Raw genomic sequence first — 280,182 nt, 5'->3', positions numbered from 1 at the left:
ATTCACAGCATGCTCATCATTATATTTAAATGCCTGCATTTGCAAGAGTACCCGCAGTATTTAAAAGATCTTTTCACCCTGCGATCTGTAACTTACTGCCTAAGGGGAAGTGATATTCTTCATTAAAGGAAGCCGTCTTCTACAACATACGGACTAAAATCTTTTAGCTATTTTGCTGCAAAGACTTGGAACTCATTACTAGAAATTATAAAAACTGCTACATCACTAAATGACTTCATTACAGCAATCCGACAATGTACTTTTAGCTAAGACTTTTTATCATTGGGGTGGGGGTGAATAGAACAAACTTTGTAAACTTGTATTTTTATATAGTTTTAATGTGTAAAAAATTAAGGGATATAATAATATTGTTATCTATTTTACTTATTTTATTTTTATTTTTTAATATATATTTCACTTGTTTCTCGAAGAAACTAGCTTGTCTTAGCTATATCAAATTGGAGGATAAATAAAGTTTTATGTTATGTTGTTATGTTATAAGTCGGTTGCAAAAAATTCAGAATTCTTCCCGAATTTGACGGCACTGATCGCCGGTCATCCGATCTGTTTCGACACATGATAGATAGAGGGCGAAAATATTATGCTATTCAAACGCCTTTCTAATGGAATTGACGGCGGGTTTGATTTTAATAAAGCTGTTATTTATCCCCATTACTATTACAGACTGCAGCTACAGCTGCCGAGCTCGATCAGTGTATATTAAATAGTATTTGCCGCTACAATTGTGTAACGAAATTGACCTCTTAAAATATTCGGGTCAGGCAAGGGGACCGATCGGACGAGCGTTTCTTTGTGTAATTTTGTGGTGGCATAAATCTGAGGTTAGCTCTGTTGTGTTGGAAAATGTGCCACTAAGAACAGTGTAAACGTTTTTTTCTTTCAGCAAATCCCGGCAGCAAATCGGGCCTTTATAATCCATTCAATAACTGAGAGTAAAACATTTTACACATTTATTGAATAATCGCTCTGTTTGACAAACCTTTTGTTTCAAACCACTGTTTGAGCTTTCTAGTTCTACGTTGCACAGGTAAGGCTTTCTCTCGAAATCCGAGCCAATCTGGCCATGGTTTTGTGAAACAATCGCTAAATATGCCTCCAAAGTGCCCGCCAACCATACATTGCTCTTACAGAGAGCGGTTTGTTTGTTTGAATTTTGACTCACACCGGGGGTCAAATTCTGTGACGTCATTAGTGCGCTTCGCTAATTGCAACATCATTAAATGTGTTAGTGATATTTATAAGTGTTTTTGTAGCCTGTTGTGAAATTACTTCCGGTGGAAGCAGTAAGTAAACGTTAAACGTTTCTTCTGTTCAGAAGTAAATGCATCGATCGCCATTAGAAAAATAACAGCAACTGTTTTGCTGGAAATGTAGTCGTTAGAAATGGCATGTGTAGCTGTAAGGTAAAGAATAATGCGAGGAGAAGCGGCTTTTGGTAATATCCAAACGAAAATTTACTTCTCAATGTGGGGTTAAGATTGCGTGACGAGACAAAAGGTAACTCTGTCGTGCGTAACCTAACCTGCGATCAGGCGTTATTTTTCTGCATTAGGCCGAGTAGAAATCTTTCTAACTCGAAAGGAAACAACTATTTCGATTAAACATGTTAAAGGCAAACGTCAAAGTTTACCTTTTTTAACCAAGCCAAAGTATATGAGTCGCAAAGCACCCAGTCGTCGCGACTGACAAATACAGCATTTACTCCGCGAAAATAAAAAATGCTTGAACTGAAAGACGTTTGAATTCTTCCATGATATGTTCGAACAACAATGCCCAGGATAAACCTTCTACTCATACTAACCTCATGCAAAAAAAGTCGATATCTCGAAGAGATCTTTGATTAATACCTCATTACCATGAGGTAAAAAAAGCTCATTAGTTGGTATTCATTATTTTTATTCATTATTATCTTTTTCTGTCAGAACTGGGAAGATACTGAAGGCTGTAAGAAGCTTAGTAAAGTGAATGCTAGGGTGAGTAGAATATTCTATAAAAAAAGAATTTATCTTTCAGTAAAGCAAGCTACTTGGAAAAAAATCCCACTGTTCAACAAGGGTAAAACCTATATATGACCTTCCATATGAGCCCCCAGCCTCAGGTTCTTTCATAAATGTACCAGCGTGTTCAAGTGTGGCCCAGAGTTTTTAGCAGTTTACAGCACAGCTTGGTCCATTCTTCATCTCCTCTCCCCTCCCCACCCCCCCCCCCCTGGATGTCTATGTTGCAGTTAATTTTTGGTCTAAGTTAATTTTAAATTTTACCTAGTTATTTTTTTCTAACTAGTTAATTTTTTATACTAGGTGAATAATAAGGTTAGGGTTAGGGTATGGGTGGGAGTCATATATTTTTAAACAATAGTGATTCATCCAACATTTCCTACGTGGCAAAGTGGTAAGGGGTTGGACAGCAAATCCAGAGGTCAAGAGTTCAAATTCAGTGCAGGTTAGTAAAAAGGAAAAAAAATAGATGATAGTACTTAGAGGAGGGGGATAATATTAATAGCAGATAGTAAGGGGGGTGTTAGTAAAGATGGGGGGCAGGGTAATGAGACATCAAGGGAGGGGAGGTGTATTACTTTTTCTACTCATAACCTAGAATATAAAAAAAACAGTTAGAAAAAATACTAACTAGTTAAAAAAAATTAACTGAGATAAAAAATTAACTGCAACATCTACATGAGAGCTCATGACTGGGTTGCAGGGATTTGCCAGCCATGGGAGCATTATACTGTCTAGGGGCTGGCTGGTCACAGTGGAGATCCCTAGATATCTCAGCCAGCCATCTTCCATTCAGCACATTGCAATTGTTAATAATTTTATGGCTTTCCTTTCTATTATCTAACAGGCTTTGGCAACTCTGAGGCAAAAGTTGAGAAAATATAATAAAGATTTTGAAGAGGATATTTTGAAATACAGAGAGGTAAGTTGGCAAATTTCTACATGATCTTAAAAAACTCATTAATAATTCATAAAGAAAATACAAAAGAAATTAATGTTTAATAAGTGTCTTTATATCTGATAAAGACACGGCTAAACTTTACATCCAATTTTCTAGGCCAAAATAACCCCAAATCTAAGTATTAGTGCAAGAATGAGTTGATCTACATCAGAAGATTTTTAAGCCATTCAATAAATTCGCAGTTCGTGTTTTATCAAGTCTAAAACACTCGGCTGCGCCTTGTGTTTTAAACTTGATAAAACACTGCTGCTCATTTATTAAACATTACATAATTATTTTTACACTGTACAGGCTGCAGGTTCATCTTGTTTATTTGTATGCCATTATATATATTCAACAGAACCCTGTGGCTTCTGGAGAGTCGGGACAGGAGGAATCAGGTAAAAGATCTGTCACTATTTTTCTTCTGAGTACCTCTGAACTCTTGCTCTAAAAGATAGCTTTAAAAGCAATTATAATAATACTGTGATCCCAAATGCAAATCACACAAAATCCATCTATTAACTAAAGTTGCATGCAAGTCAATACACACTTCACTTCACTTGTTCCCTGGCGCCAAGTTACACACATTTAATCAAAAATAGATACGGTAACTGAGCCTCTCTATGGGTACCCACGGTCTTCGTTTTCTTCGCAATTTTTTTTGCAAATGTTCGTTTTTTTAAAGCAGATCTTCATTTTATGGATTAACACAGTTTGAACGTTTATTCAATGTAATCGGAGTTTTGACAGTTTTGTATCTGAGTGTTCAATTTGATCATGCGAATTTTGGTCATTTTCAGAACTTGTCTCCTCCTAGTTGATATTGATGCAAATTTAAGGTTTAACCGTCCTAAGGCTTGTACTTCTATCTGTATTGGACATTTTTGTGTCAGACAGAATTTCATCTGAGAAGAGTTCACTTTCTCTTGATATTTATTCACTAAATGTCTTGTTACTGTTTCATTATTATTCATTTTTTTCCTTTTTGCTTTAACAGCTTCAGAGGATGAGGAAGAGAGAGATGATTTTCTCGGTGCAGAAGATTTTTCGAAAAAGAAAGTTTTAATGGACAAGAGCAAACCTGCCAAGACAACTGAAGTAAAGTCTTTGACACTTTCATAACAATTATAATTACCGGTAATGTTATTACTGAAGTTATTTGGTTATGAGGCGCCCCGTTTTTTTTTTTTTTGAGAAAAATCTGTTTTTTCTGTGGGAAGTTTATGCCAAAATTGGGGTGCGTCTTATAGCCGAGTATTTTGGCCCAACAAAATCTTATGACCGCCAATTTACCGAAACTTACAGTTGAAATAAGAAAAAAAATGAAAACACTTAATGTTGGTTATTGACAGTAAGATAAAAGAAACAGCAGGTTTAAACGCAAAGTTTATGACTGAAGTTTACTATCGCGAAAAAACCAGTTTTAGTAGCAGCTGTATATGCCAGCATTTTGTTGAAATAGACAAAGAAAATCAAGCATACTCATTTGAAACAAACCTTTCAAGCGTGGAAAGTGGAAAATGACTTCAGAAGACAAGGAAAACACCAAAAAAAGCTTTTAAAAGAATCTTTGAAATCCTATTTCTGAAACTTTCACCTCTCATCTTTAGTTTGAAATTAAAATTGTTTACTGTTTTCCAGGATCTTTTCCGAGGTTAAGAATATTTAAAAATCGACGTTTCGATCAGTTTCACTGATATACTTCAGGCTGTTGTTAAAAATGACAATATGGCGGATTGTTTCTCATGTTTAGCTTGGTATGTGAAAAAGGGGCGAGAAAATGTAACAAGGCCTGGCGAGTAATTTTACATTTGTGATACTTCACTGACTACTAGGAGTTCAGGATTGATTTCCACGTTTCAACATGGTCAAAACTGTTAAGCACGTCAATTCCACAGTGCTTCTGTCGCAGTGATTCGATTCCTTCAAGAACTTTGCTTTGTCTCAACCCTTTCTCTGTAAATGCTACAATTTTTGTGTTTGTCCAGTCAATACTTCTTTGGCATTCAACAGTGTGTCGTGCCAGGCCTCCATTTTCTTTGCCCATTCATCTTTCGGCCGATAGAGTGTTTCCTTTTTGAAGGTCTTCATTTGTTAATCATACTTCTCGAAGGAATTGAATCACTGCGACAGAAGCAAGATCCCGGAAAACAGTAAACAATTTTAATTTCTTTGAAATCCACTTGTTAAACAAAGTACGAAGCGATACGAAGCATGCTAGAGAACTTGGTAACAAAGCTACAAACTCAGTGCCCACTGGTAACAACACATCTGCCAGGTAACCAAGCAGCTAAGTTCATAGCATGAACGATGGAAAAACGTTTAGCTCAAGTGGAGTTGCGTATTCTTTAGTAAATGTTACCTTTTTACCCGAAGATTTTACCAAGGAGTATGAACAACATTCAGACATTCAAATTACACAATTACATATCTTTTCATTGACTGAAAGCCCACCACGTAAATCAGAAAGTAACTGCATACAATGATGCATTAGCCTCTGACAGTGATTTTGCTGCAAATAGCCTTCTGCTCATGCATAGTTGTGTGCAATTCCAAGAAAAAAAGGCATCTTGTTTTCCATGGTTGTCTAAGAAGGATTTGAAATTGATAAAATGATAAAACAATTACTAAACTTTGTTAGTGCTTAATATTGTGATTTGTTAATGTGTCAAATCGATTTAATCAATAAATTTAACGTTGCTGTTGTTAGGGTGCAGGTTATGAAGATGATGATGATGACGATGACAGTATCGATTGGGATAGCAGTGATGAGGAGTCGTCTTCAAGTGACAGTGATATCGGCGGTGAGGGAAGTACAACACAATTAAAAGCCTGGATGTTTTTAAAGAAGTGAGTGACTCAACATTGGTGCTTATACAGTTAACACTCGCCTTGCAGACACCACCATTACGGACACCTGGTTATGACAGATAGGCGAGCCATTGAAAACGGCCATACAGATTAGACGCGAATATTTTATTCTACTTGTGATATGAAACAATTAATTGAATGCAAAGTAATGTAATTCGGTAGAGATCTGTATGAATGCTAATGAGCTGAGCAGGAGTTTGTATCAAAAGTTGATTCTATTGTTTGATTTGTATTTGGGTTTACAGTTGTGTACATGTGATCTGAACACTGTGATGGGATTGGTTTGCAGGTCCCCTGAATAGTTAATGAATTTACAAGTTTATATGTAGGAGGATTCCTCAATCCATAGCATACATGTAGACCCTGGAAGTGCATTGCCTTGCTTTTCAGGGGGGAAAGAAGTATGCAACAAAAACAACTGAAGCGCTCTTTGTCAGTGCTGAGAAAACATCTCTTGACGCTGACTTCCGTGTTTCATACAGTTCATTTTACATAACTAGGTAGCTAAGCAAACAGCCCCAACCCTCCAAGTTAAGAACATTTTAGTCACCATGGTGACTAAAATTTTGGAACTGGCGACTAAATTAGAACTGAAGTCGCCAGCCTGGCAACTAAAATTGAGAAGAAGGATTGAGCAGTCTGTGGCCTAATGGCCACTAAGAAAAAAAATAAACTTGGAGGGTTGAGTCCAGTAAAATAAAGCAAGGTATATTTTTGTGTTTTGCTGCAGCCGCAATGGCTGCAAGCAAAACACATTGAGAGCTGAAGTTTGTGCCGTAAGTGCCGTAAGGTGTAAGTGCCGTAACAGAGGAGAAATCTGAACTACCGATGTCAATCAAATCCATGAACAAACAAAATCGAAACCAATGAACCGTAGCGCTGATCGCATTCGAAGTTACGGGCCAAAGTATTCGAACACAAACCACGTTGGACACGTTGGAAAACAGAAAACCGATTTAAAAGTATATCGCATTGGGAAAGAAAACAAACTGTGGCGCGACCACTCCAGTTTTATGAGAAAATTATTCTGCAGTTTTCATCATTTACGAAAAGAGCGAAGACTTGGAACCTCGCCGAAGGTCATAAATATTTTCTCCAAAAGACCGGTTAGTGCACAGTTTGTAAACTTTCGCTTTGAAAATAAACTTACCCTCACCTTGTCTACACTGTCTACAGCATACTAGTACTGTATTAACTCTGAACTTCATATTTTAAAATAAAATGTATGAACGTGTAACTTGTCACGCAAAGACAGCTGGAAAGGAATATACCATGCTGGTAGGCTGCACCGCTAATTGTAGCTGTATTCGAGCTATATAAAAGACAGCTAGAAACGAATTAATACTAGTAACATCACAATGGGAAAGAAACTTATTCAGTGGTGCACACCGTCGAAAACAAAGAAATATTAAAGGAAGTTCTCATTCACCAGATTCACTGCATCAGATGCAACATTCGTCAGTTCGTGTTTAAATGCGTGGCGACCAGTTTGTTTACTAGTTATTAAAAAATAATACGGTCTTCATTTAATAAACAGTTCATCCTTAAATTTCAGCTTTTCTACGACTGACAGGTAGGTACTATAGTATAAGCCCCGCTAAAATAGCTGGAAAGGGAAAGTTTTTTGAAAAATGAATTTTTGACTGCCAGACGCGCTGGCGCCACATGTTTATTTTGTGAAGATTAATTAAACGCCGTGAAAAATAGAATTTGATGTCCAGCGAGCCACTGCATCTTCGGCTACGCAGTCCTCAGTGAATCCTCCAACTTCACAAATTTCTAAAACTTTAAGAAAACGAACTTTCGCAGAATCAAAAATTGGTCCTTATCGATCTTCCGATCTTGTTGTGAAGACACTGAAATTCGACGAGTGTTCATGCGTGAAGGGATGACTGACGAATGATAATAATTATTTGTAAACTTTCGCTTTCAAAATGAACTTTGCGTTACGTTCAACGCCGTCTTTCTGTTGTTGTACGCCGGTGCGCGTGCGATTATTTATAATTTCTGAATTTTGCATATTTAACTCAGGGTGACACAACAAGTTTGTTAAGAGTTAGTTGTTCCAGTGTTTAATTTGGGTGAAAGTGGTTAAAGAACCACTGTCTTGTCACTAATAAATATATCACATTGAGTTCTTATAAGGTCAATAGATTCTGTCTTTTTCGTTGTTGTTAAAACGCTACCATTGTGACAATGATTCCAAATACAACTAACGGTAACCAGTGAGATAACGCCACTAAAAGAATCACATTGAGTTCATTGAGATTTTTTTATAATGTTAAGAGTTACTGTTTTTTATCAAAGAGACAATCATGTCAGACATTACGTTAACTTACTAGTAATTAAATTATGTTTGCTGTCTTTGATTTCAACATAACATTGATCAGTAAAATTATCAGGATTGAATTAACACAAAGTGACTACAATATAGTGCAATTATTAACCTGCACACAAGTGACAGACAATAAAAGACGTTGGATTTCAATCTCGACTCACTTGTCTTTCATCAACATGTTCCCTAAGACTTTGCTCTAGCAGCAAAACACATGGACCCATTGGGGCCCTATTTTTGTTGTAGTGACCGTGTTTGGTTTTTCGTGAGTATGGGACAAAGAATAGGTACTAAGTCCCGGATGGTTTAATCATCTTGTGAAATACACTCTCTTTTTCTGTGCAGAGAGAAAGGCCCAGAGGACAAAGGAAAACAGAAAAAGAAAGTCAAAGAAAAAAAGACAACCAAACTAAAATTCAAAGAAGGTGATGATGAAGGCGGATGGACAGAAGTGAAGGGCTCCTCTTTATCTTCTGCGGTATGTAGTTGCATGTATACATCAGCTGCTAAAGATGATTGTTTAAACCATTCTGCTAAAAAAAGCAACACATGCTACTTTTGGTAAATTATTTGGTGGAACAGGTATTGTTCCTTCACAGATTTGCTTTGTCATCCATTGAAAGAAATGGTGTCATTGATATTCTCATTAGTGAGGATACAGAAGATAATTTTGTATGGATTGTAACAGTTGTCTATTTTTAGTGAAACGTGGGCTTCATCTACAAAGTATAATTAACAACTATTCATCAAAGTGGCGGTGGCTAGTGGTGGATATTTACTGAGCTGCGAGGTAAATATCCACCACTAACCACTGACCCTGAGGTGAATAGTTGTTTCAGTATATACTAAAACAGTGAGATAATATAGCCCAAAAGGATGATTTTTGACTAGTTTATTCCTGTCAAAGATTACAATTTTCTTGCAGGCATTACTCAGAGGTGAATAGCAAAGGGTATTTCAAGTTTGAGTAGCCAATCAGCATATGCCAAAAACGCTATCCACTGTTTTAGTATATACTGATAAACTGTTTTAGTATATACTGATAAAAAAAACTATTTATTATTCTTCAGGAAAAGGTCAAACAACTCTTTCCAAAGGACACTGAAATCACTCATGCTGTTGTATTAAAGAAACTGCACGAGATTCTCTCTGCAAGGGGCAAAAAGGTGAGTGAAATAAATATTGTATTCATTTTTAATAGTGTGTAGTATCACTGCATATGTTACAGGTCAAAATTAACTTAAGATCATTTTGTTCAACCCTTATAAGGTTTTGCCTTACTTGGTATTTTTTTTATTAAATTAAATTAATTTTTTTAACCTTGGCTATTTTTTAAAACTAAGTTGTGGAAATTTAAAATCAATGCACCTCCCCTCCCTCACTGTCTCTGAACCCCCCTCCCCCTTCCTTATCATTCTCCCCTACCATCTTCTTTTATCCTTTTGTTTTCTAGGGCACAGACCGTACAGATCAGATTGAATTCCTCAAACAGTTGAGGGTTATCTCAGACAATGCCAAGTTAGGTAGGTAACTTATGCCTTTTTTTCTGCCACAGCAATGCATCAGCACTTAATTGACATGTAGAACTGTTTGCTTTAGTTGGCAGATGCTGTAATGTATAGAAACACAGCATTTATAACTGTAATATTTTCCTTTACTCAGGGCTTATAATAGGGAAAATTTCTCTCTTTAAGGGCTATAACTCCATTTGGGCTTGTATTTGGGAGGGCTTATTTTCAGAATTTTTGCATTTGTTGTTCCTTAAATTATCTATACCTCCCTCACAGAAGGGTTTTTATTAACCCCCCCCCCCCAACCCCTCTGGAAATTCGCCTCACCGCTCTGGTTTCAGAACTTTTGCTTTTGAGATTTGGGGGACTGATTTTTTTTTGAGAGGGGGAAAGGTTACTTTTTCAGAATTTTATGTAATACAGTTCTTGTAAAAATATAGAGAGAAAAGAGATGTCAATCACCTTGGGCTGTTATACATTTAATGAATTGCGGTTGTTTCGCCTACGAGTTGTTTCGCTAACGACCAGTTCGCTAACGAGTTAGGTCGTTTCGCCTACGTCTAAAGTCGTTTCGCTAACGAGCTGTAGGTCGTTTCGCTAACGTATAAACTTAATACCCTGACGTCTCTTTTAGTTCTTTTTCATCAACAGAGAGACAAAGCTTCTTCATCAACAGAATAAGACAATCGAACTCACGCTCTTGCCGAAAGACAAACTCGAATCGCTTCAAAAAGTTAAGCTTGAAAGCCCGAAGTTAGCAATTAATCTTGAAACATGCTCTGCCAAGTTCGCAGATGGCAACAACATATCGTTCGTTTCGGACATGATTTCAATTTATCAACAAAAAAGCAGCAACAATCTCAGCTGAAGTAGTGAACTTTACTGTGAATCAACAAAATCTAAGTGTAAACTGATCCGTTGAACCACTAAGTACGTCATCCGAGCTAAAAATCTCGGCCTTTCATAGGTAGACACTTGCTCAAGTAGGATCGAAATACTGGTCATTTGATTGGTTAATGCTAATGTTGCTTACTTCCCTTGTTAAAATATTTTAGTCGATAACAAAGCTGAAAAAAAAATCACACTTGCCTTGCGCGCACCACTGATTAACTGGTACTGTTAAGAAACTTAAACTGTAAACAACTTATTTTTGAACAAAATAAAATTATGGTGTGTTGGAAACTTTACTTTTTGTTAACATTAAACTTGTTTGCCTCGACGAAACCTAATATCAACAGCACACACAAGAGCGTCTGTCAATCGAAAAAAATAAACGCAATCAACTCTTATTGCGCGCGCTCGATAAAATACTCACTGAACCTTTCTTTGTCCAGAAAGTCACAAGTATAAACAATGGAAAAGTCGATAACAAAGCTGAAAAAAAAAATCACACTTACCTTGCGCGCGCCACTGATTAACTGGTATTGTTAAGAAACTCAAACTGTAAACAACTTACTTTTGAACAAAATAAAATAAAATTATGGTGCGTAGCAAACTTTACTTTATGTTAACATTAAACCTTCTCGCTTCGAAGAAACCTAATATCAACAACACACACAAGAGGTCTGTCAATCGAAAAAAATAAACGCAATCAACTCTTATTGCGCGAGCTCGATTAAATACTCACTAAACCTTTCAATGAGAATGCATCATTTACAAAACCGCGCCAAACTTTTAATCAGTTATGGAGTCGCTTTGATTACAAAACCTCGCTAAACATTCAATCGATTGTGAAGACGCTTAGCTTCGATTACAAAACCTCGCCAAACTTTTATTCAATTATGAAGACGCTTTGATTACAAAACATCGCTAAATTACTGATGATCATACTGTGATGTCGCTTTGCTTACAAAACTTCACTAAACTTTAAGTCTTTGTAATTTGCATATGTTCAGTTAGCTGACCCGAATTGGTCGATTGTTGAAGAAAAGCTGGGTGAAATAAACTTTTGATCACGTATACTTGTCTACAATGTTGATCAGTCTTTTATGTTACGCGGAGGACTGGGACTTGACTTCCAGCCCTTTTTCGGACAAACATGGAGACACATTTAACAACGGTATGTTTGTTTTAAACTGTCGTGTTTACGTCGCTGAATTTGATGTCATCGTCAAACTCAACGGGTCTTTAATGCGGATTGATTTGTTATTGTTATGTTCTATTAGAACATATTATAAAGTATGAATCTTCATAATACGTTAGCGAAACGACCTACGGCTCGTTAGCGAAACGACTTTAAACGTAGGCGAATCGACCTAACTCGTTAGCGAACTGGTCGTTAGCGAAACAACTCGTAGGCGAAACAACCGGTTACCCATTTAATTACTAAGGTATAAAATATTGAAATGCATTGAATTGAGTTGGATTTAATTTAATTTGTTATTGTAGGTGCTGGGATGACAGTGAAGCTTCTGTTTAATATCATCTCGTCCATCTTCGACTACAATCCGAATGTAGCAACATGTATGAAAGCAGAGATGTGGCAGGAGTAAGTATGACAAAAGGACAATAAGATCATCCAGGAACGTGGCTTAGAAAACAGTAAACCGGCTCATTGACAAGCCCAGCTGGCTTTCCTGGCCTTTGCAGTTCTAAAAGTTTACCCAAGTTTTTGTTTTCACATGAAATTTCAGCCAGATTTAAGTTCTCTTTCAGCTGGCGCCAGCCTTTAGCACCATCCCTGGGTCATCAGTTTATAATATAGTACAGTTACTGTACAGGATTATTTGTTAGATTCCATATTGGGTGGCCTAGGGCTGGACTGGCTATGAGTCAGGGTCATTTCCTTCTGTTGTGTTCTTAAGCGGAAATGCTAATAATCACTTGATTCTACAGAAATAAGGTAATCCTTGCCCTGATGGGCAACTCACTAGGCTCCAACCCAGACTTGTTACTGTCTATATTGGCCCACTTGTAACCCTGAATAAATAAAACTCAACTGTTATGTTTTGCAGATGCTTGAAGCAGATTGATGAACTGATTAGCATTCTAATTGACAATCAAGAGACACTGACAATTGGAGAAAACATCTCTGAAGAATCCGAGAATGTCGATGTAAGTCAGATTAATTATGCATTATGCCTGCCAAAATAAACAACAATTTGGCTATCAACGCTGAGCTGTGTTTGCGAGGCAAAAATTCACTGCAAATCACAATATGGGAATAAATTTGGCTTTGTCACACAAAGCCACTTTAATTACAATCTGACCAAATGATAAAGTCAAATTTATTCCCATACTCATTCCTGTTGGTCAGGAATGAATGCTTTTGTTAGCTCTCTCTTAGATTTGATGCCCTCTCACTTACTAATCCCATCTTGTTTATTCACAAGTTCTTTGAGATTATTTTAAAGCCATCTCTTCATCATCTCTGTAAGATTTTAGGAGTTCTTGCTATCTCTTTCTGTTTTGAAATTGCTTGGCTGGTGCACAACCACCTCCCTGTAATTCTGAATGACGTTTTCCTAGCAACCCACGGGAATTAAAATCGAAAATTCATGGTTCACCAAAGTTGCGAGACTCCCATCAGTGTGAAACTACAGCAGGAAGGTATACTATATGCACCCTCCCATAATAGATACTTCTGACCATATAAGTGGACTTTCTGACAAATTTTGAATGATATTGAGTGACTCTTTTTTGGACATCCACAAGTGCCCTGGGGTGGGACATTTAAAAAGAAAAGTTCAGGGTGGTTCAAATGCCCTGCTTATGCCCAAAGTTCAAGTTGTTGTATAATTTGCCAGATAGGCAATGTCAGCCTGTCTGACATATTTCTTTCAGGAGACATTAATTTTTGTCTGGACTTCTGCAATATGCTTCTCATGTCTTAATACAGTAGAACCCCGGTAACTCGAACTCTGAAGGGAAACGAAAAACAGTTCGAGTTAGCGGGGTTTTGAGTTATCGGGGTCGGTTGAATATTTAATTTGCCAAGTTAATAAATGATAGTTTACTGATTTTTCAGTACTTCAGTATACAGTATAGTGTATATTAAACTTATCTTGTCAGAAACTCTAACATGATCATTAATTCTTATGATAAGAGTGGAAAATGGTTGTCAAATACGTGATCTGTTCGTTGCTCGAAACCAATGGGCAACCGTGGTGAGTTGCAAGAACTGGAATTCGAGTTATCGGGGTAAATTTGACCCAAATTTTGCTCGAGGGAAACAAAATTTAGTTCGAGTTAGTGGGGTTTTCGATTTATCCGAGTTCGAGTTAACCGAGTAAAAATGACTGAAAAGTGGGGTCAAATCCAAGGGAAATGAAAGTTAGTTTGAGTTAGCGGGGTTGTTCGAGTTATCCGAGTTCGAGTTACTGGGGTTCTACTGTAATTATTTTGGCTAAATTTCTCTCTCATCATTTGGGGTTGATTGATTGACATAAATTCACTAAGCATTTCAAAACTTACTGCTTGTCTCTCCTTACTGCTTAGAATTTAGATCAGCCTCTTAAAGTACGTGGCTGTCCTCTGGTCACTGTTGAGCGTATGGATGATGAATTCACTAAGATGCTTCAAGGATGTGATTGCCACTCCACTGAATATGTAGCAAGGTATGTCTTCTTTGACCTTTCATTTTGAAGAGTTGTCGGCATCACATTTTTTCTACAATACCCATAGTACAACTAGGTTAGAACCTTGACATGAGAAATTTCTTTCTATCTGAGTGAGGTTGCTCTCAAAATTGCTCTCGGAGTGATCTAAAATAAAATATATATATATTGCTTTCCCTTCAGACTGAGGGATGAAGAAACAGTTTGCGAACTCATTACTAAATTACAAGGCTATCTGGAAGTGAATGGTTCAAGGTCAGAAATCTGCAGAGTTTACTTGCGGCACATTGAGCATCTTTACTACAAGGTAGGTATGATAAAATCCTACATTTAAAGGGGATGAAAGGCTTGGTGGTCTAATGGTTAGTGCGCTGGACTACAGATTGAGATGTCTGGGCTCGAGCCCTGACTGGCGTCACTGTGTTGTGTTCTTGGGCAAGACGCCCTACTCTCACATTGCCTCTTTCCACTCAGGTGTATAAATGGGTACTGGCATATTAGATACTTGGGGTAACCCTGTGATGGACTAGCATCCCATCCAGGGGGAGTAGGAAACACTCCTTGTTGCTTCATACCAAGGAAACTGAAGATAAGCACCAGCTTAATGGACCACCAGGCTCAATACAGACATAACCATTAATTACATACATGTATCTTTAATTTGATTCTATATTTTAGCTGGTCATCTTGACATGCAACAGAACAGGTGAATATCTACACATAGGCTGTTGTAGAATTAATTAGAACTGTAATTCCATTTCTAGATTGATGCAGAGCTGATGAATGAGGATGAAAATAAGGAAACTGGTTAGTACAAAAACTGAGGTTATGATCAATACCATTACTATCATCACTGTGTGACCTCTAAAGACAAACCTCCAACTGCAAAGTCTGCAATAGAGTTGCACCAATCCAACATATCCTGCTGCGTCAACAAAAACATCATGCATAAAACAAAAGGAAAAATCATGTTCACTGAATTCTACTATCCAATGATAATGATAATGAATTTATATAGTGCATTTTTCATATATATATGTTCAAATGTGCTGTACACATACTGTAATTTACTACACAAGGCCAGACCACAACACCGGGAGCTTCGTGGCCTACTCTTTGCGAAGAATTCTTTGTTCTTGCGTACAACACCAACTAGAACTACAGATTGACTTTGAACAACAATAAAATAACATACTTTTACTTTGCTGGGACTGTCCTGTTGAAAAAAAATGTGATTCTTCAAATGTAAGTTAATAAATATTACTTTGCATAGCTGTTTGTTTCTAAATAAAAATGTGGTGCTGTGTTGATGAGCATGAGAATTATTTAATGTAGCTAATAAGTGTGAAAACTGCATGATACTAAGAGGATAAGAATTAAAAAAAAACAATAACATGAACATGAACAACACCTTATGAGCAACAAAAGAGTTGAGACACTCAGCTCTTTTATAATTACCTTGAACCAATTTTAACCCTCACAGCTCAGCTATTACACAGACTACACAAACAACAAACTACAATGGATTTGATATGGAATGATGGAACAACTGTCTGAAGTACTTTTAACACTAAATAAAGTTGGAAAAAATAATACACCTTTAGTTTGTTTTTATTTTTCATATTTTTCATGTTAACATTATTGTTTTACCAGAGAAAGAAAAGGACTCAGCAGAGGTTGAAAAACCAGAGAAACCAGTTGAACAGCAAAAGAAAGAAGGACCCAGCTCATCAGAGAAGGTTGATAAAATGTGCAAGTTCATCTACTCACGAGACACATCTGACCGTATCCGAACCAGAGCCATGCTCTGTCATGTTTATCACCATGCTCTACATGATCGCTGGTTTGAAGCTCGTGATCTGATGCTGATGTCACATCTGCAGGAGTCCATCCAACATTCCGACATTCCAACACAGGTTTGTTGAATCTGTAGTCTGAGTTGTGGATTCTCTTTTTGAATCATTTCAATGGTTTTCAAATGTTTTAAAGTAGGCATCAGCAACTACATGGAGCAGAGTAGGTGGCTGTGACACTGAGCTTGTTTCTCATGACCTGATTGCTATGACTACAGTAACTGGTGTCACATAATCAAGAAGCAAAAGGAACTCTGGCAGTCATCATCAGCTTGGTTTGAAAACCCTGAATGTTTGGCAGAGGAGAATTGGTTTTACATGGGTTACTTCTGGCTAGTATAAATTCTTGGCTTCATCACACTTGAAATCATTTTGTGAAATCAATGTTAGTCTGACTAAGTGTTCACTATTGGGTTCAGATGTTGTGGTTCAATTTTATTCTAAGTACATTCTGGTATTTTCATTTGTTTCCACTATCATATGCCACCATACACCAGAACAAAGGAAAAAATCAAATTGACCAAGGATAAAAACAAGCTGTCAACTGCCGTAGTTCCACCAACTACTTGATTATATGTTTGCCGGCTACTCTGGTTATAGAAACCAGCTTGCGACAAATAACTCAGTGTTGTCACAGCTGCCCACTCTTCCAGTCTCTGACACTTACTTCAAGACATTTTGAAACCCCTGCAACATAGATATTCTTCATGCATGTATGAGTATCCGCACGTTTCCCACAAGCTGAGTATGTGCAGTTTCTGAGCCAGGGTTACACATGTGGTAGATAAAGCAGTAGAGCAAGTGACGCTGGTCTAGTCTCGTGTTGAGTCTGTCTGGTTTTCATACTGCTGCATGTTCCATGAGAGTTGGCCACAGGCATTCATCTTGCCTTTAGCCTTAGTAAATGAAACATACAAAATCATGGTTAGCCAGGGTTGCAATACAGGTTGTACACTGTCATAGAAATGACTTATACACAGATGTGTGTTTTGCTTGCCTTGGTTTGTCTTGACATTGGACAATTTGGTGAACAGTTAAAATTCTGCTCATAAGCACTCCCAAAAACAAGTCCCCTGAAAGTGGAGTGCCACATTAAATAAAGTTCTTATGTTATCTTTATCTAAAGTGTTAGATGTGTGCTTTTACTTACTTTCAGCTCTACTGATGATAAGTCCTCTATTGAAGGCTAGGGCCTGTATCATATTTTATGTTCCTTTTGATAACCCATAAAGTGAAATAAGAGATTGAACTTTAATTTTTGATCTTTGTCCAGTTCAGTGAAATTTTTAAATGCAACCCAAGAATTTGAAGAAGCAGTTTGTGATGTGTTCTTTTTTGTGCCATCTAGATTCTCTACAATAGGACCATGGTACAGCTTGGCCTGTGTGCCTTTAGGCACGGCATGATCAAGGATGCCCACAATGCACTGCATGATGTGCAGTCAAGTGGAAGAGCTAAGGAACTTCTTGCACAGGTCTGTAGTGTTGTCATAGTGGGAGCAAAATTAGCAAGTAAATAGCCATGACAATCACAGGATTATGGAAGAAACAGACATGTTTGGCTTTTCAACTGTCATTATTTTGGGTTAAAAATATAATTACCGGTAATATCAAATTTTGCCAAGTGCCTTTTGTAGAATCTGTACGTCACCATCATCATCGGCGTCGGCAGTGTCAACGTTGCTGTTGTTATCGTCATCATTTTCATCTGCATTATCATCATCATCATCATCATTTATCATTTATCATCATCTTTATCATTATCATGACAGACAGCTTTTAAATAATTTACCCAGCCTTCAGGTGTAAAAGAGAAGTACATGTATGGTACTGTCTCTAATCAAAGTATTATTAATCAAGATGCACTGTTTTAATTTTTGTTAGGGTTTAATGCAACAAAGACAGTATGAACGAACCCCAGAACAAGAGAAGATTGAGAAGAGGAGACAGGTATTGTAACTGAAATATTCTTTATCATGAGACTGATGAACATACATTGGTTGTAGTTGGGAGGGGGAGAGGGGTGTCAGGAAGGCACCCCTGGGGACATGGATGCAGTTGTAAGCAGATTACTTTTGTAGAGGGCTACACAAATTTGACGTCACATGCATCACAACCACTGAATAATACTGCACTGACCCTTTTATGATAAATTGCAGGGATTGGCTAGTCATGGCGCAAGCCTATAGACATCTGAAGCACCCATCCTCCATGTTAAGCCAAATGTGGCAGTTGTGTTAATAATCACAAATGATCCACCTCATTGCTGTATTTTCTGAATTTCAGGTTCCATTCCACATGCATATTAATCTTGAACTGTTGGAGTGTGTTTACTTAACTTCAGCAATGTTGATGGAAATCCCTTGGATGGCTGGTATGTCTTAAAGTGCATTTTTACTTACCTTATTTTAATGTTAAATTTCCTGTTTTGTTGCCATTTTTTGATGGCTCTTCTCAGCCAGTTGAGGAACAAATGACTGCTTATACAGTAACCAGTGGTCAACTTGAACTCCTTTGCTTCTCAAACTTGTTTTTAGTGAGCAATTTGTGACAAATTGATCATTCACATAATTCAAATGGCAGTAGTGGTCAGTGCCATACTTTTTCAGTATTTTGGGCCCTTGAAAGATTGAAAAATTGAGTTGCAGTTAAATAAGGGTTTTCTTCAATACACTTGTGACTTTTCATTTGTTGGGTTTAAAGTGCTTAAACATTTTGTGACTGCATGTATTTAGTTTAAAACCTATCTGTCTTTTTTATTTCAGCCCATGCATATGACTACAGACCACGTATTTTTAGCAAAAGTTTTCATTATCAGTTACGACAAAGTGAAAAGCAAACCTTGGTTGGTGAGTATACATAAATGTTTTTTTCCTTGACTTGTGATCACGTAAGCCATGTTTTCATTCAATAGACAGTGTTAGGCGACAACAGGAAACAATAGCAGTGAATGAATAATTTTTCTTGATGTGATAGTAACAGTCATCTTCATTTTAAAAAATATCATAAATTGAGGTTGCGCTCATATAATTTATTATCGGGTCCGGATAATCTGCGAGCCAGCAAGCCATGAGAGCCATTTCGGTTGGCCTAAATAGCACTTCATTTAGCCTAAATAGCACTCTGGTTAGCCTACAGTTGGCTTTGGTAGCTTGAGTTAGCCTTTTATTGGGAATTAGGAATTTCTGGCTCGCATTGCTCGCATGGCTTGCGAGTCATGCGAGCCATTCAGGTTAGCCTAAATAGGACATTGGTTAGCCTACATAGCACTTCGGTTAGCCTACAGTTAATTTAGAGCTTGCAGTTAGCCTTTTATTGGGATTTGGGATTTCTGGCTCGCATGGCTCGCTGGCTCGCATATTATCCTATCTCCTTATATCTCTGGGTAAACAGACGAAAATACTTGTCAGTCTTTGGGTATTTTTCAGCCTATTATTGTATTTTACAGGCCGCTGATAATTATTTCTATACTTTTGCATCAATTTCAGGTCCACCAGAGAGCATGCGTGAACATGTAGTGGCTGCGTCTAAAGCTATGAAAAAAGGAGACTGGAAACAATGCAAGGACTACATATTAGCTGTCAAGGTAAACTTAAAATAATGGAATTATGTGTACTAACTGGCTTATGGAAAATGTTAATCCATCAATAAATTTATTTGTTGCCACGAGGATTTGGCATGTTGTGCTGTCTTGCACCATTGCATTTTTTTTTTTTTTTTTGCCTTTTGTTTGTTTGCTGGATGCCTGTTAGCTTTCTGAATGGACAAATTGTAATCGACCAGCTGTCTGACTGGCTGATGGACAGATGGTCGGACGGATGGACAGATTGATTGATTATTTGACTGATTGATTGATTCATTAAGAAATAAAAACGTTACTCTGGTTAAAAATTTTGTAGTAAAATGTTCGTAAAATATCCACAATGTCCCAACGTTTCGGCTTAAACTAAAGCCTTCATCAGGGGAAAGTGATAAGTGAATACAAAAAGCACGTTCTTATATAATATGCAAATCGAGAGCTAATGTTTGTCCCTAAAGGCTAAATTTAGAAATTCGTGCGGTAAATGCATGCCGTCATCGCGGTTTAGCGGATTATTGCAAGTGTTAATTTCCCAAGCCTCCAAAATACGTCTTTTGCGCCAATTTGTGCTTGTACGTAAGATCTTTGACGATTCCCACGAGATGGTGTGGCCAGAATGAAAACAATGTTCCGCTAAAGCTGACTTGTGTGAGTGTTTGTTTTCAACTGCTTTTTGATGCTCTTTGAGTCGGGTGGAAAATTTTCGTTTCGTTTCTCCGATGTAGCTTTTGTCACAAACTTGGCAGGGAATTGAATAAATTGCGCCACGAGTCTGATCTTTTGGCAATGGATCTTTCGGTTTTGGAAACAAATTGCCGATGGTTTGGTGTGGTTTTAAAGCGACTTTGATATTATAATTGCTTAAAATTCGCTTGATTGGTTCCGTAGTACCCTTGATGTACGGCAGAATGCAGAAACCTTTTTTGTCATCCGGTGCAGTTGCAGGCGTTTGTTGAGAAGGTCGTTTCGGTTTGCTTACATCAATCACAAAGCGCTTAGGGTAGATGTTGATGATGTTGATTGATGTTTTATGATCTTTTTTTCTCTCTTACATGATAGGTATGGAAATTGTTTCGCCAAACGGAGCAGGTACAAGAAATGTTAACAAGGTAACAGCTATTTTGTTATTTTTTGCAGATTTCTTATGTGACTGTGGATAAAATGATCAAATAAAGATTGTCGTTTGAACTGAAGCTATGATGTACATGTAGCATAGATAATGCACATGAAAGCAACTGCAAATTGAGCCTGCCAGCAGGAGGGCATTTTGCGTGCGCATGCGTCGATATGGGCTAGTGCGCACGACAGAGAAGTTCTGCTATCGATTGTTTACATATTTTTCACAATTTATGGCCTAATTTTCAGCTCAAAATAAAAGGTGTTTTAAGTTTTATATGCTGTATACGATCCTAAGAGTCCTTGCTCTATCTTCTGACAACAACAAGCATACTTTGGTGTCGGCGTGCCGTTTATCTGATCGACTTTGGCTATGTGTATTAAACATTGCGCGTGGACAAAATGGCGACCGAATGTCGAGAGCCTAAATACCTTGCCCATGTTTTTAATAGCTGGGAGATCTAAACGGACAAAGCGCTACGGCTACTTAGTACTAAAATATAAAACAGCAGTTTTATCTATACGATGTTATAATCAAGTATCTCGAGTTTGAGCGAGTGGTCATGATTTTGTTCAGATTTTTCATAAAACTGCAATTTCATCGTTCTCACGATGCAAAAATCTCAAAATCTAACCTTGATCTCCAGCGTCTACCGATGATATATGGAGCCTGAAGTACTTAAACTATCGTCTAATGCTGCGAAGGTAGCGTTAAAAAATGGTCTATTGTGGTAATTTTTAGCTTTCTTTAACGTACGTTCTCGCTGGTTTATTCTAACAGAGAAACTATCGTTTGTGATTATTTCCTTAAACTTAAGCATTGGTCAAAATAACTTCACATTTCGATGTACCACAATTATTCCGTTGAACAAGAAAAGAATTACTGAGATCGGTCTTAATTTTAAAGTGTTATGGTAATTCTTTGCTGGTAGACTATTTGTTTACATTTTACTATGTTAATTAGTACATTTTTAGCTCCTTTATCAAAATCTAGCCTTGATCACCAGTCAAAGAATAGCATGAAACGAACAAGCGATATATATATTTTTCAGAAACGTTCTAATAACTGCTGCATAAAATGTCTTAAGAAATAATTTTTAACTATAAACAATGTTATTTTCAAATTTTCATTCAACGTTTGTTTCTTTAAGATTGATGTTCGTTCTGTTATAACGACTGTTTTACTTCTGTGTCGCCTAAATGTGATTTAAAGAACTGCAGTTCTTGTTCCAGGAAACCCTGTTTGCCAGTCGCGGGCAAGTTGGCTTTTCTTTAGAGTCATCAGTGAGCTGCATTATCATGTGCAGAACACCCAAACATGTCTTTCCCCTCAGGGAAAACCCTTTTCTTTGGTGGTCGTCCCTTTAGGCAAAAAATCTCCCGACAAGCTATAATATTGCTTGCACTCTGCCTGTATTACAGCAATTGATTTGATGTGAAGTTTTGATCCTAATATATCACACTCCAGCACACGAATAAATGTTTTCCTCTTTTTACGGCCTGTTTGATTTTTGTCGGTGAAGGCTTTCCTAACTGTCCCACATATTTTCCTATTATTTGCAACAACGATCCCGAAGCAGGCCAGAAAATCTGCTTTATAAGAGCCTTGCCACACACAAAACACTTTTTCTTAGCGAAATTTACGTCTATATTAAATTATGTGACGATAAACAGTACAAAAAACAAAGTTTGAATCTTCCGCGCCATTTTTATTCCCAAGATCACGCGGTCTTTGTACAGCGGTTGCACGCATGCGCCCGCAAAATGCCCTCCTGCTGAGCCTGCCATGATCTTGCCATGCAAGTTAAAATGTTCTTGTAAATTCTATTTGTTTTCTTTGTGGTAAGCATGATTGTCACTTATCTAGATTTTATCTTTTTTCTCACAGAAAAATTCAAGAGGAAAGCCTCAGGACATATTTGTTCACATATAACAGTGTATATGACTCGTTGAGGTACAGTTTTAGTAAAGCAACAAACTAAATGGATTTGATGATTATTATAATTATAATTAATTGTTTTATTGCTTTCTCTTTCTTGTTAATCTAAAGTCATCCACCTATCTTCAGAGGCGGATCCAGGGGAGGAGGGGGGTGGATTGGGTGGCTTTCCACCCCCCTTCATCCTCCAGAAAAATGAAAATAAACATGTTTGTTCTGGCTTAATGTAACAAAACGTGTGTGTATAATTTTAAGAGCTTTCAAGAGTTGTTTTAGCCTTGCTGAAATGATTTTCTTCTCAATTTACATCTTTTTAGCGAGTTTTCTTACTGTTTTTTTTTCGCATCGAAGCGATTTCACAAGCAAGCTGAAAGTCGCCAAAGTTGTCCCAAGGCCACTTTGCTAAGGGCTAAAAATTTCCATGCACGTGGGTGAGCAAAAAAACGCATATCTGTTCTTTCCTGTAAGTTTGTTGCCTGTCAACTTTAAATTTTAATTACTGTTCATTTCATAAGAACTAGAGTTTTTCTCCAAAATATAATTCAAATTGAGGAAAGAATATTTTGCCAAATTATCAAGGAAAGCAGCGGTTACATAACTTAATTGACAGCTGTTTAAGCTTCTCAGAATCGCAGAAATCACGTCTAAGAGGCTTCAACTTTTCAAAAAATTTTGAGGGGGCATGCCCCCAGACCCCCCCAGGGGGATGGAGCCTACGCCTCCATGAAATATGGGTCTCAAGCCCAAAATTATTTTTTCAAAAAATTGCCTAAAAGCCCGAAACCCCCTCTAGATATTTCCCTATAAAAAACCGGGGCTTGAACAATATAGTAAACAAAAAGATTGGTAAACAGCCACCCCCCTTTGAAAAATCCTGGATCCGCCCCTGTATCTTAACATTCAGTCGTGTGCAATTAATTGGTGAAGCATTATTGGCTAATAGTACCTGACTGAATTTTTTTGCTGTTTCTGCATCGTTAACCACTGCCTCGTGAATATGGAGGATGGGTGCCTGGGATACCCGGGAGGGCCTCCACTGAGGTCAGCCGGCCCTCCCCAGATAGAATAAAGCTGCCAAGGCTGGCAATCCCAACAAAACAGCCATGAGCCCCCACACACAGACACCCGTCACACTGATTAAATCAGTGGAAAAAATGAATTTATAACTAATAAAAAGAAGCAGGAAAGGGAGGGAGGGAGGGAGGGGAAAAACTCGCAAAACATCCCTGAAAACCCTGCATGGAACGAAGACCTGACACCACGCCGTCATGTCCGAGAACGCAACGCACTGAGCATGACAAGAGCTAGTAACCGCTGACCACCAGGACAGCTGACTACCCACTCGTTGTGGTTAACTTGGTTAAATTGCTTTATTTAACTTGGTTAAATCGCATTTAACCTCATTTAACCACTGCCTCGTGAATATGGAGGATGGGTGCCTGGGATACCCGGGAGGGCCTCCACTGAGGTCAGCCGGCCCTCCCCAGATAGAATAAAGCTGCCAAGGCTGGCAATCCCAACAAAACAGCCATGAGCCCCCACACCAAGCCGAAGGGATCTCTGTGCTGACCACTAGGTCAGAACAGAGCAAGGGGCTCATGGCTGAGAAGCCATAGCCCCGAACACCACCCACATCCCGAGGCACCCATCTGCATGATTAACTGATACAACACTATCACGCCACACCCGCGATAACGCCAAATACGCTAATACGCCACACCCGCTATAACGCCACACAGGCTATAACACCACACACACTATTACGCCACACACACTATAACGCCACACACACTATAATGCCACACACACTATAACACCACACACACTATAACGCCACACACACTATAACGCCATACACACTATAACCCCACACACGCTAAAACGCCACAGGCCACACACACTATAACGCCACACACGCTACACCACTACAACGCCTAACTGCAGACAACTGCAGCATGCTAAACCCAAGCTAACAGGCAGATGTAGAACCCCTAACGCCCTGCTATGCCTGGCAACGGAACAGGCCGAGTGCACTGTAGTAATGCTAGATGCCATGCTATGTCTGACAAAAACAAGGGACAGTAAACCCCCTAGGAGTCCCACTATGCATGACAGACATGACCCGACAGGCAATGAGTAAACATGACACACACACACGCTAAAACACCACAGGCCACACATGCTATAACGCCACACACGCTACGCCACTACAACGCCTAACTGCAGCTTGCTAAACCCAAGCTAACAGGCAGATGTAGAACCCCTAAACGCAATGCTATGCCGGGCAACGGAACAGGCAGAGTACACTGTAGTAATGCTAGATGCCATGCTATGCCTGACAAAACAAGGAACAGTAAACCCCCTTGGAGTCCCGCTATGCATGACAGTCATGACATGACAGGCAATGAGTAAACATGACACACCACACACGCTAAAACGCCACGCCACTACAACGCCTAACTGCAAATAACTGCAGCTTGCTAAACCCAAGCTAACAGGCAGATGTAGAACCCCTAAACGCCCTGCTATGCCTGGCAACGGAACAGGCAGAGTACACTGTAGTAATGCTAGATGCCATGCTATGCCTGACAAAAACAAGGAACAGTAAACCCCCTTGGAGTCCCGCTATGCATGACAGTCATGACACGACAGGCAATGAGTAAACATGACACACACCACACACGCTATAACGCCACACCCGCTGCAAACGTTACGCCACTACAACGTCTAACTGCAATAGCCGCAGCTTGCATGTAAAATATCAATAAACTATATCTAACCCCCCAAGCAGGACACATACTAAAAAACACCATGCTAAACCCAAGCTAACAGGCAAATGTGGAACCCCTAAACACCCTGCTTTGCCTGGCAACGGAACAGGCAGAGAGTAATCAAGCTAGATGCCATGCTATGCCTGAAAAACATGCAAAAACTGTAAGCTATGCCTGAGCAAAAAAAAAAAAAAAAAGAAAAAAGCCTAGATATACGTGTGCCTAAACTAAAAGGCAAAAGTAAATCCCCTATGCTTTGCCCACAAGGTACAGGAAACTGTAAACCACTCGAGCCCCAAACTAATGCCTGACTAGACCTGTAAGCTAAGTAGACCTTATGGATGCTATCCCTGTGAGTGCCCTGCCATATCAAGGCTGAATAGGTAACCAAACACACGCCTGCCTGAGCTGACCTGTAGGCTAGGTAACCACACAGCGAACAAGGAACCCCTAAGCACTACGCACAGTAAGACTACAAGCACATGGACTGGCGCACACATACAAACGCGACTGCACACCACTAACGGTAAGTACCAGAGCCCGTCAAAGTATGCTGATAAACACCCCACCAATACCAAGCTAACGCCAAACAAACCCATTACTAGCTACAGACTCTGTATCTCAAAGTACGCTTATGGATGCCACACCACGCCAAACAAAACGCCTCACCAGCTACAGAGCAGCTAGCTCCTGGTTGTTACTAAGTTAAATAAGTATATAAAAACCTAATTAAAAAAAAATATATATATATATCCCCGTGAGAGCCCTGCCATGGGAAGGCTGAATAGGTAACGAAGCCTGAACTAAACAAGCAAAGTAACCCCCCACAATGCTACAACAAACAACAAACTAAAACGGACGACAGTACCCCCCTAAAATGCCCTGCTACAGTTGAACGAAACAGGTAAACAGTACGCCCCTGAAGATGCCCTGCTATGTCCAAACTAGACGGGCAACAGAGATCCCCTGCTATAAGTCTGCACAAAATGGGAACCAGTAATCCGTGAAGGTACCCTAGTGCCATGCCATGCCTGATCTAACAAGGCACCACTATAAAAAATAAAAAAAATAAAAAATAAAAACATACCATGCGAAGCTCAACTAAGCAGACAACTATAAATCCCGAACTAATCAAGAGAAGTAACCCCCAGACTACTACTACATCCCTAGTAAAAACAGACCCGGAATTCCGGTGGAATCCCGCCGGAATTCCAGCCCGGACTTGCCTGGAATTCCAGGTGGAATCCGGGTGGATTCCAGGTGGAATCCACCGGAATTATTGCCGGCATTCCGCCGGAATTCCGCACTATTCCAGCTGGAATTCCGTGATAATTCCAGCCGGAATTCCACCGGAATTATTGCCGGCATTCCGCCAGAATTCCGGACAATTCCAGCTGGAATTTCCATGATAATTCCGGCCGGAATTCCCCCGGAATTATTGCCGGCATTCCGCTGGAATTCCGGACAATTCCAGCTGGAGTTTCCATGATAATTCAGGCCGGAATTCCGCCGGAATTCCAGACTTTTCCAGCTGGAATTCCAGTGAAAATTCAGCCCGGTATTCCGCCGGAATTCTGGACTATAGTCCGGACGGAATTCCAGCGGAATTTTGGGCCGAAGCTTTTCCGACTGGAGTTTTGCCGGAATACCGACGGAATTAGCTAGTAGCACTACTGATTTTCTTGTTTGAACTGGAGCAGTGAAAACATGGATTTTTTTTTAATAGAAAAGCAGCCTTACAATGTTTACTCTATACTCTCAATGTACTTATAAATGCAAAGAATATTTTGCACACGGTGAAATGAATGCAACGAAAGAAAATTTTTTAATCAAAAACAAACACACAACATGTAACTTTCAACCTTTTTTATTTACTAACAACTATTCTTATATCTCTACAGTTACATGTACATATTAAGTGAATCTGACTTGAGATAGAAAGTTGAAAGATAGATACAGTTATTCTTGGTTGTGGTTAACATGCGAATAAAACAAGATCAAATAATAAAACGATGCGATATTCAATGTCTTCGATCGCATGACCAACTGTTTTCGCTCGCGATTGTAATCGACGTGTTCATTTAATTTGAATACATGTACACAAACTGTTTAAAAGTGCTTACCTCTCAGTTGATCGATCGTAGGTTGTTTCATTTCTTGTGGTAATAAAATTATTGCTGAACACAGTATAGTTGCTGATAAGAGCACTTCATTTCACGCATGCAACTGTTTCAAACATAAACATTTCAGCACAAAGAGACGGCGTCGCTTCGCATTCCACATCTACCGTTGGCCTGTTTCATTTCTTGAGGTAATGAAATAATTTATAGCTGAACTCAAATTGCTGACGAGACCACTTCATTCACGCGAACAACTGTTTCAAACATCGAAACATTTCAGGACAGAGACGGCGTCGCTACGCATACTCCAATGTAAAGACGTCAGGTAATTACATTGTTTACAACGCTGCAGAGAATCTTTTTTCCGACAGAAGAAAGGAAGGAGTTTACCTATATAAACTGCACATTACATGAAGAAACAGGAGAGACGATTCCCGCTTAAAGAAACGGTCAAGTATAAAACGTTCAGGTCTCATTACAGGCGGAAAACTAAACACGTTTTTCAAAGTTGACCAATTAGATTAAAATGTCTCATATGTCAGAGATCACGTTTCAGTTTGGGTGCGTTTCTTTGGGAAAATCCAAAATTGGATCATTGATCTCAGATCACACGGATACTTTGCTCCCAAAGAAACGAAGAATCCGAAAACGGATTTTTTTGCCATGACAACCCCGTAAACACATTTCGAACAGAACATAAAATATCAGCACAAATTTATTTTTCGTCGAATGCATCCTAACTAAAATAATTTAAGCATACAAAATCTTTTACAAAAACCACACGTCGAGGTAGATCTTCTTTAGCGTTAAGCACAATGTGGCGAGAAAGCATCTGAGAGCGAAGAATGATTGCGAAATGATCAGTGCAAATTTCACTCGTGACAATTTCAAAAGGATACAACTTCCGTAGGCACACTGTGGCTGTTCTAGAAAACCTGTATACCGTTTAAAATGATACTACATACCTATCTGAAGCTACCGTTTCCTTTTATCGTGAAATATTTTTGTATTTTGATCGAAATAACCGCCTAAAACTTTCCGTATGGCAGTGTTTACAAAGAGCGAACCTGTATTTACACAGCAAAGACCGCTGGGCCAAGGTACTTTTTTCGAATCTTTTCCCAAAGAAACGCACGGATCATGAATCCTAAAAATCCGGATTCAGATATGATCTGATGTATCCACTCGAAGTGTGGATTCTTCAGATCATTGATCCAAGATTAATCCATTTTCGGATATAGGTAAAGAAACGCAAAATCCGTTTTTGGATCAAGAATCCGGATTAGGATTTTTCCCAAAGAAACGCACCCTTTGTGTTGTCACGAAAATCCAACCGAGTGAAAGCATGCAGAATTTTCATGGCTTGTTTGGAAATATGTCTTTGAAAACAAACATTTTCTTTATATCAAGGATTTCTACTATCCAGGATTATTATACTGACACTAACAAACCGATTTAATTTTCGGAGCGGATTTACTAAGATCAGACTTTCAAGGAGCAAATGCAAGAAACTGCAGACAGCGGCAGACTTTGTGTGGCGGACATCGCCCGCAAAATATGGACGTAAATGGAATATTACTAAAAGCTGCTGATATTTATAAATGAAGCAAGGAACTTAAGAATGAGTGACATAACCTGTTTACAAGGGCAATGAGTGGTAAGTGTGTGCTGTAGTCTCAACCCAACTCTTGATTTAGATTTGGCGCGCAGAACGAACGGCGAGCTGCCACTGAATATTATTTAAGATGACGATCTAACAAAAGGATTTCTTGGATTTACTCTTTCTCCATCGCAGAAGAACTTATAAACTACTGAACAAAGGACATTACTTTGTGGCTCGGCGGTTTGATTCGGTAAAGAGTCGAGTCTATTGTTTACTCACAGTGTTTGCATGACCGCACGTGCATTTTAGTCGATCAAGATTGGAGTACAATTGAATTCTTGTTGGATTGGAATAGACTGAGCTTCATTAATAATCTAAAGTTTCTTTTAAGGAAAGGTTATCCACTGTTAACCAGCGTTGAGCCGTGGAGCTACCACACACTCGTTTAATAAACCTGCTTCAATCGACTGATAAGCTGCTAAGCCACAAGAATAATATTATGTACCTATCTCATTTTATTTACATTTTATAAACGTTGAACTCAAGTGGCCACTGAGACAAATATAAATAAATGCGTTTTATTCTTTGTACCTGTTTGTACTGCTGACTGTATTTTAGCGAAGAAATTAAGCTTAATTAGTGGAAACGATCCATTTAGACCATGTCTTCAAGTATTTTTTGAGACTCATGCAATAATTGTACAGACGAAAAAATTGTGTATATTGTCAGAAACTCTATTATTTGGCCTATCGTTTTGATTGAACTCTCACTCATAATGATTTTTGGGGAAAATCATGGCATTGGGTGCAGCCATGAAATACAAAATCTCCATATAAATCCAGCGGACTCAGAATTCCAGATTCCACTTGCCCGGTATTCCACTGGACTCCAGATCTCCGCACCTGGCATTCCACTGGACTCTGGAATTCTGGGTTCCCCTTACCTGGAATTCCACTGGACCCCGCACTCCGGACCTGGCATTCCACCGGACTCTGGAATTCCCGGTTCCCCTTACCCGGAATTCCACTGGACTCCGCACTCCGGACCTGGCATTCCACCGGACTCCGGAATTCCGTGCTCCACTTACCCGGAATTCCACCGGATTCCACCTGGAATCCTCCCCGGACCTGGAATTCCGCTGGAATTCCACTGGAATTCCGGGCCTTTTTTTACTAGGGATACCAAACTGAAAACAGTTGACAGTTCAACCCTAAAGTGCCCTGCTATGCCTGAACTAAACAGGTAAACCGTAAGCCCCTGGAGAAAAAGACCCAGAACCACGAAGACCAGACTGAGTGTGAAATGCCCAAGAACACATGCCATGCTACTCATTGAGCTAACACACCCCAGCTGAGGGATCAAAGACCCGGGATAAAGATAACCCACTGCGATAAGTAGACAACAGCAAAACCTGTAACACTGAAAGAAATGCACCACTTCAATGTCTGAACTACAGTAAACATACAACAGCGAACATACTAAAAGCTCGATAACAATGCCAAAACTGGCACAGCAAACACTAGCTAAAACGCCGAGCTACCCCATATGAACTAAAGCAGACAACAGCGCACACACTAAAATGCAATACTCGAATGCCTGATCTAAAAAACATAGCAAATGCATAAAACGATGTACCACCAAGCCCGAAATACAAAAAACTGGCAGTAAACATGGGCAAACAAAAAGCTGTACTACAATGCCCGCATAAAATAATGCTGTGCTAAGCAAAACTAAATAAGCAACACGCAATAAAACCCAGTAAACACAAGCAAAACGACTATGTGCTGTAATAATTATAGTCCCTACCTCATATGTTACATAGAGCAAACGAGCAACGCAGCAAAAACGCTCACAAACTACCGTAACTGATTTGTAGAAAATGATTTGCGCGGGAAAAACGAGGACCAACACGGTAACGCGATAACACGATACATCCAGGCATGACCAAGACCAACGCTAAAACGGAGGTTTTTGTAAGCCAGAAGACTGCAGAAGAACGAACAACGGAGCAACAAAGCCGCTGGCAACGACGAGCGGAACAACAAATGGAAAGCTAAACCCTAACAGGCAGCGTGGCCAGCCGCTTGTACGTCGACGCTTCTGTGTAAATTCGGACCATGAATAACTATCAAACCGACGTAGGAGCGCGGAGAACCACCTGGAACGAACGGAAACACGGCTGCAAACTACGTGCATGTAAAAGAATTGACAAAACTGGGCTAGAGGCCCGTGAAATCCTACCATGAACGCAGAAAAAACTCGCAAAACATCCCTGAAAACCTTGCATGGAACGAAGACCTGACACCACGCCGTCATGTCCGAGAACGCAACGCACTGAGCATGACAAGAGCTAGTAACCGCTGACCACCAGGACAGCTGACTACCCACTCGTTGTGGTTAACTTGGTTAAATTGCTTTATTTAACTTGGTTAAATCGCATTTAACCTCAACCTATCTTTTGTCAACCTATCTTTAAAATGTACTTTCGCATAAATAATCATAAAAAACTTGGGAGCTCCGCTTTTAGGCTTGACTAAATCTATTTAATAAGACTTTGTATATCTCTTTCCTTGTAGCCTGTACACGTTGGCTGAAATGTTTGATTTGCCTCCATCTGTGGTACACAGTACTATTAGCAAAATGATCATCAATGAGGAACTACAGGTTTGCAATGTTTCTTTTTTTTTGCTGTACTCGTAGCAAATTGAGAGGAAATTGTTGAATGGATGTCACCCCTCAGGATTTCACTTTTTGTGAAACTACTTTTGGGGCCATTTCACTTGTGGAGTGCTTCTCTCTCGTTAACAACATATATACTGTATTCTTATGTACAGCTGGAATTTTCACACACAAAGTTTCATCCAAAAACAGACCTGAGGTTTTTTTAATTGAAAAATTCCCAGAATATCACATGTAAGTCCCTCGAAAAATCAGCCTACCAAAAAAGGCTTGAAATTAATAAAGCCAAGATTCTTCAGTATTGAAATGCACCTATTGTCTTAGTCTACCGTTATTGCCAAGGATGTCTGTGGCCTGATCCTGATAGGGGTACCCTGGTACCAGGGGTACCCGGATAGGGGTACCCTGATAGGGGTACCCTTATTTACTGGTAGAGTGATTGAAGGCTCAATAGGAATTCAAATTTCAGTCAAGTGTAAACAAAAGTATGTAATGTAATTCTTCTTGCCCCAGGCCTCCTGGGATGAGCCAACACAGACAGTGGTAATGCACCGAGGAGCCGAGCCTTCTCTCCTGCAGAGCCTGGCACTACAATTGGCAGACAAGGTAAAACACTTTGTCACAGTCAAGTCAACTTGCTTTTTAACCTGAAGCTAATAAGAAATAAATGAAACAACTTCCCTTAGTTTTCCTTGTTTTGATTTCTTTTGTTCATTTTGTATCCATAAGAAGATGTTAATTTAGGAAGCACATATTAGAGTTCATATGTTTTCGTATTTATGCCGTCAATGTATTTGAATAGCCCAAGTTCACAGACAAAGGAATATTTGAAAATTTGCATTTTTAACTAGAAAGCCAAAAAGTCATGTTAGAATTTTGATATTAGGGATTGCATATTATCCTAGCATTGGTTTTTATTTGGTCACATGAGGAACAGATTGGTATTTAACACTGTCTTCACTAAACCTATTTGGAGATTCCTAGCTTTCACATGCTGGTTATCTCAAGTACTGTTTTGTCGGTGTTTTTCAGGTCAGCAATTTAGTAGAAAACAATGAACGTATCTATGACACAAGGCATGGAGGATTTGTCCAGTTCAAGGACAGGCAGGGTAAGAACTGCTTAATTATTTTCTTCTCTGGACAACATTTACCCGCAAACAGATGAGTTTTGCACAAGTGATACTCGCAATCACCTCTCACATTAAACCACTCTAAAGGTTTGATTTATTGTCAAACCAGTGAAAAGTTAACTAGTGTGGCAAGAGACTGAAAGCCATCCCCCTCAGTAAAATACAGACTTGTCAACACCATTTGTCAAAATAATTTTGTTCAAGTATCAAAAGTATGGCACATTTACACTCAACAATTGAATTGATTGACCACGATCAAATCAGTGCACCGGTGTTATGTTACTGAACCAGCTAAATATAATTTTGGTGGAAATTTAACATGACCTGTAATCTAAATGGTTAATTTTTGGGAAGGCTTATATTTGCTGACTGAAGCTCTCAGCTATTTTACTGTTTTAGTCAACACTGTTTTTCTCCCTTTCAGGCCAAGGCCGACAAAATCAGCAACATTATAATCGACAAGACAGGCCAGAAAAACAGGACAGACAGGATCGATACAACTGGCAGGAGAGATACGGACGACAGCATGACAGGTCTTACCAAAAGTCACAGTCATCTTACTAAACTAGACACAACATACACAACTAACCAAGGATTATCAGGGGGCATTTTATTGCCCTGTCTGTGATTCAAGCCAATGTTGTTCTTGTAAGAAAATACCATGAAGTTTCATTGATATATAAGCCAAGAAGAACTCCACTGGTGAACAAGAACTAGAAATAATATTGTAAAGTATATTATTTTATTGCTGGGTATTCAGTTTTGAAATCTTCAAATGTGTGAACATCTTGTAAGCGAATAAAACTAACAGAAGCCTGTGATAACCTGTACTTGATGGAAGTATTATTTCTCCCAATATTGCAAGAGACTGTTGGTTTAGACTAGGTGGGCTTCCAATTTTTGAAGTTTTCGCACCCAAAATCTCCATTGGTGCACGATATATTAAAGGTTAAATCAAGGTTTTGTTTGTGACCCGTTACTCGTCACAACCGCGCAGAAGACTGGGTTCACTTATTATAAGTAACTGTCATGGTGAAGCCTCGCAAGTTTTCACCAGCTTTTTCTGTTAAGAGTTTAATTTGTGATGTGAGCATAAAAATATTTCTGGCATTGTATTTAAATATCGAACCTTATCATTACAAAGTTGTCGCTATACAGCTATTTCAATAAACGTTGTCGGATCAAAGCTTAAAGCTAAAAGGCAAGACCGTATGGCGTTCTGGGTATTCACTACAAATTTGCATATAAGCTTCATTAAGCATCATCGCACGTAAAGAATTCACGAGTTTGTTTTTTCCTCTCAGAAGGACTTTCTGTAGCTTTACCTTCACTGTCGCTTGGTTCTGAGTTTTGAAAAATCTTCTTAAATTCAGTGTGGCTAAAACCACCTTGTTTCCGACATGTCTAAAGAAATAGTAAACGTGCAATTTTGCGTTTGTCATGTCATTATATATTTTAGTATTCAGCACGTGCAGTTGCCCTCTTCTTCTACCCATACTGCCTTTCAGTCTTGTCTTTAAGCTTTGATCCGGACAACGTTAATTGAAATAGCTGTATTCACATATATTTAAAATATGAACAGAGGTTCAATTCCCTGCATACAAAGTTTTAGGCCTACCGTATTTATTCAATTAAGCGCCCAACCTCGAATAAGCACACCCACCTCAAATAAGCGCCCACCCTGTAGGTAAGAAAAGTTAATAAGTGCCCATCCCCACCCCGCTTTAAAAATACTGAAGTGCATTAGGGGAGTACTTAGATTATAATTGAAATTGAAATTGAAGTTGACTAAGTACTACTAAGAGACTTCCCCGAAAACCGAGTTTCCTTAGTAATTTATAGAAACTTTCAATGAACAGTTAAAATTCTGCTTTGGTAGATCTTCACGTTTTATTATTATTCATTGTTTTGTTGTAAAATAAACTTACACTTGCGAAAAAATTAATAAGCACCCAGCCTTGAACAAGCACCCACTCTCTAGGTCGAAAAATTTAATAAGCGCCCAGGGCGCATAATCCAATAAATACCGTTTACAGTTCCCCATTTTTAAGATGCGGGTAACGAAAAATGACTTTGCAGGCCAAAAAAGTATTTCCACGGCTTTTGAGAAACCGCCCCTGAGCATGATTCCCTCTTTTCTTTTAGAAGCAGCCAATTCCCAACACTCCAGCTGTTCAACAAATATCTAATGGTGTGCGAACAGGTCCATTATTGAGATTCAATGTGTAGTTCCATAAAATATCCATATCTCCCCCATGCAAGGGATTTTTTATAAGAATCCCCCACCCCTCTGGAAATTCCAATTAAACTTCATACATGTCTAAAAATTTGTTGGTCAAAGAAACCCCCCCAACCCGCCAGAAATTTGCAATCCCTTCTGTGTGTGTGTATGGGGGGGGGGGGGGGGGGGAGTACGAACATTTTCTGGAACGAAAGTCTGTTCACATACTTGTGCAATCTCAATTTATCACTGTGGCAAACATTTTCCACAATCTTGTTGATTTGGTACTAGTGTTTGTTGTCTGATAACATTGGGGTGGGGGGGGGGAGAGAGAGTTGTTTTGGTGGCTTCTTGGAGAATTGGCCATTTTTTTGGTCTGATGTGAATCCCGGAAGACCACCCCATGAATCACTAAAGTATACTCAGCGAACATTTCGTTCGAAGAAATGTTTCTGTTTTGTGATTTGAATTCAAAATATTTACTGCAAGATCCCCCCCCCCCCCCACCTTCCTCTCAAAAACCGAATAAGCTTGTTGGCATGGAAACTACTAAGCCAACAAAGGTTAATATTATGTTGCGGGAGAATATATTGGTCAGCTAGATTTTGAGCCAGGATAGGGGGGGTGGGAGTATGAACATTTTCTGGAACGAAAGTCTGTTCACATACTTGTGCAATCTCAATTTATCACTGTGGCAAACATTTTCCACAATCTTGTTGATTTGGTACTAGTGTTTGTTGTCTGATAACATTGGGGTGGGGGGGGGGGGGTTGTTTTGGTGGCTTCTTGGAGAATTGGCCATTTTTTTGGTCTGATGTGAATCCCGGAAGACCACCCCATAATTACTAAAGAAGTATACTCAGCAAACATTTCGTTCAAAGAAATATTTCTGTTTTGTGATTTGAATTCAAAATATTTACTGCAAGATTCCCCCCCACCTTCCTCTCAAAGACCGAATAAGCTTGTTGGCATGGAAACTACTAAGCCAACATAGGTTTATACAGGAGAATACATTGGTCAGCTAAATTTTGAGCCAGGATAGCCAAACATAGTTCTGCCTAACCGACGTTTCGGCAATGCTGCCTTCTTCAGGGGGGACAAAACTATTTCGCCATTAAAAAGAACTTTTTAACGGCGAAATAGTTTTGTTCCCCTGAAGAAGGCAGCATTGCCGAAATGTTGGGAACAGTTTTTTTGCCTACAGCGTAGTATTTACATTGTCATTTTAACATTTAGCACCTACGCCGCGCAGGGTTTCAAATTTTGATCACTATAGTTCTGCCTAAACCCCAAGAGTATATTTAGCTAAAATTGAACACGACACTGAACTTCACACAAACAATATTTATTCCGAACTGGACTGGAACTTTGCTCTATTTACATACTTGACCAGTTACTACTAAGATAAGTTAAAGTCAGCAATAATGCAAGATCAAAAAGTTCATATTCTGCAGTTGTTATTTGATACAGTTCAAATGTTTGTGTACAGAGGTCACATTAACACCTCAATTAACTATAAATTAAGCTGCAACATGGAGCAAATCAGCTCACACTAGGTTATGTGAATATTTTTATAAATGCATAACATAAACAAAATCATGGATATAGAGGGAATGAGTAGGACAGCTTTGCCTCACCCCCTCTCCCACCTACTATGGTTGACTCGAACGATCATTTACTAAGATAGTTTTTTTGTCAGATGCTCTAATGTAGTGTAATAAGCAACTATCAATCAAGGGAAGAGTGGCAATTAACTCTGCCCAAAAATCCTGCAAATAGTTTAATGTCAAATAATTATTTCTTTACTATAAAAATCCTGCAAAGCCTTTCGTGGCTTGAAAAAAAAATCCAGCACTGAACGAAGGCTGGAAAATATTATACGCACTGAAAATTGTTTAGCCGAACTTGCCTTGATTTGTAATGGTCGAATTTTGGCGCCATTTTCTTTTCAACTCCCAAGGAGGGCCTCTCGGGAAACACAACATTTTTTTGATTGGATAATTTCGATCCTACATCCCAGCAAAATGTCGCCAAGCGTTGGTTTTCATTTCAGTTTGACAGTTTCACGCTTCTGGCGAAGGCTGGGTTTTCTGAGTGCTGCTGGCTACAAAATAATCTTCAGAGTTGAAAAGTTTCGTCTGCTAGAATTCCTTGGAGTTGAAAAGGCAAAAAAGAAACACGCTACATGAAGCAAACACAACTTTCAAACACAAGCAATGGATTTGCTACCGTCGATAAAACAGCTAAGAATGATGTTTTGTTTTGTCTTTCTTTCTGTGTACAATTTTCTTTGAATTGAGTAGCTTATTAAAGAGTTTTTGCCTGATATATTTGTGGTGTTTGCTACATGTCTTCTCCTAACACGATATTTTAACTGGTATTTAGCTGAGTGACCATTGTTTATCAAAAACTCCGTAAATATAAAAACACATCTTGCACAAGATGTTTAATGTCAAATGATATAAAACACAAAAATTCATCTTACCTAGACACCTGTTGTTGTATTGAAGATGTAAAGCGACTTCAATCTTAACATGATTCATATTTTCACGCATCAGTCACTGACATGAAAACTTGTCTTCATTTATTTTAAGATTGTTTTGAGTTTTTTTTACGGAGTTCCTGTTTTGTCTTTTTCAGTCGGTCACCCAACAACAATAATAATCCTGACAATTTGTTTCGTTGATATTTATTGAAAGACAATGACAATAGTTTTGAAATAATTTTAAAAGATGAACTTGCAATTAGGATTAGCATCTTGGATGCGCTGTTTAGCTTCACGTGTTATGTTTGAATTGCCACCGAGGTCTAACGATTTTACGTTTGTATTAACAAGTTTATTACTTAAATAATTTAATCCTTTATATGTTATGTTTGAATTGCCACCGAGGTCTAACGATTTTACGTTTGTATTAACAAGTTTATTACTTAAATAATTTAATCCTTTATCTGTAATGCTATTGTAATGGAGGTTTAACGATTCTAAATTACTTTTTACAATTACTTTACTCAATTGTTTTACACCTTCATCTCCTATGTTATTGCCCCAGAGGTTTAAGCGCGTTAGTTGGCTATTGTCATTGTCAAACAACTTTGTAATCTCTGCACAACCCAACGAGCCAAAGTGATTAGCGGACAAATCTATGAGCGAAATGTGTTGCACATGTTTAAACACATGCGCTATTGCTGTACAGTCAGCAGGAGCGAGACTACACTGACTAAAATCTACAGCATTAAAACTAATGTTTTTCTTGCTTTTTAAAACTACGTTTGATTCACTGCCTTCATAAATACATTTAATAATTGTCAGTGCTAAATGTTTTTCGCTCTCAGTCGGCCAACAGGTAAATGTGCGTCGCTCTGACTCGGGTGACATATCCATCAGCAGCAATTCATCTTCCTCTTCTGTTTTCTCGGGAAGCAGATCAGTAAAGATCTTCATCAATTGCTCATCTCGTTCACCGAGGAAGCCAGCCACGAACTGCAACACGACATGCCACTCACCTTTATTAATATGATCTTTAACAAATGTTCTCAATTCTGCTTCATTCTTGGTTTCGGTGATATGCTTCGCTGCGAGGAATTCTTGCATTGTCAAATGAATGAAACAGAATTGAGCTTCGTGCTCGTGAGCGCTACTTTGTCTATCCGGCATCTTGTGAAATAGCGAACTGTTTTCCAATTCCTGTGGTACTTCGCTTGATCCAAAGATTAGTCTTCGTTCTTTTATACCTTTGAATGCAAGTTCTCCTAGGTCCTTGAATTGCTTTTCCACATCAGGAGGTAATTCTTTTGATTGGATCTCTTTCCGGCCGAAAGGTTTATTACGATACTGCTCGTTGTGCCTGAAGAAAAACACTTTGGTGGCAGTCTTGTAAATCTGAGTGAGTTTTACGGGGAGGCCGCCTCCAGTTAAACCGGACTTCAGGGAGAACTTGAGCTCTTCAAGCAGGGATGAACAAATTATGAAGCAATTCACAGGAACGTAGCAAAATGAAAATAAGTTCATATTCGAGTTGATGTGATGCAGTATTTGTTCTCCTGCGCCGCTTTCATTTTCCGCTGCTTCTCTCGTAAAACTCTTCACATATTCTTTAACTTGCTCGGGCGCGAAGCCGAGAATTTCAAAAACTCGCTGGAATTGGTCATTAAGTTGTTCGATGCTTGACACGGCGGTAGGTCTTGTAGTTGTTAAAACGGAGGCTCCACGGAGAAGTTTGCCGTTCATTAGTTTTGTATAGAGAGTAGCCAGAGGCATCTTCTGTTCGACACTGTTTCTATAACTGTCGTCAACAGCCTCGTTATTAATACGTTGTAGATCTTCATCTGCAAGTTCGTCCATGCCGTCGAACAAAATTAGAACTTTGTCGGGATTTCCTACAATGTCATTCCAGACATCATCAGGAAGATCTGCCGGCAGGAATTCCGCACGTTCGAGTAGCTCACGAAGACTGAGCGGTACCAGGCTGAGCCTTTCTTCCGAGTTAGAACTCTCGACGTTAAATCTCCTGAACTTAATTAGGAAAGCAATGTTAAAGTGGAGCTCAGTGTCTTGTGTGCTGTTGAAGACTTTACCAGAAGCCCAGTCTCTGAGAAGCCTTGTAGAAAATAATGATTTTCCAATCCCCGGGCGACCAATGATCAGTATTTTCTTCTTTTCAGTGTCAACAATATCTTCAGGTCCTTTTGGTTTCAAATTTTCAGCATCGAAATCTTTTGGCTTGGGGTATACTTTAAGTTGCTGCTCTCTATCTTCGGGAAAATCATATTCCGCCCTCTCAGGATGAAGAACCAAATTAGTGTAGATATTGTCAATGCTCAGATGTTTAGTTCTAAGGCCTTCACCTGCATTGGTTGTAAACAGTGCCTTGAGATCTGGAGGTTTCGCTGTGTTCTCGATGATACTTCTCTTCATCATCTCCAGGAACGATGTGACTGGTTGTTCCTGTGGTGTTTCATTTCGCTCTTGTTGCGTGTTTTCCTGCTGTGTTTCTTGCTGTAATTCGACTTGCAGGGGATGAACATAGTTTGTTTTTGTAAGATAATTTGCAAAAAACTGCCTGTCTTTCATGAACGTTCTTCGTTTTATAGCACGAGATAAGATCCAGATGATCTCGATCAAAATAACAAGGGCAAAAAGTCCATTCACCACACTCACAGAGTTCGTCCAGAAGGTTTTCTTCGCTGCCTGTTGATTGTGACACTCGTATATATTTTTTGTTGTGTTCTGAATGTTCGCGTCTGACGCATTCGCCGCACTAGTGCTTTCGGCGAGTGTTAAATCACAAGAAAAGTCGGTAGGAAAGTTGCTTGGATAAAGCACTTGAGTTTGTACGACTATAAAGAGGATTCCCAAAGCGAATCGGGCGGTGAGTTGACAACAGTACGCCGCAAACAGTTTGCGTGTTTCAGGTGGGCGTTGTCTCTCGGCATCTCTGTTTAAATTGGCTTCCAGCAGCTGTTCAACTCTTGACTTTACGACTTGGGAGTAAATCACGCAAATAATTCCTATAAAGGAGAAATTAACGATCACGAAGGCATAGACGGGAACACCCAGTTTGTTGTACCGTTTCTCATACTGCTCGAGACACTTTTCTGGTACGAGGTCCATGTTTTTACTTTTTGCGCTGCAAGCGAACCTCGGCTCACTGTTATCCATCGTTGCAAAGATGCTGAGTAGTATTACTCCGAATAGCGTCCAAGTAATAACTACTACATGGCTGAGTCGATTAAATGTTTTTGGTGCCAACAATTCTCTAAGATATTCCATTTTGTATGTATAGTCTTCCCGCTCAATGGATCTGTAAAAATATAAGCATTGATTGAAATAAGTTGACAGGTCAATTGATCACAACTTCGTCATTATTAGCTTTTACTAAAATTGTTAGAAATCAGATATCTATTGACAATGTCAATCCACACCTAAAGAATCTGGCATATTAAAGAGTTTGTTCCGCTGATACGTAACTTGTCTAAACTGTTATGATTTTTAATGACGCTTATAGCTGACGGCCGTGTCTAGTTCTTTTAAAGTTTTGCAAAGGTATAAATTTGATGAGTTATTGGATTTTCTTTTGCCTTTCTGCGCAAGTTACAGATGGAATTTCGTGGCTACAATGCGTGCAATGAAACTGATGAAGTTTGTCTGAAGGTTAAAGGTCGTTAAAGGTGCGCGGTTTGGTGCCAGTTGGACGCTTAGAAGGATTAGCAGAGTTGGGCCACACAAACAGTCCGGGCTTCTTAAATAAATATTCTTTTCTATTGAGGACAGAAGTAATTTAAGCAACGCTCGAAGAATGAGGTTTCAACAGTCGCCCCGAAATTTTTTAATGGGACTCCACTCCTCTTTTCCTCCGTGGGATAAATTAAATTGTAAATTCGATGACTTTTTGGACTTTCATTATGAGACGCTGTAATAGATATTGCGTGGGATGAAACTGATCAGTTTTGTTTGAAGGTTAAGGGTGAACGTTTAATAATGGAATCGGCGCGCCAGTTTGACGCCTAGATTAATCGAATAAACATATCATTCAGGATCAAAACCAAAACTAAAGAATTACTTGTCATTTCAGAATTGGCACGTCTATCAATTTAGGGTCGATAGTAAATACCAGCGGGGTATAGTGTGTGCAGTCTGCAGGACAGTGGGTATCTTTTTTCGAATTAAGAGGGGAAAAAATGGCATAGTTTGGTCTGAAATAAAGCAAACTAGTTTATAAAAGCGCCCTGTACCCTCCACCCCCATTCTCGGGTGTTCGCTTGTTTTCGTGCTGTGAAATTTCATGTCATGAGACCAAATTGCGCGATTATAGCTTGCGCGGTGCAAGGAAGCATCACACGTATTTCCCGCCTCGCGCGGCGCGTGCTAGCACGACAAAACATTTGTCGCTTGTTGACCGCTATATTTTGGAGTAAAAATCTTCGCGTAAGACGTTTGGCCGGGTATATTAATATAATTCTTCGCTCATGTTTGGTAGCGTGTTTACTGATATTTCGATTTGTTGCAAAATTTTATCGTCCCTTAAAGAATACATTTTTCCAGATATGAATCTACTTGTTTCAGATGCCATATTTATTCATGGATTTTCATTTCTTGCCGGATGCATCTGCGAGATTAACTGGTCATAAAATTAATTAACTCTAGCTGGAAGGTACAATAAAGTGGATGAAAACAATACATGGAAAAGAACTATGCAACATTCCACCGACTGTTATGTACAGGAGAGCAGTTTCTTCCTTTAGCTTATAGGACTTTTAGCCTGCGGCCGGGATGCGGGAGAAAACTAGCAAATCTCGGAATGCTTCGATCGCGCGAGAAGCGAGGTTAAGCGAGCTGCGCAAAAAATTAGCTCGTTCTGCATGTTTGTGAGTTTTGTATGTGACAATACAAAACTTCGGCCAGGCTGAGAGATGGCATACCAAGATCAAGATATCGGTTTTATTGTTCGACTGTAAAATGCTACAGATTGTTTTGGAAATCGGTTCTTGTCAATCGCGATCGAAAATGTATTAAAAGCTGGCTACTTTCGATCTGTAGGAAAATCACGTTTATAGCGATGGGCAAACACAGCGACTATGGCGAGAATGCTGGCTAGAAGACTTAACATTACTAGCGAAAAACTCCTAACCTATCCATAAAATAAATTCTATTGATGAAATTCGTAAATCTCTTGATGGGTTAAAAATTATCACAAAACATCTATATATCCATGTTAACCCTTAAAGTTTTTAAAATAGTAGGAAACAAACCTGCATTCAGGAATTTCAGAGAACAGTTTACCGTGTTTGGATACAGAGAGTGAGGAGCTGAGTGAACTGTGTATCTGGTCGGATTTTTCATCTAAGGAATGATCTGCGATCTTCCATAATATAGAAGGCCTTGTGCAAACTCCTCCCCTAGGCCATAAGGGCACATTTTTGTTGGTAATCTATATTTTTTGTGAGTGGTGTCTCATGGGCAATTAGGGGCCTCACACAAAGATTCTGTCATTTCTCCTCCCCTAGGCCATAAGGGCACATTTTTGTCAAGAATGTCCTGTAAAGGGATGTTTCCTTGGGGCCTTATTCCTAAACAGTTGCAAGAATTTGTCAGTTTGAAATAAATAACTTTATGATTATTTTGGGTTGAAACTGAGACGGACAGCAATAGCGACCGAAAACATTTTTTTTTTCTCATTTTCTAAAACAACTAACCGACAAAAACGGGCTGATTTTAAAAATAGAGTTTGCTTTTAAAATCCGCGGAGCAGTGACCGGACAAAGATTGTAACTGAGACTTGGCCTGGGGGCAGATAAAACGCCTTCCAGTGCAAGCGAGATTTTTGTACACAGATGATCACTCCGATCCGTTTTATAATTGAAAATATTTGTTTGTTCTTTATTTTTTGTGTTTATTTTAATTGTACAATTCTAACTACAAAAAATTCCATTCTTCTCGATTTGTAAGGTCTGTAATTGCTGAGATTAACCTTTTATACCTTGGCCGGTTTTAATTTATTTTGTTGCAGGGTTCCAATGATACTATTTTGACAGAAATGTTTGATAACCAAAACGTAAATTACAAGGGCCACCATGGAGAAACAAAAGTATAGGATCCTCGCCAGGATCAGCTAACCAGCTATAACTAATCATGAAGTATACCGAATTCCAATACTTTGGGAAAATATAAATGATTAGGATCAGTATCCTTTCAACACTGTTTTTTTTTTGTTGTTGTTGTTTGTTCGTCTGTTTAAAATTGCTTTAACTGAGGTCAGCGATGGTTGAAAAAATTAAAGATAGATACGTTTATTGTCTGTTTTGATTCCAAAATCTGTACCGATGTATTGATAACTCTCACGAACTTTGCTGTTCTACTGTTGTACTATAAACAGATTTAGACAAATCCCTTCGGCTATGCACAAGATATCATTTACATTGATGACTGATAAAATTCATTGCAATCATATTTTCACGCCCAAGTACTGACGTTGCCTGTGTTAAAAATACTTTATCAATTGTACAAGTCTTATTATCGTAATATAGAGTTTTACAGTATTTTCCGCCAAAATAATAACCACTGATGCTTGTACATCGATTCGATTCCCTAATATACATCTGAGAGAGCAGATTTCGCCATCAAGCAGTTTTCCCCAATGATGATAATATAAGCCAAATGAACAAATTACATTTCCACTCCCTTCTACGCGCAGGAAATTATAGTTAGATTGAGTAAAATTAAGATGATGATCGGGGTTCAGGCCTGATCGGGGTTCGCATTGACTAATTCTTCCCTTTTTTCGATTTCAAGTTAATAGAGTAGAATTAAAGTAGAAACGTAGTAGAAATGAGCAGTATTTCGCAACTGTGTACGCTTCACAAAAACAGTATTTTATTTTTAACTAATTTCAAGACAACAGATATCACTGTTCCGTCGTTACGAAATTTCACACGTCCTCTACACTAATTTGCTTAAGAAATGTTTTGTGGCCGTTTGTCTATATACTGATGTACTATGAACAAAGTAACTTCAGTGATGCCATAATCATTCAGCGATAGACATCTTGAGATGTCACTTACATTGCGAACATATTTTCTCTGTGTCGTGAAACAAAGAGTAACATTATTCCGTCAAATATCAAGCTCAAGAAAAGTTTTTGCAATGATGAAATTATGCCACTAGCTGGAAAAAATAACGATCTTTATGCGATAGTTTCTTTTCTGGGCAAAGATGTTGATTTCCCTAAATTGATTTGGATGAGTAAGTCGAATAACAAATATGACTGTCAATGATTAGGACAAACTGAATTACCACAGGCGGACCACCCTATGTGTTCGTGGTTAATAATTGTTGACATAAGGTCATGTTGAAATCAATGGCGCGTATAGAAGATATATAGAGAAACATTACGTCGGCTTCGATTTACTACAAAATATAACGTTTACTCTAAATGATTCAATAAAAGTTAAGATGAAATGTTGAATGAGTCTTGTGCCGTGTTTTTTTGCCGCCCCGAGCCCCTTAATCTGGCAAAAATAACGGCTTAAAGGGCTCGGGGCGGCAAATCTTTTATTGAATCTTTTATTGAATCATTTAGAGTAAACTTTATATTTTGTAGTAAATCGAAGCCGACGTAATGTTTCTCTATATATCTTCTATATGCGCCATTGATTTCAACATGACCTTATGTCAACAATTATTAACCACGAACACATAGGGTGGTCCGCCTGTGAATATACTAACACAAATGACCAGTGTCTGTGCCTTTCCTCGCTTTCGCGGCTAATGGTTGTCGAATATAGGAGCCACTAGATCACATACCAAAAGCTGTCGCTTACTGATAATTTTGCATGACTCTTAAAAATGTACTAAGGCATCTAAGAGCAAAACAGTCGACTAGTTGAAATATCAGTCTTTGGAAGCATTCCAAAGCGTGCGGTCATAATGTAAAGAGGGGGGCATAAGGGGGGGTCCGAAAACCGCACAGAAATACGCTACAAAACCGCAAACCGCATCAAATTTTACCAAAACACCGAAACCGCAATTTCAAATGACCAACAACGGTAGATAAGACTGGATCTGAGCCGAAGATCTGGCCTGGAATGTCATCAAGTCAACGTACTAGTATCATTGGATAAAACAGTTAAACACATCAAGTATTAACTGGAAGAGGCTGCAATTACAAGCCACAGGGCAAGTTTGATTGTGTAAGCTGATACGCTGTAAAACCAAACACTTAGCTCAAGCTTGTTTAACTGAAGCAAAACAACCGAATGTGAAAGGATCCAGTGGAAACGTAAGAGAATCATATTACTGCAGACAATTTTCTCACCGACTACCGCGACCTAAAATCTGTAATAACCGCACACCGCGTAGTCTTGTAAAACCGCAATACCGCAGGTTAAAATAAAAATTACCGCAAAACCGCACGAAAAATAACGCAAAACCGCATCACAGCAAACTCTTACACCCCCCTCTGTAAAGCTTTTTCCCTTCGCTTGAATCGTAAAATAACATGCAAAGCGAATGTGACTGATCACTAGAAGAGAATGCTGGCTAGATATAGAAAATCCAACCTTTATACTTAAAAGAAACGGTATGACTGGAGTTGCGGTTTAAAATTTGTGAATGGCGTATCAGGGCGGATGCTGTATTTGAAGAATATATATCTCCTGCCTCCTTGACAGTTAAAGGTCAGTTGAGGCCTCACGCAAAAATTCTGTGATTTCCCCTCCCCTAGGCCTTAAGGGCACATATTATTTTTGTCAAGAATTAAAATTAATCCTAGTAATTAATGTTTTTTTAATGCAGCGTGGCTCGGCACGGCATTTGTCACGAATCAAAGAGTTGTCTTCTTGCGAACGCACCATAACAAAATGTCGGCAAAACTGAAGGGTGGGGAATTAAGTCTTGTATCCAGGGATAGGAATGTTATCTTATTCCAAACCAGTTGCAAGAATTTGTCGGTTAACAACCAGGTTTGGTCAGGAGCCATAATCGGGGACGATTTGGTCTAATTAGAGAACATTTCAGTGGCGGGTTTCAACTGAGTTGAACAGCAATAACAACCGAAAACATCTTTTCCTTTTTTTTTCAAAAACCTTACCGACCAAAATTTGAATGGTAGAAGCACGTTACAGATGGAATTTCGTGGCTACATTGCGTGCTGTGCTATGAAACTGATCAAGTTTGTCTGAAGGTTAAAGGTGCAGCCAGTTGGACGCTTGGCAGGATTAGGCCCGGGTCGCACTTGAGACAAACATTTGAAATGTTGCAAGATGTTGAGGACAATGTTTGTCTCGGAACTTGTCCGAGACAATTTGAATTGTTGTATTTAGGGTCGCACTTGAACACACGTACACAAAACTAGCCGTCACTTGATACTGTGTTAATTTCAGTTCGCAGCAAAAAAAAATATTCAAAAGGGAGAGACAAACCGGTCGCATTGAATTAAATCAACGCAAATTTTTTCGTTTCTACCTTCTAAATGCGAGCGTTCGTATAAACGATGTCGAAGCTCATATAAAAGAAAGCGTGCCGCCGTATAAAGCGGAAAATTATGAGCAAAGTGCTGTGCATCATAATTCAGACTACGGCAACAGAACAGTTGCTCTGGCCTATACCGATCTTTGCCATCTTTCCTTTCATTTGGATTATCTTACGAGGGCTCTTTTCCAAAATAACGGGAATATTCGGTCAAAGACCGCTTGAATTCGTATTCATGACTAGACAGTAAAATGTGAAGCGAACAATTTTTTTAAGGATCACTGAACTGATTGACACTTTTGTCACAAGAAAAACAATTTTTGTTTGTTGTTCGTAAAAAGTCCTGCGTTGAGGCAGGACGACGGCTTCTTTGAAGATTTGTCTCCGTGGACAAGTTTTTGTCCGCGTAGGGACAAGTAGGTCGCACTTGGCGTGGTCAACTGATGACAGGAATCTGACAATTTTTTTGGTTATCAAAATAAACTTGTCCCGATTTTGTCCCAAGTCGGCTTCTTAAATAAATAAACCTATCATCGAGGACGAAAGTAATTCAAGCAACGCCCGCATAATTAGGTTTTACAATCACCCCGAAAATGTTTAGTTGGACTCCACTCTTCTTTCTTTACTCTCTGGGATAAATTGTAAATTCCACGAATTTTTCGACGTTTTGTATGTTTAGACGCTGTAATAGATATCATTGCGTGGGATGAAACTGATCAGTTTTGTTTGAAGCCGGGTTAAGGGTGAACGTTTTAAAATGGAATCGGCGCGCCAGTTTGACACCGGCAAGAAATCGAATAAACATATAATTCAGGATCAAAACCAAAACTATTAAGAATAACTTGTCATTTCAGTAGGCATAAATTGATTGTGCTCGGCAACTTTTGAGCAACTTTTAGCGTTTTGAGCAACTTTTTGTAGTACCAGCAACCTAGGGCAACTTTTGCCTTCCTTGGCAACTTTTGAGCAACAAATTGATATAAAACCGATCCAAACCATAAAAAGTCGTTTATTTCGAAGGATTTTATTTAAGAGTGACTTTTACGAACGGCCGAGCAAGAATTTGATTTCCAGGCAGAAATTGGAAAATCGATTTTTCTTCGTTCTTTGCTCATTATTAGCTGTAAGGTAGATAAGAAACCTGATGTAGTTTGTTTCCCCTAGAGGTCTTCTAATTTTAAGAAAACAAAGAAAATCGATTTCGGTGGTCGAAGTCATAAATTTCCTAACTTTTAAACCCGAAATTAGCTATTATGAACACTACTTGCGTTCGCTTACAAAACCGCGCAGAGAAATTTGGTCACTTCCTATCAACATAAAAACTCTTTTTCTTTCGCTAGAATATAATTTCAGGGCTTTAGCGCAACTCTTCTAACTGAAAAAAATGACCAGACGAGGAATGCTTTTTACGATAACAAAAATTTGAATGAAATAGTAATTTTCAACGGCAGTATTTAGCATGTGGTATAACATTAATTTTTTTCAATTCTTGCTCAAACGTGCATACAGATATTCTTATTAAACATACCTGAGAATTGGCTCGGGTTATTGGAAAGATTCTCACTTAGAGGGCATCAAACTTCGGCAAATTTTCACAGCATGACCGTAAACTGTGTAAATACTTCTAATTGCCAAACGCCACGATAATGAATGTTTTAACCCCAAATGCTCGTCTTTCCTTCTTCTTGCCGAATGTTCCATTGCAAAATTCCCTTTTCAACGAAAGAGTGAGATAAAAAAGCCAACCTGGGTCAATTAAGGTCCATTTTGATCGCAAAACCTCTTCGCCATTTTGCCACAAGATTAGATTTTTGACTTACGTGACATAATACACGTGACATGAAACACCATATTGTGACGTAAGTGAGTCTGCGCAGTAAGAGCTCTGGGGTTGAGAATGTCACGGAGTTAAAATAACGCAAAACAATTCTCCAGCACCGCCAACGCAGTTTGAGGAAGCAAATTGATCGTTCTGGAGTTCTGTACACACTTTGGTCAAGAGAAAAGAACCACGATAAAGGAAAATTGCTAAGGATGAAGATGCAAAAGGAATTTCGCGCTTAACAGTTGCTTTGTTGTATTTTGGAACCAAGAAATGTTTAGCTGTCAGTTAGGCTATTTTGATCGATATCACAACATTTTGTGGGACTACGATGCATTGGTAAATATGCTGCCTTCAACAACCCGAGCCAATTCTCAGGTATGTCTTAGATAAACATTTACATGTGTGTTTAAACGAAAATTGAGAAAATTTGGAGTTATACCACATATTAAATAATTCCGTTGAAAACTGCCGTTTAATTCGACTTTCTAGTATCGTGCAAAGTATTCCCTACCTTTTTAATTATTTCAGTTCGAAGAGTTTTGCTTAAGCCCTGAAATTATATTTTAGCGAATGGAAAAGAGTGTCTCTGTTGATAGAAAGCATCCAAAGTTTTCAATGTGGCTTTGTTTGTGAACGCGACGAGAGTTAACGATAGCGAATTTGGGGTTGAAAATTGTGTCACTTTGAGGCTCCGATCACGAAAACTGACTTTGTTTTTTTTCTCGAAATTAGAAGACTTCTGGGGGGAACAAAATACATCAGGTTTCTTATCTACCTAAAAGCTATTAATGAGCAAAAAAATGAAGGAATTTGATTTTTCAATTTTCTGCCAGTGCAAGCGCGGTTTTTATTTAAAGTCCTTCTTAAACTTTGGTTATAGCAAACATTATGATGCCCATCCAAGTAAACTTTGCAAGGTTGACTAGTTAGGAACTTTAACTAGAAAATACGTATCTATTATTGAAGTTATGTTGAGTTTAAAGAATATATTGATTACAACAAAGTATTTGTATTTCTCATATAACAATGGCTTTTTGGCCTCTTTTAATTGTAAGAATATTTAATGAAAATGTTTAAATGGCAACAAACAAACAAACACGTTTTGAGTATTTATCTTAAACAAAACGACTCTAGAGCAAGCAAATTTTCTAAATTTTGGTGGCAACTTTTTGATATTTGAGCAACTTTAGAGCAACTTTTGGTTATATTGTAAAGCAATTTTTCCTGAATTTACTAGCACAATCTATTCATGCCTACATTTCAGAATTGTCACGTCTATCAATTTAGGGTTGATAAATACCAGCAGGGAATAGTAGTGTGTGCAGTCTGGTCAGTAATTAGCAGGGGCGGGGCAGAAAACTCGTAATTAGGTACATCTCCCTCGAGAAACTGTTCTTATACTGTTATCGCTCATCTTTTGAGAAGTGCGATTTTATAGAATGGTCTGAGGACTCTTTTTTCGAAAGAGGGAAAAAATGGCCAACCTCGTTCCCAGGGTCTCTCTCTCCCGGCCCCCCAGGGGGGCGGGCAGAGAGAGACCCTGGGAACGAGGTTGAAAAATGGCAAGGGAGCATCACACTTATTTTCCTCGCGCGGCGCGTGCTAGCTCGACAAAACATTTGTCGCTTGTACACCGCTTTTTTTGGAGTAAAAATCTTCGCGTCAGACGTTTGGCCGGGTATATTAATATAATTCTCCGCTCATGTTTGGTAGCGTGTTTACTGATATTTCGATTTGTTGCAAAATTTTATCGTCTCTTAAAGAATACATTTTTCCAGATATGAATCTACTTGTTTCAGATGCCATATTTATTTACCGATTTTCATTTCTTGCCCGATGCATCTGCGAGATTAACTGGCCATAAAATTAATTAACTCTAGCTGGAAGGTACAATAAAGTAGATGAAAACAATACATGGAAAAGAATTATGCAACATTCCACCGACTGTTATGTACAGGAGAGCAGTCTCGTCTTTAGCTTATAGACTGCGGGAGAAAACTAGCAAATTTCGGTCGATCACGCGAGAAGCGAAGTTAAGCGAGCTGCGGAAAACATTAGCTCGTTCTGCATATTCGTGAGTTTTGTATGTGACAATACAAAACCTCGGCCCCGGGGGGGGGGTACTCCAAAAAGTTTTGTACGGGGAGGCTCCGCCCCAAGTTCTAACCCCTTACCCTTTTATATACCATTTTTGATAGAAATTGTACCCCTTTCGTATACCTTTAACTGAAAAAAGGTACCCCTTTCATATACCTAAGAGACATGGCATGGACTTAGAACAGGACGTTTTCTTGTCATTTTTATGTAGCGCTTAATAAATTAAAATAATACAGCCATAAATTGCGTCTGTTTGAAATATTTTAATTAAAGGCCCTTTTAAATAGCCAAATGACATATTTCAATACCCTTTCATATACTTAAACGCGTGAAATCCCTACCCTTTTATATACCTGAAGCCTGAAAAAGGTACCCCTTTCGGGCGGAGCCTCCCTGTATAGGCCATTATAGGGAGTACCCCCCCCCCCCCCCCGGGACGACCTCGGCAAGGCTGAGAGATGGCATACCAAGAGATATCGGTTTTATTGTTCGACTGTAAAATGCTATGGATTGTTTTGGAAATCTGTTCTTGTCAATCGCGATCAACAATGTATTAAAAGCTGGCTACTTTCGATCTGTAGAAAAATTACGTTTGTAGCGATGGGCAAACACAGCGACTATCGCGAGAATGCTGGGCAGAAGAGTTAAAAATTCTAGAAAGAAACTGCCAACCTATCCATAAAATTAAGCTTACTGTTCCAGTGAATGAAATTCGTTTAAATCACTTTTTGGATTAAAAAATTATCACAAAACATCCATATATCCATGTTAACCCTAAAAGTTTTAAAAAAGTAGGAAACTAACCTGCATTCAGGAATTTCAGAGAACAGTTTCCAATATGTAGCGTGTTTGGATACAGAGAGTGAGAAGCTGAGTGATCTGATCTGTGTATCTGGGCGGATTTTTAATCTAAGGAATGATCTGCGATCTCCAGTAATATAAGAGGCCTTGCACAAACTCCTCCCCTAGGCCATAAGGGCACAATTTTATTTGTCATCTATATTTTTGTGAATGGCGTCTCATGGTTAGAGGCCTCACGCAAAGATTCTGTCATTTCTCCTCCCCAAGGCCATAAGGGCATATTTTTGTCAAAAGGAATATTACCTTGGGGCCTTATTTCTTAACAGTTGCAAGAATTTGTCAGTTAACAACGGGGTTTGGTTTATTTTGTTCCATTAAATGGCGTTACAATTATTTTCAAGAAAAACCGTTAGTTGAGTTCAGTGGTGGGTTGAAATTATTGTGCCTGAGAAATCAAACGACCTCTGAGACAGGGGACAGAGCCAGAAAAATCCAAAGTACGAATTGATAAGACGCCTTCCAGTGCAAGCGAGATTTTTGTACACAGATGATCACTCCGATCCGTTTTATAATTGAAAATATTTGTTTGTTTTTTATTTTTTGTGTTTATTTTAATTGTACAGTTCTTACAAAAATTCCATTCTTCTCGATTTGTAAGAGTTTAATCTTTGAAGGTTGTTATTGATTTCGCTTTCATGTTTTGATAAAACTTTTGTCTTGTTAAGCTTTTTACATGTATAAGCCGCCTGGTTTTCACTAGCGACGCAAGCACGAGCGCAAAGATAACAGCTCTTATTTCACCGTGAAAATATGAAAACGGCTTCGACGCAAAGAAAATCACAAGCGCATTGCATTTTGATCCTTGCGCTTGTCTTTACCGCAAGGATCAAAGTTTTCTTTTTCTACTGCTTGCGCGACTTCTGAAATCTAGGCTTCATTACACTTCAGTTTTATAGACTTTTGTGTGAGTTCCGGTCATGGTTAGTTTGGAGGACTCCGTTGATAATTTTATTTGCTGTTACCGTTACCTTTAATTTAGGTAAAAGTAGAAATAAATATGACTAATTGTTTGATTCATACACTGAATTTACTCAGCCACAACCCCACCCCCTCTTAAAAGAATCACCCACCCCGCCCCTCCGATCATCGCCGTCCACTTTTTGAGCCAGCGGGTCAACAACTAGTACAGCGGCTAAACCAATGGCAACGAAAACAAACATGGCGGATGGCGGACATTTTGAGACATTAGACTGTTTTAGCAAAGCTTAAATCACTTAAAATAACATTTCAAACAAAGTAGATGTCGTCAACAGGGACTATTCTATTAGAGTGCACAGAGGTGTATAATATTCTAAATCAGGTAAGAAATTTCACTCTCTGTTCTTGTATTATAAACTTGTCTGAATTTATAGCAGACTGAATTCTATTGTGGATGTCGTCCGAAATTCTTTATTGTGATACTCTGGCCACCTTCATTTCGCCGAATTCCTAACTTTATGATGAACAGTTTGTTGTAATAACCATTTAAAGAAAATTAGATGGCAAAGTTGACAAAATATGAATACTTAGCTAGGCTGTGTCTGGCCTGAATAAGAATACAGTTGGGCCCCGATGGGTCCATGAGTTCTCAGAGTTCTGCTCGTAAACTGTAACGTTTGCAAGTTATAGATGAATTAGTGTTTCTGAATTAAAGTGAAACTGTTTTTATTTTCTGAAAACCAGAAAGGCTGACCGTACGATTGAATTGAAATATAATTTGGAAATATGATAGTTCAATCCAACTGTAGGGTCAGCCTTTCTGTTTTACAGTTGCTTGCAGTTGACTTATCCCTACATTTTTGCTGATCAGATCCACCAGGATCTGGTTCCTTGTTTTGTGCGTTGACCTTTCTAAGGTTTAAAGTTTTGCTTATTTTGTAAGTTTTCTACTCTGTAGAATTTTATTTTATGGCAAACATAAGTAAACTTTAAGGAAATAGTAAAGTTTATGGATGACATTTTTTGAGGTATTAAAAGTAAAAACATAGTTGAGTGGTCTGCTTTGCGACAGCCTTTGTTCACAAATATTTATTATAAAGTAATTATCCCCAATCCCAGTGAATGACTTCTAGCTCAGTTGGTAAGGCAGCTTACCGTACAGGAGGTTGAAAGTTCGAGCGTACGCACATGCATTAAGTATGTGCATTATAGCTTCATCAATTTTCCAACTATTAAATAATACCAATGGACCTCAAAGTCTACGTTCTTGTTACCTTGAATGTTTTTTTTCTTCATATTGCCAGGCTGGGCAATATCCAAGGCTGAGTGATCCCAATTATTTACTTCTTTTAGGTAAGTTGTGAGGTAAATTATTACGAAAATCAATTAAACTGTTGAATATTCCAGAATTTTCATATTGCTGTCCCAGCCAGTTTTAACAAATTAATTTCAGAAATTCCTGCAGCCCTGCATGCTGCATCTCCTTAAGGTATTAGAACTGCTATAAGGTCAAAAATAAACCATACCTTAAAACTCGCTCCTTTCAAAGATATTAATTAAGTTAACACAAATACAAGAGATGGGGGCTTCTTTTAGCTTAGAAGCGGAGAAAAAAAAGGCGAAAGTTGGTTGCTACCATCGCCATTTTGCGATGTTAATGATTAGCGCTCTGCCATCCGAGTCGATATGACCTCGCGTTGACAGCAATGTTACATGAATCGGCTTTACAACATGCGATCGTATCTACGCAGTTCGAGCGAAGTTTTAGTAAAAGACGGCAAAATTCTTTCGTATTTCATCTTCAAATATAATTCGAAAGCATCGACTAAATCTATGCCTGTTGTTAAGCCTTCTAAAGCTCGCAAAGAAGCTGTCTTGATATCCGACCCTCGCAGAGCCCAGAGAAGACGCAGCTTGAGTTCCGTAACGCAATTGCGAAATCTGGCGTTGCTATGTGTATCATATTTGTTTACGCCGCCATGTTTTCTCCGACAGTAATCGGAAAAATCCATATTTTTTCGTGCTTGTTCTTGTAGCAATCGTAACAATGCGGCCTTAAACACAATGAACAGCGGTCTACCTCTGAGAATTCAATATGGCGTCGAAAAAAACAAAGCGTCGAACGCACATTTCGCTGCTTACATTCGCTAATTTCGCCGCTGTAACAGACCGCCTCGAAAGGTACTTGCAATTTAAAGGTGTAGAATTGTCAGATCTCGGTGAAATTTGCACTGTTTATTTGTATAATGTCGAGGAAACTGTGTGTGAATACCCGGAGCGGCCCAGACATTTTTGACAAAATTATGGCTGTTCAAAGTTGAGGCACACATAAAAATAATTAGAAGGCTCTATCTCCAGAAGTAAATGCTGGCATACTCCGGGTATTTGTAGGTAATTAAACTTTTCTATCATAAATTGGCTCCAGTTGAAATTATCTCTGTATCTTTCAAAGGAAAGCCGTAAATCGGCAATCTTTAATTGCATGAGCCTGCGATTTAACCGTGAATTCACGCCTAAGGTGTGAAAATTGACACCTTGTATATCATTTTCCTGACTGTCCAGGTCTTGTTTTATAAGCCTAAGTAACTTTTATTTTGAAAAATTATTTAACGTTTGAGATATTAATTTTCAAATTGGACATGTTTATAGCAGTTCTACTACCTTAACCGCCAATGTTGTTGACAGTAATACACACTTCAACTATGCTGGAAAAATGATCTTGTTTGAATTCATTTGTTACCGGTGAAGAAAATAGAAAAAATTCTTTTAACCAAGCTTTTATTTGCTGTTCTACTAATTATTTATTTAGTGCCTTGATCATCAACAATTCTAATTTAATTACTGAGTTGTAAATTATATGCAAAAAAGCAATGATTGGAATTTTTCAGCGACAGTAGAACAATTTTAAAGTGGATAGGACAGCAATATGAAAATTCTGACCCATTACACAGTTCATCTGAGAAATAGTAGATTATAAAGTAAACTAAGAACAGTTACTATTATACTAATGCTGGAATCTCTAAAAGTTTTCTAAGGGCCTCTTTGTATGATCCCAGTTGACTGGGCTGGCCCAGTTACCGAGATCTCCGCTCACTCATGCTTCATTTGCTATAAAGCGTATTTGAAATATTCGTCAGTATCTTGACCAACCAAGCACAGAAAAATTGGTTCACGCCTTTGTGTCCTCTAAACTGGACTACTGTAACAGTCTCTTGTATGGTCTCATCCGATGTCATATCCGATGTGTGCTCATAGAATAACTGTTAAATATTACGAAAGAAAAAAAAAACAATAAGCAGTATAAGCCACACCAAAACACTAAAATCCCTGGTAAAAAAAAAACATTGCAGGACTTCAAAGATGATGAGTATTTTTCAAAGATTGATGATGGCATTAGGATTTACTTGGTTTCTGCAGTCTTAAAAAGCCCTTGAACTTTGGCTGTCATTTTGAAAAGTCTATGAATCTGCTCAATTTCTTAAAAATTTCGTCAACTTTTTTTAATGTCTTGAAAGTTCTTGGAATTTGAAACACCATTCTACTTTTGTTGATGCATATTTTTATTTTGGAGTACAATTTGCACTTCCCAACAAAAGGCAATAAGGCTTGTGTATTTGTTTGGGTTTGCAATATCCGGTAGATATAGCCTTATTCACCCATTGAACAACCGTATATTCTGGAGGTGTCCATAATGAGATTGAGGTTCAACTGTTTCAACAGTAATGAGTACTGATATTTGTATTTCCTTTGGCTGTTCTGACTTGTCCACTAAAATTAAATAAGTTGAATAATTATGATCAAGGCATAAAATAGTACTGTTGAATATTTGACAAATTAAATATTTTTCCAGATAGCACTGCTCTGTCGTAAACTGATGTGGGAAATGGAAAGCAAGAACCCTGTAAAAATCATAAAAGGTATTTCTATCAGTTGTGTGTTGTGCAGAGCTATTTTTCTTAATATTGTTAATTTTAAATGCTGTATGAACCATTTTGAACGTGAAACATTTAAGTTCATTTTAAAACAGCTAAAAAACTAAGAGCACTAGTACTATTTGAGCTCAGCAGGAAAGTTCCTAGACTTCTGTATGTTTTAATTTACATGTACAAGCTCAAAAATAACATTTCAGTTCATACATGTATGCATGATAAGTTTGACATTTGACTTAACCATGTCCTTCGTAGACGATAATATACAGTGTTCATTTTACTGCCTTGTTTGAGATATGGGTTTCATCTACAGCAGTTTAGAGTGTGCCGGGTAAAAAAGGATTTATTATAAATTCTTTTATTCATATTTAGGTGGATATGAGGAATTTTCCGCATTGTACCCATTTCTTCGTACTCAAAAAATCATATATATATGCCCAGCTGGGTGAGTTTGTATTTATAATGTAGAAATTGTGACTGCATATCATCATTCTCACTTTTAAGTACTGAGAGCTATTACATGTACATTGCTGATGTTCATTCGGCACTTGAGGCTTCTTTAACGCTGTTAGTGGAATGCACAGTGGCCTATATATGGTTAGCCGGCTGACCTCTAAAAAGACACTTTACCATATTTATTGCATGCATCCTAAATTTTGCCTCATGATGTGAACGTGTTTTACAATGTAGATGTGGATCCCAATGTTTTGAGCACTTTAGTTTCTGCTTAAGTTAAAGTTTGTATACTTGTATAAACAATTCACCTCAATTTGGCTGCCATCAGACCTAATGGACCAGGGTATCCAACATCTCTTAATTTGCTCTAGTTTAACCTATAAACTAGGCTTTGAGCTCCAACATTTCACATGAAATGGATTATCAAAACCGAACCTATTTCGCGATGAAGTTTATACACAATACAAGTGGCAAACGTACTTTGCACAGAAATGGAGTGACGTTCGATGTCTATAATTATCAGTTCTTAAATACAAGGCAAGCTTTGTAGTGCAGTGCAGATACTGATAGGCAACTTGGCAAGTACTAAATGAAAAAAGATATCCTGGTTTGCCGAGACATTTCACTGAGTAATATGTTCAATTTTGCGTTGTGATAAGTGACAAGTATTCATTATATTCCTGGGCCAGAACATTGAAATGTTCCCTTGAAATAATTCAGTCTAGACATGTAAACAGAACTGCCTTGACGTTCAAAGGGAAACCAAACTATATTATTTACGTGTATTTATCTTATCATTTCGCCGTTTCGCCATTTCGCCATTTCGTGTTTTAAACACGCCCGCTTTGGTCTTACTTTATATAAAGTCTACACTTAGGCTAGGGGCGTTAAATAGATATGAGGCGTTTATCAGAGAGAGGCGTTTATTTCACTTTAACTGAAACAATGTCAACAAAACAATTAAGACATGAAGTTTGTTCGCAGATCAAGAGTAAGACAAAAAGCAGAGTTTGTGAGTTAGGAGTCTAATCTATTCTGTGCAAATGCAAAGCCTGGAGATGTTTTTCACAGTTCCATATCAATGTTAACATTGACTCAGGGAGAGGCCGTCCAAGCGCTCTCCGGAAAGTCTGTTCGCAGACTAACCAATCCAATCCAACATCCTGCTGCATCTAAACGCAGTGTGTAACAAAAACATCATTCTTTGTTCTTGGGTGAAGCACCTACTAAAACTGCAGATTGATTTTGAGCAACAATAAATTAACATACTTTGCTGGTACTGTCCCATTAAAAAATTATGTGTGATTCTTCAAATATAAGTAAATCAATATTACTTTGCATAGCTGTTAGTTTTTACAATAAAATGTGGTGCTGTTTCTCTGTATGATACTGTAAGAAAACTGCATAATACTGAAAGGATAAGAATGAAAAATAAAAACAGTAACATGAACATGAACAACAACAGATGAGTAACAAAAGAGTCAAGAAACTATGCTCTTTTATAATTACCTTGAACAAAATTAATCTTAACCCTCACAGCTCAGCTATTATATACAGACTACACAAACAACAAACTACAATGGATTTGATGTGGAATAATAGAACAACTGTCTGAAGTACTTCTTGGCGCTAAATAAAGTTGAAAAAAATAATACACCTTTACTTTGTTTTTATTTTTATATGTTAACATTATTGTTTTACCAGAGGGAGAAAAGGACTCAGCGGAGGTTGAGAAACCAGTTGAACAGCCAAAGAAAGAAGGACCCAGCTCATCAGAAAAGGTTGATAAAATGTGCAAGTTCATCTTAACTCGCAAGACACATCTGACCGTATCCGAACCAGAGCCATGCTCTGTCATGTTTATCACCATGCTCTACATGATCGCTGGTTTGAAGCTCGTGATCTGATGCTGATGTCACATCTACAGGAGTCCATCCAACATTCTGACATTCCAACACAGGTTTGTTAAATATGTAGTCTGAGTTGTAGGTTCTCTTTTTAAATAATTTTAGGGTTTTCAAAATGTTTAAAAGTTGGCATCAGCAACTACATGTAGCTGAGTAGGCGGCTGTGACACTGAGCTTGTTTCTCATGACCTGATTGCTATGACTACAGTAACTGGTGACATATAATCAAGAAGCAAGTGGAACTCTGGCAGTCATCAGCAAGTTTTGAAAACCCTGATTGTTTGGCAGAGGAGGATTGGTTTTACTTCCTTCTGGTATAAATTCTTGGCTTCATGACACTTAAAATCATTTTGTGAAATCAATGTTAGTCTGTCTAAGTTACTATTGGGTTTAGATGTTGTGGTTCAATTTTATTCTAAGTACATTCTGGTATTTTCATTTGTTTTCACTATCATATGCCACCATACACCAGAACAAAGGAAAAAATGAAATTGACCATAGATAAAAACAAGCTGTCAACTGCCGTAGTTCCACTGACTACTTGATTATATGTTTGCCTGTTACTCTGGTTATAGAAACCAGCTTGCGACAAACAACTCTGCCGGTGTTGTCACAGCTGCCTACTTTTTTAGTTGCTGACGCCTTCTTCATAACATTTTGAAACCCCTGCAACATAGATATTCTTCATGCATGTATGAGTATCCGCACGTTTCCCACAAGCTGAGTATGTGCAGTTACTGAGCCAGGGTTACACATGTGGTAGATCACGTAGTAGAGCAAGTGAGGCTGGTCTAGTCTCGTGTTGAGTCTGTCTGGTTGTCATACTGCTGCATGTTCCATGAGAGTTGGCCACAGGCATTCATCTTGCCTTTAGCCTTAGTAAATGAAACATACAAAATCATGGTTAGCCAGGGTTGCAATACAGGTTGTACACTGTCATAGAAATGACTTATACACAGATGTGTGTTTTGCTTGCCTTTAAATGTAAGGTTTGTCTTGACATTGGACAATTTGGTGAACAGTTAAAATTCTGCTCATAAGCACTCCCAAAAACAAGTCCCCTGAAAGTGGAGTGCCACATTAAATAAAGTTCTTATGTTATCTTTATCTAAAGCTCTCCCAAGTGTTAGATGTGTGCTTTTACTTACTTTCATGCAGCAGCTCTACTGATGATAAGTCCTCTATTGAAGGCTAGGGCCTGTATCATATTTTATGTTCCTTTTGATAACCCCTAAAGTGAAATTAGAGATTGAACTTTAATTTTTGATCTTTGTCCAGTTCAGTGAAATTTTTAAATGCAACCCAAGAATTTGAAGAAGCAGTTTGTGATGCAAATAAGATAAAAAAAATTATCATCTGTGTTCTTTTTTGTGCTGTCTAGATTCTCTACAATAGGACAATGGTACAGCTTGGCCTGTGTGCCTTTAGGCACGGCATGATCAAGGATGCCCACAATGCACTGCATGATGTGCAATCAAGTGGAAGAGCTAAGGAACTTCTTGCACAGGTCTGTAGTGTTGTTATAGTGGGAACAAAATTAGCAAGTAAATATAGCCATGACAATCACAGGATTATGGAAGTAAGAGACATGTTTGGCTTTTTAACTCTCAGTATTTGGGGTGAAAAATGTAATTAATATCAAATTTTGCCAAGTGCCTTTTGTAGAATCCGTGCGTCACCATCATCATTGGCGTCGGCAGTGTCAACGTTGCTGTTGTTATTTTCATCATTTTCATCTGCATTATCATCATAATCATCATCATCATCATCATTTATCATCATCATCATCATCATCATCATCTTTATCATTATCATGACAGACAGCTTTTAAATAATTTACCCAGCCTTCAGGTGTAAAAGAGAAGTACATGTATGGTACCACAGGTAGCCCAAGCTCCTAAAGGAGCCGTCAACATATAGACCACATACGACATTGCGTAATAACGTTATTATAAGGGTTTGTATGGGAATATAACGATCGTAAAAAATAATTCAAAATAGAGGAAAAATATCCAATAAAATTCACTAAACTATCCTCTTCTGTCTATATCTTGTGTTTCTATGCCGTTTGGAGGCGATTTGAAGCCATTTCAGTGGGTTTTAGGTTCGCTGGTTTCCTATCATTTAAGGGTTTGTATGGGAATATAACGATCGTAAAAAATAATTCAAAATAAAGGGAAAAATATCCGATAAAATCGACTTACCTATCCTCTTCTATGCAAATATTTTGTTTCTATGCCGTTTGGGGGCGTTTTGAAGCGATTCCAGTGGGTTTTAGGTTCGCTGGTTATATAGAGAGGAAACCAGCGAACCTAAAACCCACTGGAATCGCTTCAAAACGCCCCCAAACGGCATAGAAACAAAATATTTGCATAGAAGAGGATAGGTAAGTCGATTTTATCGGATATTTTTCCCTTTATTTTGAATTATTTTTTACGATCGTTATATTCCCATACAAACCCTTAAATGATAGGAAACCAGCGAACCTAAAACCCACTGAAATGGCTTCAAATCGCCTCCAAACGGCATAGAAACACAAGATATAGACAGAAGAGGATAGTTAAGTGAATTTTATTGGATATTTTTCCTCTATTTTGAATTATTTTTTACGATCGTTATATTCCCATACAAACCCTTATAATAACGTTATTACGCAATGTCGTATGTGGTCTATATGTTGACGGCTCCTTTAGGAGCTTGGGCTACCTGTGATGGTACTGTCTCTAATCAAAGTATTATTTATCAAGATGCACTGTTTTAATTTTTGTTAGGGTTTAATGCAACAAAGACAGTATGAACGAACCCCAGAACAAGAGAAGATTGAGAAGAGGAGACAGGTATTGTAACTGAAATATTCTTTGTCATGAGACTGATGAACATACATTGGTTGTAGTTGGGAGGGGAGGGGGAGAGGGGTGTCAGGAAGGCACCCCTGGGGACATGGATGCAGTTGTAAGCAGATTACTTTTGTAGAGGGCTACACAAATTTGACATCACATGCATCACAACCACTGAATAATACTGCAGTGACCCATTTTTATGATAAATTGCAGGGGTTGGCTAGTCATGGCGCAAGCCTATAGACATCTGAGGCACCCATCCTCCATGTTAAGCCAAATGTGGCAGTTGTGTTAATAATCACAAATGATCCACCTCATTGCTGTATTTTCTGAATTTCAGGTTCCATTCCACATGCATATTAATCTTGAACTGTTGGAGTGTGTTTACTTAACTTCAGCAATGTTGATGGAAATCCCTTGGATGGCTGGTATGTATTAAAGTGCATTTTTACTTTGCCATTTTTTGATGGCTCTTCTCAGCCAGTTGAGGAACAAATGACTGCTTATACAGTAACCAGTGGTCAACTTGAACTCCTTTGCTTCTCAAACTTGTTTTTAGTGAGCAATTTGTGACAAATTGATCATTCACATAATTCAAATGGCAGTAGTGGCCAGTGCCATACTTTTTCAGTATTTTGGGCCCTTGAAAGATTGAAAAATTGAGTTGCAGTTAAATAAGGGTTTTCTTCAATACACTTGTGACTTTTCATTTGTTGGGTTTAAAGTGCTTAAACATTTTGTGACTGCATGTATTTAGTTTAAAACCTATCTGTCTTTTTATTTCAGCCCATGCATATGACTACAGACCACGTATTTTTAGCAAGAGTTTTCATTATCAGTTACGACAAAGTGAAAAGCAAACCTTGGTTGGTGAGTATACATAAATGTTTTTTTCCTTGACTTGTGATCACGTAAGCCATGTGTTCATTCAATAGACAGTGTTAAGCGACAACATGAAACAATAGCAGTGAATGAATAATTTTTCTTGATGTGATAGTAACAGTCATCTTCATTTTAAAAAATATCATAAATTGAGGTTGCGCTCATATAATTTATTATCGGGTCCGGATAATCTGCGAGCCACAAGCCATGAGAGCCATTTCGGTTGGCCTAAGTAGCACTTCTTTTAGCCTAAATAGCACTCCAGTTAGCCTAAATAGCACTCTGGTTAGCCTACAGTTGGCTTTGGTAGCTTGAGTTAGCCTTTTATTGGGGATTAGGAATTTCTGGCTCGCATTGCTCGCAATTGGCTTGCGAGTCATGCGAGCCATTCAGGTTAGCCTAAATAGGACATTGGTTAGCCTACATAGCACTTCGGTTAGCCTACAGTTAATTTAGAGCTTGCAGTTAGCCTTTTATTGGGATTTGGGATTTCTGGCTCGCTGGCTCGCATATTATCCTATCTCCTTATATCTCTGGGTAAACAGACGAAAATACTTGTCAGTCTTTGGGTATTTTTCAGCCTATTATTGTATTTTACAGGCCGCTGATAATTATTTCTATACTTTTGCATCAATTTCAGGTCCACCAGAGAGCATGCGTGAACATGTAGTGGCTGCGTCTAAAGCTATGAAAAAAGGAGACTGGAAACAATGCAAGGACTACATATTAGCTGTCAAGGTAAACTTAAAATAATGGAATTATGTGTACTAACTGGCTTATGGAAAATGTTAATCCATCAATAAATTTATTTGTTGCCACGAGGATTTGGCATGTTGTGCTGTCTTGCACCATTGCATTTTTTTTTTTTTGCCTTTTGTTTGTTTGCTGGATGCCTGTTAGCTTTCTAAATGGACAAATTTTAATCGACCGGCTGACTGACTGGCTGATGGACAGATGGTCGGACGGATGGACAGATTGATTGATTATTTGACTGATTGATTGATGTTTTATGATCTTTTTTTCTCTGTTACATGATAGGTATGGAAATTGTTTCGCCAAACGGAGCAGGTACAAGAAATGTTAACAAGGTAACAGCTATTTTGTTATTTTTTGCAGATTTCTTATGTGACTGTGGATAAAATGATCAAATAAAGATTGTCGTTTGAACTGAAGCTATGATGTACATGTAGCATAGATAATGCACATGAAAGCAACTGCAAATTGAGCCTGCCATGATCTTGCCATGCAAGTTAAAATGTTCTTGTAAATTCTATTTGTTTTCTTTGTGGTAAGCATGATTGTCACTTATCTATTTTATCTTTTTTCTCACAGAAAAATTCAAGAGGAAAGCCTCAGGACATATTTGTTCACATATAACTTACAGTGTATATGACTCGTTGAGGTACAGTTTTAGTAAAGCAACAAACTAAATGGATTTGATGATTATTATAATTATAATTAATTGTTTTAATGCTTTCTCTTTCTTGTTAATCTAAAGTCATCCACCTATCTTCAGAGGCGGATCCAGGGGGGTGGATTGGGTGGCTTTCCACCCCCCTTCATCCACCAGAAAAATGAAAATAAACATGTTTGTTCTGGCTTAATGTAACAAAACATGTGTGTATAATTTTAAGAGCTTTCAAGAGTTGCTTTAGCCTTGCTGGAATGATTTTCTTCTCAATTTACATCTTTTTAGCGAGTTTTCTTACTGTTTTTTTTCGCATCGAAGCGATTTCACAAACAAGCTTAAAGTCGCCAAAGTTTTCCCAAGGCCACTTTGCTAAGGGCTAAAAATTTCCATGCACGTGGGTGAGCAAAAAAACGTATATCTGTTCTTTCCTGTAAGTTTGTTGCCTGTCAACTTTAAATTTTAATTACTGTTCATTTCATAAGAACTAGAGTTTTTCTCCAAAATATAATTCAAATTGAGGAAAGAATATTTTGCCAAATTATCAAGGAAAGCAGCGGTTAAATAACTTAATTGACAGCTGTTTAAGCTGCTCAGAATCGCAGAAATCACGTCTAAGAGGCTTCAACTTTTCAAAAAATTTTGAGGGGGCATGCCCCCAGACCCCCAGGGGGATGGAGCCTACGCCTCCATAAAATATGGGCCTCAAGCCCAAAATTATTTTTTCAAAATATTGCCTAAAAGCCCGAAACCCCCTCTAGATATTTCCCTATAAAAAACTGGGGCTTGAACAATATAGTAAACAAAAAGATTGGTAAACAGCCACCCCCCTTTGAAAAATCCTGGATCCGCCCCTGTATCTTAACATTCAGCCGTGTGCAATTAATTGGTGTAGCATTATTGGCTAATAGTACCTGACTGAATTTTTTTGCTGTTTCTGCATCGTTAACATAAAAAAATATCATATCTTTTAAAATGTACTTTTGCATAAATAATAATAAAAAACTTGGGAGCTCCGCTTTCAGGCTTGGCTAAATCTATTTAATAAGACTTTGTATATCTCTTTACTTGTAGCCTGTACACGTTGGCTGAAATGTTTGATTTGCCTCCATCTGTGGTACACAGTACTATTAGCAAAATGATCATCAATGAGGAACTACAGGTTTGCAATGTTTCTTTTTCTTGCTGTACTCGTAGCAAATTGAGAGGAAATTGTTGAATGGATGTCACCTCTCAGGATTTCTCTTTTTGTGATGTTACTACTTTTGGGGCCATTTCACTTGTGGAGTGCTTCTCTCTCATTAACAACATGTATACTGTATTCTTATGTACAGCTGGAATTTTCACACACAAAGTTTCATCCAAAAACAGACCTGAGGTTTTTTTAATTGAAAAATTCCCAGAATATCACATGTAAGTCCCTCGAAAAATCAGCCTACCAAAAAAGGCTTGAAATTAATAAAGCCAAGGTTCTTCAGTATTGAAATGCACCTATTGTCTTAGTCTACCGTTCTTGCCAAGGATGTCTGTGGCCTGATCCTGATAGGGGTACGCTGGTAACACAACTGGTAGAGTGATTGAAGGCTCAATAGGAATTCAAATTTCATTCAGGTGTAAACAAAAGTATGTAATGTAATTCTTCTTGCCCCAGGCCTCCTGGGATGAGCCAACACAGACAGTGGTAATGCACCGAGGAGCCGAGCCTTCTCTCCTGCAGAGCCTGGCACTACAATTGGCAGACAAGGTAAAACACTTTGTCACAGTCAAGTCAACTTGCTTTTTAACCTGAAGCTAATAAGAAATAAATGAAACAAATTCCGTAGTTTTTCCTTGTTTTGATTTCTTTTGTTCATTTTGTATCCATAAGAAGATGTTAATTTAGGAAGCACATATTAGAGTTCATATGTTTTCGTATTTATGCCGTCAATGTATTTGAATAGCCCAAGTTCACAGACAAAGGAATATTTGAAAATTTGCATTTTTAACTAGAAAGCCAAAAAGTCATATTAGAATTTTGATATTTGGGATTGCATATTATCCTAGCATTGGTTTTCATTTGGTCACATGAGGAACAGATTGGTATTTAACACTGTCTTCACTAAACCTATTTGGAGATTCCTAGCTTTCACATGCTGGTTATCTCAAGTACTGTTTTGTCGGTGTTTTTCAGGTCAGCAATTTAGTAGAAAACAATGAACGTATCTATGACACAAGGCATGGAGGATTTGTCCAGTTCAAGGACAGGCAGGGTAAGAACTGCTTAATTATTTTCTTCTCTGGACAACATTTACCTGCAAATAGATGAGTTTTGCACAAGTGATACTCGCAGTCACCTCTCACATTAAACCACTCTAAAGCTTTGATTTATTGTCAAACCAGTGAAAAGTTAACTAGTGTGGCAAGAGACTGAAAGCCATCCTCCTCAGTAAAATGCAGACTTGTCAACACCATTTGTCAAAATAATTTTGTTCAAGTATCAGAAGTATGGCACATTTACACTCAACAATTGAATTGATTGACCACGACCAAATCAGTGCACCGGTGTTATGTTACTGAACCAGCTAAATATAATTTTGGTGGAAATTTAACATGACCTGTAATCTAAATGGTTAATTTTTGGGAAGGCTTATATTTGCTAACTGAAGCTCTCAGCTATTTTACTGTTTTAGTCAACACTGTTTTTCTCCCTTTCAGGCCAAGGCCGCTATCGTCGACAAAATCAGCAACATTATGATCGACAAGACAGGCCAGAAAAACAGGACAGACAGGATCGATACAACTGGCAGGAGAGATACGGACGACAGCATGACAGGTCTTACCAAAAGTCACAGTCATCTTACTGAACTAGACACAACCTGCACAACTAACCAAGGATTATCAGGGGGCATTTTATTGTCCTGTCTGTGATTCAAGTCAATGTTGTTCTTGTAAGAAAATACCGTGAAGTTTCATTGATATATAAGCCGAGAAGAACTCCACTGGTGAACAAGAACTAGAAATAATATTGTAAAGTATATTATTTTATTGCTGGGTATTCAGTTTTGAAATCTTCAAATGTGTGAACATCTTGTAAGCGAATAAAACTAACAGAAACCTGTGATAACCTGTACTTTGATGGAAGTATTATTTCTCCCAATATTGCAAGAGACTGTTGGTTTAGACTAGGTGGGCTTCCAATTTTTGAAGTTTTCGCACCCAAAATCTCCATTGGTGCACGATATATTAAAGGTTAAATCAAGGTTTTGTTTGTGACTCGTTACTCGTCACAACCACGCAGAAGACTGGGTTCACTAATTATAAGTAACTGTCACGGTGAAGCCTCGCCAGTTTTCACCAGCTTTTTCTGTTAAGAGTTTAATTTGTGGTGTGAGCATAAAAGTATTTCTGGCATTGTATTTAAATATCGAACCTTATCATTACAAAGTTGTTGCTATATTCACATATACCTTTAAAATATGAACAGAGGTTCAATTCCCTGCATACAAAGTTTTAGGCCTACCATATTTATTCGATTAGGCACCCAACCTCGAATAAGCGCCCACCTCAAATAAGCGCCCACCCTGAGGTAAGAAAAGTTAATAAGTGCCCCGCCTCAAATAAGTGCCCACCCCCACCCCGCTTTAAAAATACTGAAGTGCATAAGAGGAGTACTTTGATTATAATTGAAATTGAAATTGAAGTTGACTAAGTACTACTAAGAGACTTCCCTGAAGACCGAGTTTCCTTAGTAATTTATTGAAACTTTCAATGAACAGTTAAAATTCTGCTTTGGTAGATCTTCATGTTTTATTATTATTCATTGTTTTGTTGTAAAATAAACCTACACTTGCGAAAAATTTAATAAGCGCCCAGGGCGCATAATCCAATAAATACGGTTTACAGTTCCCCATTTTTAAGATGCGGGTACCAAAAAATGACTTTGCAGGCCAAAAAAGTATTTCCACGGCTTTTGAGAAACCGCCCCTGAGCATGATTCCCTCTTTTCTTTTAGAAGCAGCCAATTCCCAACACTCCAGCTGTTCAACAAATATCTAATGGTGTGCGAACAGGTCCATTATTGAGTTTCATTGTGTAGTTCCATAAAATATCCATATCTCCCCCATGCAAGGGATTTTTTATAAGAATCCCCCACCCCTCTGGAAATTCCAATTAAACTTCATACATGTCTAAACATTTGTTGATCAAAGAAACCCCCCCCAATCCACCAGGAATTTCCAATCCCTTCTGTGTGTGTGTGGGGGGGGGGGGGGAGAGTATGGACATTTTCTGGAACTAAAGTCTCTTCACATACTTGTGCAATCTCAATTTATCACCGTGGCAAACATTTTCCACAATCTTGTTGATTTGGTACTAGTGTTTGTTGTCTGATAACAATGGGTGGGGGGGGGGGGAGACAGTTGTTTTGGTGGCTTCTTGGAGAATTGGCCATTTGTTTGGTCTGAGTGAATCCCGGAAGACCACCCCATGAATTACTAAAGAAGTATACTCAGCGAACATTTCGTTCGAAGAAATGTTTCTGTTTTGTGATTTGAATTCAAAATATTTACTGCAAGATCCCCCCCACCTTCCTCTCAAAAACCGAATAAGCTTGTTGGCATGAAAACTACTAAGCCAACATAGGTTTATATTATGTTGCAGGAGAATACATAATTTGGTCAGCTAAATTTTGAGCAAGGATAGCCAAACATAGTTCTGCCTAACCGACGTTTTGGCAAATTATGCTACCTTCTTCAGGGGCTAATGTTTCGCCGTTAAAAAGTTGTTTTTAACGGCGAAATAGTTTTGTCCCCATGAAGAAGGCAGCATTGCCGAAACGTTGGGAACAGTTTTTTTGACTACAGCGTAGTATTTACATATTTTGTCATTTATACATTCAGCACCTACGCTGTGCAGGGTTTCAAATTTTGATCACTATAGTTCTGCCTAAACCCCAATAGTATATTTAGCTAAAATTGAACACGACACAGAACTTCACACAAACAATATTTATTCCGAACTGGACAAGAGCTTTGCTCTATTTACATACTTGACCAGTTACTACTAAGATAAGTTAAAGTCGGCAATAATGCGAGATCAAAAAGTTCATATTCTGCAGTTGTGAATTATTTGATACAGTTCAAATGTTTTTGTACAGAGGTCACATTAACACCTCAATTAACTATAAATTAAGCTGCAAAATGGAGCAAATCAGCTCGCACTAGGTTATATGAATATTTTTATAAATGCATAACATAAACAAAACCATGGCAAGAGAAGGAATGAGTAGGACAGCTTTGCCCCACCCCCTCTCCCACCTACTATGGTTGACTCGAGCGATCATTTGCTAAGATAATTTATTTGTCAGATGCTCTAATGTAGTGCAATAAGCAACTGCGCTGACCGACTTTGTAATTACATGTAAAATCATTAAACTATAAGACAATTACACTATCTTGTAAAAACAATTGGTTGACCTTTAGAAATCAAGGGAAGAGTGGCAACTTTGCCCAAAAATCCTGCAAATTGTTAAATGTCAAATAATTATTCTTGCAAGCAAACTGATTCACATTTAGATATTTCTTTACTATAAAAATCCTGCAAAACCTTTCATGGCTTGAAAAAAAAAAAAAACCAGCAGTGAACGAAGGCTGGAAAATATTATACGCACTGAAAATTGTTTAGCCGAAGCTTGCCTTGATTTGTAATGGTCGAATTTTAGCGCCATTTTCTTTTCAACTCGCAAGGAGGACCTCTCGGGAAACACAACATTTTTTTGATTGGATAATTTCGATCCTACATCCCAACAAAATGTCGCCAAGCGTTGTTTTTCATTTCAGTTTGACAGTTTCACGCTTCTGGTGAAGGCTGGGTTTTCTGAGTGCTGCTGGCTACAGAATAGTCTTCAGAGTTGAAAAGTTTTGTCTGCTACAATTCCTTGGAGTTGAAAAGTCAATTTCGTTTCAAAACATGCTACATGAAGCAAACACAACTTTCAAACAAGCAATGGATTTGCTACCGTCGATAAAACAGCTAAGAATGATGTTTTGTTTTGTCTTTCTTTCTGTGTACAATTTTCTTTGAATTTAGTAGCTTATTAAAGTGTTTTTGCCTGATATATTTGTGGTGTTTGCAACATGTCTTCTCCTAACACGATATTTTAACTGGTATTTAGCTGAGTGACCTTTGTTTATCAAAAACTCCGTAAATATAAAACCACATCTTACACAAGATGTTTGAATCATTGTCAAATGATATAAAACACAAATTCATCTTACCTAGACACCTGTTGTTGTATTGAAGATGTAAAGCGACTTCAATCTTAACATGATTCATATCTTCACGCATAAGTCACTGACATGAAAACTTCTCTTCATTTATTTTAAGATCGTTTTGAGTTTTTTTTTTTACGGAGTTTCTGTCTTGTCTTTTTCAGTCGGTCACCCAACAACAATAATCTATACAATTTGTTTTGTTACATGATATATTTTGAAAGACAATGACAATAGTTTTGAAATAATTTTAAAAGATGAACTTGCAATTAGGATTAGCATCTTGGATGCGCTGTTCAGCTTCACGTGTTATGTTTGGATTGACTCCATATTATTACTGAGGTCTAACGATTTTACATTTGTATTAACAAGTTTATCACTTAAATAATTTAATCCTTTATCTGTAATGCTATTGTGACTGAGGTTTAACAATTCTAAATTACTTTTTACAATTACTTTACTCAATTGTTTTACACCTTCATCTCCTATCTCATTGAACCTGAGGTTTAAGCCCGTTAGTTGACTATTGTCATTGTCAAACAACTTTGCAATCTCTGCACATCCCAACGAGCCAAAGTTATTATCGGACAAATTTATGAGCGAAATTTGTTGCACATGTTTAAACACATGCACTATTGCTGTACAGTCAGCAGGAGCGAGACTACAACCACTAAAATCTACTGCATTAAAACCAATGTTTTCTAACTTGCTTTGTACTAAGATTGATTCACTGCCTTCGTGAATACATTTAACAACTGTCAGGGCTAAATGTTTTTCGCTGTCAGTCGGCCAACAGGTAAATGTGCGTGGCTCTGACTCGAGTGGCACAAACATCAGCACCGCTTCATTTTCCTCTTCTGTTTTCTCGGGAAGCAGATCAGTAAAGATCTTTATCAATTGCTCATCTCGTTCACCGAGAAGACCAGCCACAAACTCCAACACGACATGCCACTCACCTTTATTAATGTGATCTTTAACAAATGTTCTCAACTCTGCTTCATTCATGGTATCGGTTATATGCTTCGCTGCGAGGAATTCTTGCATTGTCAGATGAATGAAACAGAATTGAGCTTCGTGCTTGAATGGGCCAATTTTACGATCTGGCATCTTATGAAATAGCGAGCTGTTTGCCAATCCCTGCGGTACTTCGCTTGATCCAAAGATAAGTTTTCTTTGTTTTATACCTTTGAATGCAAGTTCTCCTAAGACTTTGAATTTCTCTTCCACTTCAGGAGGTAGTTCGTCTGATTCAATCTCTTCCCGGCTGAGAGGTTTATCGCGATACTGCTCGTTGTGCCTGAAGAAAAACAGTCTGGTGGCAATTTTGTAAATCTGAGTGAGTTTTACAGGAAGGCCACCAGTTAGACCGGTCTCCGTGGAGCACTTGAGCTTTTCGAGAAGGGATGAACAAATTATAAAGCAATTCACAGGAACGTAGCAAAATGAAAACAAGTTCATATTCGAAGTGATGTGATGCCTGATTTGTTCTCCTGCGCCGCTCAAATTTTCCGCTGCTTCTTTCGTGAAATTCTCAACATATTCGTCAACTTGCTCACGTGCAAAGCCGAGAATTTCAAAAGTTCGATGGAATTGGCCATAAAGTTTTTCGATGCTTGACACGGCGGTAGGTCTTGTAGTTGTTAAAACGGAGGCTCCACGGAGAAGTTTGCCGTTCATAAGTTTCGCATAGAGAGTAGCCAGAGGCATCTTCTGTTCAACACTGTCTCTGTAGCTGTCGTTAACGGCCTCGTTATTAATACTTGTTAGATCTTCATCTGCAAGTTTGTCCATGTCGTCGAACAAAATTAGGACTTTCTCCGGATTTTCTACAATGTTATTCCAGACATCATCAGGAAGATGTTCTGTCGGCAAGAATTCGGCACTTTCGAGTAGTTCACGAAGACTGAGCGGTACCAGGCTGAGCCTTTCTTCCGAATTAGAACTCTTGACGTTAAATCTTCTTAACTTAATTAGGAAAGCAATATTAAAGTGGAGCTCAATGTCTTGTGTGTCGTTAAATATTTTACCCGAAGCCCAGTCTCTAAGAAACTTTGTAGAAAATAATGATTTTCCAATCCCCGGGCGACCGATGATCAGTATTTTCTTGTTTTCAGTGTCAACAATATCTTCAGGTCCTTTTGATTTCAAATTTTCAGCATCGAGATCTTTTGGCTTGGGGTATACTTTGAGTTGCTCTTCTCTATCTTCGGGAAAATCGTATCGCGCCCTCATAGGATGAAGAACCAAATTAGTGTAAATTTTGTCAATGTTCAGATCTTTGGTTGATTCGCCATCACCTGGATAAGCTGTAAACAGTGCCTTCAGATCTGGAGGTTTTTCTGTTTTCTCGATGATACTTCGTTTCATCATCTCCAGGAACGATGTGAGGGGAAGCCCTTGTGGTATTTCATTTCGCTCTTGTCGTGTGGTTTCCTGTTCTACTTCTTGTTGTAATTCGACTTGGAGCGGATGAACATAGTTTGTTTTTGTGAGATGATTTCCAAAAAAGTGCATGTCTTTCATGAACGTTCTCCGTTTTACAGCGCGGGATAAGATCCAGATGATCTCGATCAAAATAACAAGAGCAAAAATTCCATTCACCACACTCACAGCGTTCGTCCAGAAGGTTTTCTTCGTTGCCTGTTCATTGTGACACTCGTATATAATTTTTGTTGTGTTCTGAATGTTCGCGTCTGACGCATTCGCTGCACTAGTGCTTTCGGCGAGTGTTAAATCACAAGAAAAGTCGGTAGGAAAGTTGCGTGGATAAAGCACTTGAGTTTGTACGACTATAAAGAGAATTCCCAAGGCGAATCTGGCGGTGAGTTGACAACAGTACGCCGCAAACAGTTTGCGTGTTTCAGGTGGGCGCTGTCTCTCGGCATCTCTGTTTAAATTGGCTTCCAGCAGCTGTTCAACTCTTGACTTTACGAGTAGGGAGTAAATCACGCAAACAATTCCAATAAAGGAAAAATTAACGATCACGAAGGCATAGACAGGAAAACCCAATTTGTTGTGCCGCTTCTCATACTGCTCGAGACACTTTTCTGGTACGAGGTCCATGTTTTTACTTTTCGCACTGCAAGCGAACCTCGGCTCACTGTTATCCATCGCTGCAAAGATGCCGAGTAGTATTACTCCGCATAGCGTCCAAGTAACAACTACTACATGGCTGAGTCGATTAAATGTTTTTGGTGCCAGCCATTCTCTGAGATATTCCATATTGTATGTCGTCTAGCCTTCCCGTTCAATGGATCTGTAAAAATATAAGCATTGATGAAATAAGTTGACAGGTCAATTGATCACTAGTTCGTCCTGGCTTGTTTTACTTTTATTTGTTAGAAATCAGATATCTATTGACAATCTACACATAAAGAATCTGGCATATTAAAGCGTTTTCTTCCGCAGATATCCCCCCCTAATTTGCAAACGTCTAAATTAATAAAAAATAAAAAATTACATTTCACTTAAACGGCTAAAATTACGTTATATCTATAGATAAAATTAATGAAGAAATTTTTCAATATATCAACACCCAAATTTATAATGGTAGTAGGACTGAGTGGAGTCTAATTCGGTCTGTAATCATATACAAAACAAAATTAACAAAATCGGACGACCGCGAAGCAAACGTCTAAATTTGATGAGTTATTGGATTCAATATCCCGTTTCAGCCTGTCTTCGCGCGTTATGGAATTTCGTGGCTTCATTGCGTGCTATGAAACTGATCAAGTTTGCCTGAAGGTTAAGGTGCACGGTTTAGTGCCAGTTGGACGCTTGACAGGATTAGCAGACTTGAGCCACATCACCGATTTTAATGGATTTTTGAACAGCCAAAATTTATATTTGTGTCGCAGGAAACATAAATATAATAGTCTTTTTTTTATTAAAAATTGCTATATTAGAGTACTGAAACTGTTAACGAGCGTCATTGGCTGCGGATGGCTTGGATGGAAATGGATTGCAACTTGAAAAATTAAAGCTTAACTTTTCAAGTCTTCAAAAAAATCGATATTTATAGCCATAGTTTGATTTCTGTCCGCAAAGTAAGGTTATATCTTCCTTTAGATGTTTAAAGATAATGTTTTACATCAGTAAAGATTTCCTACCACTAATTTCAGAACAGTGTAGACCAAAACGTTACGAAATCCCCGTGACATAGCCCCTTTAAATATATCTATCTGTTGAGGACAGAAGTAATTCAAGCAACGACGGCAGAATATGGCTTCAACAATCAACCCGAACATTTTTTAAAATGAGACTCCACTCCTCTTTTCCTCTCTGAGATAAGTTGTAAATTCCATGTATTTTTCGGCTTCTTGGATGCTAAGACGCTGTAATAGATATCACTGCGTAGGATGGAACTGATCAGTTTTGTTTGAAGGTTAAGGGTGAACGTTTCATAATGGAATTGGCGCGCCAGATTGTCGCCTGGCGAGATTAAGCAGAGCTGACCCACATGCACTTTTGATAGATAAATCGAATAAACACATATCAAAAAAGCCAAAAAGTAGGGAGCTACTTGTCAAATCAGAATTGGCACATTTATCAATTTAGGGTTGATAATTAATACCAGCAGCCGACAAAAGAAGGTTTCATCCCGGGGGAGGGGGTCGTGGCTCAAAACAGAGTTTGTGCAGAGTTTGTATATAGTTTGTGCAGTCTGGCCAGTTATTATGAATAACTCCCACGAGAAACTGTCCTTATATTATATTGTTAGCACTCATCTCTTGTGAAGTGCGATTTTAAGACAAACATCGGGAATTAGAAGTCCTTTGCATGTAATTTCTCGCGCAAATCGAAGCATTTTTGTCTGAGATAGGGTATCACTTTTCGGGTTAAGAGGGAAAATGACATGTTCTTGGTCGTATTGTAAGCTTGTTTTCGTGCTGTGAAATTTCGTGTCATGAGACATCCGCTAAATTGCTCGATTTAAAGCATTTCTCTTAATTATAAAAGGCTTAGCCGAAGCTGTCTAAGCTGCAAAGTACAGGACGCGAGTGGCACGCGATAAGAGCTCGCGCGGCGCAAGGGATTTTTCCCGCGCGGCGCATGCTAGCTCGACACAACATGTCGCTTTTCCCCGCTTTTTTTGGAGTAAAAATCTTCGTGTCAGACGTTTGGCCGGATATATTCATACAATTCTTCGCTGTTTGGCTGCGTGTGAACCGGCAAATTTCAATTTGTTGCAAAATGTTATCATCTCGTAAAGAATACATTTTCCAGATATGAATCTACTTGTTTCAGCTGCCATATTTCAGTTATTTACTGATTTTCATTTCTTTCCCGATACATCTGCGAGATTAACTGGCCATAAAATTAATTTACTCAAGCACGAATGTACAATAAAATTGATGAAAACAATACATAGAAAGGAATTATGCAACATTCCACCGACTGTTATGTACAGGAGAGCAGTTTCTTCCTTTAGCTTATAGACTGCGGGATGCGGGAGAAAACTAGCAAATCTCGGGATGCTTCGATCGCGCGAGAAGCGAGGTTAGGCAGGTTAAGCGAGCTGCGCAAAAAATTAGCTCGTTCTGCATATTCGTGAGTTTTGTATATGACAATACAAACCCTCGGTCCAGCGGTGCATACCAAGAGATTTCGGTTTTATTGTTCGACTGTAAAATGCTATAGATTGTTTTGGAAATCTGTTCTTGTCAATCGCGATCGACAATGTATTAAAAGCTCATGAAAAGCTGGCTACTTTCGATCTGTAGGAAAATCACGTTTATAGCGATGGGCAAACACAGCGACTATGGCGAGAATGCTGGCTAGAAGACTTAACATTACTAGCGAGAAACTCCTAACCTATCAATAAAATAAATTCTATTGATGAAATTCGTAAATCTCTTGATGGGCTAAAAATTATCACAAAACATCTATATATCCATGTTAACCCTTAAAGGGACCGTGTCACGGATTTAAGCCAAACTTAGGCATAGGAAATGACCATCAAATTCGTTTAAATATACAAAATAACCTCTTAAAACAGTGAAGGAACATTTCAATAACACAACAAATACAAAAGAAGGCAAGGATGGTCAAAAGCGACGAAGATTGAAACGGATTGCGATATGGGTTTTTGAAATATGGTCCGGCGGAACAGTTTTCAAAGTTAATCTTGTCTGCTTGTAATTTTAAATTATAACGCCCGGGAGACACATTTGACCGCAATGAAGCTATGTTTTTTTCATTTAGAATCATAGAATTAATTTCTTTGCAAAAATTTAGTTTCATAGCGAATATTTGACAAAATTTATAACATAAAAATAAATTAGCCGTGACATAGCCCCTTTAAAGTTTTTTAAATAGTAGGAAACAAACCTGCATTCAGGAATTTCAGAGAACAGTCTCCATTGTACCGTGTTTGGATATAGAGAGTGAGGAGCTGGGTGATCTGTGTATCTGGGCGAATTTTTCATCTAAGGAATGATCTGCGATCTCCCATAATATAAGAGGCCTTGCGCAAACTCCTCCCCTAGGCCATAAGGGCATATTTTTGTTAGTAATCTATAATTTTTGTTTGGCGTCTCATGGGCAATTAGAGGACCCACGCAAAGATTCTGTCATTTCTCCTCCCCTAGGCCATAAGGGCACATTTTTGTCATCAAGAACGTCCTGTAAAAGAATGTTTCGTTGGGGCCTTATTCCTAAACAGTTGCAAGAATTTTTCAGTTTGCAATAAATAACTTATGATTATTTTCAAGAAAAACCGTTCAGCTGAGTTCAATGGTGGGTTGAAACTTAGGACAACTTAGTCGGACAGCAATAGCGACCGAAAACATTATTTTTTTCTTATTTTCTAAAACAACTAACCAACAAAAACGGGCTGATTTTAAAAATAGAACACCATTGTGTCTCATCCAAAATGCTTTCGAAATTGATTAAAGCTAAGCTTTCAGAGTTTGCGTTTAAAATGCAATCCGCGGAGCAGTGACCGGACAAAGATTGTATAAAACTGAGACTTGGCTTGGGGGCAGATCAAAAAAATCCAAACTGAATTGATAAGACGCCTACCAGTGCAAACGAGATTTTTGTACACAGATGATCACTCCGATCCGTTTTATAATTGATTTATAGACTTTTGTGTGAGTTCCGGTCATGGTTAGTTTGGAGGACTCCGGTTGATAATTTTATTTGCTGTTACCGTTACCTTTAATTTAGGTAAAAGTAGAAATAAAGAAAATTGTTTGATTCATACACTGAAGTTACTCAGCCACAGCCCCCCCTCTTAAAAGAATCACCCACCCCGCCCCCCATGCCCGCCCCCAACCCCGCCCCTCCCATCATCGCCGTCCATTTTTTGAGCCAGCAGGTCAACAACTAGCGGCTAAACCAATGGCAACGAAAACAAACATGGCGGATGGCGGACATTTTGAGACATTAGACTTGTGAGAAATTTTAAGTTATTTGCCTGTTTTAGCAAAGCTTAAATCACTTTGAATAACATTTCAAACAAAGTAGATGTCGTCAACAGGGACTATTCTATTAGAGTGCACAGAGGTGTATAATATTCTAAATCAGGTAAGAAATTTCACTCTCTGTTTTGTATAAACTAGTCTGAAGCAGACTGAATTCTATTGTGGGATTTGTGGATGTCGTCCGAAATTCTTTATTGTGATACTCTGGCCACCTTCATTTCGCCGAATTCCTAACTTTATGATGAACAGTTTGTTGTAATTACCATTAAAGAAAAATAGATGGCAAAGTTGACAAAATATGAATATAGGCTGTGTCTGGCCTGAATAAAAATACAGTTGGGCCCCGATGGGTCCATGAGTTCTCAGAGTTCTGTTATAGATGAGATGAATAAGTGTTTCTGAATTAAAGTGAAACTGTTTTTATTTTCTGAAAACCAGAAAGGCTGACCGTACGATTGAATTGAAATATAATTTGGAAATATGATAGTTCAATCCAACTGTAGGGTCAGCCTTTCTGTTTTACAGTTGCTTGCAATTGTATCTCTACATTTTTGCTGATCAGATGCACCAGGATCTGGTTCCTTTGTTTTGTGCGTTGACCTTTCTAAGGTTTAAAGTTTTGCTTATTTTGTAAGTCTTCTACTCTGTAGAATTTTATTTTATGGCAAACAGAAGTCAACTTTAAGGAAATAGTAAAGTTTATGGATGACATTTTTTGAGGTATTGAAACATAGTTGAGTGGCCTGCTTTGCGACAGCCTTTGTTCACAAATATTTATTAAATAATAATCGCCAATCCCAGTGAATGAATTCTAGCTCAGTAGGTAAGGTAACAGCTTATTACCGTGCAGGAGGTTGGAGCGTATGCACATGCATTAAGTATGTGCATCATAGCTTCATTATTTCCAACTATTAAATAATATAATATTGAATAATTTAATATTGCTGTCCCAGCCAGTTTTAACAAATTTCAGAAAGTCCTGCAGCCCTGCATGCTGCATCTCCTTAACCGCCAATGTTGTTGACAGTAATGCACACTTCAACTATGCTGAAAAAATGATCTTGTTTGAATTCATTTCTTACCGGTGAAGAAAATAGAAAAAAAGTTCTTTTAATCAAACTTTTATTTGCTCTTCTACCAATTATTTATTTAATGCCTTGATCATCAACAATCCCAATTTAATTACTGATTTGTATACTGTATGCAAAAAAGCAATGATAGGAATTTTCCAGTGACAGTAGAACAATTTACCGGTAAAAGTGGATAGGACAGCAATATGAAAATTTTGACCCATTAAACAGTTCATCTGATAAGTAGATTATAAAGTAAACCAAAAACAGTTACTATTCTACAAATTTGTAGAATCTCTAAAAGTTTTCTAAGGGCCTCTTTGTATGATCCCAGTTGACCGGGCTGGCCCAGTTACCGAGATCTCCGCTCGCTCCTATTTTCTCTGTAAAATTTTTGATGTGTTTCAGTGTTCTCCTTATCAGGCGGTAACCGGTAAAATTTACCGCTTGTAACACGACTGTTTACCGCCTAGAATCGCTGAGATATCTTGTAAATTCAACAGGTAAATAACAAAGTAACACCACTTGTTTCACCTTCGTAGTCATGATTGAAAATATAAAATAACAGATTGAAAATAAACAGCGACAAATGCAATATTCATTTACGAATTTGTGCTAGTATTCAATATTCTTTATTTCCCTTCGCTTTCCGAATCTCTGAGGGCTGGTATCAAAGAAAGAACAAGTTTTGCACGATCGATTCTACAATGAAGCGGCAGCAATCCTTGCTGTTCTTCCACTTTGTCCATTGAAAATAAAAACAATCACAAAGGAAAAGAGGAAAAAATAATTCCAGAAGTGAGAAATATTACTTACATATAATAGTTCAGTTTTCCAAAACATGCAAAATGCAGAAAATAGTTGATTGCTTAGTTATGACGCGTGGTGAAGACAAAGGCAGCTTTCGATGTCAAATTCTTTTCATAAGTTCGTAAGTGTTTAAAACCAAAATCCAGATGACAGGTTAAAAGAAGCACTCAGAATACAACTTTGTAACAACGCTGTCGTGAATGCTGAATATTCGAAGCAAAGAAAAAAAGAGCTGCAGCAATTCGTAGCAAAGAGGAAACAGGACCGCCGATTTTTTAAGTAGTACGTCATGTAAGCGACAGCAAATGTATCTCCTTAAAACAACAGAAAATTTTATGCAATTTTTCTTAGGCTGTATAGCAGGCGAAAGAGGTCTGCAAGGCCATAATAAAGTTGTCATGAAATAAAATTCGACCAGCATTTGGACAACATTCTGTTTCATGTAGGTAAACTAGAAAACGGCTGGGATTTACCGGAATTTCTTTACCAGTTTAAAAAGTTTTCTTACCTGTTGTGCTGAAAACTAGGGAGAACCCTGAGTGTTTATATGAGAACGTGGGCCAGCCTGGTTACTGATATCTGGGTTTCTGCAACTGAGATATCGGCACCGGGAAGAAAATTCCCCCATATAGGGGTGGCGAATGGTACCCAGAAAATCCAGGGTCTCGGAAAATTCCGGTCAAATCTCGAAATCTCGGACGATTTTGTGATGAGTCTCGGAGTCTCGTTTTTTGGGGATTTTTTTGTGTCTCGGAGTCTCGAATTTTTGGCCGCAAGGTCTCGGAGTCTCGGATTTTATATTATTTCAAACGAGGAAAGTCCGCTCATTCTCGTCGCCCAGAGGCCGCGATCCTTCTGGTCAGAAGGCATTCTCGTTCCCAGGCAATACCAATGAACTCTACATTAAGTTTCAGACGCCCGTATTGAAATCGCTTGAATACGATTTATATATGTGTACGATCGTGGTCTTTCGAGTATAATGGCGTGACCAGCCAGTATATTCAGTCAAAGATTACGTACACGGAATGTACGGATTACACCGATTACTCATGGTTCAGAATTGGAAACTTTATCCGTATCGCTACTCTAATTATAGCTAACCATATAACTTTAAATGAATAGGTTTTGTCTTACCCTGTTAATCCGATGTTTCGTGCTCTTCGAACTCTGTAGTACCTTGAGTGTCAAGATTGAGTGGTTAGTCTTGTGCTGTACTGCATTCAAGATTAAGACACCTTGCTCTCCTATGCCTTACTTACACTGGAGTATATATAAGTCACGGTAGCGGTGAACTCTCAAGGAAATTCAGCATAGGACAGGAACTGAGAAAGATGCGATGGACTGATATTCAATTCAGGGTGCAAGTAGCTGTACTGAAATAGCAGAATCTCTGACCCGTTTCATATAAAACTCTCCGTAACAATACTATAACAATTTCTTTGATATGAATATTTGGAAAATTTTTAAGAATGATCCAAAGCCTGAGATTTTGAACAGAGTATAAATTTTATGTTAAAATTGCAAATACCATATAATTATATGTTTTAAAATGGACCGTATACATGTAAAGCTCTTTGTTTCTCCAAACGAGAAAAATTGAAAATGAGAGTAAAAAACCGTTACTAGCCAAATGCTCCGATGCTTATGACAGTTCGATGAATGGACGATGCAATACGACGATATGCACAGTATACGACATGAACGGAGATGTAATATGCTAAACCAGTTTAAGAATGTACACAAGAGTATTTTCAGCCTAACAGCGGCGGAAAAACTTGAAATACACAGCCTGGGCCGGAAAAAATATTCAAATAGGAAAAAAAAACAAGAGTGTATGTGCAGCGTGAATCTAATATCATTACGGAATAAACGCTAATGAAAGCTGATAAACTCTCATAGGTTAATGCATCACATGAATGGGATACCGTTACACATGTTAGGTAAAATTCCTGGTTCTCTGGATTAGTCTTGGAATGTTTCCAGATTTAGCTATATTTCCAACGTGGTCGCAAAAACAATGAATTGCGCGCATATAAGAAACGTTGACCTATTTACAAATTGTTTAGCTAGAACACGCAAGTAAGCAGTTATGCATAATCGATTGTTAAAGCTAGCCAAAGCTTTGGTAAAATTCAAGGGCAATGCCAAAACACGTGGAGACCATGCGATCATGTAACCACTTACTTAGACTGTCCACAGCCCTCTATTTTCGTGTTTCTCGATCGATGAGCGCGCAGTGAGAACGGCAAGAGAACTGGACGTTTTTTGCGTTGAAAAATTGAGAGGCTGTGGACAGTCTACCACTTACTCGTTATTCTTAAGCTTTATACTATCTCATACTACGCTACTTACGTTTTCTTTTTTGCCGATGCTTTTCCTTCTCCCCTTAATTAGCTTCTTCGTCCATATTTATCTATGACCCAGTTCTCAAACGTTGGAAAAAGCTGACCAAAACCTTCAAGATTCAAGGGATCAGATCGATCTGGCGACCTTCAAAAAGCTTTTACAAGAGACTGATAATTTCCGACCGGAATCGGGAAGATGTCGTGACGCAAACGTTCGCATAGTATGACAGAGCGTGTGACCTTGGATAGTTAAATGTGGGGTCGTGATAGGTCGTAACAAGGTTGCGAAGTTAATCCATAACTAGCAGCTGGCGTCTTACTGTGAGTACATTTCGCCAATTCTTTACGTCTCACCGTCTCACTAAAAAAATACTAATCTCGGGCTAAATTTTTTACTGTACAGAGTCTCGGGCTCGGTTTTTTACTGCTCAGAGGCTCACAGAGTCTCGGGCTCGGATTTTCTTAAATCATTTAAGTCTCGGTCTCGGATTTTGAAACAAGGGTCTCGGCGTCTCGGCGAGTCTCGGATTTTACCATTCGCCACCCCTCCATATGAACACTCCAACCCGGTCGCCGGGACGCAACTTTAGTTGAGAAAATAGCTTCCCTTTCGTAACTGGGCGGTCAATATGGCATTATTTTGCCTTGTATCTATTTCCACTATAGAAATGTGTGAACCAGCTGTGTAAGTAAAGTAACAATGGTAGAAAAAGCTACGATTATAGTCGCGAAAGATGCAACTTTATGTGTTGCCATTTTGGTTTCGTTTCTTGAATTTTATCCTGTCAACCAGGCTAACTACTATCTCATATATCCAATGCACGCTCTTGGAATAATTAATAAAAATTCTGTTAGCAACAAAGTAAGTTTTTCTTCAGAAAATAAGATACTATTAAGAACCTACATGTATTAATAGCAAAAAATTGTGTTTATTACCCTTTGTCCTAAAGAACCTGTTTTTATATTAGGCTAACCTGGAAAAATTACATGTAGGTTCTTACAAGTGTGTCTTTACTGTTAGTATTGTTTTTTTTTTTTTGCAGATACAATACAAAGACTTGACTACAATGAAAGTCATATTATAACAGCTAAATTTGCACCAAGGGTTAGTTGGTACATTGAGTTGTTGAATTTTATATGAAATTATTTTCAGAGGTCCATTTTGCACCATTCCCTTTGTCACACACAAAGGTTCTTATTTTTTTAGTAAGAATGTGCCATTAGCTGTAAGCAACATGGAAGTTTTTTGTGTCCAGTGCGAAGCGCAGACACAATGCTATAACGCTAACAATTTGGGTAAGTGCTTCATATACAGCAAATTATGTCGTCATACTAACCAAGTCACACTGAGGTTTCTCATACATGTCAGTGTACACAAAGTATTTTGCGGTATTCTTCTCTGGGTAATTGCTGCCGCAGCGAGTGAGCCTGAAGCGAACAAGCGAGGCAGCTCTCTAATCGGCAAAGGATTACTTTATGGGGCCTGCAATCACTTTTTTTTACCAAACGCAAGGAATTGTGGTCGGCGGTAAGATCAAAGGCACAAGGAATTGTGGTTATGCGTGAATGGAAGATTCACGATGCGCAGTGGAGTTCATGATGTGATCCTCGCAATCTTCGCGCTAATGCGGCCTCGTCTCTGGGCCTCGTCTATTTGCGCTTTGCTAGTGACCAGGCGCGATCGAGGCAGGATTGAAAACAAGTGACATCTTTAAGTTAACTGAAACAGTTAAGTACTATGCTTTTCAATGGAAAATTAGTTTAAAAGTTCACTCGAATCAACTCAAAACCCACTTCAGTTTAATTTTACTGCTGTGACTTCCGGTGTGACTTGCAACTTGAAACCGACATCAGGAAGTCCTGTGCGAAACATTGTGTGTCATGCAACAGGGGGGAAAGCCGAGCGTAAAACTTTTTACATAACTACTGCCAGTGCTGTGCATCACCACACATGATTCAAAGTGCACTGACACGAAAGCGGATCTTGGGCAGACTAAATAATAAATCACTTCCTGAGGAATCATGTCATAGTACACGTCTTCATTACTGTCATTAATCCTACAACACCTTGCATTGATCTTGCCCGAACTTTCTAACCTTTGGTTGTAACTGACTAGTATATTTTTTTAAAGAGTTTCAGTTTCTATAAGTCTCCTTTAATTAAACTTCCTTAGTTGATATTACTACAAATATCTGAAATAATACTAAATAAATAATAAATTTTCTAATGTTAAATCTTAGTTCAATTTTACAGTACTTAACTGTTTCAAACATAAAAAGTGTTAAGTTACTTCAAGCATCAGTTCTGCATCGTTCTTCCCCTTTGGCAGCATTTCTACCATTTTGGTACACTAGTAGTTATCGATAATCACTCGTTATTGCCTCGTAACCCGAAGTAAACAACCGATGACAACGTGGAAGAAATGGAACAAGTCTAATTTGAAATAATTAAGACATTTTTAACTACGTCAACAAACATCAACACTTGTGCTGTCTGTTAACTCTCGCGCGCTCAATTGAAGGTAGTCGTTAGCGTCTACCTTGGGCAAATAGGAGATGCAACTAATCAGAGCGCATTCTTTATTTAGGTTGTGCTACAAAAAAAATATACTACATCTACTCCAGATAGCCTTCCTAGATCACCTTGCACCTGTTTATTATTTCAAGGCATACTTTTCTGCTAGACTGTTGAAGCTTGATTAATTTTGACCCTTTCTCCACACCTCTAGTCTATGCCAACAAAATTCTACTAAATGCACTACCATGACCGAGCAATACAATAATGCACAAAGCTCAATAAAGCTCAGCACTAGACACATGTATGCAGTGCAGACATACTTTTTTCTGTGTTAGACTATACTTCAAATAAAAAATACAGTATTCCAACAAATAAAGGACAGCTACTGGTACCTTTTTGATTAAGTGTTTTTTCTTCAGTCAGAATGAAAACTTGCTGGAGCAGTGTACGTAGAATTATAAGCAAATTGTTTTTAATTATTTACTTTTTTATTCTTTATTTATAAATACTTTAATTTTCTTGTTGTCTTTTAGAACGACATTGGTGCTTTCACAGTTCCTCCTGATGCCGTGCTGCAGACCAAGGAACATGTACGTTATAGTTTACGACAGTAACACCAGTTCAATTAAAGACAAAAGTAAGTTGCTAGAAATGGGTGTTGCAATCAAATACAACGTATTTTTATTAAATGCTAGCAATGGTATATTGCAATTACTGAGTTTTGATTGGTTAACAGGCAATGATATATGAGCTCATATACCATTGACCAGAAATATCGTAGCCGATAAGCATCAACGAAGCTGAACATTTGGGGAGCTCAAATATTGCAATTCGTTTGGGTGTTTTTGATAAAACAATAATTATTCGTTTCATGCTTGTTGGATATGAGATATTTGTTATAGCCAGCTGCAACTTGGTTCTACGCGCCTCGTTGGCCATCTACCATCTCATATCCAATGTGTGCTCATGGAATAACTGTTAAATATTACGAAAGAAAAAAAAAAACAATAAGCAGTATAAGCCACACCAATTAAAACACTAAAATTCTTGGTTAAAAAAAACATTGCAGGACCTCAAAGATTATGGGTATTTTTCAAAGATTGATGATGGCATTAGGATTTACTTGGTTTCTACAGTCCTTAAAAGCCCTTGAACTTTGGCTGTCATCATGAAAAGTCTAGGAATCTGCTCAATTTCTTCAAAAGTCTGTCAACTTTTTTAATGTCAGTCTTGAAAAGTTCTTGGAATTTGAAACACCATTCTACTTAAATTGTTGATCGATCCATAATTATTTTTTATTTTGGAGTACAATTTTTACTTCCCAACAAAAGGGAAGCAGGTGCAATAAGGCTTGTGTATTTGTTTGGGTTTGCAATATCCGGTAGATATTAATAGCCTTATTCACCCATTGAACAACCGTATATTTTGGAGGTGTTCATAATGAGATTGAGGTTTAACTGTTTCAACAGTAACGAGTACTGATATTTGTATTTCCTTTGGCTGTCCTGACTTGTGTACTCAAATTAAATCTAGGTTAAATATTATGATGAAGGCATAAAATAATTGAATATTTGACAAATGAAATATTTTTTCCAGATAGTACTGCTCTGTCGTGTGCTAAGCTGATGTGGGAAATGGAAAGCAAGAACCCTGTAAAATCATAAAAGGTATTTTACAGTTGCATGTTGTGCAGCTCACTATTTTTCTTAATATTTATATTGTTAACTTTAAAATGCTGTATGAACCATTTTGAACGTGAACAATAGATGGGAGTGGAGGAGGCCGGTGCCTGGGAGCTTGGTGATCTGAGTACAGTCGGTAACCATGATAACCCTGTGAGTGGCATCCACCCAGGTGTGCACTGTCACACTGCTTATCAGTTGAAAACGTACCATTCTTACCATAGGGAGGGCTGGGCAGGGGAGCAGGAAACTTGTAAGCATGTGCAACGGGAGGGCAACATGAACAGAATGACCTGACCTCACAACAAGAAAGCTGTAAAATCCCCAGCACCCCTTCCAAAGTCAAGCAACTGCCCCAAATACTTAGTCACAGAAACTGCTGGCCAACATTGTCTTGAGTATAATTTTTTCAAAATTTCATTCAGCCACATATCTTTTCATTGACTGAGAGCCCACCACATAAATCAGAAAGTAACTGCATACAATGATGCATTAGCCTCTGACAGTGATTTTGCTGCAGATAGCCTTCTGCTCATGCATAGTTGTGTGCAATTCCAAGAAAAAAAGGCATCTTGTTTTCCATAGTTGTCTAAGAAGGATTTGAAATTGATAAAATGATAAAACAATTAAGTCTGAACTTTGTTAGTGCTTAATATTGTGATTGGTTTATGTGTCACAAATCGATCTAATCAATAAATTTAACATTGCTGTTGTTAGGGTGCAGGTGATGAAGATGATGATGATGATGATGACAGTATCGATTGGGATAGCAGTGATGAGGAGTCGTCTTCAAGTGACAGTGATATCGGCGGTGAGGGAGGTACAACACAATAGACCATTTGCATTATGACGTAAAAGCGCAAAGACTTCTGGTAGTTGTAGTTAGGTTCGCGGGAAATTTTGAATCGTCATCAAGCCCGCTTGCCCAAGAAAATCGTGATGGAGGTAAAGAAAATTACTCTCACCGAAGAAGACGTCCCTGTGGCTTCATTTAAAGGGCAAAAAGCAACCTCTCAGTATAAAACCAAGTCCGTTAAAATAAAACAAAAGTTATGCAAGAAATTGTATATTTGCTGGGTTGCGTTTTGTAGTGAAGTTTCAACGAGTGTTTCCTCCAAGTCTCAGTCGCGCGGTTATTTAATTAAATTCCTAAAACTTTTGCTTGCCAGGTATTTTCAAATAATATACGAAGACGCAATATTTTACCCTTTCTAAACATAGGGAAGCACAGTACATGATGTATACACTCGAAAAATCTTTGAGGCTCACCTTTTGAGTCGCACAAGTAATCGTTCATCAACAAGATTATGGAAATAAAATTATATTTGCTCGCACGGCCCTCGCTCGGATTGAAACCACAACTGCTACTCGACGAGTTGACATTTCCAGTACAAAAACAAGAAAACTTCTTTGTTAAAGAATATTGCAATTACAGTTCTAACTTGACGAAAAAATACAATTTTAAGATAAAAACAAAATAATCTGTATTCACCTGCACAGGGAAGTTAATTTTGATTGATCAGCTTGAAAATCCTTTATGATTGACCCTTCATGATTCATCGATGAAGCTCGATTGAACGAGGAAAATTATTTGACTCGTTTCTCTGTCTCACTGTAAAAATAAATTAAACTAACCGTCCCGCCGAGCAATCATGATATATGGCAAATTTTCAAAGCTTTTCAGTGAAGAATTAATTCACCTGCGAACGATGGAAGCGATCGTTTGTTGAACGTCTGAAAATAGATTGAGAACAAAGTCAATGGCTTGCCTTGCTTTTACTTGATTCCACACAAATTTAGTTACGGTATATCCTCGACTCGTCCTTTCAAGCAATCTGTTTTCAGTGTGTTATTTAAGCTTATAAAATTATTTACGAAGAGAAGTTGTTGGCCGCTATGAATGAATTTCTACCAAGTCAACTCTGCCACACAACGTACATATTATAAAACTTACTTGAACACGAACAACATTTGTCTGTCTTGGTTAAAACATAGAACTCAGTCAATTTTCATTCCAAAGCTATCATCCTGTTTTCTATATTTTTGACAGGTAACTGAAAAAATAAAGTTTAAACAAATTTCAAAGCGACAAGAGCGTAAACTTCGCAGCTCATTTTGATCAAATTAAAAGTCCTGGATGTTCACCTTCACGCTTGGCTGCCCTTAGCCAATCATAAGGCAGAAATGGTGTTTTCCCGCGAACCTAACTACAACTAACAGAAGTCTTTGCGCTTTTACGTCATAATGCAAATGGTCTATTAAAAGCCTGGATGTTTTTAAAGAAGTGAGTGACTCAACATTGTTGCTTATATATACAGTTAACTCTCGCCTTGCAGACATCACCATTACGGACACCTGGTTATGACAGATACGAGATGAAGTCCCAGTGAATAAGAATTTCTGAAAATAACTCTTGCTACTTTACAGATTTCCTGTATGGTGGTCCTGAAGGTGTCTGTATAAAGGGAGTTGACTGTACATACACACTCCATTGTTTTACTTCAAACATTCTTGATTTTCAAGAAGCAAATCATGTATAATTTTGGTGAGACTGCCCCTTTAAGTAGTAGATAAAATATGAGCAGAAGATCGTTATGGGCTAGCCGATAGGCAAGCCATTGAAAACGGCCATACAGATTGGACGCAAATATTTTATTCTACTTGTGATATGAAACAATTGAATGCAAAGTAATGTAATTTGGTAGAGATCTGTATCAAAAGTTATTGAATACTAATTAGCTGAGAAGGAGTTTGAATCAAAAGTTGATTCTATTGTTTGATTTGTATTGGGGTTTACAGTTGTGTACATGTGATCTGAACACTGTGCTAGGATTGGTTTGCACCCTCATGAATAGTTAATGAATTTACAAGTTTATATGTAGGAGGATTCCTCTGCAATCCATAGCATACATGTAGACCCTGGAAGTGCATTGCCTTGCCTTTCAGGGGGGAAAGAAGTATGCGACGGAAACAACTGAAGCGCTCTTTGTCAGTGCTGAGAAAACATCTCTTGACGCTGACTTCCGTGTTTCATACAGTTCATTTTACATAACTAGGTAGCTAAGCAAACAGCCCCAACCCTCCAAGTTAAGACCATTGTGGTCTGAACTGGCGACTAAATAAGAACTGAAGTCGTCAGCCTGGCAACTAAAATTGAGAAGAAGGATTGAGCAGTCCGTAGCCTAATGGCCACTTAAGAAAAAAAAATAAAGTTTAACTTGAGGGTTGAGTCCAGTAAAATAAAGCAAGGTATATTTTTGTTGTCGTGACCGTGTTTGGTTTTTCGTGAGTATGGGACAAAGAATAGCTGGTACTAAGTCCCGGATGGTTTAATCATCCTATGAAATACACTCTGTCTTTCTGTGTAGAGAGAAAGGCCCAGAGGACAAAGGGAAACAGAAAAAGAAAGTCAAAGAAAAAAAGACAACCAAACTGAAATTCAAAGAAGGTGATGATGTAGGCGGATGGACAGAAGTGAAGGGGTCCTCTTTGTCTTCTGCGGTATGTAGTTGCATGTATACATCAGCTAAGGATGATTGTTTAAACCATTCTGCTTAAAAAAGGAACACATGCTGCTATTGGTAAATTATTTGGTGGAACAGGTATTGTTCCTTCACAGACTCGCTTTGTCATTCATTGAAAAAAAATGGTGTCATTGATATTCTCATTAGTGAGGATACGGAAGATAATTTTGTATGGATTGTATCAGTTGTCTATTTTTAGTAAAACACAGGCTGCATCTACAAAGTATATTAACAACTATTCACCAAAGTGGCGGTGGCTAGTGGTGGATATTTACTGAGCTGCGAGGTAAATATCCACCACTAACTATATACTAAACAATGTGAGATAATATAGCCCAAAAGAATGATTTTTGACTAGTTTTTTCCTAGCTGTCAAAGATTACAATTTTTTTGCAGGCGTTACTCAGAGGTGAATAGCAAAGGGTATTTGAAGTTTGAGTAGCCAATCAGCATATGCCAAAAACGCTATCCACTGTTTTAGTATATACTGATAAAAAAACTATTTATTCTTCAGGAAAAGGTCAAACAACTCTTTCCAAAGGACACTGAAATCACTCATGCAGTTGTATTAAAGAAACTGCACGAGATTCTCTCTGCAAGGGGCAAAAAGGTGAGTGAAATAGTAAATGTATTGTTACTAGTTTTACCTATCGGTAAGTGCCAACGAGCGAAATACTCATGTTTGTTCATAAGAACAGATATTGAATGGTTTTTGATAGAACTATATTTGAAATGACCAAAATATGGTAAATTGTATTTTAGGTAATATGCGAAAAAAGTGCTATTTCTCTGGTGTTCATAAATGACACAGGCTTGATAGCCTGCGTAGCAGGCGCCGTTGTTTCCAGCGCGCGTATTCTCGCGATTGCGCACTCTTTTAAACACACTAAAAACGTACACAGATGTCTGCTACGTAGGCTATGGGATTGACAGATTGATAACTCTTGACAAATCTTTAAATTCTTTTCAATGTTAAAATGTCACAAAATGTAGGCAATAAATGAGGTTTAATCACTGTTTTGTTAATACAACACGCGATGGTTAAAATTCCCAAAAGGGATAGTTGCATTTCAAGAACTTCTTATATTCAAATCCCAAAATCAAAACTGCTAAGATGCTTTTTAAAAAATAATTTTCAGTAATCAGAAACAGTAATGCACGGGTCAGATTTCAGTCTCGCATGCGAAGTGTCATGTTCAATTACGCAAAACTTGAAAAATTTGAACAGAAAACAAAACTTGAACGGTCAAGGATTATTTGGAGACAAAATTTTTATTCAAGTTAAAATTACATTTGCCGTTAGAAGCAAAAAACTTTTGACTTTCTTGTGTGTTTGACATGCAGTAATTTTAGTGAGCGTCGCTTTGTATTGATGTTATTCCTACGCGGAGCGAAAATGCGTGCCAAATAAAATATAAACGGTACTTGTTTTGGAATAAATCATCAGTCAAACAATTACTATAAACACAATCAACACTAAAAAGAAAGCATTTACCCGACTTTGGCATTCTCATAAGTCAAGAAAACTCTATTTGAAGTCAACAGTCGCTTTTGATTTTCATGTCTCTCTTCGATCGTAAATCAAAGGACTCCAAAGTCGAAAGATTATTTCATCGCTTTAAAGACCTTGATGTTCATTTTTTCGACGGTCGAATATTCTGTAGGGTATTCTCTTTCGATTTATAATTCCCTAAAGTTGTATTTATCAGTAAAGGGATGAATGACCACATTGAAAATTTTAACAGCGAGCCGCGTGGACGCCATTTTGGTCATTTGCTCTCTAGCAAGGAGTGAGAGACTGGGAACCAGTTGGAAAGAACAATACAACCCAAATATGGGGTTTACTTACACCCAAATATGGTCAAAAAAAGAGTCCCTTACGCAGAACTTAAGATTTTCTCTGCCTATATACTCATACGCACACGGCTCTATGATTCTGCCGCCTCGACAGCCTCGCCTCTTGGCTCGGCTGCCTTGTTGGCAATTAGTATCACTGCATATGTTACAGGTCAAAGTTAACTTTAGATCATTTTATTTTGTTCAACCTATATTAGGTTTTTTTTTTTTCAACCGTGGTAATTTTTTATTAACCTTGGTTATTTTGTTCACCTAGGTTATTTTTTATAACTAGGTTGTAGAAAATTAAAATCAAGTCACCTCCTCCCCTCCCTCGCTGTCTCTGAACCCCCCTCCCCCATCCTTATCATTCTCCCCTGTACCATCTTCTTTTATCCTTTTGTTTTCTAGGGCACAGACCGTACAGATCAGATTGAATTCCTCAAACAGTTGAGGGTTATCTCAGACAATGCCAAGTCAGGAACCCGGCCAGACCGGGGAAAGCCGGGGTCAAAGCCCGGCCTAAAAGCCGGGGTGAGCGCGGCCAGAAGCCGGGCTTTGGCCGGGCTAGCCAAGGGATAAAAAGTCCGGGGAAGCCGCGGCCACAGGGCAAGCCCGGCCTGGCCAGACCAGGGAAACCGGGGTCAGGATATGGCCTGAAAGCCAGGCTTTAGCCAGACTGGCCAAGCAATATAAGCATGCTTTAAACTCAGAAAATTAACTTTTTGCAAACACTCTCTGACTCAATTGTAACATATATTTATTTTTATTCGGTCAACACTTTTCGGATGTTTACACTAATTTTCATTAAATTCCTTTGCGCATTCATAACAATGTCTTAACATATATTCCTTAAATTGGCATATAAATTCAAAACTTCAAAACTTGTGGCTATTAAGGTTTCTGACTCAGACATTAGGAAGAAACAGACTTAGCTGCTAGCTGTCTTCTGATGCATGAGATGAATGATAAAGTTCAGTTCTCTCTAGATTGTCCAGTTTAGAATTGAAGATTTCCTCGTTCTTCTTTTAAGCCTGTAGAAAAAATTAAATGCATTCCCGATTAACCTCTCGGTATTTTACTAACTGTGCACATGAACTTCATGAACAGTTTTATACTGAGTTTGCAAATGTTGGATAACATTTCCCTGGGAAATTCACTGTGAAAAATCCACAATCTACAACAGTCTTATAATTTGCAACCTAAACGGTTTGGAGATTATTTCAATTCCTGAGCCAAATTATAAGCAAGAATTTGTGTAACGGACGTCACACACACGGCGGAAAGAATTTCAATAAACATCATGATCCAACGGCTAAAGTGCAGTTCGCTCAAATAAAGTGTTATGCTCCTGTAAATGCCGAGCCTTAGGTTCCATTAAAGTCCAGTCGGTTTTATTGGAGAAACACAAGCTAAGTTGAACTATTACTCACCAAAGCACTTTGTAAACGACTGCTCGACTGCCATGACGTTCCACCATAAACAAGGCCTTCGATCAGGTCCAAAAATCACCAGTTTTAGCACACTATTCGCCATTTACAAAGCAAAACCTGTTTTCTATGCATACTGTAAGCGAAATAACATATACTGGCTCCTTTAACAATTTAAAAAACAAAACATTTTCTCACGAACGATCGACAACAGCAAGAGATAAATTCAAACGAAACGGGCGCCAAAAGTAACGATTCAGCGTGACAATAGTCACGTGGGAAGTCACATGGGATGATTTGCGTAACGTGATTGGTTTCTCAACAAAAGTCCGCTGGAGGGTTGAACTGCGGTCTCAATGGTAATGGCGGTGCAGTCACAGGAATCAAGCGAAGCTTTCTGTTTGTTGTAATATCATTCTTGTGAAGTATTCAAGGTTTACAAAGAAATAAATGGTGAGAATGGAACACACATTGAGTGGTCAGTTTATCCGCCAAGGTTTTCGAGAATTCGAAGGGCGGAATTCCTTACTTCATTTGCGATGCAGGCGATACTGGTGAGAATGCAAAATGGACTCTGCAGTCTAAAATTTGTTATCTCAATCTCGGTAAGCAATGTTTTTGCTGTGAAATAATGCTCATTTTTTATTTCAAGTGTTTGAGTTTAGAATTTCCAAAAAATTAATGACAGAAATCCATTAGGCTTAAAATTGGTATTCATTTGAATACACGAGTTGAGTAAAATTTAATTTGAAAATATTAGCTCCTATAGAAATCCCAAGAATTTCTTGGAACTCCCAGAAAGCAAAAAATTTATTTCCCATTTTAAATTGGCATTTCATGCAGCATAACAGCCCATTCAGTCACAGAGAATATTAAATAGAGATAACCTTTTCTAGTAAATATTAAACTGGAAAATATATCCTGAATATATCCTTTGCTAAAACTACAGTTTTGATGTGACACTTAGTCCTTGACTTTTAATATTTTAATTGACCACTATTTTGACTTTGTCTGCGGGGCTTCTGACCATTGGTTTCCCATTAGGAAAGCCATTATTAAAAAATGGTCATGGAACTTTTAAAATTAGGAAAGCCAGGTTTTGTGGCCAAGGGGGGCATGAAAGCCCAGCTTTGGCCGAGCTTACCACACTTTTCAAGGGCCGCGCTTTCCTGGCAAGTCTGGCATAAAGGGGCATAAAACTTTCATAGCCCGGAAAGCCAGGCTTTAATGGCCAGGGAGGCCATGAAAGCCTGGCCGTGGCCATGGTTGCCACGCTTTTCCAGGCCACGCTTTCCTGGCAAGCGTGGCATAAAGGCCGGAAAGCCCGGCCAGGCCGGGTTTTGCCAGGCTTACCGTGCTTTTGACCGCGCTCCTGATGCAAGGGTAGGTAAACTTATGCCTTTTTTTCTGCCTCAGCAATGCAACAGCACTTAATTGACATGTAGAACTGTATGCTTTAGTTGGCAGATGCTGTAATGTATAGAAACACAGCATTTATAACTGTAATATTTTCCTTTACTCAGGGCTTATAATAGGGAAAATTGTCTCTCTCTTTAAGGGCTATAACTCCATTAGGGCTTGTATTTGGGAGGGCTTATTTTCAGAATTTTTTGCATTTGTTGTTCCTTAAATTATCTATACCTCCCCCACAGAAGGGTTTTTATTAAACCCCCTCCCCCCCAACCCCTCTGGAAATTCGCCTCACCCCTCTGGTTTCAGAACTTTTGCTTTCGAGATTTGGGGGACTGATTTTTTTTTTTTTGAGAGGGGGAAAGGTTACTTTTTCAGAATTTTATGTAATTCAGTTCTTGTAAAAATATAGAGAGAAAAGAGATGTCAATCACCTTGGGCTGTTATACATTTAATTACTAAGGTATAAAATATTGAAAGGCATTGAATTGAGTTGGATTTAATTTAATTTGTTATTGTAGGTGCTGGGATGACAGTGAAGCTTCTGTTTAATATCATCTCGTCCATCTTCGACTACAATCCCAATGTAGCAACATGTATGAAAGCAGAGATGTGGCAGGAGTAAGTATGACAAAAGGACACTAAGATCATCCAGGGATGTGGCTTAGAAAACAGTAAACCAGCTCATTGACATGCCCAGCTGGCTTTCCTGGCCTTTGCAGTTCTAAAAGTTTACCCAAGTTTTTGTTTTCATGTGAAACTTCAGCCAGATTTAAGTTCTCTTTCAGCTGGCGCCAGCCTTTAGCAACATCCCTGGGTCATCAGTTTATAATATAGTACAGTTACTGTACAGGATTATTTGTTAGATTCCATATTGGGTGGCCTAGGACTGGACTGGCTATGAGTCAGGGTCATTTCCTTCTGTTGTGTTCTTGGGCAAAACAATTATAACTCTCACAGCCGAGCTTACCAGCCAGGAAATGGGTACCAGCAAGTTCAAAGCTAGGGGTTACCCTGCGATGGACTAGCATCCCATTTAGGAGTAAGTAGAAATGCTCATTATCACTTGATGCTACAGAAATAAGGTAATCCTTGCCCTGATGGGCAACTCACTAGGCTCCAACCCAGACTTGTTACTGTCTATATTGGCCCACTTGTAACCCTGAATAAATAAAACTCAACTGTTATGTTTTGCAGATGCTTGAAGCAGATTGATGAACTGAGTAGCATTCTAATTGACAATCAAGAGACACTGACAATTGGAGAAAACATCTCTGAAGAATCCGAGAATGTAGATGTAAGTCAGATTAATTATGCATTATGCCTGCCAAAATAAACAACAATTTGGCTATCAACGCTGAGCTCCGTTTGCGAGGAAAAAATTCACTGCAAATCACAATATGGGAATAAATTTGGCTTTGTCACACAAAGCCACTTTAATTACAATCTGACCAAATGATAAAGTCAAATTTATTTCCATACTCATTCCTGTTGGTCAGGAATGAATGCTTTTGTTAGCTCTCTCTTAGATTTGATGCCCTCCACTTACTAATCCCATCTTATTTATTCACAAGTTCTTTGAGATTATTTTAAAGCCATCTCTTCATCATCTCGGTAAGATTTTAGGAGTTCTTGCTATCTCTTTCTGTTTTGAAATTGCTTGGCTGGTGCACAACCACCTCCCTGTAATTCTGAATGACGTTTCCCTAGCAACCCACGGGAATTAAAATCGAAAATTCATGGTTCACCAAAGTTGCGAGACTCCCATCAGTGTATAACTACAGCAGGAAGGTATACTATATGCCCCCTCCCATAATAGATACTTCTGACCATATAAGTGGACTTTCTGACAAATTTTGAATGATATTGAGTGACTCTTTTTTGGACATCCACAAGTGCCCTGGGGTGGGACATTTAAAAAGAAAACCTCAGGGTGGTTCAAATGCCCTGCTTATGCCCAAAGTTAAAGTTCTTGTATAATTTGCCAGATAGGCAATGTCAGCCTGTCTGACATATTTCTTTAATAAGCGCCGCGGCGCTTATTAAATTTTTCTCGCCTCATGTGCGGCGCTTATTCGAGGGCGGCGCTTATTTAAAAATTGGACGCCACAAACAATGTCATCTAGACAAAACTTCTACAGTGACTAAAAGAAAGGCATTTTGATTGTCAGTATTCGTCTCTTACGGAAGAAGGTAGTTGCACTTGCTGTCCCGACAAAGTTCACAGCCTTCAAAATGTAAACAGAACTACGTATTGTAAGAATTTTGGATAGAAAAAAAAGAATGTTCGAGCGGTAAAACATAATACCTCGAACTGCAAAACATTGCTTTTGATGAAAAGGAATTTCCAAGGCTGCTTTAGAGTTGCATTGTAGTGCTATGTTTAGTTAAACAGAATTTTTCGAACAAGCGCCGCATCGGGTCTGCGGCGCTTATTCGGGGGCGGCGCTTATTAACTTTTTTGTCCCAAATGCGGAGCTTATTCGAGGGCGGTGTTATTCGGGGGCGGCGCTTATTAGAGTAAATACGGTATCCTGCTGCATCAACAAAAACATCATGCATAAAACAAAAGGACAAATCATGTTCACTGAATTCTACTATCCCATTCTTTGTTCTTGCGTACAACACCAACAAGAACTACAGATTGACTTTGAACAACAATAAAATAACATACTTTTACTTTGCTGGGACTGTCCTGTTGAAAAAAAAATATGCGATTCTTCAAATGTAAGTTAATAAATATTACTTTGCATAGCTGTTTGTTTCTAAATAAAATGTGGTGCTGTGTTGATGAGCATGAGAATTATTTAATGTAGCTAATAAGTGTGAAAACTGCATGATACTAAGAGGATAAGAATAATTAAGGAAAAAAAAAACAATAACATGAACATGAACAACAACTTATGAGCAACAAACTGAAGAGTTGCGACACTCAGCTCTTTTATAATTACCTTGAACCAATTTTAACCCTCACAGCTCAGCTGTTACGAAGACTACACAAACAACAAACTGCAAATATGGATTTGAAGTGGAATAATATACATGTCTTAACTACTTTTGGCACTCATTGAAGTTGAAAAAAAATTGATACACGTTTACGTTGTCTTAATTTTTCATATTTTTCATGTTAACATTATTGTTTCACCAGAGGGAGAAAAGGACTCAGCAGAGGTTGAGAAACCAGAGAAACCAGTTGAACAGCAAAAGAAAGAAGGACCCAGCTCATCAGAAAAGGTTGATAAAATGTGCAAGTTCATCTATTCACGAGACACATCTGACCGTATCCGAACCAGAGCCATGCTCTGTCATGTTTATCACCATGCTCTACATGATCGCTGGTTTGAAGCTCGTGATCTGATGCTGATGTCACATCTGCAGGAGTCCATCCAACATTCTGACATTCCAACACAGGTTTGTTAAATGTAGTCTGAGTTGTGGATTCTCTTTTTGAATCATTTCAATGGTTTTCAAATGTTTTAAAGTAGGCATCAGCAACTACATGTAGCAGAGTAGGCGGCTGTGACATTGAGCTTGTTTCTCGTGACCTGATTGCTATGACTACAGTAACTGGTGACATATAATCAAGAAGCAAGTGGAACTCTGGCAGTCATCAGCAAGTTTTGAAAACCCTGATGTTTGGCAGAGGAGGATTGGTTTTACTTCCTTCTGGTATAAATTCTTGGCTCATCACACTTAAAATCATTTTGTGAAATCAATGTTAGTCTGTCTAAGTGTTCACTATTGGGTTTAGATGTTGTAGTTCAATTTTATTCTAAGTACATTCTGGTATTTTCATTTGTTTTCACTATCATATGCCACCATACACCAGAACAAAGGAAAAAATGAAATTGACCAAAGATAAAAACAAGCTGTCAACTGCCGTAGTTCCACCAACTACTTGATTATATGTCTGCTGGTTACTCTGGTTATAGAAACCAGCTTGCAACAAACAACTCTGTCAGTGTTGTCACAGCCGCCTACTTTTTTAGTTGCTGACGCCTTCTTCAAAACATTTTGAAACCCCTGCAACATAGATATTCTTCATGCATGTATGAGTATCCACACGTTTCCCACAAGCTGGGTATGTGTAGTTACTGAGCCAGGGTTACACATGTGGTAGATGAAGCAGTAGAGCAAGTGACACTGGTGTAGTCTCGTGTTGAGTCTGTCTGGTTGTCATACTGCTGCATGTTCCATGAGAGTTGGCCACAGGCATTCATCTTGCCTTTAGCCTTAGTAAATGAAACATACAAAATCATGGTTAGCCAGGGTTGCAATACAGGTTGTACACTGTCATAGAAATGACTTGTACACAGATGTGTGTTTTGCTTGCCTTGTAAGGTTTGTCTTGACATTGGACAATTTGGTGAACAGTTAAAATTCTGCTCATAAGCACTCCCAAAAACAAGTCCCCTGAAAGTGGAGTGCCACATTAAATAAAGTTCTTATGTTATCTTTATCTAAAGCTCTCCCAAGTGTTAGATGTGTGATTTTACTTACTTTCAGCTCTACTGATGATAAGTCCTCTATTGAAGGCTAGGGCCTGTATCATATTTTATGTTCCTTTTGATAACCCCTAAAGTGAAATTAGAGATTGAACTTTAATTTTTGATCTTTGTCCAGTTCAGTGAAATTTTTAAATGCAACCCAAGAATTTGAAGAAGCAGTTTGTGATGCAAATAAGATAAAAAAAAATTATCATCTGTGTTCTTTTTTGTGCTGTCTAGATTCTCTACAATAGGACCATGGTACAGCTTGGCCTGTGTGCCTTCAGGCACGGCATGATCAAGGATGCCCACAATGCACTGCATGATGTGCAGTCAAGTGGAAGAGCTAAGGAACTTCTTGCACAGGTCTGTAGTGTTGTCATAAACGAAGTAAAATTAGCAAGTAAATAGCCATGACAATCACAGGATTATGGAAGTAACAGACATGTTTGGCTTTTCAACTGTCATTATTTGGGGTTAAAAATATAATTAATATCAAATTTTGCCAAGTGCCTTTTGTAGAATCCGTGCGTCACCATCATCATCGGCGTCGGCAGTGTCAACGTTGCTGTTGTTATCGTCATCATTTTCATCTGCATTATCATCATAATCATCATCATCATCTTTATCATTATCATGACAGACAGCTTTTAAATAATTTACCCAGCCTTCAGGTGTAAAAGAGAAGTACATGTATGGTACTGTCTCTAATTAAAGTATTATTTATCAAGATGCACTGTTTTAATTTCTGTTAGGGTTTAATGCAACAAAGACAGTATGAACGAACCCCAGAACAAGAGAAGATTGAGAAGAGAAGACAGGTATTGTAACTGAAATATTCTTTGTCATGAGACTGATGAACATACATTGGTTGTAGTTGGGAGGGGAGGGGGAGAGGGGTGTCAGGAAAGCACCCCTGGGGACATGGATGCAGTTGTAAGCAGATTACTTTTGTAGAGGGCTACACAAATTTGACGTCACATGCATCACAACCACTGAATAATACTGCAGTGACCCTTTTATGATAAATTGCAGGGGTTGTCTAGTCATGGCGCGAGCCTATAGACATCTAAGGCACCCATCCTCCATGTTAAGCCAAATGTGGCAGTTGTGTTAATAATCACAAATGATCCACCTCATTGCTGTATTTTCTGAATTTCAGGTTCCATTCCACATGCATATTAATCTTGAACTGTTGGAGTGTGTTTACTTAACTTCAGCAATGTTGATGGAAATCCCTTGGATGGCTGGTATGTCTTAAAGTGCATTTTTACTTACCTAATTTTAATGCTAAATTTCCTGTTTTGTTGCCATTTTTTGATGGCTCTTCTCAGCCAGTTGAGGAACAAATGACTGCTTATACAGTAACCAGTGGTCAACCTGAACTCCTTTGCTTCTCAAACTTGTTTTTAGTGAGCAATTTGTGACAAATTGATCATTCACATAATTCAAATGGCAGTAGTGGCCAGTGCCATACTTTTTCAGTATTTTGGGCCCTTGAAAGATTAAAAAATTCAGTTGCAGTTAAATAAGGGTTTTCTTCAATACACTTGCGACTTTTTATTTGTTGGGTTAAAAGTGCTTAAAAAAAAATAAACATTTTTTGACTGCATGTATTTAGTGTAAAACCTATCTGTCTTTTTTATTTCAGCCCACGCATATGACTACAGACCACGTATTTTTAGCAAGAGTTTTCATTATCAGTTACGACAAAGTGAAAAGCAAACCTTGGTTGGTGAGTATAGATAAATGTTTTTCCCTTGACTTGTGATCACGTAAGCCATGTGTTCATTCAATAGACAGTGTTAGGCGACAACAGGAAACAATAGAGCAGTTTCAATTAAGTGTCGTAAAACCAAAACCAAAGTAATTACTCTGGCCAATCACAAAGGACACAGACAATCCAGTGAACCAATCAAAACTCGAAGCAAATACATGTATCTGGCACGAAACGCGGGAAAACGTGCGCGCGCGAGTCATAATTGGTTTTAGTTTTACTTCTGATTGGCTAAGAAAGTGCGCAAGATTTTTAAGCCAATCACTAAGCGTAGTAATTCAAAACCAAAGCAAACGCAATTTACTTTCGACACTCAAGTGAAAACCGCTCTATACCATTATTAATAGCAGTGAATGAATAATTTTTCTTGATGTGACAGTAACAATCATCTCCATTTTAAAAAATATCGTAAATTGAGGTTGCGCTCATATAATTTATTATCGGGTCCGGATAATCAGCGAGCCATGAGAGCCATTTCAGTTGGCCTAAATAGCACTTCATTTAGTCTAAATAGCACTCCAGTTAGCCTAAATAGCACTCTGGTTAGCCTACAGTTGGCTTTGGTAGCTTGAGTTAGCCTTTTATTGGGGATTAGGGATTTCTGGCTCGCATTGCTTGCATGGCTTGCGAGTCATGCGAGCCATTCAGGTTAGCCTAAATAGGACATTGGTTAGCCTACATAGCACTTCGGTTAGCCTTAATAGCACTCTGGTTAGCCTACAGTTACTGTAATTTAGGGCTTGCAGTTAGCCTTTTATTGGGATTTGGGATTTCTGGCTCGCATGGCTCGCTGGCTCGCATATTATCCTATCTCCTTATATCTCTGGGTAAACAGACGAAAATACTTGTCAGTCTTTGGGTATTATTGTATTATTATTATGTACTATTATTGTATTTTACAGGCCGCTGACAGACTGACAGACTGACTGACTGATGGACAGATGGTCGGACGGATGGACAGATTGATTGATTATTTGACTGATTGATTGATGTTTTATGATCTTTTTTTCTCTCTTACATGATAGGTATGGAAATTGTTTCGCCAAACGGAGCAGGTACAAGAAATGTTAACAAGGTAACAGCTATTTTGTTATTTTTTGCAGATTTCTTATGTGACTGTGGATAAAATGATAAAATAAAGATTGTCGTTTGAACGGAAGCTATGATGTACATGTAGCATAGATAATGCACATGAAAGCAGCTGCAAATTGAGCCTGCAGAATGCGATTTGGACCCATGATCTTGCCATGCAAGTTAAAATGTTCTTGTAAATTCTATTTTTTTTCTTTGTGGTAAGCATGATTGTCACTTATCTATTTTATCTTTTTTCTCACAGAAAAATTCAAGAGGAAAGCCTCAGGACATATTTGTTCACATATAACAGTGTATATGACTCGTTGAGGTACAGTTTTAGTAAAGCAACAAACTAAATGGATTAATCTAAAGTCATCCAACTATCTAAAAAATATCATATCTTTTAAAATGAACTTTCGCATAAATAATAATAAAAAACTTGGGAGCTCTGCTTTTAGGCTTGGCTAAATCTATTTAATAAGACTTTGTATATCTCTTTCCTTGTAGCCTGTACACGTTGGCTGAAATGTTTGATTTGCCTCCATCTGTGGTACACAGTACTATTAGCAAAATGATCATCAATGAGGAACTACAGGTTTGCAATGTTTCTTTTTCTTGCTGTACTCTTGGCAAATTGAGAGGAAATTGTTGAATGGATGTCACCTCTCAGGATTTCAGTTTTTGTGATGTTACTACTTTTGGGGCCATTTCACTTGTGGAGTGCTTCTCTCTCGCTAACAACATGTATACTGTATTCTTATGTACAGCTGGAATTTTCACACACAAAGTTTCATCCAAAAACAGACCTGAGGTTTTTTTAATTGAAAAATTCCCAGAATATCACATGTAAGTCCCTCGAAAAATCGGCCTACCAAAAAAGGCTTGAAATTAATAAAGCCAAGATTCTTCAGTATTGAAATGCACCTATAGAGCGTTTTCACTCACGTGGCCGACATCTATGCAAATTTATTGGAACAAAAGGAAGTGTTTACATAAGAAAAGACTTGAAATCCCACAGGATTGGCTTGGTACACCAACATGGCCGCCGTTTCATTGTTTTGGAACACCAATATGGCCGCCGTGACGTCATGTGAAAACGCTCTATTGTCTTAGTCTACCGTTCTTGCCAAGGATGTCTGTGGCCTGATCCTGATAGGGGTACGCTGGTAACACAACTGGTAGAGTGATTGAAGGCTCAATAGGAATTCAAATTTCAGTCAAGTGTACACAAAAGTATGTAATATATAAATGCACCAATCAGATCTGTTGAAAACCAACCAATCACAGCGCAGCCGTGTGCTTTATAAGCTAATGCACAACCAGTCGACCTTATCGCCTGATGAAGACTAGCAGTATGCAGTCGAAACGTTGCGATCTGCATCACACGTGACTACGTCGTGAGACAAACGAAATAATACTTTATTATTAATATAATTCTTCTTGCCCCAGGCCTCCTGGGATGAGCCAACACAGACAGTGGTAATGCACCGAGGAGCCGAGCCTTCTCTCCTCCAGAGCCTGGCACTACAATTGGCAGACAAGGTAAAACACTTTGTCACAGTCAAGTCAACTTGCTTTTTAACTTGAAGCTAATAAAAAATAAATGAAACAACTTCCGTAGTTTTTCCTTGTTTTGATTTCTTTTGTTCATTTTGTATCCATAAGAAGATGTTAATTTAGGAAGCACATATTAGAGTTCATATGTTTTCGTATTTATGCCGTCAATGTATTTGAATAGCCTAAGTTCACAGACAAAGGAATATTTGAAAATTTGCATTTTTAAATAGAAAGCCAAAAAGTCATGTTAGAATTTTGATATTAGGGATTGCATATTATCCTAGCATTGGTTTTCATTTGGTCACATGAGGAACAGATTGGTATTTAACACTGTCTTCACTAAACCTATTTGGAGATTCCTAGCTTTCACATGCTGGTTATCACAAGTACTGTTTTGTCGGTGTTTTCTGTTTTTCAGGTCAGCAATTTAGTAGAAAACAATGAACGTATCTATGACACAAGGCATGGAGGATTTGTCCAGTTCAAGGACAGACAGGGTAAGAACTGCTTAATTATTTTCTTCTCTGGACAACATTTACCTGCAAATAGATGAGTTTTGCACAAATGATACTCGCAGTCACCTCTCACATTAAACCACTCTAAAGGTTTGAATTATTGTCAAACCAGTGAAAAGTTAACTAGTGTGGCAAGAGACTCAAAGCCATCCCCCTCAGTAAAATACAGACTTGTCAACACCATTTGTCAAAATAATTTTGTTCAAGTATCAAAAGTATGGCACATTAATTTACATTCAACAATTGAATTGATTGACCACGACCAAATCAGTGCACCGGTGTTATGTTACTGAACCAGCTAAATATAATTTTGTTGGAAATTTAACATGACCTGTAATCTAAATGGTTAATTTTTGGGAAGGCTTATATTTGCTTACTGAAGCTCTCAGCTATTTTACTGTTTTAGTCAACACTGTTTTTCTCCCTTTCAGGCCAAGGCCGTTATCGTCGACAAAATCAGCAACATTATGATCGACAAGACAGGCCAGAAAAACAGGACAGACAGGATCGATACAACTGGCAGGAGAGATATGGACGACAGCATGACAGGTCTTACCAAAAGTCACAGTCATCTTACTGAACTAGACACAACATGCACAACTAACCAAGGATTATCAGGGGGCATTTTATTGTCCTGTCTGTGATTCAAGTCAATTGTTGTTCTTGTAAGAAAATACCGTGAAGTTTCATTGATATATAAGCCGAGAAGAACTCCACTGGTGAACAAGAACTAGAAATAATATTGTAAAGTATATTATTTTATTGCTAGGTATTCAGTTTTGAAATCTTCAAATGTGTGAACATCTTGTAAGCGAATAAAACTAACAGAAGCCTGTGATAACCTGTACTTGATGGAAGTATTATTTCTCCCAATATTGCAAGAGACTGTTGCTTTAGACTAGGTGGGCTTCCAATTTTTGAAGTTTTCGCACCCAAAATCTCCATTGGTGCACAATATATTAAAGGTTAAATCAAGGTTTTGTTTGTTACCCGTTACTCGTCACAACCGCGCAGAAGACTGGGTTCACTAATTATAAGTAACTGTCATGGTGAAGCCTCGCCAGTTTTCACCAGCTTTTTCTGTTAAGAGTTTAATTTGTGATCTGAGCATAAAAATATTTCTGGCATTGTATTCAAATATCGAACCTTATCATTCCAAAGCTGTTGCTATATTCACATATATTTAAAATATGAACAGAGGTTCAATTCCCTGCATACAAAGTTTCAGGCCTACCGTATTTATTCGATTAAGCGCCCAACCTCAAATAAGCACCCACCTCAAATAAGCGCCCACCCTGTAGGTAAGAAAAGTTAATAAGTGCCCAGCCTCAAATAAGTGCCCACCCCCACCCCGCTTTAAAAATACTGAAGTGCATTAGAGGAGTACTGTACTTTGATTATGATTGAAGTCGAAGTTGACTAAGTACTACTAAGAGACTTCCCCGAAGACCGAGTTTCCTTAGTAATTTATAGAAACTTTCAATGAACAGTTAAAATTCTGCTTTGGTAGATCTTCACGTTTTATTATTATTCATTGTTTTGTTGTAAAATAAACTTACACTTGCGAAAAATTTAATAAGCGCCCAGCCTTGAACAAGCACCCACTCCCCAGGGGGGTACTCCGGGATCCAAGTGACGGGGATGTGCGAAGGATTTTTTGGGGGTCGAAATTTTCGATTCCGGGATTTTTTTGGGTAGGAGAATTTGGCAGGTATTTTTTTGGGTGAATTGATTTAAATAGGGGATTTTTTTGGGTATTAAAAGCAAACTAAAGTGCCTTGGCGCGGCCTTGGCAATTTAGGAGTAATTTGACTAGGGATTTTTTGGAGGGTTTTTTTTGGTCCAGGGATTTTTTTGGGTAATGTCGGAAGACTTAGGGATTTTTTTTGGGTCCTGAGTTTTGCCTCCATTCGATCATCCCCGTCACTTTGATCCCGGAGTACCCCCCCTGGGACCCACTCTCTAGGTCCAAAAATTTAATAAGCGAACAGGGCGCATAATCCAATAAATACGGTATACAGTTCCCCATTTTTAAGATGCGGGTAACAAAAAATGACTTTGCAAGCCAAAAAAGTATTTCCACGGCTTTTGAGAAACCGCCCCTGAGCATGATTCCCTCTTTTCGTTTAGAATCAGCTAATTCCCAACACTCCAGCTGCTCAACAAATATCTAATGGTGTGCGAACAGGTCCATTATTGAGTTTCATTGTGTAGTTCCATAAAATATCCATATCTCCCCATGCAAGGGATTTTTTATAAGAAACCCCCCCCCCAACCCGCCAGGAATTTCCAATCCTTTCTGTGTGTGTGTGTGTGGGGGTGGGGGGTGGGGGGGTAGTATGGACATTTTCTGGAACTAAAGTCTGTTCACATACTTGTGCAATCTCAATTTATCACCGTGGCAAACAATTTCCACAATCTTGTTGATTTGGTACTAGTGTTTGTTGTCTGATAACATTGGGTGGGGGGGGGGGAGACGGTTGTTTTGGAGAATTGGCCATTTGTTTGGTCTGATGTGAATCCCAGAAGACCACCCCATGAATTATTAAAGAAGTTTACTCAGCGATCATTTCGTTCGAAGAAATGTTTCTGTTTTGTGATTTGAATTCAAAATATTTACTACAAGATCCCCCCACCTTCCTCTCAAAAACCGAATAAGCTTGTTGGCATGGAAACTACTAAGCAAACATAGGTTTATATTATGTTGCAGGAGAATACATTGGTCAGCTAAATTTTGAGCCAGGATAGCCAAACATAGTTCTGCCGGCAGTTCTGCCTAACCGACGTTTCGACAATGCTGCCTTCTTCAGGGGGACAAAACTATTTCATCGTTAAGAAGTTCCAGTTTTTTTATACATTTAGCACCTACGCTGCGCAGGGTTTCAAATTTTGATCACTATAGTTCTGCCTAAACCCCAATAGTATATTTAGCTAAAATTGAACACGACACTGAACTTCACACAAACAATATTTATTAAGAACTGGACAGGAACTTTGCTCTATTTACATACTTGAGCAGTTACTACTAAGATAAGTTAAAGTCAGCAATAATGCCAGATCAAAAAGTTCATATCCTGCAGTTATGTATTTGATACAGTTCAAATGTTTTTGTACAGAGGTCGAATTAACACCTCAATTAACTATAAATTAAGCTGCAAAATGGAGCAGATCAGCTCACACTAGGTTATATGAATATTTTTATAAATGCATAACATAAACAAAACCATGGCTAGAGAGGGAATGAGTAGGACAGCTTTGCCCCACCCCCCTCTCCCACCTACTATGGTTGACTCGAGCGATCATTTACTAAGATAATTTATTAGTCAGATGCTATAATGTTGTGTAAAAGGCAACTGCGCTGACCGGCTTTGTATTTACATGTAAAATCATTAAACTATAAGACAATTAACCAGCTCATTGAAAAGTTAGTGGACCTTTAGAAATCAAGGGAAGAGTGGCAATTCTGCCCAAAAAATCCTGCAAATAGTTTAATGTCAAATAATTATTCTTGCAAGCAAACTGATACACATGTAGATATTTCTTTACTATAAAAATCCTGCAAAGCCTTTCATGGCTTGAAAAAGAATCCAGCAGTGAACGAAGGCTGGAAAAAATCACACGCACTGAACATTTTTAACCTTTAGCTTGCCTTGATTTGTAATGGTCCAATTTTGGCGCCATTTTCTTTTCAACTCGCAAGGAGGACCTCTCGGGAAACACAACATTTTTTTGATTGGATAATTTCGATCCTACATCCCAACAAAATGTCGCCAAGCGTTGTTTTTCATTTCAGTTTGACAGTTTCACGCTTCTGGCGAAGGCTGGGTTTTCTGAGTGCTGCTGGCTACAAAATAATCTTCAGAGTTGAAAAGTTTCGTTTGCTAGAATTCCTTGGAGTTGAAAAGACAATTTCGTTTCAAACATGCTACATGAAGCAAACACAAGCAATGGATTTGCTACCGTCGATAAAACAGCTAAGAATGATGTTCTGTTTTGTCTTTCTTTCTGTGTACAATTTTCTTTGAATTGAGTAGCTTATTAAAGTGTTTTTGCCTGATATATTTGTGGTGTTTGTAACATGTCTTCTCCTAACACGATATTTTAACTGGTATTTATAGCTGAGTGACCTTTGTTTATCAAAAACTCCGTAAATATAAAACCACATCTTACACAAGATGTTTTAATGTCAAATGATAAAAACACAAAAATTCATTTTACCTAGACACCTGTTGTTGTATTGAAGATGTAAAGCGACTTCAATCTTAACATGATTCATATCTTCACGCATCACTCACTGACATGAAAACTTGTCTTCATTTATTTTAAGATTGTTTTGAGTTTTTTTTTTTACGGAGTTCCTGTTTTGTATTTTTCAGTCGGTCACCCCACAACAATAATGTTTAGTTGATATTTTTTGAAAGACGATGACAATAATTTTGAAATAATTTTAAATGAGGACATAGCAATTAGGATTAGCATCTTGGATGCGCTGTTTAGCTTCATCTGTTATGTTTGGATTGAACAGGAGGTCTAACGATTTTACATTTGTATTAACAAGTTTATCACTTAAATAATTTAATCCTGTATCTGTAATATTATTGCGACTGAGTTTTAACGATTTTACATTTGTATTAACAAGTTTATCACTTAAATGATTTAATCCTTTATCTGTAATATTATTTTCACTGAGGTTTAACGATTTTATTTTTGTATTAACAAGTTTATCACTTAAATAATTTAATCCTGTTTCTGTAATATTATTGCCATAGAGGTATAACGATTTTACATTTGTATTAACAAGTTTATCACTTAAATAATTTAATCCTTTATCTGTAATGCTATTGTAACTGAGGTTTAACGATTCTAAATTACTATTTACAATTACTTTACTCAATTGTTTTACACCTTCATCTCCTATCCTATTGCCCCTGAGGTTTAAGTCCGTTAGTTGACTATTGTCATTGTCAAACAACTTTGTAATCTCTGCACAACCCAACGAGCCAATGTTATTACCGTACAAATTTATGAGCGAAATTTGTTTAACATGTTTAAACACATGCACTATTGCTGTACAGTCAGCAGGAGCGAGACTACAATAACGAAAATTTACAGCATTAAATCTTATGTTTTCTAACTTGCTTTTTAAAACTACGTTTGATTCACTGCCTTCGTGAAGACATTTAATAACTGTCAGTGCTAAATGTTTTTCGCTGTCAGTCGGCCAACAGGTAAATGTGCGTAGCTCTGACTCGAGTGATATATCACTCATCAGCACCGCTTCATAATTCTCTTCTGTTTCCTCGGGAAGCAGGTCAGTGAAGATCTTCATCAATCGCTTATCTCGTTCACCGAGAAGACCAGCCACAAACTCCAACACGACATGCCACTCACCTTTATTAATGTGATCTTTAACAAATGTTCTCAATTCTGCTTCATTCATGGTATCGGTTATATGCTTCGCTGCGAGGAATTCTTGCATCGTCAGATGAATGAAACAGAATTGAGCGTCGTGCTTGAATGGGCCAATTTTACGATCTGGCATCTTATGAAATAGCGAGCTGTTTGCCAATCCCTGCGGTACTTCGCTTGATCCAAAGATTAGTCTTCGTTCTTTTATACCTTTGAATGCAAGTTCTCCTAAGACCTTGAATTTCTCTTCCACTTCATGAGGTAGCTCGTCTGATTCAATCTCTTCCCGGCTGCGAGGTTTATCGCGATACTGCTCGTTGTGCCTGAAGAAAAACAGTCTGGTGGCAATTTTGTAAATCTGAGTGAGTTTTACAGGAAGGCCACCAGTTAGACCGGTCTCCGGGGAGAACTTGAGCTTTTCGAGAAGGGATGAACAAATTATAAAGCAATTCACAGGAACGTAGCAAAATGAAAACAAGTTCATATTCGAAGTGATGTGATGCCTGATTTGTTCTCCTGCGCCGCTTACATTTTCCGCTGCTTCTTTCGTGAAATTCTCAACATATTCGTCAACTTGCTCACGTGCAAAGCCGAGAATTTCAAAAGTTCGATGAAATAGGCCATGAAGTGTTTCGATGCTTGACACGGCGGTAGGTCTTGTAGTTGTTAAAACGGAGGCTCCACGAAGAAGTTTGCCGTTCATTAGTTTCGCATAGAGAGTAGCCAGAGGCATCTTCTGTTCAACATTGTCTCGGTATAAACTGTCGTTAACGGCCTCATTATTAATACTTTTTAGATCTTCATCTGCAAGTTCGTCTATGCCGTCGAACAAAATTAGGACTTTCTCCGGATTTTCTACAATGTTATTCCAGACTTCATCAGGAAGATGTTCAGTCGGCAAGAATTCGGCACTTTCGAGTAGTTCACGAATACTGAGCGGTACCAGGCTGAGCCTTTCTTCCGAGTTAGAACTCTTGACGTTAAATCTCCTGAACTTTATTAGGAAAGCAATGTCAAAGTGGAGCTCAGTGTCTTTTGTGTCGTTAAATATTTTACCCGAAGCCCAGTCTCTAAGAAACTTTGTAGAAAATAATGATTTTCCAATCCCCGGGCGACCAATGATCAGTATTTTCTTGTTTTCAATGTCAACAATATCTTCAGGTCCTTTTGATTTGAAATTTTCAGCATCGAGATCTTTTGGCCTGGGGTATACTTTAAGTTGCTCTTCTCTATCTTCGGGAAAATCGTATTGCGCCCTCTTAGGATGAAGAACCAAATTAGTGTAGATTTTGTCAATGTTCAGATCTTTGGTTGATTCGCCTTCACCTGGATAAGCTGTAAACAGTGCCCTCAGATCTAGAGGTTTTTCTGTGTTCTCGATGATACTTCGTTTCATCATCTCCAGGAACGTTGTGAGGGGTAGCTCTTGTGGATAAACATAGTTGACTTTTGTGAGATGATTTGCAAAAAACTGCCTGTCTTTCATGAACGTTCTCCGTTTTATAGCGCGAGATAAGATCCAGATGATCTCGATAAAAATAACAAGGGCAAAAAGTCCATTCACCACACTCACAGCGTCCGTCCAGAAGGTTTTCTTCGCTGCCTGTTGATTGTGACACTCGTATATAATTTTTGTTGTGTTCTGAATGTTCGCGTCTGACGCATTTGCCGCACTAGTAATTTCGGCGAGTGTTAAATCACAAGAAAAGTCGGTAGGAAAGTTGCTTGGATAAAGTACTTGAGTTTGTACGACTATAAAAAGAATTCCCAAAGCGAATCTGGCGGCAAGCTGACAACAGTACGCCGCAAATAGTTTGCGTGTTTCAGGTGGGCGCTGTCTCTCGGCATCTCTGTTTGGATTGTCTCCCAGCAGCTGTTCAACTCTTGACTTTACATGTTGGGAGTAAATCGCGCAAACAATTCCAATAAAACAGAAATTAACGATCACGAAGGCATAGACGGGAACACCCAGTTTGTTGTGCCGTTTCTCATACTGCTCGAGACACTTTTCTGGTACGAGGTCAATGTTTTTACTTTTCGCACTGCAAGCGAACCTCGGCTCGCTGTTATCCATCGCTGCAAAGATGCTGAGTAGTATTACTCCGCATAGCATCCAAGAAATAACTACTACATGGCTGAGTCGATTAAATGTCTTTGGTGCCAACAATTCTCTAAGATATTCCATTTTGTATGTCTAGTCTTCCAGCTCAATGGATCTGTAAAAATATAAGCATCAATTGAAATAAGTTGACAGGTCAATTGATCACAACTTCGTGATATTAAATTAGCTTTTACTTTTAATTGTTATAAATCCAGACGTCTATTGACAATCCACACAAATGCAGATATGCAACTTGTCTGATTTTCAAAGACGTTAAGCCCGCGAGGCGACCTCGTCTGGTTCTTTTAACGTTTTGCAAACGTCTAAATTTGATGAGTTGTTGGATTTTTCTTTTGCCTCTCTACGCACGTTACAGATGGAATTTCGTGGCTACATTGCGTGCAATGAAACTGATGAAGTTTGTCTGAAGGTTAAAGGTGCAGCCAGTTGGACGCTTGGCAGGATGGGCAGTATTAGTAGAGTTGGGCAAATTAAAACAGTCGGCTTCTTACATAAATAAACCTATCTATTGAGGACAGACAGTAGTAATTCAAGCAATTAACGACGACACCGGAATGAGGCTTCAACAATCACCCCAACAATTTTAATGGGACGCCACTCCTCTTTTCTCTCCTGGATAAATTGTAAATTCCATGTGTTTTTGGATTTTAATTATGAGACGCTGCAGCAAAAATCATTGCGTGAGATGAAACTGATCAGTTTTGTTTGAAGCCGGGTTAAGGGTTAACGTTTTATAATGGAATTGGCGCGCCAGTTTGACGCCCAGATTAATCGAATAAACATATCATTCAGGATCAAAACCAAAACTAAAGAGATCTAAAGAATTACTTGTCATTTCAGAATTGGCACGTCTATTAATTTCGGGTTGATGATAAATACCAGCAGGGTATAGTGTGTGCAGTCCGGTCAGTAATTAAGTACATCTCCCGAGAAAATGAGTCTTATACTGTTATCGCTCAACTTTTGAGAAGTGCGATGTTACAGCCTGGTCTGAGATAGGGTATCTTTTTTCGAAAGAGGGAAAAAATGGCAAGGGATAGGCTTTTGTACATTATGCTAGCATTTTTCGAGCATTTTAGTGAGGCAAAAGCATTGAGCATTATTCGAGCATTTTAGTGGCATTTTCCCGGAAAATTGTTTTTTTTTCCCGAGAAAATAAAAAAGAAATTAATTTTTTTAGAGAAAATGAAGACTAAAACTCAAAATTCAACTACAAATAACTTTCTAGAGATAGTCAACTACTTTCTGTATTAGCCTCGTAGATGATTTCGAGGATTATGTTGTTTTGGCTGTATTTATGAACTTGTATACGTTGTTGTTGTTACTTACAACACTTGTTACGTTTTTGTAAGTGTAAACAGTTTTTTCAAAGTTTTTTTTAAAAAAAACTGTTTGTATAGTGAGCATTATCCGAGCATTTTAGTGACTTTTTTGAGGAGACCGAGCATTTTAGTGGGAAAAATGGAGCATTAAGGTGGAGCATTTTAGTGGGGAAACAAAAGCATAATGTACAAAAGCCTAGCTAGCAAGGGAGCATCACACTTTTTTTCCTCGCGCGGCGCGTGCTAGCTCGACAAAACATTTGTCGCTTGTTCACCGCTTTTTTTTGGAGTAATAATCGTCGAGTCAGACGTTTGGCCGGGTATCACCGGGGTATATTAATATAATTCTCCGCTCATGTTTGGTAGCTTGTTTACTGATATTTCGATTTGTTGTAAAATGTTATCGTCTCTTAAAGAATACATTTTTCCAGATATGAATTTCTTGCCCGATAGATCTGCGAGATTAACTGGCCGCAAAATTAATTTACCCTAACACGAAGGTACAAAAATGGATGAAAACAATACGTAGAAAAGAATTATGCAACATTCCACCGACTGTTATGTACAGGAGAGCAGTTCCTTCCTTTTAGCTTATAGACTGCGGGAGAAAACTTGCAAATTTCGGAATGCTTCGATCACGCGAGAAGCGCGAGAAGTTAAGCGAGCTGCTGAAAACATTAGCTCGTTCTGCATATTCGTGAGTTCTGTATATAACAGTACAAAACCTCGGCCCAGCTGAGACGGCGCATACCAAGAGATATCGATTTTATTGTTCGACTGTTAAATGCTATGGATTTTTTTGGAAATCTGTTCTTGTCAATCGCGATCAACAATGTATTAAAAGCTGGCTACTTTCGATCTGTAGAAAAATTACGTTTATAGCGATGGGCAAACACAGCGACTATGGCGAGAATGCTGGCTAGAAGACTTAACATTACTAGCGAGAAACTCCTAACCTATCCATAAAATAAATTCTATTGATGAAATTCGTAAATCTCTTGATGGGTTAAAAATTATCACAAAACATCTATATATCCATGTTAACCCTTAAAGTTTTTAAAATAGTAGGAAACAAACCTGCATTCAGGAATTTCAGAGAACAGTCTCCAGTGTACCGTGTTCAGTTGGATATAGAGAGTGAGGAGCTGATTGTGTTGTGTATCTGGTCGGATATTTCATCTAAGGAATGATCTGCGATCTCCAGTAATATAAGAGGCCTTGCACAAACTCCTCCCCTAGGCCATAAGGGCACATTTTTGTTGGTAATCTATAATTTTTGTCTGGCGTCTCATGGGCAATTAGAGGCCTCACACAAAGATTCTGTCATTTCTCCTCCCCTAGGCCATAAGGGCACATTTTTGTCAAGAACGTCCTGTAAAGGAATGTTTCCTTGGGGCCTTATTCCTAAACAGTTGCAAGAATTTGTCAGTTTGCAATAAATGACAAAGATTGTTGAGACTTGGCCTGGGGGCAGAAAAAACGCCTTCCAGTGCAAGCGAGATTTTTGTACACAGATGATCACTCCGATCAATTTTATAATTGAAAATATTTGTTTGTTTTTTATTTTTTGTGTTTATTTTAATTGTACAATTCTAACTACAAAAAATTCCATTCTTCTCGATTTGTAAGGTCTGTAATTGCTGAGATTAACCTTTTATACCTTGGCCGGTTTTAATTTATTTTGTTGCAGGGTTCCAATGATACTATTTTGACAGAAATGTTTCATAACCAAAACGTAAATTAGCAAGGGCCACCATTGAGAAACAAAAGTATAGGATCCTCGCCAGGATCAGCTAACCAGCTATAACTAATCATGAAGTATACCGAATTTCAATACTTTGGGAAAATATAAATGATTAGGATCAGTATCCTTCCAACACTGTTTTTAAGCGATGGCGTTACATCGCTTTATGCTGGAGCCCTTCGATCGGTTCTGTCCGGGCCGATCGAACGACCGAATAGGACTGGAAACTTACTACAGGAAGAACAAAGATCAAGTTTAGCACAACAAGAAATGCGCCGCGAAAAACACAAACCAAAATACTCCTGGGGAGTTAGAAAGGACTAATAAAAGATATGAACGAAAGAGACAAATTATATTTGACAAATTCTATTAGATTCAGTAAACAGACATATATACAATTGACCTGTGTAAACGAGAATAATGCGCCAGATAGAAGAAATATGTTGCTTTTGTTTCGGGGTTACTGCCCCTTCTTCTGTGGAATAAATTGAAATGGCAGTTGATTTTTCTCCACCGAAGAAGGGACAGAAACCCCGAAACGTATGGAACATATTTCTTTTATCTGTCGCCATGTTCACCATTTAAAATCAGCATATAAAATCACTGTTTATATACGCTACGCAGTCGCCCGAAATCATACAATGGGTCTAGTCTGTGTGGTCCGGTCAGAGACAGAACTTGACCTTGCATATCCGGTCGTTCGCGAAAGGTATCGTGTATCGTAGATTAGATGTCACGCTATAAGGTAACGCAACTAGAATTAAACGCATAGCTTGAAGAAAGTTTTCATTTTTCTAACGAGGTGCAAAAAGGACAAAATCAATACAAATGGAAAAATGTATGGTGCAAAGATAATATAAGCAGTGACCGAAAAGTATCCGTAAAGCAAGGTAAACTTTGTACGAGAGCGTTTCACTTGGGTCACAGTAGAAAGTGTCTGTTGTCCGTTATTAAATTAATGTTAGAGAAAATGTATGGACAAACAAAACTGTTCGTGTTAAGCAGGTGCCCTAAAGCGGTGTTCCACTGAACTTTAATTTACGTTAATTTTTGACAAATTTCCTAAAAATATTTAAAACCCTTTGTAAAACGTCATCGCTTCTGCATGCATTGCGTGCCATTTATTTGTTGTTGTTGTTGTTGTTTGTTCGTCTGTTTTTGCTTAAACTGAGTTCAGCGATGGTTGAAAAAATTAAAGATAGATACGTTTATTGTCTGTTTTGATTCCAAAATCTGTACCGATGTGTTGATAACTCTCACAAACTTTGTTGTTCTACTGTTGTACAATGTACTATAAACTGATTTAGACAAATCCCTTCAGCTATGCACAAGATATCATTAACATTGATGACTGATAAAATTGCAATCATATTTTCACGCCCAAGTAGTGAAGTTGTCTGTGTTAAAAATACTTTATCAATTGTCCAAGTTTATTTATCGTTATATAGAGTTTTACAGTATTTTCCGCCAAAATAATAACCACTGATGCTTGTACATCAATTCGATTCCCATTTATAACACATCTGATAGAGCAGATTTCGCCATCAAGCAGTTTTCCCCAATAATGATAATGTAAGCCAAATGAACAAATTACATTTCCACTCCTTTCTACGCGCAGGAATTTATAGTTAGCTTGAGTAAAATTAAGATGATGATCGAGTGTTCGCATTGACTAATTCTTCTCTTTTTTTCGATACCAAGTTAATAGAGTAGAATTGAAGAAGAAACGTAGTAGAAATGAGCAGTATTTCGCAACTGTGTACGCTTCACAAACTCAGTATTTTATTTTTAACTAATTTCAAGACAACAGATATCACTGTTCCGTCGAATACGAAATTTCACACGTCCTCTCCACTAATTTGCTTATCTCTTGGGCTAATTCTACAAGAAATGTTTTGTGGCCGTTTGTCTATATACTGATGTACTATGAACAAAGTAACCTTAATGATGCCATAATCATTCAACGAAATAGACATCTTGAGATGTCACTTACATTGCGAACATATTTTCACGACTTAAACCATTTCTGTTCACCACACGTTTAATCAAGTTAATTTCACAAGTACTTTTAGCCACATTTTCTAGTACTTTATTGATAGTTTATGGCTTAGAAGCCAAGATTGATCATAAATAACCAACGTATGTAGTTTTGGCAGTTTTGCAAAGTTTAACAGTCGGCTTAAATGTGAAACGAAAATTAAAATGCAAAATGCACCTGATGGTAGTATAATGTTTCCATACGTTTCAGGACTACTGCTGATTTCCGTTAGATGGCATTTCACATTTTCCACTGAAGAAGGGGCAGTAGCCCCGAAACGTATGGAAACATTATACTACCATCAGGCGCATTTTTCATTTTAATTATCGTTTTCAATTCACTAGTTATATGCGCTACACAGTCACACGAAATTTCTTTAGAGATTTCTATGTTACTTAAATGTGAACACAGAGCAATATTATTCCGTCAAATGTCGAGCTCAGGAAAAGTTTTTGCAGTGATGAAATCATGCCACTAGCTTGAAAAAATAACGATTTTTGTGCGGTAGTTTCTTTTCCAGGCAAAGATGTTGATTACTCTACATTGATTTGGATGAGTAAGTCGAATAACAAATACCGTATTTACTCGAATAAGAGCCGCCCCCAAATAAGCGCCGCCCTCGAATAAGCGCCGCATTTCGGACAAAAAAGTTAATAAGCGCCGCCCCCGAATAAGCGCCGCAGTCCCGATGCACTACAAAGCAACTCTAATGCAAACTTGGACATTTCGTTTCATCAAAAGCGATGTTTTGCAGTTTACAGTGATGGTTTTACTGCTCGCCCATTTTTTTTCTTAGTCAAACATTCTTACAATACGTTAATGTTGTGAAGGCCGCGAACTTTGCTAGGACAGCTAGCGCCACTTCTCTCTTCAGAAGAGACGAATAATGACAATCAGAAGATGCTATTTTCGATAAATGTAAAATATAAGACTCTTTGTGGAGTCAAATTTTAAATAAGCGCCGCCCTCAAATAAGCGCCGCCCCCGAATAAGCGCCGCACTTGAGGTGGGAAAAATTTAATAAGCGCCGCGGCGCTTATTCGAGTAAATACGGTATGACGGTCAATGATTAGGACAAACTGAATATACTAACACAAATGACCAGCGTCTGTGAATTTCGTCGCAGTCGCGGCTAATGGTTGTCGAATATAGGAGCCACTAGATCACACTAAGAGCTATCGCTTACTGATAATTTTGCATGACTCTTATAAATGTACTAAGGCATCTAAGAGCAAAACAGTCTAGTTGAAATATCAGTCTTTGGAAGCATTCCAAAGCGTTCGTCCATAATGTAAAGCTTTTTCCCTTCGCTTGATTCGTAAAATAACATGCAAAGCGAATGTGACTGATCGCTAGAAGAGAATGCTGGCTAGATATAGAAAATCCAACCTTTATACTCGAAAGAAATGGTACGACTGGAGTTGCGGTTTTGCCAATTTATGCGGCGAACTAGCCTGCGAATACAGCCGCCTCTCATTCGCGTCCCGCAACGAAGAGCGAAACACGAAGAGAGACGTCGTCTTTCTTCGTGTTTCGCTCTTCGTTGCGGGACGCGAATGAGAGGCGGCTGTATTCGCAGGCTAGCGGCGAACAATTACTGTGCCATTGAAGCTAAAATAAGACACTAGCTAGTTAAATTCTGATTATAACCACACATATCCTTGTTAACTTGTTAACTCTTAGGAGTTAATAAACAATGCCCAAATGTTGCAACCAGAAATGAACTTGGAAGACTTCCTCTAAAATTAGCCATTGAAACCTCCATAATAAAATTTTGGATTCATCTTCAAAGCTTACCAGAAAATAACATCGCTAAGCAATGTCTACAGCTTTCTAAGGAGATGGCTGATAAAAACCAGACAGGTCTTTATAATCAGTTATGCAATAAATACAACTCGGGCTCTATAACATTAAATGAAAACAACGGAAAACTCTTTACTTCTCACATTAAGCAAAACATTAGCAAAGCGTTAATAGCTCATCAATTAAAACTAATTAGCACAAACAGAAAATTACAATTTTATTATTCATTTAAAACAGATACCAAAAAATCTGGTTTTCTGGACGCAATTAACAATCCTCATCACAGAACTGCCATTAGCAAATTTCGACTAGGGAATCACAAATTACGTATCGAAACTGGTAGACAAACAATACCCAAGACTCCTATTAATTTGAGAATCTGTTCTTTCTGCCATTCGGATGAAATTGAAAACGAAATGCATTTCCTATTTTCATGCAAGTTATATGTTAACATACGTTTAAAATTCTTTAATGAAATAACCGCCAAATATAGTATTTTTAATGAGTTTGATATTAATGCAAAATCTTTATTTCTTTGTAACAGCATTGATGCTGCTGTTTGTCGATCAACTGCTGCTTTTGTTTTTCAAGCAATGTCTCTTAGACATGAAACTTTATTTTCCAAATGATAAAATCGCATTTTTGTTTTATTTCTGATTCTATGTTATATATCTTTATAATTTCTTAAGTGTAAGTAGGTAATGCCATGTACTTTTATGGAAATACCTCAACAAATTGTTGTTGTTGTTAAACTTTAATGTTTTTTAAAAAAGAAACAGAAAACCAACCTGCATTGGCGGAAGGCCAAAGCAAAGGGTTCGAGCTCAAAATCAAAGAGTTTTGGATCGATTTGGAGTAGAGACTAAAATTTGTGAATGGCGTATCAGGGCGGATGCTGTATTTGAAGAATATATATCTCCTGCCTCCTTGACAGTTAAAGGTCAGTTGAGGCCTCACGCAAAAATTCTGTGATTTCCCCTCCCCTAGGCCTTAAGGGCACATATTATTTTTGTCAAGAATTAAAATTAATCCTAGTAATTAATGTTTTTTTAATGCAGCGTGGCTTGGCACGGCATTTGTCACGAATCAAAGAGTTGTCTTCTTGCGAACGCACCATAACAAAATGTCGGCAAAACTGAAGGGTGGGGAATTAAGTCTTGTATCCAGGGATAGGAATGTTATCTTATTCCAAACCAGTTGCAAGAATTTGTCGGTTAACAACCAGGTTTGGTCAGGAGCCATAATCGGGGACGATTTGGTCTAATTAGAGAACATTTCAGTGGCGGGTTTCAACTGAGCTGAACAGCAATAACAACCGAAAACATCTTTTCCTTTTTTTTCAAAAACCTTACCGACCAAAATTTGAATGGTAGAAGGACGTTACAGATGGAATTTCGTGGCTACATTGCGTGCTGTGCTATGAAACTGATCAAGTTTGTCTGAAGGTTAAAGGTGCAGCCAGTTGGACGCTTGGCAGGATTATAAACAGTTGGCTTCTTAAATAAATAAACCTATCATTGAGGACGAAAGTAATTCAAGCAACGCTCGCATAATTAGGTTTTACAATCACCCCGAAAATGTTTAGTTGGACTCCACTCTTCTTTCTTTACTCTCTCGATTTTTTCGACTTTTTGTATGTTTAGACGCTGTAATAGATATCATTGCGTGGGATGAAACTGATCAGTTTTGTTTGAAGTCGGGTTAAGGGTGAACGTTTTAAAATGGAATCGGCGCGCCAGTTTGACGCCTAGATTAATCGAATAAACATATCATTCAGGATCAAAAACCAAAACTATTAAGAATAACTTGTCATTTCAGTAGGCATAAATTGATTGTGCTCGGCAACTTTTGAGCAACTTTTTGTAGTACCAGCAACCTAGGGCAACTTTTGCCTTCCTTGGCAACTTTTGGATTAACAAATTGATATAAAACCGATCCAAACCATAAAAATTCGTTTATTTCAAAGGATTTTATTTAAACTTTGGTTATAGTAAACATTATGATGCCCATCCAAGTAAACTTTGCAAGGTTGACTAGTTAGGAACTTTAACTAGAAAATACGTATCTATTATCGAAGTTATGTTGAGTTTAAAGAATATATTGCTTACAACAAAGTATTTATATTTCTCATATAACAATGGCTTTTTGGCCTCTTTTAATGATTGTAAGAATATTTAATGAAAATGTTTAAATGGCAACAAACAAACAAACAAACACGTTTTGAGTATTTATCTTAAACAAAACGACTCTAGAGCAAGCAAATTTTCTAAATTTTGGTGGCAACTTTTTGATATTTGATCAACTTTAGAGCAACTTTTGGTTATATTGTGAAGCAAGTTTTCCTGAATTTACTAGCACAATCTATTCATGCCTACATTTTAGAATTGGCACGTCTATCAATTTAGGGTTGATCAGTTAAATAAATACCAGCAGGGAATAGTGTGTGCAGTCTGGTCAGTAATTAGGTACATCTCCCTCGAGAAACTGTTCTTATACTGTTATCGCTCAACTTTTGAGAAGTGCGATTTTACCGAAAAATGGCAAGGGAGCATCACACGTTTTTTTTCCTCGCGCGGCGTGTGCTAGCTCGACGAAACATTTGTCGCTTGTTCACCGCTTTTTTTGGAGTAAAAATCTTCGCGTCAGACGTTTGGCCGGGTATGTTCATATAGTTCTCCGCTCATGTTTGGCAGCGTGTGTACCGGTAAATTTCGCGATTTGTTGCAAAAATGTTATCGTCTCGTAAAGAATACATTTTGCAGATATGATTCTACTTGTTTCAGATGCCATATTTATTTACTGATTTTCATTTCTTGCCCGATGCATCTGCGAGATTAACTGGCCATAAAGGTCCATAAAATTAATTTACCCTAGCACGAAGGTACAAAAATGAATGTAAACAATACGTAGAAAAGAATTATGCAACATTCCACCGACTGTTATGTACAGGAGAGCAGTCCCTTCGTTTAGCTTATAGACTGCGGGAGAAAACAAGCAAATCTCGGGATGCTTCGATCACGCGAGAAGCGCGCGAAGTTAAGCGAGCTGCGGAAAACATTAGCTCGTACTGCATATTTGTATGTGAAAATACCAAACCTTGGCCAAGCTGAGACGGCGCATACCAAGAGATATCGGTTTTATTGTTTGACTGTAAAATGCTATAGATTGTTTTGGAAATCCGTTCTTGTCAATCGCGATGGACAATGTATTAAAGAAGCTGGCTACTTTCGATCTGTAGGAAAATCACGTTTATAGCGTTTATAGCGATGGGCAAACACAGCGACTATGGCGAGAATGCTAGCTAGAAGACTTAACATTACTAGCGAGAAACTGCCAACCTATCCATAAAATAAAGCTTACTGTTCTATTGATGAAATTCGTAAATCTCTTGATGGGTTAAAAATTATCACAAAACATCCATATATCCATGTTAACCCTAAAAGTTTTTAAAAAGTAGAAACTAACCTGCATTCAGGAATTTCAGAGAACAGTTCCCAATATGTAGACCTATGTAGCGTGTTTGGATATAGAGAGTGAGGAGCTGAGTGAACTGTGTATTAGCCTGCGCCGCCGACGAAACTAGTGTATCTATAAAGGAATGATCTGCAATCTCCCGTAATATAAGAGGCCTTGCGCAAACTCCTCCCCTAGGCCATAAGGGCACATTTTTGTTTAATCTATAATTTTTGTGCGTCGCGTCTCATGGGCAATTAGAGGCCTCACGCAAAGATTCTGTCATTTCTCCTCCCCTAGGCCATAAGGGCATATTTAGGAATATTACCTTGGGGCCTTATTTCTAAACAGTTGCAAGAATTTGTCAGTTAACAACAGGTTTTGGTTTATTTTGTTCCATTAAATGGCGTTATAATTATTTTCAAGAAAAACCGTTAGTTGAGTTCAGTGGTGGGTTGAAATTAGTGTGCCTGAGAAATGAAACGACCTCTGAGACAGGGGACAGAGCCAGAAAAATCCAAAGTGCGAATTGATAAGACGCCTTCCAGTGCAAGCGAGATTTTTGTACACAGATGATCACTCCGATCCGTTTTATAATTGAAAATATTTGTCGGTTTTTTATTTTTTGTGTTTATTTTAATTGTACAGTTCTTACAAAAATTCCATTCTTCTCGATTTGTAAGAGTTTAATCTTTGAAGGTTGTTATTGATTTCGCTTTCATGTTTTGATAAAACTTTTGTTTTGTTAAGCTTACTTTAATATACCGTTACACGTATAAGCCGCCTGGTATTCACTAGCGACGCAAGCACGAGCGCAAAGATAACAGCTCTTATTTCACCGTGAAAATATGAAAACGGCTTCGACGCAAACATAATCACAAGCGCATTGCATTTTGATCCTTGTGCTTGTCTTTACCGCAAGGATCAAAATTTTCCCTTTCTCCTCCGCGACTTGTGAAATCTAGGCTTCATTACAGTTCAGTTTTAAAGACTTTTGTGTGAGTTCCGGTCATGGTTAGTTTGGAGGACTCCGTTGATAATTTTATTTGCTGTTACCGTTACCTTTAATTTCGGTAAAAGTAGAAATAAAGATGATTAATTGTTTGATTCATACACTGAGTTTACTCAGCCACAGCCCCACCCCCTCTTAAAAGAATCACCCACCCCGCCCCCAACCCCGCCCCCAACCCCGCCCCTCCCATCATCGCCGTCCATTTTTTGAGCCAGCGGGTCAACAACTAGCGGCTAAACCAATGGCAACGAAAACAAACATGGCGGATGGCGGACATTTTGAGACATAAGACTTGTGAGAAATTTTAAGTTATTTGCCTGTTTTAGCAAAGCTTAAATCACTTTGAATAACATTTCAAACAAAGTAGATGTCGTCAACAGGGACTATTCTATTAGAGTGCACAGAGGTGTATAATATTCTAAATCAGGTAAGAAATTTCACTCTCTGTCCTTGTAACTAGTCTGAATTTATAGCAGACTGAATTCTATTGTGGATGTCGTCCGAAATTCTTTATTGTGATACTCTGGCCACCTTCATTTCGCCGAATTCCTAACTTTATGATGAACAGTTTGTTGTAATTACCATTAAAGAAAAATAGATGGCAAATTGACAAAATATGAATATAGGCTGTGTCTGGCCTGAATAAAAATACAGTTGGGCCCCGATGGGTCCATGAGTTCTCAGAGTTCTGCTCGTAAACTGTAACGTTTGCAAGTTATAGATGAATTAGTGTTTCTGAATTAAAGTGAAACTGTTTTTATTTTCTGAAAACCAGAAAGGCTGACCGTACGATTGAATTGAAATATAATTTGGAAATATGATATAAGTTCAATCCAACTGTAGGATCAGCCTACTTATCCCTACATTTTTGCTGATGAGATCCACCAGGATCTGGTTCCTTTGTTTTGTGCGTTGACCTTTCTAAGGTTTAAAGTTTTTTTTTATTTTGTAAGTCTTCCACTCTGTAGAATTTTATTTTATGGCAAACAAAAGTCAACTTAAAGGAAATAGTAAAGTTTATGGATGACATTTTTTGAGGTATTAAAACATAGTTGAGTGGCCTGCTTTGCGACAGCCTTTGTTCACAAATATTAATTAAATAATAATCGCCTATCCCAGTGAATGAATTCTAGCTCAGTAGGTAAGGTAACAGCTTATTACCGTGCAGGAGGATCCTTGAATGTTTTTTTCTTCATGTCGCCAGGCTGGGCAGTACCCAAGGCTGAGTGATCCCAATTATTTACTTCTTTTAGGTAAGTTGTAGAGGTAAATTATTACGAAAATCAATGAAACTGTTGAATATTCCAAAATTGCGACCAGCTGGTCGCCACTGCGACTGAAAATTGAGTGTTGGCGACCAGAATTTCAAGGCCAGTCGCCAGGAGGCGACTAGCGATTAGTGTCCTGTGGGAAAAGATGGAACTTTATGTGTCACCATTTTGGTTTCGTTTCTTTAATTTTATCCCCGTCAACCGGGCTAATCTACTATCTCATATCCAATGCACGCTCGTGGAATAATTGTTAAAAATTCTATTAGCAACAAAGTAAGTTTTTCTACAGAAAATAAGATACTATTAAGGCCCTTTTAATAGCCAAAAATTGTGTTAATTACCCTTTGTCCTTATATAAAGAACCTGTTTAGGCTAAGGGCCTGTTTACATGAAGGGAGGGTGCCCTGGCTAACTGAGTTAACTGGCTATAATGGATGAAACGTAGCCTGCCTTTACATGCAGAATTCACAGCCCTTCTACCCGAGTTGAAACAGCGTCATTGAAACCTGTCACAGCGTGGGAAACCATGTCGCTCCAAATAATTGAAGAAAAATATGACTTTTTACAGAAAATATCAAGGCTATAGCTGTCTTCAAACCTATTTTATTTTGATGTGCAAGCTCTTAGAAGTTTACTGCGTCCATTTATGGGGGAATTCAATCAAAATAAAACAGTCTTTGGTCGCCAAATTGAATTTAAATTTGTTGTTTCGTGAGTTAGGATGATCATTCCCATGAAAATTTCCAGCCTACAGATAAAACTACTTTAATCTAATTTTGGTCAAATAGCACTGTTTGGGTCCAGAATTTATACATTTTATGCCATTAACTTCAAATTGAATTTAAGAACATGTGCTAAGTCTTATCCCAGCAAGTCGGGATAGCCCGGGCAAAACTGTTTACATGGCAAAAAGCCATCTCACCTAGAAAGATGCCCCGAGCAAGCAGACTGAGTGCCCCGGTAAGGCGGGTTTTCCGTCTTGCATATAAACGCTTTGATGCGTTTTCTAAAGAAATGTATAAAAAGTTGGTTCGCCCAGGGTAGCTCGGTTAGCCGAACGCACCTGCCTACCATGTAAACATGCCCTAACCTTGAAAAATTAGGTTCTTGTGTATTTTTACTATATTGTTTTATTGGCTTTTACAGATACAAGACAAAGACTTGACTACAATGAAAGTCATATTATAACAGCTAAATTTGCACCAAGGGTTAGTTAATACATTGAGTTGTTGAATTTTATATTAAATTTATACTTTCAGAGGTCAATTTTTCATCATTTGCTAAAAACCAATTCTTGACATTTATAGAACTTTTCATTGCCATGTCACAGATCACCCAGAGGTTTCTTTTTTAGCTATTTGTAGGAAGAATGCGCCATTTGCCATAAGCAACATGGATGTTGTTTTACCGCGTTGGACTATACTCAAGTAAACAAAATAATACAGTATTCCAACAAATGTAAAGGACAGCTACCGGTACCTTTTTGATAAGTGTTTTTTCTTCAGTGAATGAAAACTTGCTGGAACAGTGGTAGAGTCATAAGCAAATTGTGTAATTAACATTTTTATAATTTATTTATAAATACTTTGCTTGTTGTATTCTAGAATGACATTGGTGCTTTCACAGTTCCTCCTGATGCCGAGCTGCAGACCAAGGAACATGTTATAGTTTACGACAGTAACACCAGTTCAATTAAAGACAAAAGTAAGTTGCTAGAAATGTTTGGGTGTTGCAATCAGGCAAATATAACGTATTATTACAAAAGGAAAAAAAGCAATAATCAGTATAAGCCACACCAAAACACTTAAAGTCCCTGGTAAAAAAAAAACATTGCAGGACTTCAAAGATGATGAGTATTTTTCAAAGATTGATGATGGCATTAGGATTTACCTGGTTTCTACAGTCTCCAGTAAAAAGCCCTTGAACTTTGGCTGTCATCATGAAAAGTCTATGAATCTGCTCAATTTCTTGAAAAGTCCATCAACTTTTTTTCACAGTTCCTCCTGATGATGTCCTTGAAATTTGAAACACCATTCTATTTTTGTTGATGTGTATTTTTATTTTGGAGTACAATTTTCAATTTCCCAACAAAAGGGAAGCTCATGCAATAAATAGACTTTTGCAAAGGCAGAGTTACAAATTATATACTAGAAATTAGTATCTAAAAATGTTTGTTTTAGCTAGTCTGACAGACTGTCTTTGAGTCTTTGATATTCTGACCAGTGAGATCAGGTGCTTAAAAAAATTCTGTGTTGTAATTAAAAGTCCTTGAAAAGCCTTTGAACTCTTATGGGCTGACATATTGGTCTAGAAAATGGATCCATCAAGCTTGTCAAGGATTTTATGAGGACTTGACCAAGATCTTTAAATAATTGTATTCTTTGACAAGGGTACATGTTTGTAGTTTGGTCTCTGTCAAGAACATTTTCTCTTAAATTAACCTTACACCCGTCTAAATCATGTCAGACTGTACTTACAAATAACTTAGTGCTGTTCAATTGTCAGTGATGTGCAGTCAAACTAGCCTCTTTAATATGGGCACCAAAGGGACAGGGTCAAGAGCGGCTGTATTATGGACTACCGAGGTGTCCATGTTATAGAGGTGTCCTATGAATTTTGATGTCTTTTGGACCAGGTTAACTGTCCCTGATTGTTCAACTGGGCCCGGTTGTGCAGTGGATAATTAGTGTGAACAAAACAAACTACGCTATCAACTGGATACTGATTTATCCGGTGGAAAGCATTACCCATCCTTTGAACAACCGGGGCCTGATGGAAAGAGCTATCCACTGGATAAATCACTATCCAGTGCATAGCATAATCTGGATAGTGATCGATTTACCTGATAGATAGCCTTGTCCACCCATTGAATAACCAAATATTCTGGAGGTGTCCATAATGAGATTGAGGTTCAACTGTATCAACAGTAATGAGTACTGATATTTGTATTTCCTTTGGCTGTCCTGACTTGTCCACTCAAATTAAATAAGTTGAATATTATGATCAAGGCAAAAAATAGTACTGTTGAATATTTGACAAATTAAATATTTTTCCAGATAGCACTGCTCTGTCGTGTGCTAAACTGATGTGGGAAATGGAAAGCAAGAACCCTGTAAAAATCATAAAAGGTATTTCTATCAGTTGTGTTTTGTGCAGAGCTATTTTTCTTAATATTGTTAACTTTAAAATGCTGTATGAACCATTTTGAACGTGAAACATTTAAGTTCATTTTAAAACAGCTGAAAAACTAAGAGCACTAGTACTATTTGAGCTCAGCAGGAAAGTTCCTAGACTTCTGTATGTTTTACATGTACAAGCTCAAAAATAACATTTCAGTCCATACATGTAACTATGCATGATGGGTTTGACATTTGACTTAACCATGTCCTTCATAGACGATACTATACAGTGTTCATTTGACTGCCTTGTTTGAGATATGGGTTTCATCTACAGCAATTTAGAGTGTGCCGGGTAAAAAAGGGTTTATTATTAATTCTTTTATTCATATTTAGGTGGATATGAGGAATTTTCTGCATTGTACCCATTTCTTCGTACTCAAAAGATCATATATATGCCTAGGGTGAGTTTGTATTTATGTAGAATGTGACTACATAATATCATTATTCTCACTTTAAGTACTGAGTACATTATTGATGTTCATATGCATATAAATTCAACACTCGAGGCTTCTTTTAGGCTGTTAGCGGAATGCACAGTGGCCTATGGTTAGTCGGCTGACCTCTAAAAAGACACTTTACCATGCATGCATCCTTAATTTTGCCTCATGATGTTAACGTGTTTACAATGTAGATGTGGATCCCAATGTTTTGAGCACTTTAATTTCTGCTAGTTAAAATTTGTATACTTATATAAACATCACCTCAATTTGGCTGCCATCAGACCTAATGGACCAGGGTATTCAACATCTCTTAATTTGCTCTAGTTTAACCTCTATAAAAAATAATTATTTACTGGTAATTATTTAATTTGTATGAGTAATAATTAACAAGGGTGCAGTACCTTTAATTTGATCTGTGACCACAAGTACCGCCTTTTGAAAAACCCTTATAAATACATGTAAACATTATGAGTTATTACACTATCCACCATTGTATTAATTCTTTTATCAACAGGAGCTAGATGTCATTAATACGTATCCAGTGGAGATCATACCTGGTTTCTTGTATGTTGCAACATTTAAACAATCTCAGGACCACAGAATTATCAAGGATCTTAAAGTCAAGGCAAATGTGATTGTTGCAAAAGAAAATGACACAGTGTAAGTAGAGTCTTGAAATTATTAGGCTCATTCACTGCAGTTTTAAGTGGTTTTTGCTTTGGTCTTACTTTATTGAACAACATGTACACTTAGTTATTGGTTTACTTAGAACAGTTTTCATTTGAGTGTCGTAAAACCAAAACTAAAGTAATCACTCTGGCCAATCAAAAAACGACACACCCACAGACAGTCCCTTGGACCAATCAACACCCAAAGTAAATACATGTAGCTGGGACTTTCACGCAGGAAAACGCGCATGAGCATTAGTCACAATTGGTTTTGGTTCCACTTCTGATTGGTCAAGAAAGTGGTGTAATTTTTTAAACCAATCGCTTTGTGTAGTAATGCAAAACCAAACCAAATGTGAATAACCTTCGACACTCTGAAGTAGTAAAACTAACACCAATTGTGACTCACTCTCATATGCTTTCCTGCACTAAATGCTGTCCAGCTTTGAGTTTTGATTGGCTCACTGGATTGCCTGTGCCCATTGTGATTGGTTCAACTAGTCATTACTTTGATTTTGGTTTAATGATCGACAATCATAAACAAAAACCCATTTCAGGTGTTCATAACTACTGTCATTAATGATTCAATGCAAGCCCCCTGAAGCTCACAATATTTTTCAACTGTTCGTAACAAATATACACCTGATCGAAGAGTCTTCAACCAGTGAAAAGCATAATTTTCCATGAATGATGCGACCCAAATGTTTACTGGAAAATCGGAAGAAAATTATTATTGTCTGTTAGACCCTGTTACATAAACATGATAATAAGAAAGATTGCATATTTATCATGCTCTTATAAAACTCTAAAAGAAAGAAAATATCTTGATTATCAATAATAGGAATATTACTAATAAGCTTACCGATGCTGTTCAGGTGGTCGAGTTTTTTTTTTTATTAGGCCATCCCAATAAAATGTTTTGTTTCCCATCGCCCGACCGACCCATTTTTTTCAAAAAGTAAAAAAAAAAAAATGCAGATTCACTAGTCAAAGAAGTAAGTACTTTAATTTGCAAGCACACGATCTTGTTTTATCAACAACAATTGACATTATGTGATGTCCTTGCCTTTAATTTTGATTAAAGAAAGAATAACGGAAATAACGAACGAAATAGCCACCTTTTCGCATTCGTAACCCGAGGCTTTCTTCCTTCAAGCGTTCCATCTTTTTTTTTTTTTTTTTTTTTTTGCCCGACCGACCGACCCATCATCACAAGAGACGAGGCGATGGAAAACGAAACATTTTATTGGGATGGCCTTACTAGGTCAATCCTGTGATACATAGTTTGCTTTGTGCTAATGTTCACAGTTTATCTTGCGTTAAAGTGTCTGTTTCACTGACAGCTATTTTGTTAAATAATTAAACTTACGGTAATTCAAATTGCATGCCCTGCTCAATTTTGCGAAATAATTATTACCGGTAATTGTATTGACAACTTGGCCAACATATGCGTTATTTTCCCCAGCACTGACAACTCTAGCAGCGGTCACGACAATTAGCACTCTTCGTCATTTTTTATAGGGAAGTCCCCCATTGGGTAAAAAAGTAAAAACTTATTTTTTTAATGTGCGTCATTTTGGGGTGTAGATTTCCGGCAGAAAGCATGACACTTGGTAAAGAGGAGAAGAGAGTCAAGCAAATTCTAACTGTACCAATTGATGACAATGGTGAAGAGGATCTGTACTCACACTTGTCTGACATTATTCACTTTATTGGTAAGATGAATCTAGTAGATTAAATCCTTAATCATGTCAAAACTTTCTGGGATGTGTAGGAAAATGTATTTCCCATTGATTCTCTTTCTTCTTTTACCCTGACATATACCGTTTTTATTCGATAATTATAAAAAGTGGTCGAAGCACGTATTAATTTTTTGGATCTTGAGAGTCGACACTTATCATGACTTATGACACTAAATTTATTGGAAAGGGGAAGTTAATCGAGGCTGGGCGCTTATTTAATTTCAACCATTTTTAGCAAGCAGTAAAGGCGGCGAAATACGAGATAAAAAAAACCCAACTTGTCGCGCAACATTGTTGCATTGCCAGTTGAACGAGTTGTTGACCGTATATCTACCGCGCGCTCAACTTGTCTCGCAACAAATTTCAGTGCTACAAATTACAGCAACATGTTGCACAAAGTAGAACCGAGTTCTACTTTTTGCAACAATTTTTTCCATTTGCAACACCGAAATTTGTTGCGAGACAAGTTGAGCGCGCGGTAGATATACGGCCAACAACTCGTTCAACTTGCAACGCAACAATGTTGCCAGACAAGATGAACAAAAATGTTGCCCGTATTACCGTTCCTTAACTAAGTTACAGGGTCGTAACCAGGTATATGGGATCAGGGATCACAGCCTTGGGATCGGGATCACAGCCTCGGGATCGGGATCATGGACCCGGGATCCCGGGTAACAAGTCATGGGATCCGAAGGGATGAAAATGGAATCAGGGATCAAATGTTGCCACATTTTTGGGATCTGGAATCAAAATTTAGAGCTACAATTTGGGATCAGCGATGAAAAAATATACCTGGTTACGACCCTGAAGTTATTTTGCAAAAAAAAACAATACATAATAAAAAACATGACGATGCACCAAAATAGAATTTAAACTGTTCATTTACTTGTAAAGTTTCTGTGAAATACTAAGAAAACTTGGTTCTTCGGGGAAGTCTCTTATAAGTTCTTAGTCAATTTTTACTCTCTTTGTAACTAAGGTCTATCAAAGAACCCTCTGTGTCAGGTTTTTTTTTTTTGGGGGGGGGGGGGCGTGGGGTGTGGAAGGAGTGTTCTTAGTGCTTATTCAAGGCTGGGTTCTTATTAACTTTTCTTACCTTCAGGGTGGGCGCTCATCAAGATAGGCACTTAAAAGAGTTTCGAAAGAGTTTGGGCGCTGAGGCGAAAAAATGCGGTAACCCCAAGGTTCCCAGTGCTTTCTGTATTAGAAATTATTGCTATCCTAATGTAGGTTTCTTGCACTCTCTTTTTAGACGATCATCAAACTAACGATGGCCGAACAGTTCTGTTGAGTTCAACCTTGGGCATAAGTCGCAGTGTGGCAGTAGCGATAGCTTATTACATGTGGAATAAAAAAGTATCCCTCAAGGTGACTTAACCTCTCGTTGTATTGGGATATGTTTAATGATTAATTTTCCCAAGTACAATCAATTAATCAAGTCTCCGAAACATCTAAGTTGAACAGAGTAAGAGCAAAAAAGACCAGGGCCGGGTTGTTCGAAAGCCGATTAACACTAACCCAGGATTAAAAGTTTATCCAGGGTTCAATTTCTCGTGTATAAAAGTGTTTTTATTGCTTATGATTTGTGGCGTTTGAGATAAGTCGATGTCAAAAATGGAGGACAGGAAATATAAACAGAAAACCTCACTAAGAAGTTAAAAAACTGAAATCAATATTCACTCTAATCCTGGATTAGCTTAATCGTGCTTTGAACAACCATAAAGTGACTTAGATCCTGGCTCAAGTGCATTAAAGATAACCAAATAACCCAAACAATGACAAGCTGTTGGTAGAAACGCTAGTCATGTGTACCCTATTGTGGCCCTTATTGGTACTTATTTTCGCGGAAACTTAATTTCGCGAAAATTGAACGGGCATACTTCGCGGGACTTAATTTTCGCGATGAGGCCAAAAAATGCTTTCAAACAATTAAAAATACGTCAGAGACGTTGAGAGTAAATGTTCTCGGGTCTTTAATTTCGCGATATTTTGAAAATCGCGAAAATAAGTAACAATAAGGAAATTGCTAGGTGTTTGTTATGTGGCATCAGTGGTATAATATCGTTGTATCAGGAAAACGTTTTGCCTGGGTCGCTAGATTTCCATCGTTTACACCGGGGATATTGTTAAATCGGGATTCTGCTTCATCAATTTAGACAATTTACTGTAACTTTTTCCGGGGACACAGAATGTTGATCGTAAAATCGGGAGCATCGTTAAGTCGAGGTTCCACTGAACAATTTTTTTAAAGAAACCATTTTTTTCTTTCAGGATGCCTACAACCACCTAAAGAAATGCAAAGAAAACATGCAACCAACAAGAGGGTTCATTGAACAGTTGTCACGCTGGGAAGAAAAGATGTTTGGATCAATTGTCACGGACATCAGCGAGCCAGAGTATTAGCAAGCTACAAAGAAAAACATTTCTATTCTAGACGACATTTAACAGACTCAAACTTGCTGTCTTCGAGGAATAGTGTCTTTTAGAAAAAAAAGTTCTGTGCACTTTGGAGTGCCGTGTAAATATAATTTATCGGTCTTATGTAATCAGTGATTTTTGAAGTGTAAGAAAGATAAGTTTGCTCATTCTCGTTGGGTTTGTATTCCTTGCACTATTTGAATTTTAACTGTTGAAAGACAAACCGTGTGTAGTTATGAACGTGTAAATAAGACCAATGTTTTCACTCACTTTGAACAATATAGTTCCATGTAAAACTCAGACTCGAGTGATCATTCCTTCTTTCTTGCTTTCTTCCAAGCTCCATGCTCTTTTAATAGTGTGAGTCCGGCCAGTGTCTCTAGCGGGAAATACTCGCACCCTCCCCCCTCAACCTGACTATGACTACCACCACCACCACGGACAACTTTCTCTAAAACTGACACCGTCGGGACCGGCTCCAACTGTCCGTTTAAGAGAGGTGTCCGACTTATAGAGAGTTTAGTTACAGTAAGATGACTTAAAAACGACAGGAACGGGACCAACACCAGGTGTCCGTCTTAAAAAGGTGCCGTCTTATAGAGGTGTCCGTTAAGAGAGAGTTGACTGTACTAGCCCTACCATTAATTACTTCTACTACCACTGCTTCTACTTCTAGGGTCAAACTTCCGCTAACGGACACTTCGTTTTTAACGGGGTGCATCCCTGACTTTAGCATGGTTGTCAGGCGTATTTGGTAAGCTCCCCTTCACTAGCCTCCTACGCACACGTTCGGCTCGTCACGCAATCTTTCCTCGTTGGGGGTCACGCAATCTTTCCTCGTTGGGGTCACGCAATCTTTCCTCATTGGGGGAGTTAAAATTTCGTGACGAGCCAAAAGAATGTCTGCATAGAAGGCTACTTCTTCACACGTCACTATATCTATGCGCGCTCGAGGTAAGCTCCATACCTACCAAGGTTAATTCCTTACTTTTAAACGGCCGTGGTGTTTTGGACGTTCCATTTAGGAGTAAAAGAAAAAGTCTAGAAAAATTGGACCCTTATGGCTTTTTTCAAGGTGCCTCCAAAAAATCAACCCTTTGGATTTCATTTTTTAACCCCTTTCAGACCCTCTTTCAAAGGGCACCGACAAAAAAGATGAGGGTTCTGATTTCTGCTATCTTGAGAGGGAGGGGAGTGCAGATAAACGTTCTTTTTTCGCGGCCTCGTAACCCTCCTCCTGTCCACCATCTGATCGAAATAGCGGTTGCGAAGGGATATATGTTTAAAAATCCCGATTTTACCTGTGAGCATCAGACAGAACATGATATTTCGAACAACAAACATAAAAGATATAATGATTGGTTTCCCGCGTCGGTGGCCGAAATCGGGTAATGTTGCGCACGACTGCGCGGGCCTGGATGCAAGGGCATGCGCAGCACTCATTCTCTGCTCTCGGCACTTGATACACAGGGGAAGAACTTCAGGGATTTCCACAATTTTTAAAGATTTCAAGATGTTTTCAAGAACTGCATTTCGCTTACAGGGAGCAAGTAAAGCAATAAGGAGTTTTTCTGTCGCTGCCCAGGTAAAAATGTTGCTTTTGCGGCGAGTTTACCCAACAGCCCTGTAGCAAGTCGAGGTGTACGCGTGTATTGGGTTTTTACATACTTCTACGATCTGTACATGTAGAACCAACAGAAAGTTGCTGTTCTCGGTGCTGCTGGAGGAATTGGCCAGCCGATGTCACTGCTAATGAAACAACATCCTGCTATTACTCATTTGGCTCTGTATGATATCGTAAATACACCAGGTATTGGACAAATGACATGGTTATTTTGGCGATAAAATTAAGCTTATCATCCAAGCCTTTTTAACTAAATTTAAAATATATTTAGTCCATCTCTTCTCTCCTACTGAGCCAAGTGCGATCATTTGATCAAAAATCTATGTGCAAAACAATTGATCAAGGTCGAAATGCAATATTTGTCATATTTTCTTTTCTAACATCAGTGTTGTAGGGCTCACTCACGCCAAACCACTTTCACAAACATTTTGTGGCTGGGGATTGGCGGCGAAACGACTGAAAATTAGACTTCTTTGCACAACTGTACATGTTGTGTAGAAAGCTAGCTGCACAGATAGAAAGAAAGGGGCTTTATTATTATTTTATTATTATTTGACCTTCTAAAAAGCAGTGTTCAATCGATATCAGTGCAGTTGTCCACCCCCCCCCCCCCCGAAAAAAATATATATGTGGCTAACACAAAATAAAAATATTCAAAAGTAGAAGAGTTATAATGTTATATCTGGTCAATGATTTAAGTCATTTAAAAATAGCTGGAAAATGCTCTCAGAAGGCTGGGAATGCTATTTTGGAGACCACAGATTGAAAAAATCTCCTGGAAGCATGCTCCCTCAACCCCCAAAAGCTTGCACAGGTCTCCAGCACTCCTGAGGTGCACACCCCCTCCCCCCCACCCCAAAAATTTAACCCTGCTACTGCACTGAATATAAGTTAAAAGCTTCCAGTTGCTCTATAACAGTGTATCAATTTTTGTACGGGACAGACCATTATTTGCTTGAGGAGGAGTGGGGTGGGGGGGGGGGGGGGGTGGTTAATTTCTCTGAGCAAGATTTGTCACTTGCAATAACGTTATGTTAGATTGATAGTCAATACTATTCTGTTATAATTTTGTCAGTGACTTTCAAAATAGTGTTTCTATTAGCAGAATTCACACCCAATTAATTATATTTTTTATCTATATTTTTCAAGGTGTTGTAGCAGACATCAGTCACATTTGCACGCCAGCCAAAGTAAGTATAAGCAGCCAACAAAGTAGTTTCTTTCATGGCCAAGATGTGTCTTGCTAGTTAAAATTGTTGCAAGGAGAAGCAGGGGTTTTGAGTTCTTCTAAGAAATTTTCTCTGAGGACAGGCTTTTTTCTTGTTTTTGTTTCATTAGCTGCAGTCTGTATATAGCTGGAAGTACTCTGACAAATATGTGCAACAAAAGAAAAGAAACAAAACAAGAAGCGAAAATAAAATAAGTACTTGGCAAATTTCAATCCAGCACTGTCAAGCCTTCAACAGTTTTGTTTTGAGCCCACATCTTATATCATAGTAATACAGTAGAACCCCGGTAACTCGAACTCTGAAGGGAAACGAAAAACAGTTCGAGTTAGCGGGGTTTCGAGTTATCGGGGTCGATTGAATACTTAATTGGCCAAGTTAATAATTGATAGTTTACTGATTTTTCAGCACTACAGTATACAGTACAGTGCAAATTGAACTTATCTTGCCAGAAACTCTAACACGGCCATACATTCTAATGATAAGAGTGGAAAATGGCTGTCAAATACGTGATCTGTTCGTTGCTCTAATCAATGGGCAACCGTGGCGTCTTGCAAGAACCGGAATTCGAGTTATCGGGGTAAATTTGACCCAAATTTTGTTCAAGGGAAACGAAATTTAGTTCGAGTTAACGGGGTTTTCGAGTTATCCGAGTTCGAGTTAACCGAGTAAAAATGACTGGAAAGTGAGGTCAAATCCAAGGGAAATGGAAGTTTGCTCGAGTTAGCGGGGTTGTTTGAGTTATCCGAGTTCGAGTTACCAGGGTTCTACTGTATTATAAAAAAGTTTTAGAAGCAAATTTTATTTTAAGTTAATTTACCTTGCTTATTATCAAATTACTGTAAACACCCACAGATAAGCCGCACCTTTTTTCCAAAAATCCTTGCTCGAAATCGAGGGTGCGGCTTATCTGCGGGAACATTTGAAAAAGTGTTGAAAATTTTTGTGAATTGTCATTTTTATGGAAAATTATGTAAATTAATATAACATAAAACTACAAGAGATTTCTGGTCATTGCTTTTGCAAGCTTGACAGCTCCTAAAAGCTGTTTGCAGTGTCGATGATGGCCTATATTTTCAACAGTATAAGTATTGATACTCCACAAGTGAGAAAATACCACGAGTATTAGCATGGTAAATGGGGATCATGGCCTAATGTTTCTTCCACATTTAGCACTTTGATGGCAAATTCGCCAAACTGATTACGAAAAATTCTATTGATGCAACAAGTTTATCTCCAATGGATAGCTCCCAAATCTCTTTTTATCGATATGATAGCCACGAAACCTGAACGCCGGCCTCTGTCTTGTTTTGCTTGTTCTTTTTCCCCCTAGTCCCATTTTCGCGTCCAGTCGAATGCTGGTTACTAAGCTACGAACGTTCTGCAAATGCATGTTCTTGTTGTCACGCTAAAATCTATGGAAAAACTGTGTTGAATGAAGAAATACCTGTCACTAAATACCTGAAAAAGATCAACCATATGTCAAAGTTGGTGTTCATTAAATTAAAGAGCTGAAATTGTGGGTAAGACTGAAGTATTTTCTGTTTCAATGTTTAGCGCGTTCACATTCGATGAAAGACTTCTAAAGACTCAACTTTGGATTTTCTTTGATTTTCTTTTAAAGAAAACTTTTTTTCAAACATTTTAGTTGCTAAATTCAGGGTGCGGCTTATCTGCTGGTGTTTACGGTATTATGTTATGTAATCGAGCAGACCTTACAAGTTTCCGAAAAAAGGTGTCATTACCGCTATCACAACAAATGGTAATTAAGGTGGCCCGCGGGTATTTATGAGGCTGACAGTTCCCTTTTTTAAGCGCGTTTTAATACGGGAAAACGTGAAGCGATTGCTTAGATTTTTGAGAATCTGAAAGAATAATGCTTAAATTATATAAAATGATAAATTTTATGGTGATCAAACGCGATTTGTTAAAGATATGAGCGATTTTCGGAGGCCTTCGTTTTTAATAAAATGCGATTATTTTAAAAATGCCACGGTGAATTTTTCTGTAATTACCCCAAAACGCTGCCAAACAGTTGAAGTTTACTCACAACAACTTACAGGAAAATCCACTCCGTAGATTTCCTGAACGAGCGACATCTTTATTTTGCCTTTAAAAACTGTTGTGTTATGCGTCTGTCTTGACCGTCGCATATATGTGATACTTACACTAACCCAGTACCAGCCAGTTTTGAGTCTGATGTCACCTTAATCTTGTGTGTGAAAGTTAAAAGGATCGTGTTACTTGGTGCGCCCTGATTGATGTTCTTTTAATTAAAAGGTCACAAGTCACCAGGGTCCTGATGACCTTCAAGGTGCCTTAGAAGGCTGTGCAGCTGTTGTCATTCCAGCTGGAGTCCCTAGAAAGCCAGGTACAGTCCCACATCCAGAATACCGTAAAATTTGGCTTATATGCCCCCCCTTCTTATAACCCCCCAGTTATAGGCCTGCCTGTAGACCCAAAAATACATCCAATTATACCCCCTCTGATATAAGCCTCCCTTCCAATATCAAGCCAAATTAAAATGAATTTTCATAGCTTAGAAAAACATATTTTGATCAATGCTGCTGTAGCTCATTTTGAAAACCCCTTACGCAGTTTAACAAGCCCAGGGTTTTTAAGCAGAATTTTAGTGGTCTTTATAATTACCTTGGATTTCATGTCGACGCCAGATGTCAAACAAACGGAACACCCTTCTATCCTAGAATCATTCTGCTTTTGGAACACTGGTTACCCATGAGGTCTATCATCTCAAAATGGGACGTTGCAGTTTCCAGCTTACTAAGCAGCTCAAAAAAGTTTTATCCTTGTTTAAAATTTAAGATTTATTTTAATTCCTGTTATTCCTCAGGAATGACGCGTGACGACCTTTTCAATACAAATGCCTCCATCGTTCAAACTCTTACAGAAGCTTGTGCTAAGTAAGTGTATTTGATTTCTTCAGGTCAATTTACACAGACAGTCTTGCTTGAGCTGCAATTTCAGCATGATTTGAGCTTGATATCACTAGAATTTCTTTGAAACCTAATTTATTAAATAAACTGCAGTGGTTTAGCGAGTGGTAGCAAATCGAGAAAAATGGTATCACACATGTGGATAAAAATGATATCCACACGTGTGATATCATAAATTTTTGACCAATCAGCTCGCAGAGTTTGCCATGTTTCAATGCTCAGTGAGCCAAAGTAAATAGATATTTAGTTGAAACATCTTCGGATCTTCCTCGGCAATCTTCGGAAATCTTCGGCAATTTTTGGAAAATGTTCGGAATCATTCGGACAACCTTCGGACAACATTTTGAAAATTTTCGGAAATCTTCAGAAAATCGTCAAAAACATCGTAATTAGTAGGTTTATATAATAAACAGAATAATACATGGTTGCTTGGAGATATGAAATTTATCTTCTCGTGTTCAAATCTGATATCTCACTCGTGAGCTATCGATTTGATGACTCGAAGATAACCTGCGATCAGGCGTTATTTTTCTCGCGGCGGAGGGGTCAACGGAAAAATGAACGCCTGATACAATTACTTGTCGAGTCGTCTGTAAAAAGTCCAGAATCTGGACTTTTTTCTGATTGGTTGGAAAACAAAAGGCAACATTAGAACTCTATCCTGATTGGCTAATTGAGTTCAAGTCTAATTTCAGGTCCAAAAATATCGCACGTAGATGATTGTTATGATGGCGGGTGTCGAGCGGAATGAAGTAGTGAGCGAGTTCTTCTAGCTTTTAGAAAATCTTTCAAGAATTTTGTTCACAAAACATTTAAAGACGAACAAAGGGAGTGTATTCGACGAATAGTTTGTGAAAAGAAAGATGTTTTGGCGGTGCTTCCGACGGGATTCGGCAAGAGCGTGATCTATCACCAATGGTGTCGAAGATTATTACATCACACCACCAAAGACGCCAGACGATCGTGCCAGTGACGAAAACTACGACCTTAAAATGTCTGATCTGAGCCTCACACAAAATCAGCCTTTGCTGAAAACAAATTTTAAAAACCATCCGATCAGCTCGTTCAAAAAGGGTAATTCAAACACATGCTTGTGAGAGTAAAAATATAATTGGAAGGCGCTAATCATCTGAATCATGCACGCTTATCTGATGGCATCGCCGACATTCTCGACGGCGTTAACAGATATTTTAATAAGGGGGCGGCAGACGACTTGACAAGTAATTGTATCAGGCTTTCCTTTTTTTCTCCTTCCCTCCGCCGTGAAAAAAGAAAGCCTGATCGCAGGTTAACTCGAAGATAAATTTCATATCTCTGCGCAACCATGTATTATCCTCTATAAAATTACCATAAATTTTTATATCAGAGTATCAGTACACACGTGTTATTAACAAGGATGGACTTTTAAGTTCCAAATCTTTGGTGATTCCTTTACATTTCATTTGGAGTTGTAGCCTTAGTTCAGCAAAAATTCTCATTGGAAATCACAACAAAAATTGTGCAAAAATTGCCTTTAGTCTTATTAGATTGAAGAGAGTTTATCTTGTTCATAGAAGGTTTCCCAGACTGATGATCATAATTCTTTTTTGTTGTTATTGTTTTCATGCAGGTTTTGCCCCAATGCCATCATTTGTATTATCTCAAATCCTGTGAGTATGTTTGATAATGTTCATTGATTTGAAGTGAAAGACCGCCAATGATTTTAGAGTTGCATTATTTCAGTTTGAAATGTAATGTAATAAAGTTATATATTATTTGCACTTCTCCTCTATTATGCTCACAGGTGAATTCTACTGTCCCAATTGCAAGTGAAGTATTCAAGAAAGCCGGAGTGTATGATCCTGCACGGTAGGGTGACTTTGCATGCCTGTGTGAGATGTGTTGATTTAACTGTATAGTATTTGCTGTATAATTTAACTTGTCATTTGTATTTTGAGCTGCTCTTTGGATTCCTCAAATACTTTGAGACCTGTAAAAATATACAGCGATACTAAAAACTGCAATGTCTAATGAAATACTTGCAATATTTCTGCTGGAATATTTCTGCTCTTTCAATAACAGGTGAACCCTGTTCTGCTTTTTTTTTTTTTTTTGCTGCCGCCAATTATCTTAGTGGACTTCTCTGATTTCAACAGAAGTTCACATCGATGATAGGGCTGCAACAATACATTTTCTCATTATTTAATACAAATCTCAAATACAAGCCCCACATTACGATACACGATACAATACATACAAGTGATGTACCACATGTTTTTGCTCTTGGGCATAGAAAACTGTGTCAGCTGACAACTAATTGGAACTACAGATACTAAAAAGAGGATACCGGTACTAATCAAACTGACCAACACATTCAAAAATTAATTTGCAACTGTGGAAAATGAAACATGTTTTATACAACCATGCAACTCTTGAAACTGTCATATTCCACTGTAATTTATGCTATTTTTTTATTTTCACCAGAATCTTAGGTGTTACCACACTGGACATTGTCAGAGCAAATACATTTGTTGCTGAAGCCAAGGTAAGCAAAAAGTTACATATTTTGCAATGTTGTTATTTTTGCCATTGTCATCATATGTATGTAGAAAGCATTTATCAGCATCCACACCGCTAGCCATGATGACCATGAAAAATCATTTCCATGGTTCTCCTATTTCTGTGCATGCATGATTCTCCTATTGCTATGGTTATGGGGCTCTGCTCCACTACTCTTGAGTATGTTTATTTTATGTGGAAGGCATAGTTTTAGCATAAAAAATGTAATTGGCCAAAAATCTTTAGAATAAAATAAGTAAACTTTCATCTTTATTATTTATCACCGAGCTTATTGTCATGGGCCATGGGTTTGATTCCTGTCAGGGACTCTAGTATTTTTCTTTGTTCCATGCTCGTGTCATTGTTGAAAAATTCATCTTCATTATTTTTCACCAAGCTTAAAATTTACCACCTTTATTATTTACTACATACTTGATGATTTCAACATTGCTGATCTTAGCAGTATGCAGGACGCATGTCACATATCAACCAAGTAAAAATGGCCCAGCTCACAACGAGTCTCTCGTGGCTCAGTTGGTTAGAGCGCCCAACCGGTATCTGGGAGGCCATGGGTTCGATTCCTTGCGGGGACTCAGAATTTTTCTTTGTCCCATGCTCGTGTCATGTTGAATACTTCATCTTCATTATTTATTACCGAGCTTAAAATTTACCATCTTTATTATTTACTACAAACTTGATGAATTCGACATTGCTGATCCTAGCAGTATGCAGGACGCATGTCACTTATCAACCTAGTAAAAATGGCCCAGCTCACAACAAGTCTCTCGTAGCTCAGTTGGTTAGAGCGCCCAACCGGTATCTGGGAGGCCATGGGTTTGATTCCCATCGGGGACTTGCAATTTTTCATTGTCCTATGCTCGTTTCACCTAAAAAGTAAACTTTATTTTTTAACAATTTAAGCTTTAAACCCAGGTTACATGTACCGGGTGGATCATCTTGGCTAACTTCTCCTGAAATGCAGTTGATAGCTTTGTTTGTTATGGTATGAGTATTTTCCAAAATGGTCTCTCCCTCCCATTATTTTGTGTATCTTTATTGAAGGAGCAATGTCAGAATATTTCAAGTCATTTTACTGATTACCAGTACTTCCAAATTGAATGAAACCTCAAAATAATAGTTTTCTAACATAGAAAAACAACAAAGGGATAAGAAAAACCCCAAAATAAGGAAGGATAGTTTCAACTGAGAAATATTAAGATGGATTACAAAGAACAAACTTAAAAAAAAACTTGCCCGAATTTGTTCAAGATGCGTTGTCTGTGTCATAGCTCCTTTAAGTTCGTGTATTTATTTTATATGCAGGGTCTGAATGTGGATGACGTCAATGTTCCTGTAATTGGTGGTCATTCAGGTGTAACCATTCTACCTCTTCTATCACAGGTAGGGCATTACACGTAGGTGGCATGTGACGGTTTAACAAGTCAACCAAATTTTTCCATGGTTTATCCCTCTCACTCCCAAGAGTGCCATATGGCACAAGATGCCATTACATGCTCAATATTTGGTCAATTTGTATGAAATTTGGACAGGAAAATGGTCTTGAACAGATCTTTCTTTTTAAAGCATAAAATCATACCCCCTAGCATATGAGACCTGATTAACCACCCCTTTAACTAGTAAATATCTGACAACAACCCACACATTAAGAGCTGCAAATTAAGCTGTAGTTTAGGGGTATACCTAAAATATAGGCGGAATGAGATATTTTTTAATGATTTATATTTCTGGTTTTGTCACCTTTTGAATTAAAACAGTGACTTCCTCTGTGTCTGTTAGTATGATTTATGACATACCAGAAACAATGCCTTTCAAATGGTATATTGCATGTGGTCTTTGGGTCTATAGTTACCGTTTTACAAAAATGTGGTATTTCCCGTGGGAGTGAAAGGGTTATACTCTTGCAAGGGATGATTAAGTTGGTCATCCCAAAAGTCAATACCACTACATATGGACTAAAGTCTGTAAGGTATACTGCTGCTAAGGCATGGAACTCAATCTCTGACAAAGTGTGGACACTGACGTCAATCAAGGCATTCAAGAAGGCAGTATGTCAGCTGTCCTTTGATGCATCGTTAGTGGGCTAGCGTATTTAATTGCATAACTGTAAATAGTTTCACTTCAAATTCATCTAAAAATAACACTGGAAATGTACCAGCAAATTAAATGGAAAATCACTACAAAACTGCGTATATGTGTGTGTGTTATATTGTAATTCTTTTTTGCTTAAAGCAAGGGAAGGTGTGAAAACTTCTGTCCTAGATGTTCCAGCTGACTTTTTAAAACTCACCTGATTCTGGTTTTTGATGTGGATTTCTCAAGTGTTTTGACATTTGCCTTTTGCGAAACTTACGTCTTTGTCCCATATAAAGCTGTTTTGAGAAAGGTTGTTGTCCAAAAGGAGTGCAAAGGTATATGCTTCAGGCAGCATTTTCCTTGGCTCCAAAGGCTCCAGCATCAGCTATTTTTGATGAGTTTAAATACTAAAAAGCTGGTGATCTAAAACAGTTTTAAAACTGGTATTGGCTAATTTAGGGCTCCAGTTGTGGTTCACTGTTCATTTTTTCTATGATTTTTTTGTCTTCAAGACTTCACCAAAGGTATCCTTTACTGAAGAGGAGACAGAGAAGCTCACTGATCGTATTCAGAATGCGGGCACAGAAGTGGTGAATGCTAAAGCTGGATCTGTGAGTGTTTTTGTACATGCTAATTAACTATGCACACTTGCTAAACAAATTTGTTATAAGTCCTGCACCATGGGGTACATAAGTAAATAGTCATTATAAGTCAATAGTCAACAAATAACAACAACAACAACAATTTGTTGTGAGCAACAATATTGTGCGCTAAAAAACTTACAGTTATTAGGGGTGGCAAAGGTTAATTGGAGACTTTGCAAAATAGTGAGACTAATAATTAATTTCTTTTATTTGAGCTTGAGACTTTCTTAGCCTTGCAAAAGAAATTGGAACTGCCAGGAGTGTGACCAGGTCATACAAAGGGCATATTAATTTTTGCAGTTAATGTTTCATACATTTCTGTTTCTTTAGGGATCTGCTACACTTTCAATGGCTTATGCTGGAACAAAGTTTATCTCATCTGTAAGTAATTATGTGCAAAACATGTTCACACTATATTTTTTTAAATTACTGATGTGTTTCTAAAAAAAATATTAGCAAATCAAGTTGAGGTTCCATAGGAGTTGATGCAGTTTAGTGAAATAATAAATGCACAAATTTGATTTAATTTTTGATGTGTTCTATTAACTGTAGTTGAACATTTTAAATAAATAACTGACAGGGTTTGTATGGGTCCTGTAAAACCTGGAAAGTCCTGGAATTTTATTGTGGCACTTTCCAGTCTTGGAAAAAGACTACCGGTCCTGGAAAGTTCTGGAAATCTGTTAAACTCAAGTAACAACTGAATTCTTAGAAGTAACATTATAAGAGATTTACAGTCAGTAAGGAGAAATAATATTGAGATCTTGGGAGTGAAAGGGTTAATGTGAATTTTGGAGTGCAGAAAAAATCAATCTGAATCCTTGAAAAGTCCTGGAAAATTGTTTGTGTAAAAGGGTACAAATCCTGATTTGAAATCAAGGCTGTTGTCATTTAGAACCCAGCCACTGGCTATGATGCCCTATGATGACTAACAACTGCAGTGAAGATGGCTAAAAAATAACCAAAGTTTAACACACAGTCAAGCCAGCTTCTATAAAGCTTAATGAGAGCCCTGATTTTGTTGTTAAAAAAATAAATTAAAAAAGACACGAACTTGAGGTCAAACCATCTTAGGGAAGTCTTTCATGGAATGTTGAGAAGTCTGATTGTTGAATGGGCTCACTTCTCTTACAGAACTTGATAAAAGAGTTCAGGGTGTCAGTGTTGCATGTTTACTAGCTAATAGCTGACTTACGGTATTTTTAGGTCCTTGATGCACTCAACGGCAAGAAAGGCATGGTGGAGTGTGCATTTGTCAAGTCAGACATCTGTGACACTGGATACTTTGCTTCACCTGTAGAGCTTGGGGTATGTACATATCCTTCTCAAATGCATTAATAACTCATCAAGTTAAAACAATGAAAATCATAACCGTGAAGGAGGTTTGGATACACTGTCTTAATTAGCATAGATATTTACGATTTTATTTCTTCGTTTACTCCGTAGTTTTTGTTTTGATTGAGAAGATATATCAAACACTCGAGACAGTGTTTCATCGGCTATCCAAAAACCTCGAATTTCATCAAAAATACGCCGTTGTGCGTCTTATTTTCAACTCTCTTCTCAGTGTTTTGATATCCCGATGAAACACTGCCTCTCATGTTTGATATATTACATGAAACACTGTGATTTATGACTAGATGTTGCTTGAGGGGTTAGGGTGGGTGGGGATTGCTCCCTTATTCAAACTAACTGGAAGGCACATCACCAAAGAGCCTTTTACCAGGGTTTTCAAAATAATCCGGCAATTGCAGGATTTCTGCTGGCTACTTGATTATATGTCACCGGTTACTCTGGTCATAGCAATAAAATTGCAACTAACAAGCTTGGCATTGTCACAGCCGCATACTCTTCAGTTGCTGATGCCAACTTGAAAACAATTTGAAACTCCTGCTTTTCTGGGTAGAGTTTTAAGCTGTTGGATCTGAAGGAGAGTTTTTCAACTGTTTTGGTTGGTAGCGGGGTATAGCTTGTACATTCTAGTCTGGCATTGGGTTGGGTTTTTAGAAGACACTTTTTATTATTGTTCACCACTTGAGATGTGTGGTCTAGTCTAGAATAAGGTACTGAATTTTGCTTCTGGTCTGAAACAGGAATAGAAATTTACATATTTTCTTCTGAAACAGGTTTAGGGTTTCAAGAAGCATGGCCCCACATCCGCGGCCCCACCTAAACTTGATTGATGCTAAAACAAAAGCAAACCTGACTGCGACATGTCTCTTACACTAACAAAAATGTCATTATTACTGCTTGAGATTTCTTTGAGATTTTTAACAGTTTTCAATATCTTTTCTACCTTTTCATTCCCTTTTTTACGTTCATCTTCTTTTCTTTCATTTCCATTCTTTAACTTTCCTTTCTTCCATTTTAGCCCAATGGCGTGAAGACTAACTTGGGCATCGGACAGCTGTCTGCTTATGAGAAAAAGAAACTGGAAGAGGTTAGTGTAACATCACTGTTGTGGCTCTTGTTATCAGTTACTTATAAAAAAAATGACTTGGTTTTTAGCACTGAACAACAACATCTCTCACGCTGGGGTGGGGAGAAGTCAGCTGAACAAGATTGTTAAAGGAAAGTTTTGTTTTCTGTCCAAGTCAGTGACATAAGTTGCAAAGTGCAGTGGTCTCATGGTTAGCGCACTGGCCTCTGGATAGAGCAGTCCAGGTTCGAGCCCAAGTCTGGGTAATTGTGTTGTGTTGTTATCCCTACAGTAAACTAGTATCCATCCAGGGTTGGAGGGGGAGGGTGGGGAGAGTAGAAACACCCTGGGCGCTTCATTTGTATTGAAACAAGGGTAGCTTCTATCGGTATTTGACACTTTGGCCCAATGCAACTAGCAGATGAAGAGTTAATTGAAGACAAGAATACTGAAGGTCTTCCAATGAAATGTGTGTGGTTTCGTAACAATCCCAGTTAAAATTGTTTTATGAACTGTGTCACAGGTTTCAGCCAAATTTAGGCATTGGAAATGGCCATGAAATTCGGTGAAAATATAAAAATAACTTCTTAAACTAGTGTAGGAACAGTTCAATAACACAGCAAATACAAAAGAAGGTACGGATGGCCAAAAGTGAAGAAGATTGAAACGGATTGCAATATCATTATGGGTTTTTGAAATACTGTTGGGCTGAACAGTTTTCAAAGTTAATCTCGATTGCTTTTAACTTTAAATTATAACGCACCATGGGAGACAATATGAGAGTAAAGTTTCTTGCTCAAGAACACAACACAATGACCCCGGCCAGGGCTCGAACCCTCACCGCTTGATCCAAAGTGCAGGTCGCTAACAATTACACTCTCTTTTTTTTTATAAAAATACAGTTTATCCGACCCAGGCTGAATGTTCATATTTTTTTTTGCCGATTTTAGGCTGAAAATATTCTTAACATTCTTAGACAATACCGTTTGACATTTCCGTTTTAGCAAGTATTGGGTAATCAATTACAAGTGTTTAGTGTCCAGATCTGTATCGTGTAATAATAATAATAATAATAATAATAATAATAATAATAATAATAATAATAATAATAATAATAATATAATTTATATAGCGCTAAAATTATATAAGAAATTATTCTAAAGCGCTTTACAGGTAAGTTAAAATCGTATAAGTTATAATATAAAAAAGACGAACTATTAAAATATTTTAAAAAAATTACAACGATAAAAGATTAAAAATATTAAAACGAGTCATATGCTTTCTGAAAAAAAAATGTCTTTAGCTTAGATTTAAAAATTGTAATGTTTGGGCTAGATCGAATGTTAAAAGGCAACTCGTTCCAGAGTGATGGACCAGAATGCGCAAAGGCGCGATCACCAAAGGACTTGTGATGTGTTCTTGGGACCTTCAGGAGGAACGCAGGAACGAAGGCGATGGGTTTTTACAGAATATGGCTGTAGAAAATCTTTTAGATAGTCTGGTCCTTCGTTGTGTTACATTGTGCTCATGTACCATTGCTTTTCGTTGCAGCCTGGCCGTTTTGGCTTTAAACAAAGCATTCCTTACAGAGATAAAGTGACGGAAATGAAAATACCTGATTTTGTTTAACTATAAACTATATTCTTTTCAAAATCTCACCCTCGGGTTTATTCTTAAAATATTCTTAAAAATTCGCAAATTTCAGCCTCGATATTCTTATAAACTAAATTCTTTTAAAATAAAAAGAGTGTAGGCCACCTCGCCTCCCAATTATTTGGACAAGAAGATAATCATTGCTGTGAATAATCTAATTTCCAGCTGGCCTCAAGATTCTGCTCTTTCTTGAATTCCAGGTAATTCCAGAGCTGAAGAAGAACATCAAGAAGGGCGAAGACTTCGTTTTGGGAAAGTGATGTGAATTGCACTCTTAACCTAGAGCTCAAGCAGGAGTTTCATCTGTTCATTCTCTGCTAATTTATCAAAATTGTATAGCTTTTTTGCAGTCTGAAGAACTAATGGCTAACTCCGTGTGAAAGTGGCCCGTGTTAAAATAATTAAAAATCGCTTTTATTAATGATGCCTTCTCTCTCTGAAGTACAGTTGTCAACGAATTTTAGGCTCAATTCCTGAGCCAACGGTGGATAAACCTTTCCACCGGATAAATCGCTACTCAGTGAATAAATGTTGATAAAACATACTATGCTATCCACTGGATAGTGGTTTATCCGATGGATAGCGTTATCGATCCTGGGGCCTACTGTGTAAGATTTTAGATATCGAGTAGACCCAGTGCTTTTCCCTTGAAACAAGAGAATATTCAGTCCCAACAGAGGGGTTGACCGCGGTCAAACGTCTCAGGCCATCCCGATATATTTCTAAAATACGATACAGAAAAAAACCTGCGTGTAAGAACCTATGGATTTAAGAACCTTCTGGCAGAAAGTTTCTTTTTTAATACCCCAAAACATAAGAACCTGTTTAGCCAAACAAATTCCAACAGGTTCTTATATGTGGGGTTTAACTATTTAATTTATATATTTTTTTTTACCAAAAACCAAAAAGGTGATCGATAATACAGTACTAAACCAACTGAGCTCGGAAACCACATATTGGAGCCAGGTCATTTTTGTGGGTTCTATCTTTTCCAAGAAGAGGGGTTCGCGGATCGACGGATTGCGGATTTCTTGCGATACGGGTCGCAGATTAGCTGAGAATTTGGGGGCGGATTCCGGACTCTTTACGTCAGGAAGTCCGGATTGTCGATGTTAAACGAAGTTCGGATTACATTGACCGGTCTTCGTCGGTATGTTGGCGAAATTGTTGCAAAATCGAGCAATAAAACGGAACTTTTAAACTGAAAATTGGCATAAAAAAAAAAACACACTATACCTTCAGTCGCAGTGAAACTATACCACGCAAAGTTTTCAAGTAATGCGGATTCGGATTTGAACGAATACAGTACACTCTTTTTTTTTATAAGAATACAGTTTTTCCGACCCAGGCTGAATGCTCTTATTTTTCTGCCGATTTTAGGCTAAAATCGTCTGGGTACGAGGCAGTTGAAAATACCGTTTGACATTTCCGTTTTAGCAAGTATTGGGTAATCAATTACAAGTGTTTGGTGTCCAGATCTGTATCGTGTTACATTGTGCACATGTACCATTGCTTTTCGTTGCAGCCTGGCCGTTTTGGCTTTAAACAAAGCATTCCTCACAGAGATAAAGTGACGGAAATGAAAATACCTGATTTTCTTTCAACTAAAAACTATATTCTTTTCAAAATCTCAGCGTCGGGTTTATTCTTAAAATATTCTTAAAAATTCGCAAATTTCAGCCTCGATATTCTTATAAACTAGATTCTTATAAAAATAAAAAGAGTGTAACGTATTTACGGATTTGGCCAAAAAATAGCACGGATCGGCGGTTTTGCGCACTCTTATCCACTCCCTCCTAAAACGACCTCGGCTTTTTATTTATTCCCTGTTTTTTTTTTTATGTATGTTGTGCATTATTTTGTCTTGTCAAAATCCGCAGCCTGATCTTTTCGGATTTTTTTTTCTTCTTCACTTGTTTATCAGAACCAAAACTAAATGGACTAAAAATAACTTGGACATGTCACGTTCGCGCGGGATATACTTTAGCTGATAGCAGCTGTTGAAAATGGCAACTGATTTATAGGACAAAAGAAAGAAGTGTATATTCTTACAACGGATTTTGAGAAAAGAGAAGTTTTAACATTTTCTAAAATGACAACGGCTAGATTTTTAAATCTATTCCGTGTTTATTTCTTATGCCTTCTGTGTATCAGTTAATCTCATCAACATCTACAATTTTTTTTTCCTTCAGTTTTCCTCGTGCTTTTTTTTTTCGCTTCGCCCTTAACGGACTAAGAAAACAGAGGGCTGCTCGTAGTCACATTCGCGGAAAAAGTTCAGTTGTTTGTAGCTGTTGAATAGCGGCAACTAATTTACAGGACAAAAGAACAGTTTACGCAGTTGAAATTGAGGGATTTACTCGACAGTGTTTATTTGTTATAAAGGCAGAAGGAAAACGGTCTTCTCTCCCACCAAACACAGTCCATGTGCACCCACACTTGCGTAAATTTTCGCTGATTGGCCAAAACAAAATTGACGTTCCGCTCTGACTTTATTCGTTACTGAGCCTATTACAACTGGAATAATAGAGGGATTGCATTTATTGAAATAAAGTTGCCTTACTTTCCGGCCTAAATAACAAAGTATTTAACTAAATGACGATAACGGTAAGAAATAATAACAATGAGATATTGTTAAAATGCAGATACAGAAAACCATAAATGAAAAAACATGAGTTAACATGGAAAATGTCAGGTGATAAAACTAGTTATAAGCAAAAGACACACTTTGTAAGAACACAGTTTTCAGCTGACAGAAGAGAGAAAGCTTCACTAAATTCATCAGCTCAGTAAGGAAAATCAAAAAAGCAAAAGCGATGAACACGAACGAAAGCCTACCAAGCCAAGACATGATACCGCCCGCATGCAGCTTGTACGTTTCATTGGGAGGAATGTTGCCACCGTCTGCCACTGAAGCTAAAGCCTTTCTTATCTTCCTCGCAGTGATCAACATTGTCACATGTCCTTTCACCGCTGCATTGAACACGTTGGTGATAATAGCTGTAAAAACGAAAGCCCGACTCAGAGCCAATAAGCCTAACATACTACTGGCGTGTCTGGCCACGACTGATTTGATGGTGGGTGTGATTGTTCAACCCCTGTTTGCAGCGTTACTGATAAATCTCCTTCTTGGTAAGGCAACGGCTGGATCGTGTGCGTTACAAAATGTCGCAAGTTTCGTTTCGATGGTTTTGTGTAATACTTCCCTTATCCACCTGGCGTTAATAAGTGGGGAAAGATATCTAGCCATGAAGCACACCTTCGCGTACAGTATCGGACTTGTCACTGAAGCTCGTTTGCTAATTGGTTCTGCCCTGGTCTGGTTCTTTTCCCTTATTTTTCACATTTCTTTTTTTGTTAACTGGACTGTATTTTATGTCATCATTTACACATTTATTAGCCTGTCTCTTGCCATAATCACCTTCTGCCAAATCACGGTCTACGGTGAGGTTCGCCGACACGAAAGGGAAATTTCAACTCAGCAAGTTACAGAAGAGGCAAGGCAGAAATTTTTGAAAGACAAAAAGGCCTTTAAACTGACGGCTGTCGTCATTTCAGTGCTATTCGTATGTTATGGACCTAATTTCGTTTTTAGACTCATTCTTATAAAATATCAGAGTTACATGTCAATACAAACAGTGTATGCATGTTTATTGTCAACTGTGTTTGTGACAATATTGAACTCGTTGCTAAATCCACTTATCTACTCGGTCAGAATGAGACAGTTTCGCGTAGCGTTTATTGAGTTAACTTGTAGAACTGTAAACATTGCTGAAGCCGAAGAAATCGAGATGCGAGTGTTTTCATCCCGGCCCAACGCAGTGGCTAGATTTGAAGCAGGGCCGGGACAGCAAGGTGATCAACAAAACGCGGAGCAGGCAACTGTGAATAACCCTAACAATAATAACAATGAGATGCTGACTCAGCAAGAAAATCATATCGAACCGCCAAATTTGAACTGTATAGCTGCGCCTTAGTATATAAAAGACCCACTCGATTTTGAACTCAATTTGTAAATATCATGTTAGCATAAATGAATTCTGCATTTGCATTGCTATAAAATATGAAAATTTATTATATAAACTAGAGTGAATTAGTAAGTTTCTCTCGCTGCGAAAAATCATATACTTTACATTAAATATTGTTAAAGATATGATATCTTTCACATGCACACCCCCCCCCCCCCCCTGTGAAGGCTTTCTTCACTTTTCTGAAAAAAAAATCACAGAGAGCCTCACTTTTTGAAAATTTATATCACTCTGTTGGGAAAATAATCTCTGTTAATCACGTCCCCAGATTATTTCTGGTTGATCTTCTTACGTAATTTTTTTACGCCGACTTTAATGATTTCGCGATCTTGGTAGCGCAATATTTGACGTCTCAAAATTTGCCGATGTGACAATTTTTTAGAAACCATCTCACTTTATTTTTGCAATTTCAAAGACCACAGATTCCACGTAGAATATTATTTCGTTTCGAAAATAAACTAAAGAAACTGAGTGTTTACTTTTGTGTTTCCTTATAGGTCACACGCTTCTTTATAATGGCGTTAGAATAAAACACACAAAATTGTTCTTAAAAAACCGCCGAAACGACCGGCCGTCGAAGTTTCTTATTTACGACTGTCATAGCAACTACAGTGAAGATCAATGAGATTCATCGAATTTTGTTTGACTTTTTACCACGCCATGTTTCGATTTGTAGGCTATTGAGAAAAGCGATACAGATCAATGTAGCTATTTTTTTCTTGTTCACCAAGAAGAAAAAGACGAAAGTATCTAGTATCTGAATAATCTAGATTATGTACTTTTGGTACCCCAAAATTGAGGCTATATTAATCTGTCTGGATTTTGCAAAACGCGGACTCCGGGATCCTTGCTTGAAGGCCGGTCCGAGAAATTTGAGGGGGGGGGGGCGACGACGTCAACAACCCCATGGGAAGGTGGCCCGAGCCCTGACCTAACAACCCTAGGGAGCCCTGGGCCAGCTGTCGAATTGCAATCCGGCTTGGGGGGGGGGGGGGGGGGCTAAAGTCAGGTTTTTGGCTCGTTTTCTGCAAAGACTTTGCTTCGAAATGTGGTCAGGACTGCCCCTGGCTTTTGGTTTTTGGGGGGCCAGGATCAGTAGCCTTGAGACCTCTGAGAGCTCAGCTGCGACCGGGCATGGGAAGGCTTCCTAGCAGTGCCCTTGGGATCTCTGAAACCCACATGGGGAATGGAGGGGAGGGCTAAGAGGGTTTGCTGGCCCCTGGCAGTTCCGGGGGCCTTGTTTTCTTAAATCAGGACAGACATTTTTATAAAAATAAAAATAAAAACTAATACTGAAACTAAATACATGAAAGGATTAAATTGCAGAACTGCTTCATACAGACACACAACTCTTCCGAATTGGCCAAATTACACAAATATTCATGTATTCCGGCAGCACCACCTAGGCCTTTCTCGATTATGCTAGTAAAACTGGCATTTAATGCTACTAGAAATTCTCGCATAAAGCCAAAAAAATGCTAAAATAATGCTTGATTTCTTTAAAAAATGCCACTTGAATTCCAAAGAATGCTTTGTTTTATTTCAAACAAAACGTACGAACTCATACATTATATGCTCATACTGAACAACAGGTGATACTTAATAATTGTTTGTTTATAAAAATAAGAAATAAAAAATATATATTAAATTTAAAAAAATAAAATTAAAAGAACACACACGTAAGTAACACAACACAAGTACACAAGTAACACAACGCACAAACAGTCGAAGCAGACAGAAAAGATAATTAAGATAATTAAGATAATTAACAACAATAATTAATAATAATTAAGATAATTAACAACATTAACTGCCCTAAGCAGTTGACAGGTTATTTAATGAAACGATCGCAGAGACATTGTCGATCTTTTAGAGATCCAACACTATTAGATCTACCACAAGTTAACACCAAATGTGGACAGACCTCGTTTAGGTTTTCGGCTGCGAGTGCCTGGAACAAACTGCCAAGAGAGATTCGCGAGCTCGCAACACTTACACAATTTAAAGGCAAAACATACAGTCATCTCATGAACATGGACAGTGCAAATCACACGTGTACAATTTAAATTTTAATTTTTTGTATATATATTCACAGTTTTTTAGATTTGTAATTTTAAATTTTATGCTAGTAATTTTTTATGCTTTTAAATTTTATGCTTTGTAAATTTTATGCTTTTATACTGGTCACCGATTGATACCAGTCAATCTCCTTGATTGACTGACCGGTTTTCCAGGATAAATAAAGTTATTATTATTATTATTAAAACAATCAAATTAAGTAATCAAAACTGTGAAACTTTAGGATTATTTATCCTTCTGAGTTCTGAGTGCTGAAATCTGGATCACAGTCATGAAAAATGACAGAAAATGCTAGCAATTCTTTTTCAAGAAAAAATGAAAAAAAAATGCTCGTTTTCCCAAAAAATGCCGAAAAAAATGCTAGCATAATCGAGAAAGGCCTAGCACCACCTTGTCTACCAAAAAACCTTTTTAGTCCACTCCCCTTAGAAGCAAATTAGAGCCCCTCCCCCCAAGAAGCGGAAATGCTCCTCTTTAAAGTGAGGCATCGTAAATACGCAAGCGCAACTTTGTGCGATTTCCTTTCGAGGTTTTCAAAATGGACGTTGACGGCGTATGTGCGAGGAGTACTAGACATTAATTTCCTGGGCTTTTGTAATGAAAGCAGGTTTCCTCGAGGTTAAATTCATCAAGGAATTAACCTCTTCTCAAGGAAGTTGCTGTTCAAATTTCGACAACTTTCAACGCTGAGTTTTCAGATGGACGTTGCCGAATTGTCAGCAGAAGACGATGCCGTTACAAAAGAGGGGTTATCTGGTCAAGGTAAGCTTATAATTGTCTCTACCCTTAAGAAACCTTGGTTTATCGAACTAGTTTACTCAAGTAAAGTTTCAAAATATTCTCTTCTTTGTTTTGAATTAGCAAAGACGTGGATTTTGTAGGTTTTGTGGCAGTTTTATGGAATAACAATAAACAACACAACTTTGTTTTTGGAGAAGACTAAAAGAGCCATTTGTGTTATCTGGTCATGCTTCCAAAAATAGCTGCTTTGGGTATTAAGTTATGTTTAAATTTAACCCAGTCTTTTGTATTTTAGGAAAAACTGGCCAGGCAAACGGAGGTCTTGCCGTCTCGATGAAAGGTGGAGATGAAATGGCAAAAAATAAGCCACGTGTTACGTACTCGAAGGTGACAAGCTGTGTATTGAACTTCTCAAAATAATGTCGCATTTTCTAGCTATAATTTTCCCTTTGTGTCTTAAAGTACTCGGTTGAAGATATCTTAATATAATTAAGCGAAGTCGTATAACTTTACGGTGCATGTTTTTGTTAATAAAAGGAAGATAAATTTCCATGATCTGAAGTATGCGAAATTTGTAAAAATGTACAAACATAAGACTATAACAACACTCGACGTTTGTTATTAATTGTACGTTGTTTGATGTATTTTACCACAGGAGGATTTACTTAATTTAAGAGAGTCTCCAGCATCGAAATTGTGGCCGTCTATACTTTCTGAGGAGCATGTCAGGTTTGTTATGTGACAATATTATTTGTGATAAACAAGGAATGTTTCTTACATGTTTTACTCTAACTTATATTTATACTCTCAATCTTGATATGAAGATCTCTCCTTCCATAAATTTAGAATTAGGAATTATGTATAAAGCAGGAAACTTATTTGTTTGTGAATTTTCTTAATAACAGATTTTTTTCATTTAATTATTTAACAGTTGTTTTGATCTGTAAAACCAATTAATATTGTTTCAAACTTGAGTAACTTTCTCCCCTTGTGCACAGCATAAACCTCTTTATGCCTAGAGGGGTTTAAATGATATGTTTCATCTCGTAAGTGGTTCATGTTTCTGAGGGTTTTTTTAAATAAAATATAAAATTGCAGTGAAAAAAAAATGCTATACTATCTTTATTTTTTTAAAAAACCCTTTTAATTAGCTGGTATTAAGGTCATACTAAGTCTTGTTGCATGACTTTCAGAATCTCCATGTTTTGCTTGGATTAAAAAAAAAACTTTACAAACTCAGTGAATTTTAGAGTTTTTTGTGGGCATGAAGACCTTTATATTTCTGCTAGTCGGCAGTAATAATTGCACCACTTAAAGCTTGCAGCTATATTCATATGTTGAGTATCATTATATGGCGTCATGTGACTCTAATATATTGGGTGATTTTGTAAAGTATTGTAGTATCAAGTTTATAAAAGCTTTGACTCACTCAATCCTTGTCATGCCCTTGGGCAACTAAGGCCACAAGCATTAAGACGGGATCCACTAGGAAGTTGAGTAATATTTATTAAAGTTGGACAAAAATCAAGTACCAGAATAATTTAAATCCTATTGCGTTATTTCCTACCCTTAATAAAAGGTAAAAATGTAATTAATTATCCGTGATAACACCAACAACAATTTCTTATCAGAGTCTGAGAAAATGAATTTCAAAGTTCACAAGGTATAGGAAAAATCTCAAGTGTAGCCATTTTGTAAATTTGTCTTAAGCGATTCAGTGGAATTCAGCGGAACTTCAAAAATTTTTTTCGGTATTTGGTGTTGTTAGAAAAGATTTCTTTTGATAAGATATTTGAAGCAGTAGCAAAAAAGTTTGCAATAAGGTGGAAATAATTCTGGTACAACAATTTCTTATCAGAGTCTGAGAAAATGATATTTAAAGTTCACAAGCTATGGGCAAAAGCTCACACCTTTTAAGCGATTCATGGGAACTCAGTGGAACTTCGAAATTTGTTTTCGATGTTTGGTGTTAGAAAAGATTTCTTTCGATAAGATATTTGAAGCAGTAACACGAAAGCTTGCAATCAGGTGTAAATAGTTTTGGTACATAATTTTGTCCAATAACTGCTCGAAGTCCTGGCGGATTTCCTCTTAACACATTGGTTATTAAAACTAGGATTTTACATTTATTATTGTTTATTTTTCTGTAGCATTCTCCTTCTCAATATTATTGTTGTCCTTGTTCTTCATTAGGCATGGTGTGTGGGATCCTGAAGTTTGGCACCAGTCCTTCTCTGGTGGAAAAAGATGTGCGTCACCTGGGGAGGAACTCAAGAAACAACTCATGTAAGTAGCTAAGAGTTACTGTCTGGCTGCTTTAAATAAGCAAGGATTCAAAAAGAAGCCATTGAGCCAACAATTCAAGCAACATATGAAAAAAGTTCTAATTTTCTACTCAAAGTGGGCATTCACAGGACACCCTGATACCCATCTGACTGAAACCCTGCTATCAGGAACAAAGAAAATGTAATTTTGAGTGTTAGCACAGTCTTGCTGCCAGTAACATGGCCTATATAGCAGGGATGTAGGTCAAAGCTGGCAGCCGGGTTTAATACTGATTTGTCACATGAATTTTACCACCTATGAAGGTTGGGAAATGCACTGTAATTATGAAATATGCAGCTGTGACCATAAAATTAACACTCATGACAACCAATTTAAATAGATATTTTTATTAGTAGTTTAAGAAAACACTATGCCAGCTCATTAACAAGCCCAGCTGGCTTTTCTGGCCTTGGCAGCTAGTTTACCGAAGCTTTTATTTCATGTGAAATTTCAAAGGGATTTAAGTTCTCTTTCAGCTGGTGAAATTAGCCAGCAGCCGGCCCTTAGTGACATCCCTGGCTCTAGTAAGTCTACTTACAGGCCTACTATTTATCGATCACAGGATTGAGGATGGCATTGTACTGAGCCCACAGCGTCAAAGCTTTGTACAAGGCTGCCACATCCCCCAAAGTGCTCCTGAAAGAAACAGCCAACAGGACAGAGTTAAGACTGGCCTAAGCAGAACAACTGATCGTGAGAGAGAAGGAAGAAGCAGGCTAACTGGAAGAGTCGGTAGAGGAAGAGCCTTAGATTATAAAGAACGTACACCTCTGCAAGAAAGAAACAAGGTGCAATTAATAATAATTGGTCAAGTCCATTTAAGGTGGCTTCTTTGGGACTATCGTTACTTTTAAAGGAATGCTTTTGTCAGGATTGGGCTCTAGAACAACAGTGAAAAGTTAACCTAATTTTCGTAGTCACTTCTTTCCAGGGGTACCGTAATGATTCGATTAAGTGCCCTCCTTCCAATAAGCACCCCCTTCGGAATAAGCGCCCCCCCTTCGAATGTGTTTTTGTCAATAAGCGCTCCTTTTCCAATAAGCACCCCCATTCTAATAAGCGCCCCATTCTTATAAGCTCATGAACATTCATGTATATATTTATTGCTGAAATAAACAATTCTTTTAAAAGTAACTGAACTTTCAACAATTTGTTATTGTAATTACAGTTTCTGTTATTGTTAGTTATTTCAATATTTATAAAAGTTTTGGTTTGAACACTTGGTGTTTCTCAAAAAATTAAATAAGCACCCTGTCCCGAATAAGCACCCTGTCTAGAACAAGCGCCCTCCCTTGAGGTGCCAAAGGTAAATAAGCGCCCTGGGCACAAAATCGAATCATTACAGTAATTAACTTGAGAACTTCACTGTAATATTTAGCTTCTCCTGGAATGGTGATTACATGCATGTATGTAAGTTAGTTTGCCATTCTGATAGATGATATTAAACACAGTTTTGAATCTGTTAGGACCCTGATGAACCACCAGGAAAATACACAGGGCCAAGAGAAAGGGAAAGGGAAGAGAGAGGTGACAGAGCTGAACGGGGATATGGCAAAGACAAAGACAGGGGATTTAGAGAAAGAGACAAGGAGCGAAAAAGAAGCAGAGAAGAACCTACCCGAGGAAGAAACATTCAAGGTGTGTTGCTTTTAGTATTTACACAACAAACTAACGTTGGCATACTCAAGTTGTTGTGAACAACATAACAACAGTTGACAAACAGTTTGGCAAGACTGTTGGCAAGGATAAAGGCAAGTTCTTTTTGTCGCCAACAATTGGCCAACTTGTTTGCCGTTGTTTTGTCATTCACACACCAACTTGAGTTTGTCAACATGAGTTGGCCATTGGTTTGTCGTGTGAAGGCCACAAGAGAGAAATTAAAAAGGTTGACCTGAAGTCAGCATAAATTTAAAACCCTTCCCTTCTCCCAAAAAAAACAGGAATGTTGCTAGGGGCTGGCTGCCAGCTAATTTAAACCAGCTGAAATAGAACTTAAATACGGCTGAAATTTCACATAAAAACAGACTTTGGTAAACTTTTAGAGCTGCTTAGGCCAGAAAAGCCAGCTGGGCTTGCTGATGAGCCTGCTTAGTGTTTTCTCAGCTACATCCCTGAAAAACATGCACTCATTCGATCTATATACAATACGCTGCAAGTTACGTATTTATAGAACTTTCAAGACACTTATTTGTCAATGATTTTATTTTTAACCACACAGTCAGAAAGAAGCAAGCTAAGGAAGCTCAAAATGCAGAACCAGAATGGTTTACATTTGGCCCATCAAGTCAGTTTGAAACCATGGAGCTCAAGGGATTTGATGATGAAGAAGTTGCTAAAAGAGGTGTGGACAATATATAATCATATAATCACCTTTCTTTTAAATGAATATGGACAAATTCCTAGTGTAGAAAAAGAAATAATAAACAGAAATGTGAACTTAGCCAGTACTCGTGATAATATAATTGATGATATTGTGAAGAATTATAGGGTATATTCAAGGTCTTCCTGCACCTAAACAAATACGGGGACCCCTCTTTTTTATTTCAAAAATAATGTTCTCTTAGGATAGATAACCAGTAGGCAAATTTCAAGCGAAAATCTGTTGTCAGTTCTATTTCGGAGGAATGCAATGAAAAAATTCATGTTAGTACAAATGCAAAACTTATTTGAGGCATAATGCATTTCCTATTTTTCTCTTCACTACCAATAGACCGGGAGAGACGCAAGTCTGCTTCTGATGAGATCAAAGCAATTTTGTCAGGTACGATAGGATTTTTTTTTCTTGTCAGAAATTAAGAGCTGTTGGACCAAAAATTATCTTTTACAAGCATAAGTGGAGGGCTTAGTACTATGGCAGGATTTATTGACAAACGATGGAGTAGACTTTCTAATTGCCTAAAATAATTAATGATAAAATTATTGAATGTACATGTATATACTCTATTTCTCACGAATATTATGGGAGGTGTGGTGATTCCAGATTAAGCTTGATGGGCCACTAGGCTCAATACCTGATTCCCTCTATAGCGCGCGCCTGCAGGGAATCACGGTAGAACTTTGTATTCATCAAACCATGCGCGAGACTAAGCAACGTGCATCGTTGCTGAGTCTCGCGCATGGTTTGATGAATACAACTACCGTGATTCCCTGCAGGCGCACGCTATAGAGGGAATCGGCTATTGCAGTCTTAACTTTACCTTAACTTGCTAATTTATGTTTATGTATTTCAGTGGGAAAGAAAGGTCCCATGAATGGTGAACTAAACAGTTTATCACCTGCAACAGACAGTAGTCCATCCCAAGACAGAACTGGTGGCAAGACAGCACTGGATACCAAGGATGCCACTGACACAACTGCACCTGATGACAATAAGGAAAAAGCCAAGCCTTTTGACATCAATGACTTTTTCCTGAGTGACACCGTGCTCTCTTTCGCAGGAGGGGTAAGTTCCTTCATACTTGGTTTAAGGCTGGTTTACACGATATGATTTGTTGGCCCCATTTGGCACAGATTTAAGGGAAAAATGAGTACGTAGTTAAAAATTGACCCGATTTTAAAAATCTGTTGCAGTGCCACAGATTTTAGAAATCGGGCCTATTTCATCCTCGCAATTCAAGTAAGGCAAAGAAAATCAGGCCGATGAGTCACCGTGCACGTAAATTTGTTTGGAACAAATCAAACCGACAAATCCTAGCATGTAAACCAGCCTTTAGTAAAAATGTTTCTAGTCTAAGTACCTGGCTAACATGATTTATAATGTTTTTTATCAGGTGGACCAAACAAGTAGTCGATTTAGCCAGTTTTTTGGTCAACCAGGAAGTAACTACAGCAGCAGTAGAAGTGGAAGTACAGGTGTGTTTTGAGTAAAACCAAACAATTCTAGTCTTTTGTGCAGCACTTAGTTAATTGACTGTTTGACTGTGTAATGGCCAATTTCCTCCATGAGACATGCCTGTATGACATGCCTCTATGAGACATCATGGTAGTCGTTTTCAACATTACCAAGTATCATGCATGTTTTACTGAATACAACTCTCATGATTCCCTGCTGGTGTGTCTCTAAGAGGGAATTGGTCATCAAGTGTTTCATTTTTTTGCGACAGCAGTCCACAGCACTTAGTTAAATGATCCTTTGGTTGTGTTACTGAATGAGTGTATCTATCAGGTTTCACCAGTGGCAGTGCACAGTGCACATTGTATAACTATTACTGAGTGAGATTTCTACAAGGTTTCTCCAGCTACTATGTACGTCATTTAGTTGAATACAGTCAACTCTCAAAAGACACCTCTTTAAAACGGACACCTGGTGTTGGTCCCGTCCCTGCCTTTTTCAGTCATTTCACTGTAACTAAACTCCCTACAAGATGGACAGTTGGAGCCGGTCCTGACAGTGTCCTTTTTAGAGAGAGTTGACTATACCGGTAACTGTTTGATTACTGAGTGTTTTTACATGTATCAGGTTTTATCAGCAGCAGTGCACAACATTAATAATACTTTGACACTGTTTGATTGTATTACTGAGTGAGCATTTCTATCAGGTTTCTCCAGCGGTGGTGCCAACACCCCTCGTACGCCGTCACCAGGACCAAACTACTTATTCACTCCTATCGCACCTTCAGTAGATGACAGTATTGAATCGCACGGCCTGGCAGAGATGCTGCAGAAATCTCAGATCAGCGTACAGCCCTTGTTGGACGAAGTAATGTCATCAGGCAAGGAAAGCAAAGTAAAGGGCCCAGTTCGTTTGGAGGACATTGAAGCTGATGTCACGAAAGATACTGAGAGCTCTTCAAAGAAAGAGATCCCTGACCTGGAGCAGAACAAAGAAAACATCAGTACAAGTAGTGAAATACCCAGCACAAAGCAAGAAATGGTTGCATTTAACTTGCTTGTTGAGAAGATGAAGTCGTCAGGCACATTACCAGAGAAGCCTCAACCCACAGTGAGTTGTCTTGTTACCTTACTTATGTTAAAGGAAATAATTAACTGCAGATAGTCAAACTTCCCAACTCTATCAAAAAAAAAATTGCTCTATGGAAACACCAAAAGTGTTTTATTACAGCGAGCATTTAACTTGAAATCAAAAGTCTGTGAGAAGAAACTCAAAACGTTTGCTTGCCCAGTGCATTTGCGTGCTTGCCTAAGTATAGTTTTTGTTTAAAATTCATAATTTAGTAAGCAGAGGGCAGCCTTACCCTTCATCCAAGAAAAAATTTTACTTGTCCCAGACAAATTAGTGGAACTTCTTTGAGCCCTAAAGATTAATGAGCCCTTATTTGTCTTAACACCAAGATAACTGGCCTACCTACCCGTTTGCTGCCAAGACCACCATCTCCCAAGCGGAAAACACCAAGGAATACTCCATCTCCACTGCAGGATCTGAGAAGGTCCCCGTCACCTGCTGAATTGCTGAAACAAATGACCATGCAGGCACCACTGTCTGGTCACCGACCTCCTTCACCGGCACAGGTCGTACCACAGATGAACCGGCCTCCTTCTCCCTTGGAGATGTTCCACAAGTACAATTCTGTAGGTGTGTATTCTCATTCACTGTTAGCCTTTAGGGCAGCTGCAGGTGGTTTGCAGGGATTTAGGTAAAGTATTGCTGGTTTTCACTGTCACGCAATCAAAAAATAAATTCGAAACCATTCAACTACAGAAGCTATGAATTTCAAATATTATAGATGATAAATAGATAAACAATTTCTCCAAGTTTCGGGTCTGTGCGATGTACCGTTCGCGAGTTATTTTCCAAACCTTTCCACGCAAATTTATAAAGCTTAGTATGGAGATTTCATAACTGTGTCCTTCCAAGGGACACAAATATGGCCGCCGTGATGTCGGAGAAACCATTTGGAACTCAGTTCTGTTTACAACAGCTTAAGAGCTAGTACACTTTCACATAAACACCACTTATTATATCTGAAATGTTCAATTTGCTCAAAATGGAAAGGAAAGGCCTTTTTTCAAACAAAACAGCTTTGTCACGGCACTCAGCTTGATGTCACATATGACGGAAAACTCAAATATTCAAAATGCTCTGTTTTAAAAACGAATGACACTATTGATCTGGAAATTTGCAAAAATATATATTTTTAGTTTATCTTTCGCCTAATGACAATGAAAATTTAGCAGGCCTAGTGAAGTTTGATTTCAGAATTTTATGACGTAACATGAAAACCAAGAATAATTCTAGTGCAAGTCATGTCTACAGAGCAAACACCAGAAGTGTGAGTGGAAAAGTGTAAAAAAATGCTTTGGCCATTGTTTTGAATTCTGGTTGTGATTGAATACTTGCTAAAAGAGAAAGGTAAAGCAAAAAAGTCTTACAAGTCCACAGGCATCCTAAACTTATGATTTGAGAAGTCGATTAAATTAATGATTTCTGTAAGCATTTGAATGATTTATGTAAGCGTATCGAGTGGGACATGACTACTTGAAGTGCACATTGTTGTGTTACAATTAAGGTCATTAGGAATTAAAAAATATTGAGTGCCCCATAAGACTTTGTATGGAGTTTACAAAAAGATGAAAGTACTCACCTTTCTTGGTTTCTGTTGTCCTTTTGGGCTATTTCATCATTTTTGGGGGGTTTTGTTGTTTTTGTTGTAACCTACATAAATCATTTATTTTGATTTCTTGAATCATGAGTTTGGGATGCCTGTGACCAGTCACACTACAGGTGACCACTCTGCAACGTCGCGACAGGAGAGAAAAAAAATCATCTTTTACCACTCATGACCTATGCTCGTCTCCTGATCTTGCTAATGAAACTCCTTCACAAGATTAATTTCTAACAGGAGATAGATATGTCTTTGTTTGTCTCCATGAAGCATATTCTTAGATTTTCTCAGCCCTTTTTTATTTTTGTATTTTTTATGATTGTCAAATGTCCAAACCTCTTCTAACACTCCTGTCAAAAATGTTAATGTAAAAAACAAAAATTGATGTGCAAAAGACTCTCAGGCTTCGTCACTGAATATTGCAAATAAATTCCTTAAAATGGCAAATGGGGAAATCTCCTTAAAATGAATACTGTGCAACTTGCAAAATATCTGTGCATATTATATGTTAAACCATTAAATAAGGTGTATGTATAGTATTCTTAGGCAATATTTTCACGAGAAAAATAATTTTATTACTTAATTATTTTGTGACGTTTTTCTTTCTTGCCATGTAGTAACACCTCCTCACGATCTGTTTGCATCTCCGTTGCTTCGCCGGTCACCCTCTCCTCTAGCAATGCTGGCCCACCAAAGGCAGAGCCCACCCCTGGGGTTTGGCAGTGTGAACATGCAGAGAGTGCCGCCACAAGTCCCTTCCTTGTACCACACAGGGCCTCATCCTGGCATGCCGCACATGGGAGGACAGCAGCCTCCTCAGAGGAAACCACAACCACAAGAAAGGTACAACAAGACTGGTGGCGCACCTGAACCGCGCAGCCAGGTAGCAGCAGTACATGCAAAACCAGCATCAGCAGGGCAAACTGGCTCTCCTCACATACCAGACAGATCGTTTATGCCAACATCTGTCATGAGAAAGATTCACCAGGAACGACTGGATCACAAGAGTCCAAAGACAAACACTGTAGACCAGTCAAAAGCAAGGGAGGGTGCGCCAGAAGTAACGCCAATGCAGTCTAACCATAATCTTTCTAATTTGAGGGCTGACAGTGCAGATGATCTTGTTAAAATGGGGCTGTTTCAACAGTACACAGGTGAAAGACCCTCCCCAACTCACAGCACGGCTTCCAAACAAGATCGTTTACTTTCTCCAAGATCTATCATGTCAAGTGACACACAGTTGTCTCAGACTGGCTCACCAGTTTTGCAGAAGCCAACGGCTTTCAAGCCTTTGCCAGGTTCACCTCAGTTGCCATTTTCTAGTCTCAAGGGTGGTATTCACTCCGAACCTGCATCTCCTCTGCATTCCTTTAACCAGAATGCAGGGTCTCCACTAAGAGCATCAAAACCACTGCCTAATTCGGCACCATGCACTCCTCAGCGTCACCATTTAGTTGACAAAGCAGCTCTGCTTTCACCACAGCAGTTAGCATCGAAAGGATTAATGACAGGAGATGACAGCAACAAACCACCCTTGGGATTGTTTGGTCACAGTACTTCCTTGGAGAGCCAGGCGAAAGCAATTCGCAATGGCATCACCCGAGTCGTGGCAGCTAATGAAGGTAGGCCCTTGACTCATTCATATGAACAGCAGCCTCATGTTACTTCAGACAAGCCACCTGCTTACGAAGACGTGTTTCATGCAAAGAGAAGCGAAGGTTTGTCGAGCGGTCACCCGGTGTCGCAACATCATCCAAATAGTGCGCATGGCATTCAGAGAATGAGAAGCTCTGAATCTCATCACGAGAATCTACCTGGGAACCACCCACACAGAATCCAGGGAGGTGACACTAGACCTACCCCGGTGCACCACATGCCAAGATCATTCCATGGTTCACAGGGTCCACGCCCTGGTCCACACGTACCCAATGGGCGCTTGTCACCATCAGGCATGCCAGCTATGCATGGGGGACATCCAGGGCGTACTCCATTCAACTCACCCATGCCAGGCATGGGCGTGCCACCCAGGTCTGCCATGCATCCTGGAATGATCCCACCACACCTCCATCCAGCTTATCTGAGAATGATGTCTTCAGCTGGAACACCCATGGGAATGCCTTCGCCTGGAATGAGCCCGGTGTCCATGAGAATGCCAATGGCGCACTCGGGTGGGAGGTACCCCATGATGCCCGGACACCATCCTGCTGCGGCTGCGGCCGCTGCTGCTGCCATGATGTACGGAGGTCGTCCGTCACCTGGCTACCCACCTGTCAACCCTGCGGCCATGATGGCAGCTCGCTCACCTCATGTGCCCCCTCAGTCAGGTCTTCAGCAGTTACATGGAAGACGAGGTAAGGTGTAGGGTCTGATATTTCTCTTCACTACTTTCTGGTTCTTGATGCTTACGATTATAGTGAAGCTACAAGACAGATCTAACACTGGCGAAGGTAGATTATTATTTCAAAGGAAGCCATGTCACGGATTTCAAAGCTTGAAAAAAGCTACCCTAAATAACAACGCGCCATAAATTCGTGGGGATTTAACAAATTTTCTCAATTATTTTTCTAATCTTTCCCTTATTATTCATATTTTTTACAAATATTTACAGAAAAAAATGGGGTTAGGCGCACTTTAATCTTCCCCATTCCAAGCCATCTTTGTTTCTTGTCAGTTTATTGTTGCCTCTTTTTTGTTTTTCTACCTTAGTTAACGTTTATTTCGTGGATTCTCTCGATTTGAAGGCAGTTTTATACATTAAAAAACTAACAATTGATGCAGACCTTACCCGTAGCGGTATCAGGAGGGAGGTTTAATGAGTGATGCCTTTCCGCGACACATTGACTTGGCATATCTTGGTTTCTTCCCCTGAGTAGATGTAAGTTCTAGTTTTCATGAAACTGTCGCCAAACGTAGACGAGAAAAAAGTTATTGTGACAGAATAAAGTCGCGGTAGAATTTGTTAATTTTTTGCATTGAACAAAATTACGTTGAAATCGAAAGACAACTCAAAATAATAGTTTGCTTAGTAAGAAAAACACTTAAGACGGATTCCGCTGAAAGTTCGAGCAACGAGTGCGAAAATTAAGTACCAAAAATTTGCTCATAGTACGGAAACATTTTGTATACTATTTAAAAGATCTTATCGAAATTCATTTGTCTTAATGACCTCGTAATTAAATTCTAAAGCATTCTTGTAAAAATGTTTATAACGCGCGCCATTTTGTTTTGAACTGACGCGAAACGTCCGTTTTAACTGAAATATTGACAATTTCAAATCCATTTTTCTCTCGCGGGGTCAGCTTAAGTGCTAAATTTTTGGCAGGTTTTTGTTAGCTGTACTTAAACTGTTACCATGCTAAGAGGTCTTTTTGGTAACTTTATTTTTGCCTGTATTGCTCGAATGTTGGGCGGAAACCATCTTAAAAGGTAATAATAAGCCAAAAAGAAACAAGGATGGTTTAAATTGGGAAAGGTTGAAACGGATTGCAATCGACAAAAAACTCAACAAACGTCATGTTTCCAGATACGCCTTTCGTGACGAAGCTCAATTGTGTTTGTGGTGGAACGTGGCTCGACACGCCCTTTTGCTTTAGTCTCACGGAAACTCCAAGCACCGCCAAAGAGCGCCTACATAGAAGTTTCGAAAGTATCGCTTTATTCAGTTGAACCTTTCCAATCATCTTCTTATCTTGTTGAATGATATTTGTGAATGGTTTTTAGCGGTGTTGGATCCACGCATTTGCGTGCGTCGCGTGACATCATTATCCCGTTGATGACAATGGTATCACATAAAGTACACAAAAACCAACATTCCCTGTAATTATAATAAGGGAGCGTGTTGTGACCTTGTTAGTCTTTCTTTTGCTGTTGAATGAAGTCTTGTATCCAGTTTCAAGAAAGAAAATGTCCATTGTCGGTTAGAACGGTTTTGGCTTAATCCTAGAATTCCTATATTTGAAAAGTTCAATCAAGCGTGCGCTTAGTTTTTTCTTTTAAAATTAATCACCGCGCACCTATCGTTAGCTGTTGAAAAGCGATAAAGTATCGTTCCAACGTATAGTTTTACCTTCTTCCGCCAGAAGATAAGTGAAAGAATTAAATAATTCGCAGTGTAACGTAGACAGATTTCCTGATTTGGTAGTCCGTGCGATTATCATCTGTTGTCAGTTAAGGTAGCACGAAAAGCGGTAACCTAGGACATGTGAAAAATAAAAATAAGATGTGTTCCATGTACTAAAGTGATACGCGTTGGGAATTTTAGAATACGTTGAAACCTAGGGGCAGACGCTGAAATGGGCAGTCAAAAAAGTAGATACTGTGAATTAAATTGGGAAGTTTAATTCTACCTGTTCCACCTGTTCTATCTGTTCCACTCGTCTTGATAGTTCCCCTGTGCTGAATTGGAGACTTGTCTTTGCATTTGCATGCTTAAAGACTGAAATAATCGCACACTACAGCAATCACATATTTTTACGTCTTTGTTTTTAGTTGCGAGTCCAGTGATGAACCATCCGCCCCAGAGTCATTCTCCTGGAGGCGTTGGCAGCGGCAATATCCTGTCCAAATGGTTCAGTGAAGATGTGCTTCAACAGGCTACCCCAGCACAGCGCGACGCCACGGCAGACTTCACAAGAAAAGTGGTGTCTGTAGAAGAACTCGAGCGTCAGCAAGCAGCCGCCATCAACTGACTACAGCCCGTCTAGCGTTAAATTGACCAGGAGAATTTATATGTAGCGCATTGTAGTGGTCTTAAGAGTGTTGTGTTGTTACGCCGTGTGTATTGATGTTTAGAGCTTAGAGCTTTGCTGATTGTAAATTTAATGTGTATATTGGCATAATAGACTTTTCCTTCTTTGTGTGATGACAGTTCTCCTATTTCTTCCACGATAAAAATAACAGATTATTTATTTGAAAACGCGTTTGTTGTATATCGGTATTAGATTGCTCAGTGTCCGGGCTTTGCTGTTCAGTTTTGTTGCGTGTAAGCTTGCCATGAAGACTGTCGTTGGCTTTAAGTTATTTCTTGTAAATAGAACAGCTATATTTCACTTTGAATATACGAAACAACGATCGAGGGGTTTGCTAAGAGGTTTAATTAAGAGAATTGTAATCTTCGTCAGTTGGATTTATCCACTCATTTATATAAATAACTTGATCTAATAATTTTCCCGCAAAAAAGCGCGAGCGAATCATTGTACCTGTACTATCTATGATTCATTTTGTGTGACTGAAAATGAGTTTAAAAGGATAGAAGATTGGGGACAGGGTGTATGTATACATGTAATATGTACAGCGACCAAAAAAAAGCACTAAAACAATCACATTGTTACAGTCATACAAGCCTATTTTGTAAAGTTTGGGACTCGCACCCAGCAGTGACCTGAAGTGAGTACCGAACTACTGTTGATACAACAACTGAATTCATTGTAGTATACCAAAAGATACCTCTCACTCTTACTGGGACGTCACCCTCTGCCTTGTTATTTTGTTAATGCTACTTTCTGTCCCAAAAAAGGTTCCGCCGCATTTAAAGGAACTGGGCATGTAAAAGTACATGAACTGCTCCATTGGGACTGGTTGTATGGGTTGGGTCCAGACAGAGTGGGGTGGAGGGCCTCAAGGAATTGACTTGCATAACCTTTGTATTATGCGTACAGCTTATGTATAGCTTGAACTTGGATTATGCAAATAAACTTATTCTTCTGTTGTCACTGGAGTGTTGGTATTCCGGCTCGAGGCCTGCTGACATGAAGAACCATTACTCCTGGTTTGAGGGCTACTCCTCCATTTTGAGCTACCCCTAAGGCGAAAGAGCTTTTCATACATTTCTTTAGGAATAGCTGCGAATTGTTTATATGAGAAGAGGTTAACCCTCCTCGGGAAAGAAGTTAACCCTCCTTCCAGCGACAACGTTTCTTCATACAAACAGGCCTCTTTGTTGAATAAATGGGGAGTAAACGGGGATTCACTGGGGTCGAATCCATGGGGAAAAGAGAGGTAAAAGCTATATAGGTATATGCCACCCCAAAGTAGACTTGCTCCAAGTCAAATTTATGGTAGCCTGTTTGGTTCGCTGTATGTGAGCGTAAAGGCTTGGTATCTACAAGGCCAAATCTCGCGCGCTTTCGGCCTGATTTATAAAACTCGTCTCGAAGTAAGTCTACCCCAAAGAGTGTGTTTTTGAGCTTTTTTGGTGTGAAAAGACTGCAAATGAGTAATAGATTTTTCCATTTTGGTATGAAAACAGATCGTTCACATCCTTTATTTTCTCAAATGCTTGTTCAACGCACAACTTAACTTGTACGGTCTGACGAAAAGAAGTGGTTCTGAAGAGTCTGCTCAAATAGCGATCGAACCGACGGAACCGATTTTGGCGAACCTCTATTAAAAAGAGATTAAGCGAGGTCCTCGATATAACGAACGATATTCTTTATTCCAGTAATAGTAAAATATATGGAAAAGAACCTCGATATAACGAAACCTCGTTATAGTGAACATATTTTGCCAGTCCCTTGGCTCATGCCCTGATTTTTCCGGGATTGGGAGGAATGGCCATTCAACCACTTGTGACGTCACCAATGTACACATCAGCAGATTCTTGTGATGTGCAACTAAAAGAGATTGGATAGATCTTTGCACAGGACTTGCCCATTTTGAATATTGACTGCATCCTGACAGAGCTAATAATCGAAAAACGTTAAAAATAAATTTTCGCGGGTCTTTTTAAAATTCGCGATTTTTTGAAAATCACAAAATCCCCCGAAAATAAGTAACAATAAGGTACGTGAGCATGCGAGTAGCGTGAAGGATGAGAGGCGGCTGTAGTCACATGCCAAAGCCACAGAAGATCGAGTACTCCAACATCCTGAATTTTTACTCTTCTAGCTCGATGATCGTGTATGAAGGCACGGATTTTTTTCTACTTGTTTTGTTATTATCCTGCCTACGAGTTTGTCGCAAGAGTTTCTAATGTACAAATTGCTTTCGAATTGATGGAAAACTCAAAATAATAGTTTCCTGAGGTGGAAAATCGCCAAGAACTGATACCGAATGATCCGAAAATAAACACGGGATGGCCTACGACTGAGGAAGGTTAAAAAAAAAAATGAAAAAAATTATTGCGAGCACCACAATTAATTCTTCGCCAAACGTCCGATTGCCATGGATCCTGTTTTTTTTTATTTTACTTTACCAGAACTATTAAAAAACTCCAACAGAAAAATCGATGAAAAAACTTCTCATATTCGCCACAAACGCAAAACTAGACAATTTAATGGAAAAACGGCAAACGCCAGACCACTTTTGCCGTTCGCAAAAAAGCGTGGTTTCCTCTTTGTGACGTCATCTCATTCATGGCACGGTATGCTTTGAAACAGTTCGCTGGATACCAAGTGACTTCCAAGGTCACCTCTCGTATATTTGAACGTGCTTGTGAGAATCTGTCTATAACGTTTGTGATATAAGTCTATCTTTTTCAGTTCGTTGTATTTTTGTTTGGAAATGAAATTTCCTTAGTTACGGAAGCATCTCTGCAAAGAGAGATCCGGCAACGAGACGGTTTTGGTTTTTACTCTGCGTTGTGTGCATGTGGCTCCCTGCATTTAAAAGTTTACTAAATAAATCGGTCTGCTCAGCCGAAAAGATCGCTTAACAGCCGTGATAAATTTTCCACCGACAAAGTAACGACTTTCTAACAAAACTGATTTTTTTGTTAGAAAGTTTCTTTCTAATGTGCTGTCGACTTTCTGTTATTGGTATACGATGGTTCAGAGAGGCATTAGCCGACCCAACTAATTACGTTTTAATAAAAACCAATCGACCAATTACCAACAGGCTCTTATCTCGTTCATCAGATTAGCGATATTTATTTGCTGTGAGTTATACCGCGCCAGAACAAAAAAGCTCACGACAAAATTATTTTTACTGATATCAGAGATGTGCGGGTCATTCATCCAAACCCGAGTGGACACGCTGCATGTGTGAGCTTGCGATAGGTTGAACTGGGGAACACTTTCAATTTCTATTCATTGCCTGATATTGTTTACCATTAACTATTTTAAAAACAGGTAGTCAAAGATCAGAGATGGATCTGTCGGAAGGTTGACATCTCGTCCGTCAGTAGCAGGCCATTTAATGATAAGCAAATCAGTCAAGCTTCAAGTTCTGTCACGGAATCAGCTTTTTAAACTGATGTGCTTGAGGGCGAGAGCCAAGTCTGAACGAAATACCCAACAAAATCTTCGCACTAAATTCCTTCTAAAATTGTTTGAAAATCCGCCATTGTCGTATAATTGGATGATATGATGAAGGTATTTGTGATATTGAAAGTACGTTTTACTCCCGTAACAAACCCGTGTTGTATTTGACATCACGGCATATTACATGCTCTTAACAACACGTGTTAGTTGTCCCGTCTTTATCTGAAAGTAGTTTAAACACGATATCACGAAATGTATTGGTGTATCTTACACAAAATAATAGAATAAAACACTTGTTTATACAGGGTTCTTTTGAACGAACACGATAACGAATCCTTTCCTACAAAATTATTTACGTTTTCAACTGGTTTACCTGGAACTAGAAATTTTACAATTCTTTGCGTGTTCCGCTTTGGAGCCACCTTACCGGGAAGATGCGTCTTTCCGCTTCAAGGATTGTTTTCGTGCCTCGGAAGTGACAAGAGAAATGAGTTGTTTTAACAAATCGTGACATCACTATAAATGATATCAAGGACCAGCGAGACTCGTATTACGACAAAACACGACCATTTAAAAAGACGTTCGCTGTCCAAGGTTAATTCACAGAATAAGGTTCGCCTGACACCATCCATAGAAGTAACGATTTTGAAAGGACAAAGAAAAAACTCAAATTGGTAAAATAATTGGAAACAGACGAATCTCGTAAGGTAAGGACTTTTTTTACTACTTTCAGTTTATATTTATCAGTTATAATTCAGCAATTTTTTTGATGCTGAGAAACGGAGAAACTTCTAATATTTGACCTGAGTGCTAGCACGTTGTTATGTCTAAGTTTCGAGTCTACACTGAATGGATTTCGCTCTGGTTGTATTTAAAAACGCGTTAGATATATATTAAGAAAGCCTGTCTGAAGCAGGTTCCAGGCTTGTTTTTTATTCCGATGCCCTTGAATTCTGTCCTGTTTGGTGGCTATTTTTTATCTCAACGAACAGTTATCCGACAAGACTTAACGAAAACCCCAAAATGTACGTAAATGCTGTATGTTGTGACTTTTATTTTGATTACGTAATTTTTTAATACGCGAAGCTCAAACTCTCGACTCCATAACTAAATTTACCAGAAGACCACGATACATCTACCCAAAAATATCTACCGTAAACAGTTTTTTTACTCTATATACTTTTTAATTACAGTTCCACGTCTAAAAATCTTTTCAACCCTCAAAACTCTAAAAATCGTTTTAACCCTCAAAGTCTAAAAATCTTCTCAACCCTCAAAGTCAAAATTTGCGATTTTTGTTGCGGATGTTTGCCCGCATGAGGTTAAGTTACGGTGATAAACATTTATTGGCAATCGCGTGCGTCTTAGTTGAACTGTTTGTTGATGAGAGCACAGACTCATCTAAAACGCCGCAGGATAACTTGACATTTTAAATATCATTTACCGGTACGTGAACGCACAAAAAACGTTCACGCTTGGGTCACGGAAAGCAACGCAAATGCCTGCATGCAACCTTGCAAAAAAAAACGAAATAAATACAAATCGATAGAGATAAACTAAAATTAATTTGAAAACAATCCTTTCGTTTTATCTGGTGTGTTAAGGCATTTTAACGGCTTTGTAGTAGCACTCCCGTGAGAAACCCTAATTTAGCCGCACATTATGACGCAATGTTACTTCGCGTGATTCCATAATTTTCGTGACCATTTGTTGTCGTAGTCGCACGCCCAGAGTGCTTTGCGCTGCAGGGTGTTGCGTGACGCGTGCGCAGAACATGCTTGCCACAACGCCACATGTGCGTTCGAAAGTCCAGCAGTCTCTCACTCAGTGCGTACAACCCGACCAAGAAAGAACTGCGTCAACCGATCCCAAGCTAAGGGATGCAAGAGAAAATCGCTCCTTCTCTTAAGTGATTTTCCTTCTCCCTTTCAGCAGGCTGCTGAACATGCAACGCTTCTAAGGCGTCAACACCATGGGACTAGAATGAGTCGGGTGGCAAACGCTTCGCGTCTTTGATGGCTGTGTGCAAGAGCCGGGCTTTCATGGCGTTCCCCTCGACGCGTCAACAACAGCCGTCGACGGGCTGCCACAGTTCACATTACGCTCCTCAGACACAACAAGAATCTCAACCGGACAGACCTATCGGCTATGGAGCTTTCGGTGTAGTGTGGTAAGCATTTTTGGGCTTTAAATTTGTCGTATTTTATAGCGTTCTTTCAACAATATTTCCGCGTTATCGCAGGTCTGTGACAGATCCGAGAAATGGAAAGAGGGTCGCTTTGAAGAAGATGCCGAACGTTTTTCAGAGTCTGACGTCTTCGAAAAGGGCTTACAGGGAACTGAAGATGTTGTGTTTTTTCAAGCATAATAACGTAAGCCAGATCTTTTTTAAGTTCTTGGTTTAAGTTTCAGGCATTTCATTGAATGCCGAGTTTATTGAGTACATAATTATTCAAACATCCACCGGCTCGGTCGGCGTATGTTGTATTCATGGAAATTTCGCCGTGGATTGCTAATCAAGAGATTATTTCTTTCATCTTTTAGGTACTCTCCGCTTTGGACATAGTTCACCCTGGACATATAGACTTCTTCCAAGAGATGTATCCTTTGTTTCCTCAGAAGAAATTGAATGTGTATTTACCTTTGTAGCGTGACAAAGTAAAATGTAAAACAATGATTCGACATCAGTTTTAGAGAGAGGTTTGGTCCAAGGAGGGGCCAGCTATCCCTCGAATCTCTGTTGTTTGAATTTATCACTTCGCAAAGCTCTGGGGATGAAAAGTTGCGTTTGGTAAGACAAATCGAAATCTTGAAGTTCGCTTTCGTTTGATAAATAAATTTCAAAGCTTCGCTACAAATATCAATCCATAGCTTATAAAGAAATAAATTGAAGAAAGGCTCGGCCTCCCATAGAGATTGTGCAAGGCTGTTTTCGTTCACAGTGAAAAGACGAATATTTGTGGTTTTTGGTATGGCATAAATTTTGAACTTTTCTCTTTGTAGGAGTATGGGCTTTTTGAAAAGCGCTTTCCGATCGCTCCCACCTGTTGCTTGCCAATTTCGCTTTGTGTTAAGACGCCGACATAATTTCATGCGAGTTATTAGTGGTATTATAACATATTGATGTATTTTGTGTGTGAAGCCTCTCAAATCATTTTCCTCTTCTTTAGTGTTTTTAACAAGTCGACGGCCGCCCTTGTCGGTAGCTTGCGTAGGAAATTTCGGCTTTCTTTTGTGCTCAATGTCGAGTTTCCGGTCTGTGGAATAAGCGATCCTGTATTTCGAGCCATGACAACAATGGGCAACTTCCTTTATGTGATGTCTTTTCTTTTCTTAGGAACCGAAAGGATCGGACTTCTTGGATCAGTACTTTTGATGTAGTTTATCGATTTATTATTCGTATTTCTAGCCTGTGTATGGTATTTGTGGCATGTGTTCTAGATTTTTGTGTTCAAAGCTTTATAGAATATTCAAACCAAGATTCCTTGCCTACCTGACCTCTTCAATATTCTGCTTATAAGGATTAGTGGTTGAAGACTTAAATAGCTGTCCAAGGCAAGCCAGTATATTCGTTGAATATCGCAATTTATTGGTGTCGGGAATTTACATGTATTATACTAAACCAAAAGTTTTAACTTTACCAAATGTAAAGCACGAGTAAGCTTCCTGTGTATTATATATAGAGAAAAAGTTTCTTTTTTTCATTGTGGCAATAATTATCATTTTGAATGACATAAAAGATAAGTTGGCAGCTAAAAGGGGGGCTGTCACAGTTGCCATGGTATCAGTTGTTGAAAAATCCTAATTCTTTCTTCCTTAGAACAAAAGTATTGTTTTCTTTGTGTTTGGCAAAATTTTATTGTACTCCACAAAATACAGCTTTTGAATCACATTATATAACTGAAAGTTTTTTTGTGCTAAAGGATATGCCAGTGAGATCTTTCACTTTTAATGAAACTGTAATGTGACACTAAAGTTCTATACTTACCAACTTGCATAACTCAGCAATTTTAATAACACTTTGATATCTTGTGGTAGTTTTGTCATAAAACTCACACAGTAAAAGTTGAAAGAAAGAGCGAGCTAGTGATAACGAAGTAGCTTTTCAAATACGAGTAACCATACACATATTTAACATTGTTAACAATAACTGCCATGCTTTTCTTGTTAATGAAAACACAAATTCCTGCCAAATATATTGTAGTTACTAAGTACCAACAAAAGCTTTTTCTGTAGTTTTTTCCTACAACTTATATGCACACGGGCCCTTTCAATTTCTTGATAGCACGGTCCATTTCTGATCTATACTTTTGTGTAAAAAGGGGATTTACTATTCATGCGTTTTCAGGTTTTTGGAATAGGATTCTCATTTTATCCAATGATAATTGTCTTGGAGTATTTATATCCAATCAGGAATAAAGCCTTGGAACAAGTGTTTCTTTAGACTAAATACTACGATTTGGTATTTTGAGATTGTAAATGTGGTTTCCCACATTAATCACCAATTCAGGATGATTTATGTGGCTTATAAATCTTTTTCTAGAATTTCAGACATCTTTTCTGAATCCTTGCTGTCGAGTAGAGTAAGCGACCAGAGGAGAAATCTGAATTTCTGAATACATGTACCATGTCAACCCTTGAATTTCCAAAAGTTATGAGAGTCTAGCTTCTCCTTCAAAATTAATGCTTTGCCAAGCAAAGAAGTGATAAGAATAAAGAATGCGAACTAGAGGACATGTTCTTCATGTAACAATAAATTTTCAGAACTACACTGTAACACTAGAATAAATCTGTGGAATTCAGTGATGGAAATTAATATTCCTAGCATTAGTCTAAGGTGTAAAAACAGCTGTTTACAACCTGTTGCTCATGAATAAGAGATCAGGCAAAATACGTTTGACACTTAAACCTGTGCAGTTGAAAGAATATATAGAAACAGATAATAATAAATAAGAATATATAGAAACAGGGGGCTTTTGTATTTGCCATTAGCAACTGTCACTAAAATAAAGTTTTTTTAAAAAATGTCAAGTTTAAAAGTGGTTGAAAATCATTGACAAAACTTTAAGTTTTTTGTACTCTTCACGTCTAAACCCTGTCAAATTCCACCTCAAGTCGTATGGGTCTCAAGCTTTTGCTGTTTCCTCGCCTGAACTCTGGAACAGTCTGCCTGTTTTTATTCGCTCGTGTGACAATTTAAGTTCTTTTAAATCTAAATTTAAAACTTAAAATATTTTTTAAAAAACTTATTATTCTAAGTGATTTTTACTTTATTACTTTTAATGCACATTTTTAATTGTTAAGATTTATACAGCTAATTTTAACGAATTTTTATCTATTTTATTATAATAATTGTGATTTTAGTGATGTTTTTCTTAATTTTTTAACATATTTGTAAAGTGCCTAGAGCAGGCCTGGATAGGTGCTATAAAAATTTTATTTATTATTATGATTATTACTGTATAATATGTTGCGTTTTAGGTCCAGCTCTGTTGTTGCATTTCCTTGACTTATTTCTCAACAGATACATAGTTTCAGAATTAATGCAATCAGACTTGCACAAAATAATTGTGTCCCCACAACCACTTAGTTCAGATCATGTTAAAGTTTTTCTGTATCAGATTTTAAGAGGTGAGTTTTTTTGGTCTGTTCTTAGTGTAGTATTGGAAGATTATGTTACAGAACTCCAGGGCTCTAGAATGTTGCACTGTATAAAGTTTTCTAGTGGTAAAATTAGTTAAAATGCAAATACGGCTGTCTGCAATTCTATATGTAATGTAAAATTCCAATCAGGGCCGTAATCAGATATTTTCCATAGACGAGGCAAGATCTTGCTAGTGGGAAATAGTGGGCTAGTTGAAATCTAGAAGCTATGAATCTCACTTTTGAGACATTTGTCGTGAGATATTTCTTGAGAAAGAAAATCGATCTTGTTCAACTGTGGATAATTTTTCTAACAAAACATGTTTGTTTTTAATTTTGGGTAAAAGTTAAGACGAGGCAAGTGCCTCTTGTTGCGTCTTGCTAGTTAGGGCCCTGATTCCAATAACAAGACCAACCCAACTCTCCTCTCCCAAAAATAAGTCCTCAAGTGTGAGATAAAACTACTAAACAAGCCCATGGGCTTCTATCTAGATAAAACAAATAAGAAAAATGCAATACCTTCTGATTGTAAAAGTCGCATTACAGGAGAGCTTGTATTGTGTATTTTTTTGTTTCTGACATTTTTGATGACTGAATAGCTGGTTTCTCTTTCCTTTTTGTACAGGACTTAAATATCTTCACTCTGCTGGGATTTTACATAGAGACATTAAACCTGGAAATTTATTAGTCAACAGTAATTGTCTTTTGAAAGTAAGTATCAAGAAATGACTGTGCACTTTATCATTTGACATGTATGCCTGCCATATATTATTACAGTGTAGTTTAATTTTTTCTTTGGTTGAAATTTTTTCTAACCTGTGTATTTTTTCATTTTTCATTACCCCATATTCATCGGTAATCTGAAAATTTTAAACCAAAGCTAAATTTAAACTACAACATACATGTAGACACTGCACAGTGGTGACAGTATTTAGACAGAGCAACTCTTCTGTGCTGTAGTGGAACAGTACAGTAGAACAAGGTTTAAAACACAATTCATACTTTTAATAATACAAGGAATGTACTATTTTTTAATACTGGCTTTGTCTTACAGATTTGTGATTTTGGTCTTGCACGTTTAGAAGAGCCTCATGAGAGTGCAATTATGACGCAAGAGGTGAGACCATTTTCAACATAAGTGTGATTCAGTGAATGGTTTGAATTTACAGGAGAAGATATAGGAGTTTGGCTAAGTGTGCACATCTGGATAAGAGTACTCCTCAGAAAGATTGGTGTTATTTACAGCAACAGTCTTAATTGGGACTGCTTGCTTCATGGCGATCATGATTATTGTGATAAAAGAAATGCTAAGTTTTTCAAAGTGTCATCCTTGACTTAGCTTGACTAAGCTCCTTTTGCTAAGTTTGACTTTCATGGTACAGATAGCTTCTGTTGTATGATTTCTCAAGTTTCTGGCTGTTATTGTCTGGCACTTAAAGGAGCAATGTCAGGGTATTTCTAGTCAATTTTGTGATTGGTTATAAATTAAAGGAAACCTCAAAATAAAAGTTTTCTAACATGGAAAAACACCGAAAGAGTTTAAAAAACCCGAAAATAAACAAGGATTCAGAGCTGTGGTCTAGCAGAGCCTGGGTGCCACAGGTGACTTGCTCTTGCCTTTGGGCAACTTGTCTAACTTTGCTATCTTGAAAGCTTTTAAGAGCTGGGCACCCAAGATTTCTTACATAAGAGCCTTGGGGCACCCTGCAATTATTCTATGAGCACAGCTTTGGGATAGTTTATACTGATGAAGATTCAGACAGATTAAAAACAACAAACTTGAAAAATTTGCCAATTTTTTTCAAGTTATGTTGTCTATGACGTGGCTCCTTTAATCTTAATTGACTTGTTATTAACAGGTTGTCACACAGTATTACAGAGCGCCAGAGCTGCTAGCCGGAGCTACTAATTATGGACAAGCAGGTAGGCGTTAGCTTGTTCTTATATTTTCATCAAGATGAAACAAATCTTTTGTATTTTTACTGGCCTTAGATGCTTGTTAAAAATGTTACTTCTAAAGTTAAATATCATGAAAGGTCTGAAGCCCTTAATCCATTAATTGTATTGACTAATATGTTTATTTGATTGACATTTCAGTGGACGTGTGGTCAGTTGGTTGCATTTTTGCCGAACTCTTGAGTAGAAAGATTCTGTTTCAGGCACAGAGTCCTGTTCAGCAGGTAGAAAGATCTCCAATTTTATAATCTATTGTTGTTGTTGTAATTATTATTTATAAAGTTCCCTGTAAATGCTATTCCCCAGCTTCTGTTGTCTACTTTTTTGGCTGTTGAAGAAATTTTTTGTTATTTCAGAAGATTTGTTTACATCATTTGATTTGTTTACTTACTAACTTGCTGACGTATTTACTTTTTAGCTTAACCTTATCATCAATTTGTTGGGAACGCCTAGTCTAGATGATTTATGTCGAGCTGGGGCTAGTGAGGGAGCTACTAAATACATCCTTCAGAAAGGACACAAAGCTGTAAGTATCGTTAGTTTTTTCGAATGTTACCTACATGTACATGTAGTTATGAGCTGCATAAAGTAGGGTTCTGTGTACAAACTGAGGTTTCGTCCACAGACAAAAAACTGAGGGCTTCCTTGTACAGCACAGTAGACAGTACAACATGGAAGAACTGCAAAATATATAACTTTTAATCATGTAAATGGTCACAGACTTGATTTCATCCACAAATTAAAAAAGTTAAAGGCCGATTTACACAGTACGATTTTGATGCATGCGACATGCTTACGACAGGCCTTGCGACATGAATTGTATCGTGTAAATCAAACCTACAACTCGCTTACGACTGTTGTAGGCTTGTCGCATGCGACAAAATCATACCGTGTAAATCAACTTAACACTACCTTGTACAACGTGAGAAACAGGCTGCATAAAAGAACCACTGGAATGCGAAATATTTTTGATGGTCACATTGAAGGGTTTTTTTGATAGATGTTAAAGTCACCTTTCATATAGGAGTCCCCCCCCCCACGATTGGAATGGTCTCATTAGAGTGCCATGTACTGACTTGCAAGGTAGAATGAGAAAATAATAATTACGTCTAAACCTTTTATGTTTTGTTTGTCCTTTCAGCCTGCCCTTGCCACTTTGTACAATCTGTCCAGTCAAGCAACACACGAGGCAGTCCATTTGCTCTGTAGGATGTTGGTTTTTGACCCTGTAAGTACCAAGCTCCAAAGATCATTCTTAAAGTATTACTCTTTACTCTCATTACTGTTAACCTGACTTGAAAGTGGATAGTGTCTCGTCAACCCTTTTAAACAGCTGGGGTTAAGATGTTAAGATAGAAGGGAAGCTAGGACTTAGAATTCTGGTTGCTGGTACAAAACAATCAACACCATGTGGTGAATGTCCATTAGTACATTCATATCTAGTGCGGTAGCTATTGATTCAAGCCAGAAACCCATAAGGGTTGAAACGTGTAACGCGCGCACAGCGTTTGAATATTCATTTTGCTAAGTACCATATTTGGAAGTACAAAGAATTTGTACACGAATGCTTTATACACGTAATGACACACGCAACATAATTTTTTTTGTTTTGCGGTAAGTTGCTTGAATTTGGATCTTAACGCCGTAAATTTCTTACAGACACTAAAGAAATACATTAAGTGTATCGAAGCGAAGTTCTCCAGACTTTTTCATTATGATGAAACAGGAGAATTAAACCAAATTTAACTTTATTCAACCAAACTTGTTCAAAAACAAGATTACGCCATCGAGCGCGAGGTTGCGTGCGCTGTGAATTTAATCCAAATAAAGTAATTTTGATTGGTTAAATGTTACTTGTGATTTTCCAAATATGGTACTTAGTGTAAATGAATGTGCAAACGCTTTGTACAATGCGAATCATAGGGACAGGGCACGAAATTGCGCCTAATGTAGTCGCCAATGCGACTAAGTTTTCCGTGCTGGCGACCAAGATTCAAAAATTAGTCGCCAAGTTGGCGATCAGAACTCTTTGGGTTTTGTATATCTTACCTTGATGTATTTTCCAACTAAATAAAGCTTTAAAGTAGATGAATCGGTGCGAACGATAAGGTCTGTTAAGCAAAATCGTCACGAATGCTACGAAGCGAACTTGTCAACATCCGCCATCTTGAATTTTGCAAACGTTACGTTGTATATTGTGAAATGAAGTGTCCCTTTTGCTAACAACGCATATTGCGGGCTCACAACATTCCGTACTTTTCCGACCGTGGCGAATCCTTCCACGTGCTCTCATTTGGCTTTATTTATCTAATTTATGGAGTGATTTAAATTTAAAATGAGCAGCGACGTAGACAGTGATCGGGAGCATTTATTTCAAATACTGACTGCGCGTTCAACCGCGACCGAGGACGAGGTTTTTGAATTCTCGCGGGCTTTGGAGGAAAAATATGCCGATAAGAAGCAGTTCTTTCGCACTTTGCCGCTCCGCAGCCATCTCAGAATCTCAGCTCAAGGTCCATCACTAGATAACTTCGACCCAGCTCCTTCAGTTAACCGCTGGTTTACACGAGACAGATCTAAAGGCGAAAGAAAGCGACGACCAAACTTTTCCCTCACCTAGAAGTGAACATCATCACCCCTTCATTTCCAGCTTCAAATCATAGATCGTAAGATTGCAAAATGTGACGTTTATAAAAGACCTTGCAATGACTTGTATTGTTCACAAAGTACCTGGAAACGGATTTGCGCTCTGACATTTGGAATCTAAAATTATGTTGAGAAATGTTGTTTAGAAATGGGTCACAAGTATGCACTATTAAAGTTGCTAGGTTCCCTTAAACTTCGTGAAATTTAGAGTTTCAGTTGACAGAAATTGCAATTAGTGAACATTGTTACTAAGGTATCATTATGTGTAGTCCATGCAATGCTCGAACATTAAGTCTGTTTAGCAATGGCTTTGAAATAAAATAGGATTACATGTAAAATAGCTCAGATAACTCGGGTAGATACACATTGTACGTTTGAAACAATGCTGCAACAAACAAGAAAGACGTAACTTGCTACTGTTTTGTTATGTAGTTGAAGTCGGGTAACTAAGGTTCCACTGCGTTTGAATAGTTTATGATTATAAAAGAGGTTGGGACATGTCTTGTTTTTCCAGCAATGATGACAGGTTAACATGATGTAGTCCAGTGTGCTTTTTCGTGACGTTTACATTAGAAGTAATAGTTAGCAGACTTGTCAACTTTTTCTAAAATTGTTTGAAAGATTTTTTGTAAGTGAGGACATTCTGGGATATGGTTGATATTACAGTGCACATGACGATGTAATTTACAGGAGTCCGAGATAAGTGGTCATCTGATCATGATCATCAAATTCGATGGTCTGTGAGGGAAAAACAGAATAAATCTTACAAATGACAAACTTGCTATAAAAGTTTGGAAGTGTTTAATCGTATCTGTTTGTTAACAACATAACCAGAAAATTTTGTTGTATGGAGATCTGAACAAAAACGTTCAATTAAGTTAATAGTGTCACTCCACTTCGATTCAAAGCTATAAAAACCCCTCAATTTGACACTATTGTATAATGTGTTTTTTTTTTCACCTATCCTTTAAAAAAAAAATTGGCTCCTAACTTTTTGGACTTGGCGACCACTTTGGAAAATTTAGGAGCCAGAGGGCTCCTTGAAAAAAAAGTTAATTTCGTGCCCTGAGGGAGTTACACGTTTCAACCCTTATGGGTTTCTGTTCAAGCTCATAGATGTCTTTCTTGGATTAAGGGTATAGTTATGTTTGGCACTGATCAGTCCAATAAACAGTTTTCTCTTCACTGATCTGTCCAGCAGACCAGTTTTTTTTTATGAACTTATACATACTAAATGTGTCACCTTCACAGATTGCAAATGGTGACTTACCTTGTTTTGTTTTTACGTTCTAGAAAAAGCGAATAACTTGTACTGATGCATTGTCCCATCCTTACCTTGACGAAGGAAGGTTAAGATTTCACACTTGCATGTGCAAGTGCTGTCACACAACGCCAGCTGGGCGGCAGTATGTTTCAGGTATAGTGACCATCATTTGCAACTCAGTCTACCCAGCAAGAACAGTCTACCCAGCAAGAAATCGACCGATCATTTAAACGAATTCAAGCAATTATTAACCAAATTTGACTTTACTAAAATGAATTTCGATTCCACCGCAGCAGTGATTCATTCATTCATTCATTCAGTAATTCATGCCTTTATGTTTGCTCTTTCAGCAATTTAAATGTAGCTTAAAATTAAATATATTATAATTGGGAGGTGCAGAAGCTTTGTGGTTACCTTGGTGGAACCCAGATCAAGCAGTGTAGGCCCGGGGGCGGGGGGGGGGGGGGCACTTCCTATAAATGGGCTAATGGGGATGTGCCGCTGGATGGGGTCGCATTTTCACGACTGGACTGACTATAATGGGGTCGCCTTTTCAAGCATTTTTTATAGGGTGACTAGAATGGGGTCACACTTTTCCGGGATTTTGAGAGTACGAAAATTCTGGCAAGTTGTGATTTATAAACGGAAAGATTCGCCGAAAAAAATGTTACCGTAATTGACAAACGGCTCCCAGAAAGTGACTAAGTTGGGGTCGTGAAAATTACATTTACCCAAAAGTGACTAAGATGGGGTATATAATTGGCCATAGAATGTCATATAATGGGGTAGGGATTCTGAGAGGCCAGCGGCACATACCCAACAAAAATTGACCCAAGTACCCCCCCCCCACCCCCCGGGAGTGTAGGATTGATCCTTGGCTAGGGTCATTGCATAAAGACACTTTACTCTTGCAGTGCCTCTGTCCAGCTGGGCTGAATTTAATGCTGGGAGTAGCCCAAGAGTGGCCTAGCATATCATCCAGGGAGAAGAAGAAATACTCCTAGTCTCTTAATGATACAGAAACCAAGATAAGCTCCAGCAGTGTGGAACACTTTGTACTAATGCAGACTTTATGCGAATAACTGTATTTTTTATTGTTTCGTTGCAGACTTTGAACCCCTTTGCCAATCAAAATTTGATGATTCTTATGAAACAAGTCTTTATTCAGTCTCCCATGTAAAAGGTTTGTTCATACATTCTTGGTTATAATTTTGCTTGCCTCCTTTCAAGTATCTTTCAAGTTTTTAAAAACCATTATTGTTAACTGTTTTATTAATCTCTTTGTTACAGAGTCACTTTACAAGTTTATTACAGATCGGCATCATAATTCTGTTCCTTTGTGTATCAATGTAGCTTCTCCTTCTTTTAAAAGTTTTCAAAGGTAAGAGAACGTTTTCCTAATTCTTCTCCTTTACTGTTAACGTATAGCAATGCTAGTTCCAGTACCTTTAAAGAAAAGTAGAAAAAAGGAAGAATTTAAGAAATGAATGGCTATATATAATCAAATGTACCAAGAATACAGTTTAAGACAAAGGACCCTGAAAACCATTCCCTTTTGTGTGAGACATCCCCATTCATGCTCTTTCGAGCCAGCAAATGCAACTGTCTGATTATCTTGCTATTACTATTATTATTTTACAGCTCTGGTGTAGCACCTCAACCAGAACAGCAAAGCTCTCCTCAGCTGTGGTAGTAGAGCTGGTCGTCCTTATTTTTAATATCAACAATCTATGAATATTTTACACTCAAACTTTCCACTTGTGAGAGGAGCGGATTTTCGCCCTAATTGCTGATGGGATGAAGTTTTATAGGGAAAACAGATTGGTGAGGACCCTTTTGGAAGAAGCCAATTTTAGTTTCATTCACTTTATTTCATTAGGTAATAATTTTTAAGAATAGTAGCAAATGCAATGTTGTAAGCAGTTTTTACAACATATTTGTTTAGCGGTGAGAATAAACTCATGAAATTATGGATAAGTCAGTCAAGTAATGTCATTGAACTTATACGTATAACTGTATGTCTTTTCAACTCAGTGAATTTTAGTATCACGTCTCTAGGTTTAAGCAGATTTTGTTTGCAAACACCATGTGATATCTTTTATAGAAGTTATGTTCTGCTATTTTAAGTGATTCTGTTAAGATTAGAGCTGGTCTTGAATCCACCGGGACCACTAAAATGGTTTGAAACAATAGAAAAACAAAGCTAGAGATATGAACAATAATATTCAGTCAACTAGTTCTATAAAAAATGTATGGAGATCACTTAGGAGAGTTTGTTATAATGCTCTTGGAAAACTGTTGTGAAAGTCAGTATTTCATGCAGTTATGTTCTGCGAATAACCTTTAATCAAATACCCAAAAATTGGCTGAATTGCTGTAAAGAAATTGTTGTACATTATTATAGCTGTAAATAGCTACCAGCTCGCAAGTTAATATTTTTTAAGTTGGAGAATTTTGAATAGTTTTTTTTTTTGCACAAGGTTGAGGTTAACTTCCAATGACATAGTAAGAGATGCACTTGCCCAGTAGCACCAGACTGGCAGTTTAAAGGGAGCATAACGCTATCCACTGGATAAATCACTATCCAGTGGATAGCGTTGTTGGTTTTGCCAACACTTATCCACTGGATCTGGTAGTTAATGTAGTGGATAGTGTCTCGTCAACCCCTTTAAACAGCTGGGCTCAAACTATTTAGATAGAAATCAAGCTTGGACTTAGAATTCTGGTTGCCGGTACAAAACAATCAACTCTGTGTATCAGTATGGTAGCTTTTGATTCAAGCTCATAGATGTCTTTCTTGGATTAAGAGTTCTTTTTCTGGCATAGTTATGTTTGCACTGATCAGTCCAATGAACAGTTCTCTTCACTGAAGATCAGTGCAACATAACATCGACAAAACAGTAATGAATTGATTTAAAAAGAAGTTTTTTTAACTCCTTAAAATATTCTTCCAAAAACTGAAATTTTTGTGAGAATTTACCATGACTTTCTGTAAAACCAAATATTGAAATAACAAATTTAATTAACACTTGAAACACTTACTTTACATGCATCCAATCACAACGTTTTGATACTTTTTGCACAACATATTAAAGGAGCTTTGTCATGGTACAAAATATATTGAGTACGGAAACTTCTTTGACATACAAAGTTAAAACTATTGAGTTCATAAAAAATACAAGAATTGTTATAATCGAGACTTAATACAAAATGACAAACTTGGAAAATGAATTGACCATGACATTGCTTCTTTTATCAGAAGCCTCACCAATCCTCCAAGTTTGTTTTTTTCGTTACTGGCCATTTGGCCACCGACTGCTCAAGTTTGGTCGCCAGTGAAAAATTTTAGTCGCTAAATTAAATTCAGGCTGTCAATCCTTCTTCTCAATTTTGGTTGCCAGTCTGGCGACTTAAGTTCCAGTTTAGTTGCCAGCTCCAAAATTTAAGTCGCCGTGGCAACTAAAATGGTCTCAACTTGGAGGGTTGGTCACCCTTGGTTAGTTGGCTTTATTGTTGTATAACTGTGTCTCGCAGACATAGGCATCTGACGGTTAATTTTCTGACCTAAATTTGTAGCAATTTTATAACAATATGCCCTTGGTGGATGTTGGGCCTTTGAGAAACATAGTGTAGTGTGTAGTTGCCCTTTAATAATTCAATGTTTCTTGACATAAAACCCCAATATTTCAAGTGTAAGCAAAGGTACATTTTTTTAAAATTGAAATAATGGGTTTTTATGTCACCGGTTTCTCATGTTTTACATGTAAGTCTTTTTAAAGATTTCTTGTATGCTTAGCCTTGTTGAGACGTTAAATGTCTGTGATAAGTTACAGTTTACTGAGGTTAATGTTCTTTATTAATTTAGTTTTTTTATATTTGTCAATTTTTTATACTTCATCAGAATCTGTTTACGGTAAGCATTTCTGAACAGTCAGTTTCTGTAACATTTTTTCCCCATGGACAGAAATGGTCAGTTAATGTTTTTTTTTTTGGGTTTATGGAGGTAAAATTCTACCTTGGGAGCTACTCCACTCAATAGCTGTTTTCTAAGTTACATTTATCACCATGGGGACTTCAACAAAATTATATTTCTTTTTTTCAATTAGAGAGACCAGCTAGAAGTTTTTTTCTCTCTCTTACTGTCCTTTGTTGTACCATTGCCTCGTTTTAAATGGAATGCCTTTAGGCGTTTCATTCCCAAAAATATGCCTAGTTCAGAATTAAGATTATACAAAATTTCAATCTTTGTGCTGCAAAATTTTGCAAAACAAGCAGCACCACATGAAAGTACCGCTCAAATGCTTTCATTTGAATGGCGACACACCAGGGTTTTATTTAGAGGCGTAAAAGTACATTAAGAAAGGCATGTTTTAGGTTAGCTCTCGGGGTGAAAAGGGTAGGCATAAATATTTTGCAAAAAAGTTGCGAAGTCGGAAAGAATGTACCGGTAGTGAGGCAAACCATGAAACGGTGCAGGGGAGGCAATTTGAATATTTCCTTTTTTTTTACGATTTATTTATTTTCTAAAGCGAATTTAATATTTATATATATACATATATGTGCTTTCAGAAGAAGCTTTGCTGTGCAGAAGGTCGCAGTCTGCACAGATATGTGACGGCCAACCGATAGCCGTCTTTACTGTTCAATCGAATGGATTGTACAATAATGCGCTAAAATCAACGATTAAACGTCAATTTTATTTGTTGTGCCTTGTGTTTTCTTTGTCACCTTTTTAAGCCCTTTCTAATTTTCCGCTTTTGCAGAAGTTCCTTTTTAAAAAACGGAAATAAATTAAGGACCTTTTGATCGCCGTGCAAGTACGACTTTGGAATATCCAGACTTGCGACAAGTCGACCTCTCAAGTACTCAAGCGAGTTAAGCGAGCTCGAAAGACTTCATTAATTATTAATAAACAAGCGCAGGAGTGCTCTATCAAGTTTAAAACAGGAGGTGCAGTCGAGTGTTTTAGACTTGATAAAGCACGAACTGCGAGTTTATTGAACGGCTTCAACTCCTCTGATGTAGATCTTTTCATTCTTGCACTGATGTTTAGATTTTGGATATTGACTAAGAAATTTGACATAAAATTAAGCTGCGTCTTTATCAGATATAAAGACACTCATTAAACATTAATGTCCCATGTATTTTCTTGATGAATATTGTAAAAATAAAAATAAATGGTGTTTATAGTGGTCATGCACTAAGCTTCATATCTCTACGAGATAGCTAGTTTACAGGCATGCCACTGAAACAGAGGAAACAAATATTTTTAAATGAACATAACAAGGTTAAAAATCCCAACTGGCAGGAGGCAGACCAGTTGGCTATATTCAAAGCGTGGTCGAGGATTTGAACTCGGGACAACCGAGAAACAAATCCAGCTAGTGGCCAGGGCAGGTCTTTGAAGGAAAGTCTGGATTTTCGACCTAGTTACGTCACTTATTCCTCGCTGTTTCGATTTCCGCCGCCTTCTCGAGGCCGGTCTTTGTTCCTCCCCAGAGGAGGATGGCGGGCTCATTTTCCCGAAAAGCGGCTGGAAATCGAGCCTATGTTTCTGACCACTCGAGTTGGAGATAATCGTGCGAGATTAGCGTAAAACGGGAATTGTGTGAAACGTTATAATGGCAGCATAAATAATAGGTTCAAATAGTTGTTCCAGTATTTAATCTCGTTCTCGTACTCTAAACTTAAAGGGTGGGCCGATACGAGTTTTTCTAAACGATACGATATCGATACGATTCTTTTCGAATAGCTGGTATCGAATATCGGCCAATCCTTAATCTTAAGGCCTCTAATTTTTGAAACTCAATGTTCCTATTTTTTGTGCCCCTCTCTGCATAAGCCTCTTCTCTGGAAGCCACCATCCCCACGTCCTTCTCAGGATTATAAATCATGACAGTTTGTGAATGAGGAAACAAGGCCGGGCTCGTTCCCAGTCCCTACTTATTCGTTCTCAAAGGTGATGAAAGACTGGGGAGAAGGATATAGAGTTTGCGGAGCAGGCTGGGAAAGGCCTTCCCTTGATGCAGTGCGTTCTTATCAAAACTGCCCCGGGAGCGACTGGGAACGAGTCTGAAAGTCGTCTGAAACAAGGCACCTTTAAGTTTTTAAAGTTATTCCAAAATCACATTTACTATAATGGTTGCTATTTTGAGAAAACGTGGAACAAACAGAACAAAAAAAATGCACTTGCACGTGAAAAAAAACCGTACCCTACGGACGCGGATTTCCCCCAAGTGATTTGAAGAAAAGCCCACCCCTCCCTCTCAAAAAAATCAATACCATTTTACAAGTCTATGCTCGATTACGACTAGTTTTGAACATTTTCTGTCAAGAGAATAACAGAGAACAATAACAACCAAATGGTACAATAAGACAGGTTGAGCTATCAGTCAGTGTATAGTCGCCATGTTTTTTTTTTGTTTTTGTTTTTGTTTTGTTTTTTTTGTTGTTTTTTTTTTTTTGGGGGGGGGGGGGGGGGGCTCCAATATGGCGGCCATTGATTAACTCTTTCGTTGCCAAAGTCGCCTTTTGCCTGCATTTGGAGGAGCAGTCATTTAACCACTTGTGGTGTTACAATTTGCATGTCAGGGTATTTTTGTGACAAGTATAAACTAATACAGTAACGAAATAGGGACTGTCCATTTTATATCGACAGGTGTTTTAATAAAAGGGCCCTTCACAACAGAACAGACCCCCCGAAAAGTCGATTAATTTCGGTATTTTAAGGGGTCAGTTCTGAAGTGAAAATTAAAAAAAAGATGCAGTATACCTTCTGTAGGCATTTTCTACCTGAGGTATACGAAAGAGTCACCTTTTCTGTCAAAAATGGAGTATATACTAGTTATGCAAAACTTTCTCGTGGTATACTGTGGATTATTAAAAAGTAGCAATGGTATATTGCAATTCCTGAGTTTTGATTGGTTAACAGTTAATGGTATATGAGCTCATATACCATTCACCACAAATATAGTAGCCGATACGCGTCAACAAAATCAGCTGGGGAGCTCAAATATTTCAATTCTTTGGGAGTTTTTAATAAAACAATTATTCCACTCGCGCTTGTTGGATATGAGATCGTTATAGCCAACGAGGCGCGTAGCGCCGAGTTGGCTACCTACCATCTCATATCCAACTCGCACTCGTGGAATAATTGTTGTGTAACTATTTTATACCATGCCATAGAAAATACGATTTCGTCGAGAATAAGATCCTAGCGCACGATGGTAAAGTTGGGTTGAATACCGTCGAATATACGACTTTCCTGTATTCTGATTGGCCGTATTTTCTATGGCATGGTGTAGAAAAGGGTAAGACGCAAACTTCGGTGATAAACATTACGGACAAACGCATTGCTGAAAAAAAAATAAAACCTTTTTTCTTGATGTTTTGTATGTTTCAACATGCATTTTCAGAAGTGACCGTTGAAATGGAAGTAAGGACTTAATTTTAATTCGAAGAACAATAAGATTGACAGATGACGTAAAAATATTATGACAAAAAAAGATTGAAAATTAAAATAAAAATTTGCATTAACAAAGTGCAAACTAATAAAGATTAAGTTTTTCGCTGAAAACATTGTCATTTAGGGCAGGTCTCAAATCCCTAATTACCAGAGTCTAATTAGTCAGAGGTATTTTGTTATATGTAAATTATTATTTTATTTTATTTTATTATTATTATTATTATTATTATTATTATTATTTGTCATAATCTGTTTTTCGTCATCTGTCAATCTTCTTGTTCTTTGAATTCGAATATAGCATTTTTTGGTAGGATGATTATATGTTGCCTGACCATAAAGTAATTGTAAACCAGGCGTTCAATTGAAAAAAATTCGGTATTTGAAAAGAAGGGCGGTTTTTATGACGTCAGAAAAAAAGACCAATAGAAGCTAGAAATTCAATAACTTCACAACTTCATTCTGAGCAAGTGATCCAGGACAGTTACTCCCTGTTGAACGAAAACCATCATGTCGAGTTCACAAGAAACCCCAGAAGCCGAGAGACAGACCTCAAAGAAATCGTACGAATTTGACGATATTTTGATCATGGTTGGTGGATTTGGTCGGTATACTGTTGGCCTGTACGCCTTCATGTGCTTGATGTCAATACCGATCGGCTTGCAGCAACTTGTTCAAGTATTCTACGGTGCCACTCCGAAGTTTTCCTGTGTCTCTTTTTCATCACTCAGCAACGACACTTGTTCAGGATGCTGTGACGGCTGCACCAAATACGAATTCAACGATGGCCCGCTCACAAGCGCGGTAACTGAGGTGAGGTTAAAAGGCTCCACTTCAAAATATTCTTTGCAAACTCATAATAATTCATCTAGTTAAAACAAAGGAACCCAGCACCGTGACCGTAGTTTAAATATCTGTGACTTATCAGATTTTTACGATTTTATTTCTCCGTTTTCTCCGTAGTTTTAGTTTCGATTGAGGACACATATCAAACACACGAGAGAGTGTTTGAGCACATTTTCATATTGTCAACTCTCTTCTTAGAGTTTGGAAATGTAATGAAATAATTCTCCAGTGTTTTATATACTACATTAAACTAGACTGCAAAACAGCTAACGAGACAAAGGGCGGCTTTTCGAGACTTAACACACAGGCCACTATGTTTTGCTTTTATACAAGATTTGCAAATAACCGTCTTTTTTATGTGTGCAGTTAATTGATATACTGCACGGCTTTCCGTACCTCAAACAAAGATATAAATATTGTGAAGTTGAAGCCTCGAAAACATCGAATATTGGGCTACATTCTTGAATACCCAGCCATTGTTTTTGCATCTCATTGAATAACAAAAGTGCCAATTGTGTTATGCTTCGTTCTTTGAAGCGTTACGACACATGTAAATGAAGTGGCTGGGTATTCTAGAATATATCGCATTTTTTAGGGCGATTTTACACTTGACCTGGCACCATCATTTAAAATTAAAAGGGAAAGTGAGTTTCACCTTAACTTGCGTTGCATCTACAAATCTGGCAAACAAGCATAGTCTATCATCCCTAAAAGTTTGGTTCTCGGCGACTCCATTCGTACAGAACTTTTTACGTAGAGCATAGCGCTCAAGTTTTATACCTACAATTTTGTTTAATGAGCACGGCGAAACATTGGCTACGGATTTCGCTAGTTTTTATTTTACAATTCTCTGTTATGTAATGTCAGGATTTAGGTGTGGTCGAAATACTCACAAAATGACCAGTGAAGCAAAGAAGAAATCATTTTTAGGGTCTTTAACTGAAATATTTCCCGGGGAAGCATATTCCTCGGACTCAACCCCCCCCCCCCCCCCCGCCGCGCACCGCCCCGAAGCGGCTCTAACAGTCCTACCAGTGGGCCAGTTGCCCAGTCCTACAGCTCTTCAAAAAGCTGTCTTCGCCCCCTGACGATGTCTTTGTTTCTTGCGTTTCTCCTTGTTATTTTTATTTCAGTGGGGACTGGTATGCGATAGAAGTTCTCTGAAGGCCATGACACAGTCAGTTTACATGGCGGGTCTGCTGATAGGATCTGCTGCTGCCGGTGCCCTGTCCGATCACTTTGGTCGCAAAATCATTGTTTTTCTTAGCATCTTTTTGTTGGTGAGTACTTATTTAAAGGGACTGTGTCACGGATTTTAGCCAAATTTAGTCTTTGGAAATGGCCAAAAAAAATCTGTGAAATATAAAAATATCTCTTAAAACAGTAAAGGAACATCTCAACAACACAGCAAACTGATTTAAAAGAAGGTACGGATGGCCAAAAGTGACGAAGATTGAAACGGATTGCGTTATGGGTTTTGAAATATTGTTGTGCTAAACGTTTTCAAAGTTATTTTCGTTTGCTTGAAAATTCTTAAACTTATAACGCCTGGGAAACACATTTGGTTGCAATGAAGCTATGGTTTTGTCATTAAAATGAACTTTAACTCAGCCGGGACACAGTCCCTTTAATGTCACAGAGCGAATTTTAGTTGAGTGTCGAAAGCAATTCTGGATTGCTTTACTACGCTCTGGTATTGGCAACAAAAAAAAACTCGCGCCCACCCCCCAAGTGATTTAGTCACGTGCGGCTTCGCACGCTTAGCGTGTTGGCTTCAAAGTTGCATTTGTTGATGTAGAAATCAAAATTTTCCTCAGTAGCTTTATCAGTCAAAGCAAACTAAAGACGGTTTTCGCTAATCATTCGAGGAATAAAGGCAAAAATAAAGTTACCTAAAAAAGCTCATAGCATTGTTACAGTCTTGAGAAGAACTTGTCGAAACTTTAGCAGAGCTTTCAAGCAGACCCTGCCAGAGAAAAACGAATTTAAAGTTATCCATATTTTAGTTAAAACCGACGTTTCATGTCAGTTCAAAACAAAATAACACGCTTTTTTTTTAGCTTTTTTTACGAGGTTTGACATTAACTTTCTCGGGAATACTTTTGAATTTAATAGCGGGGTCACTCAGAGAAATGGATCACAGTGAGATGTTTTAAATGGTAGCTTTTGGTAATTAATTTTTGCACTTATTGCTCGAATTCGAACTTTCTGCGAAAGCCAAATTCCGTATATTTTTGTTATTTCCAGTGTAGGCAGTTAGCTGCAGATCACGTGATGTGCTCTCAGCCAATGAAAGGAAGAAAAAATATATTGAATGCTAATAAGGCTTACCTGTGTGTTATTTTTCAGGCAGCTTTTGGAACAGTCTCTGGTGTGGCAGATTGCCTCTCTCTGTTCACTCTGTTCCGTTTTGTAGCGGGTATAGCCACGGCCGGCTGCCTTCTTTCTCGATTTGTTTTCTGCCTGGAAATCGTGCATCTTACCAACCGGACAGCTGGAGGGTTCATCAACAACATCTTTGTCAGTGTTGGTTTTTCTATACTCTCTCTTTTGGCTTATTTAATTCGCGACTGGAGATATCTGATGTTGGCTGTGTCTTTGCCTGGGACACCATTACTTCTCTGTTGGTGGTAAGAAAATCTGATAACTTTCTTGTCTGTGTTGTATTTACTTCTTATTTTAAAGGAGCGCGAGGGCCGTGCTGGAGAAATATCGCCTGCGAGGTCGTCCCGTTTTTACGTACGGCCCGAGCGAAGCAATAGTGACCGAGCGCGATATTCTTTTAGTACAGCCGCGGGAGAGACGAGCTAGAAGTCGAGCTACTGTTGTTTGCCTTGCCGTTGCCATGCCTGTGTTTTGCCAGCGAGCCAACCATCCAGGAAGTAGCGGGAATGGAATAAGTCTGAAGTGAATGAAGGGAGTTACGGAGGGGAGAAAAATAATTTTTTCCGCCCCTGGGGCTTTATATTTTTCATTGCTAAAAGTCCTAAAAGAGGGTTGCCTTTGCCAACCATTTTTTAAACTACGTTACTTAGAAAAACAACAAAGGAATAGTCTGCGAACAGGCTTTCGGCTAACAGAGAAAAGGCATTTAAACCTTTAACAAGACAATTTATTTTTGTCTGAGATATGTCCAGGATTGAACGCAACTGCTAAATTTACGAAAATTACAATTTTTTTGCTGTGGGCTTACGAAAATTACGAAATTTCGTTATTTTTGTCATTTTCGCAGATTTCGTAAGACCACAGCGAAAAATCGAAATTTTCCTTCGTAAATTTCGTAGTTGCCTTCAATCTTGGACATGAGTGTTTTGTCTGCAAGGTTGATACCAGAGTCTCCACGCTGGTTGATTGCTAAAGATCGTCTTGACGAGGCTCATGAGTTACTCATGAAGTTCGCCAAAAATAACGGCGTGGCCATTGAATCGTCGCAGCTCAAACACGCAATACAGGAGTTCAAAAAGGAAGAGGTTAGAAACCGGAATGAGAAGAAGAATAACTCTGCTGGAATCCTAGACATGGTAAAAACTCCCAAGCTCAGGAAAAGAACTATCATTTGTGGATTTAACTGGTAAGTACAATTACTAGAGGGGAGGCGCGGTGAACCCCCCGGGAGCGGTACTCCCATAAATTTCTGATAGGGGTGTGCCGCGAAGGTTCCTAAACCCTGACCCTATTTAAGGATAAAGAAAGCGAAAATCGAGCAACACTCGCACAATCTTCGGAGATCTTCGGTCTAGAAATTGCCAAAATGCAACAAGTTGCTCGAAAGGAAAAAAGGTTGCTCGAAATATGAAAAGTTGCAGAAACGTTGCCGAGCATCTTGTGGTAAGCCTTAGTTATTACTCGACACGAGTTGCATTTCTCGCTCAGTTTTCGGCTGAATTGCGAACAACCTTCTTCTCTTTCATGAGCATCTTGCAGAACTTGCCTCACGGTTGCGTGGAGTTTTTATTTTTTATGGACAAAAAGACAGCTAAGCGAACACGGACGCGACCAAAAAGGGAAACGGGATTGGCTTTGAGAAACAGAACAGGTGCTCTCTCCTCCGCAGAGACTCCTTTAGTGGGGGAAGGTGAAATACGCGGGGGGGGGGGGGGGGGGGGGAGGAAGGCGAAAAACACGAAAAATGAAAAATAGGGGGAGCGCGGGGAACGACGGGAAGAGCGAAGCCTTTCCTTTTCCCTTCCCAGTGTCCCACGCGCACTTTCGTTTCGATTCTCTCCAGGCTCCGCGCGCTTACCTTTCACCTCTCCCCATTTCTCAGCCCATACGGAACACGAAAGAGGCCTCTGCGGAGGGAAGAGGAACGGGTGTATAAGTCAATGTATCGAAATGGAGCGTGGTGCTCTAACTCAACTGAGCTTTATTCAGTAACCAACAGTAGAACCCCGCTAACTCGAACAGTTTTTCTTTTCCCTTTAGAGTTCGAGTTACCAGAGTTCCACTGTATATTCTCTTCATGATCTCAGTCGTGATTAGTTATTTTACTCTTACTAAGGAAAGTGATTTTACAATATACGATTGAGTAATGGGAAATGTCCTTACAATAGTAACGCTGTGTAACGCAATACAATACACTTAGCTAATGCAATATTCTACAGTCAAGGTCACTGATGAACCACTGAAGTTCTGTACTGAAAGCTGATCTTTTCTTAATTACGTTTTTTCTCGCAGGTTTGTAAATGGCTTGGTTTATTTTGGAATTAGCTTGAACGTTGGAAACTTGGCTGGCAACATGTATCTTAACTTCTTTTTCCTGTCTATTGTGGAAGTGCCAGGAGCTGTGTTTCTCTGGTTCCTCATGACAAGGTATTTCCTCCGACGGGGGGGGGGGGGGGGGGCTACTCTCGAAAAATTTGGGTGGGGGTGTGCGGCACGCCGCAAGAAACCCTTACCCAATTTCAAACCAGAATATGCGATTTCCCCCACCCAATTTTAGACCTGGCCCAAACATCGACGAGATTGTGCAAAGGACACAAGTACGACGCAGGCGATGGACGTGGGTAGGTCATGTTCTGCGTATGGCACCAAACCGAAACCCAGAAACTGGGCACCAAGCGGGGAGAGAAAACGAGGACGGTCGAGGGAAACATGGGGAGAACAGTAGAAAGGGAACGCGCTGAGATGGGACTAACATCATGGGCCGCAGCAGCAGCTGTGACCAAGAACAGAGACAAAGGGAAAACATTAATTTCTGGCCCTATCCACCACCCGGGGGCAAGGAACTAAGCTTGAACAAAGGACCTGCTTCAGTTTGCTTAGCAATCTGTTAAGGGTCTCAAATTCCCAACATTTTTAAATTGCACTTCTCAAGGAGTGCATAAAAACAACTATGGAAATAGTTTATTCCAAAATTTGCTGAGCAGACTTACCAGAGCGCACAAACCATACCATTTTTCAAGTCAAAATGGTAAAAATCTCCTTTGCCACACATAGCTATGTGGCCTATATAAGGGGAAGCTCACCCCGTGGGTATTCCTTAAATCAGCAAGTATCTTTCGTATGGGGGCCTTCCCCTGGGCCATTACATGCTACTTTGATTTTCAGGTGAATTGAAATTACAAGTATATATTTGTCTATTGTTGAGAATTTTTAGCATCAACAAACGATGTAAACATCGTTTTATCTTAATTGAACTCATCGTTATATTAACTGTGTTCTTGGTAATTAGGTTCGGCCGCCGTATTCCCTATGCTTGTTACATGATTACTGGAGGGGTGGCTGGAATGTTGGTACTCGCTGTTCCCGCTGGTGAAGGTCAGGAAAAGCTTGGCATTTGTTGTAAAAAAATTCACTTTTATCTTTACTTTAATAATAACAAATACAAAAGCTAACGGACGAAACATTTCGATGTTTCTACAGTCATGTGCAAAAAAAGGTGAAATACGTTTCCTCCTTTTCCCCGTATAAATGCTGTCTGAATTTGAATTTGGGATAATATTGCAAAAACATAAACAACAACGATGACGATGACAACAACCGATGGTTTATTTGTACGATAAATTTACAATTATTTCACTTGAAAACATTTAAACCTGTAAGCAACAACTTGAGGTTGGAAAGGCAGTTATACATTTGTTTTTTCAATAAAGCGATGTTTGTAAAAGGAAAGTGAAATTCTGGGGGAATTTTCCAGCTAGTTTGCCAGTGGCTGTAGCATCAAGCTTAAAAAAAACCGACTTTTTGAAGGGTAACACAATTACTGGTGTCCCAGTAGTTTTCATTGTGGCCCTGAATACCCGATCATGTCGATTCCTGTAGTCCTGCGTCTTTAATCGCAATCTGATTGGCTACGCAACGGTGGTCTTAATTTCGATAGATAGATAGATAAATTTCGCGGAAGTAAAATTGGAGAAAACACACACCAAAACTATAAAAATCCCACTTTCACTGAACTTTTTTTGATCGGTCCCTGGCTGTCCCTGGGTTATGATAAAACAATTAGACGGCTGCTCGATCTGTTTCTAACGGCTTGTTACTTGGTTCGGGGCTTCGTCCGTCGCCTACTGTCAGCTGATAGAAACTGAGAGTGAACCGTCTTTTTTAATTATAAAATAAAAGTAAAAAAAAAAGAGGACACGTGGAGGAAAATGATAGAAAAGGAAAAGGACGATTTCGGTTGGAAGACTTGAAGTAAGGTGCAGTCAGTAGCCACTTGCCACACTAGAAGACATTAGTTCGCGCGTCATGCGACACCGTGGCGCGAAAAGTACAGATGACAATGATGATGAGGATAATAATAATAATAATGATGATGATGATTAAGAAGAAAAGACTTTTTATCGCAAATGCTGTACTAACACACTTTTGTTGTCTCGTAGAATATCGTTTCATCATTACAATACTTGCTGTTATTGGTAAAGCCTGCATCTTTGCAACCTTCCTGGGAATTTACTGTTTCACCGTTGAACTATACCCTACTGTTATCAGGTGAAGATAAGTACTGCACTAGAGAATTAACAGCACCTTATTTACTCGCAAAAGCGCCGCGGCGCTTATTATTTTTTTTGTCAATGCGTTGTTACAGTTAACGACAACTCAGTCGAGTATTTACAAGTTGCAAAAACTTGTTACTTCAATTCCCGATAGCTGTGTTGCTAAAAAATCGCGATTGTATTTCTTACAATTTATGACAGGTATTAAAACGCACGATAACAACAACAACAACTTTATTTGTACTCTTGCTTTTTCAAAATTGTGGAGGCGCGAGTCGAACGGCCCGGGTTCGAGTCCTGGCCGGGGCGCTGCGTTGTGTTCTTGGGAAAGACACTTTACTCTCACAGTGCCTCTCTCCACCCAGGTGTATAAATGGGTACCGGCGAATTTACTGCTGGGGAGTAATTCCTGCGATGGACTGGCATCTCATCCAGGGGGGAGTAGCAATACTCTCAGTCGCTTAATGCTTCGGAAACCGGGATAAGCTCCGGCTGCATGGGCCACTTGGCTCGGAAACAGACTTTACCATTTTTTACAAAATTATTAACAACTTTGACTTTGTTTATTTTTTGGTTACAGGAACACCGGGATTGGTGTGTGCTCTATGATGGCTCGTTTTGGCAGCATTATAACGCCATACATTGTGATACTGGTTGGTATCATTTCAGTTCTCAGCAGGGACATTAAAAGGGGCTAGCTATGGCGAAAAAAATGGCCAGTTTTGTTGAAGGCTGTCTTTCGTTATCTGTGTAAATCTTCTTGAGTAGTAACCATTCTCGTTTTCTTTGGGTTGGTTATTACTTTTTTGGTGTTTTAGCACCTTGGAAAACTGTTATTTTGTGAAAGTAATTTAGTGACTGCACCGCCCTGATCCTGGCTGCGTTTAATACCCGATTAACCCTGTGGAATGACACTCGGTTGTTTTCAGTCTACTGACTTCCTTCCTCTCAAGACAGGCACAACCAAAGCAGCAAATATATTTTTTCGAATTTTACAGTTCAAAACCTTTCTATTGATGTATAGTATATGGCAGTTTCCCTAAGAACAACATGAGTAATAATAACGCGAAAATAACCAAGGGTGGTTTCGACAGACGGAAATTAAAGACGGATTATGACAACCTCGTTCTCAGGGCTTTTCAAACTTGAAAAAACTGGCAAGTTTTTTCAAGATGGGTTGTCCATGACGTAGCTCCTTTAAACACAGTTTGTTTTTCTTTCCAGGCTGATCTTCCGAGCATGAGCAAAACAATGCCGCTTGTCATTTTTGGCATTGCGGGAATTATCGCGGGCGTCATGGCTCTCTGGTTGCCAGAGACGCTTTACAGTCCCATGCCCCAGACCGTGGAGGAAGCAGAGCTCTGGAAAGAGGACTACAAGATATACTGCTGTAAACGCCACAGGAACCCCAGGGACGAGTTGAGCGATGAAGCAGTGGTGAACAGTCATAATAATCAAGCAGCAAATGAAACTTATAATAAACTGGAGTCGTTTCTTTAGATCAACTGAACAAGCCGGACTAATAACGTATTTACCAGAAAGCACTGCAGGTGCTTACTAAGGTCGCGCGAGTTACCGTTGACCAAAGGGAAATACATGTTTTTATTAACTGTGTGGGTTATTGTCTTTTGTTAATAGTCGGGAAATAATCGCAATGATTTAGATTTAGTCTTAAAGGAGTGTTAGAAACAATTTGGTTCAGTAAAAAATTGTTTACATTTACGATTACAATATGGGTTTGTGTTATATTCCAATTATAGGATGCGGTTTTAAGGGATAAATAGATATTTTGTAATTTTTTAAAATATGTCCGTAATCTGCAGTCCCATATAATGATAAAGTGGCAAATTAAAGTTTGGTTTGGTTTGAGGCGGGGTTTGGGTTCCTGGACCCCGCCTTCGCACTCAACGAATTGACTTTATTCAGTATAATTATTCATATTCAGAATACATTTCATACATTTCTTTTTATTCATATGATAATCAAATTTTGTACGTATATACACTTTAAACCTTTTTTGTTTAAAAATGGTTTAAAAAAGAAAGGTTTTAACGGTTTTAACCTTTAAAAAGGTTTAAAATTGTGTAATTTTAAACTTTTTTTTTCACGAGAGCGTTTTAACGAGATACGAGTTCTGAACTCTTCGTTTGTAAATAAACTATGTCTATGTCTATGTCTTTATTCGTGGATAGGTATTCATGACTGCAAGGACCAATTGCAAAGGGCCGGGCGCATTTTCATGCCTTTATTATATGTAACGTATAACATACGACTAACATACAACTTGTAATTTGCGTTGAGAAATTTTCTTTGTTTCAGCTTATAAAGAGGTTACAATGTAATAATTAGTTATTTAACAACCTCGTTCCCAAGGTCTCTCTCTCTCCCTGCCTCCCAGAGCGAGAGAAGCAGCATGGAGAGACACTCTGAGGGGAGAGAGACCCTGGGAATGAGGTTGGTTATTTAACTGTGTTATTAGTATTTTAGTTCTTTTTCTAATGTAATATTTTTTTGACAATAAACCTTTCTTTAAAAGCAGTTACTTTGTCGAGTTGTATTTTTTTCAAATTGTTAAACTTTGAGTGTGATAATAATTAAAATTAAGCCTGAAATTTGACAAAACCATAAGGTAGTTTTGGTAAACTTTAGCACAGGAAAAAGTACTGAGCAAAGACAGCTTGCCACTCTATTACAAGACAGGATTATTTTGTTTTAGTTACAATAATGAGGCAAGTCTTCTTACTCACTGTATATAACTGTACTGAAACATGATACTTGATTAACTGCCGTGAACTCCCTTCGCCAAAGGAGGTGGGAAGAGGGGTGCTACTTTTGCCAAAATCAGTCAATCCTCCATTATCGTTCAAATTCAAATCCGCATATTTACTTGAAAACTTTGTGTGGTATAGTTTCACTTCAACGGACGGTAGATGTAGTTTTTATACCAATGTTTTACGAAGTTTTGTTACATTGCTTGTTTTACGACAACTTCGCCAACATTAACATACCGACGAAGACTGACGGTATCTACGATCCGAACTAGTCCGAAATCCGGTCAAGATTCGCAACTTATCTGCGCTCCGCTGTTTTTTCGAAACCTGCGAATTCGCTCAATGTAAAATCCACCCTCTCCTCCCAAAGAGTCGAAGGCTTCTACTGACTGAGCTTTGAAGTGTTTATCAACAAATACGGCGTGACAGAAAAAACACCCACTCAGCAATGAGCTGTCAATGAAATATTTGTCTTCGAGCAGTTCAGACACGCTCGCGATATAACGTTGATGCCATATCAAAATTTTAAGCCCTTCTGGAAAGCTCGAAGAATTGCAGAGAACTTTATTCTATAATCATTTACAGGGAGATGTTTATTCCGTTTTCTTTCTGAGTTACGAGAGTTTCCGAAAGATACAGTTCTCAGATTTTGGCGGCCAGTGGGCAACAGTTTGTACAAAAGCTGCCATGACATTCTGTTGGCCGAAGCGACGGAGCTTGACTCCGGAAAGAAGTGGCTCTAATAGTGAGTACACAGTAATTAGTTTTGCTGTTAGTTTGCTTGTCGTCTATTCTCGTGTAATGTTACCATTTTCTTTCAACACTAGCACATTATTGCCTAGTTTTCAAATTATGAACTAAATGCAACAATGTATTGAACTGACAATTTTAATAATCGTGACATACTGTTCGACACTACTAACTGAAGAAAGCTTGGCAAACTTGTGAGGCGAAATTTGTTAATAAGGAAATTAAAAGCGTGTACGACTTGTACGTCTCGCGCTATTTCGCCTTTAATACCATCATAGTTAAATATACAAATACGAATTTTCTTGTGATGTCGTTTTCGTGTCTCGTGTTGATTTCTCGATTTTATGGTCTTCACGTCTGTGGAATGCACAAGATTGCTAAACTTTACCCCGGGTTTTAACTGCCGCTGGATCACGCAAGTTTACAACGAGGAATTGCAAAAACTATCAAACAGGCCTGGTTCCAAAAATGTCAGTTTTAAATCAGTGAAACGTGTGGTCTACAAGTGTTTAAATCGTAGCGAAAAAGGTTTGAAATACTTTAATCCGAAAATAAAACACTTTACTGAAAGGTCACGAAGGTTATCTGTTAAACAGTGCTGATCCGTTGGCATATGACAACCACATTTTATAGATTTTATTTATGAGCAATTTATGACATTTTATAAAGCTTTAAAGTCGCTCATTCTTCGCTGGAAAATGACAATAAAAATACCCTTAATTAAGTGAAATATAAGGCCCTTCAGTACATATGCCTCTGATAGCAAAACTGAGCAATTTACGGGACGAAACAACTTAAAACTTAACGCAAATTTATACCATACCATATTACCATGCAGCAATCAATCAGGTCTTTTGAAATGCACGATTGATTCGCAAAGTTGCGCAAATGATTTAAATGTGCACGATTTAAATGTAAGTTAAAAGACCAGAAATGAATAACACCAAAAGCTTACAAAGGTTATCAGCGAGAAACTGTGATAACAGGTTATGTATTGAAAATTGAGAGTCTCTGCAAGCTTTCACTGGAAGGTGTTTATAGCAAGATTTAACAAATGCTACCTAATTTAAAATGTTAAGTGCCATGATATTGTACGCGCAGAAACAGCGATTAACAACGAGAATGACAATTCACGAATATCAATTTAATTGTAAATTGCCTAACAGCAGCCATGAATAGCAAAACAAACAGGTCGTTGGAGGTCATCTTAGGGTTGGGTACATTTACAGTCACTTTTCAGCTGATTCTCAAGGTATTTCGCGGACTCTTAAGTATTTGACAGTATGTTCTTGCCGAGGTGACTTGGGAATGTTAGCAATGTCAATAGTCGTGACTGATGAAGATGTCAAAATCGTGACATACTAAGCGACGTTCGGCGTGTGCTCGCTGAGTAGTCGGGCAAAATCGGAGATTTTTCGGGTGCTGAAATGAATTCGTTCAACCTGGTTTGGGCATGCCTTATTAGGATAATTAGGATATTTTTCTCAAGTAAAACCCTAAAATATGCAACAAATAACGAAATAATGACATTTTCCAAGTAAAGGATCCACTCAGTTTACGTTCGGTTACTGGCTAGCAACACTTGTTTTGGGGGAAGTTTGTTCCTAACAAATTTAAAATTCTGACATCCCTTCTCTCTCTTCCCTAAAAATATTTCCATATTTCTCACTCAAAATTGAAAAGGAACATGCCTCTTGTTAACACTATTATCCTGTCCATAGCGCTTGTTGTATCCGAAAATAGTCGCAACATTATGAGACAGTTGCATATCGTCCTTTTCCGTTTCCATTAAGGCTTTGTTACACGGGAAAACTTGTAACAACAATAAACAATTTTTCGCGCAACAATGTCGGCAACACGTTGCGAGTTTTTTTTTTACTTGGGTCCAAAGCTTCGCAACGTGTTGCCGAGTCAAAAATTGCGCGAAAAATCGTCCCCGGTACCATGTTACACGGTGCGCAAAAAAATATTGTTGGAAGAAGTTGTCCCGTACATGAAATGCGCCAAGTACATCATGATGAAGATATAAAGCAAATTGTTGTTGAAGGAACAAAAATAATTTTTAATTGTAGGTGTTTTCTAGTCCACTAGGACAAAACTTGAAAAAACTCAGCCTGACTTTTACAAGTTGAGTTCTAAGGTTCCTGATGGCATCACAATAATATCACTTGTTTATAGATTCAGTACACTTGCATGGTGATTTTTAAAAAAATTGGACCATAATTCGTAGTGTCCATGTGTCTTTAGCTTTAGGCTCTTGCGTTTTTGAAGCGAAATTGGGGACAGTGTCCCGGCCTTTAAAAAGATCAGGACAAGAATTGCAGACACTTGCTGTTGTTGGCTTTACGCGCGAGTGGAGTCCGTGCAGTGTTTCGTCATGAATTATGTAGTCACAGTCAGTTGCTGTGCTGCACCATGTTAAAATGTTTTTTTTTCTACAATCCCCTTATATCTTTTGCATCAGTTTCCTAGAGAGAAAAACAGTACAATATGACAATATCCAAAGCAATACAGAACTGGTGGTGTTTTCCGGTAAAAGAAAAAAAATTCTTGTTGAGTATATTAAAAGGATAATAAAATTGTGGTGAACAAACGACCAAACATTTTTAGTTTATCTAACTCCACGTTGAATAAACTGGCTAAACATGATAAAATATTTGGAAAAGGTTTTAAAAGATAAAGCATGTTTTTGAAATACGATTTTGGATAAAAACTTTGGCGCGGGGATTTTCTTGTCTGCCGCCCCATAAACACATACACAACTTCTGTATTATGGTCTACAGTTTAGATCTAATATTGTGACTTCAGGATGATATTTGTGCGTAACTTCAAGTATTGACCGTAGTTTTATCAAAACATCATAGAAAGCATTAAGTGGTTGATTGATTGACGTGTATATGAAGCAAAACGAACGAAATGTCATTCATGTCAAATAAAAATATTTGCGCATGAGTTAATTGCAGTCAATTGCGCGCGACAAGTCGTTTAGACACAACTTGGAGTCGACTCGCTGTGCTGGAGTTAATTCTTCCTTTCTGCTTTTAATTTTATAGGTAAGTTCCGATTCTCGATCTTATTTAACACTGAATTATTTAACTTGCAAGGTTTTTTTTACATAAATAATAAAACTAAAATGTTATTTCAATTCAAATAGCTAAATGCAGATACGCGAATTTGATGCAGGCTTTATAGATCGGTTGCAATAAGCTCAAACGTTTGCCTCAGCCGTGTCTGTTGGCGTTTACCCCTCTCTGCAGGGGATTAAAAGTGCAGATCTTTCGTTTTACGGTTTTGAAAGTTGTTTCATTTTCGTACACACAATAAACATAAAGAAAGCGATTATTAATTGCGAATGAGCTTGAAAGGACAAGCAACTGATTCATTATGGATTTCTGACAAAAAGAAAAGCATTTTGAACCACAAAAATTAGAATTTAACTCAAACAGCTGTCGTAGGCAAAGATAGAAATCGCTTACATTTGGAAAAGAAAGATTTTTTGGCACGCTGGCCTCAAAATATGCCCAATGTTTGATCTTTTTCCTTTTAGATCTAAATTCATGATATTCTTTTGTGTTGTCACGAAGTGTATCTATTGTCGTGACGTGACGCAAGAGTTTTCTGTTTGCTTTGTTTTATAAGCACATGTTGCTAGCCATCAAATGGATGTGTCTGTGAAAACAATAATACTGGCTGACAAGCCTTACTTCCGATATTAAATTTGCATAGAATTGTAAAGGTGCCAATTGCGAACAGCCAGATGACAAAAACATTGGCAGCTTGGAACGCCTTACTGTAAAATTTAGATTTGACGAAAGTTCTAATTTAAATCGTCCATTCCATACTGAATTTTACGGGAAAACAGTTTGTGGTTTTTCCTCTTTTTCAGGGGAAAGTGCAAAGTTGGTAGCCATGTCTGCGAGAAACAGCGGCTCTTCGTTCGAAAGGCGTTTGGTTCACCGCCTTGAAGGCCACGAGGGAGCTGTTCTTTACTGCGCTGTCGATCCAAAGGAAGAGACCCTCGCTACCTGCTCTGTCGATGGAAGGATTATTCTTTGGTCAATAGCGACCGGAGAGAATTTGATAACTCTTAAAGGCGTGCATACGGGGGAAGTGACATCTTGTGCTTTCTGCTCGATTGGACCCATCTTAGCTTCATCTTCACGAGACAAAAAAGTGATTTTGTGGCAGTATAATATCAAAGAGAGGAAGGGAAAGCGTGCTTCTCGTCTAGGTAAGAACTCAGCTGTATCTTTTTTACCTAAATTGTATTCTTCAACATGGATACTTTGCGTTGAAAGGCAGAAAACAGTTTTATGTAAACCAATTAACCGCAACGATACCTTCTAGTATTATTTGACGGAAAGTGAATTTATTTCCATTCAATTGTAAACACTCAGGTTTAGTTCATAAACCTTACTTGGCATAAGTATACTTGATAGATTAAATTGAATACTGTATTGAAGCTTCTTTTTTAGCGATAACGTGCTTTTTCTAACAGTGAAAAATTCGAAAAAGCGAAAGTTGTTTTTACCGCCGAAAAAACAGCGTTGACAACGCACATGTCAAAACTTTACTCGCCGAAGCGGCAGTGTAACCCTTGCACCACTCGGTGTAATTTTGTAGCTTGATTTGGAGCATTTTTTTTTCTTCATTTGCATGTGTTTGCTACTGAAAGCATTGAAGTCAAAAGAATGGGTGGGATTAAATGTAATTTCATTCGCCGAAACTAAATATATAATGCTTGACGGTTTGCGATGTCGGTTGCATTTAAATGGATGCAAAATTTCAAGCTATGCGTTGCACCTGTTCAAACTTAGCTTAGAATAAAATATTAATCACACAAGCGACTAGTCGGAAGTGGGATAAATTTGCATACGAAGAAAACTAGCAAATGATTTAGTGTTTATTTACTTTTTTAATGGTTTTTTTTTTTCAAAAAATTGAGAGAAGCAGAATTGATGCCAGTAAACTCTTTGTTTGTATGCCAAGACATAGACCTTGTTTCATCGTTTTTGTCCCTCGATAAAAAAAATTGTGTTTTCAACTGAAAACTGCCGCTCAAACGAAAACAGGGAACATTTCCCGTTAGATAAAGTGGTGTTACAATGTGCTTTTAAAAAAATCCACAGAACGAATTATTGATCGCCACGACGCTCTGTTTTAAGACTTTTTAATTGAAAATTCGAAGAAAGGCGGAAAATATAGAGAATATAAATTGAAGGGAAAGAATCCTGTTTCGGCCGGAAATCGCAAGTACAAATATGTCTCAGAAATCGGATTCTAAAAGGGAATGGGATTGGCTGAAGCATTCTTGATAATTTCCTTGAATTGCTTGGCGTGATTACAGAAATGGGATTTGACGACTTTCACCAGCAAGTACTCTGACAGACAACTGATTTGTCTGAGTAAAAAAACAAAGGATTTTTTCTATTAAAGCTGGATAGCCTGCAATGCACGTGTATTTTAGCGCCACGAGTGTATCTTGATCGGGCGCGCGCCATCTTGGATTCGAACTCGGGTGAGGCTTTTCGACTCCAAAGCCAAATACGCGAACAAAATTATCCAACGCTCGCCCATAAAAAACGCCTGCATTGCAGAGTAAAACCTGAATGAAATAGAAAACTAAGTTTATACTAATTAAGTATTTTTATTAAGTTTGTGTTTAGTTATTACGCATTAAGCATATTTGTTATCATTATTCTGAGTGCTTCGAAAAACAATTTTCGCTACCGTGATCATCTCTATGCTATCTTTTCAATTTACATGAATCGAAATTTAGTGATAACAGACCGTGAGCGGCATGGCGTGATATAACAAGCTTTTTACTGTTTGTCAAACATCCCAAGTGGTTATTTTGTCCAGAAATCATAAAAAAATAATGAATGATGCACGATTTTTATTTGGTTTTCTGTAACAATAACCAATAATTATTGATGTAACACTCGTATTTTGTATTGTAACTTCTTGGCCAGAAACACGTCGTGACACATTATGACAGCCTACATGACATCCCTGCGCGATCTTTCGACCGCCATATTGAAACCGGTGATTGAATTTAAACGTTGAGATGACCCTGAAGTTGACTGAGCTACGAAAATTCCGACATAAGATATGCTTCACTTAACGTGAGAGCACGCGCTAAGTCAGCTAAGCTAAGGTTTCGGTGCTTCCTACAATACATCAAATAACATTGGTCGTTTTCACTCTAGAGAAGGACAAATTTGTCGTCTAGACGGATAAATCGTCTTAGTGTGAAAACGGGACGAGCACGATTTTGGACGCACAAGTCGTCTGAATCTGTCCGTCGATTTGTCCGTCGATTTGGCCGTCTAGAAAGGCAATTTTTCGAGGACGACTTGGTCGTCTAGACGGACAAGTCGTCGAAAAGCCATCCTAAATTCACACTAGACGAACAACTCGTCAGACGATTCGTCCATCTAGACGATTTGTCCGTCTTCTAGTGTGAAAACGGCCATTCCAACACTCTTTTTACAGAACTCCATTCAGATGCTGTTCTTCATTGCGCCTTCTCCAAAGATGGCAAATTCCTCGCCTCGGCTTCACGCGATAAGACCGCGCGTGTGTACAAGATACGACCCGGGGCGGGGGAATTTGTCCCCGGGGGGGATGTTACACAACTGGTCGGGCACACCGCTGCAGTGAATTGTATTCAAATAAGAGCCGCACCAGCTGATGATTCCTCCAAAGCTTCTGCCGTGGCTCTCACGGGCTCAGACGACCGGACTATCCGTGTATGGAGACAGGATAACGACTGGAAATGCGGGACTACGCTGTCGGGATTTACCGCACCGGTAAAGAGCGTGATATTTTCGCCGGTGGATCCGGTGTTCGCGTCTTTAGCTGGGAACAGGGTCACAGTTTGGCGGACAGTGCACGGAAATACTATGAAAGAGAATGATGTGGATATCAGAAGCACTAAGCAATTGAAGGTTCGAATTGAGTCTTTTTATAGTTCAGTCCTCACACAGGGATAAGTCTGGATCTCTTAAAAAATTCGCATTTTCTCCCTTGTTCCCCATTAATAAATTCAAATGTTCACTAACCTTTTTCGTCGAAGTTCCCGTAAATAGTAGAGGTATATATCCTTTGTTTCCTCGAAATAATCCATTAAATATCCCTCGTTCCCTTGAAATAATTAAACCTAAAACCTCTGGGAGTCCAACATTTCTAAAATATCGTGCTTAACATTTCTCTTATGTTAGTTTTGTGAATTCAGTGATACCATAGAGCAACCGTAAGAAAGCGCGGGAAAAAGTGGAAACGGTGCGCGCAAAGCCAAATCAGGAGTTGTTTTGATTTTCCTCCTGATTGGTTGAAAAAAAGCATGTTTGCGCTGGTTGGTTGCAACCTGCAACAATGTCCTTCAACTAGTTACGTAAAAGCTCTATTAAGCCAGCCCTTCCATTTAAGCCACAATCTTTAATAAGCCCCTCGTCTGAAAGTTCAATTTTTTAATAAGCCCCCGCCTCCTCAGATGGTATATCATGACAATTTATGAACAAGGAACACATTGCTACTCATGATTTTTCTTGGGTGGGCAAACGAGCAGGACACAAAACAAATGTTTTGTTTCTATGCTGCGCAAACGGGGAAACATTTCAATGTTGCGAACACAAAATGTTTTTGACAAAAATCAGAAACATTTTTTTGTCTCGGATACACATTTTGTGTCCGCGACAAATGTTCTCGTGCGGGCAAACAGGGAAAACATTTGTGTCCGCATTATTGTGTCCGCAACATTGTTTCCTCGTTTGACAACAACCTTAAAGGTATTTCTTCACCACAATAACTTATTATTGTTGCTATTTTGTAGCAATGTGTTACCAGAAAGCTCTAAAACATTTTTTATATATATACCAACTGATATATGATTTTAAATGAGCCCTCATCTCTAATAAGTCTCCCTCTCTACCCCCCAACCTCCCCCAAAAAAGAAGTATTAGAAAAAAGAAATAACCCCTCAGACTAAATACCGTAGTGCTTTTATGGTATGCAGTATAGCAGGTGCGAACCCAGAACGAAGGAATTACTACTTTTGAGCAATAAACGCTAGTTGTGGTTTCTTGTTGCTGACGCGCGCGTTTTTGTCCTCAATACAGGCCATTTCCTTTATTCCGGATGGAAGGTACATTGTGGGTGTGGCATCTGACGCGACGATCAACATTTGGGACTCCACAGAACAAAACGAAGGCAAAGACACTTGGAGTAATACCAGGTACATTTCTGCTTGGTTCAGTGATCTTAGGGCCTGTTTATATGGAGGAGAGTTGTCCCTGGTAGGAGGGTTACCCTCCACACCGAGCCACCCCGGGCGAGAGAGCTTTTCATACGTTTCTTTATAAATAGCTGCGAACTGTTTATATGAGAAATTGCAAAGTTGACTCGGGGGCAGGGTGACCCTGGGTGGAGGGTCACTCGCTTTGAAGGTAGGGTGACCCTGGGGAGCGAGCTAACTTTTTTCCATATAAACAGTTTGGTTATTTTTGCCTCGCCTTCCAGGAACAAGTTGACACATACGGAGCATGCGCAAACATTAAAATCAGCAAAAACAAAATTGCAGATAAATTGAAATCGAAGTCGGTGGAAAATTAGTCCAAAATATGGTTTTGGTCGACGATTCAGCGTTCCTGATCTTAGAAAAAAGCAGCCATAATAGATGTTTCGAAACAACTCTCGCCAGTCTTTTGAACCGAGAGGGCCAAGTTTTGGCTCGGTCAACAGGGACAACTTTCTCATATAAACGCTCGTTAAAAGATGGCTGGGGGATAGGGTAACCCTCCTACCTGGGACAACTCTCTTCCATATAAACAGGCCCTAATTCTTGTTTAAGCCCTAGGGTGTCATTCTGAAGAATCAGAACAACCGGAACCTTAATTGTTATTCTGAATTAGAACCTAGCAAGACGAAGTTCCATTGTTTTCGTAATTACAGTCGAACCTCTCCTTGCGACACCTCTCTGTAACGGACAATCTCTGATGTCCCGAAAAATTTCTCACATATTATATTTAGAAAACAGCTCTACAATACGGACCCTCTCTAACACTAAATCTCTGCTCCAGGGAGTAAATTAATATAAACTACGGACACTCGGGTGATTAGGCGATGATAGTTTGTGTCTGTGATACAATTCCAACTGACAACATCAACAATTTATTCTCCTTAGACGTTTTTAGAATTGTGCTTAATATTACCTTTTTACATGCAGCATTGCGTTGTAGGTCATTTCTTTTGAAACAGGGACTCGTATACAGTACTCTACTGATGCCATTGCTGCATAACACTCAATTGCATGTTACTCAATTTAGATACAGTTAAGTGTAGGCCTCATTTTTGTTACTGAACACTTCAAGCTGTCAGTGTCACAAACGTGACGTCATAGTGATGACACCACTCTAATATGCATTTTTTCGAGCGAGCGCCATCTTGGATTCGTACTCGGGAGAGGATTGGGGAGAGGAGAAAACGCGTCCCAGGAAGTAGCGTGAGGCTGAATGTACAGTGAGGGGGGGGGGAGGGGAAGGAAAATACTCTCTTCCCCCCCCCTCCCCCCAGATTAATACGGACATCTTGCTCTGTCCCTTCGGTGTCCGTATTAGAGAGGTTCAACTGTAGTGATTTATGTGTTTTCTTTGCAGATCTGATGATCGTGAACACGAGGGTGAAATCTTGACTTGTTGCTTTGCTAAAAGAAATTTGATTACAGCTGATGTCAATGGAGTTGCTTGTGTTTGGGAGCCTAGTTTGGTTTAAGCTAGGCACAGACTAGGGGACTAGTCGCAGGGATAAGTCCCTGCGACTTATCCCTGCCTTGGTTTAAGCTAGGCACAGACTAGGGGACTAGTCGCAGGGATAAGTCGCAGGGACTTATCCCTTAGTGTGTACTGGTGAAAAATTGACCATTTTGTGGGACTATTGGTCCCAGCGACTAGTCCCAGAAATCAAACCAGTTTAATTCGTGGGACTAGTCGCAGGGACCAAAAATGTAGTCCCTGCAACTAGAATGTCCGGCGATGCAAAATACGAGTACACACAAGGGGACTGGTCCCCGAAGCAAGTCCCTGCGACAAGTCCCTGCGACTAGTCCCCTAGTATGTGCCGACCTTTAGTGATCTTATTCTTGTTTAAACCCTGAGTTGGCCTTGTCCTTTTTGGCAAAGGATCTTGAAAAAACGTAACCATTAAAAACTTGTAAAACTCAAAGCCCCCGCTAAACAAATTAACATTTTCATCCAACGTCTTGTTGGAGCCGCCCCTAGTTCAAGTACCTTATTGTTACTTATTTTCGCGGGAACTTAATTTCGCGAAAATGGAACGGGAATATTTCGCGAGACTTAATTTTCGCAATTGGCCAAAAATACGTAAATAGCATAAAAAATACAATAGAAATCGTTTAAAATTTATTTTCGCGGGTCTTTAATTCCGCGACTTTTTGAAAATCGCGAAAATTAAGTCCCGCGAAAATAAGTAACAATAAGTACTTTTATCCAATTTTTTGCCTTAAAGGAACAGCGTACTGGCTGATTATCGAAACGGTGCTGTTTCCTAATTTCCATATTGTATTGCCAAATGCCACTTGATACACAAATCGATTGAATAAAAAAATTCTACAGGGCAAAAAAGAACAAGTATTTTGTGGTAAAAGATTGCAAGGATAAAAGGGGACTGATTATAGCTCATCAAATTTGATTTTGTCAATGAATCAGAATTGCCATTCTGGTGAAATGTTGAATCTTTTAATCATTACATTTTTTTCTTTTTAGTCGGATGCGTCTTTGCTTTCACTACTGTTGGTGTTTTTTTTTCTTTCTGGATACTAAAGGAAGTTTGCACCTTCTACAGGTCCTACTTATAAAAATAAAAAATACGATATATATCAGCCGGGACATTGGCCCTTTAAAAGAAAAGTTTGATTGTTTGATTCAACATAATGAAAGATAAAATTGTGTAATCGTTAAGCCGGTGGTACGACCATTAGCTAGCAGACTTGTCACCTCGCTTTACCTTAGAGGAGGTGCAAGGTGCATAGTGGTGCAAAGCTGCATTCATGGGCTATAACATCATTAGCAATGATATAAAATGAAAACAAATTGAGGACTGTTTTAAAAAAAGGGATTATACTGCTGTAAATATATAAAGAAATGAGTAAAAAGAGGTCACAAAGCGAAGTATAACAAATAAAATGGCAGAGGTAATATATAAAATTTGTGTCTGTGGGATTTTTTCGTTTGTCCTCTTTTTCTCGCGAAAGAAGCGATAAATAGTAGGGAGCTATTTAAATTCGCTTGTGTGTATGAATCAGTTGCAGAGGAAAGACTCAAGAAAACAGGGGCGAAACAAAGAGTAGACTAACGCTTGGGTTAAACACCGTACTTTCCAGGAGTCGAACCTAATACAAATGAGCAAACAAATAGATTTTGCTCGTTGACATAAGTTTGGCCCACAAAAAGTTCGATGTTTGGCCTTAAGGTAGTGAGAGCGAGGTGGATTAAAATGGTGCAGGAGTCACGTGGCTATCACGATAGACAGTAGAGGCGGTCCTGTGCTTCTGAGATGGAGACGGATTTTTCAGGCGGAAATCCTTCTGTTTGTCCTGGGGGTTCGTCCTTTTTTTCAAGGAACTTTAATTTAATTAAAGAATGTGTTCTCAAACTTAATGCGTGCGGCATTTACGTGAAATCTGTACAGACCTGATATCCGGATCTCTCTATCTCTGTTGTATCTTTAGTTCTTTTTATTATAAACCGAGCGGGAGGTCTATGTGCTACTTGGAAAAATCTTCTCCGAGGTGGCTAGTTTATGGCCAAACAAGAAAGCTTCAATTCCCTGAAAGCCGCTCGTATTCGCTTCCATTCTGCTTGCGGACTGAGATAAAACTAATAAAACAGGAGATGAAAAATTTGGACAAAAGACGGTCGGACATACAACTTGTAGCAGTTGGTGTGTATTCAATGTCTCTAGCTTCTATCATTGACTAAGAGAATCTAGTACATTAAGTTACTTTTCACTTCTTGGTTTGCAAAAACTCTCCACTTTTGTCTTCATCTGGTATTTTGACTGCCTGAGCTGAACCCCCCCCCCCCCCCTCCCCTACTTTCCTCTGGCTCTCCATTTAAAGCCAAACATCTGCTAACGGAGACCTCTTGTAAACGGACACATCAGATAGACGCAGCAGATTATAGCTCCCTCAAGCGGATACCGGAGAAGCTCTCCGGCTCTTAGCGGTGCCAGAAGACATTGATGAAAGGTAGTCACAAATTAGTGAAGGTAGAACAGTCCGCTCGGCTGCGCATCGTTGACTATACGCTCATAGAAAACTCAGGCTCGTAGTGTAATTGTTGAATTGAAAATGGCAAACTATTTTCTACTTGAACTGACCAATCGTAGCGTGCGCAATTTCTTGAACATATTCTGTAAGCTCTGATGAAGGATAGCTTTTTCTATATGAGAAAGATCGAACAAAGTCGCGAGGATCCCAGCTATTTTACAATGCGTTAAGTTGGTCAAAGCTTGCAGGATGCAACGACAACTGTTTAGCCATTATCAAGCGTCGTTTATTCATTAACTACTAATACAGCTGACAAAAATTTAAGTTAAAAATATATAGCGTAAACCACTATCGAACACTATTAAGTATCGAGTATGTTTGTGGATGTCATGGGTTATCGACCAAGCGTGAGGTCAAAATGGCTGGCTGTTGGCCTAGTTCTTTTTTGAACGCAGGCAAGGTCCATAAACTCGCAAAAATAAAAAGAACAAGGTGAATATCCAGCCACCTTGAACGAACACGTTTGGTCAAAGGAGGATTCATTATATGGCATTAAGAACACTATTTTTATTGCGGGACACAGCGGGCAATCCCGAGCGGGCAAGGTAGTCCCGTCTTGCCCGCTCAGGTAGCCAATTACAGCACAGGATTTAGTTCACCTTGCCCGCTCGCGTAGCTAGCCGTTATAGTAAATTTAATTAAGGTAGCGCACGCTTGGCAGAATCTTATGATAAGCGGCGTCTGGGCGATAGCAGTAAGAACTTGGTCAAACAAAAGGTTTAATTGAGCAGTAAAATGGATCTTTATGAGCGTTAAAAAACTTGGTGCATTTCTTAGTCGAACTTTGCAAAACGAAATGACCAAATGCTGTATTTTATGGACAGCAATGAATTGCACATGCTTCTAGAATCAAGAATATCGTCATTCCAAGGAAAGAATCGCCATGCCATTCCATGCCAAGGTGAAAACAAAACAAACAAGACGATTTTAGCAATAAATTCCTTTTGTATGAACTAGCTAGAATTCAGTAATTTTGCCCTCTCTCAGGCCAGGCTTATCTTATTAACTACCTAACTCTTACCATACGATTTTTCAAACTTATTCAACACATATTCTCCAAACTTAAAAGGCTTATGAAGCGCCAGCCTTGTGCTTGAAGTTTTACCAGTGGTCTCAGTGGCTATGACGTCATCAAGGGGCTTGATGACGCAATCAAGTCCTGGCTGGAAAAAGAATGGTGCCGAGATTCGATGCTTTGATGTTGAGTTTTTAACTCGATGCATTGTGGCACGGAACTGACCCTCGGTCCAGGCCTCCACCACGTCACCAATGTTTACCACAAAAGTACCTAGGCAGGACGAAGGGAAAAAAAGCATTTGACTAATAGTATCTACAAGTCATTAGTTGAACCTCTTCGGTCTTAACAGTTAATTACTCAATTAAAAACATCTATTGAAACGTACGGACACGCCCAAGACAGTGATTTCATATTTTTAATATTTGAGAGAGTCAGTTATGCTAGGATTTGAGCCAGGATGAAACTTTTAAGCTTACAGTGACGCTTGTCGCGTGACCAGTGCAGGTAACGTGACTAGTGTAGTGTAGGTAAGGTAGGTAAAGTCTATTTTCGAGCCTAGCAATCCATCAGCACGAAGAGACTAGGAGTATTTCTATTACAACTCGTTTTTTCTCGTTTGTCTCACATAGAAATTAAGGCATTACCTTTCCATTCAACAACTTAAGTTCAATCAGGTTAAGTCCTGATGATTTTACCGTGTTGAAATAAACTTAACTACTACTACTATTATAATCAGTATAGTATTTTAGCTTGAGACAGTGTTTACAAGACATAAAAATGTCCAAGTATAAAAGGCATATTGTTAGATTGATACTTTTTGCTGAAATATTTGGTAAAGAAATGGAGAGTGCCGAACCTTTGCTAAATTTGTTAGGCCTTACATTTAATGGAATTAAGACCTCCTGCCAAAAGTATTTGTAAATATGTTACAATGTGCTAGGAAAATGCATAGATATAACACAAGATATATACGGAATCACTAAAAACGAGATAAACTAATAATAAAGCCAGGATCCGAGCAAGGATTCGAGCTAGGATCTTAATCCTAACCCTAACCCTAATCCTAACCTGAATCCTGGCTCTGATCCTACAACGCTCGGATCCTGGCTCGAATCCTGGCTCGGATCCTGGCTCGAAGTTTAGATATCTTCTCTAAAAACTGCTAGAGTACAAACTAATGGGTCCTAATGGAGGAAAACAATCAATTTCTGTCACGGCAATCGATATTTGGAAGGACCTTCCATCCTCGTTAAAAGGCTCAAGTGTGTTTGCATTTCCTGGGACATTAAAAACGTTATCTCCTGTTAGAACAGAAGTCAAGTAAATGTAAATATAAATGTAATTACGGACTGAGTTGAATAAGAAGAGATTTCACGATAAAGAAATCCACTCAGGTTTCTACCTGGAATGGGCGGAACGTCGATCCAGTCCCCAGTGCTTGTCTCGACCTGCAGTCCTCCCACGTCATCCTGCATTAGTAGCGTCAGCACACCATAATCCGTGTGAGGTCCCACCCCCCAAGAGTCTGACTCTGCAGGGACTGGTGGGTAGTGCCACAAAGCCAACAAGGGGAAGGGTGGGTTGAATTTGTCCTGGAAGTAATCGTCGTTCAATTGTAGGCCAAGAGCTAGACCTTTCATCATTGCATGCCTAAATAACGACAGAACAAAGCTCACGTCAGTTTAGCTGCAAAATGTTGAAAAGGTATACTGATGCCTTGTCTCTAAACAAATTTTCAAGGTCATGAGCTACAATCGTACTATAGAAAACTTAAGACTTTTCTAAAATCTAAAATTTGGCGAGATGTAAAAAGTCTGCGTGAAGATTTAGGGCGAAATTTCCAATACATTCGTCGGCTTCAGGTGAAAAATATGCGATCTTACGAGCTGTCATAAATGCGCGCGATTTCGCACACATTTTCTATCTTATTCACCAGCCAATTTTCCGCGTTATTGCATGAGAACAATTTGACGGAACTTTTCCATGGTCTACACTATTTTAAGACATAAAAATGACGCCACAAAATGTCCTTAACACTGTAGTGAAACCACTCGCCTAACGGCTCGAGTTTGACGAGGCACTTGCCTCGTCTTGATTTTAACTAAAGGGAAAATTTAAAACGAAATATGTTTAGTTGAGAAGAAAAACAATACCAGTTAAACAAGATTGATTTTTTTTCAAGAATTACCTTATAAAAAATGTTAAAAAAGAGTATCAGAGCTTCTAGTTCTCCAAATTTAATTTCCTGGAGGGCATGCCCCAGAACCTCCTAGGAGGATTTTGCCTCGTCTATGCCAATGCAAAGGTCTGGTAACGGCCCTGGGCCGGGTTGTTCAAACCACGATTAAGCTAATCCAGGATTAGCGTGCATTTTGATATCAGTTTTTCAACGTTCAGTGAGGTTTTTCTGTTAATATTCTCTGTCGTCCAGTTTAATTTGAAGTCGACTAATCTCAAACTCCACAAATCATAAGCAATAAAAACACTTTTACACACGAGAAATTGAACCCTCGATCAACTTTTAATCCTGGGTTAGTGTTAATCAGCTTTCGAACAACCCGGCCCTGATTTCTATTTAACAATTAGACTACGAGCCCGAGTTTTCTATGAGCAAATAGTCAACGAGGCGCAGCCGAGTTGACTATCGCTCATAGAAAACGAGGGCGAGTAGTCTAATTGTTTTAGTAGAAACTCTACAGGATTGCAGTCCAAAACCTACAATATTGTGCACTTTGAAGACAAAAATCAAGAAAATTCACCGCTTAATTAGCTACGCGCGCGCGACTGTTTTCTATCGGCGATTATAGTTCACCACTAAATTTTCTCCGATTCTGATTGGTTTAAATTGAACACGTGACGCGATAGTGCCCGTCCGCCGGAGGGCACTATCAGCCCATAGTGCCCTCCCGTGAAAAATGCCCGGATCGATAGTGCCCGCCCGTGACTGTTTTTTGTAAACAAGCTGCCTGCAGACAAAAAAACCCAACCAAATTCACTGCATTTAGTTGGTTTCTCGTCTGGTTTTGTTTCGTTTGTTAAATTTCGGCTTTCAATTGAGTTTTTTATCCTCAAAAGTAAAAATAATTCACGATGCTTGTTTTTGTATGTGCGCGCGGAAGAAAATTTAGTGGTGAACAATAAAGACAATAGAGTGTTTCTGTCTCGGGACTATCGGTCTGATAGTTGCCCCTTGGAAATTTGATGTTCTTAAAACTAGCATATTAGCCCTCGAAGCTTCGCTTCTCGGGCTAATATTTGTTTTAAGAACATCAAATTTCCGCGGGGCAACTATCAGCCGATAGTTCCTCGACAGAAATACTCTATTGTTAAAATAGAAATCAGTGGGAGAACCAATCAGATTCGCGGATTTCCAATAGAACACGGCTGAGTTTCTACTAATGTCTTTTAGAGTGTAGACCATAGAAAAACGTGGTCTCTTTTTTAGTTATCCGGTAAAAAGTGTTCTTCAGCCTTTGAACAACCCGGTCCCGGATTTATAAATTAGTATTAGAGCAGTTTTCCCTTGAGTGTCGAAAGTTAATTGCGTTTGCTTTGGTTTTGCATTGCTACGCTTAGTGATTGGCTTAAAACTCTCGCGCCACTTTCTCAGCCAATCAGAAGTAAAACCAAAACCAATCGTGACTCGCGCGCGCACGATTTCCCGCGCTTCGTGCCGGCTACATGTATTTGCTTTGAGTTTTGATTGGTTCACTGAATTGTCTGTGTTTTTTGTGATTGGCTAGAGTAATTACTTTGCTTTTGGTTTTGGTTTTGGTTTTACGACACTCAATTGAAAACTGCTCTAAATGTTCAAGCAAGCAACCGTGGACGACAATATAGTACACAAAATTTAGTCATTTACGTTGTATCGGTCTCTGCTTTTTAAATTCCTCAGTTTATAATTGGGTACTAGCTTCGATATATGTTAGAATAACCTGACACATTACCGCATTTGTTCGTTTCAATGTATTACCTGGAAGAAACAGGTTTTAAAGTCAAATATTACTCACCCCACCAATGACATTTTTTCCATGTACGTTCTTATGGTTGCCGCAAATCCGGGTAACTCTTTTTCATCCGGGAATTGATTAGCACCCATCATGGGATCGCAAGCAACAACATCCGGGTTATCCGGCCTGGATTCTGGGCCAAAGTAAATTCCTTCCTTAACGTCCACTTTGCTTGCTGTCTTTTCGGAACCTTAAAATGAAGACAGTTTTGATAGGTATGCCATTTATGTCATGTACATAACAAATGCTACCAGGAAAACAAAAACCTGGTGCAAAATGGTCAAGACACTCTTTATACCTACCTTATTGTTACTAATTTTCTCGGGACTTAATTTTTGATTGCGCGAAAAAAAGTTCTCTCAAACATTATCAGCGGGAAATTTAATACCTTGCTCATAAAGCCCTTCTATAACTTGATGTCAGTATACCATTACGAGTCCTTTGTACTCGTCCTGCATTTAGCTACCGTGTTCATGGTTTCTAGATCTTTCTCCAAATCATACAGCAGAGACAACTCGAATACATATGGTTGTATATTGTTGTGATTTGTGCATACGAACATGCCAAACTGTTTTTTTAATAGCCTTGTTCAATATCATTGTAATTATATATTTGTAAAATTTAAATATGTCGCGCTGTTTTTAAAACTACTTGTCTAGATCTGTTAAAGGGACACTGTCACCAGTTTCACTTCAAAAACTCAAAGAACCTTAAGACAGTATGGAAATTACGAATAGTGGTCCATGCAATTTTGTTAAAAATCACGATGCAAGTGTACTGAAGCGATAGACAAGTGTTCAATCAATCAATCAATCAATCAATCAATCAATCAATCAATCAATCAATCAATCAATCAATCAAGACTTTATTTAAACACGGTATAAAAACATAATTTTAAGTCTGAGCGAAATTTGCCTCTTTTATCTTCGCGAAATTAAGCTCCCGCGAAAATAAGTAACAATAAAAAAGGTACTGGTAAAGCCGAGTTTCGTTTATTATCGCAGACGCAGTCGATTGAGCCAAAATTACCCATGGCCGAGATCAAACGAGCCTGATATGCCGCCGATGAGTACTACTGGGACACCTTATACCCTGGCCTTCTAGGTCCTACCCCAAACCAGGAGCCTAACCTAACAAAAAACTCAGACGTAGGACGGGAGCCCATAACCCGGAGCCTTCATCTCGTATTAATTTATTTATAGAACTGATCTCCCGAGGATCACAATAAATAATGGCACACCGCCGCAATTGATTGTTGTCTCACCCATTTATTTCCAGTTCCTAAATAAGTGGCGAGAAATATTCAATACCAGTACCTTGTTGGATGTATCCACGGTATGCAGTGCTCCTCTTTAGGCTTATGCTGACTTTCTTGTCCATTGGCAGGTTGAAAAAATCTCTTCCGCATTTCATCACATCCGCCATCAAGGACTCGCTGATCCCGTGACCAGTAATGTAGAAACAAGACATTCCTTCACACGCCTGCTTCATTTGTGAGATAACATCGTGTACTTCTTCAAATCCGCCTGGCAAGGGAATGAAACATCTGTTTACAGTTTAGACAACATATTTATTTATGAGTTGAGCAGTTTTAAAAGCCATACACACCTGCACACATGAAGCCGCCGGCCTGACCTGCAAGATTTGGGTGTTAATTCTAGCTTGTGTAACTCCGGCCTCTTCATCACTTCACGGTAACAATTTTGGTTACCTCTTTGCCATCGGTGTTTTATTTTTTCTTGTACATTTCCTTTATTAGCCTTTCTCTATGCTGTAACTTTAATTTAAAAGCAGTACAATTCCTTCTCCTTTCCATAAAATAATCGCGGGTAACAAAGATTCCAAGAAATGAAGAGAGCGAGGAGAGAGTACTCTGATTAATCTCAAAGTAGACTCGTTCAATATTAAAACTTTTCAGTATACAGCATAGTTTAAAAAAAATGTATACGCAATACACACAGGGCCAAACTATGGATGGTATCTTGAAAGCAATCTGAGGCCGAATTGTTAAAATCTGCCAAAATAATACGAATAAAGGCACGAAAATCCAACATGTCTGAGAGCACCGAAAAAAGAGCGCACAAGCATTTTTTAAATATCGAGGGGGAAGGAAATATTTTTTTCTTAATTTCGATGGCCTCAAGCTCCGGTAGGGGTCATGAATGGTCCCTCAAAATGTCGCAGTGCTCGCAATGCTCGCAAAATTTCAGTGGGTGCTCGTTTGCTCGTGCTCGCACATTTTTACAAGTGCTCGCATGCTCGGTTTTTAGTGGAGGTAGGTTTTTGAAAAGTGCTCGTTGCTCGCAAGGCTAATTTTTGTCAATGCTCAGTCGTGCTCGCAAAGAAAAACACTGTGCTCGCATGCTCGCAAATGCTCGCAAAGACCATTTGATACCCCTTCCGGTTCCCGTTGCGGTTCTCGAAATTAACTGACTTTATCAATTAGTTAGTTCCGGAAGAGATTCAGGAACGGTTCGGATGACAATGACATCTAAGTCAGCGTCATTTTCATTGAACTGCCCTCTAACGTTTTGAGAGAGTTTTATTTTGTGAAAGCGATCTTGCGAATTTTTTTTAGTTAACTTCATTATAACCGCTCTGCTTTGTAGCAATAGCTTTCCCCGAATACTAACTACCGCACGAAAAGAAAAGCATTTTAGGTTATGTCCTCATAAACAACAACGAAAGGCATACGAGAATATGCGAACCTTTTCTTTAAAGGAATTATTTTTTCTTTAAGGGCGGCATTTTGCTACCTCGACCAAATAAGCAAGTAATGGCAAAAGACCATTGGCATGAATTTCTGATTTTTGAATAAAGAAAACCTCGACAACTTTAAATTACGGTCAACCCGCATTATTTTAATGCGAAATCCTTTTGTGAACGAAAAATGCAGGTCCAAGCTTTTCGACCGGTTATAGTGCGTTTTCTTTCGAACGTTTGGTTAACTAGAATACTGAGATTAACAAAGTGCTATCTTCTGTTCACCGACATTTTAACTAAGCTCTTTTTTTCAATCCCTTAGGCAAACGCTCAAGAAAACTAGACCCCACTATCTCATTAATTACCAGAACTCCGTGATCTTTTACATTGTCGGTACTAAACGCTTAAAATATAATTGAATTTCAAATTTTACAAATTAAAACAACAACAAAAAAAGCGAAGCGAGATGATATAATTATAACCAGTGAAATACATACCGTTAACCAAAGGTGAAATATCAATTAGTGGAATTTCCATGATCCAATGACAGCAAAACTCAGAGTTGTGGATTTTCTCAACGCTCAGGAATGAATGATGGAATTCTTGTTGTTTGCGGCATCTCTGTGAACACCGCTGACGTCATTGCATGAGAAGTCGGTGACGTCATTGCATAATAAATCGGTGACGTAATTGTTGTTTCTTGCGAAGTTCTGTAAATCTTATTTCCTGTGTGGAGTAAATGTCTGTTTGATTCACCAGCTAAAAGAAACAAATTGCTTTGACTCTTCTGCTATTTCTTTGATTGTTTTATAAGCTCCCTCTTAACTATAATTTCTGTCTGAATTCCTGCTAGCGATCAACCGTTAATTTCTCTTTACGTCAGTCAATAAATTGCCACGAAAACAGGAGAGGAGAATTAGAAAATCATCATCGTGTGTTTAATCTGGCGACAGCCCCCACCCCACCCCGAAGGCAAAAAGATCCCCAACTTTTCGGTTGCCAACTTGATTGTGTTTCTGCTCTACAAATACTAATTGCAAAACCATTATCTATGTAACCTCTGCTTTCCACAGGGGGCTTTAACATCAATTTAAAGATAAATAAAAGTAAATCTTACCAGCGTCCAATGTGGTTGGCTGTTGCGAGGTTTGAAACTAAAAATCAGGGGTTTTGGAGCAACCGAGAAAATTCGGAGAAACTCGGAATATCTGACCACGCCCCGAGAACGATAAAAGGAAAAGAGTTCCAAGCGATTTTCAAAGGGTTCTCGGCTCAAGATCTCGCAGGGCTGACACACCGTATTAAAAATATTTTCAAAATGGCGGCCGCACAAAAAAGGCTGTTTTTTATTGTGTTATTTCTTTATTGTTCTCTTATTGGACGTAATTTGGACATTCCCTAGTGAAACTTCTTATAAGAAATTCGAAAAAAATATTTAAGACCACCGCTACACTGTTTGCATGTGAACATCGTTCATGCGCGTTTTTTTCGTTTGAATGCTGGCGCGAGTTAGTGGACGCACAACGGGGGGGGGAGGGGGGGGGGAGAGAACAAGCGATAGTTGACAGATAAAATGAAGATCGTGCCATTGCTTCTAGCAATGCTTGCAGATGAATTATAACGCGCGATCTGAAATTTACTCTCTTGACAATATTACAATCCTTTTAAGAGTTAATTGCGCGCAAATCTATTCACTGAATTTTCTGAGAATGAGAAAACACAACTTTTTAAAGCTGGGTTGCCATTGAAACGCGAAAAAAAAAAAAAACGAGAAGGATAGCAACATTCGTTTATGCATGGTTTTCGGCTAATTTTCTAAAATGCAAGAAAATTACTTGTTTAGCCGTAAGGCCTCGCTTACGAACTAAAGCAACTTTCGGCACTTAAAAAACAGTTATTAAACTGTTTTATTTATATTATTTTTTGATAAAACATGTTCTCACGGTCTGAAGTGCTTAAGCCTGCGTTGCGGACAGACTAAACCCCGAGGATTCGGTGACATGTCCGGCTGCAACGCAGGCTAAGGTGTTTAAGAGAAGAATTACACTTGCATTTTGTCAAAATTCTTTTAATTCCCCTTGCTGTTCCACTAAATCAATACAGAGTTCGATCTCGAACAGAAATTCACATTTCCATCTAGATCACAGCTGGTCAACGCTGAAAAGTCTGACAGAGTATTACACAATGCATGTAAACTAACTAAGGCCACTATGAAATGCGCAAAATTTCCCAACAACATTATAAAGCGGATTTACTTTGTCATTTCAACCACTAAGGCTTTACCAGAGAAATAAACGCCAAATACTGTTGCTAACACTCCCACTACGATAATCGTTCCATCTGCTGCCACTTGATGAGGCTTTAACTCGGACCATTTTAACTTTAAATGAACTAAACATGGTACAATATATTCAAGGAATGGTAAAGCGAGACTCCCGATAAACGATGTCAAAAGCGCGAAATGTGGAACTGCAAATGCCACCAAAAGAGTAGCAAATACAACAAGAAATCTTGTTGTGGCAGTCCATATGAAGGAAGGAATTACGGAGGTAACAGCAGAGGTCAATCGAGAATCATCAAGAGATTGAAACACGGGAAAGACGACTAGTGTATAGCAGAAAAGGACATACATGACGTACACGACGCTGACGATCGTGCGAGGGGCGCCAAGCGGGAAATTGTTTCCGATCACTTCCTCAGTGTCTTGAGTGAAGGATAGAAAACCACAGAGCGAGAACAGAACTTTAAATGTGGCGGCCATCATCAATGACATTCCTAAGGCTAAACCGAACTTGGAACGATCTGCCATGCTTTCTTCAACTGGAATCAAAATAGAGTAGACGCAATAACTGGATATGACCAAACCGAATGCCACAAGGGCCCCCTCAGGATCCCAGAAGAGGACGTCTCCGAAGTTTATGTTAGAAGAGTGAGAGACTGTATACCATATTAACACGCTGACCATGGTGAACAAGGATGATATACTTAGCAAGCTTTGCCATGCCACACACGCGAGGTCTCCTATGAAGGTGGATGGCAGAACCGCGGCAGCAACAATGGAGGCCCACAAAGCTTCTGTGAGTCCTGCGTTAGGGAGCGCATGTGCCATGAGCGATCCACATGAAATGAAGTATGACACAGCAAGGATTAACAGATCAAGGCTTTGCACGGCATCCAGAAGCACGCCGCCATATTGCGGCCAAAGAACTTTTCCAAGGTCGCTGTAAATGTTACGAACTCGTGATTTTGTCGATACTGCAGTTTGCGTTTTGTTATCACTCATAAGCGTTTTACATTCCGAGTTTTCTTCGTGTTCCTCGTCATTATCGTAAATGCAATCTACCATAACCATGCCAGTGTACCAGTGAACTAAAGCGAACAAAGGAAAGGCGATGATTGTTGCGATGCCTCCTTTTAACACCGCATATGGCAAAGCCAGCGTGCCCACGCCTTGGACGAAACTGGTCATGTTCGCAACAGCTTTCCATGTTGAAGCTTGACCTTCAGTTTTGAACATGTTTGGAGGAGCTTGAATATTTCGCTGGGATTTTTAATTCTGACGAAGAAAAAAAAAACAGTTAATAGAAAATGTCGTAAGCTTTATCAACTTGTGCGTACAGTTATTCTTAATTCATATTCTTTTTTTTTAACGTACAATCATCGAGCCACCCCGTGCGATCTCCACTCGTAACCGACGATTTTACCTAAGCGACCACTTTTTCACATTTTACTGGTTTTAAGGCAACCCAACCGTATCTTTGTATTTTCAAGCAAAATTCCCAGTTCGGAAGGCCCTCGCTCCAGGGCCTTCGGGGAATACGAATAAGGGCTCTACTGAAAAGTCCTACGGCGATATGGACTCCCTGGTCCGTTTTCTGCTTGATATTGTCAAACCCGTACAGATCGGCCGCTTAAACCACTTTCATCACTTACCGAGTAAACGCACTTTAAACGTTTGGTCAGAGCATAATTTAAACTGATAAACGCAGACCCTTTTTTAAAGATTTAAAAATGCTTACATTTCTTGACATTCGCTTCTTAGAATAAGGTAATTTTATGAACTACTTCAAAAAATCTCTCCTACCTTTAATGTTTAGTCGTCTGTTTTCTCATCGTTTACCCTTTGAAGTGTAGAAGCACATTTTGGGATTATTTTAAAAACAGATTTCTTAGTACCTGCTCGTGTTTTCAGATTATTTATTCATCTGCGGAAAACAAGGGTTTCATTTATGAGCTAAGTGTGAACTCGCGTTACAACTAAGTGAGAACTCACGTTGCAGTTTAAATTACCTATTGCTTTCCGTAAGAGGTGTTTTCAGCTGCGAAATTGCAAGAAAACTAATTTTGCCGAAACGAACTATTTAATTAAGCTGCGGAATCTTTCGCACGTTTAGTCCAAGCTCGCATAATGATTAGGCTCGCTTGCTCCTTTGAAAAACAAAGTTCGCTCGCAAGAGTTGTCACCTTTAAAATCCTTTGTTTTCAATTGGACTGCGTTTTGCTAAGTTATATATATTTCTACAACCTTAAGCTTAAATTCCTTTCGTCAGAACCTAAAATGAGTTACTAGCTTTCACAGGAGCGAACTAATTCTTTGGGTAAGAATGCAATCCTTAAGAAATATTTCTTTTTGCAAATCTTTGCACGAGTAAACAAACTTAGCTCCTTTCGCATTGTTTTTGTTCTACGAACTTGCGGCATCTGAAAACACCTAACGTACGCATATGAATGGCGTGAAACTTGCGAAAAGTAAGCTGTTCTGTAACTGATTAAACACTCTCAAACGCTCTAAACTACGCTATGATCTCAGCTTGTGACTAGTGACATACAGAGAATAAACAGAGTTTTACCGAAGACTTTGGCCGTTGTCATTCTTCAAAAATCTGCCTCGCGATAGAAGGACCAAAGCATCTTAACTCTATAAATGACGATTCTCCCTTCCTCCCCTTTTTTTACAAGAAAACTTAAAATAACTCATCTGTAGATCTTTTGCCTTGTAGCGGTCTAAAGCCGGGTAGTCTAGTTAAACCAAAAAAATATAAAGCAATGCTAACCTTTGACTTCTTAGGCTTTCGGCACCAACTACATTGCAATGATTTTCTTTTCTCTTTGTTTCTTGCCGTGCTGTCAGTTAGCTTACACATCAAAGAGGTGTTTGACGAAGGATGAAAGATGAACACAAATGAGTAATTAGCGGATGAAATTAAAAATAATTCGTATACGGAAAATCGCAAAAAAGACGACTGATAAATTAAAATAGGGTGCTGACGTAAAGTGCGTGAAAATGGTTTTTATGCTTCATTAACACCACCGTGGTCCTCCGTACGTCATTTATTCTACAAATGTTGCTTGGTTTTCTACGTTCTTCAAAATAATTTCTTTTCTACTTCAGATAACTTGCAGTATTTGTCAGTTAATTTGCCAATTGACCTTTTTGTGAAAGCTTTTTGTTTACCTCTGACATCTGCTTTAAAAGAACAATATTGGATCTAGACTGTACATTTTTTACACACCATAAAAACGAAATTATGGGAAAGCATTTTTCACGGTGATAAAAGATTTATTTCTTGACACTTTTAAAAAATTATTTTTTTTTTATTTCTGCGAATTAAAAAAAATGCCACGTTTAAAGGTCAATGGTACATTCTTACTCATAATTTCTTAAAGGAGTAGAAGAAACATAAGCTTATAGATTCTATAAACAAGTAACATCAACATCTCTTTTCTCTTGCTTAAAAGTTGATAACCGCAGCTCGGTGGTTGATGAAAATAGGAAATTAATCCACTCCGACCAGACTGGGGTATCGGCCTATTTAGCATGCAAAAATCTAAAAGTGGTTAGGTCTTCAGGCCTCGTTTGGTCACATGACTGTACGCTGGCCAATCACACAGTGAGTATACAAATAGCGTATTATAAAACGAAGTACTATTATTAACTCTTTCCTCTTTGCTGTTAACCTTCAACTTCAATCGGCAAGTTTTTCATTCCTTCATTATTTTATATTTTCAGAATAGCCCATCTAAATTTCAGTTTAATTGTACACAAGGGCTTTTACTTCCCAGTAGGTCACGCTTAAGTTCCGCGAGGTTTAGTTTCTCCGGAGACTGTTTCGTGTCGTCGTTTTGCTAACATGGAAACAAACAGTAAAAATTGTTGTCGAAACTCTTGATTGCGATGTGAAAAATTTCTGTGTAAGATAATCCATAGGAAAAAAAGAAAATATTGATTAATGATACATTATTTTACTTCCGTGATTCATTTCTGTGAGGTTTCGTTTTGCGTGTGACGAAAACTTAACCAAAGCGAAACAGTACAAAATACATAATTATCAGTATAGTTTTGTAAATTTTGACAATGATTTTTTCGTGAATGTTAAGTTTGTTTCTACCTGGTTAAGTTTGCTATCGATGGTCTCTCCCTTCATCGCTGAGCAATTCGTATGACTTACATGTTTGCTTCAATGCTAAAGAAGTTATCAACTCTTCGAAAACTGGAGCAATACAAGCGCATCAAAAATAATTTCTCGTCTTTGTAGGCGCAGCTTTAAATATTAACACCCTTTAACTACATGGCTATAACAAGAGATTGGAATTTCACTCCAAAATCGGATAAAGCACAGTTCATTTCTATTTTGTCGCTTCTGTTTTTTATTTCATTCTTACTGAAGTATTGTTATCATAACAGCAATGCATTCTTGCTTTTATAACGATGTGTACATTACGTAATTTTTTACATCGCTGACTGAGGTATCTTACGTAATTTTTAGATTTGTTTTGTTTAATTTCTCATTAGCTTTCTCGTTTTCTTTGTAATTCTCTTGCAAAAATCATTTTCCCTTTAATTAGTTTCCTTTCAAGATGATATGTATTGATAAGAAGACTGAAGCTTGAATGAACCAAAGAATAAATTACTAGAGGAAAGTTGTTTTATTAGTTTTAAGAACAAACCAGGTTAAAAGTACGGTGAATTACAGACGTGAACAAGTAGGCCAAAACATAACATTGCCAGATAGAGGAAATTCGGTTTTGCGACGATCTTGGTAAGCTATTGTGTGACGAAAACAGAACTAAATAAAAATTGATACAAAATACGAAAATATAATTCTATAAAAATATCAAATATACGGTAATTTTGCCAGTGCGTTCTGACAATTTTGCTGGGACTGTGTCTTTTTGGTCGACTTGACTACTGAATGGCATTCTTTTTCTATTGGAATACGGGATTTCGTATTTATTTGTATGTTTACTGCTATGCCAAAGAGATTTTAATCCCCTCGATAACTGGGGCAGTAAAAGCTACATTCCTTTGCATAGTAGACAATTCCCATGGACGGCGGAGCCGGGGGGCTGGGGGGGCTTTAGCCCCCCCAGAATTTCTGAAAAAATAAAGAGTTAATAAGAAAGGAGTATTTTAAGTCCCCCACTCCAAGTCACTAGTCAGCCCCCCCCCCCCCCAGTTGGAAAAATGCTCCGCCGTCCCTGATTCCGCAGATATGCAAAGACAGCCTGGCGCCCTAATTAGGCTACAAATATGGATATCTTAAAAAGTGGCCGAAATAGTTGTTGAAAGCTGTATTAGCCAGCTCAACCTTTCTTTAAATACTGCACAATATCTCGAGTACTTCTTAACTTGTTTTCCAAGGTTACCTTAGGAAATCCTGTTTGCGATTTTAAATGCTAGTGTAGCACTTCAGACAAAATTTGTATTTTGAACTTGCCTTGTTATTTGGTTATCCTTCTTGTAGTTTAGAATCTTAAAACTAGTTAAGATCATTGGTTATTGTGGGATGTGTTTTCCAAAATAAGACGGGCTTCTACAGAAGTTAGGCTAATATCCAAGAATTTTCAAAATAACTGCACGTTTTTTAAGTGGCAAGACGTCCCTAAATAGCCCTAAAAAGGACTATTTTAGCTAGGTCTTACATCCCCGAAGTAGCAGGGTTTTGATAATAAGTCTGAGATAAGCACATGCTTATCATTCGCCTTGCAAAATATTAATTGTGGTCATTATAATTGTAAGTATTTATTTTACAATCGCCAGACTTATGATGTTCAATTCGAATATTCGGTTATGATTTTGTTTTCTTTATTTCTGACGATAAGCACGCAAACGGCAAATAATTGGGATGTGACTAACAATTTAACATCAGTTTCAGCATTTGTTTTTTGGTATATTTTTAGCTCCTTATATTCGTCTCCTTATATTCGGTTCCTCGTATTTTTCTTCTTGAATTCGTCTACCACTGGTGAGCTGTGATTGGGTAATAGTTTCCTAGGTAACGACACACTATCGACCAATCAAACCTCCACTTAAGTTGCGCCGGCAGTCCTCACGCCAGCATCAATCTCGTCCTCAGAGCCTGCGTTCCCCTTGACCAGCGGGTCGGGAAACTCAAGGGCTCTGGACGAATCCACAACCGGAACCAGGAAATCCTGGTTCCGGTTTGATTGTGCGCGTGCGCCGGAGATTGTAGTGAAACGAACAAGTTTTCAACAGCCAATCAGAGTCAGACGCCTTTGTGGCGGGTTTTCAAAATAGCCCAGAGCAGGCCTGACTCCTGAGCCCAGAGTTCCCGATCCCTGGCGCAGACCAGAAGGATCGCGGCCTCTGGGGACGAGATTGCGCCAGCATAGGCTCTGGAGGAAGACATTGCGGTTTGCGATATTCAGTGGATATTGGGCAATTTTCATGCGGTATTTCGGTAACTTTAATTGAATTGCGGTTATTTCAAATGAATTGCAATATCGCGGTATTTTTCAAACCTGCGAAATGCGTTTTCTCAGCGTTTTGGTTGACGATAGTGACTATAAATATACAACTTATCCTTCACGTTTTTAAATATACAACTTATCCTTCACGTTTTTCTGACCATTTTCGAGTTTCTGGTCGTTTCGGAAAAAAATCTGGAGCAGCCTTATATTCACGAGTCAAAATGTATCGTGATTGTAAATGATTGTAAGTAGTCATTTGATTGTTTTAACAACCAGTTAAAATTTGTGTCATTGTCTTCACAGTCCGGTCGTTTGTATTTACCTTTACCGCCAGCTATGTAAGCTAACTATGAAATTACGATACTTTCCGATTTTTTTCCCCAGTGTTGCAGTATTTGACGTATTTTAATTTTTTTTGCGGTATTGCGGCGTTAACCCCCCCCCCCCCCCCCCCCGTGTCCCCATCGCTCTGGTTAAAACTATAGCTTTATTTATGCTTTACTTAAAGCTATATTTAGGAGTGAAATAAGTTATTTATCAATTAAGTTAACCACTGAGGAACTTGCAGCTGTGTTGGCGAGTGTTACGATAAAAACATAGGGCTCTCGTATGTATGCATGCAGTCGGGGAACTTGAGGTTAAATATACCGAAACTTGGAGGAAAATAAGCTCCGAAGAACACCACTTTGTTGTGGGGTGAAAAAATCGTTACTTCATGCATTTCTCAAAACCGTCGACCTACCTCTCAAATGGATTCCTTTGTAGCCTGCGAACGCAGACTTATTTCCAATGATTTCCGGCTGTCGTTTCTCTCGGCAAAGAGAAACGACAGCCGGAAAGACGTCTGTGTTCGCAGGCTAATCCCTTCTAGAATGTCGAGGAAAACGCAGGACCATTTCTAACGGTATTTTATCCTGGATGTAGTACTAGTACAGTGGAAACTTTTGATCTAATCCACGATATAACTGGGCAGTTATAATGTACGCTACTCCACAGATAGGCCACTGCATTTTAGTTCTACACAACAGACATTTTAATTTCTTTTTTTTCTTTTTTATTGTTTTCAGTTTGAAGAAACACCAAAGGGTTATATTTTTTGTTAGTTCTTCCTGATTATCAACGACGATGTCAGGTTTGTAAAATTTTCAGATAACTGATAATTTCTAGTTTTTTCAGTACAAATAACATACTTCTTTAAGTTCCTTATCACGATTACCACGCGTACCTTAATTACTAATCAACCCACCATCCGTTGACCGACCGACTGACTAACTGACTGACTAATTTAATGACTGACTATCTAAACGACCAATGACTAACTGCATTCAACAAAAATAGTCTTAAAAACTTGATCATAACGCTTGACGGTAAAACACTTTTTTTCTCCGCATTTGTCCGTTATAGGTTAATATTAAAGTCATGCTTCTTACAAGTAAGGTTTTTCTTTGAAGGTGTACCAGTCCACCTCGGGGAACTTCTTAAAGTGTTGATATCCATCTAACTTGGACACAAAAGCCAAGTACTGCTAAAATAGTGCCATAAGATTAGTAAAAAAAGTATTATTTCTTTCACAGTTCTTTCAAGATCTATCGGAAAACATGTGCCCCTAATCGACATTTCACCTTTGCTAAAAGGTAGTATATGATAGTTTAATAAGCTCACATAGTTAGTAAGGAACCATTACCCCTTTTAAATTCTTGTTGCGCTTTCGGTTGGGAAATCCGGACTGGATTTTCAAATCCGGATTTTCGGATTCCACATGCCTTTGATTCCCAATAACATAGAAAATGCAAAAACAGATTTAGCAAATCGAAATCTTTCCTTGATTTTACGGATTAATATTTTTGCGCTTTTTTAAAATCTAAAAACTTCTTTTCAGACATTTCTCGTGAACAGCGGAGTTTTAGCGCTCACCAATGCGTACGCACAATCAGCTGATAACAGACGGCTGCTCACGAGAACATTTTTGCCAATCCTTTCTCGGATTTCCCAAGCAAAACGCAAAATAGCAAATCTATGAAATCCGGGTTTGGATTTGTTAATTGAATTCCACCTCGGAGAAGATTTTTGGTGAGTCAAAATGCAGTGTTTTTGGATTTCGTGTTTTATTGGAAAGTCCGCAATCCGGATTTCGCAATGGAGAGCACCTTGGTTTGTATGTGATGCCTTCGCTGCCATATTGGTTAACATTAACAAGGGATTTTCTTGCTTGCTACTTTTTTTATTTGTGCCAGGATAGCAGCTGAGTTTCTTTATTCATTTAAATCTTTAGAGACTGATTGTAAACTCATTAATGTCTCGTGTAATCTTCAAGAGGCTTTATCACAAATGGCACGTCTTGAAAAAAATTGGTTAAATTTTTTCAAGTCTGTCATCCTTGTTTATTTTCAGTTTATTGTCACTTCTTTGGTGTTTTTCTACCTATGAAAACTATTTTTTGAGGTTTCCCTCAATTTGAAAGTAATTTTATACGTCCGAAAAATGACTTCAAATCTTGTTACAAAATAGTTTTTAACAATTGAATGTAATTTTTCATAACCGGATATCCTGATAACGAGGGGACTCTGTTTATAGTATTTGGAGTAACTGACGATAGTTTGACGACAATCATCATTCTAGTCCCCAGAGCCACTCGAGTGAACCAGTCGGTGAGGCATAAGCATCAGAAGAGAAAAGTCATTTCGCTTCTAGTGCCCAGATCTCGCCGGCGGTGAGGCTCGATGGCTTATGTTGTATGTTTTGAACAGCAGAGGGAAAGTCTTCGTCGATATACTTGAGTGACGTGGTGAAGCGCATTCATGAAGCGTGTCGCGATGTAGGATTCTTCTACATTTCTGGTCACGGTGTGCCCCAGAAAACAACAGATGGTGTTATGGAGGCTGCAAGACGCTTCTTTGAGATGCCTTTTGAGAAGAAAATTGCTCTAAGCATTAGGAATAGCAAAGCATACAGAGGATATATACAGAGAGGTTTGTTTAGCAAATAAACGTTACAGCTTAAATTCTCACTCTAGGTTATATGGATTGCCAAGCAGGCGATCAGGAAGTTAAAAAAAAAATAAAAATTTAAAAATGCGCAACTCTACTGTAATTACCTCCGGGAACTTGCGAGCATGTTCATGTTTGAGTCACACGCGCGAGCCTCCCTCGTACTCGGTCGCTCGCGAGCAAACACGGCGGCGTGAAGGGGGCGTAGAGAAAGATGAGAAGGCGAGAAATTGAAAAGCCTGTGGCTTCGTCGCTAGTGTGTGTGACTTGAAAACGTTAGCATTCTCGCCGGATGCACAGCGCAGACTACTGAGGCACTAGTCAATTTTAATGTAATTCTGAAGAGTGAGGATGGCCGGGAAGCCATAATAATATCCCTCTACACGTATCTCATTTTAACTGTTATCCGAGAGCATTGACAAACTCACAATTTTGTCATAACGAGGCCTTATGCGTCCGATGGCGCGAAAAGGACCGGTGATGATGATGATGATGAAGACACAGGCACCAAATATTGGTCGATAGAAGTCTTTCGGAGCGCGAGTACGTTTCCGTGCAATATGGCTAGATAAATTAACAAAAACGTTAATAAAGCAGTTTTATCGATAGACTGCTAGCTTTCGATTTTCTTTTGATTTTGATAGTTGACTTGGGCTTCGCTTGCGATCGCTAACTAACAGACGATTAAAACCTCGAGGTATTACTTGTTACCTTTTTGCGCTAACCACTTCAAGATTTGACACTTTTGTTACTCCCTTATAAAGGACTTAAAAATAATCAGGCTACATGGGTAAAGAGAATTAAAAGAGATATCTAGGTCCTAAAAGATTTCCTTTTTTAATTGGCCTACAGGATCAGAGAAGACGGCAGGCAAAGTAGATGTAAAGGAAGGTATCTACTTTGGGCCAGATGTCAGTTCTGATGACCCGGATGTGATTTCTGGTACGCCAATGGTTGGTCCGAATCAATACCCGGATGAGAGAGACCTGCCAAACTTTGCTAATGCTGTAAAGCAATACAGGGATCAGATGAAGACTGTTGGGTGTGTTGTTATCAAGATACTTCAGTCGGGGGAATAAGTGCCAGTTTTGGCAAATCTTCGTTGAAGCACTCGAAGAATTTCCGAATAATTTCATTCAATCAAAAACTAGCGCGAGCGCTCACGAGTACTCCGAAAGCAATCGCGCGTAAAAATACGTCATGTTGCTTAGCAACTTCTGGGACGAAATTCGCGGGCTCAGTCAGAGAATTAGTGATGTCGCCATCAACTTGCACTTGTTCCCAAGACTGTACTTGTATTTTGAACTTGTTGTTGCCATACAGTTGAAAAAAAATTTTCGTGTGGGAATGTCTGCGTGAAGACGGGAAAGTTGGTTTTGCCCTTTATTGATTGAAAAGTAAAAAGGAAACCTTGCGTTCATAATGAACTGTGACAGCTAATTGCCGCCAGTGCAGGGAAGTTTTATAATAATAACTGTTTTTTTTTTATATGAAAAAATAACTGCAACATGAGACCATTAAAATTACGTTTCATTTGGCGAGAAGATTTAAATATTGTAGTTTTCTTCTTTTAATGTAGCCAGTGATAGGAGAGCTGAAACTATATCTGCTGCAAATTTCGTTCGAAGATGTTAGTCTTTTCCTTATATACCAGACTAAGACCGTTATCTCCCAATTCGATTCCCGAAAAACGATGCCCTGTTTGAGAGCCAAATGAACAGATTTGAACGCACTTTTTCAGAGTAAACTCCTCAAAACCATATCCTGTCCAGTATTGTGTATAAAGGAGGAAGGGGGAGGGAGGAGAGGGTGAGTACCCCCTGGGGGAGGAGGAGGTTACTACTTTTGGGATCAGACAAATTTCGAATCTGGTGGGAATGTAAAGTCCGCGTTCGAGTTTTGTGGCCGAAACAGCTGGCACATAACGCCGATTTCTTCTTAAGCGACTAGGAGTATTTCTCCTTTCCTCTGGATGGGATGCTTTTTAATCGCAGAGCTACTTTCCAGCGTTTAATTAGCCGGTACCCTTTTGTACCCCAGAGTTAATAAGTGTTTTAATGACCCCGGTTGGGGCTCAGACCGCTCGATCCGGAGTCCAGCGCCCTAACCATAAGGCCGCGGCGCCTACTACTAGAAAAACTCTAGACACTATTTTGAATGCAAAACATTCATTTACAGATTGTCTTTGATGCGTGCTATAGCAATGGGTCTACAGCTAAAGAAAGACCATTTTGACGACATGTTTTCTAATCCAAGTGCGTGGATGGCCATGTGGTCTTACCCTGCCCACCCCAGTAAAGACAGCTCGTGGGGGGTGGGGCCACATACAGACCACGAAGTGCTTACAATGGTCTTACAGGATGATGTCGGGGGATTGGAAGTGCAGATCTCAGAAGGAGAATGGATCGATGTACCACCCATTCCAGGTAACTTCATTTTGAACCCGGGGGGGGGGGGGGAGGAGAGGAAAAGGCGAGTTTTCCTTGTATCAGGGACGTGACATCGAAAAGATCATAATTTATGAAGGATATAAAAACTTCTAAAACCAATGATTGTCTTACAGGCCGCATTATTTCTTTTCACAGGAACCTTCGTTGTTAATGTTGGGGACCCATTGGAAGCCTGGACCAAGGGCCTTTACCGCGCAAGTATCCATCGTGTCAGAAACTCCCCAGACAAGCACAGATATTCAGCCCCATTCTTTTACGGACCCAATCCCAAGTGCGTCATCGAGCCATTGGACAGCGACCTGACGAGGGACCTGAACTACACCCCTGAGTTCCTGCTAAAATTGCCCTTCAGATTTGGTGATTATTATTATGCCAAGTTTCAACAAAGTTTCGATTGGTTCTCGGAGTAGTTTTACACGCGCATTTTCATAACGGCCTTGTTGAATGGGTCATGGAGGAGGTGGGGGGGGGGGGGGGGGGAGAGGGGAGAATTCTTGTTATTCCGGTTGACCAAGTGTATAAATATGTCAGTGCTGGCAATAGAGTTAATTATAATGGCCAAATATAATGATAACAACAAGGGAAATTTGCTCCGACGAAGAGGGCAAACGCTGAAAACGTCAGTTTAGTTAATAACTGATTTACTCGGACATTATTGTTAATTGTGGAAATTGTTCTTTGAAAGACGAAAATCTAAAAATTAAAAAAAAATACATGGAAGGTGAATATAATTTTGAAAAATATAGCATTGGAAAACTTGTATAGCATTGCTTTTATATTAGAAGAATATTTCTATTATATTATTATTAAAACCATAACGTTTTAGTTACGTTATTCTATTGTTTTCTAGGACTAGAGGCATTGTCGTGGCCTGTTAATAAAGGTCTTATTCCCAGAGATAGTGGGCGCCCCTACTACTTACACAATTGAGCAACACAATACAATGTACACTTGCATTTTATTTACGTTCTGTCCCCATCTCCACTACAGTTTTCCCCATAAAGCAACACTTTTACAAGTTTGCCAAAGTCACACACAAGGGAGAGATTGTCTATTTTGGACACATGCACAAGTTATGAAAAGTCATACTTGAGACATGAAAGACCCTTATCTTCCCCTTGCATTGACTGCAAATATTGCAACATTTTAAGTAAACACTACAACAATCAGAATGACATTTAACGCGCTATGATAAGCAACTACATATACGTAAGTTAATAATATAATTTTCATGTGACCCTCTAACCTAAAGATAAACAATTCTAACTGATAACAAAAATAAATAAAGGTACATATGCACCACTGAATTGATATAATTTTATACATCATCATTATTGCCCTACGGGCAAAAATAAGAATTCTATAATTTAAAGATTCTGGAAAACGTAAAAAGCTTACCTCACCCTAGCCTAGCCTGTTGCTGTCTATTTCTCTGTATGGTCAATTTATCATTTGCTTAAATGATCGCCGATGTTTAACGAAAAAGTTTCATACCGTGGAACTTGTCCACGAAATTCCATTCAAAACCAAACAACGACCAATCAATGAATCAGTCAATTGGTCTGGACACAATTATTGTCGAGGCTGAGGTTAAAATTAGTGATACCTATTAGTAAAATAATACCTATATGTTTTGCTCAACTACTGTAAAATCATGGTTAAACCCTGGGCGTATACAACTTCCTAAGGGGCTTTGGGTGGGCTTACAGCTGGAAGCTAATACTGAGAGCTAACAGGCCCTAAAGAAGACTCTCACAAGAGATATGTTGTGGTTTCAATTTACAGGGTTTGTACTCTTTTGGACTTTTGAATTCCATACCTTTTCAGTTCCACCCAGAACATTTTTCTTGGAAATTTTCAAACATTCTCTTGATTTCAGCTACGTTTTTACCCTTTTTTTCACAAAAAATAACCTGCCTAATCTATTTTGTACAATCAATACCATTTACCATGACTTTCCACGACCCTCATTTAAATTCCATGACTTTCTACGCCTGGAAAATGAAATTTTTAAAATTCCATGACTCTTCAGGTTTTCCGTGGCCTGTACGAACCCTGATTTATCTTTGGTTTATAATTTTTCAAACCAGTTTAATTTATTTTTCATTGTCTCAACTTCATTGTCATAATCGAAAACAAATGGAAATAAAAATCACACTAGTTTTTTTAAAACATTTAAACCAAACATAAATTTAAACCACAACAGAAATGTTGTACGAATGTCACTCTAATTGAATGTTTGATTTTCAAGTTACTTGTAAATTTACTAGTTCTTTATTCCAACTTTAAAGGCCAACTGGCAGAGGATAGGTGAATTTCAACTTGAAGCACAGTGATGGTGTTTGAAACTTAATAAGGAAAATTGGATAGAGGAGAAATAATATCCAGAATAGGTTTTTCATAAGCAGACAGATGATCCTCTAATCAGCTGAGGTACAACCAGGATTTTACAGTGAATAATAAGTCAAGGTTACTTGACTTTTTTCTAATGCAAAAACAAACTAAACTATTTTTTCTATTAATTCATTACATTTTGGTCTATTTGGACCCTGTCTATCATCTTTCTCCCTACTTATTGCTCATTAACAAGGAAAATAGTTTGAATGAAACAGAGAAATACCCTGTTGAATACCAAAATTAATTTCTCCTAATACAATATTGTAACTGGTGTTACAACTGCACAAAACAATGTGTAGCTTCTGAAAACTATCTCACGATTTGGTTGTAAGAAACATTTTGACAAAGGCATCACAACAAATGGAGATTTAAATATGTTTGTCTTGAAAGGTTCTTATGTTGTCACAATCATTGCAAAAATGAAATGTGGAAGTTCTACGGATAACAAAACATTTTTTTTTTCACAAATCACACATACACATAGTATTTCACTGTTTCAAACTATTTTCTTGGTTAATAAGCAGCTAGCCAGAAATTCACAGGAGCTAAAAAGGGGAAATTCTTATTCAAATACATAAATTAACCCATCAACACATTTAAAATGCTGTGTGCAAAATCATATCACCATACATGTATATTCCCATGGATTTTTCACAATATTTAGTGATAGATTCCAAACATGTTTAACAAATCAAAAGATGAAATGGGATCTGCAACCTGAAAAGAAAAAATGCTTACCGGTACATTCTTATGACATTAATTTTTTTATTTCATTCTGTACTTCATCATTGTACAAAGAAATTGCATTTGATAAATTTAATTTTGCTTCCTTGACTGAAAATGATAAACAAAAATAAACTTAAATGTACACTATAATAAGCACTGGAACTACAGCCATTTCTCAGTCATTTTCACTGCCTGCAAGAGATTAAAGCCAAAATATGCCATACTGAACACAGAGCACTCATGTCCGTGATGAGATCGCTGTAATCCTCTTACATGTACATGAAGTTGTACATGTAACTTTGCAATGATTTTTCAATGTGAGAAAACAAATCAGACATTTTGAGGCTGTTTTACTACAAGTCTAGTCTGCAATGGAAATATAGAAATACATGTAAGTGTTGGGTTTGACATCATGTCTCAGTCCAATACACTTTAAAAGACTCTTAAATAGACTTAATAAATAAATTAATAATAATAATAATAATAAAAAAATAATAACCTAATAATAAATGTTGCAATTGTAACATTAAGTTTTTATACATGTAGCACCCATGAATTTCTGGCAGTTATTTACTGTTTTACCATGTTTTATGGATCAGTATGGACTTGAGAGTACTCTCCTTGAGTACTATCACGTCCTCTGTACTTCTTGGCAAGCATGATAGCAAGCGCCAGTGCTAACATCAGCGAAATAAGACAAACAACTGTCAGACCAATGACCAATGAAACTGGAACAGGCTTCTTGTCGTCCATTTTAACATCTTCGAACCCAGTACCAGCCTCGTCAAGACTCTCTCCATTTCGTTCCAGGATGAACTCTTGCCTCGTTGCTGGTCCATCATTAACTTCAATGGTCCTTTTTACAGGAGTGTAGCCGTGTTTTGAAACTGTCACTTCATGCTCCCCTGGAAGGAGCAGGCGCCAGTAGTCTCCATCCTTGGCACTTCTTACAGGATGATTTCGGTTGCCAACATTTATTTCAGCTCCCTCAATTCCTGCAAAACAATGATCCGTGATTACTCAGTGTCTGTGATAAACTCTGCAGTGTCACAGATTTTAGCTAAATTTAGTCATACAAAAATGACCCTAAAATGAGTGAAACTGTATAAAAATAACCACTAAAAAAAAAAAACAAGAGCTTTAAAAATTAACCAGGGAATCAAATTAGCTAGCTATATTTTGCCCTTTTCCATTTCTTTTCTTCTACTTGTTTTGCTTTATACATGTATTTATCTGTGTAAGTTTGAAATGGAATAAAGAAATAAATAAAATGAAAAAAAATGAAATGAAGAAGGTACGCATGGTCAAAAATTCAAGAAGTTTAAAATGGATTGTGATATGGGTTTTTGAAATAATAATATATTTTTTTTTATTGTTAGGCTGAACAGTTTTCAAAGTTTTTGTAAATTTTACAGTCAAAATAGTCAGCGCGTGCCGGGTATGATTCCAGAATAGTTTTGATTAACGGCGAACGGATTGCATTATTCGTTTCAAACATTCAAATTCAATTTGAATATTGGAAATCAACCAACCGTAAACACGTGCACACATGAACCTGTCAAAAATTAACCAATCAAATTCGATAATTTTTGACAGGTTCACGTGTGCACGTGTTTACGGTTGGTTGATTTCCAATATTCAAATTGAATCTGAATGTTTGAAACGAATAATGCAATCCGTTCGACGTTAATCAAAACTATTCCGGAATCATACCCGGCACGCGCTGACTATTTTGACTGTAATTATTACATCTGGTATACATGTATTCATTTGAAATGAAGCTATGGTTTTGTCATTTAGGTCATAGAAGTAATATTTCTCTTTGTTAACATTATTTTTTCAGCAAGTATTTTCTGAACCATAACAATAATAATTAAAATGAAAAATGTAAATGTAGCTGTAGCACGATCCTTTTAACCAGGCAGACATTATTTTACATTTTGTAACTCTGGTTTCTACAGTTCAAAACCACTAACTTATTCTTACTAATTTTCGCGCGTACTTAATTTCGCGAAATTTTGAGAGCCGAATTTCGTGAGTAATAATTTTCGCGATTGCAAGAAAAAAATAGAGCAAAAGTGTATTAAATTTCGCGATTTTGTCAGTGTTTTATGGCTCAGTAGTCAAAGAATAAGGAACTACGAGACATATACAAAGGTCTCGTTCAATGTAACTACAAGAAGTCTCGGCAAACGGAAACTTTGGTGAGTGTACTAATTAGGTTTTGGCCAATTTACAAGCTGAAGAAAACAGTAATCAGAGGAAGGGTGCTAGTCGAAAACAAGACATAATTATATTTTCAAGGATAAATAATTGCAGTTCCAAACAATTAAAATTTTTACTGTTTTGACATAAATTATAATATGGTATTGATTTTTGCGTGTGTAAAATTTCGCGCAATGATTTTTTCGCGCGTATTTAATTTTGCTATTATTTTGAAATCGCGAAAATCGTGAAAATTAGTACTTGTGAAAATAAGTAAGAATAAGGTACATGTAAAAATATTGCTACTCCTTCTGGATGGGATGCTAGTCCATCGCAGGTAACCACAAGCAATTTGTTACCTACCCCTAACAACTTGTCGGAGCCCATTAATACAAAACGACACTGTGAGAGTCAAGTGTCTTGCCCATTAACACAGCATACACTGCTGTAATTACCCTGACCAAGGCTGCATTTGATTTGTAAGTCTAAGCCAAGGTGTGCTAGCCTAATAGTTTACACACTGGACGCAAGATTGAAAATTCAAGCCCAATCAGTGAGCTTCTGAAGCAATTGTTTAAAATTAATACCCAGACATGTTTAAAGGGGGTTTGCCACAGATTTTACCACATTTTCGAAAACTCAAAATTTATATTTGTGTTGCAGGAAATCTAAAAATAATAGTCCACTTTTATTGAGCACTGAAAATGTCAACTAGGTCTTTGGGTGCAGATGGCTCGGATAGAAATGGATTTCAACTTGAGAAATTAAGGCTTAACTTTTCAAGTTGTTTCTGCGCATCTTAAGGAGAAAAACTCAATGTCTTTTATAAGCCTTACCGTTTCCATTCTGATCTTTAACAAAGCCAGTGACACCAGTATGAACAAGCTTCATGAATTCAAGCAATGATTTCTTGTTATCTTCCCAAAATCCCTGGAGTGTATCTTCTTTTGGAAATTTGCAGCAGCTGACCTCGAGTGTTAACTCAAAGCAGTTGGTATTGACATAGTTGTAGTCCTGCATTCCACCAGCAACTGAGTACCAAGCCGCACCGTTAGTGATACCTAAAGATGACGGAAAATAGTAAATGCAATTTGTGACTGGGGCTTTCTACAAGTTGCTTAGCAACTTTTTGGCAACTTTTCATATTTCGAGCAACTTTTTCCCCTTCGAGCAACATTTTCCCTCTTAAGTACCTTGTTGCATTTTGAGCAGTTTCCAGACCGAATATTATCCGAGTGTTGTTCAAAGGCCATGCGAACGTTTCCGAAGATTTACGAAGTTTTCCGAAGATTTTCAAGGAACTTTTTTTGGAGCAACTTTCGAGCAACTTTTATTATCAGAAGCAACTTTTTTGGATTTTTGCAGCAACTATTGAGCAACGTTTTGAGAAATTACAGGCAACTTTTTGGGAAATCTCGAGCAACTTGTGGAAAGCCCTATTTGTGACAATGTAATTTGTGGCTTAGTACAATGAACAAACTTTACTTCTTTCAGGCATTACACTTATGGTCTCCAAACTGAATGAATGTGTCCAAAAATCAACAAGAAAATGCATTTGAAACTTTAAATATTTTTAAAAGACTGAACAAAATACAATATGTACATCTGTAACAAACTTTACATACCATCTTTGAAACGATCTCCATCACAAGCAGCGTCCTGTGAATGCATCTTAGGATGGTTTGTTGAATAAGCCAATGCCAATTTGCGAAAAACATCATCATCTGGGGAGGCACTGTAGGTACTTCGTTTGTCTGGTCTATCGTCATAGGGGTAATTAGCCACTAATGAGCCACCATGAATGTTGGCGGACAGAACAAAGGGATTGTTGTCAATCCATTTCTTCACAAGAAGGGTTTCTTTTGCTAGCTTGCTTTCATCTGCGGCTTGGTCAGGAAAATATTGGTCTGGAAAATTCCTGGTAGTAAAAATTAAATGTGGATGGTTATTCCATTGGTCTTTTATTACAGAGCTAGCAGGATCATGGACGGCGGAGCATTTTTCCAACTGGGGGGGCTGACTAGTGACTTTAAGTGGGGGGGGCTTAAGGGACTCTTCTCTTATTAATTCTTTATTTTTTCAGCAAAAGTGGGGGGGCTAAAGCCCCTCAGCCCCCCTGGCTCCGCCGTCCCTGAGGATGTTTTTGAAATAATGTAGTAAATCTATCAAATATTTCTCTCAGGCAGTTGGCTACACGAAGTGCACAGCCAAAACTGGAGAATATCAGAAGTTAGTATATACTACCTTATTATAGGAAATTAACGCTTCATGAAATTAACACGAATTTCAAACTTTCGCGTTAATTTTTGTTAACGTTAATTTCCGTGCCATTAATTAAGTGGAGCGTTAATTTCTATGACGTTAATTTCCATTACTTTGGCCCCAATTTTTCGTTACAGTACAGATGTTCTTGACTCCAAGGAAAAAGCATAATTTTATCTGTCACTATCATTGATACTGTGAAGAACGCTCAAAGTGGGAAAAGTACCACGAACATTGTTTTCGTTTAAGATTATATGCCTACAAGTGTTGAAATAAACTTGTTCCTGTTGTGTACGTCGCGTTAATTTCCTTCACTTTGAAATGTTACCCCCTCTTTCGCGTTAATTTCCTTTATTGGGAAGTAATTTTTCCTTCAATTCGCGTTAATTTAAGTCGCGTTAATTTCAAATACCTTAATTAACACAAGCGTTAATTTCCTACAATAAGGTAAAACAGTGGATAGTGTTTTTGACACACGCTGATTGGCTACTCAAACTCCAAATATCATTTGCTGTTCACCTCCGAACAACGCGAGAAAATTGTAATTGTTGCAGGAATAATTATTATGACAAGTCGAAAATCATTATATACTACTTATTAACCGAGTGAGGTCATACAGGGGAATCCAGACCGAGGCCTTGATGTATTGACCGAGCGACAGCGGGTCAATGCATCAAGGTTGAGGTCTGGCCCCTGTAATGACCGCGGACGAGGTTAATAAGTTATTTATTATATGGCCTTTAAGCACTATTCAAGAGAGTATAATCAAGGGAAAAAACACTGGAGGTAAAACTCGCTCTCTGTGGCTCTCTTCGTCGCTCATACTAAAGAAGTATCGGTAGCTTATATTTTTCTTTTAGTTGTTGAAAAGATAGTTATATTTTGTTGCCATTTTTTTTGTTTTTGCCCCCTCGCTAGTAGCTTTTACTCACAACTCAAAAAACCGTCGAGCCGAGAAAAATTTTCATAATGCCCGGTCATTACAAGAAAATAATGCCCGCTCAGCAGCCAATCAGAGCGCGCGTACTATTGTAGCCATATAATAATTTGGGTTATATTATCTCACTGTTTTAGTATACTAAAACAACCATTCACCTCAGTCAGCGTTGGTGGCTAGTTGTAGTTCATTTCTCATCCCAAACAAAATGTTAATTGCTTTGAACAGACATAACAAGACAGCTTGGCAGAAATCTCCACAAACAGAAAGTGTAAGTCAAATTAATTAAAGGATAATACATGAAGACAAAATAGCCTAAATTTGTCTTCAAAATATGCTTGGAGATCAGTCTCCACACATTATCTGTTCTTTGAGCTCTACTCTTGGAAAACTGTTTGCTTCTTGGAACAAATGAATTTTTTTTCATGCATGCATGCATATTTTTGCATCAAATAGAGGTACAATGTAATTGTTTCTTATTAAGATTCCTGAATCCAGTGGAGACAATGTTACAACACTTTAATTAATCTACTTTTTTAGACAAATTGGAATTTAGCCCAGCTGGTAAACAGTAATAACGTTTGAAGCTGCCGCCATTTAATTTTATATGTATTGCGCTTTCCAAAATTAGACGAATCCTGAAGTTCAAAACCTTAGTAACAATTGCATTATTTACTGCTGTCAATGGTGTTTAAAAAATTATTATGAAAAATGACAATCAGTGAATCTTCAGGAAAAAAAAAAATGAATGAAAATCTACCAATCACGGCTCACAGATGTGAACTTTTGAACTCCTTCAAGTGAACTCCTGTTTCCTGAGAGGTCTGCCTAGATGATAGAGGGCAGCAGAAAATGCAATCGCTAGGAAGATTTTGAACTTCAGAGAAAGGCACAGTTACACACAGCTGTAGAAAGGCACAGTAACGGCTTGTCAATATGACCAACTGAAGGTGTTTATAAATTCAAAAATATGCATGTATAAGAAATAATTTTTAGTGTATTTGTCTTACTAAAAAAATACACACAAAAATATTAAAAAATAAGCATTATCATGAAAGAAACCACTTGTTATTAAACGGTTGAATATTCATGTTAATGCGATAATTTGCATAAAGAGCTTTCATATACATGTAGGTTTAAAAAAATTAACAGACGCTTCCCACTGCTAAGTTTATATAATTTCGAAAATCCTTTTCAAGTTTTATACACTGTCTATAAAAATGGAATAATTAAAAAAAAATCGTGAAAGCTAATTTAGAACAGTGAAAGCAAACTGATTACAAAAAAATAAAGATTATAATAAACAACAATATACCCTGAAGGTTTCAGTTTCACTCGAAACCCGCTTGAAAACAGTGTTTGTACTCACCGATTCAAATCAACGTTATTTGCGTTTGCTCTCCCAAGCACTCCAGTACATCTAGATCTTTCGTCTCGTTTGTCATTTTTCGCTTTCTCGTAGCCATCAGGATTCATTGATGGCATAATATGGATCCTTGTAGAATCAACTAGTCGGGTTATTTCATCATCTTTGTTGTATTCCTTCAGCAAATGTTCAATGAAGTGGAGAAGAATTTCCCGACTGACAACTTCGTTTCCATGCATGTTTCCAATATATTTGAATTCTGGTTCTCCAGGTTCGTGGATTCCAGGATTATCTGTTATTTCCAAGACCCATAACTTTCTTTTTTCGTTTGATTCACCCAGATCATACAGTCGAGTTATTGAAGGATACTTTTCTGCCAATTGTTCTAAAACATTGGTCATTCGATCGTAGTCGTGGTGTGAGAAATCGACTACTTTTTCTTTCTCTGCCCCGCGAACATTGAAAGACAATAAAACGATGAACACTAGAACTCGCCAATATGCCGCCATGATCTACCTTCTGTGATCGAAGTCTTCTTATAAACAATTTGTAATTGGATTTCCAATCAAGAAAATCCAACCGACTTCACTGTCGCGAAACCTCGTTACCTAAACAATAATAGACACGGAATGGAATCTTTGATCTTTTCAGTAATGTTCGTGGATTTATACTCTTTCGCGAGTTGCGTTTTTCCGTATTAACGGCTTCAGCAGATGTGAATCACACTGTACGTCACAATGTCGGATGTTTCCCCACCAACGCGGCTGTAAAACTAAAATCCAAGGAAGCAGATAGCTGCAAATAAACAATTCTGACAGCTTTGGTTAAAACTTCCTTCAGCGATGAAGCGGTCTTCAAAATATTCTGTTTCTCGAAGACAACCAATAAAGGATCAGTGTCTCAACTCATCTTCCGATATCAATGGACTATCCATAAAATCAAAGATGAAGCTTGTAATTCGTACCGTTCGACCAAACCGGTATAAAACTTTTTAGGCGCTCGAATAAGTTGCGCCCACTCAAATCGCACATCTGCTTCGCTTCGCTTCGCTACTGCTGTCGCATGGAATGATGGGATCGCGCGTGACTCTCACCAGCTTTTTCGCGGTTCGCGTCCGAAACGCCTGGCGATTTTTGCCTTCCTCAGGTTTTGACATGGGACAATTTACAACTTATATTGGACTTTACAGTATTACAGAGGCATATGCTCAAGAAAGCCTGTCCGAAAATGACTTGGAGGTGTGCGGCCTGCAAGGAATCCTGAAGGAAAACATCTATATATGTATATACGCGGCTTATAAAGAAATATCATCGGGAAGGAGTGAGGTGGGTGGATGAAGCGTTGTTTTGAGTGTGAACATTGCTGCATACTTGGATAAAATGGGTCTTGGAAAAACGATACAGGTTGGAAAGTTACATTAATTCTGTGCTTTGAACTTATATGTCCTTTTAACAATTTGCAATATGCAGTGCGACGTAGTCAAGAATTAACGAATAATGCTATCTTGGAAATTGTTTTGACGCTCTTGAAGATGGAAGGCACACTGAAAAAGGGTAGCTTGGGCAGGGCCGTACCTAGCGGGGGAGGGGGGGGGGGCAGGGGGTGCAGTTGTCTCCACCAGGAAAGCCAAAAAACTAAGAAAACTAAAGAAAAAAAGGAAAATCTAACCTAAAAAAAAACAGTTGCCCCCGCCAGGAAAACTTGTCCTGCAGACAAAAATCCTAGGTACCGCCCTGTTGGGATGTTCCATTTTTGATCTCACACCCCTCTCTTTGGATGAAGTTCTTTAAAAATAAGACTTTGTATAGAATTCTTTGTTGAAAGAAGCCAAAAGATGATAGGGGAGGGACCATTGTTTTCTTTTTTTTGGGGGGGGGGGGGGAGAAATCAAAAATCCTGAAAAAAATTGTTTGCAAAAGCAAAAAAGCCCAAATAAATTGTTTGCAGACATGAAAGCGAAAATATAAAAAGATTGCAGGCTAGTAGTTTAAGATAGTCTGCTATTTATATATCATGATACATAGTTTGATTTGTGTTAGTGAATTTATTCCCATTTATTTATAAATAGAATAAAAATAGAAACATTTTGCGGGCAAGATTTTGATTTCCCGAGGTTTATGATTTTGTTGCACGGCTCAAGGATTGAAGCGGGCCAACATTTCGTGCTATAGAGTTACAGTCATATTTCCTTCTCTCATTCCTTTTTAAAATCCTGTATTTAAATGCAAAGGTTCACCTCTTACAGGCAACATACTCTTCTCTATGAAATGAATTTAAATGAATACGTTTGTACTGCGGAAACGCCTGGCGATTTTTGCCTTCCTTCAAGTTTCAAAGTTAATGAGGCCCTTGAAGCTTATGGAAATTGACAAAATCAGATATTTACAACAGAATAAATGGAACTTTACAGTATTACAAGAAAGCCTGTCCGAAATGTTAAAATGTATATCCGCAGTACAAATATATGAATTTCATATATTCATTTCATATCTTCTCCATCCACGGGTATATTACGAACTCACAAGTAACCAGCTCCCAGTTGGCTTGATAGCTCAGTTGGTTAGAGCGCTGCACTAGTATCGCAGAAGTCATGGGTTCAAATCCCGTTCAAGCCAGAATTTTTTTCAGGCTTGCTTTTCTCAAATGCTTAAGTTGAGTACATTACTGTGATGATCTTTCATTTGCTTAAAATATACTCTTCTCTATTCCAATACAAATACACGTTTTCCTAATGTTTTAGATCTTACAAGAAGGGAAAATCAGAGGGGACTAACCATAGTAAAACTAAGGCTGTGGTATACCAGCCTGATTCTCAGATGGTCCAGGACACTCGCGGCCACGTATTTTCTCTCTTGAGATGAGGAAGTGCGAGGCCGTGGGCAACCTGGACCATTGAAGCTAGTGTTGTACCTGCCGAGTTTGTGATTTCCTTATCTCCACTGATACGGTTGAATCCCGATAACTCGAACCCTGAATAACTCGAACCTCCTGCTAACTCGAACCTTTTTCGATTTCCTTCCAGGTCATTTTCTTACTTTTTTTTTCTTACACTTTCTTTTTTGCCCTTGATAACTCGAACCTACCGGTAATTCAACTTCCATTGAAGGGTCGAGTTTTTGGGATTCAACTGTAATAGGCTTTTTCCTACTTGTAGATGAGTCAAATTGATGGTGAAACTCTTAACTCTTAGCAATTACTTTTTGCGTTCGACGAAGGAGAGCGCAAGCCTAATTTTGTTTTTGTGTCCTGTGTCTTTTGAGTTGGTATGCCTGTGTACTGTTATGCGGAATGAATCGAGCCTTAATGCGCGCGCAGATGTATGGACGCCAGATTGGCCGCCCCGATTGATTTTTGCAGGGGCAATTCTCGGCCGGGAAACTGGTAGGCACAGATGGCCTCGATTTCATGTAAAACAAGATGGCGTCCCAAAAGCAGCTTAGAAACATTATTTTGCTTGAAAAAAAAAAGGGTTAAAAACGTGTTGTCAAAATTGTAATTTTGCCAAAAATGTCATGGAGAACATTAGAAGGTTATCATCCAAGGTAGCAGAATTGTCTTCAGCCACCGAACGTCATAAAAAGAGTGGAAATCGAGTAAGTCGATGCGTAGTTTCGTACGGAGTTCGTTCGTAGGTAAACCAGCGTATTTTCCTGCAATTATTATATGTTGCACAAAACTACAAATTGTTAGAATTAAATGCATCGAGAGTGGGTATAATACGGATCGAAATTGTTTTATCATTTCTTTGAATTTGTGATATATCGTTATTCCAAGAAACACTAAACGTTTTGACGAGGAAATCGTTGTGTGAATGTAATATTCGTGTAGTAGATTACTGTGTGAATTATGTCTGTGGAATTTTAAATCGAAGTAAAACTATTTCCAGAAGTTTGTGGAAAACGATAGTGCCAAACGATAACAGGTCAAGTGAAATAAATAATTATTTTTGTGTACATAATATTTCATTCATTCTATGTTCTTTTGGCTCGTCACACAATCTTTCTCACACTTATCCTCCTTGCGTTTGGTTCAGTACTGAAGCATAGTAACTAACTTTGACATAAGGCATACTACTAGTAGGCCGACCATGTCGGTTTTTTTGCCACTGCCTGCTTTACCTTGGGTCTATTTTACCTATAGGTCGAACGCACTCTCCTGATCTCTGATTACTACTAGCATAGTAAAATATAGAATCATGCAATTTATATTTACAAGTAAAGACTATCAACCACAGAAATTACTAATTAAAACAACTTATGAATTTCACGAAATTCTGCATGCTTAGTTTCACGTAAAAAACAGAATTTTATAGTCTTCTGGTGACCTATTATTATTGGTCCATGCTGACATGATTTTAAAATGTCCCCCTATTACCTGTTATCTTTACATTAATTGATACATTACTTTTATTCAGTGATAACTGACTTGTAAACTTCAGCAATACTGCTTGTGTTTATGGTCATGCAAATATACTAGCTGTAGCCTTAATGCCTCAACTTGCCATCTAATGGCCAGGTTCAAAATTAATCCACCTTAGCTCGTTAACCGACTTTTTTCCTTTCTTTTTTTTTTTTCACAATGTTAAGTGGCAAAATGCTGCCGGCAGACAACAGATAAAAACTTGTACTCAGTTTTAACAGTGTTAAGAGAAAGTTATATAGAAAGATTGCCATCAGAGCTTTTAACTTAAAGGGACCGTGTTACGGCTGAGTTAAGTTTATTTTTAAGTTTTGCCAAATACTCGCTATGAAACTTAATGTTTGCAAATTACTTCTATGGATCTAAATGAGAAAACCATAGCCTAATTGCAGCCAAATGTGTCTCCCGGGCGTTATGATATAAAATTACAAGCAAACGAGATTAACTTTGAAAACTGTTCAGTCCAACAATATTTCAAAAACCCATATCGCAATCCATTTCAATCTTCGTCACTTTTGGCCATCCGTACCTTCCTTTGTATTTGCAGTGTTATTGAAATGTGCCTTCACTGTTTAAAATTTGGCTAAAATACGTGACACAGTCGCTAAACACCCCTACCTTTGTGGGTTCCTGATGTGTATGTCAAATTCTCATGTAGACTCTAAATTAATATGTATACTCCAAACAGTTCAGAATTAGGCCTGCCCCGATTGTGCTCGTAAAATGCTGGAAAGTTGCTCACTGGAATGCCAAAAAGTTGCTAAAAGATTGCCAAAGTTAAAGTTGCTACCTAAATTTAAAAGTTGTTACCTAAATAATTTCTTGATATTTTTATATAAACGTTAATTAAAAGCTTTAGTTTTCGTTCTTCACAATAATTGCTAACATCGGTCAAGAACAATAGCTTGAAACAGCTTTAATTAAGACTAACGAAACGAAACAAACGTCAAGTGACAGGTTATGTGTTCAAAAGGTTGATAAACATTCAAGAAATTCGCATAAATTTAACTTTTCTATGAAATCGTAAATTTTTTCGTTCTTGATATGTGCTCTGAACCTATTTTGATATGTGCTCTAAACCTATTTTGTTAAATAAATAGCTCAGAAAGGCAAAATTTGCTCGAGGTTGCAAAAACCGCAAAAAGTTGCTCCAAACGCCAAAAGTTGCTCAAAAGTTGCCGAACACAATCGGGACATGCCTATTCAGAATGCCTCTTTTTTCAAGCAAGTCTAGCACTATGGATTGCATAAAACTAGCTAAATTTGGAACAGATATTAAAATGAATGTTGAGAGGCGGCCATGCTGTAAAACACTCCACCCTCCCTACCCAGGAGAGCATCTACGCTGCCCAGCTCAGCAACCTCGCCATCTCTCATCACTATGATCACTTCACAGTCTCGAATGGTGTTCAATCGATGCGCTATAGTAATTACTGTGCAATTCTTGAGTTTCTCACGCACAATGTTCCAAATTGTTTGTTCAGTGTTCGGATCCACCTGCGCAGTGGGTTCATCCAAGATGACGATTTTATTTTGTTGCAACAACGTGCGAGCCAAACACAGAAGTTGTCGTTCGCCGACGCTTAAGTTCCCACCCCTCTCTAGTAACACGTAGTCGAGTTTTCCGTTGAGCTTTTCAATTAACGGCTTGAGCTGCACGGTTTCTAGTGCAGACCACAAGCCCTCATCGTCGTGGGTCGCCAAAGGATCCAGATTTTTTCTTATTGATCCGCTAAAAAGCACCGGGGTTTGGCTAAGAACCGAAAGACATCCACGCGATTCTTGAAGGTTTACACTTTTTACTTCCACTCCGTCGACTGAGATGTCACCTTCGGCCTCAGGCATGCGTAGAAGCGCAGCAATGATTGACGACTTTCCATCCCCTGTTCTACCCACGATTCCAACTTTCCTCTTTCCTTGAATTTTAAAGCTCAGGTTCTTAAGAATTTGGGGTCCTCCATCGTAGTACCTCAAGGTGACATTTTTAAAGCTTATACTCCCATCACGTGGCCAGTCATCACGTGGTGTCGTCTTGATGCTGTACCCTGGCTCAGGGTCGAGTTCTGTATACGTAATGACTCGCTCAACTGACGTCATCAAATTTTCAACCTCTGCAAATTGCCGCGTGGTATATTGGGAAACCATGACAGTTTCAGAGACGAAAACCAGTATAAGGCCAGCAACAGCTGTCGACAGAATGATAAGAGTTTAGCGTGCGACTTTAATATGAGAAGCAAATCTAAATGCATATAAAACAAGCGCCGTGTACGTATGGAAGAGAGTCAGAAAGTTTTAACGTTAATTGAAGTTTTTGTAAGTAGTTCAGGCCTGACACGGTTAAATAAACTCCTTCTTGCCATATCACTTCATAACACAATTTGAAACAAAAACGAGACAACCTCTAGGGATGTAGAGACACGTTTTTTGACTTTGCACGGAGTCACGGTATTGCTGAATAAAAAGTATCGTGGGGCGCCTTCACTCTTCTTTCGTAACAGACAGTGCAATAGGGTCACTAAATCAAATCGCACATTTCACCATCCCTATACCCACTCTTTTTATTTTATAAGAATCTAGTTTATAAGAATATCAAGGCTGAAATTTGCAAATTTTTAAGAATATTATAAGAAATAAATCATAAACCCGAGGCTGAGATTTTGAAAAGAATATAGTTTTTAGTTGAAACACAAATCAGTTATTTTCCATTTCCGTCACTTTATCTCTGTGAGGAATACTTTGTTTAAAGCCAAAACTGCTAGGCTGCAACGAAAAGCAATGGTACATATGCACAATGTAACATGATACAGATCTGGACACCAAACACTTGTAGTTGATTACCCAATACTTGCTAAAACGGACTCGGAAATGTCAAACGGTATTTTCTAAGAAATGTCTCATAAGAATATTTTCAGCCTAAAATCGGCAGAATTAAATAAGAATATTCAGCCTGGGTGAAAAAACTGTATTCTTATATAAAAATAGTGTAATATGTTTTGGCCCATGCTAAAATACTTCCCTTACCCGCATCTTGGGAAACAAAAATACAAACTGCGGCCGCCACACCAACAAAAACTGAACACAGGAAATCCACCCGAAGACCAAACCACCTTCCACTCGCCAACACCATGGAAAACACTTGGTTGTGAAGGTCTTGGCGTCTAGAAGAAGATAAAATAAACAACAATAATGAACAATTATTGTATTCGGATTTCACACGATAGTGAGAAAATATAAATGCCGTGGTTTGTGGTATAGCAATCGATGCCAGCGTGAATGCGCTGTTTACTGTCAAGTGCTGTTGAGAAAGACTGTAGCTGGAGACCGATCTTAAAGGGACTGTGTCACGGAAATGTAGGCATGGGAAATGACAATCAAACTCGGTGAAATATAAAAAAATAACGTCTTAAAACAGTGAAGGAACATCTCAATAACACAGCAAATACAAAAGAAGGTACGGATGGCCAAAAGTGACAAAGATTGAAATGGATTGAGATATGGGTTTTTGAAATATTGTTGGGCTGAACAGTTTTCAAAGTTAGCCTCGTTTGCTTGTAACTTTAAATTATAACGCCCAGGAAACACATTTGGTTGCAACAAAGCTATGGTTTTGTCATTTAGATCCAAAGCAGTAATTTCTTTGCAAACATTAAGTTTCATAGCAAGTATTTGGCAAAGCTTAATAAAATAAACTTTACTCAGCCGTAACACAGTCCCTTTAAGGTTCACTAGACGTATGTCACTCGGACTATCACACCAGACGGAATAATATCAAGTTTATTTTAGTTTACGATCTTAAAAAATAAACAAATACCGTCTTTTTCAACAGTAGGGACAAATTACAACGCATACAGCATGTTGCTACATGCTTTATTACTGGAACCAAGTAATGACAGCATCTAGGTTTCAGTGGCAATTCAGGTCGCGTGATTTCGTTAAAGAGCGAAGTTTATTACTACTTTATATGTTAAAAAATAATTGGAAATGATTATTTGAAGGAAAATAATTTGGAATCCTATTAAAAACAATGACCTTTTTCGCTCTCGATTTCTAATAGGGGATTCTAGTTTCTTCGGCCTTCAACTCATGAAAAACTCGAGCTCATAACTTAATTGTTAAAGAATGCATGTTTGAGGTCTAGGAAATTTACAAGCATTCGGTTCAGAGCTTAGACCCGCCACGCAACGACGATAGCAATGGGCCTTTTGCAGCTAACGATCAAATGGTACAAAATAACACCTTGCTGGAGGGCAAGCTACACTCTGGAACATTAAAAAAAGGGAAGTCAAACATAACTTGTTGAACTCGCTTTGCTTTGGATGTCCCAGCGAGTAGCTTGCCTTTTAAGCACGTTGTTATTTTGTGCCTTGTTACTGTTAGCTGCAAAGGGCCTATTACCTGTAGAACTGATCGATAAACTCGCTTTCCATCTTCTGCGTTCGAATGGTGTCCAGGCCTGTCATGGTTTCTGAAAAGTGCGAGAAGACTGGGCTGCGGCAGATAGATTCCAGTCTCTTTAACTCACGCGAAGTCCTCAAATAAAAACTTGCTAGGTAAACAAACAGAACTGCAAATGGAACCACTATCAAGAGGATCCAAAAATTGGCAACTGCTGGCACCAGGACAGAAAAAAATAACAGCAGGAAAATCTGAATGAGGAACACGAATTTCATTGGAAGATCTTCGTCCATGCTGCCTACGTCTTGAGAGAATCTGTTCAGTATTCGTCCTGCAGGATTGATGTCGAAGAAAAGGACTGGAGCGTGCAGTATACTGGTAACCATGTTATCGTGCAGGCGTTCAGAAGATCTGAGACAAACGTGAAAGAAAACAAAGGCGCAGACGAAACCAAGGACCAAGGATCCGCAGACAAGACCAGCGTAGATGCTCAAGGTTGTTGAATCTCTTTGGTGTGACAAAGGCATCCTTGTCAAATAGGACAGCCAGACACTTGGCGAAGTCATGACAACTACAAAGATGGAGAAATAACAAACAATTAAGCTCGGCTGGATTCTTTCCACAAAACTCCAAAAGTAATTCCTTTCCCACCCCACCCCGAAAGTAAAGCAGCCCTTAGGACTTCTGAATAACAATTAGGCTACAAGCTTTCTACGAGCAAACACTCAACGTGGCGCTGGTCACTCAAAAGGATTGCAATCGGAAACCTACAAATTTATGTATTTTTAGCCAAAAGCAAGAAAAACTTTCACTTTTATGAGCAACCCACACGCGATCGTGTTCTATCAGCGATAAGCATTACCCAGTGACCGACTATTATCAGGCAAACTCGCAATCTGATTGGCTACGTAAGCGCGGTCTTATTTTCGATAGATTGCCTTGTTTGCACGTAGGCTCTTACCGAAAGTGCTAGCACTTTTTGTGGCATTATTTGGCTTCGCGAGCATTTTTTTTTTACATTTTATCCCAAAAAGCACTGCTAGCATAATTTTGGATTTTCGACTGACTATTTGTCTAATTTTGTGTTAAAAAGCACAATCTGACTTTATTTATGGCGTCCAAAGATGCATTAGCCCTCATTTTAGACAAAGGAGCCGTGGAGGCCTGGGGAATAGGTTTGATACGTCAGTGGTTGCCTTCTAGAAACCCAGTCCATCACACTCGTTTCAAGATGACGTCATCCACGTTGTCATCGAGGAACAATGGAAGTCAGCCAGCCAAGGCAGAGATAGCTCGAGAGCGTACTCTGACTTCAAACATTGATCGTTACATTTTATTGTTGAAAAATGTAACTGAAAATCTGAAAAATGTAATATTCTATGTTTAAAAAAATCGGAAAAAAGTGAGCATTTTTGTTACCCACGAGCACTTTTTAAAAAAATTAGCATTATTTTAGCACTTTTTCGGCAAAAAACGAGCACTTCTTTTAGCATTTAATGCTTTTTTTACGAGTACTTTTGGTAAGAGCCTATTTGCACGCGCAAGTAAAATTGCTCAAATCAGAAACAAAACCTATCAATAAACCACTTTCTCTGAACTTTTTGTTGAATAAATCGTCTCTGGGTTATGCTAAAACAATTAGAGGGCTCGCTCTCGGTTTCTATCGGCTTTTAAAAGTTGGCTCGGGGCTTCACCCCCCGCAACTACTTAACAATTAGACGGCGAGCTCGAGGTTTCTATTTAACAATTAGACGGCAAGCTCGAGGTTTCTACTGGCTGATAGTTGGCGAGGGGCGAAGCCCCGACAACTATCAAAAGCCGGTAGAAACCGAGGCGAGCCGTCTAATTGTGTTAGCATAACCCACTGACCGATCTATTAAACTCAGAATATCGCTAGAATTGATTTTTTGAAGGTTTTGATTGATAAAATTCAGCGAAAACTAAGCGCGCGCTCCGAGAGCCTTCTACGGATCGATAGTAGGCACCTGTGTAGCCAATCAGATTGCGCGATTACCAATAGTAGGTCAGTGTGGTTATGCTAACGGCTGATAGTTGGCGAGGGGCGAAGCCCCGAGTCAACTATCAAAAGCCGGTAGAAACCGAGAGCGAGCCGTCTAATTGTGTTAGCATAACCCACTGACCGATCTATTTAACACAAAATATAGCTAGAGTTGATTTATTGAAGGTTTTGATTGATAAAATTCAGCGAAGACTAAGCGCGCACTCCGAGAGCCTTCTACGGATCGATAGTAGGCACCTGTTTAGCCAATCAGATTGCGCGATTACCAATAGTAGGTCAGTGTGGTTATGCTAACAGCCTGTGTTTTCTAGCAATGGAACCGAGGTCGCTTCCCCCTTATCCTTACCTTGCATTGCTATAAATAATACAAATAATGCAAATGCCCCAATTGGGTGCATTCCAGCTTTGAAGTACTTCCAGTACAATTTGAACGAGATCGCTCCAATGACCCGGTCTTCTTCAGAAATTTCCAAATGTTCGGGAGAGCTACTATCGCCAGGTGGAACGATTGTGTCGATGGTGTTGAGATCTCTGTCGTCATTTTTCCGAGTCACCCTTTCATTGTTGATGTCCAGATCTGTACCCAGGAGGTAATTTACTGCACTTTCATGTGTCAGTTCAGAAAAAGGTCCTTTTTGCATCACAGAGCCTCTGTCAAGCACAACCACTTGATCTGCAACCTCCATGTGCCTCTTGCTATGCGTGACCAGAATCCTAATTTTACCACCAAGATGTTGACAAATGCACTGGTTGAAAATATGTTCCCCAACTTTGACATCAACAGCACTTAGAGGATCATCCAATAGATAGACGTCTGCATCTGCGTACACTACGCGTGCCAGGCTGACGCGAGCCCGCTGTCCTCCACTTAACACGACACCGCGCTCTCCAACAAATGTTTGATCGCCTCTCGGAAATCTGCTCATGTCCTCCTGGAGGGCGCACACTTTGATAACTTTTGAAAACCTGCTTTCATTGTACATTTTTCCAAATAAGATGTTGTCTCGAATGGTTCCAGAGAAAACCCAGGCCTTTTGAGAAACAAAAGCGATATTCCCAGAGTAGACTATTGTGCCGCTTGATAAGGCGACCTCGCCAGCTATTGAGGAGAGAAGAGTAGATTTTCCACTGCCAACCTGGCCAGTGATTACTGTAAGACTTTCTGCGGGTGCATCAAAACTGACATCACACAGAATACTCTTTTCTCTGGAACCTGTTATGGAACATGTTGCACGTGAAACTGTTAACCCAGCCTGCTGTTTCTTTGAATGACGCTCAGCTGCTGACAGAATAGGATTTATTGTGTATTCATTGTCTTCAGCGTTCTTTCCAGGTCGGGTAACCGATGGAAAAGTTTCTGGACTCCATAACAAGGGATGTAATCCATTTCCCTTGACAGAATATTGGCTAATTTGAGTGCAACCGTCGTCTCTTTCTCGATGGCGAATGGGTAAATTCTGTAAAAGGAGAAACTTCTGTGTTCTTGCGAAAGATACAAACGATTCAAACACTGAAGGAGCCTTGAAAGTCAGTCTGAATGACACATCCCGTCTCAGAACCTGATTCATGAAGGTGAGTAACATAAAAGCATTCTCTGGTGTTAGAGTGTGGTCTGTGAGAATGATCGTTATGGCCGAGATGAAGGTTGCCACGAGTCCGATAATGAAGCACAGGGGTTCTATTGCCGCTAACAGGGTACTTTTCTTGAGGATTTTAACAATTTCATTCCTAAAAGGTAAGACAATATTAAATTATTGATATTTTATGAATACGCACCAAGGCAAGTAACACGTTCCATCGAGTCATTTCAGACACATTTTGCGAGAAACTGGAACTTTTTTTCAATCAGTGAGGTGTGCAATTTTTCTGTAATCAATGAACTAGAAGGTTATTGTCCAGTGTGTTTCAAATCTTTATCACCAGTTGTAAATGGTGATAAGTTAATTGTTGTGCATATAATTACAAAAACGACCAAAGAATTCCAAAGGAAAGCTAAGAATTAACTAATTACAGCTGCTCTCGAGATTGGCTCATATGCTGTCCTGTTAGTGGCTAAAAGGGTCTGTTACCAACCAATCAGATTGCAGGATTTTGTTAAATTTTCATTGAGGATCTTAATTAACTAACCTTCGCAACTCTTTTACTTTTTCTCTGTAATTTTCTTCCCACGCATGCGTCTTGAGGACACGAATCCCCGACACCAGTTCATCCATTAATGATATTCGTTGATCCGACACCTCAGCTACCTGCCCGCGAATCTTCGCACAAAGAGATGATATGGTCAAGATATACGGCATGGTTGCCAAAATAAGCAGCACGCCAAGAATAGACTGCCACCCAATAAGATACACCATTAAGGATGCTGCAATTGGAATTTCAGCCAGCGAAGTCATGCAGTAGAGTAGGTCGATAGGTGCTTGTTCGATTCTCTTGAGGTCATTAGATATCAGGTCGATCACGTGACCGGTTGTTACCTCTTGTAATGTTTGCTGGCCCATTAAGGTAATCTGTAGAGAGATGAAAACACTCTTTGAGGCGTGCTAGGCAATATTCGGATTTTAAATTTTAGATTGTTAATTATTTACGAAATATTTTTTTTAATTTTTTAGGTTGTTAATTATTTACTTAATAGATATTTTAAATTTTTAAATTTTAAATTGCTCATTATTTACGCAATAGAAATTTTTAAATTTTAGATTGTAATTTTAGTTAGGGGACCTAAATAGGGATAACCTCGTGGTCCTCCTTTTCAGATACAATTTGTGTGTGTTTGAATAAAGTATTATTATTTCTATCCTACCACCATGCTGCCCTGGGGAAGGAGGGTGGAGGAAGACAGGGAAAGGAAGAGGAAAAAAAGAAAGATGACGAGAAAGAAGAGGTGCAGGAGAAGGAGTAGGAGTAAGAGGAGGGTAGGAGTTAGGGCAGCAGCATTAATAGGAGGAGAAGGGAGAGAAAAGAAAAGGAGAAGAAGAAAGAGAAGAACAAGAGACAGTAAAGATAGAAGTTGACAGAGAAGGTAGAATTGAAGAAGGAGCAAATAGAGGAGTAACAAGAAGAGGAGGAGAAGAAGGAGGAAAGAGAGGAATTAGAGGAAGAAGTTTTAGAAATAGGGGAAGAAGGGAGGAGGGAGAGGAGCAGGAGGATGCTGAATAGGAGGAGGAGCATGAGGAAGAGGAGAAAGAGTAGAGAAGCAGAATAAGGAGGGCTAGGAGAAGAAGAAGAAGAAGAAGAAGAAGAAGAAGAAGAAGAAGGAAGAAGAAGAAGAAAGGAGGAGGTGGAGGAGGAGGCGGAGGGGTGTGAAGAAGAGCTGTTGGATGAGGAAATGCAACTGAAGAAGGATTGAGAAGGGCAGTAGATATAGAGAAGGAAGAAGCAGATGTGTTCAGGAGTGACATATTGTAAAAGCATCACAAAGTCTGCTCACTGGTAAAAGCTCACCAAAACACTCATAATTCTGTCAAATATAAAGTACAGTCGAACCCCGTTATTTCGAACCGTCAGGGGAAACCAAAAATAGTTCGAAATAGCCGATAGTAAGTGATATATGGGCTTTAGTTCGAAATAACAAGGAATTCGAAACAACCGAGTTGGAATTAACGGGGTCCAACTGTAATATGAAGATGACAAATAACCTAGTCATACATCAAGTACTTAAGAGTAAAAATACCTGCATTCAATCTTGGAGATAAGTAGGAAGAGGAGGAAGAAAGGTACAGGAATATGAGGAAGAAGAGGAGCCGGAAGAGAATGAAAAAGAGTGGGTGGAGGATGAAGAGCAGCAGGTGGAGAATGGAAGCAGTAGGAGGAGAAAAAGGAGAGAGAGGAAGATGATGATGAGGAGTGGCAAAGGAGCATGGGAAGAAAGGAGAGGAAAAAAAGGAGCAGGAGAAGGAGGAAGAGGGAAAGGGGAACAAAAATGAGCAAAAGGAGGATGAAGAGGAGAAGCACGAAGGAGCAGCAGGAGCAGGGGAGTTGGAAGAGTAGAAAAAGGAAAATAGGAGCAGAAAGAGAGAAGACAAGGAAGGGGAGCAGAAGAAGGGGACAGGAAGAGCAGAAAGGGGATGAAGAGGAGGAGGAAGTGGAACAGGAGTAGGAAGAGGAGAGAGAGGAGGATGAAGAGGCATAGGAGCACGAGAAACAAAGAAGAGAAGCAAAAGAAGGCAGGAGAGGAGAAAGTGGAAAAAGAAGAGCAGGTAGACGAGAGGGAGGAGCAAGAGGAGAAGGGAAAGGGAAAGAAGAGAAGCACGGGGGGGGGGAAGGGAGGAATGAGGAACGTGAGAGAACAGGAGAAATAAGAGGAGGAGGAAAAAGAGGAAGAGGTGGAAGAGGAGGAGGATTCGGGCGAAAAGGAGGAACAGGAGAAGAAGATGAACAGGAGCATAAGTGGAGGGGTATAAAACAGAAATGCGTTTCGGTGGACGGGAAATAAGTGAATGATGATGAAAAGATGGAGCAGAAGGAATAGAAAGAAGAGTAATAGGAGAAAGAGGAGGAAGGAGACGGGGACTTGGAGGAGGAGGAGGAGGGTAGGAGAAGAAGGAAGAGAAAAGCACTCGTGATAACAGTGAAACTAGGGCATAACCTGCGAACACAGGCAGATCGTCGCCTGCTGGTAAGCGGCGGAGAGAAACAACAGACGGACATTCAACTGCTTTTGCAGACAACCCTAAGCAAGGAATTTGTACGGACACTGAGACGAGCACCTACCTTTTGAAAAATAAGTCCTTGCAAAGCGCTTCTCAGTTTCATACCTAGAAGCTCCAAGATAAAGCCACTGTAATTGGACAAAATGTAAGTTAATCCATTGAAAGTCATTAGTCCTGCACAAAGATATAAATAGACAGGATCCGCGTTCCTAACCCTCAACAAATAAACAAGAATTCCAATCAGTAGCGGTTGCATAATTCGACCGACAGATTCTAGTAAAAGCAGAGACAAACATAGGCAAAATTCTTTGAAAGATATTATCTTTATGACGCTTTTCCAGAGTTTAGGTTCTGTTCCTTCTTCATTGCACTTTTGAAGGTCGCTGTTCCATTGCTTCTGAAGCCGCTCTGTCAAGTCACGTGTTCTTTCTTCTTGGTGAAGAGGCAAGAAATCAGACTGGTCCAATGGCTCCTTAGTTCCTTTCCTAAAAACATTATTCATCCACCAAAATGCAAAGATGGATAAGAAGTTTGCAGTGGTCAGGGGATGATGGAGTTTATGTTGGTTTACTGTGTCTTCGACAGGAACTTTTCTGTAGCCCTTTTTTGTCATGGTGCTGTAAGAAAATTGAAAAAAAAAACAGCTTAACAATTCTTTTTTCTCTCTCTTGCATTTAACAATTAGACTACGAGCCCGAGCTTTCTATCGCTCATAGTAAACGAGGGCGTTGTTTTACTAGATACTCTAAAGTATTGTAGTCCAAAAACTACAATTTTATTTAGTTTTTGGCCAGAAAATCACGAAAAATTAACCCTTTAAAGAGTAGCCCGCGTGCGATCGTGTTCTATCAGCTAGCATAACCCAGTGGCCGTCTATTGGCAAAAGCGCGATCTGATTGGCTACACAGGCGCCTTTTATGTAACACTCAGACGGCAAGCTCAAGGTTTCATACTCAGGGGCGACCCCTATCAAAAAAAAAAGCCGGTAGAAACTGAGAGCAAGCCGTCTAATTTTTTAAGCATAACCCGGCTGCCGATCTATTAAACAAAAAATAAAGCTAGAGTTGATTATTTGAATGTTTTGTTGATAAAATTCCCAAAAAACTGAGCGCGCGCTCCGAGAGCCGTCTAGCGATGGTTAGAGGGCAGTTGTTTAGTCGATCAGATCGCACGTTTTGCCAAAAGACGGCCGCTGGGTTATGCTAACGATCATTAGCATACTAAAAATAAAATCTCGCTCACTGTTAAAGATAATAACTATACCGGTTTAGTAGAAACTCAGCTGTGTTCTATTGGAAATCTGCGAATCTGATTGGTTCTCCCACTTTTTCTATTCGCCGATAGAAAACAGTCGCGCGCGCTTAGCAGTTAAGCGGTAAATTTTCTTGATTTTTGTCTCCAAAGTGCACAATATTGTAGGTTTTGGACTGCAATCCTTTAGAGTTTCTACTAAAACAATTAACTACTCCCTCTTTCTATGAGCGATAGTCAACTCGGCTGCGCCTCGTTGACTATTTGCTCATACGCGTCGCTCTCCGACGTCGCCAACATGCGGCTATACTCCAGAAGTACGTTAGCGTGAACGTAACGTTAACGCCAGCTTACATCTTTGATATCTGATATCCATGTTATGGTCAATTACAGCTGTCAAAACAAGTATCTGCTGACCAGAATCACATACCTATCACGGGCTCATTCTCATCGAGATCAATGATGGTTTTCCGTAACATCGCGGGCTCAAGTTTAATTTTTTTTCTATGGTTTATATGAAGAGCAGAGTAAATAACCGGGGAGCTCCGCTTTTAGGCTTGGCTAAATCTATTTAATAATCGTAGTCGGCTGGCAACATCGAAAATCCGGTCCACCGCCTCATGCATAGGCGTACGGGCCGGGGGGGGGGGGCAGGGGGGCTGCAGCCCCCCCATTGGGCAACACAGATTTTTTGGGCAGCAAGAGAAATTTGGGCAAAGCCAGTTTTTAAGAAGTTTTTTTTTTCGAAGTTTTAACCTGAAGTCGGCGTGTTAAAGCCAGTTAAATTCACAATTTTAGTGAAGGGGATTGTTTGTTGATATACTATTTGTAAATTATTTTACTGTTGGGCACTGTACTGCAAATCTCTGTCACAGTTAAACAACTGATAAAGATAGTTTCTCCACGTTGCTAAATTTTACAAAATCGACAGCGAGATTCTGGAAGCCGAGTAGAAAATGTGCGTGAGTTTTCGTATGTGCGCGGAATAGGCTATATGACTGTTTTAGAAATGCTGGAGAATGAGAGAATTGATATATTTGCTAAGTTTTCAGCAGGGTTGTTTTCAGAGATTCTTTACGTGGTTCATATCCATGCAGTGATAATCGTGTTCTGCTGAACGATCATTCAGTGCATTGCGCAGATTGAAAACTTACCGCTGCAGCACCTGATGGGGCAACAACGTGTCAGTAAGGCCAAGTTAAAAAACAAATGTTTCTCGTCCCGCCCGTTTCATTTTTTGGGCGGCCTCTCTTTTTTTATATCTGTTTTTGGAAAAGTAGAAAAAAAAAAAACACTATTTACTTGTACTTGTACGGAGTAAGGTATGGTTTTCCCTTTTTCAACTAGCACCAAAACTTTATGTCCTTGTTACGCTAGTCCCTATTGGATAGGTCAACCTTCAGGATTTATTTTGTATTCGCTTCTGCCTAGAAATACGAGGGAGAAAAAAAATCGATTTCAACAAAACTATTACGACAAATAATAAATAATTAAAAAATAACAAAAAACCGCCCGCCCGCTCTCTTTTTTTTTATAGAAATCCGGACGAGAAACATTTTTTTTTTTCTGCCTATTTTTCACTTACTTTATGTTTCAAATCTTATCAAAATAAATGACCGGATTTTTTCGCTCGATGTAGGGCAGTATTTTAACGTGTTTTATGAGCTCATATCTAATTCTTTTAGGATTTTCTTCTTTTAAGCCTTTTATCATCGTTCCTCTTCTCTATTTCAAAAAATTTGGGCATTCGAATTTTTGGGCATTCTCACCCCCCCCTGGCAAACAATTCCCGTACGCCTATCCTCATCTCATCCTCCTCTCTTAAAAAACGCTGCTTTTCAATTACGCCATATCTCTCGCGCTTTACGTCACCAACGACCCCTGTCCCTTAACAATCGATTATTTGTGTCTTTTCTCTATAAAAAACGCGGATCATCTATTGTTTCTCTCCACCCGTGTATCTGGGGTTTCAAAACTCTTCAATACTTTGCGGTGTTTACACGATTCGCCCGAGCGATCCGAAAGTAACTCCGCATTCTCCCACCGCTTGCCGATGTTTCGCGATACAGCAACCCTTTTGGACGTGTCGCGCAATTAGACCGCGGAGTGAACTGTTTCATGTGATCTTGTGGATCTATTGTGTCAGAGTTGACCCTCGGTTCTCGAACTCTTCGCATTTTCTTTCCCTTGGATAGCACTTCTCACCCCCGTTTCTCGAGCATTTCGTTTCCCCAGAGGTTCGACTGAATCGGGATTCTCTGATTTTGAACCGGGTCTCTTTGAGACTCTGCATTTTCCGCTTTTCTGATTCCCATTCATCCCGCCTTTTACCCAACATTTCTCCGACAGTAGTAGACTACTCTCTTTTTTCCTTCTTTTTTTTATGGTAGGAGAGCGAAACGTGGAAAAATCGAGGGCGAAGCCCGAGAGAGAACATCGAAACTCCCTGCGGAGAGAATGCTTTTACTGTTGATTTGCATAAATGGATGAATTTCTGCTCGGTCAGCCATGGTCTGAGGAAAAGAGGACGACTACTCCTAGTCTATCAAGAGCAGAAGCAAAATGTTACTTCTTAGATATCGATGCTTCAAACATTTGCATAGCATCATCTAAGGTGACCCTAAGGTAGAAACAGACGTAACAGCTCAAAGCTCGCTCGACCAGTTGCGGCTCCCGGTAAAAAGCGCAAACAAATTAAAAGTGATTTTCTGCATTAACATTTGATTCACTTCGCATAACTATCAGTCCAAAAGAACAAAGCAAATATGCCACTATGAATAAGTAGAAAGAACGTCAATTACCGATGTGCGTATGCTTGTTTGAATCGGTGAAGTTTCTTACCTTTTAGTTTTCCCAAAAGGCGTCCAAAATATAAAGAAATCAGATTCTTGTTTTCCGCTCGGTACAAACCAATAGTGGGTATCGGCTCTTCGCTGTTGTTCTGTTGCGGCCTTTTCAAATCAAGTGGAGATAAAGCACTTAAGGAAAACCAATAACAAGCAAAGTTATTTTAATATTTCAATGCCATCAAACAATGGGTGTTATGCTTCAACGTTTCCAAAACAGCTTTTCTATTTAAATGTTCATAAAGAAACACGAAAACTCCCGCCATATAATCAAGGTTTTTATAATATCCAAAAAAACAATTATTTAGGATCTTAACACTAAGTTTCAATTTGCTTGGGCTCTATTACGTTCCACTAGAAACGAGCGCAATAATTATTGTAATCACTTACTTGCATGCACATAACTGAAGTGTTTTGCTTCGCTATTTCTCAATGGAGTCAGTCGATCGTGAAAAGAAAATATAATCCTGTGAAAAACTGGAAAACAATCCAATCACTCCCCCCCCCCCCCCCCCGACAGCAACATTTATGGGAAGCGTTTCTTCATTTTCATGGGTTACGTCCCGGGGTTACGTTCGGGAATTTTGTTGGAAAATATTTTGTGCCAAATTTTTTAACGCAACGCGCGCGCCTTTGACTTAAAATTTATAGCATGAAATTTAATTATTCCGAACGCTTTGCTTGAGTAGTATTGATAAGTAGACCAGTGATTGACACGTTTGATCCCGCCTTTAACCGTTGATTGCTTTGCATAAATTGAGAGAACGTAACGTACTGCTCTGCAATTGACCCGAACATATTGGCGGAATATTGGACGGCAAATGATTGATCCGATCCCAGACCAAAAATGATCATGGATCGGGCGTGTAGGGTAGTGCACGAGTTTCGAAAGTCGCAAAAGAATGTTTTTACTGTTGATTTGCATAAATGGATGAATTTCTGCTCAAGTGTAGCCATGGTCTGAGGAAAAGAGGACGACTACTCCTAGTCAGTCTATCAAGGGCAGAAGCAAAATGTTATTTCTTAGATATCAATGCTTCAAGCATTTGCATAGCATCAGCTGAGATAACCGAAGCCCTAAGGTATAACAGACGTAACAGGTCGAAGCTAGCTCGACCAGTTGCCCCCCGCAGTAGACCAGTCGGCTCCCCGTAAAAAGCGCAAACAAATTAAGACAATTAAAAGTGATTTTCTGCATTAATATTTGATTCGCTTTGCGCAACCATCAGTCCACAAGAACTAAGCAAATATGTCACTATGAATAAGTACAACTAATAACAAAAGGCGATGTGTGTATGCTTCTTCGAATCAAAGAGTTTTCTTACCTTAGTTTCCCTAAAAGGCGTCCAAAATTCAAAGAAAGTTTCTCGTTCTTCGCTCGGTACGCCAATAATGGGTATCGGCTCCTCGCTGTTGTTCTGTTGTGGATTCTCAAATGGAGATGAAGCACGTATGGATAACCAATAAGAAGCCAATTATTTTACATTTCAATGCTATCTATCGATGCGTGTTATGCTTTAGCGTACCGACCAGAGGCTGGAAGCTACTAGAGCAAGCGACATCTGTTTGCGCAACAACTTATTTACTGAACTGTTCATTAAAAAGATCAAGGAAAACTCTCGATAGTTAAAATCCTTAACTTATTTAGTATCTTGAACACTTAGTTTCAATTTTCGTGTCCTCACCACGTTCCACTAGAGAAGGGCACAGCCATTATTTTGTATATAATTAAGACGTCGTGCTTCGTTGTTTCTCAATGGGAGAAGTCTATTGTGAAAAAGAAAATATAATCCTGAAAAACTGAGGAAAATGACGATGAAAGTAGACCGCAGCTACAAAAGTAATTGACAAGCGTGTTCTTAAAAAAGATTAAGAAAAACTCTTGATAATTAAGACTTTTTTATTGCGTGTCCTCCACCACGTTCCACCACCAGAGGGGCGCAACCATTATTTCAATTACTTACCCATATGAATATAATAAAAACGCTGTTTGTCAATGGGGGCAGTCTATCGTGAAGAAGAAAATGTAATCCTGCAAAACTGGGACCCATGATAGCCCCACGTATGGGAAGCGTATCTTCATTTTCACGGTTTACGTTCGGGATCATTTTGTTGAAAAACATTTTGTGCCACTACCTTATCCACGTTTTTTCCTATATCCGTTCCACTGCACTCTTTTTAACGGGATCTGTGTTGACTTGTGGTCCGGGATCATTTGCCGTCCAATTTGAGGATCATTTGCAGGGCAGTACGTTACATTTTCTCAACATTTTGTGCCAAATAACGAAACGCACGCGTCCTTGACAGGGGCAAATCCAGGATTTTTCTTTGGAGGTGGGTGTACCACTAAGGAATGGCGTTTTTTTTTCTCAGAATACCAGTTGTATTAGAAAGCCGAAGGTCATCTCAGGGAGGGGGCGGGGTGCGCACCCCCTGCACCCTCCCCCCTAGATCCACCCCTTCTTGCCGCGTTTTTTTGGAGATCTTGTGGATAGGTTGCCCTGTGGACATTTGCTGTAGTGAGTGGCCCGGGTGCAGAGGCTTTTCTTGCAGGCTGCTCTAGTACTGAGGTTATTGCTTAGAATTCTCTTTGCTAACGCGGGTCCATTCCTTTGATGAGCCGGCGTGCGTCGGTTAAGACGCAACCTGAAAACTTGACCAAAATTGCGCTGCTGTATGGATAGTAGCCTCCTACGCAGACGTTCTTTGGGCTCGTCACGCGTTTCTGACGAGCCCAAAGAACGTCTGCGTAGGAGGCTATATGGATAGCAGTTCCCGTGTAAAGGATATTGAATGACCGAATCCATTTGGAGCATACCGCTCGGGTTAGGGACCAGACCGGACCAAAGCAGGAGCCCATCAGTTGATGGGTTCCTGACCAAAGCTTAAGCCTGTCCATACGCCACCGGACTTGAATCGGATCATAACAGAAGCAAATCAGCTACATATACGAGTTGATCTTGCCCAGAGTACACAAAAAGGTCTTGGAACGTATCTTTTTGGGACTGTTCCCGCGTGAACATCGCCCAAAGCTGTTTCAGGCGGGTGCAGAATTAAGTACAAACAGGGGCAGAATAGGGAGGGGCGGGGAATTGGCTAGACTGCAAAACAGCCGTTTTGTCTCTAAAGTCGTTGAAAAAAGCGCTTATCAAAGGCGCGAAGCACCGATCGTCCCGCGAGCCTCGGACGCCCTGTTTTGACATTGGCTCCAGACCTCTCGCTCTCGTTCGAAAACCGAATTAATCCGCCAAAAGAAGACTTTATATTAAAAAATAGCAATTAAGCGCAAAGAACACTGGGAAGGTATAAAAACCCTTTTTTCTTATAAACAAAATAGTAAAGACTTTATTTCGTGGAGTCATTAGCGGGTATTATGTTCCAGTTTTAGCTTTGTTTCTTTTCTTTTGCAATCGCAGTACCAACCCTCTTCTCCTCCTCCTCATCCCCCCCCCCCCCCAGAACGATAACCAGCGCTGTTCGGAAAAATGAAACGGTAATCGAGAGTAGGGCATCTAGCTTCGCGCTTTTAGAAGCTAGAAGCTTAAAAGCATATATTTAAGGAGCTATATACATGTTGCCAGGTTTTATTTAGTAGTTGGCAATTTGGAAAGGTTTGGTAAATATTCATTTGTATTACTGAAACAAGGATAATCGTCATCCCATACAAGGGACCGGTCATTATTTAGAGGGTGGGGAGGGTTGGTGCAAATGAGGGTCAATTATTTTTTTGCAGGGAAAAATGGGGGGGGGGACTATGTACCCATATTTGGGAGGTATAAGGGAGTGAGTGGGTAAGAGGGGGGAGGGTCAGCAAAAAATGTGCTTTATAACAGGGAAAGGTCAGGGGAATTTGAACATAGCCTCGCTCAAGCTAGAGAGGATGCACCAGCCGGCAGCCCTCCCCGATAGATTGCTACTCTGGTCGCATGGAGTAATGGGATCGCGCAGGCTAGATCGCGCGTAACTCTCACCAGCTTTCTCGCGGTTCATGTCTGAAACGCCTGGCGATTTTTGCCTTCTGTCAAGTTTGAAGTTATGGAAATTGACAAAATCAGTCATTATGAACAGAATAAAGAGAAAATTAAAGGAACTTAACAGTGTTACAGAGGCATATGTTCAAGAAAGCCTGTCCCAAGATGACTTGGAGGAGTGTGGTCTGCAAGGAATACATCTGCGGGGCTATCAGCTGGAAGGAGTGAAATGGATGAAGCGTTGTTTTGAGTGTGGCCATGGCTGCATTCTCGGAGATGAAATGGGTCTTGGGAAAACGATACAGGTGTGAAAATTACATTCTGTGCTATGAACATGCCTTGTAACAATTTGCAATATGTAGTACAATGTAGTCAAGAACAATGCAAACACCGGTAATTGTTTTGACGCTTTTGAAGGTTATGGAAGACACAGAAATGATAGCCTGAGATGTCCCATTTTTGATCCGCCCCCCTCCCCCTTCCAGTATTGATGAATTTCTTTAGAATACGACTTGTAGAAATCTTTGTTGAAAGAAGCCAAAAGAAAATAAGGGAAGGGTTTTTGAAAAAATGGGTCTATAGGAAACTTGTTTATAAATGACATTTGCTCCGTGTTCCTGATCACGTACGCGATTTCACGTTACAACTACTAAGGAAATAAGACAAAATTTTAGTGTACTTGGACTACAATTCAAGTAAAAATTATTCAGGTACCTTTTCTTTTGACTTTCTTATTACTTTAAGACCATATTAAAGACATGGCTGGAAGTTATTTACATTTACAACGTTTGTTCGATCGATTGCAAGCTAAGTTAGATTACCGTGATAAATTTTGTCATATAAACAAATCACCATATCTTGGCGGTACTCAGCACTTTGAGAAAACTAAGCCAGGCCTTAAGCCCTTTTTAGAAAGCAGTAAATTATTTTCTTCCAAGAAAATTTGGTCAAAAGTTGGGGTGCGGCTTATGCACGAGTGCGGCCTATACACCTGCGCATACGGTAACTCAGGGGCCATCAATGCATTAATTCCAAGGGGGGGATGAAGGAAGGAGGGGAGAGGACCATAAATGGAGCATCTCCTTGGGTGTCATCAGTCCGCATAAGAATAAGGGTGTATTTCTTTGACCCTATTCAGGTACTTTTTAAATTTAGCAGGGATGATTTTTTCCATATATATTGGATATTGTTTCTCATTTAAAATACATCAATGTAATCTAGTATGCAATAAGCTTTTTTTAAATTATATACATCAGATTTTAATATATCTATCAGGATAAGGTGAAATTTTATTTTTTGCAGACAATTGCTCTCTTGGCTAATCTTCAAGGCTCAAAAAATTGCAGAGGTCCCTTTCTCATAGTCTGCCCTTTGTCTGTTTTACAAAACTGGCAAAATGAATTTACAAGGTAAGTTGTGTAAACTGTTTAGCCTGGTTCTCATAAAATCGCCCCGATCGTTTCTATCGTCTCTGCCACTTCAAAAAGTTTTCTTCCGATCGGGGCGATTATATGAGAACATAACACGGGCGATCGCTAACGTCTGCGGCGATTGGGGCGATCATGATTGCTTGGATTGCCCATATTCAATCCTTCTAGCTTCTCTTTTTCTTCTTCGCCGTAAAACTGCAATAACTGAGAAGATAGGAGGCCCCAAGTTTTGCTCTTTTGGTCTGCTAGTTATTCAACTTGTGTGGTATTATACTAAAACAATAATTATTATTCACTCAGTGTCCGTGAATGTGGTAGATATATATATATATACCTTCAATTTGGTGAATAATTGTTAACTTCTTGTCACGCAATCGACCATAGATTAAATGTGACATTCCAAAAGAATATTGCTTATCAAAGCATTCAGGAGTTGAGCAGTAGCTGCCATCCTTTTTCATTTTAGATTTTCAAGAAAACAGAACATTCTGAACTTTATTGGTGATAAAGATGAGCGAGAGGAACTGAAAGACTCTATAAGGAAACTTGTTCAGTCTCAGGTATGTGCATGAAAAAATAATAGGCAATAAGAATTTCTTGTTGCCTATTGGTCCCTTTAAGTTTTCAAAATGTAAATAATTTTTTGGTATATTTTGCCTAAATGAAATTTAAATGGGCTTAGGTGAAACTATTAATATATTTTATTTTCAGAACATAGGATATAAAAATGCATCGCTTTCATTCAATGTCCTTCTAACAACATATGAGGTATGAACATGTATTTATTAATTTTTATCCATATATATATGAATTCCATTTAAATTAATAGTAAGTAAATTTAATCTCATCTAAATGGCATAACATTTACTTGCAAATGAGTTTTTAAAATTATTTTTATTCAGTTCTACCTTAAGTTTATTTTTCTCAAATACTTTTTGTTTACCTTCAATGACAGATGTGTTTACGGGAATCAACATTCCTCTACAAGTGAGTGTATGAAACAACCCTCAATGAGCACTAAAAGTGTTGAGACACTTGAGCGGCACTTTTTGAGTACCTTGGACAAATTTTACCCCTCGCCCTTCAATGTTACCCCCTCTCCCCAAAACAATGTTGAATTTTTTATTTTACTATCTGCAAGACTTGCCTCGTTTGTGTACAGCATTGAAAAGTGGGAGGGCGAGTGGTTCACAAGCTGCACAGAAATTGGAATGCTAGAATTAGTAGTAATTTCAACCATTCAACTGTTTCAAGGACTTCTGTTGCTCGTTGCTGTCTTAAGGTTTTTGTTTTGTAAATCTGCTTTTTTATGTTTGAGCATTGGAGGAAGAAATTTTTACCACTCAGCATTGTTCTAGCCCTGTTGTGAGATAAACAAACAGTCATTGTTTATGAGGCCTGTTTGACATACTTTTTAAAATAATACAGTACAAAACATTATTTAATAAATAAATTGTGTTTTATAAGTACATTGTATTTTGTGCTAGTTTAAATTATTGCTATCCGGTTTTAAGAATTTTATACCAGCCCATAGAATGTCACTGGAATTTTAAGAGGGGGTGGGGAGGGGGTCAGCTCAAAAGCCAAAGTTTTAAAAGGGAAGGTTGAAGTGAAACTGAATTCCAATGGTGAAGGATAGAGCTAGCAGATTGAACAAAACCAACAGTTCCATGGGAGGGGTACATTCTCTGACAACAATGTACATAACTGTAAGTATACAACTGTAAGCCCGCTGTTATTAGGAACCCATTCAGCCTGCATTTAAGCACATTATCTTGATTCTAGATTTCACTGGAAAGCAATGATCATTGATGAGGCCCACAGGTTAAAAAATTCTAAGAGCGCCCTTTATCAAGAGCTGGCTCAGGTTTGTATTCAGTTTTAGTGTGTATCACAGTTTGATGTTTTCTTTTCAACAAAAATTCTTATTAAACTGATGCAACTAGTGTTTTGCACATTTTAGCATGTCACTGTTTTGTTTAGTTGGATCTTGATAATTGACTTTACAATGGAACTGTAAAAAAGGCAAATACAAGTATTAAAAAAACTAACAATGTATTACCAAAATTTGAGTTTTACTGTAATTGTTGATCAGAAGTAAATCAATTTAGTAATTAATAAAAAATAAATTCCATAAATTATTAAATTATTAAGAGGGATGGGGGTTGGGCTTATAAAGGAAACAGGGCTATATTATATTATTTCATTTTATAAAATTATAATATATCTAAAATGAGTGTATATTAGCAGCAATTAATGCACAAAATTTTCTGAAAGTTAGTAAATACAGTAATAAAATCAAATCTTGATTGCCTAGAATGAAAACATTTTCTAATAAAGATATAGGTAGGTAAAGGATGAATTTCATTTCCCTGGGTTAGGTGATCTAGTCTGTGTTTTATTAATATGTATTTTAGTGCATTATCCATTGTACTCTACGATCCCGGGGGGAGGGGGGGTACTCCCTATAATGGCCTATACGGGGAGGCTCCGCCCGAAAGGGGTGCCTTTTTCAGGCTTCAGGTATATAAAAGAGTAGGGATTTCAGACGTTTAGGTATATGAAAGGGTAGGGAAATCTGCCATAATGATATTTTAAAAGGCCTTTACATTAAATATTTCGAGCAGACGCAACTTTTGGCTGTATCGTCTTAATTTATTAAGCACTACATAAAAATGACAAGAAAACTTCCCGTTTTAGGTAAATGTGATGTCGTGTAGGTATAAGGAAGGGGTGCCTTTTAGCAATAAAAGGTATACAAAAGGAGTACCTTTTCTATCAAAATGGTATATAAAAGGGTAAGGGGTTAGATCTCTGGGCGGAGCCTCCCCGTACAAAACTTTTTCGAGTAACCCCCTGGGTCTATGATGAGTGCCAATCATAATTGTTACTGGGCTTAAGCTACTCCATGGCATTAAATTTGGCATAGGGGAGCAACTGTCAGGGTTAAGTGCCTTGCCATGTAAGAACACAACACAATGATCCTGGCAAGGGCCTGAACAAAAGCACTCAATAATGGGTTAATGTGCACACATGTAGCTGTTAAAATTACAATTACACATCTGTATCCAAATGTTGATGATTTTGCTGATAATCTTGAGTTTACAATGTTCATTTATGGAAAACCAGGTGATATTATTTTTTTCAATTTATTCTGTTTAGTTTGAAAAAGACTTTGTAGTATTACTAACAGGAACACCAATTCAGAATAATTTGAAAGAGGCAAGTGTTATAGTCTATTACCAGTTTGATTATGGTTTGTTTGTGGTTTGATGCTGACTGTTTTTGATGTTACTTTCAAGACGTTTCGGCTTATGCTTAAGCCTTCATCAGTTAAAATACTGAAGCTGTCACACGCAATTTAAAAAAGCAACACGTTAAGAGCACGCGCTGCAAAAATAACGCGTAAAGTTTCAGAAAGAACGTGGCGTGATACTCATGCGCGTGCCAAGGATTTGTAGACCTCTGGGACTGTAATGTGGTTGTTCCCAGAGCGCGGATCCTTAATGGACAACCAGGCTTCCAAAAAGAGTCGCTCATGAAAATTGGGCTCATGTCCAACCACGTTGACAGCATTAAAATCCATCTGATGATTGTATTCGTAGACGTGACAGGAGACCTTAGAGTCATGGTCGAACATAGCAATGGCCCTTTTGTGTTCCGCAATGCGGGTTTTCAGTACTCGCTCCGTTTGGCCGTAGTACACAAAATTACAGCTGGTGTAACCGATTCTGTAAACTACGCCAGATTTTGGGCGGTCAACATCATTTTGAGCCTTTGGGCGAGGAAACAAACTGTTGACGGTTTTTAACGGTTTGTAGGCAACAATCTTTTCAGAGATGCCTTGAACATAAGGAAGTACCACGAAGCCGTTAGTTGGTAAATCAGCTGGTGGTTTTGACAGTGATCTCTCGCATTTGAAATGATAATCAGTTTGATTAAATCATTTCTTTTTGTTTTAGATTATGATAATAAATATGAGACAATAAAAAACAAAACTCAAACTGGTTTGAAAATTTATAACCAAAGATAAATTGATATAAACACTTAAAATTGGAAAAGTTTAGAAATGATGTCATGATGATGTCAAACGTTTTACAGTAAGATTAAACTTAATTCCAGTCCTCTTATTTACTTTTTTTTAGTTATATTCCCTGCTCTCATTTGTGAGCCCAGAAATATTTTCTCTTGATGCTGTGGAGGAATTTGTGGAGCAATACACAGATATCGATGACTCTTCAGGTGCGATACGTTTTAATAATTTTTTCATAAGTGTTTATAATTTATGCATGGTTAAATCACATGACTTCTTATTTGATGGCTGTGTTGGAGTTTAAAAATATAATTTCAGTTAGGAGTGATTTTAAACTAGATTTGTGATTTGAATTTTTTCGGGTAAAATCTGGAAAAAATTGTTAAGGAAACTGCAAGTTAAACTAGTTTGAATCCATTTTGACCTGCAATTCATTTTGAACTGCAACAGCCACATATAATGAACACAGGTTAAATATCAAATATTATTTAATCCTAAAAAAGTCATTATTGTAATGTTATGTGAAATGTTACTGTAATTATTACTAGTAACACTAATTTCAAAATATTTTATGCTATGTTCTTGACTGCAGAGCAAAATTCCGAGTTGCAAAATATCTTGTCTCCATTCTTGTTACGTCGCGTAAAATCAGAGGTAAGCTGGAATCTTCGGTGCTCAGTTTGTGAAACAGTACATAATTATTTTGTCTTAAATAACAGAAAAAATAAAGAAAAAACAAAGATAAAAGATTTGATTATCACGGTAATATTTAAATATTGGACTTCATAAAAATGTTAATTTTTCTCATTTTAAGGTGATGGCACATCTACCAAAAAAAGCTGAGGTGAGATAAACATTGCGACAAAAACTATGTACAATAATTTGAGTTTTACTCTTTTTATTTTTTTTTTACTCTTTTATAGTTATTCCGTAACACCTGCAAATCTGGAACAAATGGAAAAACAAATATAGCTACAAATTTCCTCAAATATCAGCCCAGCAATTATTTTGCAGTATTTGCCCCATTTTTAATACACCAAAAGAGGAGATAATATATTTGAGGGAGCCCGTTACATCAAATATGTTCACCAAATTGAAAACAGGGATTATTTGAGGGAGGCCGTTAAATAGGACTTACGATCTCTTACCTGAGTTCGCACCTGATTGAAAGAACTTCAAGCTATGGTCTTACGGAGGCCAGGAAGCTCCCCCTTCCGAAACCACGGACCTCTACACATTTACTTGATTAATTCACTTATTTTGCTTCAAATAAATGGAATTGACTCCCAGACATAGCCAGAACTGCTCTCAATGTAAATAGTTTTAATTTTATAATTCTTAGAAAATATTGCAATTTATTTTAAAACAAGTGATTGTCCAATTTTGATTGATTTATGTAGTTTTTATAATCTTTTTTTTATCATTGATGCAAATAGTTTTGTGTATCTTTTGAAGTTTTTGTTTTTGTTTTCATTCGGAGACTCTAGCATGGATTCTCTACTCTATTAATCTGTATGTTTAAATAGAGTTAAATTATTGATTGATTGATTGATTGATTGATTGATTGGATCCAGGAAGAGCTATTACCGGTATTCAAAGACATATGGTAGTTTGAAATCATTTTGACCTAAAATGTATTCTAAACTATATTTACAGCAGATGTTTTCTAATAGGAGTAAATGGAAGTAACACACTGCTCACATGAACATATATTTTTGTTTGAAACAGGTCCTTCTCTATACAGGCATGTCAGATATACAGAAAAGATATTACAAGGCTATCCTTATGAAGGATTCAGGTAGGAATGTGACATGAATTTGACTTTTGTATAAACTGATAAAACCCATAAATAACTGATCATGATTTAGTGTTTTTTTCTCAGAGTATAGTTTGCAAAAAATTATACAGCCAAAACTATTCCAAATTTTACTGTTGAAACTTTGGCATAGTGCAAACTCAACTGTAATAAGCAGTTGTGTGCATTGATAATAAACAAGTACGATAATCAGTTTAGGGTGCATTCCTTTAAGATGATCTGGATCAGGATCAGTGCTGAGATCACTTGGAATTGGATCATGCACATGATCCAAGTAATCCTAGATCACTGATCCTAATCGGGATCATCTCAAAGGAACACACCCTTAAAGTCTTGACTTGATGCAATACCGTAAAATTCCGGTTATAAGCCCTGGGCTTATACAACTTCGTAAGGGGTTTTGGGAGGGCTTATAAGCGGAGGGGCTTATATCCGGGAGGGTTTATAAGTGGAATAAAAAACGTTTCAAAACGAGCCACAGGAGTGTTAATCAAAATACGTTTTTAAGTTAAAAACGTATAATAAAGCAACATTTAGCCCTGTTCAGTACTGCCATCCAGTAGAGGGGGGCTTATATCTGGGGGGGGGGAAGGGGTATAATTGGAAGTAATTTTTTGTTTCCAGGTAGATGGGCCTATACCCGGAGGGGCTTATAAGCAGGGTGGGGCTTATAACCGTATTTATTAGGCATGCTGGTTAATAATAATTTGGTTAATTATGCTGGTTTTTTTTTTTCTCAAGGTGCTTTTAATTCTCCTGGTGGTTTTGTTAAGACAAGACTTATGAACATTTTAATGCAGCTTAGGAAATGTGTGAATCATCCATATTTGTTTGATGGTAAGTTGTTTATTTAGATACAGTTAGCTCAGAACAACCTGTTTGTGATGCATACACTCATCTCTAGGCATCAACACTAGATGCTGTTGTGTATAATAACCATACCTTTTTGTCAAACAAATTATTTAAGGCCAGGTCTTGCATTTTCTGAGTTATATTTTGTAACTCATGATAGCCAAGAACTACCCTATCAGTAATTTGTTTGGAGGCTAGGTCTGCAATATGTGCAAAGGACTTTCAAGTCTTGCAGTTGAAAATGCCAGAGAATTGTTACAATTGTGTGTTTATTTCATTTTATAGGAGTGGAACCTGAACCATTTGAGCTTGGTGAACATCTTATTGATGCAAGTGGTAAGTTTACACCGTAGATCAAAAAAGCATTTATTTAGCACATTATTTTGCAAAAATATTTTTTTTTGTGGCACGCTATGGTGATGCAAGGAAAAAATCAATTAGATGTAAAATGTAATTATCCTGCCTGCCTGACTGTTAACAATGTACAGTCGAAGCTCTCTTAACGGACACTCTCGTAAGCGGACAGCTCTACTTACGGCCGCCTTGACTGAAACCCAGTTTTAACTCCCATACAAACTCTGTATTTTGACATTCTCGTAAGCGGACATTCCCGTAAGAGGCCGCGGACACTTTCACAGATTACGACTTAGCCTTTTTTCTTTGTTTTTAAGCTCCCGTAAGCGGACACCCCAAAGAAAATCCCTAAGAAAACCTCTGTATCTTGTTTTTATCAATCAACTTCACATCACCGTTCATCACAATGATTTAACAGTAATTGCAATACCATATTTCAGTGTTAGTTATGTCGTCATCCACGTCTGTCCGGTTATTGTTAGCTTTGCGAGCTCCCGTAAGCAGCCATCTAACCCCTACACCTCTAGTGGCCGCTTACGAGAACCATTCTCGTAAGCGGCCAGCTCCAGTTACGGACACTTTTTTCGCGTCCTGAGGGTGTCCGCTTACGAGAGCTTCGACTGTAGTTAACAATCATATCAAAGTCAAGCCAATGCAAAGTGTTTGTACTTTTCAGATTCAGACAGTAAAAGTTTTAATTTCTTCATTGACAATATCCCAACAGGATTCTATCTAGGATTTATTGTTTAGGGGAGAAGTCCTGAGTGGCCGAAGGCCATGATCTTTTGGGGGGGGGGGCTGGGCTTTTTTTTTGGGGGGGGGGTGGAAGCTTCTACCCCTCAAATACCCTAGATAGAACCCTGCCCAAATTGGCTGACTTATTGCATATTTCTTTAAAGGAAAATAAATTATTTTTGATATTAGTTTAGATCTTTTTTTGTTATTAATAACATAACACAGATATCTACATGACACAACTGCCTGTACTGTTAACACTTTTCAGTGGAGTAAGTTTTTTTCCATTTTGTTGTGGCCGTTGTGCAGTGATCATTACATGTTGATGTACGGTGAAAAATTATTTTTTCAGGTAAACTTCAAGTTATCGATCAGTTGCTCATATTTCTGAAAGCAAGGTCAGTTGAGAAATGAAAAATCAAAGAAGCAAAAACAGTAAAAAGTGGTAATAATTATATAACTTATAAACATCACTATACAGTCTGTAGGTACTGATTTGCTTTTTTCAGATCAAGATGGCAGTTTGGTACGTCGCATTTCACACGTGCTGAATTAAATAGCGATTTGAGTCGACTCAAATTATTGAATTTGACATTTGATATAGACCTCGAATTTGTGGAGTCACATTTCATTCATGAATGCGAGTTTATATTTCGTTCCCATTTCAAGTCCTTTCCAGCTCAACATGATTTCAAACATTAGAAGCATGGCAGATAATGACCACCTTCAGTTTTTTAAGTACAGTCACCAGGCTTTAGTCAAATTTCTTCAGTATCAATCACTTCTGTAAATTTAACTACTGCCTTTAGTTTCTAGTCTTATTTTTTTGTGTGAGATACACTCACAACAAAAGGCGGAACAAAATGTGAATGCAATCTGACAGTACAGAGCTTGAGCGTTGGAGGGCAACACAGTCCACAGCTTTAAGTCATGCTGTTTGTTTGACTGCGCTCACAAAAGCTCACTTGAAGGCTATTTGCCAATCACAAATTAAACCCTCGTATATTTACAAATACATATAACTTATGGATTCAATTCGGCACATGTGAAGTTTGATGTATAAAGCAACTGTCAAACATTCAACTGGCCAAGTCCAAGATGCGGCAGCAAGAAGTCGCATTTAATTCAAATCTGCCGAATTTAAGCGTCCAACTTCACATGCATTTAATTACTGAATTAGATTTGGCACATGTGAAATGCGACATTTAAACCAGACCTAAGTGTGTTGCTATGACGGGGAGGTGTCATGGCCAAGTGGTTTGGG

General features: G+C 38.4%; 19 protein-coding genes, 1 long non-coding RNA gene and 1 pseudogene across 27 annotated transcripts in view; 14 read left to right on the top strand and 7 right to left on the bottom strand.

Moving 5' to 3' along the window:
* Positions 1-229: 229 nt before the first annotated feature.
* LOC144645838 (eukaryotic translation initiation factor 3 subunit C-like) lies at positions 230-33,987 on the top strand. Its single transcript, XM_078505375.1, has 26 exons — positions 230-256; positions 1,893-1,994; positions 2,866-2,940; positions 3,320-3,359; positions 3,959-4,059; positions 5,672-5,811; positions 8,513-8,645; positions 9,238-9,333; positions 9,621-9,690; positions 12,067-12,166; positions 12,633-12,732; positions 14,116-14,234; positions 14,418-14,541; positions 14,999-15,041; positions 15,888-16,150; positions 17,436-17,561; positions 17,971-18,036; positions 18,373-18,460; positions 18,852-18,935; positions 19,575-19,672; positions 20,726-20,775; positions 22,671-22,736; positions 31,792-31,879; positions 32,408-32,500; positions 32,927-33,005; positions 33,451-33,987. The coding sequence occupies exons 1-26, from the start codon at positions 230-232 to the stop codon at positions 33,588-33,590; spliced, it is 2,511 nt and encodes an 836-aa protein (XP_078361501.1). The 3' UTR covers positions 33,591-33,987.
* A 3,985-nt stretch (positions 33,988-37,972) lies between these two features.
* Positions 37,973-51,982, bottom strand: LOC144647495 (nucleotide-binding oligomerization domain-containing protein 1-like). Its single transcript, XM_078507296.1, has 2 exons — positions 51,939-51,982; positions 37,973-41,048 (listed from the first exon to the last, which is right to left on the bottom strand). The coding sequence occupies exon 2, from the start codon at positions 41,015-41,017 to the stop codon at positions 37,973-37,975; it is 3,045 nt and encodes a 1,014-aa protein (XP_078363422.1). The 5' UTR covers positions 41,018-41,048; positions 51,939-51,982.
* Positions 51,983-54,217: 2,235 nt separating this feature from the next.
* LOC144645837 (eukaryotic translation initiation factor 3 subunit C-like) lies at positions 54,218-64,320 on the top strand. Its single transcript, XM_078505374.1, is given in 12 exon segments — positions 54,218-54,266; positions 56,764-56,830; positions 57,215-57,287; positions 59,003-59,106; positions 59,109-59,258; positions 60,587-60,712; positions 61,977-62,042; positions 62,386-62,473; positions 62,832-62,915; positions 63,568-63,665; positions 63,966-64,015; positions 64,260-64,320. Coding segments are annotated over 10 exon segments (894 nt in total). The 5' UTR covers positions 54,218-54,266; positions 56,764-56,830; positions 57,215-57,220.
* Positions 55,018-85,345, top strand: LOC144646562 (uncharacterized). Its single transcript, XR_013569452.1, has 3 exons — positions 55,018-55,094; positions 83,279-83,340; positions 85,287-85,345. It is a non-coding gene; the product is annotated as an uncharacterized LOC144646562 (long non-coding RNA).
* LOC144646548 (eukaryotic translation initiation factor 3 subunit C-like) lies at positions 65,386-67,444 on the top strand. Its single transcript, XM_078506187.1, has 4 exons — positions 65,386-65,497; positions 65,987-66,079; positions 66,506-66,584; positions 67,030-67,444. The coding sequence occupies exons 1-4, from the start codon at positions 65,429-65,431 to the stop codon at positions 67,176-67,178; spliced, it is 390 nt and encodes a 129-aa protein (XP_078362313.1). The 5' UTR covers positions 65,386-65,428; the 3' UTR covers positions 67,179-67,444.
* On the bottom strand, positions 69,306-114,132 carry LOC144646501 (nucleotide-binding oligomerization domain-containing protein 2-like). Its single transcript, XM_078506112.1, has 3 exons — positions 113,976-114,132; positions 108,272-111,670; positions 69,306-70,597 (listed from the first exon to the last, which is right to left on the bottom strand). Exon 2 carries the CDS (start codon positions 111,637-111,639, stop codon positions 108,493-108,495), a length of 3,147 nt encoding a protein of 1,048 aa, XP_078362238.1. The 5' UTR covers positions 111,640-111,670; positions 113,976-114,132; the 3' UTR covers positions 69,306-70,597; positions 108,272-108,492.
* Positions 70,893-122,041, bottom strand: LOC144645835 (nucleotide-binding oligomerization domain-containing protein 1-like). The gene is made up of 2 exons (XM_078505373.1): positions 121,949-122,041; positions 70,893-73,839 (listed from the first exon to the last, which is right to left on the bottom strand). Exon 2 carries the CDS (start codon positions 73,803-73,805, stop codon positions 70,893-70,895), a length of 2,913 nt encoding a protein of 970 aa, XP_078361499.1. The 5' UTR covers positions 73,806-73,839; positions 121,949-122,041.
* Positions 86,520-105,408, top strand: LOC144647494 (eukaryotic translation initiation factor 3 subunit C-like; annotated as a pseudogene). Its single transcript, XR_013569601.1, has 20 exons — positions 86,520-86,588; positions 87,153-87,267; positions 88,695-88,719; positions 89,804-89,936; positions 90,474-90,569; positions 92,207-92,271; positions 94,608-94,612; positions 95,157-95,256; positions 95,833-95,932; positions 97,784-98,046; positions 99,363-99,488; positions 99,878-99,943; positions 100,285-100,372; positions 100,774-100,853; positions 101,925-101,974; positions 102,236-102,301; positions 102,481-102,568; positions 103,423-103,515; positions 103,949-104,027; positions 104,477-105,408. The product of XR_013569601.1 is annotated as a eukaryotic translation initiation factor 3 subunit C-like (transcript).
* Positions 122,042-123,201: 1,160 nt separating the features above from the next.
* LOC144646527 (serine/threonine/tyrosine-interacting-like protein 1) lies at positions 123,202-132,968 on the top strand. 2 transcript variants are annotated; one of them, XM_078506150.1, is made up of 10 exons: positions 123,202-123,375; positions 124,153-124,201; positions 125,366-125,427; positions 125,824-125,923; positions 127,276-127,347; positions 127,732-127,799; positions 128,353-128,498; positions 130,094-130,221; positions 131,501-131,616; positions 132,520-132,968. In XM_078506150.1, exons 1-10 carry the CDS (start codon positions 123,316-123,318, stop codon positions 132,649-132,651), a joined length of 933 nt encoding a protein of 310 aa, XP_078362276.1. In that variant the 5' UTR covers positions 123,202-123,315; the 3' UTR covers positions 132,652-132,968. The 2 variants fall into 2 exon arrangements, with proteins under 2 accessions (XP_078362276.1, XP_078362277.1); XM_078506151.1 differs by having other exon boundaries at positions 125,824-125,927; positions 127,280-127,347.
* A 1,037-nt stretch (positions 132,969-134,005) lies between these two features.
* On the top strand, positions 134,006-148,239 carry LOC144646516 (malate dehydrogenase, mitochondrial-like). The gene is made up of 14 exons (XM_078506138.1): positions 134,006-134,251; positions 134,356-134,476; positions 135,440-135,480; positions 137,797-137,887; positions 138,368-138,437; positions 140,080-140,119; positions 140,254-140,318; positions 140,934-140,994; positions 142,332-142,409; positions 143,615-143,713; positions 144,077-144,127; positions 144,953-145,054; positions 146,118-146,186; positions 148,019-148,239. Exons 1-14 carry the CDS (start codon positions 134,021-134,023, stop codon positions 148,076-148,078), a joined length of 1,179 nt encoding a protein of 392 aa, XP_078362264.1. The 5' UTR covers positions 134,006-134,020; the 3' UTR covers positions 148,079-148,239.
* A 143-nt stretch (positions 148,240-148,382) lies between these two features.
* Positions 148,383-151,941, top strand: LOC144646522 (melanocyte-stimulating hormone receptor-like). The gene has a single exon (XM_078506143.1). The coding sequence runs from the start codon at positions 150,635-150,637 to the stop codon at positions 151,793-151,795; it is 1,161 nt and encodes a 386-aa protein (XP_078362269.1). The 5' UTR covers positions 148,383-150,634; the 3' UTR covers positions 151,796-151,941.
* A 2,487-nt stretch (positions 151,942-154,428) lies between these two features.
* Positions 154,429-169,265, top strand: LOC144646492 (uncharacterized). The gene is made up of 14 exons (XM_078506091.1): positions 154,429-154,687; positions 154,962-155,053; positions 155,322-155,395; positions 156,860-156,952; positions 157,554-157,779; positions 158,458-158,629; positions 159,210-159,332; positions 159,702-159,752; positions 160,222-160,433; positions 160,762-160,843; positions 161,530-161,933; positions 162,284-162,524; positions 164,172-165,905; positions 168,043-169,265. Exons 1-14 carry the CDS (start codon positions 154,624-154,626, stop codon positions 168,240-168,242), a joined length of 3,768 nt encoding a protein of 1,255 aa, XP_078362217.1. The 5' UTR covers positions 154,429-154,623; the 3' UTR covers positions 168,243-169,265.
* A 4,298-nt stretch (positions 169,266-173,563) lies between these two features.
* Positions 173,564-187,965, top strand: LOC144646515 (serine/threonine-protein kinase NLK-like). Its single transcript, XM_078506137.1, has 14 exons — positions 173,564-173,922; positions 173,995-174,124; positions 174,297-174,352; positions 177,277-177,383; positions 178,021-178,106; positions 178,450-178,512; positions 179,255-179,318; positions 179,493-179,575; positions 179,770-179,877; positions 180,493-180,579; positions 183,291-183,414; positions 184,370-184,444; positions 184,552-184,642; positions 184,903-187,965. Exons 1-14 carry the CDS (start codon positions 173,768-173,770, stop codon positions 184,952-184,954), a joined length of 1,281 nt encoding a protein of 426 aa, XP_078362263.1. The 5' UTR covers positions 173,564-173,767; the 3' UTR covers positions 184,955-187,965.
* Positions 187,966-191,133: 3,168 nt separating this feature from the next.
* LOC144646511 (organic cation transporter protein-like) lies at positions 191,134-201,024 on the top strand. The gene is made up of 9 exons (XM_078506130.1): positions 191,134-191,536; positions 192,703-192,849; positions 193,919-194,199; positions 194,892-195,140; positions 196,247-196,381; positions 197,244-197,329; positions 198,394-198,502; positions 199,088-199,160; positions 199,732-201,024. Exons 1-9 carry the CDS (start codon positions 191,234-191,236, stop codon positions 200,005-200,007), a joined length of 1,659 nt encoding a protein of 552 aa, XP_078362256.1. The 5' UTR covers positions 191,134-191,233; the 3' UTR covers positions 200,008-201,024.
* Positions 201,025-201,750: 726 nt separating this feature from the next.
* On the top strand, positions 201,751-213,250 carry LOC144646485 (uncharacterized). 4 transcript variants are annotated; one of them, XR_013569427.1, is made up of 6 exons: positions 201,751-202,023; positions 205,915-206,259; positions 208,524-208,978; positions 210,149-210,264; positions 211,685-212,310; positions 212,525-213,250. XR_013569427.1 is itself a non-coding variant. In XM_078506083.1 (5 exons), exons 1-5 carry the CDS (start codon positions 201,966-201,968, stop codon positions 211,797-211,799), a joined length of 1,089 nt encoding a protein of 362 aa, XP_078362209.1. In that variant the 5' UTR covers positions 201,751-201,965; the 3' UTR covers positions 211,800-213,250. The 4 variants fall into 4 exon arrangements, 3 of the variants coding, with proteins under 3 accessions (XP_078362209.1, XP_078362210.1, XP_078362211.1); XM_078506083.1 differs by having other exon boundaries at positions 211,685-213,250; XM_078506084.1 differs by lacking the exon at positions 201,751-202,023 and adding an exon at positions 204,827-205,081 and having other exon boundaries at positions 211,685-213,250.
* Positions 213,251-213,803: 553 nt separating this feature from the next.
* Positions 213,804-221,020, bottom strand: LOC144645834 (putative iron/ascorbate oxidoreductase DDB_G0283291). Its single transcript, XM_078505372.1, has 6 exons — positions 221,011-221,020; positions 220,719-220,928; positions 219,403-219,592; positions 216,795-217,042; positions 215,396-215,662; positions 213,804-213,922 (listed from the first exon to the last, which is right to left on the bottom strand). Exons 1-6 carry the CDS (start codon positions 221,018-221,020, stop codon positions 213,804-213,806), a joined length of 1,044 nt encoding a protein of 347 aa, XP_078361498.1.
* Positions 221,021-224,203: 3,183 nt separating this feature from the next.
* LOC144645833 (vesicular inhibitory amino acid transporter-like) lies at positions 224,204-225,622 on the bottom strand. The gene has a single exon (XM_078505371.1). The coding sequence runs from the start codon at positions 225,620-225,622 to the stop codon at positions 224,357-224,359; it is 1,266 nt and encodes a 421-aa protein (XP_078361497.1). The 3' UTR covers positions 224,204-224,356.
* A 4,480-nt stretch (positions 225,623-230,102) lies between these two features.
* Positions 230,103-237,541, top strand: LOC144646484 (putative iron/ascorbate oxidoreductase DDB_G0283291). The gene is made up of 7 exons (XM_078506081.1): positions 230,103-230,120; positions 231,885-231,949; positions 232,392-232,451; positions 233,565-233,786; positions 234,657-234,846; positions 235,983-236,230; positions 236,390-237,541. The coding sequence occupies exons 2-7, from the start codon at positions 231,943-231,945 to the stop codon at positions 236,662-236,664; spliced, it is 1,002 nt and encodes a 333-aa protein (XP_078362207.1). The 5' UTR covers positions 230,103-230,120; positions 231,885-231,942; the 3' UTR covers positions 236,665-237,541.
* A 1,244-nt stretch (positions 237,542-238,785) lies between these two features.
* Positions 238,786-247,187, bottom strand: LOC144646483 (carboxypeptidase D-like). The gene is made up of 4 exons (XM_078506080.1): positions 246,151-247,187; positions 243,208-243,500; positions 242,419-242,643; positions 238,786-240,372 (listed from the first exon to the last, which is right to left on the bottom strand). The coding sequence occupies exons 1-4, from the start codon at positions 246,654-246,656 to the stop codon at positions 239,966-239,968; spliced, it is 1,431 nt and encodes a 476-aa protein (XP_078362206.1). The 5' UTR covers positions 246,657-247,187; the 3' UTR covers positions 238,786-239,965.
* Positions 247,188-251,510: 4,323 nt separating this feature from the next.
* On the bottom strand, positions 251,511-267,278 carry LOC144646481 (ATP-binding cassette sub-family C member 4-like). Of its 2 annotated transcripts, XM_078506078.1 has the most exons (8): positions 267,053-267,278; positions 265,792-265,832; positions 261,692-262,247; positions 259,109-259,488; positions 257,328-258,709; positions 254,962-255,532; positions 253,588-253,724; positions 251,511-252,752 (listed from the first exon to the last, which is right to left on the bottom strand). In XM_078506078.1, exons 3-8 carry the CDS (start codon positions 262,241-262,243, stop codon positions 251,842-251,844), a joined length of 3,933 nt encoding a protein of 1,310 aa, XP_078362204.1. In that variant the 5' UTR covers positions 262,244-262,247; positions 265,792-265,832; positions 267,053-267,278; the 3' UTR covers positions 251,511-251,841. The 2 variants fall into 2 exon arrangements, with proteins under 2 accessions (XP_078362204.1, XP_078362205.1); XM_078506079.1 differs by lacking the exon at positions 265,792-265,832.
* A 2,274-nt stretch (positions 267,279-269,552) lies between these two features.
* LOC144646499 (chromodomain-helicase-DNA-binding protein 1-like) overlaps positions 269,553-280,182 on the top strand; it is a 28,098-nt gene continuing 17,468 nt past the window's right edge. The window contains exons 1-14 of one of the 2 annotated variants that reach the window (XM_078506109.1): positions 269,553-270,003; positions 271,001-271,107; positions 271,595-271,688; positions 271,840-271,896; positions 272,084-272,115; positions 272,914-272,995; positions 274,291-274,350; positions 275,274-275,370; positions 275,754-275,815; positions 275,976-276,005; positions 276,890-276,959; positions 277,719-277,814; positions 278,115-278,165; positions 279,271-279,316. In XM_078506109.1, coding sequence (XP_078362235.1) covers positions 269,716-270,003; positions 271,001-271,107; positions 271,595-271,688; positions 271,840-271,896; positions 272,084-272,115; positions 272,914-272,995; positions 274,291-274,350; positions 275,274-275,370; positions 275,754-275,815; positions 275,976-276,005; positions 276,890-276,959; positions 277,719-277,814; positions 278,115-278,165; positions 279,271-279,316 — 1,172 coding nt within the window. In that variant the 5' untranslated portion in view covers positions 269,553-269,715. The remainder of the gene's footprint in view (positions 270,004-271,000; positions 271,108-271,594; positions 271,689-271,839; positions 271,897-272,083; positions 272,116-272,913; positions 272,996-274,290; positions 274,351-275,273; positions 275,371-275,753; positions 275,816-275,975; positions 276,006-276,889; positions 276,960-277,718; positions 277,815-278,114; positions 278,166-279,270; positions 279,317-280,182) is intronic. The other variant, XM_078506110.1, reaches the window with a different exon arrangement.

Source organism: Oculina patagonica, chromosome 3 (genome assembly GCF_052425735.1).
Source record: "Oculina patagonica isolate OP01 chromosome 3, crgOcupat, whole genome shotgun sequence".
Taxonomy (NCBI): Eukaryota; Metazoa; Cnidaria; class Anthozoa; order Scleractinia; family Oculinidae; genus Oculina; species Oculina patagonica.
Note: the sequence above shows the minus strand (reverse complement) of the source record. Positions and strands in the feature narration are given on the sequence as shown.

Bases quoted from the DNA above. Each gene is read 5' to 3' on its own strand.
- LOC144645838 (XM_078505375.1), top strand. From the start codon at position 230: ATGACTTCATTACAGCAATCCGACAAT. The intron at 12,733-14,115 runs GTAAGTCAGATT...CTTACTGCTTAG, and splicing joins AAGAATCCGAGAATGTCGAT to AATTTAGATCAGCCTCTTAA. The intron at 14,235-14,417 runs GTATGTCTTCTT...CTTTCCCTTCAG, and splicing joins TCCACTGAATATGTAGCAAG to ACTGAGGGATGAAGAAACAG.
- LOC144647495 (XM_078507296.1), bottom strand. From the start codon at position 41,017: ATGGAATATCTTAGAGAATTGTTGGCACCAAAAACATTTAATCGACTC.
- LOC144646548 (XM_078506187.1), top strand. From the start codon at position 65,429: ATGTTTGATTTGCCTCCATCTGTGGTACACAGTACTATTAGCAAAATG. The intron at 65,498-65,986 runs GTTTGCAATGTT...TTCTTGCCCCAG, and splicing joins TCATCAATGAGGAACTACAG to GCCTCCTGGGATGAGCCAAC. The intron at 66,080-66,505 runs GTAAAACACTTT...GGTGTTTTTCAG, and splicing joins CACTACAATTGGCAGACAAG to GTCAGCAATTTAGTAGAAAA.
- LOC144645835 (XM_078505373.1), bottom strand. From the start codon at position 73,805: ATGGAATATCTCAGAGAATGGCTGGCACCAAAAACATTTAATCGACTC.
- LOC144646501 (XM_078506112.1), bottom strand. From the start codon at position 111,639: ATGGAATATCTTAGAGAATTGTTGGCACCAAAGACATTTAATCGACTC.
- LOC144646527 (XM_078506150.1), top strand. From the start codon at position 123,316: ATGTCGTCAACAGGGACTATTCTATTAGAGTGCACAGAGGTGTATAAT. The intron at 124,202-125,365 runs GTAAGTTGTAGA...TGGCTTTTACAG, and splicing joins CAATTATTTACTTCTTTTAG to ATACAAGACAAAGACTTGAC. The intron at 130,222-131,500 runs GTAAGATGAATC...CTCTCTTTTTAG, and splicing joins TGACATTATTCACTTTATTG to ACGATCATCAAACTAACGAT.
- LOC144646516 (XM_078506138.1), top strand. From the start codon at position 134,021: ATGATTGGTTTCCCGCGTCGGTGGCCGAAATCGGGTAATGTTGCGCAC. The intron at 137,888-138,367 runs GTACAGTCCCAC...GTTATTCCTCAG, and splicing joins TGGAGTCCCTAGAAAGCCAG to GAATGACGCGTGACGACCTT. The intron at 145,055-146,117 runs GTATGTACATAT...CTTCCATTTTAG, and splicing joins CTTCACCTGTAGAGCTTGGG to CCCAATGGCGTGAAGACTAA.
- LOC144646522 (XM_078506143.1), top strand. From the start codon at position 150,635: ATGAACACGAACGAAAGCCTACCAAGCCAAGACATGATACCGCCCGCA.
- LOC144646492 (XM_078506091.1), top strand. From the start codon at position 154,624: ATGGACGTTGCCGAATTGTCAGCAGAAGACGATGCCGTTACAAAAGAG. The intron at 155,054-155,321 runs GTGACAAGCTGT...ATTTTACCACAG, and splicing joins CACGTGTTACGTACTCGAAG to GAGGATTTACTTAATTTAAG. The intron at 157,780-158,457 runs GTGCAATTAATA...TGAATCTGTTAG, and splicing joins CTCTGCAAGAAAGAAACAAG to GACCCTGATGAACCACCAGG.
- LOC144646515 (XM_078506137.1), top strand. From the start codon at position 173,768: ATGGCTGTGTGCAAGAGCCGGGCTTTCATGGCGTTCCCCTCGACGCGT. The intron at 173,923-173,994 runs GTAAGCATTTTT...GCGTTATCGCAG, and splicing joins GGAGCTTTCGGTGTAGTGTG to GTCTGTGACAGATCCGAGAA. The intron at 180,580-183,290 runs GTAAGTACCAAG...TTTACGTTCTAG, and splicing joins GGATGTTGGTTTTTGACCCT to AAAAAGCGAATAACTTGTAC.
- LOC144646511 (XM_078506130.1), top strand. From the start codon at position 191,234: ATGTCGAGTTCACAAGAAACCCCAGAAGCCGAGAGACAGACCTCAAAG. The intron at 195,141-196,246 runs GTAAGTACAATT...TTTTTCTCGCAG, and splicing joins ATCATTTGTGGATTTAACTG to GTTTGTAAATGGCTTGGTTT. The intron at 197,330-198,393 runs GTCAGGAAAAGC...GTTGTCTCGTAG, and splicing joins CGCTGTTCCCGCTGGTGAAG to AATATCGTTTCATCATTACA.
- LOC144646485 (XM_078506083.1), top strand. From the start codon at position 201,966: ATGACATTCTGTTGGCCGAAGCGACGGAGCTTGACTCCGGAAAGAAGT. The intron at 202,024-205,914 runs GTGAGTACACAG...CCTCTTTTTCAG, and splicing joins GGAAAGAAGTGGCTCTAATA to GGGAAAGTGCAAAGTTGGTA. The intron at 208,979-210,148 runs GTTCGAATTGAG...TCCTCAATACAG, and splicing joins GAAGCACTAAGCAATTGAAG to GCCATTTCCTTTATTCCGGA.
- LOC144645834 (XM_078505372.1), bottom strand. The intron at 217,043-219,402 runs GTGAGTAATATT...GTCGTTATTTAG, and splicing joins GAAAAAATGTCATTGGTGGG to GCATGCAATGATGAAAGGTC. The intron at 213,923-215,395 runs GTAAGAGTTAGG...CTGTTTTATTAG, and splicing joins TAAGTTTGAAAAATCGTATG to TTTTATCTCAGTCCGCAAGC.
- LOC144645833 (XM_078505371.1), bottom strand. From the start codon at position 225,622: ATGTTCAAAACTGAAGGTCAAGCTTCAACATGGAAAGCTGTTGCGAAC.
- LOC144646484 (XM_078506081.1), top strand. The intron at 233,787-234,656 runs GTTTGTTTAGCA...ATTGGCCTACAG, and splicing joins CAGAGGATATATACAGAGAG to GATCAGAGAAGACGGCAGGC. The intron at 234,847-235,982 runs GTGTGTTGTTAT...ATTCATTTACAG, and splicing joins GATCAGATGAAGACTGTTGG to ATTGTCTTTGATGCGTGCTA.
- LOC144646483 (XM_078506080.1), bottom strand. From the start codon at position 246,656: ATGGCGGCATATTGGCGAGTTCTAGTGTTCATCGTTTTATTGTCTTTC. The intron at 243,501-246,150 runs GTGAGTACAAAC...TTTTACTACCAG, and splicing joins AATAACGTTGATTTGAATCG to GAATTTTCCAGACCAATATT. The intron at 242,644-243,207 runs GTATGTAAAGTT...CGTCATCTTTAG, and splicing joins TGGAGATCGTTTCAAAGATG to GTATCACTAACGGTGCGGCT.
- LOC144646481 (XM_078506078.1), bottom strand. From the start codon at position 262,243: ATGACAAAAAAGGGCTACAGAAAAGTTCCTGTCGAAGACACAGTAAAC. The intron at 258,710-259,108 runs GTTAGTTAATTA...CTTACCTTTTAG, and splicing joins AAAGTAAAAGAGTTGCGAAG to GAATGAAATTGTTAAAATCC. The intron at 255,533-257,327 runs GTAAGGATAAGG...CCATCTTTGTAG, and splicing joins ATTATTTATAGCAATGCAAG to TTGTCATGACTTCGCCAAGT.